Source organism: Sorex fumeus, unplaced genomic scaffold (assembly GCF_029834395.1).
Source record: "Sorex fumeus unplaced genomic scaffold, SorFum_2.1 ptg000129l, whole genome shotgun sequence".
NCBI lineage: Eukaryota > Metazoa > Chordata > Mammalia > Eulipotyphla > Soricidae > Sorex > Sorex fumeus.
Genome location: NW_026606186.1, coordinates 11,729,931 through 12,018,288, shown reverse-complemented (window position 1 = coordinate 12,018,288; position 288,358 = coordinate 11,729,931). Strand labels below are relative to the sequence as shown.

Genomic DNA, 288,358 nt, shown 5'->3' with positions numbered 1-288,358 from the left:
TCAAAGAAAGAGATTGAAGATGTGATCCTGTTTGGGCCTTGCAATGTTGGGTTTGGTGACACTCAGGGGTCTCTAAGACCACACCAGTAAGTGTTCTGTGGCCTCCAAGACTAAACTCATAATAGTTAATTACAGATAATATTCAAACACTAGTCCCACCACCATGCACCTTCCCACCAACATAAGAGGAAAGTGTGTGAAGATTGTAGTATTTCATCCTGGAATCATTTAATCCCTTGTATAAGAGATTACAAGCATGTATATTAAACCTACACAAATGTGTTCTACTTTTGGTACTTCAGTGGGGTAGAGTATAAGAGGTCACACAGCCCAGGCATTCTGTGTCTCTCTTCTGGGAACTTAATTTCAGTCTCTGGAACTTGGTTGTTGATGAGATTATATGGTGCCAGGGGCAGTTTGTGGGTGTGACTGCCAAACTACTGGAAAACTGGGGAACTGGGGGAGGAGTCCCAGTCTTATTCAAGTGAGCTTGGAGATCTCAGTCACGTGTCCTGCATACCTGGGTTTTTCTGCAGGTTCCCTCATAGGTGTGGTTCCTCTGAGCTTGTGTAGAGTGGCCTTGAGCATGTCTACGGGTGGGTTCTGGAGGTTTTCGGCTGCCCAAATTCTGCTTAGGGCAAGGAGGGAAACTCAGACTGTCCCCATCCGAGTTGCCCAGTGAAGACAGCCTGGCGCAGGGGTCAGGACATTCTGTTGAAATACTCTTATAAACGGTTAATTATGGTTAACTATATAGATGAAAATTGTTAGATTTATATTTGCGAATCATTTTATAGGACTTGAAGGAGTAGGTATGAACAATAAGATATGTCAGAAAGGTCTCATAGATAAAGCAGGCATCATTAAATCTGTGACTAGCAGGATGAGAAAGGCATTTCCACCTGGAGGTGGGTGGAAGTATATATAGCTATCCAAGTGTAGTATCCTATGAATATACGCGTTAGGTCAAAATATAGTTGAATGTGATAGCACAGTGGGTAGGGCGTTTGCCTTGCATACAGCCTTCCTGGGTTTGATTCCTCCATCCCTCTCAGAGAGCCCAGCAAGCTATCAAGAGTACCCCACCCGCACGGCAGAGCCTAGCAAGCTAACCGTGGCATATTCGATATGCCAAAAACAGTAATAACAAGTCTCACAATGAAGATGTTACTGGTGCTCTCTCGAGCAAATTGATGAACAATGGGAGGACAGTGCTACAGTGCTACAGTGCTTTACTAGTTGAGTATTATCATCTAATAGTGCTTGGAGTTAGAATCCCATTGTATTATAGACTTATTTTTCGACTCTATGATCAAGGTCTTTGTCCAAATTTTGCACACTGCCTTTTGGCCTTTTGGGGGATTTGTTTGTTTGTTTGTTGTGTGTGTGTTTATGTGTTTATTTGATTAGGGGACACACATGACAATGCTTAAGGGTTACTCCTGATTCTGCACTCAGGAATTACTCCTAGTGTGCTCAGGGTATCATATGGGATGCCAGGGATCAAACCCGGGTTATCCACATGCAAGGCAATCACCCAACCCACTGCACTATCATTCCAGTCCCAAATGTTTTATTTGTTTTTTTTTTATTAGGGCTGGAGCGATAGCACAGTGGTAGGGCGTTTGCCTTACAAGCGGCCAACATGGCCGACCCAAGTTCGATTCCTCTGCCCCCTCGGAGAGCCCGGCAAGCTACCAAGAGTATCTCGCCCGCACGGCAGAGCCTGGCAAGCTACCCGTGATGTATTTGGTATGCCAAACACAGTAACAACAAGTCTCATGATGTAGACGTTACTGGGCCAGCTTGAGCAAATCAATGAACAACGGGAGGACCGTGATGTTCCATGATGACCATGATTAGGCTATTGGTAATTAAATAAAACCTTAGGTTCAAAACATGATGCACAAAAATTACTATTTTTTTACTCTTGTTCTTTCCAACCTATGAACAGTGCATATAAACAGCACATTGCAGGCCTGGAGATAGCATAGCATGTAAGGTTCTTGCCTGGCTTGTGCAAATCTGGGTGCAATCTCTGGCAACACATATTGTCCTCCAGCACCACCAAGAGGGGTCCTTGAGTTACTCCTAAGCAAAACCCATGTGGTCCAACTGTTTCCTCTTGCCAACAACAACAACAAAAGTACGTTGTGTGATTCAGGAATCTGTGCGATATTAGTCTGTAAAAAGTAGTGAATTCAGTTCATTGGAATCTCTGTGTGTTACAAGTATTGGGACTTTTATCCTTAGAAAGTCCAGAGATTTCAGAATTATGTGAAAGGGGGGAGAGATTAGAATATTCTAGGAAATGTGGTTATAAAATAAACCCAACAGAGCACCTCAAAGTATAATTATCACCATCATATTAACATATTATTAAAACATATAAAACATATTATATGATCATATTAAACAAAAACTCATCAGTAGTCAAAATCTGCCTCTGTAAAAGCAGTGGCTTTCTTTTGAAAAAGAGAACCAATTTGTAATGAGAATATTCAAACAACTGTGTTGAAAAAATGGGTACAGACTTATGTCAGGAAGGCACTATGCTGGTTGAAACTAAGTGGAGTGTGGACCTGAAACAAAACAGTTGCAGAAGTTTCCCCTCCCAGGTCAGTTACCCCACCAGTATTCGAACCTGACACTTGGCTTTCTCTGTGCAAGCGCCCCAGGCGTCCTCTAGGACCCTGGGACAAAAGCAGCCCTGAGCCTCTTCCTCTTGGTCCCCAATGCTGTGCTGATCTTCTTCCCCTCCCAGATAGTAACCCCCCCCACACAAAACAGGTTACTGTGGGGGTGTGGCATCTTCATAAGTGCCCGTGGCTTCTGCAGAAGTAGGCATGGCCTATTTTCAGGCCAGCCAATGCTGCCGCAGGTACTTTAGTCATACCATGAAATCTTTGGAACATCTCAGTTCCCATACCTACACAACAACACACCAACATGAAGAAACTACGCAAATCCCCACCATCTGAGGAGGACGATGAAAACAATCCCAAAGCACCAGTAGGTGCCTCTCACATAAAGGACCTCTCTGAGAAAGAATTCAGATATGAAGTTATGAAGACGTTCAATGAACTCAATGAAACAGTCAGACAGATATCCAGTAATATGATATAAACAATCAAAAAATTACGGGAAGAAATGAGAGCAGAAATGTCACGAATAAAGGTTTCTGTAAATGAAATGAAAAACTCAGTCTTTGTACTTAACAGTAGAATGACCACAGCTGAAGACAAAATCAGTGAGCTGGTAGATCAGCTGCACCAAGCCAACAAGCAACAACAAACAATGGCAAGAGACCTCAAAATAGTCGTAGAGCAAATCAGAGTCCTACTAGATGATTCCAAGAGGAACAACATTAGAATTATTGGAGTACCAGAAGGTCAGGAAAACAATCCAAATGAAAAAGCCACGGTCAAACAAATCATTGCTGAAAAATTTCCAGAGCTTGACATGCAGCCATTCAGATTCAAGGAGGACGAAAGGCGCCAGCTAAAAGAAATCCTAACAAAAACACCCAAAAACATATCATAGTGAGAATGATGGATGCCGCTGATAGAGACACAATACTGCAAGCAGCAAGGTCAAAGAAGGAAAACACATACAAAGGAGCACCCTTTATATTCACAGCAGATCTACCAGAGGAAACCCTCCAAGCCTGAAGGCAATGGTGGGATATAGTGAAAAAACTCTCTGAAATGAATGCTTCAACAAGAATACTTTATCCGGCTAAACTCTCACTCAAACTCAAGGAACAATACACTATTTTCTAGATAAACAGCAGCTCAGGAACTTCATAGACTCAAAACCAAACCTAAAAGAAGGGCTAAAGGGACTACTATAAGACAAAACCCTACAAACACAAAAGACCCTTAAAGAAAGATGGCACAAAACCCCATAACTATAATCTCTCTCAACGTCAACGGTCTAAATTCACCAATCAAGAGATACTGAGTGGCAAAATGGATTCAGAGACAGAACTCAACATTCTGCTGCCTACAAGAAACTCATCTGAACAGTCAGAGCAAACACAGACTCAAAGGTAAAGGATTGAAAACAAACCTAAAGCAAACAGCTCCCTCAAAAAAGCTGGGGTGGCCATACTAGTATCCGACAACATAAAGAGAGAGAAACTTAATAAACCAAATCAGAAATGAGAAGGGGATATCACAACAGAAACTAAAGAATTTCAAAAGATCATCATAAACTACTATGCCACGAAACAAGAGAACCTAGAAGAAATGGATAAATTTCTGGATTCCTATAATCTCCCAAAGCTGAATCAAGAAGATATGGATTACCTGAATAGACCTATTAACATCAAGGAAATTGAAACTGCAATCAAAAGTCTTCCCAAAAATAAAAGCCCAAGTTCAGATGGATTCACTAGCGAATTTTTCCAAACATTTAAAGAAGACCTATTGCCAGTTGTTCTCAAGCTTTTCCAGGAAATTGAAGAAAGAGAAACTCTCCCAAACAGTTTCTATGAAACCCATATCTCTCAAATACCAAAGAAAACAAAGACACCACAAGAAAAGAAAACTACAGGCTGATATCCCTGATGAACACATATGTGAAGAGTCTTAACAAAATACTAGCAAATGGGATTTAACAACTCATCAAAAAGATCTTACACCATGACCAAGTGGGATTCATCCCAGGGATGCAAGGATGGTTTAACACTTGGAAATAAATCAACATAATCCATCATATCAACAAAAGAAAAGATAAAAACCATAGGATCATATAAATAGATGCAGAGAAAGCTTTTGACAAGAACCAGCACCCTTTTATGATGAAAACTCTTGCCAAAATGGGTATAGAGGGGACTTTCCTCAATATAGTTAAAGCCATCTACCACAAGCCTAAAGCAAGCACCAATCTCAATGGGGAAAAACTGAGAGCCTTCCCTCTAAGATCTTGGATGAAACAAGGATGCCCACTCTCTCCACTGCTGTTCAATATAGTACTGGAAGTACTTGCAATAGCGATTAGGCAAGAAAAAGAAATTAAGGGCATCTAAGTAAGAAAGGAAGAAATCAAGCTCTACTATTCGCAGATGCTATGATACTATACTTAGAGAACTTTAAAACCTCTACCAAGAAACTCCTAGAAACAATAGACTAGGGCTTGAGCGATAGCACAGCGGGTAGGGCGTTCGCCTTACAAGCAGCCAACATGGCCGACCTGAGTTCGATTCCTCCGCCCCTCTTGGAGAGCCCGGTAAGCTACCGAGAGTATTCGATATGCCAAACACAGTAACAACAAAGTGTCCAATGGAGACGTTACTGGGCCCGCTCAAGCAAAATCAAGCTATAAACAGGCTATAAAATCAATACCCAAGAGTCCATGGCTTTTTTATATGCAAATAGAAAGAAGAACGTGACATGAAAAAAATCAATCCCGTTCACAATTGACCCCAGGAAATCAACCTCCTAGGAATTTGCTTAACTAAGGAAGTAAAGGACCTGTACAAATAAAACTAAAAAATGCTACTTCAGGAAATTAAAGAGGACAGAATAAAAATGGAAAGATATCCCCTGCTCATGGATTGGGAGAATTAACATTGTCAAAATCGCAATACTCCCCAAAGCTTGTGCAAATTTAATGCGATCCCTGTAACAATATCCATGACATCCTTCAAAGAAATGGAGCAAACACTCCTGAAATTCTTATGGAACAATAAATCCCACAAATAGCTAAAGCAATTCTCAGGAAAAAGAAAATTGGAGGAATCTAGCTCCCTAAATTCAAACTCTATTACAAAGCAGTAATAATTAAAACAGCATGGTACTGGAACAAAGGCAGAGCTGCAGACCAATGGAACAGGGTTGAATATACTGACATCTCCCCCCAAACATATGATCATCAAATCTTTGATAAGGGAGCAAGAAATGTGAAGTGGAGCAAGGAATTGTGCTGGCATAACTGAACAGCTACATGCAAAAAAAAAAAATGGGCTCAGATCTCTGCCTAACACCATGTACAAAAGTAAAAACAAAATGGATTAAAGACCTCAACCTCAGACTGGAATCCATAAGGTATATTGAAGACAAATTTGACAAGACCCTCCATGATATTGAAGCTAATGGTATCTTCAAAGATGTCTCGACATTGGCCAACCAAATGAAAACAGAGATAGACAAATGGAACTATCTTAAACTAAGAAGCTTCTGCACCTCCAAAGAAACAGTGACCAAAATACAAAGACAGTCTACGGAATGGGAAAGAATATTCACCCAATATCCATTCGGTAAGGGGTTGATATCAAGGATATACAAAGTACTGGTTGATCTCCACAAGAAGAAAACATTCAACCCAATCAAAAAATGGGGCAACAAAATGAACAGAAATTTTTTCAAAGAAGAAATCCGAATAGCTAAATAGCACATGAGAAAATGCTTTACATCATTAATCATCAGGGAAATGCAGATCAAAACAACAATGAGATATCATTTGATACCAGAGAGACTGGTCCACATACAAAAGAACAAATGCAACCAGTGTGGCACAGATGTGGCGTGAAAGGAACCCTCCTTCATTGATGGGTGGGAATCCTGAATGGTTCAGCTCTTTTGAAAAACAGTATGGACTATTCTCAAAAAATTAGAAATTGAGCTCCCATTTGACCCAGCAATATAACTCCTGGGAATATATCCAGAGAGGGAAAAAAGTATAGTTGAAATGACGTCTGTCATTTGCAGCATTGTTTACAATAACTAGAAACTGGAAAAAACCTGAGTGCCAGAGAACAGATGACTGGTTAAGGAAACTTTGGTACATCTACACAGTAGAGTACTATGTAGCTGTTAGAAAAGATGAAGTCATGAAATTTACATACAAGTGGTACTACATGGAAAGTATTATGCTAAGCAAATGTATCAGAAAGAGAGGGACAGACATAAAAAGATCACATTCATCTGGGAAACGTAAAGTAACAAAATAGGAGACTATCACCCAAGAATTAGCTGAGATAAGTACCAGGAGGTTTACTCCATGACTTGGAGGCCAGCTGCACATGCTAGGGGAAAAGGCAGCTAAGATAGAGAAGGGAGCACCAAATGAAGGGTGTTGGGAGGATCATCCCAGGATGGGAGATGCATGCTGAGAGTAGACTATAGATTGAACATGATTGCCACTCAATGCCTCTTTTTCAAATCACAGCACCCAAAAGGGGAGAAAGAACAAAATCGAATGCCCTGCTACAGAAGCAGTTTAGGATGGGGGGATGGGGTGGGAGGGATACTGGGATCAGTGGTGGTAGAGAATGGGCACTGGTGGATGGATGGGTATTCGATCATTGTATAACTGAAACCCAAGCACAAAAATTTTTAAGTCTACAACTGTACCTCATGGTGTCTCACTAATAAAAATTAAAATAAATTTTAAAAATAGTTGCAGAACATTTGGGAATATAAAAGATGATAAGGAAGTATGAGAATCAAAAGAGCAAAAATTGATGGCCGAATGAAAACACAGATTTAGAGACTATCCACATACTTGTTTTAATACAAATAAATTTATATCAATAAATCTAGACTCTTCCTGAAATACCACATATATATATACATATATATATGAATGTCTAATAACGTGAACATCTATAATCCCGGGAGATGGTGGTAGCTTTGCTGCAATATGTCTCAAGCAGTTAAGGAGACAGAAATGTAGTCTCCAAAATGTCAAAGTAGAGAAACATAGAGTGGCTTTAAGGAGAGGTTATGGAATAAGCAGTGAAAATTTACTTGCACAGTACATTAGCTTCTTCTACATCACTGCAGAAATGTTTGTCTTAGAAGCTTCATAAAACCATATCTTCCATGAAAGTATGTATTCTAAAATCTCTCCTCCACACATTGCTTTGCACACTAGACTTCAAATGATTTTGCCCTGGGCAATGAGGGAATTTCAAGAACAAAATCAAGGCCCTTTAATCAATATTGTATTTGCTAATAATGTGTTAAATACTTGGCATGTGAAGCTAGTGGGCACTTGAAGTATGACTAATCTAATTGAGATTTGCTGCAAATATAAAATAAACCCCAGAACTCAAAGACAAGAAAAAAGTAGTATTTTATATTTATTGTTAATGAATAGTACATTTTTGCATCTCTTAAGCTGAAATTCATTTACCTGCTTCTTTTAACTTTCCTAAGAAGGATGCTTAGAAAAGTTAAATTTGCTATTGAGTTTCACTTTGGTTTACTATCACTATGTTTCACGGTGCTACTTTGAATTCTGATTGATTGGACTTTCTGTTGTTCACCTATGTAAGTTGTACCAGTAGCCCAGACCTAGTTCATGCTGGTCTGGCAAAGGCCATCCACTGCTGAAACCAATTTGAAAGGACGTCATTTCCTTCAATGTATCCTATTATGAATTCTCCAATCACCTGTAATATTCTTTTTCAACTTCTGAAGAATCTTACTGAACCTAAAAAATGTAATTACAGTATTTTACTCTACACTTTAACATATATTTTGCAAGGGTTTGGATTATTTGAAAATAAGAATCATCAACCATGCATCTCTTTTATCAATAAATAGATCAAAAGACCGTTTCAGCAATTTTTTCTTCTGAATTTAAAATCATTTAAGTATCTTATTGTCTTTTATAATAAAGTCATGATGCTTTTGAGATTTCAGAAAAATCTGATATATGAAATGAAAATACTTAGTACCTTACTGTTGATTTTGTGTTGTAGTACCTGGAAACAGAGACTGTCGACTGCTTTAGACAAGGAAAATAAAATAAGATGTCAAATGAATTCCTAAGAATAAGGAAGATTAGATTTGGACTAGGGCCCACAAAGGAAAAGGTATTAAAACTTGGGTGCATATGTGACAGTTGAAAGAGAATTAGAACAGATACAGAGAGAGGCTGACCAAGGTTGGAAAAGCAGGCATCCTTCTCATTTGAAAGAAGAGTAAGCATTCAGTACACTTAATAGAATTTGAGATCTGTTACTCAAAGTGGGAAAATTCCTATACAAGCAGTTCCCAGCTTCCAATGGCTTAATAACAAGAAAGTACAAAACTATTTTTCTTTCACAATATAATCGAGTGTAAAGGGAAGGGAGCAGATGGTCTGTTCTGCTCTGTACCTTCTTTGGGACCCAGATTCTCTTCAGTAGGTATCTCTTTTCTCTTCCAGTTTACGAGAGTACTCTTCATTTAGTGATTGTAAGGGGAAGAAGGGGCTGAGAGCTTCATCAGTTGGCTAGTCCTAGGAATGTTATACATAACTCCCATTCTCATCTCACTAAATCTCACTAAGCCATGTGACCACATGCCTTCAAAGGAAGACTAGATAGATAGCATGGATTAGATGTAGCTCAAAGAAGAGATCAGAGATGCTGATGAAGGCGGACTCTAGTTCAATAAGTACATATAAAGTGTGGCTTTTATTACAGGTTCTTTAATTCACTCCTTATTTAAGTTTTTTTATTTGATAAGGTGGTTCACAATATTTGATTACAGTTAATATTCAGACACCAATCCCACCACCATTACATCTTCCCACCACCAAATTTGGGATGTTTCCATCCCAAACCCCAATCCCTGTCTCAAAGCACAACCGAAATAATATATTTTGTATTGTCTGTTATGGAAAACCACTGAAAATGCTAAAAAAAAGTATCCATAGAGGAGACAGTGTGAATATTGTTGTATTTTGGCAGGGGCCATTAAGACGTTCTTTATAATACCACTAACATGTTGTTAAAGGTTTAATGATATGAACTTTCATATATATATTTGAAACTATGTATATATGCATATGTATATATATATTTCCTTCTATGATTTGTTGTCTATTGTTTGAACCCCATCAAATGTGGTGGGTACTTATGGAGAATGGGTCAGGAGTATCTTATAATGTGTCATGTGGTCCATGAATATATTCCCTCGTAGGTAAGTTTCAGCATGAGCGTGTGGGGAACGTTGTGAGTATGCGAGCGGTTGGGTTCTGGAGGTTTTCAGCTGCCAGGGCTGGATCCCTTGGGGTAGGGAGGGCTCTCACCAGCCTCCCTCTGGGGCGCCCCAAGTGAAACAGCCTGACACAGAGTCTGTTGTCATGGCTATGGTAGGAATCATGTTATGCACCCTTCTGGGAGAAGCAGCCATGGAATCTGGACAGAGGCCAATGAGGAGATTATCTGGTGCCAGCATGAGGTGGCTTATGGGCATGATCCCTGATTACCTGGAGACTGGGGGGAACAGGCAGAGGATCTCCGCTCCCGGGTCCCACTGAACGCAAAGTCCAAGGTCACAAAGTTCCGCATTACCTGGGTTTTATGGGCCTTCACTCATGCATGAGGCTCTGCCCAAGCATGTGGGGAGTGGCCATGAGTATGGCAGTGGTTGGGTTCTGGAGGTTTTCAGCTGTGGGGTTGGGGCAAGGGGGAGACAGGGAGTAATTCACTCCTTTAGCATAGGGTTTTTTAAATTTCACATTTCTGACATTTGGGGCTGAAAAATTGTTTTTTTAAAGGACAGTCTGGTGCGCTGTAGGATAGCAACCATTATTTTGGCCCCTACTTTCCTTTTGTCAGTACCATTACTCCCTCCTGAAGACATTTTAACCCAAAATAGCTCCAAATAATTCCATATTTGATAGAGGATGGAATAATCTCTGGTTTGATTTAATATTTCTTTATTGAGCATTTTATGAATGTCATAAAATATCTTTTGTTTATTATAGTGGTATAATTACAGAATTATTGATATGAAGACACCAGGAGGTTTTGTTTTTCTTGATTATTTCTCCTAATTTTTTTATACCCTATAATCTTTCAAATATCACACAAGGGAAAAACAAACTGCACACAACAGATCTTATCTAAATTTTTAGCCAATTTATATTCCCACACATAATTTTTTTACAAGGTTCACTCTTGGAAGTGCTCAATACTAACGCTTATGACCAAATCTAGGAATGCATATGCGTTGCTTGTGATCTACCACTTTTAAGTATATTTTCAATTCTCTGTACATATTTTTATATCTACTTTCATATTACATGTCCTCCTGGCTGGAGTGATAGCACAGTGGGTAGGGCATTTGCCTTGCATGTAGCCAACCCAGGCTCAATTCCTCCATCCCTCTCAGAGTCCGGCAAGCTACCGAGAGTATCCCACCCACATGGCAAAGCCTGGCAAGCTACCCGTGGCATATTCGACATGCCAAAAACAGTGACAACAAGTCTCACAATGGAGACATTACTGGTGTCTGCTCGAGCAAATTGATGAACGACGGGAGTTCAATGCTACAGTGCTACTGTGCTCAATGATTTACTCACATTGGGCCTCACATTTGTAAAGCACACCCTCCACCACTGTGCTACATCTTTATCCCTTCTATTTTTAATCCCTTTTGGTCTTATTTTAGAATGCTGAATTCACTTGTTTTAGAATACTGGATCTACTTTCCTCCTATCTAGACTATATTCTTAATTCAATATATAGCATTTCTCTTCTTTCCAAAAGAGTCCAGGATTTGCACCAGAATTTAAAAAAATCTCCCAAGAATGCCAAAAATAGTTACTCATACTTGCATGCTCATACCCTGCACTCTTGGTAGACATCACACATCAATCACTTCCTAAGACTAGTGTTCATATCAGAATCCGGACAGTTCTAGAGGAAGTGACTTTTGATTAAACAGAATTGTAACAAGAGATTAATTTGATCGCTAAGCTCTGATTCAATGTCTTCATTTTGCAGATAAGAAATTTGAGATCCAGGTGATGGAATGGATTGCCTGAGACACACCACGCTCTGGTTTTCTGACTTCTTAATTTCTTTTTCTGCACTCATAGAGTGGCTGAATGAATCAGACTGACCTAAGTTCCATAATACATTTCTGGTAGTAAAGTTTCAGAAACAATTGCTAAAAGAAAACTATTGCTTGAAAATTGTGGTTGAGGTCAATTTGAATCAACCATATTTAAGGGGTTTTTGAACAATGAAGAATGCTTAAGAGACTTAAGGTGCAATTTTACATTGGCATTATGATTTTGAAGAGTCCAAAGGGGGGTGGGGATCTGAATACTAAGTGTATGATTTTATAATTAAAAAAAAAGAAACAGTCACACAAGATATGGTTAACTGGAGCAAAATGCATCAGGGTAGATTTGTCATGTATATTTGAAAGATATGATTTGAGATTCAGTGTTAGCCATAGCCCTTTCAAAAAAAAAGTCATCAGAGTCTAGAGGGAAATCAGAGGCTGTTTATGTTTTATCGTTTATATATAATAAAATACATTGGGAAGAGAAATTGATCCTGGTTTATTTTCTCATCTGGGTTTTATCTCTCTACCATCAGATTTCCTGGCTGAGGCACACAGCGTCCACATTTATGTGAACTGGACTGATGTCCTCATCCTGCTTTTCGATAATTATAGGTCTCCCCAGGAAAATGACTTCACAGAGAAATTTTATAAAGCTTTTAAAGATTTTATTATGAAGGATTCAGCCTTTCCACAATTATTAGTTTTAAAAGTGCTTTGTAGCCATTGCTCGTAGAACAGTTATTGATCCCTTTACAAAGCAAAGACTGACCCATGTGAGGGCTGTGCCTTGGCATCTCTTAAACTGATATAATAATGTGATGAAGTAAAGTGATCATTTTCGTGTCTGAGGCCCTCTCATCCCCTCTAATGGGTCCAGAATAAGTGTTAGGCTGATGGGCAATAGTAACCACAAATTTCACTTTGCTTTTAACAGTTACATTGTAGGTAGCAATGAACTTCACATTGTTCCATTAGGTTCTCTAAAGAAACAATTGTCAGACATATTAAATAGACAGCTGTTTAAATATTTCTTGACCCAGTAACTTTTTCTCCATCATTGTTGTCTACCCACCATCATCTTGGTAACAGTTTACCACTGAAATCAAACTTAATTGTGACCTCTGTCTTCATTACCTACAGGAGGAAAGTCCAAATGGAAGCATATGCATGTTGTGTCCCTGATGATCTGGTCCTTATATTCTTTGTCTCTTAGTCTCTTAACTTGTACAAATCTCATAATCAAGTCTATCAAATTAATCAAGGAAATTCTATTTTTTTTAAATTTTGAGGTGTCTATACTGTTTTTCATAGAAACCGCAAAAAAAATACTCCCACAATGAATGAATGAGGATTTCTCTTTCACCACATCCCTGCCAACACTGATGGTTTCTGATATTTCTGATACATGCTATTCTAACTGATGGGAGGTAATATATCATTGCCACTTTTACTTGAATTTCCATGGCAATAAGTGGTACTCATCACTTTTCTATATGCCTTTCCCCTGTCTGTATGTCTTCTTTGGGGTTGTGTCTATCTCCTCTCACCATTTTTGATGGAGTCAATGATTCAGTGATTCCACTCTTCAGAATCTATCCCAAGAACTCAAAAACATGAATTTAATAAGATATATACACATGCTTGTTCATTGAATCACAATGTACATTCATGGAGATATGAAAATAACCCAAATAGCCAAATGAATAAATAAAAAATTAGTGGCATTTATGCCCAAAAGAATACTATACAGCAATAAAAATTAATGATGTATTGCCTTTTCCTACAATGTATGTGGAACTAAAGGGTATCAAGCCAAATTAGTCAAGGAGAACAAGTATCAAATTATTTCATGCATATATGAATATGAAGAAACAAAGTAGGTAGTTTGAAGTATTTAATCAAAACAAGCCCTTGAACTTTTGCTACAGAATTGAGATTGCCAAGCAGTAGTGGGAAGGATACTGGAGAATGTGGGGAAAAGACAAACTTGATGTGACATGAGAATAGTGGTGAAAGTTCTTTGAAACTTTGGTGGCAGTAAAGGTGCAGTGAATTGTTATACAGAAATATAAACATAAATACTTTTATAATCATGTTACATCAGCTACAGTGAAAAACAAAAGCTAAGCAAACACCCCAAAAAATGAATAATCATGGGACTGGAGATATGATTCCAGTGGGACAGAACTTGATTTATTTGTGTGAGACCCTGGGTTTGATTCCAACACTATATATCCCAGAACATGTTGAGGTGTGGCCTTTTCTCCATTCCGGCAATTCTATGTGTAACTGAGGTCCTCCAGCACTACTGGGTATGCTATACCCCAATATGAAACAATAGCAAACAAATATTGTCATACCGTGACCTTATTTGGCAGAATAAAATAGGATATAGCAGATGTGTCAAGGTGGTTACATAATCTACAGTTTTGACTAGAATATTAAAGTCTGATATGACTTTTACTTTCTGTTTTCTTACTTTTGGTGAATGGCCTTGAGGAATTCACTTGACCTCCGGGAACTCCTGTTTTAAGACATTGCTAATGATAAACAGACCTATGGATCCAGATACAGTATCTGTAACACCATTGCTATGCCATTAATAAAATAATTGTATCTTCATATATTACATCATTGGAAATTTTATATATATACATATATACACATATGTATATGCCTGGAATGAACAGGTCAGGCTTTGACCACTCTGAGTCTCAGTTTTCTAATACATAAAATGAAATCATGAAATGGATCTAGCCCACTGATAGGAGCCTGGCAAGCTACCAAGAGTATCTCGCCCACACGGCAGAGCCTGGCAAGCTCCCCGTGACGTATTCGATATGCCAGACACAGTAACAACAAAGTCTCCAATGGAGACGTTACTGGGCCAGCTCTAGCAATTGATAGGATAGAAGTGAAAATAAAAATAAAAAATCAAATATGAAAGGATAAGTATTGAAACATTATATTCTTAAAAATCAATCATGAATAACTTTGTAATTCATGATGACTAAATAAAATTTGTTTTAAAAATTAAGTACACTGGGACTGGAGTGGTAGTACAGTGGCTAGGGCGTTTGCCTTGCACGCAGCTGACCTGGGTTCGATCCCTGGCATCCTATATGGTCTCCAAGCAATGCAAGGAATAATTCCTGAGTGCAGAGCCAGGAGTAACCCCAGAGCATGCCTGGGTGTGACCCAAAAAGCAAAAATAAATAAATAAATCATAAATAAATTTAAAAATGGTGCAATATCATTTGCAATATCATGTCCTCCTTAAAAAACCAAACCAAACCAAAAGATGCACTAACATAATTACTAATGTGTATTCCAAATACACAACACATTAAGTTAAGAGTGAACTCATGCTCATAGAACATTTAGTTTTTCACTTTAACTAATGGGCATTTTAAAGGAAGTACCAGTTTTGTCTAACTATATTTCCAGGAGATAGTGCAACTCTTGCCTAAGAGGTGCTCCCAATAAGCAGGTATAAAAAAAATATGTTCAATAAAGAAGAATTATATACATGAGGAGAGTACTGAAACAGTGTTCTGCAAATATAAAAATTTGAAAACTCCTTGTATCACAGTTAGATTCATGAAGTGCGCCAAATTGAGTGAGAAGGAGTAATGCCTACAAAGGGAATGATTAGGGTAAGGTCATGCCAGCAGCAGGGCTCAAGTTGAGCATAGAGACAGGGGTATGGGAGCAGGTAAAGGTAAATGAATACATGCACAGGAGAGGAGAGCTTGCTTTGAGGGTAATGGGAGCTCATCAAAGATTTTTTGCACTGGAAAGTAACAGAGAAATGCTTAGAAAAGTAAATCTGTAAATGGACAAAGGAGGGAAGCAATTAGAGATCTGGAGACCTGTTAGAAAGCTGTTGTACTATTACAGGTAAGAGTTAAAAAGGGAACCAAGGTGCTTATTGTGGAAATAAAGAGGAAAGTCCAGATGTGAGAAAGACTGCAGCTGTTCTTAGGGAAAGCACATTTAGTAAATTATTACTATGTGGGGAACACTGTACTTTTTGTTAATTATTGCTGGGTTCTGGCTTGTAGATCCAGTAATTAATTTGATGTTTAAACAAGAAAAGTTTGTCTCACAAAAACAAATTTTAGTCACAGATAAGGTCAAATGAGTTTCCTCTGGTCATTCTTGGTGTTGGGTCCAAGATTAGAAAGTAAGTCTACTCAAATTCAACTTAGTGGTTTTTCTATTCATGTTCTGTCATACTGCCTTCTGAAAAGGCATGCATGTAACTGTTCTGCTGGGAAAAGTATGGCAAGAACATGAGGATCATGGAGGACAGTGGTAAGAGAACAAGCAGGCATAATACACAAGAACTAAACACACAAAGTCCAGTGCTCCATGCAATGATGGCCAACCCTGTGGGTGGACTGAAGTTAGAGGATGTGAACATAGAAAAGCTCAGAACTAGGGAGATGGAGTTTATCACAAAGATTCAAGAGAATAAATAGAAGCTGTTCTCATTCTAACAAGGAACTGAGGTTCCTAGAAACTAAGACACCTAGAACATAGCTGTTTGATCAAGTGGATAAATTTGTTGATAGGCACTTAGAAACGGTGAATATTACAACTAGTGCCTTCATCCCTCTACCAGTTTACTTCTTAGCCGTGTGGGGCAGAAGCAATAGAGCATAGAATACTTACTATGTACATAGCCCACTGTGACTCTAACCCTGACACCCTATATGGTCTCCTAAGCTTCCTCAGGAGTCATCCCTGAGCACAGAGCCAGGATTAAGCCATGAGCACTGCCTGGTGTGGGCACAAAACCAAAATAAATAAAATTTTGGTCAGCATGTCATATTTTATAGTTTATTAATTTCTTCTTTTAAAGATAAAGTGCCTCAAATTGCCTCAAATTGATTTAAATATGCCTCAAATTGATTCAGATAGGTTATTAAACAATATTTGTAAGTAATATTATCACTAGTTCTAACTTGTTTGTTGTTAGGTGATCTAGAGAAAACTAATGACCATTTGTTTTTTTTGTCTTTTTTTTTTAAATTTTGGGTCACACCCGGTGGTGCTCAGGGTTTACTTCTGTCTTTGCACTCAGATATCACTGATGGTGGGGCTCCGGAAACTGTCTGAGGTGCTGGAGATCAAACATGGGTTGGCAATGTGCAAGGCAAACACCCTAGCCTCTGTACTATCTGGCTGACCATTTTTCTTCTCTTTTAGCACCTTTATTTCAGGATCAGAGATAGTGTAGGGATTAAGGTGATGCCTTGTATGCAACTGACCCTAGTTCAATTTTCAGCTTCAAATATGGTTCAGGAGTGATCCATGAGCAGAGAACCAGGAAGAAGCCCTGATTATGGTGGGTATTTGCCTCTTCCACCCACCTTCAAACCCACATTTATTATAAAATACATACATACTGATGAAATTAAAGTCATTTTAGTGATAAAATAAAAAGCAACTAAGTATGTGTGAGAAGTCATCCTTACTTTCACAGTCCTGAAATACAGTACCTTTATTTTGGTGAATCTTCCAGGAATGTTGAATGCACAAAATATACATACATTCATACATATATACATATACATACATATAGATAATTTGGGTCATCTTTCTCTTATATCTGTTGCTGATTCTGTGTCTGTACTTTTATGTATTTATCCACAAATATTTTTCTGTTGTTTGTTTTTTGTTGTTGTTTGTTTGTTTGTTTTTGGGTCATACTTGGCCATGCTCAGGGGTTCCTCCTGGCTCTGCACTCAGGAATTACTCCTGGCAGTGCTTGGGGGACAATGTGGGATGTTGGGAATCGAACCCAGGTCAGCCGTGTGCAAGGCAAATGCCCTCCCCGCTGTGCTATTTCTCCAGTCCCTATCCACAAACACTTTTTATGTGTTCTATCCCATTTCCCTTCGATTTAGCCTGTGTGTTGCTATTAAATTCTTGTTTTACTGTACTTTTGGTTTTGATTTCAAATAATATATCACTGTCACTGTCACTGTCCTCCCATTGTTCATCGATTTGCTCCAGCAGGCCCAGTAACATCTCCATTGTGAGACTTGTTGTTACTGTGTTTGGCATATCCAATACGTCACGGGTAGCTTGCCAAGCTTTGCCATGCGGGCGAGATACTCTCGGTAGCTTGCCAGGCTCTCCTAGAGGGGTGGAGGAATATTAATGCATGCATATTCAATAACCTATATTTTGGTAGAAGGTGGTTTTAATATTATGGAATTTCAAGAGCTTAGCCTTATACCTCTATATTTGTGTCATAGCAATCACTCTCCCCACCCAAAAAACTAAGGCATTCCTCCACTTCCTCCTATTTTCACTCTGATAATCACCATTGCTTTCACTGAGTCTAAGAGTTTTGTGGCAGATTACCAGTTCGTTTAACTATTTATATTCTATGCATCACTAAAACCATAATTATCTTTCATGTCCTTACTTAGTTAATATATTTAACTTAAATTTTATCCATATTTTCTTCATGTTTATGATTTCACATTTTACCTTTAACCTTTGATCACTACAGTGTCTATTTTGAAGAGAAAAATAAAATAGGGATTTATTTAGAATAAATTTATTTTCACTATCTGTTGACACCGGAATAACAGTCTGCTGGACAAGAAAAGCTATTCACTAAACCATGTTTTTCTCTCACATTTGAAACTCAATAATAATGAATATGTTTCATTATTTGGACCTTTGTGGAGAATTTTTGCCATGTGTTATTAATATATTAGCCTATTCTAACTATAGTAACACATAGTTTTGATCACTCTATCTTTATAATGTATTTTAATATCTTATGCTGTTACTTCCCACATCTCTTTTCTTGTTCAAAATAGCTGTGTAGGGACTAGAGTGATCGCAAAGCAGGGAGGTAGTTTGCCTTGCACGTGGCCAAACCCCGTTCAATTCCAGCATCCCTTATGGTCCCCTGAGCACCGCCAGGAGTAATTATTGAGGGCAGAGCCAGTAATGGCCCCTGTGCATCGCTGCGTGTGACACCCCCACCCCAAAAATAGCTGTGGATACATGTTTACTTTCTTGGTACATTTTTAATCATAGTTTCAACTCCAAAGCAAAACATTATCTTAAAATATTTGGGAGGATTCCATTAAATACTAAAATTAATATAATTTATTTTAAAATCATTTAAATATTTTAGTGTAGAGGACTACACCAAGTGCTGAGGGGCTACCCCTCGCTCTGGGATCAGGGGGTACTTCTGCATTTCTTTGGGGACTATAATTGGTTCCTGGGTTCAAAACAGGGCCAGTCTCATGCAAGACAAGCAAATTAACTTCCATATTATTCTCTGGCCCCTATTTTTTTAATAAAATTTATATTTTGCATTTAAACAAGTCATCTATAATCATTAAGATTTTTACAATTTTGAGGGGCTTTCTTTTACAATCTAGGCCTTATACATGTCTTATTAAGCTTATTTCTAGGAAATTAATCTTTATCACTTTAAAAATAATATACATCCTTCATTAAACTTATATTAATGCAATATAATTAATTTTAAGTGTTATTGAATTTTTATTAACAATTATAGATAATTACCTTATAAATTATTTTATAATAATTAAAGTCATTTCTCTGAGTGCTTTCAATGATAAAAGTTATTTGATATATTGATGTTAATTTTCCACCATTTCCTTTTTATACATATTATTTTCTTCTCTTCATAAATGCAGTGACTAATACAAAGTTAAATAAGAGTAAGCACAGTATTTTCCTTGCCTGGTTCTTTACTTTGCGAAAATTAATCGAGTTGACGAAGAAATCATCAGGTTTGTGTTTTATTAAATATTAAAAAATCAGTTATAGATACATTTTATCATTTTTCAGTTTAAGTGCTGAGATAACTAACCATATATAAATTTATTCCTTTCTATTCATTAAGATAATGAATATTATTAACTTAATACCAAATCTTGAGTAGTACTTCTCCTCATAAAGAAGAATCTACTTGTTTATAACACTCTAATCTATTAATTGTTGTGGTCACAGATTTTATATGCTTAGGCTTAAGGGTGTTTGGGGGTTTTGTTTGGATTTTTGGAGGGGCCACAGTCAGAGATCGTCATTACTAACTCCTGGATCTGTGCTCGATGGTTGCTTTTGGTAGGCTGTGTGTGTGTGTGTGTTCCCCGGGGTGGGGTTGGGGGTTGGAGGGTTGCATATGTTATGCTGGGGATAGAACCTGGTGGGCTACGTGCAAGGCAAATGTCCTACCTGCTTATGTGAACTTTGAGAGCTGCCTTTATCAATATTTTTTCTATTTTGAACTAAGATTCTGGTTTTGGAACAAACAATGTTTATTCCCTGTCACCCATCCCTCATCACATACATATACACTCTTCTGTACACGGTTGCTCACTGGCACCTGCACGTGTGTGTGTGCCTGAGCATGTGCGCGCGTGTGTGTTCGCACATGCACAAATGTGCGTGAGTGTACGTGCATACATGTACCAGGGATTGTACCTTGGACTTCATACAGGCAAGGCAGGGGTCTTAGCACTAAACCTTACTTTTTTAAAAAAATAGTTAATAGTCTAATTTCCCACCCAAACCACCACCTTTCATTTTTGTTTATTAATACTGCTCTGTTTCTGTTTTCAAAGGAATTGCTTTTTGTTTTTCCTTATTATTAGTTCCAATTTTTTGCCTTTCTTTTTCGAAGATTTTTAGTTGAATAGTTGATGTACTTAATCCTACACTTCTTAATATAGCTATATGTATACAACTAGGAATAGTTCTATGAGCATAATTAAAACTCAGCTACATGAAGTTCAATAAAGCATTTTAGTTCTTATAATTTACATCTTCAGCAGTTTTAACTGTGTTTCCCTTTTTTGGTTCTTTTTGGTCACTGTAAAAAGAGTCAGGAAATACACATGATTTCTTATCCTGTTTCTCTCATCACAATCCTGTTCTGATCATATTATGATATTTCAACGTCTGCTTTTGATCAGTTATTAAGGCTACATGGTAAATAAATACAAAATTAAGGCGTGTAAATAGTTTATGAGTACAGGGTATATGATGTCCACTGATGTACGATCAATTGTATTTATTTTATTGATTATGTTATTTAGGTGATCTCTTGTTCATATTTTTCTTCTACTTGATTCATTTTTTGTAAAGATAAATCATAGTTTAACCTTACAGTGTAATATACCTACTCATAGTTCAACAACTTTAAAGTAGTTCTAAAACCTCTTTCACTAAATGAAAAATACTTTACTAATTCTAATAAAAAATTTACTATGAGTTTAGAGTAAATGCTTTAAATTCCATTTGATTTTATACTCTTGATTTTTTCTTAAGCAGAGAGTTCATTTGAAAAACCTTATTAATGATGTCTTTATACATTAATTTGACTTTTCCTATCTTTTCCCGTAATGTCAACACTGTGAACTTAGAAGACAGAAATACATAGCATTGATAACTCTGCTTTTGGCTCTCTAGAAAGTACCCATTTTGTCTCAATGAATTTTTACAGTTGGGCTTTGATTTTTTTCTTTTATGCTTACAACTTAATAACTGAAATAGTTTCTTTAGTGATATAACTAGCATTTTATAATGATTAAAATGTTCTGTTTTTGAACTCTGCCTAACACCATGTACAAAAGTAAGATCAAAATGAATTAAAGACCTCAACATTAGACCAGAAACCATAAGGTACATTGAAGACAAAGTTGGCAAAACACTCCATGACATTGAAGCTAATGGTATTTTCAAAGGTGCCACACCTCTGGCCGAGCAAGTGAAAACAGAGATAGATAAATGGGACTATCTTAAACTAAGAAGCTTCTGCACCTCAAAAGAAACAGTGACCAAAATACAAAAACAGTCTACAGAATGGGAAAGGATATTCGTCGAATACACATCTGACAAGGGGTTGATATCAAGGATATACAAAGTACTGGTTAAACTCCACAAGAAGAAAACATCCAACCCCATCAAAAAATGGGGCAACAAAATGAACAGAAACGTTCTCAAAGAAGAAATACGAATGGCAAAAACGCACGTGAGAAAATGCTCTACATCATTAATCATCAGGGAGATGCAGATCAAAACCACAATGAGATACCATCTCACACCTCAGAGACTGGCCCACATCCAAAAGAACAAAAGCAACCGATGCTGGCGTGGATGTGGCGAGAAAGGGACACTTCTTCGCTGTTGATGGGAATGACGACTGGTTCAGCCCTTTTGGAAAACAGTATGGACGATTCTCAAAAAATTAGAAATTGAGCTCCCATTTGACCCAGCAATACCACTCCTGGGAATATATCCCAGAGAGGCAAAAATGTATAGTCGAAGTGACATCTGCACTAGTTTGTTCATTGCAGCACTCTTTACAGTAGCCAGAAACTGGAAGAGACCTGAGTGCCCAAGAACAGATGACTGGTTAAAGAAATTTTGGTACATCTACACAATGGAGTACTATGTAGCTGTTAGAAAAGATGACAAATCACAAATCATCCTGTTATTCGTCGATTGCCTCGAGCAGGCCCCAGTAATGTCTCCTTCATCCTAGCCCTGAGATTATATTCAAGGCTCTTTAGGAGAATGAGACCCATCATTGTTACTGGTATTTGGCATATTGAGTACGCTACGGGGAGTTTGCCAGACTCTGCCGTGTGGGCAGGTTACATTCGGTAGCCTGCCAGTTTGTTCAAAGTAGGAATGAGATAATAAGATGTCATAATAAGATGTCGCGCGGCCGCATTTGCGGCCGCGCGATTCCAGAAGCTGGTTTTTATAGTCTCTGAGTCTTGGCCGCTGATGGGATTACACGGCACCAGGGGGCCAGTTGGTGGGTGTGACCCCCGCCTACTGGAATTTGGAGGATCTGGGTGGAGGATGCTCAGCCCCAATCCGAATAGGCTTGGAGATCTCAACCCCGGAACCCGCGTGGCTTTGTCCCTCTGCCAGTACCTTCATGTGTGCGGAGAGTGGTCTCAGCATGGTGGTGGCTGGTCCTGGAGGTCTTCAGCTGCCGGAGCACTGGTCGGGGCGGGGAGGAAAGCTCAACCCGCTCCCCTCCAAGGGGCCCGGCGAGGACAGCCAGGCACGGGGGCAGGAGAAAATATGGTCATGAAATTTACAAACAAGTGGTACAACATGGAAAGTATCATGCTAAGCGAAATGAGTAAGAAAGAGAGGGATAGACATAGAAAGATTGCATTCATCTGGGGGATATAAAGTAACAAAATATGAGATTAATACTCAAGAATAGCTGAGATCAGCACCAGGAGGATTACTCCATAGCTTAGAGGTCAGCCGGGTGTTCTATGGGAAAGGACAGCTCAGATAGAGAAGGAAGCACCAAATAAAGGGTGTTTGGAGGATCCTCCCAGGAGGGGAGATGCATGTTGAAAGTAGACTATGGACTGAACATGTTTGCCACTCAATGCCTCTTTTGCAGACCACAACACCCAAAAGGAGAGAGAGAACAAAAGGGAACGCCCTGCCACAGAGGGAGGGTGGGATGGGAGGGATGGGGGTTGGAGGGATATTATCCATGGTGGTGGAAATGGGCACTGGTGGAGGGATGGGTGTTTGATCATTGTATAGTCAAGACCCAAGCACAAAAATTTGTGGATCTACAACTGTACCTCATGGTGTTTCACCAATAAAAAAAAAGTTCTGTTTTTACTGTTTATGTGTTTTTTAATTAATATAATAGTCTTTTTTAATTTTTTTATGGATTTTGACGTGAAAATTTAGCCATAGGCATGATTTGAGTGTGCATCATCATTTACTTTGTGTTTACTTCTTATGTGTGTACCCATTTGAATATCTAGGTTTTGCTTTTGGTCATGTGATTCAGCATATAGCTCTGATTTCCTTCTGATAAACTGGAGGACACTTTGACAGTTAAAAACACTAATTCTATACATCTTTAGTTAGCAATAATGTAAATAGATATTTTTTCCATTTAACAACATGGGTGATTACTATAGAAAGTTCCCACCAAAGTGCAGAAAACAAAAACTGTAAAATAATAAATGTGCCCTCTGTACACTTCTGCCTCTTCTCTACTCCATGATTCTACTCCTTTTTCCACTTAGCTTCAGTTTCATATATGTTTTTATGCTTTAAGGCATATTTTCCCCATGGCAAAATTTCTCGCCATTTTTAACTTTAATTCCACGTTAAAACAATGTCAGTGCATAAAAGCTTTACTTCTGTGTATTCTTCTACTATATACATCCTGTTTTTCTTAGCATCTTATTGACTGATTTTTAAGGCAATTTTTGTTAGTTCTTAAGAAAAGTTCATCAGTGATATTTCCTCTGTTCTATACTATGCATAGAAATGATCTTAGTTTCTTGAACAAGATTGGGCTCTGTATAAAATTTCTGAGTCACACTTCACTTAAGTTGGACCAAGATAGACTTATACACATTGCTTCCCTGAGAGTACTGAATGTTTTCTCAAACAGAACAGAAATCAGTCTGCTACGTATTCCTTTCTTTATAGGGAGATATGTGTATACAAATGCTTTTAGAAGTCTGTTATTTTAAATATATAATAAGTTGCACATCTGTCACATGATCACATATCTTACATGTTACATTTACATGAATCAGTTTGTATGTCTGTCAATTAAATTAACTTCTTGGAATTTGTTATATCCTTTCCCTTATCATATGGAGACATTTATTTGCTCATTGAGCTAATATTCAGTAAATATTAGCTACATGTCAGACACTATTTTATTTTCTGGAATACAGACACAAATGAGGCTTTACCTTAGAGAGTTTACTCACATTATTAGGAAATAGAACATATTTGTGATATCTGGCCAAGTCTCCTGACATTCCATTCCCATATTCTACTCTCAGGGCAGTTTCTTAATCTTATTTTCCTTGTCTCTAGTTATTTACTATATAATTACTAACAAAAGAGAAAGCCCCAAGAAAAACTGTGCAGTACAGTTCCAATTATGATATAAAATAAATATTTTATGGCACTAAGAGATGGTGGTTAGTATAATGAGATCATGCTTCTTAAACTCATCAAGTCCTTATTCTATCAATGTTGAGATATATAACCTCATGGACCAGAGAAATTTTACAGTGAGTCAAGCACTTTTCTTCCATGTGGTCAAGCCAAGTTCCATCTCTAGGACTAAACATTGTTCCCCATATAACTCCGGTAGTGATCCCTGAACACAGAATTAGAAGTATAGCCTTGAGTATAGCTGGATATTGTGTACCCCCAAGCCCCCCAGAAAAAAAAAACAAAGCAATCTGACCTCAGATTTGGTTTTTGGTTTTGTTTTTTGAGCCACATGAGGCTCAGGGTACCATCTATGTTTCAAGAATCAAAACTCACACTAGTCACATGCAAAGCAAGTGCCCTGCCTGCTGTACTTTCTCCTGAGTCCCTGATGACAGACCTGAGTTTTAGAAAGTTAAGAGTGAAGGAACCAGAACCATAGTTTGGTCTTTTGTCTTGCATGCAGCAGGCATTGGTTCAATTCCCTGCATCCGTTATGGTCACCAGAGCACCTTTAAAAGTGATTCCTGAGTGAAGAGCCAGAAATATACCCAAGCACTGTAGTGTGTGGCCCCCAAAATCAAAAGCAATAAATTTTTTAAAAGAAAGTTAGAATAGAACAAATGTCACTGTCCTCCCGTTGTGCATCGATTTTTCTAGCGGGCTCAGTAACGTCTCCATTGTGACAATTGTTACTGTATTTGGCATCTCGAATACATCATGGGAGCTTGCCAGGCTCTGCCGTGGGGGCGAGATACTCTCAGTAGCTTGCTAGGCTCTCTGAGAGGGGTGGAGGAATCGAACTTGGGGTGGCCATGTTGGCCAGTTGCAAGGCAAACGCCTTAAGAAATGATTAATACCTGACCAATGGTGGCTTCTAATCCATACAGAATGTTCCTTCTAACAAGGGGTGGCATGAAGAGAAATTCTGGTCATGTAGCTTATTATGCTACAACCATGTCCTTCTATTCATAAAGACTCACATGGTTCAACCAAGTTCCATGTCAACTTTCTTTTTTTGAGGAAAAGACCATTAGAAAATGTTAATAATGCTAATATTTTTATTAAAATTTTAGTATCAATTAGAAATAAGAGTTTATTAAAGAAGATAAAATATGAACTGGAAAATAAAATTATATTTAGTCCTTCCGAATATAAACAAGTCCCTTCAAGAGGTTCTTATTATGTTTTCATGCACAGACATATATTTATATGCAGGGACAATATCCCCATAATATAATTAGCTCATAGAGGGGAGAGGATTTGGTAACTATGTTCAAAGATGGATAGTCTCATTGTTTTCAACTCCACAGATTAGCAAACTGAAGGGAATCTTTGCCAAATAGAAAATTATTCTTTGAAGAACAAGTCTTTAGCTTTAATGAACTAATACAAAAGAAATTGTTTACAAGTTGATGGCCCTTCTGGAATCCTTGAACGTGTTCCCATGGAACTCTGTCTCTTATTAAACAGGTGAAACCTTCTTTCTTGCAGCTGTGTTTCCACCATTCATTTATTTAGAAACTCTTTTCACTTCTAGATAAGACAAAGTTACATTTCAGTCCAGCCTGAATTAGAGGAGTCTGAATTAATGCAATATCCTGTATTTAATTCTGCTTCTCCAAGCATGTGTTCCTCCAGATAAAATCATCTGGGGATGCAAAAACAAAACAGTAACAACTAAAACATGCAACTGCAGAGCTCCAGTTTTAAGCATACCTTCCGAAATCAATGAGAAACCATTAAGGTTTTAAATCTGGCCCCAGAACCAGGAGATGAGTGGATCCTGTTTCAGCTAGGATAAGCAATTTCAGGACAAAGGTTTACCATAGAAAGATTCAAGTCTCTGAAAGTGCAGTCTAGTATTTGTCAGCAAAAACCTTGCATCCAAAGATGCTAAAGCAGTCTGCTAGCTCAACCAAGATAAGAAGCGTACTTCATTTGCTACAAATTGAGCCCCAGACCAGTGTATACTGGAACATCTGAACAGAACCATCATGTGGATGGAACCTAGATTATCGGGAGCATAGTCAAAGAATAAGTAGCTATAGGAAATAATATGAAGACAAAAGAGTCTAGTGCAGATTGGGGAGATGGAGAGAAGCTCATAGAAAGTTTGACTGGGAGTTCATGTTTTTTGCAATGTAAATAAGAGACGATTAACTCAAAAGGGTCCTCTATGTTATCTTCGATTTGACTTCCTCTTACAAATTCTTCCTTCATTGTTCTTATTGCAGACAGATAGGTAGTGAGGACCTGGTAAAGTTCTTTTGGGAAATAATCAGTCACTTTCACTGTCCTCCCGTTGTTCATCAATTTGCTTGAATAGGCCCAGTAATGTCTCCATTATGACACTTGTTACTGTGTTTGGCATATCGTATACATCATGGGTAGCTTGCCAGGCTTTACCATGTGGACGAGATACTCTCGGTATCTTGCTGGACTCTCCAAGAGGGGCAGAGGAATAGAACCTGGGTTGGCCAGGTTGGCCGCGTGCAAGGTAAACGCCCTATCTGCTGTGCTATCGCTTCAACCCTGTGCTATCATTCAAATTATTTGGGAAATAATACAAGTTAAAAAGAGATTTCCTGACTAATTTTTCTGATGGCCTAGTAACATTCTACTGTGCTTATGTAACATATAACAGTAGTACATGATTTCTGTCCAGTCATCTATTCTTGGACACTTGGGTTGTTTCCAGATTTTGGCTATTGTAGATAGTGTTGCAAGGAACAGAGGGTGGAGGGACGTCTTTTTTTCCAGTTTGTTTTAGGACCCTTGGGACATATCCCAAAAAATGGAATTCCAGGTCAAATGAAAGCACAATTCCTAGATTTTTTAAGGAATGTCCATATTGTTTTTAGAAAAGCTGTACCAGTGGACAATCTCACCAGCAGTGAATAAGAGTCCCTTCCTTCTCTCATCCACAACAGCACCAGGTGTTCTTGGTTTTTTTTTTTTTTGATGTCTGCTAGACTGTGGTGTGAGATGATATCTCATTGTTGTTTTGATTTACATCTCCCTGGTGATTAGTGATACAGAGCATTTTTTGTGCCTTTGGGCCATTTGTATTTATACTTGGAGGGACATATCTGGAGAGCATCATGCAAAGTGAGATTAGTCAGAGGGAGAGAGAACAACACAAAATGATCTTTATAATATACAAGATATAAAGACACATAGTGGTGCAATAATAAATATGCAAAGATAATGGAAAAAAACATGAAAACTAGTATTCAGTAGGAAATATGCCACATGAGGGGGCTGGAGGATAGGCTAGCGAGGGAACAATATCTATGGTTGAGGAAAGCATTTAACCTGGAGGAAGAGGTGTTGCTTAAATATGGCAAAGTGTTATATATGAAATCCTACCAGCAAAAGAACTGTAAACCACAGTGTAAAAAATTTTAAATACATCTCTATGTATCTACATATTCTAAAACATAGAATATATATATTTAAACAGCCTCTTGTAAAAGCAAATGGTTGTGGGATGTTGGTAGAGGGAGGTGGACACTGGTGATGGGATTACTGTTGAAACATTGCATGCCTGAAGCTCAAGAAATTACAAAATTTCCTAACCCTGAAGTAGCCTAGCAGCATAAAGGCCACAACACTTTAACTTGAAAATCCTGACCTCTATGACGGGAAGAAACTGAGGCATCACTCAGAAGCAGAAATATAAGGCCCCACCTAGAGAAGCTTGGACCTTTCAGAAAAGGAGAAGCTACAGAAGAATTTATGAGACTATAAAAAGACTATCAGCAGTGCCTTACCCTGTGACAATGTCTATATTAACTACTATGTATGCAGAGAACTCCAGAAAAAATGCATTAGTGGAATTGTATATAAGCTCCTTCTAAAAGCCATCCTAGATTCTTAGCCACTCTGAAGAATCACTTCTCTCTTGGACACTTATTTCCTCTCTTTCTCTCCTCTTGCATCTTTCTAAGTAAATTTTCTGCAATAAAAGCTAATTTGCTGTTGTATTTCTCCTTTTCCTAAATTTTTTTCCTATAAAGGAAAGGCTACAGACCCAGAATGTCTGTGCCAAGGTTAGGACTGACTTTCCTGCAAAGAGGAATTCCTCACTCCAGCATGAGTCTATGATCTTACAAGAAAATTGGGTGACAGGGAATCTCCCACACCATATACAACAAGTGGACTTCTGGCATAGCTTGATGGCTGTTTCTTGGACCTATCAGAACATGAGTGTCCCTGTCATATAAGTGCTTCTCGCTGACTTTTCCAGTCTTGACCTAAGCCAGGCATTTCCCCAAGTGTGTATAGCAGAGGGAGGTTTAGAAGAGAGGTGGAAGCACAATTTACCAGAGTCTACCTCCCTTGGTCTTGACTTTACTGAGACATGGGCAACGTTCCAGAGATACGAATTTGCATTATTTCTGAATGTGCACCATTTCCTAAAACTGAGCTTAAACACTCTTAGGCAAAGACTCAGTTGCATCAGTCTACTCAGAAAATAGAACAACATCTGACAGGTATCTAATACTTCCCTAGAACAAATCTTATGAACAAATGAAGGAAGGAAACTGAGACTCAGAACCCTAGTGTCTCAAAATAGTTTTCTTTTAGTTTGTGAAGATAAAAAGATAAAATAGAGCTAGGAAGTGACTGACATATCTAGGTCTAAATATCTGGTTGCATTCTTACATAATGTAAAGCAATATGAACACAATTCAAGATTTATGCTTAAGAATAAGGCTTGGGTTTTGGGAAATAGCTCTGTGCCTTGAAGGGAGGGTGTTGTTTTCCTTAAATACGTGGTGTTAATTAAGATCATAGAAGATTACTTAGGGCTCTTTGCATTTTAAACTTGTGCAGTGCTTTGTACTATTGAGTCCCTGGAAGTCTACAGTAACAAGCACAGTGTTTACCATGAAGCTAAAGCAGAATAAAGTCAGAGGACATGTTATGGTTTGGGACCACTGAGAATTCTGGTTCTGGTAATGTCACTTCTGCAAATTGCAGAAAAATTTCTTTCCTGGCTCACTGTTTCCAAGTATAAGGACATTGTTAATTAAATATTCCAAACCACTCGTTACACAGCAACTTATTCCATACCTAAAAGTAGAGTTAGTGTTCTACTAGTTGTGTTTGGAAGAGTGAGGGATCTGTGTTTTTTGGAATCTTCTGACTCTCAAAGCAGTGTACTGGGCTTTGTCACAGGTAAATAGAGATTAAGAATGGTTTTCTTTTTGTTGTTTTTTTGTTTGTTTGTTTGTTTTCAGGAAATTATAAAACTGAAAAAGAAATGGTTTAGCCCTGAAGTAGCCCAAAGGTGTAAAGAAAATATGCCCTTTATAGATACAGATACTGAGCTCTTTGAAGATGGAGAAGTTGAGGCACCACCAAGCAGAAAAAGGTGGACCTCCTCAGAAGGCAAGCTTCAAGAGAATTTAAAGGTCTTGATAAGAACCTAGAGTCTAAGGCTTTTTCCCCCATTACAATACCCACTTTAACTTTTCTATATGCAGAGAAATATAGTCCAGGGAAATTTGGAAGAGTCCTACTAAAAGGAAAACAAAAAAGCAACTTTGTAAAGAAATGTGGGATCATTCTCTACATAGAGATCACCCCACATCTCAACCTGAAATATGTACTTTCAGCTTTTTTTTCTCTGAAGATACCAAGTTCTCCTTCTCTCTCTCTTTCTCTTTCTCTCTCTCTATTTCTCGCTGTCTCTCTCTGTCCTTCTCCCTCTTTCTCTTCCATGTCCTCTCTTAAATAAATATCTTTCCAAAAAAAGTATCTTTTTCTTTTTTCACATTTCTCTAAATTCTTTTACTTTATATTTTGTTGAACTGGAGTGATAGCATAGCAGGTAGGGCATTTGTCTTGCACGTGACCGACCCGGGTACGATTCCTCCACCCTTCTGGAAGAGCCCGGCAAGCTACTGAGAGTATCTTGCCCACACAGCAAACACTGGGAATCCCCCAGTGATGTATGTATTCTATATGCCAAAAACAGTAACAACAAGTTTCACAATTTGTTGTGAGACATTACTGGTGCCTGCTCTAGCAAATCGATGAACAATGGGAGGACAGTGCTACAGTGCTATATTTTGTCTCCTAAAATTTTTGTTGTGAGGAAAAGCAAAGTTCCTGAAAAACCTGGGCAGAGGTTAGGTCTAACTTTTCTCTACCAGCAAAGAGCAATTCCTGACTCCAGTTTGAGTTCACCCCCCCCCCCCCCAAGAACTCAGCGGTGGAAATGACCAGTTCTTCAGCATACAGACTAACTGGGCTTTGGAAGCAGCTGACAGTTGACTCATGAGGTAGGTGGAATCAGAAATCCAGGTTATATATGTGTAGGTGCTCATAGCTGACTTTACCAGTCCTTGCTTTGCCAGACATTTCTCCAGGTGGCAGCAGTGAGCAGAGCAGAGGTAGAGAACTCTTCCCTGGAGAACATCTCCTTTGCTTCCTGTTTCACCAAAGTAACTTGCAACACTTGGTAATGGCAGTTAAGTGACCTGCATCATAAATTAACAAGTCACCTGGTAACTCTCCTTTTTCTAGTACAGGTCCAATTACCCAGCTTCAGCATCTTGAAAATGGCTCCAAAGCAATTGTTGCAGGGCATTCTGACAAGAGACAGGCACCAGGGCTTTCTTGGTAAGCAGCATTATTAATCAGGTCCACACAGGCTCTAAGGATTCATATCCAGAATCTGAGATCCAAGAACAAAAGAAAGTTCAGTTAAATATACTTATTCTTCAGCAAACATGATTACAGAGCAGGAAGCAGGATTAGACTAAATAAGAATATACTTTTCCCATTAATTGGTCTATAGGACCCTTACCCAGGGTACTGTTAGATGCTTGGTTCATGAAAAAACTGTTTCTCCTTTTTGCTCACATTTTCACATTTCACATTCATATGCATTCCGAGAGCCCGGCAAGCTACCGAGAGTATTCGATATGCCAGACACAGTAACAACAAAGTCTCCAATGGAGACGTGACTGGGCCCGCTCGAGCAAATCGACGATCAACGGGAGGGCCTTTACTATGCATTCTTGCAACTAAACTAATAACTGAATTCAAAAATTAAAAATTATTCTTGACAGTAAAGCTCTTTCTTGACCTGTGATCTTGTCTCTTGACCCTGTACATAAAGTGACAGAGGATCTAGACCTTCAAGGTTTCATTCTATTCCATATGCCACTTGCCTAGGATAGAAATGTCATCTTCATTGGACTACTGGAGACTGCTCTCTGGCTGTCCTATGGGTGGGTGTATCTATAATTCAAGGATCCTATTGTAGTGCTGTAGGGTTTTGCAGGGTTTTTCAGGATGGGGCATTCTCCCATGCCTCTGGGTTCCTCTTCATTGGTCTAGTAAACAAGTTAGTATCAGATGATTAGAAGAAAAAAAAGACATTATTGACATAAATATAGAAGATTCCTGTGGCTTTAAATTCTGGAGTAAATGAAAAGATGTGTCCATATTCTGAACTAAACCATGAAATAAGGCATGGAGAAGAGAAGACGGGGAGAGGTCTCACATGACAAGATACACAAGCTTTCTATGACCAAACCAGATACACAAGCTCTCTTTGACCAAACCAGATACACAATCTTGCCCTAAGATGGGTTTCTTCAATAAAAAAAAAAAAAGAAATTTCTAGAGATGATCCTGACTCAGTAATTTTTACTGTTTAATAATATGGTAATACTGACTACACAAGATGGAATCGCAATGACCAAGAGTTTCCACAAACAACGACCAGGTATGCGGGTTCCAGGACTAAATATCCAGGCCGCATGGTGGCAGAGGACATGGGCTGTACCTCCCCGGGTTCCCACCCACACAGAAGACTGGCTGCCACGCCCACAATTAGCCTCCGGGCACCATCTTAACATGCCAACAGCCCTGGCCCAGAGACACAGCAGCAAGTTCCGGAAGACACCACAGTGCCAGAGATTTCTCCAGGCCCCATACAGAGCCAGTATCACTAGACATCTCATATGGAGCAGGTACAGTCTCCTTGCCTACTCTGATTGAATCCCAGTGACTAAGAACTTTCAAAGCAAGGCCCAGTAATGCGGGTTCAGGACTAAATCTCCACACCACATGGTGGAAGAGGACCTGGGCTGTCCCTCCCCAGGTCACCACCTGCCCAGAAGACTGGCTGTTATGCCCACAATTTGCCTCCAGACACCATCTTAGTGCACCAACAGCCCTGGCCCAGAGGCTCCCAATTGAATCCCAAAATGGATTAGTGTCATACAGAAATGTCTCTGGAACCCAACCATTTACAACCTAGAAATTTACATTTATAATCGCGGCCACATGAGCTCTCATGATATTCAAATTGAGCTATGGAAAATATATTATCTAGTGTCTGCCCCTGGCAGGTAGGCTTGAATGGTTGTAGGAAAATTCGAGCAAAATTAATGCCCCAAATTAGACAGAGAGTATTGGAGAAATTGTCTGCCATAGAGGCAAGGTGAGGACTACGATGTGTATGTATGGGGGGTGGGCATGATACTTGGGATATTGGTGGTGGAGAATGTGCACTGGTGGAGGAATGGGTGTTTCATCATTTTATGACTGAATCTCAAACATGAAAGCTTTGTAACTCTATCTCATGGCGATACAATAAAATAAAAAAGTAATGTGGAGTTCATGCCCAATTCAATCAGCTTAATCAATGGCTGAACAAATAACAGTATTCCTACATTATTTTTTTAAAAAATTATGGTAATAGTTTTTCTTTTTCTTGAACCCAATATTGTTTCAACTGGTGCCAAATACCACGGCAACATGTAGTAGAAGATTATTTTTTGTACATCTTACTAAAAGCTTGTTGGAACAGTTTTGGGGTAGCCTATCCTATATACATGCTTAAACCATGGCCTTTCAATTCTTTATGAGTTTCATAGGTGATATTTAACCACTTAACCAATTAAAATCTCAGTCGATCTGAATTTAGGAGACATTGAATTCCTTAGAACATCATCAGAGAAGTCAATGGGTGTCAGTGATCTAAAACCCTTATCCATGCCATGGATATGACACTGCAACTACCCTGGGAAGTATGATAAAGATGAAAGAAGATATGTAGAGGAATGGAAGAATGTTTCAGTTCCTTAAGACCATTCTTAGACTCAGTGATTTACATGTTGTCCTTGAGAAAAACAAAAGAACAATGAATAGAAAGGGGGGGGGGGAGGACTTAACTGACAATGAAAACAACTTATGTTGAAAAAAATGTCCACTTACACAGGTAGAGAACAGCTTTAAGAGAAGCAGTGGAGAGACTCTTGTTTCATTCCCACAAGATGTCTATGCATATTCTAATAGTTTTTTTCAGGAAATTTATACATATTCATGAAAAAGAGCAATGCACATGTGCACGTACAATGAACATATATGCCATATATAGAAAATGTTGGAGAAATGTCACCCTGACTTTGCAGATGATGCTTTAAGGGTGAGTTTTGTCGTGTAGTGATAAAAAGCAAAGAAACTAAAGGTTGAGAAGGATTCTACTGCACAATATCCATTGAACAATATTGTTCCACCAGGATTTTGTGGTCCTTAGCAGTGTAAAGGTGTTATTAGAGCTTCACTTTAGCATCATCAGAACCAATAGAACCCAATAGTACAGTTTCTCTGAGAGAGCTTGTCACACCCTCCAAACTACAGTACTCAGGCCACCCTTTTTTTTTTTTTTTTTTTGCTTTTCCTAACCACAGAGAAACCTGCTAACTTTTCTGGGAGATTGAGGTTCAGTGGAGGGCACTGGACATAGGGGAGAAGGGCCAGTGTTGAAAAAGCTTTGGCAACTAGAAGAATCGTTATAGGTTCAGCAGTTGCTATAGTCATTGTTACAATTATTATTATTGATTAATTAAATTATTGTAATTTAATTAATTAAAACTTTAATTTATAATTATTTAATTTACATTTTAAATATTTTATAAAATATAAAGTATTATTTAATTTATAATTATTAAAATTATTTTAATCTATTACGCTATGATCGGGCTGGAGTGATAGCACAGCGGGTAAGGCTTTTACCTTACATGCAGCCAACATGGCTGACCCGAGTTCGATTCCTCCACCCCTCTCGGAGATCCCGGCAAGCTACCGAGAGTATCTCACCCGCACGGCAAAGCCTGGCAAGCTCCCTGTGATGTATTCTATATGCCAAACACAGTAACAAGTCTCACAATGTTACTGGGCCCGCTCGAGCGAATCAATGAACAACGGCAGGACAGTGACCGTGACCGTGATTAAGCTATGATAATTAGTTAAATTATTATAATTAAATTGGGCTGGAGCAATAGCATAGCGAGTAGGGCATTTGCCTTGCATGCTGCTGACCCAGGTTCGATTCCTCTGCCCCTCTCGGAGAGCCTGGTGAGCTACCGAGAGTATTCCGCCTGCACAGCAAAGCCTGGCAAGCTACCCATGACATATTCAATATGCCAAAACCAGTAACAACAATTCTCACAATGGAGACGTTACTGGTGCCTGGTCGAGCAAATCAATGAACAATGGGAGGACAGTGACAGCGATAATTAAATTATTACAGAATAATCACAGGTTAAGATTAGCAAAGGGAGATATAATAAAGTTAAAAAGAAACCAAATGAAAGCTTTCAAGTGTCCATTCTCAATAGATTACACTGACACCCTCAATTCTTCCAGGAATGGTGTGAGACAGCACAGCAGCATTGTTACTACACAGGAGGACTCACAGATCATAGTGGCTAGTATTTTTATTGGGGACCAGCTATATAGACAAGCACTGTTCATGTGTCTAATCTTGTTACTTTGACACCAGGGACTCAGACCAGGCATAGATATTCACCATAAGTCACAATTACTGACATGAGAATCTGATCAAATTAATCGAGCAAGGAACAAAGCCCTATATGTCAAAATCCATCCTTAACAGACAATATTCTTTGGTTCAGAGGTATTTCCTAGAGGCTGATTAAAAGCCAGTGCTGAAGACAGGAAACGTGCATGGTTTAAGCAAGCCAGGTATTCTCAGTTTATCTTTTTCTACAAAATGCTCAATAGTAAGTATTGCTCTCATTTATAATAAGGTTAGGTTATTTCATGGAAATACACTGATTAGAATTAGGTCTGTATTTCAACTAGACAGCTGCTACACTGAGGAATGTTGAAGGAACTTTTTGATTAAGAAGAATTCATCATTTCATTTGGAGGTATTTAAGTATAGTAGCAAGACATAGTAAGCATTCTAGATTCTAGATGAAAGATAAGCAACACGAGTTTTGGTAGTAGTTTTAATGCCTGCGAAGCACTCTTCCCAAACTCACAAAACTAGAGACATTTTTTCTAAGACCTAGTTTTCTCCTCTGTGCAATGAAGATGATGAGACCTCCTTTTCAGGGATTACTTTGGTGAAGATTTTGAGATCACTTGTATCACTTGTCATCGCATTGTCCATCAATTTGCTCGAGTGGATGCCAGTAACATCTCCATTTGTCCCTGCCGCGTGCTAGTGTAGCCCAATGGCATCTGCTTGCTCCAGAAATATGAAGAGCATCAAACCCTTTTTTTTTTAATTTTTGAGTTATGAACTGAAAGTTCTATGCCAGGTATATAATATCACTGCCACTGTCACAGTTCTCCCATTGTTTATCCATTTGCTTGAATGGGCCCAGCAACGTCTCCATTGTGAAATTTGTTGTTACTGTGTTTGGCAGTTCACTAGAGTCATCCTAAATAGGATTGGCAGAACACTAGATGAAGGACAACCATGCGAACAAGCCGGGTTCCGCAAAGGATTCAGCACCATCGACCATATCCACACAATAACCAAACTCATTGAGGTTTCTCGGGAGTTCAAGATGCCGCTCTGTTTAACGTTCATTGATTTAAAGAAGGCCTTTGATTCTGTTGAGACGGAAGCGGTCATTGAAGCCCTAGCCAATCAGGGCATTCAAGCCCAATACATCAAGATCCTCCATGAGCTGTATTGCGGATTCACTACCAGGATCTCACCATTCTACAAAGAAGTGATCATTGATGTCAAGAGAGGGGTTCAGCAGGGTGATACCATTTCACCGAAACTCTTCAGTGCCACCCTCGAGAACATCATGTGACGACTGGAATGGGAAGGAATGGGAGTGAAGATAGATGGTCGGCAACTACCCCACCTCAGTTTTGCTGATGACATTGTTTTAATAACACCAAATATCAGCCAAGCAGCACAAATGCTGGCCGACTTTGACCGTGAGTGTGGAAAGGTAGGACTACAGATGAATCTTACGAAGACAATGTTTATGAGAAACAGGCTCGTTCCTGATGCCCCATTCGCTCTCAACGGAACGACCAAATCCGAATGCAACAGCTATGTGTACCTAGGTCAAGAAGTCAACATGACAAATGACCTGGCACCCGAGCTGTGCAGGAGGAAGAGAGAGGCTTGGAACGCCTTCAAGAATGTCGAAGAAATAGCTAAGAGGACGAAGAACCTCCGGCTCCAGGCACATCTCTTTGATTCCACTGTTCTTCATGCATTAACATATGCCTCAGAGACCTGGGCCCTACGCAAACAGGATGAGAACGCTATTCAGGTCTCCCAAAGAGGAATTGAAAGAGCTATGCTTGGAATATCACGTTTCACTCAAATGAGAGAAAGAATCCAGAGTTCCAACATCCATGGGTGATCAAGATTCAGGGACGCTGTCTCGTTTGCCAAGGTGTCAAAAATCAGATGGGCTGGTCACGTAATGAGATTTAAAGACGACCGCTGGACTAGAGATGTGACTGACTGGATTCCACGGGATGTCAAAAGACCGCATGGCCGCCCACCTACCAGATGGTCAGACTTCTTCGTCAAGATCATGAACGATCGGTTTGAGGCTCTTCATGTTCCCAGAGCGAACAGATGCCATTGGGCTACACTAGCATGCGACAGGGACAAATGGAGACGTTACTGGCGCCTGCTCGAGCAAATCGACGACTAACGGGAAGTTAAGTGATTAAGTGATTAAGTGTTTGGCATATCGAATATATCATGGGTAGCTTGCCAGCTTTGCCATGTGGGCGAGATATTCTCAGTAACTTGCCGGCTCTCCAAGAGGGGCAAAGGAATCGAACCCAGGCTGGTCGGGTCAGCCACGCACAAGGCAAACGCCCTACCACTGTGCTATCCTTCCAGCCTGGTATATAATATAAAGCAATAAAAATAGACCTGCTTCGTGAAGCTCAGTCAGAAGTCAATCTAGTCTTAAGAAACACACTTCATACATACAAACTTTTCTACTTAGTACTTATCTGATATCAAAGCAAATCAAAAAAGGTTTAAATGAAGATATATCTTTAGGCAAAATCTTCGATCTGTCAGCTATTATAAATTTTCCAACAACCACCTACCTATAAGAATCTTCTATTACAGTATTCCTGCTTTCTTCACTCAGCATGTGTCTTCCACTCTGCTTCTTATCAGATGTCTAAAAAAACACATATGAAGATCTTTAAAAATTATTTATAATTAGCTTATTAGAGAATTCCACATGCAATAAAGTTATTACATGGCAGCAAATATGAGCAGCTGAAAAGGATTCCTTGTGACATGACACGTTTAAGTCAGTATCTTAAATGAACATCCAGATTGATGCTGCCAATTTGATCACAGAAGGTGGAAAATTCCCTGCACATAGAAAAAGAGGGAGAAGGATTTGTGATGCTAGAATACCCTGCCCATTCATTGGCATGGCCATGGTAGGAACCTGAATCAGATAATTTAGAGAAAGGAGGATAATATCTACAAAGACTTTGAACAGAATACTAGGACAAAAGTCAAATGCTGGGACTAGAGCAATAGCACAGTTGGTAGGGTGTTTGCCTTGCATGCAGCCGACCAGAGTTTCATTCTCAGCATCCCATATGGTCCCCTGAGCACTGCCAGGAGTTATACCTGAGTGCAGAGCCAGAAGTAACCCCTGTGCATCTCCAGGTGCGAACCGAAAAGAAAAAAAAAAGTAAAATGCTTTGATCTTCCTCTTGGGTTGTAGACTGAATGTTTACAATCCACTAAAAACCCTACCTAGCTAGACAGCCTCTAACTCACAGCAGTGGTTATCAGAAATAAGTCACCCGGAAGCAATTATATTTATATGAGGTCTTAAGTGAAACCACTTATGTGTGATTGATATTGAAAGAAAGTTTCCCAAAATGCTGTTAAACTTTCCCCAAATTACAGAGCACACTTTTCTAGATGATATCACATTGACATATAGAGTATTTAAAACTAATATTAACAAAGGTCCTCTAGACCACAAGAAAAAATTTTACATTATGCTAACTTTTCAGAAAATTGAAAAATGGGGGCATTATCCATTTTTAGGCATATCTCCAGAAATAACTTTTTATCTGTGAAGCCTGTCTATATGGCAGAGAAAACATCTACACAGCATCTGGTGCTTTGTCATATGAGTCATCTTCCTCTCTGTCTCTTTGAAGTCTTCAGTCCCATCCCTTTTCTTAACTTAGGAAGAAGCCTAGATTTGTTCTATTTACGCGAGAATTTATAGTTATGTAGTCTTTTCATATATATGCAATTAAACTTGGACTTTTTCTCCTACTAATCTGTTTGATGTTAATTTGATTGCTTGACTAGTCAGAGAAGAACCTAGAGGGATGGTGGCAGTGGGAGAGAGATTTGAGCTTCTCTCTGCAAGGTTTCTTTTTTCTTTTTTTTTTTCTTTTTTGGGGTCACACTCAGCGATGCACAGGGGTTACTCCTGGCTCTGCACTCAGGAATTACTCCTGGCGGTGCTCAGGGGACCATATGGGATGCTGGGAATAGAACTCGGGTCGGCTATGTGCAAGGCAAACGCCCCACCCGCTGTGCTATTGCTCCAGCCCTCTGCAGGGTTTCAATGAGAAGAAAAATCTTCCCTCACCAGAACCTGAGTGCTGGCTCACTTACATTTATTTAAGTTCACTTTATATTGGATTTCTCAGTCTCTAGAACTCTGTGTGTGTGTGTGGGGGGGGGGGGGTATTATTTATAACCACTATAAGGTGTTTTGTTGGGCTAGAAAGATAGTACAGCAGTAGGGCGTTTGCCTTGCGCGCAGCTTGCCCCGTTGAACTGGGTTCAACTCCTTTGCCTCTCTCGGAGAGCCTGGCAAGCTACCAAGAGTATCTTGCCCGTATGGCAAAGCCTGGCAAGCTACCCGTGACATATTCAATATGCTAAACACAGTAACAACAAGTTTCACAACGGAGAAGTTACTGGACCCACTCGAGCAAACCGATAAACAGTGCTACAGTCCTATAAGGTATTTTGTTACAGAAGTTCAAATTGACCCAGGCACTTTTTCTCTGGCACTCACCAAAGGTCATTTTGCAACCTTGCCTGAGTATCTTTTCCGACACTGCGCCTATGTCTGTGTACAGTTTAGATGAAGATAATGATACTTGGGTACTCTTCTTTTCCCCCATCCAACAGCTGAGCATATATCTGATGCCAATATTCTGCTAGTACCTGAGATGAGATGTAGCAACAATGATGATAGAAAGGACTTTTGTTGACATGGTGTCCTCATGACTATTCTATAGGGATAGCTAGATAGCTGCCTACGCATATTCAGATAATATATATGTGATGTTCGTTTTTCCATAGTATAAGATGCTAGAAATGCTATTTCTTTCTTTTTCAATTGCATTAATTGTTTTCAGTTGTTATCTGCCTACTTAGCAGAATAATCATGATAATGAAGTTACCTCCAGTGTTCTCTTGGAGACTACATTAATCCTGCATGCATACTAGACATTTCAAAAAAATGAAGTAGAGGCCTGGTCTTTGGACTCTACTGACCATTTTAATGATTATTTTGGATGCATTAGAAGAAGTATGCATATTTCTCCAACATAAAAACTTACTACATTAGAAGGCCTCTGGTTCAACTCAATGTGACCTGGGTGCCTCTCTCAAGGTAAAATATTTCACATGTCAACTTTCCAAATGCTCTAGGGCAGCAGGGATATGATAGAGTATTTGCTCATGAGAAAATCATAATTCAGTCTCAATTCACAAGATATCTGAATTTCTACATCATCTCCCTAAGAATAGACTTTCTCTTCCACTTCAAGCATCTGCCCCTGTTCATTCATATCTATAGGACTGTAGTCTAATTTTACAATGTAATCTACCTGAGAGTCTCATTTTAACTTTATTATCCCTTTAAAGATCCCATCTCCAAAAACATTCTGAGGATTTCAACATATAAATTTATGGGAAAGAATTCATCAGATAACAACAATAATCACTCTCTACAAAAGTTCAAGATTTTTTTCTGATAAACTCTCCATGAGAAACTCACAGAGCAGCCTCTGAAAACAAGGGAACTTTTTGGCCTTTGCCAAGGATTGAAAAGATACCTTAGAAAACTAAGGTCACATTTTGATGTTTAGATGTTTCACTATACATAGATGAGCATGGTGACGGATGGTTATTTCTTATACATTTTGATTCAAGAAATTAAGAGGCAATCCCTCAAGAAGTATGGCTTCATTAATGATAATAACTACATAATATATTTAACTTGTGTTATACCTGGTGCTTCTAACTCTGGTTCCTTTCAATCCCTCAGTTTCCTGAATTCATTGTAAAGAATAAAAATCAGAAAAGTCAGCAGATAATTCATATTCAAAGGAATTAGCTTCCTCCTACTATGTGCAAAGTTTACTGTAGATATACCTTCTCCACAGACTCTTTTAAACTTCAGTCTATTTTCATGATGTAGATACCGATACCTTCACTGAAGATTTAACCAGGCCAAAGAGAGAGATGAATCACCTCACAAGGATACACGGCAAAGTCTTGGTATTAAGTTAGGGTTCATTCTTAAGTGAGGTTGACTCTCCCTCCAGAGTTGTGGTCCTAACCAGCATTCCAAAGAGCAGGTGGGTCTCCATATATTTCTTTCATCACCACTAAGTTAGCCATAGCTTGACAAGAAACATGAACTTTGGAGTGGAACAGCTCTTGAGCAAGGCATTGCTTCTGGTACAGCTACTACATGATCACAGATTAGTGGACTTTATCTGGTATAGGCAGAAGGAAGAGAACAATAGTGGGTGATGAAATAGCAACAGCATCAGGGGCTGGACCAATAGCACAGCAGGTAGGGCGTTTGCCTTGCACGCGTCCAACCCCGGTTCAATTCCCAGCATCCCATATGGTCCCCTGAGCACCGCCAGGGGTAATTCCTGAGTGCAGAGCCAGGAGTAGCCCCTGTGAATTGCCGGGTATGACCCAAAAAGCAAATAAAAAAAAAAGAACAAAAAAAAACCCCCCAAAAAAGAGAAAAAAAGAAAAAGCAACAGCATCAGGAATAGTCTGAAAACAGGTAACATAAGAAAAATTAATACAAATGTAAATAGAAATAAGTAAATGGATGAGATAGAGTTTGGATTCAAGAGCACAACTGAATATGTTGAGGAAAGAGGTAGCTGTATCACCAAAAGTTGCAGGGTCACCTTTATTCAGGGAATGAGGCAGAAGCCCAAGCAGTTAGTTAAAGAGACTAAGCCAGGGACCCAATTACTGATGTATGGCTTTGGAATTTGATAGTAGAAAAGCTAAGTGGATGTTAGTACATTTGATCGCATGTAGCCATACTAGAAATTCTGCAATGGCTGCCAGATGCTTTTAGGATAAAATCCAGAATCCTTGTGAGAGATGCAAAAACCTTCATTATATAATTGTATATCACAATTAGATATGTAATTATATTATTAAGCATTATATTACATGTAATTAATTAATACTCTTTTTCTATTCCTTCTCCCCTCCCTATATCTGGTCACTTTCCCTCTCTCCCTCCCTCTCTCATCTCTCTGTCTCTCTTCTCCTCCTCTCACTCTCCCCTCCACTTTCCTCTTTCTACCTCCTTTCTTTTCTCATTCTCTCCTCTTTTTGTTCTCTGCATTTTTTGTTTTCTCCCCTTTCTCATATTTGCAGTTGAATTGGACTATTTGTCCCATATGGTTCATTTTTTCTCTCTCCCTTTATTAAACTCTGATTTGTTATTCAAACCTTTTATCAAACATTGGATCTCCTGGGCATTTTCAAAACATTCCCCCTGCTCAATATAATCTGGGCTAAGCTTCTATACAGAAAAGTCACCTAGCCATCTTATGTATCCCTCTCCTAAACATGAATTACATTTTAAAAAATAATGTATGTCTTTCTCTCCAAACTGTATAGTCTTCAAAAAAATCATACGTTGAATGAATGAATATACCGTTGAACTCTTAACACCTTCAATTTCTACCAACAGGCACTATATTCTCCTAATCTTACTCTGAGATTGAATTTGTAGGTGGTAGTCAAGTAGTCGCAGCTATTGGATGAGGAAGTTTGCATGAACTGGAAAACGGGTGTGTCCTGCTGTCCTCAAGAGTTATTTCAACAGTCAAAGAAACTGCCTCCCCAAGTCTTTGACTTGAGAAACCTTTCTTAGCCCATCAGGTCTCTGCAGTATTTGACCTTCTGTACAAATGAACTTTGCAGACAAGTCTCCTTTGAGGCACTTCCAATTTGCAGGTGTTCGGTGCACTGAGGGTGGAGTTTTACACAAAAGTCTGGTCCTATTCAAAACTCTGCAGTCTCACCCCTAATGCACCAAGCAGCCCAGCGCTTACTGTTCTGCCTTGCTGGGTTGGTTGCTAAGCAACCTGTCTGCTTGCTTGGAAATGAGGTGAGTCTGTACCAGACTTTGACAGAGCAGACTCCAGGACAATATCAACAGGAACTTCATTACTTCTCTTATAAACGCGCCCTTTCAATCTCCTTATTCTACTTCCATCACCTAGGAATGATAGATATGTCCTTACTCATACCTTGACCTGATTTGGAGTTTTAAATGCCTGTTGTGTCACTGTGAACTTTTGGAAGACAGAGTTTTGACTAATGCCTCCACTTTGTTTCTATGCTGGAAATGACTACCAAAGGGTCACACAGACAAGCAGGAAGATAAGGGGTCTAACTGAGTACCAGGATAGCAAATTCTAGTCTTGAGTCAAGATGGGAAGAAAGAAATAAAAAACAAAAACAACTCACTTTATAGAATGCTTATTATGTTCCAAAGAGTCTCCTTACCATACTACTTTTCACACCTGAAAGATGAAGTAGCTGAGGTACAAGAGTTTGTAAAAGAAACTAGGAATTGCAACTCTTTGGACCCTGAATCAATGCATCACTGTCATCCCATTATTCATCGATTTGCTCGAGCAGGCACCAGTAACGTCTGCATTCATCCTAGCACTGAGATTTTTAGCAGCCTCTCCTTACTCATCTTCTCAACAGTGCCACATTGGAGGCTCTTTCAGGGTCAGGGGAATGTGACACATCCTTATTACTGTTCTTGGCATATTGAATATGCTACGGAAGCTTGCCAGGCTCTGCTGTTTAGGCAGGATACTTTCAGAAGCTTGCCGGTTTCTCCAAGAAAAAGAACTAGACTATAAGAGGTTGCGTGACCTAGATACTATTTAGTACCATTTTACAGCTTAATTTTTTGTTGTTGCTTTGTTTGGGGGTCTACTCCCAGCAGTGCCAGGACTTACTTGTAACTCTGTGCTTAGGGATCACTCTTGACAAGCTTGGAGAACCATATGGGGTCCCAATGATTGAACCCAGGTCAGCTGCATGCTAGGAAAACACCCTGCCTGCTGTACTAGCATTCTGGCCCCGCCGCTAATTTTGTGCTCAGTTGTATGTAATCACAAAACTGAACTGAATTTATCTAACTTCTTGGGTGCCCTAGTTTCCTCACCCATATCATGTAAATAATAATTCTCAAGGATTTATGAGGGTTGAATTACACAGTAGATAAGTATGTTGCACATCAAAGAGCCTCATTTTGTGGATATGTGCACTGATTCCATATCCTAAGACCTGGCTGACTTTGCAAGGCAGAAAGGTGAAACACGAGTCTGTGTGCCCCTTTTCAGAGATATAGCTTGAGAATATACATATAGACATGATGCTGGATTTTTGGTGTTTGTTTTAGTGTTTAATACCTTTTATTCACAATATAGTTCCTTCATTCTGTATTTCCATCAATAAAGCTTTCTTCACACTCTAAATAGAAAATTAATTTGTCTATTATGACTAAGAATAACCAGTCCTGGGAATTCTGGGAATAGAAACTTGCAAACCCTTTGAGGAAGTAGGGTCATGGCAGGAAGATGAAGGAACAATTTGGGGGGTATTCACAGAATCTCACCTGTCTATAAAAGTCACCTTTATTTCTTCCATTCATTCAAAATATCATCCACTGATGAGGTTCTATCTTGAAAAGGCCTGAGATAAGGGTTTTGTTTTGTTTTTTAACTTTTAGGCCACTCCCTGCCATGTTCAGGGGTTACTTCTGGCTCTGCGCTCAGTAATCACTCGTGGAAGTGCTCAGGGGACCATATGGTATGCCAGGGATTGAACCAGGATTAGCTACATGCAAGACAAACATGTTACCTGCTGTGCTGTCTCTCTGGCCCCTTTAAGAAATACCTTTTCCTTGTCGGGGGAGGGATACACACCCAAAGGTTCTCAGGACTTACACCTGGCTCTGCACTTAGAGTTATTCTGGCAGGTTGGGTAGGCCATATGGGATACTAAGGTTCAAACCCAGGTTGACCCCGTGCAAGGCAAACACCCTACCTGCTGTACTATTACTCAGGCCCCTGAGAGGAGTTCTTAGGAGCCCTGGATCAAACTGGTTCTAACTCCATCTTATTTTTTTCTGATTTCCCATAGAAATATGGGAATCAGCCTATTTGAAATCAAAAGCCTCTTTTGTGTGTTTGCTAAGAGAATAGACTCTGATTTTTGTGTCCTGCTCATCTTCTGTTCCATTTCCTTAACATTGCTCTTTCATAGACAAGAACAATGCACTCATCAGTTACACTTTGCCCCACAAGAGGGGAGCCCTATCTGGAGCTAGTAGGTTTCCTTGAAGTACATGAAGAGTAAGTTATACATCTGGGCTCTGATCCAGTTCTTCTGTTCCACATTAAAAGTCTGTTCTAAGCCACCCATTCCTCTAGGATTTTTGCAGTTTGTTAAATTGGTACATTTAACAAACTATATCTTTGGCTCTGAGGGATGTGATGATTCTGGAGTTGCAGAAAGGAGGTCATATACTTTTTTTTTCAATCTGGCCTCTTCTTATAGCTTTGAAAGATAATTTATGTACAGTCATTGGAGAAGCATTGTGTGTATAATAGAGTGCCAAGACGTATTTGGGAGACAAACAAAAGATAACTCCATCACTACCTGTTGGATAACAGTGGGTTGTCCTTGTTCCTCCTTTAAGGAGTTTAGGTTTATTGAGTAATTTCCACAACAGTGCCTCTGATGGAGGCACACTCAATTCCATCAAGCACTAATAATTCTATATTGTTTTTCTCTTTCCTTTATGTCACTTGCATGACTTAACAATGGCCTTTTTGTATAGACACAGGAAGACAGTTGATGCTATGCTTTTGGAACATGGGAGTTAATTGACTCCAAATAATTTTTACTCCTGGACATCCATCATATTTACCTGACTTAAAACTCAGTTGTCCTTACTTTGAAACATCCCCCAAAAGAGGGTCCTGATGAAAGGACTGCATGGACCCAGGGCAAGCTGTAAGCTATCCTGGCATCAAAAGGGGACAAGCTAAGAGCCATAAGTATAATAAGAGCATGGTCGGTTGGTCATGGACAAACTCTGTCATGTCCCAAAAAGCAGTAACTGAATAAGGGGTTAGGAAAGACTACCTTGGCCTGACAACTCCAGTTTGGGATATAACGAGATGTCCCCAGGAAGAGCCAACCTTTAAGCTTGATATATCTCTTACTGTGTTCATACAAAATGAATAGAAATGTTATAAGAAGTAAATATACTATGATTGTTTAAATGGGTAACTAGCTGAGGAAAGGAGAAAGCAATTCACTCAGGATGGAATCCCCCCCCCCCACCATGAGAGGATCTCCTAGTAATTTGGAGTGCTGAACTCTCAGATGAGATTTTGCCTTTGAGTTAACCTCCTAGAACTTCCCCTGAAGAAGCAACTTTACCTCTGTTTGTTGTCATGACAATGTTCAATCCCACCTATGTGTACCTCACCCTTCATGATTCCAAATATAACTATGCTATAAGGAGTAAGAGGGGGTAAAGGACTTTGAGATCTACGAGGAGGAAGAAGATAAGGAAGATGAGGAGGAAGAGGATATGGATGAGGGAACTATGATGACTAGGACTATGACCAAAACTGCGACTATGGTTGTGCAGTAAGGGGGAAGATTGGACTATTTGGGGAGGAGAGAGAAATAAATGACTACCAACCAGCCTGGGACCCAGTTCCCCTGTTTCTCTGTTCCTCCAGTCCATCATCCACTCTTCACCATGGCCTGGCCAGGGGAACAGCTCTCGGCTACTGAATGCTCGAGTCTCATGCGTCCACAATTTTCCTTTGAAATTCACAACTACCTTGTGATCAAAGGGAGGTTATTTCCTCTTTATTAGACTCAGTTTCTTCTTAGGCAAAGTGAATTCATAATTAGACCCAAATTATTTGGTTGTGAACTTTTAATGAGAAAACTTGCACAAAATTCTCACTCTAAAGAGCTCCCTTGATTTTAGCTACTCTTATGAAGAATTTATCCATCTGGATTATAATTTTATTTATGTAGCACTGTAGCACTGTTCTCCCATTTTTAATCAATTTGCTCGAGTGGGCAACAGTAACTTCTCCATTGTGAGACTTATTGTTACTGTTTTTGGCATATAGAATATGCCATGGGGAGCTTGTCAGGCTCTGCCGTGTGGGTGGGATACTCTTGGTAGCCTGCTGGGCTCTCCGAGAAGTACAGGGGAATCAAACCCAGGTCAACCTCGTGCAAGGCAAATGCCCTACCTGATGTAGTTTATTTAAAACACAGGTAGCCCTTTTATGTCAGTCACTGTACTAGATTCCTTACATGTAATTAAGTTCTCAACGACAATACAAAGGCAGAACTTTTCCAAGTGAAATGGGAAACAATATATTTTCCCCCTTTTTTTCCAGAAGAAATAAATGCATGGAGAGGTTAAATTTCTGAGTCAAGTTGTATGGGTAATTAGTAGCAGGGCATACAGTCACCGTGTCCTCTTTTTATATTTATGCTCTTGAACACAATTCTATGCTTCCATTACTCCTTCCAAGAACAATTTCAAGAGTCAGGGAGATAGCTCAAAGAGTCAGTGCATGTGCTTTACATTGCAGATTCAATTCCCAGCACTGCATGGTCACCTGTACACTGCCAAGTGGTCTCTCTGGGCAGTGAATCAGGAGTATCTCCTGAGCAAGGCCTCCAATCTCCTCCAAACCAAAAAAAAATTTTTTTTAAATAATACTAACATTGAGTGTTCAATAGCTGGTTCAACTTGAGGAAAGAAAAATCTGAAGTCTAATCCTGCAAATGTCTAATTATTCAAGAAAGGCAGCTCTTGGGTTCAGATACTAAGCTCAACCTCCTTATGTATCTTAACAAAATATGAGAATATTGTTAATGTCTACTTGTATTGTACAATTGCTGTTATATAATTAGCAATTATTTGACGGTGTTGATAATTACTTTCTCATTTTTAAGAACATTATAGTTTCCTTGCAATTGCAAACCTATGGCAAAATCAGATCTATCTTTGATCCCTACCTAAGGTTTCTGAGGATCAAGAGACAGAAAGACACAGCTATTCCTCGGGAAGTCCACATAGAGAGACTTTTACAAATCCATCCATGTAGCAGAAAAATCTGTGATTTCATCTTTTCTCGTGACTGAATAATATTCCATTTTTACCATATAATCATGCTAAGTGACAGTAGAGGAAGAGAAACCAACATAGAATGAACTATTTCATATGTAGTACATAAGGGAAATAAAAAGTGCCCAAAAAGAATAGGATAAAAGAATATGAGTACTTGTCTCCAGTAGGAAGATATTCAATGGGAGAACAACTCAACCTGGGATTCATAAAATTCATTTGTTTATTTCAAGCTACTTAATCGAGGCTTTACTTTCACTAACAACTGTCACAAATTAAATTTTTGCATCTTTCACAAATTCCTCTTTTGAAATCCTACTTCTCAACTTCTCAAAATGGTATCAGTAAGCAGGGAGATGTTTCTCTCACAAAGTCCTAAGAGATGGGATTCATGTCCCTGTTTCTTTGAGTATAACTGCTCATTTCTGAAAATTGAATATTTATACTTTATAAAATAAAGACTTTAGACTTATCAGAATTATTTACTGAATATTTGTAGAATTCTAGAATGCTCAAAAGACCTAATTTAGGGATCTGTAAAATATTATTCAAGAATATATGTAAAGGCACATTTTCATTGTAAAGGCACATTTTTGTGCCTAAAAGTCTTTCTCTGTGTCTCCACTCTTTCAAATTTTTTTTGGTAATCATTGCTGATTATCATTAATCCTTATGGATTTTGCCTTTACTAAAGTTGGCTGCATGAATGTTGCTTAGAGGCCTTAGTTTTCAGCAATATTTGAGTCTAGCAGACTAAACTTTTCTTTCTCGTTATTTTTCAATTTATAACTGGTAGTATGACCACCTCAGTCTTTTTGCTGATCAATTTTGTCCAATTATATTTATTGGGACTATATTTGTGGCAATTTATAGTATTATGTATATGTGTAATGTTCTGTAAATAATTATTTTTCCTCTTTTCATGCATTATCTTAAAGTTCATAAAATTTCCCCTATAAGTTTTAAAGTCATGTGATCTGTATATATTCTTTTTTAGGAGTTGATCATTTCTCCCCAGACTCTAATCTCTTCCCTTGATCATTTATCACCATCTAGTGGGAGTCATCTTATTTACTTATTTTCTTTCCATACACCAGGAGAAAATGTTAGTTGTTGAGATAATTTCACCAACATAGACAACTAAGCAAGATATTACATCTTAAAAAGTATGTATACACACATACACACATACATATATATACACATATATGTATATATAAAAGTGTGGACGATCCCATCACCTATTTTCTTCTGCTGGTTGCAAAATTTCTCAATATTCCTCCCACTTTGTGACATAGGAACTTTAGTGTAACTATGCTTTTAATTCCTGAAGGGAGCCTTGCTATGAGAGTAAGAGAGCCTTGCTATGAGTGACCTCTTCATGCTCTCCTCTTTTGAAGGGGGCAAATATGCCAGGGTCCAGAATTTTCCAATGATTTTATTTGATAGCTAATTAATGGCCTTCTGTGGTTTCCATGGCAATGCCACGCTTTGCTGCCAGGCCTTATCCAAATGGGCATTCTGTTCACTCTTTTGCCTCAGCATCAGCATATTAAACAGGGACCATAGGTCCTTGGTTGCTGCATCAAATTGGTAAGACACTAATTGAATTAAAATCTCACTTGAAGGCTTGAGGTTTTTCTTCCTCTCGCTGGATGGGAGCCTTGTTAGCTTGAAGGGTCAGATCCAAGCGGGAGACATTTGAAAATCCATAGAACTTTGTATTCTTCTATAGAAAATGATTTTTCTTTCACAATTAAATAAATATTTTGATATCTAAAGTGTTCTCTCTGAAAATGTCTCTATTGGCTGACCTTTCTAACCATTAAATTGAGTTGCATACTCTATAATATGAAAAAGATGGATTTAGTATTTTCAAGGTAAGCTTCTTTAGAAGCAAACACAGGTGGTTTGAAGAAACAGGGTGAATGTCTTAATATACTTGAGATAAGAACTTGGTAGCACAGTGCATATGAACATTTCATTAGCATCTGTGAAGTTTGTGCAAATACAAGGGTTTATTATATAATGAGTCTTTGAAAGCACTTTGGAGTTAGAGATGCAGGGATAAGAAAGAGAAACAACTGAGAGATGAAAAGTTTTAAGTTCATTTTTAGGTCAGAATGATTATGAATGATTATTTCAACTTCTCTTAAGAGTCAAAAGTCTTACTACCCTTCAATTCAATCAGCCTGATCAGTGGCTGAATAAATAGCAGTACTCCTACATAAAAAAAAAGTCTTACTACCCTTGGTGGACTTACCAATTATAATAATGTCTATTTAGGGGTAGTTATAAGATTCAAATGTAGAATACATACTTTAGATACTCACCTTGTATATTAGCCTCGCATCACAAGAAACTGATAAAATAAGACACCCTTTAAAATCTATTATTTAAAAATTACCCATGAGTCTTCTCATGTATACATACATACCCATGTATATTTATGCCTTTGTAATTATTTTCCTGTGGTCCTCTTGTCATTGCCCAAGTATTTTCATTCTTGAATACTCAGAATAACCTTGCCATACAGATTTTCCCAACTCCACAAACTGAGTCTTTAAGTCCTTAGTGTCTATCAGTTGCCTGATTTATAATACAGACATCATGGTGTATTATATCTTTATCATGGTGTGATACAATTATTGTTTAATTTCCAATTGGTTCATATGTCTGTCATTTTCATTGGCATGTGAGTGACAGAAATATGGGGACCAATTCTTTACAAACCTTTATTTTTCTGACTAGTCCCATTCATCTACAGGTTGTTGCAAGGATGTTAGATGATTTATGGGCCTTCTGCAAAAATCTCGTGTTTGATGTGACTTCTAGCAGGAGGAATTTCTAAGTTAAATGAACACACCATCCTTTCAAAATCTGAGCTCCAAAATTATGTTTGAGAGTTTGTGCCGCACGTTAAAATCTGTACCAAAATGTATTGATTTATAATATAAACTAGAAGATTCAAGTTGAAATGTATCATTATGAAAAATAAAATCTCAACACACTTAGAGTTCATTAGTTCATTACCCTGCAATGAATGGGCCACTCAGAAGATAGGCAATCTCCCTCACAAGGCAACGAGGAGGTTTGAAAAAGAGAAGAGGTTTAGATCAGAAGAGTTTTATTTCCTCTTCTAACCATGAAACTCATGGCCCTTTTCCCCTGCCAATACAAAATGAGTATCTGGGTACTCTGAATCACCTTTAGCAAGCACTGCCTTAGTAAAAAGATAAAGATTTTATCTCCTGAACACTGAGAAGTGCTACCTGTCCAAATCCTCAAACGAGTGCTTGGCAGTGAGTTTTCTTTCCTGAGTCTCTCCTTTTCAGTTTAATCTCTAGGTCCCACACAAGTCTCTTCAGTTTTCAGAATCACCAAATAATGATGGTATTTTATGTGTGTGTGTGTGTGTGTGTGTGTGTGTGTGTGTGTTGCATATGAACATCTGAGTTAATTAAAGAATAATTGTTTAGATACTTGGGGAATTCTCCTGGGCAGACAAATGCAATAGTTAAGCCTACCATATTTCATTTTGTTTTTGTTACTGATTTTCATTCAAACTAAAATGCCACTATTGCTTTCTGGGAAAAATTGGTGGAGTATATTTTTAAAGAAAGAAAAGACAGCTACAACTAAACAAAACTTTCAGGATAAAAAAAATAAATAAACATCAGTCTTGACAACTGAAGGGGGTGGAGAAAGCGTACAAGTGGCTAGCATAATTTAAAAGGAGCACAGCCAAAAGACTCAGAAAGTGGGGCCCTTGTCCTTATTCAGGCATCACTGTGTGTAGCCAGGGGCATGCTATTTCCCTGCAAGCCATTTCCCAAACTAAATCAAAGAGTTTGTTGAGCTGATAGTCAAGATTCCTTATTGTCTTTAATACCCTGCTACAATATGAATGTCTCTCTTCCAAAATTCTACCTAGTATCCAGATTCAATTAATGACAGTTTAGTCCGAATGAAAGAGGCCCTCTGGGTACCAAAACACTGTCATGTTGTGTCCACACCCTTGTGTGAAAATGAGTCAAAGAAAAACACAAGAATTAAGCATAAAGAGGGAAGAAATCATAACCGAAGAAATATCTTCTTTATCTATGTCCATTTCCTCCCACAAGGAAAAATGGCAGTGTCAGTTGTACATTACATAAATCTCTCTTTCTCTTTAGTGTTTAATCTTAGCACCTGCACAGCAGAGATCTTTACAATTCATTGCATATGCTCTCCCCCATCTCCCCCCTCAATACAGCACCTGAGGCCTAAGAAGCAACTCCCCCCAAGCTCGTCAAAAGGCTGAGACCCTTCTTCATGACAGAGTATAGAAATAACAAACATGCCCAACAGTTGAATACAGTTGCTAGAACGTTTTTGTTTCCCACGAATGAAGATTTTCCTCCTTTTCTTTGAATATTAATTACATTTTACAAATTGGCATTTGTTTTGTTTCACTTGGTTTTGTTCTGTTATGTTTGTACAACAAAAGGAAAAGTCCATGGCAAGGGGTTCCGGGTTAACAGAGTTTGGCTGTCATCTGGTCTGACTGTTTGAGGATCTCCGTGTTGTAGAGGTCCAAGGCATGGTTCACCCGGATGATCTCGCTGTTGGTCAGTTTCAGGCGATGTTTCAGCATACAGGAGAATAAGTCCAGCTGGGGTTTCCCTGGGGCCACGGGTGGGGCCAGGCGGTTAATTCGGTCCCGAATATCCAACAAGAGGAGCATCACCGATGAAGAAGAATAGAACTGGCCACCTTGGGTGTAGGACTGGTTGACCTGCTGCACTGCGCTGCGGAGGAGATCAGCGTTGAACCTCAGGCTGTAGCCAAAGACCTGCACATCCGAAATCTTGATGTAGAACTGCCTCTTGGAGGGATCAGACAGGTCCACAGGGCCCTGGCCGGTCTCATTACGGAGCAGGGTAGGTAGCCGAGTCCGACTACGTAGGTAGATGTGGACTGTCTCAAAAAACGTTTTCCACCGATTGCCCAGCAGCAGAGTCCAATTGTAGCACTGGCTGTTTTGGAGACGGATCTTCTCCCAGCGCGGGTAGCCGAATTCTCCGAAGGGCATGTTCCAGCCCTCGGAGTGACTTCCGCTGAAAGGGTTGACGTAGACAAAAAACATGGGGTCCAGGCTGCTGTTGCGCATCTGGCAGATGCGCATGGACATGCCGATCACCATGTGGATGAAGTCCATGCGGTTCTTGTTGCTCTTGAGCGTGAGAGACATGCGCTTGCGCCACCGGGGGTCGAAGAAGGTGTCCAGGCGGATCTCATTGCTGATGAACGTGGTGTGCACGTAGAGGCGCGAGTCCATCTTCTGCAGCAGGTACTTCAGCTCCAGGTCCTGGAAGTCGAGGTCGGTCTCGAAGCTGATGAACTGCTCGCTCCTCTCCGAGTCCACGTTCTGGGGTTCGCAGCGGCCTCGGTAGAGCTTGTAGCCTTTGTTGCAGGAGCCACAGAGGGAGATGTTCGCCAGACTACACATGGCACAGCTGTTGTTCCCTCCTATGATACACGGGATGGGGCGCTGGCACAGTGTGGTGCTACCATGGCACACGCAGCTTCTCTGGCTTTCCAGGAAGGTGCCCCAAAACCCGTTCTCATTGCAGTAGAGGAGAGACTGGACCCTTGCAAGCCACTGCTGAATTGTCCTGGGGATGAAAGAGAGAAGGGTAAAGTGAGGTGAGGTCTGATTATGCATCTGATAATGCAAACTAGAGTTGTAAAAGGACAGTCAAGAGGGGGCAGGGTACTGTCATTTCCATGACTATACCGGGAGAGTATTACCATACTGTAAGGTAATTCCTTGCATGCTCCCTGACATGAATTTGATCTTTGGCACCATATGTGGCCCTCTGAGCCTCACCAAGAGTTATTCCTGAGCAGAGTCAGAGGTAAGCCCTAAGCACTGGTGGGTGTGGCTCCTATACAAATAGACAAAACAAAAGAACTATACCTTGATTGCTGCAAGATCACAAATAGGCATATGATTGGCTGCTTTACCCTTCCAGTGGTTAATGCCTTGAACTACAAGTTGAAGGGAGCTTTGACTCTAAAGGCTACTGGAGTCCTTCTAGTTCTATAATTTTGTTACACATTAGTCCCAAAGAAGTTTATTCAAGGAACAAAAAGTGTTTGAACCAAAACATCCATGCTGGAAGATGAAATGCTACAAAAAAAAAATCACCAATGAAATAAAGAAATAACAAAAATTTCAGATTTCTTTCAATCGGCATCTAATGTGTCAGGCCACTTCAGAGATTCTCCCATGAGGGTATATAAAATTCACAACTTCAACAACAGCAACAAAATTCTATTTTATATTACTCTGGAGATCATGTTTGTGCTTCCATATGGTTGATCTTACATGACACTTACAGTGACCTTTCAAAACATGGAAGAAAGATGCTATTTCTTCTATTTTCCCATTGCTGATGGTTTTCAAGGCAGTGGACTTTCCATCACAACACAAATTTCCCCCTCCCACTGCCCCCTCATGGTTTTATAAACGATACCCAATTCTGTCTCCAGATTCCAGTCACTGAACATTTCAATGAAGACAGATACTCTATCAGATAAGAAGCAACAGAAAAATAGGTAAAAACATGTAAGGCAGTCAACTTAGAGGTCTCTCATCTTTCCTCATTTCTGTGCAAGTCACCACTTGGCTGTCTTCCATGCTATGAGCAATCACTTACACATATCATTCCCCTTCACCCCCGAACCCCTACTGTATAGGGAATATTCACTAATGATTTCTCACTCAAGCCTCACAATAACACACAGAAAAAAAAGCTTTGAACACGAGGTTGAATAAGGATTGCCTAAAACTCTGGCTCTTCTATGTTGAAGTCAAGAGTTGATGCTTGGAAGTTTCCCCCACTAAACTACTTCTCCCTCTGGTACAGAGTGGTTGATGATTCTTGAAACCAAACTCTGTATGGACCTGTTTAGTGGAAAGTTTAGCTTTAAACTCGGTAGATAGTGTATTGAAGACTTGATAAAAGTTAGCTCTTATCTCTGCAAAGGAGCTCAGTTCCATATTTGTAGATATGGTATTGGAAACTCAGTTATACAATCAATAAATAGAGAAGTCTTCTGGTTCCATTCCATGCCAAGGAAGAGTCAAGAAGGCATCTTTCTCAGAAGCTCTAATGTGTGGTACGATGTTGATAACGATAATGATGATGGTGGTGGTGGTAGCATTACCCCCAAATCTGCCTTTTAGAAAACCAGTGTGGAAGCCAATACACATGATACTGTGGGAGATCTCACATGTTAGTAACTCCTTTTGTTTACCATATCCATTACTGAGCCACTAACTTCAAGCTCAGTGGTGAGGTACCAAAATAGGCTAATGATGAAAGGCTTGTACATTAGTGAAGAGAGAACCAAGGTCCAGGAAGGAAAAAAACTCATTTTGTTCTCTTTAACCTTAGATTCTATATGTTAAATGAAAATAATAAAGCCAAGAGATAGGTCCATGGCTGGAAGCCTGTTTCAGGTGCTGGGGGATAAGACAGTGGGGATGGAGAAGGAACCACTATGGCAATGCTAGATGGAAATGATTTCTCTGTATAAAACTGTGTGTGAAAGTAGGTAAAGGAACAAACAGGATAACCTCTTAGTATCCATACTGCAAACCATAATATCCAAAAGTGGGGGGGGGGAGAGACAGAGAGAGAGAGCAGGAGGAAGAGAGGGAAGGAGGGAGGGAGGGAAAGGGAGAAGGAGAGGGAGAGAGGAAGTGCCTGCCATAGAGGCAGGCTGGGGGTGGAGGGAGGGAAACTGGGGACATTGATAGTGGAAAATATACACTGGTGGACGGATGGGGTTGGAACACTGTGGCACTGAAACCAGTTCATGAACAGCTTTGTAACTATGGATCTCATGATGACTAAATAATAGTAATAATAATAATAATAAATTTTCAAAATAAAAGCCCCAAAGAGAGTGGAGACATAGTTCAGAGGGCATATGCTCTACATGTAGGAGACCCAGGTTAGCTCTCTGATACCTGGGCCTTCCTGAAGGTCTGAAGTCACCTGAAGTCACCTACCAGCACTAAGCTGGGACTGCAGTGGGTATGTCTCCCAAATAAAAATAGTTAATAAAGTTCAATGTTTCTGCTGGCAAAAGTACTGAAGGAGCTAATGTATTTAAAGCATTTAACAGAGAACTTGGCATAGACTAATTACTAAACAGGTAATACTCTTATCCCAGAAAATATAAGCTATTCCTTTGAAGGTTTTGAGACACTCTCTGGGATTTCACTATCTCTCTGGAGTTTGAGGGAAACCATTTTTTTTATGGGACATTTGAAAGTGGATACTGTTGAGCTGGCTTCCCAGAATGCTTTGTTTTCAAGGAGTTGCTTATCAGTCAAGGGAGAAAAAAAGCAGGAATAATTAGCAAGCTTCTGGAAACACTCTGCCTTTAAATCCGCAATATGAAACCTCTTCACAAAATTCAAATCACTGCACTGAAACCTTGGGATTCCTGATCAGTTTCCCCTGCAGGCTCTGAAACAGGAAAGGTTCAATCCTCCTTCCTTGAGCATCACATCCAGAGCTCAACTGTGCGCAATGCGTTTGCTGAATGAAGGAAGAAACAATCTTAATGTGTCTTTCTTATCGTTCATTAAAAACAAACACACACACAAAGTCTGGAGAGAGAGCTTGAAGGGCTGAAGTGCTTTTGCATTCAGGAGGACCAGCTTTGATCTTGTGCACCAGATGGTCCCCTGAGCACTTGCCAGGAGTGACCCCTGAGCACAGGGCTAGGAGTAATCTCTAAGCCACTCAGGGTGTGGCCCAAATCCAAAACAAATATCCAAATGCACACAACACACACACAACACCTTCTCGTCTTCCCTCTGGATTGCAGTATTAGTTTGGGGGGAGGTCCACCCCCACAGCTCCAGGCTTCCCTCAAGTCTCGGCTTCGTGAGATCAATCCTATTACAGCCTGGAGAACAGCAGCGAGCCCAGCCTTCAGGAAACAGAACTGGAATGAAAATGAGCTCAGTGGCTCCCCCTCCCAACCCAGAACATTGACTGAATATTGGCTATGAGTCATCTGATATTTTTGCGGGCTGCAGGGGGCCAGCCACACGTCTCTGATTGCGTGGTTCCATCTGACCGGAGCGTCACTGCAAAATGCCTCTTTCAAATGGCCCACACTTGCCCCTGTCACTCCCTCTCCAAGTGACAGGACAGTACCCCCTTTAGAGCGCCTCTGTTCCCATCTGCGAGGCATTCTATAACCCCGTTTCTCGTGTTTCATCATTGGGACCCTTTGTTGGGACTCCTTGCATCAATGCTTCATTGTGGCTGAACTCTCGGAATCCTCTGTCGGGGGGGAATGAAAAGATGAAAGTTCCTGGGGCTGCTGGAACAAGCAAAGGGGCTAGTGGGCAATTAGGATTCAGGCCCTGTCGAGCAGGAGGGATTGGGGACAGAGGCCCTCTGAGGAGCACCAGCAAGCTGCATGGCACCTGCAACTCCTGACCTCAGAATAATCAGGAGGTTGTGGGCTGTATCAAAGAAGGCATTAATGATACAGCAAGAAGACTTAGGACCAGGCGGTGATGCAGGGGGGTGGCAGGGTGGGGGAGCAGGGAGCCTGAGGCCCAGGGAAAGGGAAAGAGCACAGGAGAAAGGTGAGGTCTGGGGAAGGGTTTGCCAGCGATAAGATGGGGCTCTTATTATGGGATGGGGTGGGGGCACGGTGAAGCCTCCCCTTGAAAAAGCAGATGGGCTGCTATAAGGGAAGGCAGTTGGAGAGGGGGCACATAAAGGCTTGAGTGCGGAACAGAGATGAGATGTAGCCCGGCCTGCGTTTATCATAACTCAGACTCAGGGAAGGTGGATGCTTTGGAGAGGCCAACCAGGGCAAGTTCCCCTATTGGATGATGTTTGTGTAGCTGGGGAAGGGGCTGAAAAGCAGCAGTTGTACTGAAGTGAGTCCAGATTCCTAAGGTGAGTGAATTTTCCTTTGCCTCTCACTCCTTCATTCTAAAGAGCGAGTAAAAGCAGGACCAACAAGCTCCTTCGAGTGTGTCCAGTGTTTATTTACACAAGCAGCTTCAGGCAATGGCAAATCCACTGCTAGTGACACCCCCTTTTTCTGCTTTTCTATCTCCATCTAGAGCTGTGCAGCAATCAGCACCAGGAATCAGTGAGGGCAAGGAGAGACTCAGGACTCGTGAGCAAGGAGAGACTCAGGACTCGTGAGCAAGGAGAGACTCAGGACTCGTGAGCAAGGAGAGACTCAGGACTTGTGAGCACTCCCTGCATCCAGGAAGCTCTCCCCACGAGCATCTCTAAACAACTGCACTGCAGATCCAAATTTTGAAGCCCTGAGAAGTGGAAAACACATCTGAGGTCAAGAAACCACTCCTCAGATACCAAGTTCTCTGCCTCCAGCACTGGGCCCCTTCTGCCTTGATGGATGTGATCATGGTAGAGCAAGCAACAAGCAGGAATCAGGCCCCAGGCCACAGAAAGACACCACACCGCACTCATGGAAAAATACTGGAAGTCTGAGAGTGCGAAAGGCCTATTATCACGTTCCTTGCTTCCTCTGGACCTGCCAGGGTCCCTTTCCTCCATTCACAGATAATTGGGGCTCACGACAAGTGCATAGGGAGAAGCTGGGGACCAAGGGTAGGAGGGACTGTGTGCTATAAATACCATTTCCCAGCCTAGCTGGTGACAGCCTGTCTCAACCCTGGCAACAGAGGAGCCGCCTGATTGGCTGGCTCCAGAGGGGTGGGCCTTACAAAGGGCTGACACAGCCCCACTGCAGGGCCCTCAGTGTGAAGCAGGAGCGGAGCGACCCAGTACTCAAACGCTGCTTGGCTTGTTCCCTGAGGACCCCAAGCATCTTCTGACTGTAGCTAAAGCTGAACTCCAAGGTATTCACAGCAACATCTTGGAGTTGGTTTGGGGTTTCAATTATTGTGATTGGAGGGGAGAGGGTCGGTGGAGACAATGAGAGAGACAAGGAGGAAGAGGGTCGCAGAAAGCTGCAGTTTGATTTCTTAAGTTGGAAAATCCTGGTGCCTGCCTGATGGGTTGGCTCCCACAGAGGCTGTGCAAAAGGCCTCCCTCAGCAGAGATATATTTTTTTTAATTCTTATTTGACATATTCGAGATGCCAAAAACTGTAACAAGTCTCACAATGGAGATGTTACTGGTGCCCGCTCGAGCAAATCAATGAACAACGGAGGACAGTGCTACAGTGTAGTGCTACTTTTTAAAAAAAAATTTGGGCCACACCCGGTGATACACAGGGGTTATTCCTAGCTCATGCACTCAGGAATTACTGCTGGTGGTACTTGGGGGGGGACCATATGGGATGCTGGGAATTGAACCCAGGTTGGCTACATGCAAGGCAAACATCCTTCCCACTGCGCTATCGCTCAAGCCCCAGAAGCAGAGATCTTTAAGGAGAAACAAAATAGTTGGCTCATCTCCCTTAATTTGATTTATCTATTTATTTTAATTTTTAAACCAACATCAGCTAAATTTTATTTAAAAAATTTTAATTGACTTTTCATGGTTAACTATATTCTTGAATTGCATTTAATTATACTATTAATAATGGCTTCTCATGCACATAATTCCAGCACCATTTCCATCCCCAGCTTATCCAACTCCCTCCATTTTAGACTTGAGGATTGAGACTTAGTTGCTTTGACAAAGAATCTATACTCTCTGGGGTGCTTTGTACATTGTGGAATTATCTCCTTTTCTTCCTCTCCTCTGCCTGAGACTGGGTGCCTGGCTGATTTTCCTTCATAGACAAGGCCAGAGACTGTCACAGAAGGACATGACTTTTCCCTGGTCACACAGCAGGGAAATATCTGACCACAGCCCTTCTGGACTAAAACCCAGGGGTCCTTCCATTGCCCCGCTGTATTGCTCTACCCAGTGAAATCCAGCCTGCAGAAGAAACTCGACCCTGGTCCACTGAGACAATTCTGCTGCTTCACCCTGTGGGCTCTCTCTTTCCCTCAGCTGGGACTTTCTGGTACTTTGACAGTTCCCCAGTGACACAGCTGGAATCACTCATCATGTGGAGGACAGAGGCGATGCCACCCGGGGCTTCCCATCAGCGCTTTCAAAGGCACATGTCTCCCCTTCAGAACCACCTGGGTGGGGAGCCCAGGCTGGAATTCCTAATTCAAGTAAACTCCCTGCTGATTTTAATTGGAGTTTTTGCCTTAAACAGGACTGGAGTACCAGGCCAGTGGCATTTCAGGGAAGATCATACACATCGAGCCAAGGAAAGAGAAGGGAGAAAAACAGAGGCTAAAATAGGAGACTATGAGACGTAACTCCATTTGCCAACCAAAAAATGTTTATTTAGAAGTGGAGAAGAAATGGAGGGTAAAAGGAAAAAGAAAAAAAGAGGAAAAAGAAACAGGGGCCTTTAAATTACTCTTGCATTCATGCCTTGTGATTTTTTCCAGGGTGTTTCTGTGACATTATAATAAAAATTATAATAACATTATAATTATAATAACATTATAATAGGAATCTGAGTAATTTCATAAGCCTTCTCAAATGTATACTCCATATTTCATAGGCTAAACCAAGAAGACAATTGCTGGTTTTTGAGAATGCCCTGTTATTTGGTGGAGAGTGCGCACGTATACGTGCGCACATGTATATGTGTGTCTGTGTGTGCGTTGTGTGTGTCAGAGAGAGAAAGAGATGGCACTGATTATAAATGAATACATCACTGGTGTCAGAACGTGAGGTCTCAAATGAAAGAGGCCTTGGTTTATGGATGTGCTGGTCTGAATTATAACTGGCCATCAGCCCCTCTCTGTGTTCATTATTTCCCACCAGATAAATATTTAGCTTTTAATTATCCCCCTCTCTGAGTTTCTGCCACGGCCATAATAACCTATTTTCCCATCTCCTGGTTCTTTGCATGATGGCAGGACTTTCCTGACTCGCTCACAGCAAGAAGGAAGGAAATTACTAAAGAAGAATGTTGAGGGGTTGGGGTACGGAGAGACACACTGGGATCATTGGTGGCAGAGAATGGGCACTGGTGGAGGGATGGGTACCTCCGCCCTAGTATGATGTTTTCTAGGTTTTGAACTATAGAATGAAGGTCATAGATCTTATTTGCAAAGGACAGGGTAAGGGATAAGAAGGTAAGAAAGAGGAACTAGCAAAGTAGCAATGTAAAAAAATCCAATAGTGCCTTTAAAATCAGGTTTCTCAGGAGCTTCACTGGGGAAGCCTGAGAATATTGCACAGTTCTCTGTCTGGAAAGAGGTGACAGGCAACATAAGCTGCATATGCAAAACTTAACATTTTGCTCTGGGCATAGATGTGCTGGAGACAAGCAAGGGAAAAATCCACAGGCTAGTATGGTGATATCAGAAAGGCTAAGAACAGTAGGGAGCTCTCAGAAGGAGGTCGACAGGAGTGGTTTATTCATCCTGGGCAGCAGTCAAGTGGGAGAAATGAGGGAACTTCACCAAAAGACTCATAAGAAAGAGATAATGGAGTCTAATGGACTGAACCCTGGAGAGTGGTCACTAAATGGATGAACGTGGAAGTGACGGCAAGGTGACCAGAGGTGTGGGAGTCAGTTAAGCATGTGTTGACCTCTGCTCTCCCCCTCTCTGGCCTCCTATGTTTGACTTTGCTATTTGACCTTAGATAAGTACTACCCCTCTTTGTCCCTCAGTTTTCTTACACCTCAGATAATCCCTACCCACACTTTCTCTTTAGCAGAATCAGAGACACAGAGCTTGGAGGAATTAATATTGGAGGAGGTGTCAAGGGAAAGGAAGTTATGATTGACCATTAGCCGTTATTATTGTTACCGAGTGCAAAGAACAACTGTGTTTTATAAATGCTCCAGGTAAAAATATTCCTCTCGGTTACTAGAACAGCCCAGTTGATTATAGCTTGATATCTGAGGCTCGCTGGTTACTCACCCTCCGTGGTTGTAATGAATGCTGTCATCCTGAAGCTTGAAGAAAAAGCTAGATGTGGGCTTTGGAGTCAGAAGAGATTGGCTATTGAATCATAGCTCTGCTACACATTATTTAACCTTGAGCTAATTGCTTGTCCTTTCTAAGTTTCAGTTTTCTCAACTACAGAATGGAATAATAATATGTTATTTGTGGAGTTGTTTGGATAATCAGATTAAGATAATGAATTTAAAACTTCTGGCATACAGTAGGTGCAAAGTATCTCTCCTGAAAACAAAGGGTGTTGTTCTGTCGCCTACAGGCAAAATGATCTTTTCAAAACCTGTCATTATAGATTTTTTTTAAAAAGGAAGAATCCAATACGGTGGCGTGACAGTTGAGTACTGATATTAAAACAATAACAATAAAACCTCATCTACACTTAATATCTCTGTATTCCCAAATCATGAACAGATGGATTACACTTCCAAATGTGAGAAGTAAAATAATAATAACAACATCAACATCAGCGAAAACAGTTTAGGAGAAAACACAGGAACTATCATTAGGATATTAGTGTAGGAAAATGGTTCTTAAAACAGATCAAAGGAAAAAATTATTAACAGGGTTATGTTAAGATTAAAACATATCCATCAAAAGATACCATGCAGAGTGGAAACACAATTCTGAGTAAGAGATATATTTGCAATACCTCCAACCAATCAAAGATTACATTTATAAATTATAAATCACATTTTAGGCTGGTCTAAGGCATCACATGTTGCCTGAGATTTGCTTCTCCCCACTGGGTCTCTATTTATATATTTTGGGGATGTTTCCAGGTAGGTCTCCATATCCCATATGAGTGCTTTGGAGACTAACACCATGTCCAGCCATGCTGTGTTGCCATGTGAATTTAGTGCTTGGGTTCTGTAACATAGTGGTGCTTAGGCTCAGTGATACTAAGGGTCACCAGGGTCATGCATAGGGGTAATCTACCAGGACTTTAACCAGTGATGCTGGGGAAGGTATAGATGCTGTGGATAGGACTCAGGGACAAGCACGTCAGGCATATCGTCTAGCCCCTTAAACTGTCTCCCAGAGCATTTTTTCAAGCCAGAGTGATGCAATTATCACAAGTCGTATATATTTTAAAAGAAAGTTCTCACCAAGCTGTGCAGTAAGTGTGATTTTTCCCAGGTTAAAACAAAACAAACAAAACCAAAAAGACTCCTGCAACTCAGTAAGAAAAACTCAATTATTTTTAAAGAGAAATTAGGCAAATAATGCAAACAGACACTACATGGAGTATGTTGATAGAGCCCCAAATTCAATTTGCTGAATCACTTGGGCCACAAAAATAAAAAGGCTAGTGAACTGCTAGAACAGACGATGGCTAAACAAAATTCAAAATAAAGATTAAAAAAGAGATGAAAAACTGTAAATATGATTATGGATAGGGAATACTTAATTTTTTCCCTTCTGGTGGGCTTAATGACCTTTTATTTTATTTATTTATTTCAATTTTTTATTAGTGAAACTCCAGGTGGTACAGTTGTTGACCTTACAAATTTTTGTGCTTGGTTTTCAGTTAGTTATACAATGATTGAGTACCCATCCCTCCACCAGTGCCCATTTCCCACCTCCAGTGCTCCCAGCATTCCCTCCCACTCCCCACCCCCCCCCCCACCCCAACCCACCCCTTTTGTTCTCTCTCTCCTTTTTGGTGCTGTGGTTTGAGGCATTGAGTGGCAATCCTGTTCAGTCTATAGTCTACTTTCAGCATGCATCTCTCATCCTGGGAGGGTTCTCCCAACATCCTTTACTTGGTGCTCCCCTCTCTATATGAGCTGCCTTCTCCCTCAGCATGTGTGGCTGACCTCCAAGACATGGAGTGATCCTCCTGGTACTTATCTTGACTGTTCTTAGGATAGCGAATACTTTAAATATGCCTCAACTTCTCTGAAAATTTCTCAGAAAATTTTGGAAAAGCACAAGTTTCAACTGAAGCATTTGCAAAACTGAATATATGATTACTCATGTTTCAGCAATTCTCTTTCTAGTACATACCCAGCAAAGAAGTATTTGGAAATTCATCCATAGATGTGTAAGACAATAGCCACAAACTATAGACAACACAATTGGCCAGCAATTCTTGGACAGACATAAGAGAATACATAAAACAATAAACATAAAACAATATGGAGGAATCCAAGAGAAGAATAAAAAGGTAAAAGGAATCAAACACTGGAATCTGAACTGCACAGCAATGGCAGGAAGCTGAGCTATCATGGTGAAGAAAGGAGAACAGTAATTTCTTATCAGGAAAGGGCTAATAGTGCTTTAAAGGACAGTGAGGGGGTGGTTCTGAGGTGCTGCTGATAATGCATTATTTTCGCTGATCACATGTGTGAAATCATTTTGGGAAAATTTATTTGGCTGTACTTTTCACTCTCTGAATGTCCACAAGCTTCCATAAAACTTTACCCTCCCCCACACTTATCCTTTAAAAATAACCAGAATTCACCCATAAGATAACACTAAACTTTTAAAGCTTCCATTGTTTCATTCTTTAATTTTGAGCTTCATAACTTGTATAATGGGATGGAATGAGGGAGGGTGTCTTAAGACAGTTTATTGTTACAAGAGAGAAAAGAAAAAGCTGTGAGAGGGAACATGAGTTAGTGAAGGTCACCAGGAGGAGGCTGCAGTTGTGGGATCAGAAATCACCCGTGTGAGCGGACTGGTGGATGGGGAGGGTGGAGGCGGGAGAACTGGGAAGTGGCTCTGAAGGAGGATGAGAAAGAGCTATCCACAAAAATTGTAAGAACTTGGTTCTATTTCTGACTCAATCCTCTGATCCTCTAGATTCTATTCTGAACAGGAAGTCACTTCTCAACACCAAGGAAGGAAAAATAAAATCTAAAAACAACAAAAAAAAGGTCTAGAGATGCTTATTTTCTGGCTTTACGTCAGCTGAGTGAGTCAATTGCCCTACTTGCTACAAACGCAGAATGACAAGCAGGGAGGGGGACGGAGTAGCCTGGTATTTACTGCTGCTTTGAACAAACCCTGGCCAAGCTCAGTTGTTGGCACGAAGCTGCCTGCTCCTCACCCATATAGTTTACCCTTCGGGTTCCAGATGGTTCAATCTCATGGCTTAATTTTTATCCTCAGAGAAAGCGAAAGCAAGCCAATAAGAGTATGATGAAGAACCTCACTATGCTTGGGTAAGAGGGCATTTGTAGTTTTCTGCATCTGACAGTTGCCTCAGGTTAAGGTGAAGAGGCTCAAACCTCTTGTTTAATTGTTTAATAGGACTATTCAATACATGCTATTGCTGTAGCGATACCACAGCGGGTAGTGCATTTGCCTTGCATGTGGCCGACCTGGGTTCGATTCCTCCATCCCTCTCAGAGAGCCCGGCAAGCTACCAAGAGCATCCTGCCCGCGTGGCAGAGTCTCGAAAGCTCCCCATGGCATATTCGAAATACCAAAAACAGTAACAAGTCACAATGGAGATGTTACTGGTGCACGGTTCAAGCAAATCAATGAACAATGGGACGACAGTGCTACAGTGCTATTCAATACATGCACCATCACAAGTCTTTGTCATCCAAGTCATCATTCCAAATCATCACCTTGTGCCTTACTGCGCACAAATATACATACACAAATCTGGAGGTAGGGGACCAGCAAACTAGCAATTTACTCCAGAGGAAACTAGTTTTCAGAATCCTAGAGCTGAATGATGCTTAGACAAGGTTGAGACCCTGGAAAATGAATTCAGACCTGTTATGGGACTTGCTAACATCACACACAGAGTATCTAGAAATCCAACACCATAATCTCCCTTCTACATATTTTTATTTATTTTTCAGGATTAATTTATTTTCTTTTTGGACACTGCTAATTAGTAACTATACCATAAAATATTCCAGATGTATAGGTGTTAGAAGTTAGACATTCAAAAACAATTCTTAAGTTTTGTTAATGTAATTGCTGAGCCCCAAACTTCCTGAAAAATTTCAATAGTTTTATGTAGCGCTAAGTATAATGCATAGATATTGACTTTATTTTTTATACAAGCAAATATATTTTATTTAAAAGATTTTTAATAGTGAGACATCATGAGGTACAGTTGCAGACTTACTATTTTTATTTTTTAATGAAACACCATAAGATAGAATTACAGACTTACACACTTTCGTGATTACGTCTCAGTCATACTTACAATGGTTAAGTACCCATCCCTCCACCAGTGCCCATTCTCTATCACTAATGTTCCCAGTATCCTTCCCGCCACTCCCTCCATCCCCCCTGCCTCTGTGGTAGGCACATTCCTTTCTCTTAAAGACAAAAGTGTATACTGCTCCGCTCACAGACGACCTTCACAGGCTCACCCGAGCCCACCATGCATGAGACTGAATCTGATGAAAAACCCAGGTGTGCAGGACTTGTGACTGAAATATCCAGGCTTCCAGACTCAGGAATGGGCACCTTCTCCCCCTACCCCCCAACCCCCATCTCCCCGTGCTTCTGCTTTCTTGGCAGTCACTCTCATGAACTGCCTCTGGGTGCCATTTAAGCACATTAATGATCATGATCCAGGCTCACAAATGAATCCTTGAAGAAAGCAACACACAGTAGAGTCCTCAGACCCCCAAATCACCATCCAGTTAAAAGAAATTTAACTCCAGTTCTAGCACCCTATTAAAAATTTTAGAATTCCAGGACTGCAGAGCTACTTTTGCATCTCATACAATTATGTCACTGATATACCAAAAGTAGCACACAACATTTGATGGGCTGTAAGGTAGAAGATGATCAATATTGATGAAAAAAATACACACACACACATATATCAGCACACAAGACTTAAAACTCTAACAACATGTTAATGATCTCTAATACAGAGGCTTAATGGCTCCAAGATGAGATATAACAATTTTCACACACTTCTAAGGAAACCTTTTTAGATCATTTTAGTCAATTATTCATTATAAGCAATGCAAAATTAATTATTTAGCATCTGCCTTTGGGGAAGGCTTGGGTGGTGGTGGGAAAATTAGAAATAATAATGGTGGGAAGGTGAAACTGTGGTGGGATTTGTGTCAAAATATTGAATGTAATCAATTACGGTGAACAACTCTTTGAAAATTAAAAAAAATTGTTTAAAAGTGTATACTGCTCATCTTTATCTCAAAGAGTCAGATTTCATTTTATCTGAATAAATATGCACCGGGGAAAGGTTTATAAGACATTGTCTTTGAGACCAACTCCAGGAAAAATAATGTTACTATGGGTTAGAAGAATGGGTATTTGAAACTGGCTAGCAAAGGGGTTTTGGCTTGGGCCTCCCTTACAGTAGGTCCAATGGTAACTTCCTATGGTTATTTCTCTGATTCTAGCCATTCTTCTATTATCCTATGATCAGAATATTCAGCTACTGGCAGAATCCTCTTGTTTACAACCTTTGGTGCCCACATGACAAATATACCCATATATAATAATAGCGGATATGAAATATGACCCTTCTTTTAATCATCTTCTGAGGAAGTAAAACAAGAAAACAAGGAGATATAGGTCAGCAGGAAAGTATCTTCCTTGCATATATGAGGCCCTGGGTTCAATCACTGGAATTACAGAAAATAAAATTAAAAACCTAAGAAAAGCCAGAAGTATACACTTAGGGGAAAACATGTAGCAAGGGCATATGCCTGGATAATTCCATTAAAATCCAATTTTGAGTGACCAAGTTTCTCAAGGGCAATTTTGTGTTCTAAAACATGTCCTGCTAAGTACCTGAAGAGTATATTCCCTAGTTAAAATGAACTATAATAAATAAAAAACCTGTGACAGGTGGTCACAGATTCTCTGACATTCCTACCAAAAAGGGAAGTTCTATGTTCCCTGAGCTCAGAGCTGGGCTGATTGCACCAGCTTGGACCAAGAGAATAAGGCAGAGTGACATATGCAGTTGATTGTTTCAGATTTAAATTGCAGCCGCTACCTCCTGCCACTTGGAAAATTCCCTCTTGGAGTTCTAAGACCTTTCACAGGCAATTGACTACTCCGCTCTGGGACCACATAGAAAGAGGGTGAGGGAGATGGGTCTAGTTGAGCCCAGCCTTCAGCTTTTATTTATTTACTAATTTGCTTTTTGGATCACACCCGGTGATGCTCAGGAGTCATTCCTGGCTCTGAACTCAGGAATTTTCTCCTGGTGGTGCTTGGGGAACCATATGGGAAGCCGGGGATCGAACCAGGTTAGCAGTGTGCAAGGTAAACTCCCACCCACTGTACTATTGCTCTGGCCCTGGGCCCAGTCTTCTGACCATCCCTGCAGACACTAGACATGTAAATAAAGTTTTCTTGGACTCTCCAGTCCAGCTCAATGGCCTTCTGAATACCAATGACTCATAAACTCTGTGGAGAACTGAAGAATATCACAGCTGATCCCAGCACAAATTTCTGACCCATGGATCATCAACATAATATTATGATTATTTTTGTCAGCCTCAAAATTCTGGTCAATGGAGCATTAGATATTCTAACCATTATACTGGCTGAGTCTCATAGAGAGCTCAGGATGATATAATTCCCATTTGTTGATTACATCAACCTATGGTACTGTACTGGCTAGCCAGTATTATGCTAATATCTCCTCCCTCCCCAAGATTCTAAATGACCTACGAGAAGTCACTCTTTTTTTTTAATTTTTTTTTTCGTTTTTTCCTTTTTGGGTCACACCTGGTGATGCTCAGGGGTTACTCCTGACTCATGCACTCAGGAATCACTCCTGGCGGTGCTCAGGAGACCATATGGGACGCTGGGAATCGAACCTGTGTCGGCCATGTTGGCTGCGTGCAAGGCAAACGCCCTGCCTGCTGTGCCATCGCTCCAGCCCCGAGAAGTCTCTCTTATAATGGTATTCTATTATTTAGCACAGTTGACATAAAATAAGGAGATTGAGCTTTGAGAGATAGTACAGCAGATAAAGTACTTGCACTGCATACAATCAAATTTGGTTTGACCACTAGGACTTCATAATATGCCCCAAGCACTTCCAAAAGTGATCCCTGAGCACAGAACCAAGAGTAAGCCCTGGACACAGACTTGTATGGCTTCAAACAAACAAAATGAACAAATAAGAGAAAGATTATCTCTATGTACTAATCTAGTTTTTTAATTGAATCACTGTGAGATAGTTACAAAGCTTTCATGTTTGAATTTCAATCATACAATGATCAAACACCCATCCCTCCACCAGTGCATTCTCTACCACCAATGTTCCCAGTATACCCCACCTTTCCAACCCTCCCTCTGTTTCCATGGCAGACAATTTCCCCTATACTCTCTCTCTACTTTGGGGTATTATGGTTTGCAATACAGATACTAAGAATTTATCAGATTTGGTCCTTAATCTACTTTCAGCACACATCTCCCATCCTGAACGATCCCTCCAATCATCATTGTCCTAGTGATCCCTTCTCCATTCCAGCTGCCTTTTCCCCCAGCTGATAAGGCAGCTTTCAACTATGGGGCAATATTCCTGACCCTTGTGTTTATTGTCCTTGGGTGCCCATCTCATATTATGTAATTTTACATTCCTTCTATGTCTGTCCCTCTCTTTCTTACTCATTTCACTTAGCATGATACTCTCCATGTCAAAGGAGACTTCTCAGGCTGTTTGCACAAAGAGAGATGGGAGACTTGAGGAGGACATTCTCATTGTTTCTTTCAACAAGGAAGAATGCTGGTGCAGTGTCTGCAGTGATTTTGAGGAGTTAGGAGTGAAAACTGGTCAATGGCAGGAAGAAAAATGTGTCCTTAGTGCCCTATAATCACAAAATAGCAAACACACACACATACACACACACACACACACACACACACACACACACACACACACACACACACACAGCCCACAGGGATTCTGCCAACCAGAATGGATTAGAAGTAGATAAGCCATTTTTTTCTTAGCACCTTTTTAAAAAATTTTTATTAGTGAAACATCATGAGGTACAGTTGTAGACTTACAAAATTTTGTGCTTGGGTTTCAGTTATACAATGATTGAATACCCATCCCTCCACCAGTGCCCATTCTCCACCACCACTGATCCCAGTACTCCTCTCACCCCCCAATCCCCCATCCTACCCTGCCTCTATGGCAGGGCATTCCCTTTTGTTCTCTCTCTCTCTCTTTTGGTTTGCAAAAGAGGCATTGAGTGGCAATCCTGTTCTGTCTATAGTCTACTTTCCGCATGCATCTCCCATCCTGGGAGGATCCTCCCAACTTCCTTTATTAGGTACACCCTTCTCTATCTGAGCTGCCTTTTCCCCTAGCATCTAGCACCTTGTTTTGATCTTAACCTATAAAATGGAAGCAGTACCAAGCCCATACTTCCCGACTCATGACAACTGCAAGATAATAAATGTGCATTTCTTTAAGTCTATAAATTTGTGGTAATTTGTTGCACAGTAATACAAAACTAATACAGTTTCTCTGGCCAAGACACTTCTGCACTCAGTTTCATTTACTCTTTAATAAAACGACAGAAATAGATTAGATGATATTTTAGGTTATTTGACAGCTATGACACTTTATGATTTTGTAATTTTAGGTCATTTAACCTTTCCAAGCCTCAGATTTCTAAGGCACAAGATGGATGCAGAACCAGTGTTTGGCCAGTTTCATTTTATCAGCTGAATTCTAACCTCTTCATGCACAAAGATACACCTTGCCTTTTAGATTTTTTTTTGGGGGGGGGACCACACCCAGCAGTGTTCAGGGCTTTCCCCTGGCTCTGCACTCAGGAAACTATATAGCATTTAGGGGATCAAACCCATGCTTTACCTGTTTACTATCTCTCCAGAGCAACCCTTGTGTTGTTTACCATTCTACATCATGCCTGGCATGTAGGAGGCATGCACCAAGTACTTGTTAAATTAAGGAATACATGGATGAATGGATTAAGATTCAGGATCAACAGTAATATAAATTTGACAAAACACAAGCAGTTCTGGCAGCAGAAGAAAAGAGTATTATTTTATAATATTGGGCATAAGCATGTCTATGAATCTTGGTTTTTCTCCCCTGAAAATGAGAAGAATAATCCTAGCTCCTGCCTACACAGGTTACTATAAAGATGAGATGAGGTCACTGATGGAATCCCTTTGCAAAATACAAACCTTATAATAAGATATCTGTTTTAGTAATAGTGTACTTTTTTAAGATCAGAAAAGTCCCTAATCCAAATGGGGTAAATTTATTCTCTAATTATGCCAGAACCTGAGTGTCTTCCTGCTGTTTCTTTGGCGGCTGCTGGTTAGCAGACATGCTACCTCTTCACAGGAGAGCTACTTGCTGGGAAACAAAGTCATTAGCATCTGCTGAAGCAGAAGGTATTTGAAACTCAACTCAGAGAAGTCTGGCTAAAGGATGAGGATCACTGTTGAAAAGACAGGATCACAACTTTGGTATCACATCAAATAATAAGGATCAATGTCTTTTATTCTGATATAAAACACTTTCCCTAAGCTGTGTACTGAGGAACTCACTGTCTCAGAAAACTTTAAGAGGGATATTGCCGGTCAAGAAAGTAATTTTGACACAAACTGTCCACCATCATTGATTCCAAAAGATTTAAAAACAGCAACAAGAAGTTTGAAAAATACACAGCTTTAACCCTGTCTTCATTTTTTTGAAAAAATAATTCAACATTTCTAAATATATTCAATCATAGAGAGTACATATTCCCTTTCTCCCTTGAAAGCACAGCACAGGATTCACTTATGGGAATTCACTTTTACTTGGGTTCTGTCAAGTACATAATAAGGCGAGACCATATTTATGGCAGTCAGGGGACTCTTTTAATTCAAGGTTAGATTCAAGTTTTCAGACGAGCAACATTAGCATCCTAACTTCAGACCCATCCCACAGCTACTGAACCAGAAACCATGGGAGACTTAGGGTTCCGTGTCCCAAAAGCTGTCTGATTATGATACCCGCTACATTTGAGAAACACTGCTACAATCCATGCATCCATGGTAAAGTTTATGTCAACATAATACTGAATCCTTTTACACCCAGGAGAGAGATTCCATTGATTTTCAGTTCATCTTTCAATGACTGTTAGAAAACATTTAAACCATAGCCTTCCCAATAGCTACTTGCCATCTAAATAGTAATATACAAACTCCTACACAGCCACATATTCAATCTCTCCCTAATTTCATCTGAACACACTAGTCTAATTTTATTCAATAACAATAAAAGACAATTACACCATCTAATATATGCTAAGAACACTGCATATACATCTTGGATAATTCTCCTAATAACTCTGTGGAGAAAGTATTCATGTAGGCCAAATTTTATAGATGACCTCCACTAATAGACTTATGGATGGATGATGCTGAGTATACAACTCATCTTGATTTAACTGTCTCATGTATTCAATCTAGATTTATATGCACTCTCCCTGATTTCTGATTTTCAACTTCTGGATGAAATTTTCCTATCATCTAATTCTTCATAAGTGGTTGTTGTTCTCTTGTACAGAAAATCAACCTCCCCATCCCAAGTTTAGAGCATTATCATCCTTCAACTCCCATCTCAAATGCTCTCACTTCAATTCAGCAGATGCTGTGTCATTATGTGCCTGGCACTTTACTTGTCACTAGGTGAGATTTGTGGCAGGAAAGAAGAGCTCCTGAACTTATGGAATTTGTAGTTTGGTAGGGGAAAATGTGGATGAAATGTTAAGAAAGGTGAGGAGGTGGTAAGTTGTGCCCATTTTTTTTAAAGTCAGGCAGAATGTAAAAGAAACATATAATAAGAGAATGTAAACTGGGTTGTATCTTAAATTCAATACTTCTTATAGAACAATCCAAGCCACAGGGAAGGGAATTACTCAGTCCCTCTAGCAAGGATGCATTTCTCTCTTTTATACCTTTCCTGCTATCCAGATTCTTTGTTTATAAATTAAAAAGCCTACTTTATAATTTACTGGAACATATTTTATAAGCTTGTTGTAAAGATGAAATAAGCATATGTGAGGCAGTTAAAACTGTTTCTGCTACCTAATAAATGATCAATATCTGTTAACTATCATCACCATCATTTTTCTTTCTTACAAAGGGACCTCGAATAAGTGGCTATATGTGAAGCAAGTTACTAGGAATAGGAGCGTCTGTGTCAGTGTAAGTTCTAAATAACTGACCCCCAAGTCAGCCACACAATTGACACTCTTTACTCCATCAGATCAGTGTGCAGCGTGAGACTTACAGCATGCTGAGGTGAGGGTTCATGGCTGATTGGCAACTCTCCTGCAAACCTCACTATGCCAGTTCCCTCCAAGGAACTGAAACTTACCAAGGGTCAGTCTTGCTTGTTGCTGAACTTGCTCATGATATGTATATTTATCGGTACATATCTGATATAGGATAATTGATATTGATGTATTTGATTCCTCTGCCCTTCTTGGAGAGCCCGGCAAGCTACTGAGAGCATCTCACCTGCACGGCAAAGCCTGGCAAGCTACCCGTGACGTATTCAATATGCCAAACACAGTAACAAGTCTCAAAATGGAGATGTTACTGGGCCCGCTAGAGCAAAATCGATGAACAACGGGAAGACAATGTTTGTTTTATAGTCTTATAAGTAAGGAATTAAAATAAAAATAAATCAAATATGAGTTGTCTTTTCTGTGGTAATTAGTTTAAAATCTAAGGAAAAATTCTATAAAAACCAGAATCTTTGAAACTGCTGCTATTGTTTGGCTGCCAAGATAGCCCAAAGGACTGTAGTACATCTCTTGCATACAGTGACCCCAGATTCAGTCACGGTACTGTTATGTGTCTCCCCACTTCACCACTTTCTCCTCACCATCCTAGCATTGCCTTGGTACTATAAGCTCAAGTACTGAGCTATTTGGCCTTTACAAAAAGGTTTAACATTGTCAGCAGAGGTCCTGAGCACTGCTGGGGAACCCTGTCCTCCACCAACAATGCACACACACACACACACACACACACACACCAATACACACACAAACACACACACAGAGTTACCAATGTTAATTTAGGAATAAAAAAACCTAAACAGGTTGGATGGGCTGATAAAAAATCTGGAAACATCAGATTATTTCTTATGAGTTTTTATACTGCGGCACCACTCTGAATAAATCAAAGTTGGAAATTTACACACCTGTAGGTGTGACTTATGCAGCATTTGAATGTAACTTATGTAGAATTTGAAACTGATTTAAGTCAACAGCCTTTAAAAAGAGTTTTGGCCTTTTCAGGGTCACAGACCAATGGAACAGGGTGGAATATTCGTACACACCACCCCAAATGTATGAACATCTAATCTTTGATAAGGGAGCAAGAAGTGTGAAAGCCTCTTCAACAAATGGTGCTGGCATAACTGGACAACCACATGCAAAAAAATGGGCTTAGACCTCGACCTAACACCATGCACAAAGTAAAGTAAAAAGTAAAGTAAAGGCCCTCCCGTTGATCATCGATTTGCTCAAGCGGGCCCAGTAACGTCTCCATTGGAGACTTTGTTGTTACTGTGTCTGGCATATCGAATACTCTCGGTAGCTTGCCGGGCTCTCCGAGAGGGGCGGAGGAATCGAACTCGGGTCGGCCATGTTGGCTGCGTGCAAGGCAGAAGCCCTACCCGCTGTGCTACCATGCACAAAAGTAAGATCAAAATGGATTAAAGATCTCAACATCAGGCCAAAATCCATAAGGTACATTGAAGACAAGGTTGCAAAACCCTCCACTATATTGAGGCTAATGGTATCTTCAAAGACGACGCTCCACTGACCAACCAAGTGGAAACAGAGATAAACAAATTGCTCTATCTTAAAGTAAGAAGCTTCTGCGCCTCAAAAGATACAGTGACCAGAAAACAAAGACAATCTACAGAATGGGAAAGGATATTTACCCAATACCCATCTGATAAGGGGTTAATAACATGGATATACATAGCACTGGTTAAACGCTACAAGAAGAAAACATCCAACCCCATCAAAAAATGGGGTGATGAAATGAACAGAAACTTTCCCAAAGAAGAAATTCGAATGGCTAAAAGGCACATAAGAAAATGCTCTACATCACTAATCATCAGGGAGATGCAGATCAAAACCACAATGAGACATCATCTCATACCACAGAAACTGGCCCACATCCAAAAGAACAAAAGCAACCGGTGTTGGCGTGGGTGTGGGGAGAAAGGGACTCTTCTTCACTGCTGGTGGGAATGCCGACTGGTTCAGCCCTTTTGGAAAACAGCATGAACAATTCTCAAAAAATTAGAAATTGAGCTCTCATTTGACCCAGCAATACCACTCCTGGGAATATATCCCAGAGAGGCAAAAAAGTACAGTCGAAATGACATCTGCACTTCTATGTTCATTTTGCACTATTCACAATAGCCAAAATCTGGAAAAAACCTGAGTGCCCAAGAACAGATGATTGGTTAAAGAAACTTTGGTACATCTACACAATGGAGTTCTATGCAGCTCTTAGAAAAGATGAAGCCATGAAATTTACATACAAGTGGTACTACATGGAAAGTATTATGCTAAGTGAAATGAATCAGAAAGCAAGGGACAGACATAGAAAGATTTCATTCATTTGGGGAATATAAAGTAAAAAAATGGGAGACTAACACCCAAGAATAGCCGAGATAAGTACCAGGAGGTTCGCTCCATGGCTTGGAGGTCAGCTGCACATGCTAGGGAAAAAGGCAGCTCAGATAGAGAAGGGAGCACCAAGTAAAGGGTGTTGGGAGGATACTCCCAGGATGGGAGATGCATGCTGAAAGTAGACTATAGACTGAACAGGATTGCCACTCAATGCCTCTTTTGCAAACCACAGCACCAAAAAGGAGAGAGAAAACAAAAGGGAATGCCCTGCCACAGGGGTGGGGTAGGATGGGGAGAATGAGGGGTGTGTGGGAGGGATACTGGGACCACTGGAGGTGGAGAATGGGCACTGTTGGAGGGATGGATACTCAATCATTGTATAACTAAAACCCAAGCACAAACATTTGTAAGTCTACAACTGTACCTCATGGTGTTTCACTAATAAAAATTAAAAAAAAAAAGTTTTGGCCTTTTTCAAAAGGCTGGCCAATGGATACGTATTTACATGCTTTATCCTTAAATAAGATGTATTTATATAATTTCATCACAAAGGTATCTTAAGAGTCTCTACTTAAACTTAACTTTTTCAAACTAACAAATTGCTGGTCTCTGATTTTGTTTGCTAAGGAGGTCTGTTTGGTTTCTTAGAATAGATATTCTTTTACTGATTTTCCAGTATTATGTATTCCTTTACTTCCACTATACCAATTAGAAAATCAAAGTTTTTATAATTTATTGCTGAGAAAAGTTTATATTGCTAGTAAGAGGATAGTCATAGGCAGCAGTCTATCAAACCCAAGTGTCAGAAGTTTAACTATTTGAAATCCTGCTATCCTGCTGCTTTTCTTTGCAATACTGTTATACTTTTAAGGCTCATAACCTAGCTACTTTAATGGAACCCTCTATTTCTTGAGGGCTGGAATATTTTTAATAAACAAGCAGAGTCTATGGCTTTAGGCTCTATCAATATTGTACCCATATATTTCTATATAGATATGCAGAGTTTCCATGTATATTATATAAATTACTTGGATGTTAACTCTGCGGGGTGCCTATTCTTATTATCTTGATGTTCCAGGTGAGGAAACAGAGAGCTCAGGTAAGGTTAGAGAAATTTGGAGGTCACACATCTAATAAGTGATGGAGCAGGCAGGGACTGTCAGTTTAATAAACTGACACTTACTGCAGTTCAATAAAAGGTAAGAATTCCTCTTCCTCTGCCCCTCTGCAGGAGTCTATGGTGATTAAATCTGGAGGCAAGTACAAGATTCAGAGGGAAGAATCAAACTTGGTAGGTGGGTAGGGTCATCCCATAGAGATCACGATTATCTTGGTTGCAGGAATCTTCTCATAGACACTAATTAAACACCATATGAAGCAGACAGTATGTTCATAGCTGACATGGGGTCAGAAGCCCTGGGCTTAGGACGAGTCCGAGGGGGATGCTCCCAAGAGTTTTCTATCTCAACAATGTCTAATAACATTATGCATGACTACAGTCTTAAAGGTCTGGGCATGTGAATAGAAGAAATAAAAATAAATCCAAGACCAAGAGTCATGGCGAAATGCCAACGATTATACTGTCTGCTCTTCAGTTAAAGTTCCACGGGTGCTCTTTCCCTCACAAAACTAAATATAAACTCTAAGAAATAAAGACAAGCTGATAGAGGAGGTGAAAAATTAGATCATACTGACACGAACCACCTACTCAGCGCTAGATATTCTATTTGATCTCATTGAACAGACACTTCGAAGTGTCTGGTTTTATCTCCTTTTCTTTTTCTTTCAAATATTAATAAGGTACATTTCCTAAAGTAACAGAGCTAACAAAAAATAGTTTCACAGGATCCACTTTATCATACTGCTTGGCTTCTCAAAGTCTCAGGACCTGACCAGGAGTTGTCACCACGTCACCAGACACATTTTGGCTTTAGAGCCTTCAGTTCTGAGTAAGAAGTGTTATCTACAATTACACAAAATAGATGAACAATCCATTGATTATTCTTATGGCAATGGGACTCAATCATAAATAATTATATCAACATTTCTTTGGAATCCCATATCCAGCAGAAAATAATTCATCCATGTATCAACAGCTGATACTCTGTGCCAATTTCTATGCTAGGTAGTTAGGATGCTGGTATATGAGAAAGGGCATGGGCACAGATGCACTGAGGAAATCCCTAGTCTAATGGAATGGTGGGGGGAAATAGTTTTTAAGGACAGATTAACAAAGCATTAGTGGCAAGCAGATATGCATTTCAGTTGGAAAGTCAGAACACAGGAAAAACACATAATAGGTCTAAACACAGTTTTTTTTAAATGCTGGAAAAGAATGCTTTATACTAAGATCTGAAGTCGTGGGGAAATTACTGCAGTAGGAGATAAATCTCCAGGTTGAGGGAATAGCATGTGTGAATCCCACAGAGCAGGAATGGATGGTGGACACTTAATGAACAAAAGGACAGTTAGTATGGCTGCAGCTGACAGATCACAGAAAGGTGTGAAACCCAGCAGTAGCATAAGAAGCAGGTCAGGTCAAGGCCAAATCATGGCCAAGCTCAAAAGCAACTTAAGACCGTGTTTTTTTTTTTTTTCTATTAAGAACAGTAATAAAGCACTAGAAAGTTTTTAGAAAGGTTGTGACAAGACTGAATTTGCTTGTTAAGAAGTAATTCTGACTGCCTTGTGGAACATAGGTTGGAAAGTCATTAGAGTATATTCTGGGAGATGTAGTTAAAGGCCATTGTAATTTAGGGCAAAAGAAGATCTTAGTTTGAACTATAGGCCACTCATTAAAATGGACTAATTAGCATCATTTGAAAATAATACTGCTCAAAGATTTTGTGATTGACCTTCTACCAATATTTGGGAGTTGAACTATAACTCCTAGATTTTCTGTGAGTGATCCTTTACCTACATTCAGTTAGGACCTCAGAATAATTGAGCCCAGATATTTTTAAATGGTTTTAGGTAAGAAAAAGGGGAGGGGAAGAGAGAGATCACTTTACTTATTTTTTCAGATATGTTTCAATTACAAAGTTTTCATAAAGGAAGCAAATAAAGAGTTCTGACGAAAAATGAGGTGTAATTGCTCATCACTCATCACAGTTTCACTGGTACCTTATTGCCTTTGGAGTATCTACTACAGATGCATAGTAAATTTAGTCTGGCCCACACAAGGAAGATTTATGACTTGAACTCAGCTCCCTGGTTTAAACCAGTATTTTTTTCACATGAGGCTACAAAATAATACTTCCAGGACAAATGCTTTGTTACTTGCATCTTCAAATGCCTCCAAGTATCTGGCAAAGAGTTGTGTGTGGTCAAGTAAACATCTATGGAACTGTAGGTGGTCAAGTTAACATTTATAGAATTGCATTGAAGGCAACTGAACTCAGTATCACTCAAGATAACTGTGTGCTTCTCATCTTCCTTCCTCTCTACCATCACTTCCTCCCTCCATTCCTCCTTCTTACATCCTCTCCCTTTTCCACTCTCCTTTTTCTATTGCATCACAGGTGATTCACAGAATTTTTTTTTTGTAGTCTAAGCAGATAATCTTGGATGATCATGAAATACCTAAACAGCATCTCAGGGGCAAGTGTGCAGGACTATCTGGATTTGAATCCTGCTCTAGAACCTAAAAAGTAATCTCTCCTGTTATATAACCTCCAGAAAATTGTGTAACATCTGTCTACTTTAATGTACCACTCATAAAAATATGACATAATCAACAGCTTAGAGACTTTAACTATTAAATGTTTCATTGGACCTAAGCTCCTCTCCACCCTCTTTTTTTTGCGTTTTGGGTCACACCTGGAAATGCTCAGGGGTTATTTCTGGCTTTGCACTCAGGAATCACTCCTGGAGGTACTCAGGGGCCATATGGAATGCTGGGAATCAAACCCGAGTGGGCAGCGTGGAAGGAAACCGCCCTACCCGCTGTGCTATCGCTCCAGCCCCTCCATTCTCTTATTGATGAATTTGTTTCACATTCACTCTGATTGTGCAAGTCCCCTCTGCAGAGCGTGCAGAGTTGACAAAATGCTTCCAGACAAACCATCTCAGCCAATAACGATAGAGACCATCTGAGATCAGCAGGTAGAAATTATGATACCCATTTCACGGATATGACCAAATTTGAGCAACTAACTCTTGATGTCTGGTAAAGAACAGTGATCAAACTCAAAGTCTACCACTCTATTTTAAATTCTCTACATAGTAAAGATCCCTTGGCGGTTACATAATCCACGAGGAACCCTCCTTGAGGGTTCCTCCCAGAGGTCTGACTGCAGTACCATGGTCAGACACTAGGGTGTGCTCCTATACAGACTAATGGAAATCCACCCAGGTATTTCTCCAACACTCCCTCTCCCCAGATGCCAATATCCACCCCCATCCCCCCCCCAATAAATAAAATCTTTAAAAAAAGTTCATAATAGATAGGCATTCAACAAATATTTGACAAATACTTGGTTGGGTGCTGAATGCCTCATCCACAGGCTGGTGTGAAATTAGTATTTCTGCCCCCATTCCAATAAGCAATTGAGGTTCAACGAATCTTGTTGCTTTCTGATTTCAGCACTCAAGTAATCTGTCAAGAATTACTTGCTAAGTTGACCTATACCAAATGTGGACTCCTCATTTTATGTACGGGAATTGCATCTACTTGTCATTGTGCTTAGGTCCCAGATGTATTCAGGGTCCCACAACTGCGCCTGTTCTGAATCTGACTACTTTAGATCACAGCCTATAAAACTTGAATCCTCTGGGGCTGGAGACTGTAACTGTAAGACTCTTTTCTTTCTTTCTCACAGCCAAATCAAATTTGATCCCCAGCACTACATATGGCCCAATGAACACTGTCAGGAGTGATCCCTGAGCACAGAACTGCTTCAGAGTAATCATCATGAGTGAACACTGCTGGGTGTGCTTTTTCATCACCCCTTCCCCTCACAAAAAAATGAAGGCCAAAAAATTTGAATTTTGTTCTCCCACGACACCCAAGACCTTGATTAGCTCAACCCAATCATTGGCATTGTCATGCATTCAAGAATGATGACCGCACTTAGCAGAGAAACCTCTCCTTGGCACTGCATATAGCTAAGGATCTCATAGGGCTCTTGTCTGCTAAGCCCACCAGTGGAGTTGGAGTCAACCATGCAGCTCTTTCTGCCACCTGTTCTGCCCAGGTGACCTAAATAAACTAATTAGCTTGCTGACTCATCAATTCTCTTATCTATCAAACAAATTCAATGGCATCAACTGGAGAGGGGCAGTGTGAAGATTAGATGAAAAGTATCATCATCAACACTCAACTTTGCTGATTTTAGTACGGTCTAAGCAATATGTAAGTATAAAGTATTGGTGCCTAGTTAAAACAATAATAAGAAAAACATCATTTACACAATGGAGTACTATGTAGCTGTTAGAAAGGATGAAGTCATGAAATTTACATACAAGTGGTACTACATGGAAAGTATCATGTTAAGCGAAATGACTCAGAAAGAAAGGGATAGACATAGAAAGATTGCATTCATCTGGGAAACATAAAGTAACAAAATAGGAAACTAACACCCAAGAATGGCAGAGATTAGTACCAGGAATTTTACTCAATGACCCGGAGGACAACCACACATGTTAGGGGCAAAGGGAGCTCAGAAAGAAAAGGGAACACCAAACAAAGGGTGTTGGGAGGATCCACCCACGATGGGAGAGCATGCTGAAAGTAGACTATCGACCAAACATGATTGCCACTCAATGCCTCTTTTGCAAACCACAGCACTCAAAAGGAGAGAGAGGGGAAATGCCCTGCCACAGAGGCAGGGTGGGACGGGGGCTGGGGGGTGGAAGGGATACTGGAATCCGTGGTGGTGGGAAATGCGCACTGGTGGAGGGATGGGTGTTTGATCATTGTATAATTGAAACCCAAGCACAAAAATGTGTAAGTCTGGAAAAAAAATAAAATGTTTTATAGCGGAAAAAAAAAAGAAGAAAAACATCAACCATGTGTTGAATGTTTTTAGGATTCCAAATACTGTTCTAACCACATAAAGCACATGAAAGCACTTAATTCTCAAGACAATCTTATGAGGTAGGTATGATTTAGAGATGAAGACATTGAGGTTTAAAGATGGTACTGACTTTCCCAGAATTAAGATTCAAGTAGCTGACAAAGCTAAGGTTTAAACATAGGGAAACTGACTCCAGAATCTTTATACTAAACCCTATTGTCTTACAAATTGTTGATAAATTAGTGGTTGTTGGGCAAAATATGATAGTACAGGGGGTAGGGCATTTGCCTAGCATATGACCAACCTGGGTTTGATGCCCAGCATCCTATATGGTCCCCCAAGCCCACCAAAAGTAATCCCTGAGTGCAGAGCCAGGAGTTAGTCCAGAGCATTGCTGAGTGCAACCTAAAAACAAATAAAAAACCAACAAACAAGCAAATAAAAATGAAGCAGTTGTCACTGTACTTGTATTATTATTGTTAGTATTAATCTTATTCACTTTTCCTAAATAGTCACCTCTACCTTCAATCATATTCATTGCATCTAGTGGTACCCAATCTCCAAAGATAATTCTCTCTGTCTCCTAGCAGTCCCAGTTTCCAGTATTCTCATTCAAGAATATGTATTGGTCAAGAGAATATGGCATTAGTGATGCCTTTAAACTTTGAAGACTAGATTCTAAGACTTTTGCAGCTTCCATTTGCTTCAGGATGCTCCACTGTGACATGAAGCCCAGACAACATGGAGAGGGCACATGTAAATTGCTCTGGCTGGAAACCCCAGCCAAGCTCTCAGCTGACTGCCAGCATCAACTGCCAGGGTTGGGAAGAAGCCTCCATCGATGCTGAGTCCAGTGAGATCCCCAGGCAGTTTCAGCCAAGCCAAGTGGAGAGACCTCTGGCTGTGCCCTGTCAACCTACAGAACTATGAGAGATGAAAAAAAGAGTAGCTCTGAGCCACTAAGTTTTGGGGTAAACTCTTTGGAATCAACAGACGACAGATTCTGCCTTGCCGCCCAATCAGAAGGGCCCAGCATGCTCTGAGACCAAGCTCCAGTGGTATGTATTTGACTTTGTACTGAAGATAACAAGTACGTCTTAGAAGTACAAGAATTATGATTGCCATTTACTGACTTTGGTGCATTATTAAGTGCTCTGTGACACAGTTTCCTTTCCTTTTTTTTTAAAGAATATGGTTTGCTGGGCTGGAGCAATAGCACAGCAGGTAGGGCGTTTGCCTTGCACACGACTGACCTGGGTTCAATTCCCAGCATCCTGCCAGGAGTAATTCCTGAGTGCATGAGCCAGGACTAACCCCCGTGCATAGCCGGGTATGACCCAAAAGTATATATATATATATATATATATGTATATATATATGTATATGTATATGCATATATACATACATAAATATATATATATATATACATATGGGGCTTGAGTGATAGCACAGCGGTAGGGCGTTTGCCTTGCACGCAGTCAACATGGCCGACTCAAGTTCAATTCCTCCGCCCCTCTCGGAGAGCCCGGCAAGCTACCGAGAGTGATGTATTCGATATGCCAAACACAGTAACAACAAAATCTCCAATGGAGACGTTACTGGGCCCACTCAAGCAAATCGATGAACAATGGGAGGGCCTTTACCTTTATCTATCTATCTATATATATATATATATATATATATATATATATATCACAATCACAACCATCCTGTTATTCGTCGATTGCCTCGAGCAGGCCCCAGTAATGTCTCCGTCGTCGTAGCCCTGAGATTTTTTTAAAAAGTGCCATATTCAATGCTCTTTCAGAGTTAGGAGAATGAGACCATTCATTGTTACTGGTATTTGGCATATTGGGTACACCATGGGGAGTTTGCCAGACTCTGCCATGTGGGCAGGTTACATTCGGTAGCCTGCCATTTTGTCAAATGAGTTAATGAAATTTATTTATTTAAGCTTTTTTGGGGGGGGTCACACCAGGAGATGCTCAGGGGTTACTCCTGGCTCTGCACTCAGGAATTAATCTTGGTAGTGCTTGGGGGACCACATGGGATGCCGGGGATCAAACGTGGGTTGGCTGTGTGCAAGGCAAATGCCCAACCCGCTGTACTATCACTCTAGCTCCAACTGTGACTCAGTTTCCTTCTCCATAAAATAGAAATGATAAAGGACAGTAAACAAAGTTCTTAGTTCATAAGATTGCAGTGAGAAGATCAGTTAATTTATTTAAGAGGCTTAGAGCTGTGCTTATCCTTTAGAATTCATGTTGATTCAACTTTCTTTACCCTTCCCTTCATCTCTCTCTCTCTCTCTCTCTCTCTCTCTCTCTCTCTCTCTCTCTCTCTCTCTCTCCCTCCTACACATACATATATACCCTTATTTCCCTGTCTCTTAACTAAGCTATGTACTTTTCTATGCCTTTTAATTTTAAGATCTTAATCCTCATACTTAACCTGAGGGCCAGTGTTTATAATCTCCTGCTGCAAATGAAGTGCAGGGACTTACATAAAGCCTTGTAGCCATTAAGTGGTAGAATGAGAATTGGCCCCTGGTTATGTCTATCTGAGGTCCCATACTTTTTCCTGTTCTTTGTCTCTTTTACATACAACCTCAGCTGGGCTGCCCCTTTGTGAACACACGCCAAAATCCCTGGCTGCCAATCATGACAGCATCTACTTGAAAGATTCACAATTCACAGGGTCTAGTATACAAGAGAATCTTGTGCTTTTTTTTTTTTCCTTTTTGGGTCACACCCAGTGATGCACAGGGGTTACTCCTGGCTCTGCACTCAGAATTACTCCTGGCGGTGCTCAGGGGACCATATGGGATGCTGGGAATCGAACCTGGGTTGGCCGCATGCAAGGCAAATGCCCTACCCACTGTACTATCATGCCAGGAGGGCTGGAGCGATAGCACGGCGGGTAGGGCGTTCGCCTTACACGCGGCCAACATGGCCAACCCGAGTTCAATTCCTCCGCCCCTCTCGGAGAGCCCGGCAAGCTACCGAGAGTATTCGATATGCCAGACACAGTAACAACAAAGTCTCCAATGGAGACGTTACTGGGCCCGCTCGAGCAAAATCGACGATCAACGGGAGGGCCTTTACCTTTACCTTTAGTATACAGGAAAATCATAGCCCAGAAATCCATTCATTTGCAAAACCCAGCTCTCTCTGCACAGGTGTCCTGAGGTCCACAGTGTTAGCACCTCTGTCTGGTACTTGCAGGGAGTCATCTTGCTTGGGGTGTAAGAAAAAGTCATTAAGCATCAGACTTAGATATCAGGAAACAGCCCAGAGCCAGGCTAAGGAGCTCAGGTCTCCTGAGCAACTTCAGAGAAATTTAAATGGTGTCCAGTTTCTGGGTCCCCCCACTCTTGGTATCCAGCATTCGATAATCATTAAATGAGTGTAACTGAGAGACGTACTGCAGTGGAATTTGAGGCATCCTCCTGACCTGAATGAAGAAGGGATATAATGAGGAGTACGAGTTTTCTTTTCACAAGAAGAGAGAAGGCAATAATACCATATGCCATTTTTCTTTTGTTTGTTTGAAGGTGAGAAAGCATTAACAATTGCTGACAGCTAGCAGCTATGCAGGAAGAGTTCCTGGATGTGAACATGTGTGTTCAGAACAGTGAAGCAACTTCCCAAGGTTACACAGCTCCCTGATGAGAGGGCACGATCCCCAATCCAGTCCCTGACTTTGATGTTCTTCCCACCACAGATTTGACCTATCTCCTTCCTGAGTTCTCCCAAACCTGTTCCTAGATGAGGCACACTGATGGTGCTTTGTGCACTGTATTTTTCCTCATCTTTAATAAGTATATTGGACATTTTTCTCACTTTTAATAAACATATTCATCTAGTGTCTTGGGATCTTTGGACCCTCCTCCCCACTCTGCAAAATTGGCAGATTTGGATATATAGAAAAATTGGTATATCTGTTCAAATTCTGGTAATGTTTATTTTTATTTTATTATTACTTTTTATTTTTATTTTTAATTGAATTACCATGAGATACATAGTTACAAAGCTGTTTATGATCAGATCTCAGTCATACAATGATCCAACACCCATCTCTCCACCAGTGTCCATTTTGCACCACCAATAACCCCAGTTTCCCTCCCCCTCACCCAGCCTGCCTCCATGGCTCTATAACAGGCACTTTCCTTGTCTCCCTCCCCTCCCCTCCCCTCCCCTCCCCCCTTTCCCCTCCCTTCTCCCTTTCCTCCTCCCCTCCCTTCTCCTCTCCTCTCCTCTCCTCTCCTCTCCTCTCCTCTCCTCTCCTCTCCTCTCCTCTCCTCTCCTTCTCCTCTCCTCTCCTCTCCTCTCCTCTCCTCTCCTCTCCTCTCCTCTCCTTCTCCTCTCCTTCTCCTCTCCTCTCTTCTCCTCTCCTCTCCTCTCCTCTCCTCTCCTCTCCTCTCCTCTCCTCTCCTCTCCTTCTCCTCTCCTTCTCCTCTCCTTCTCCTCTCCTCTCCTCTCCTCTCCTCTCCTCTCCTCTCCTCTCCTCTCCTCTCCTCTCCTCTCCTTCTCCTTCTCCTTCTCCTTCTCCTTCTCCTTCTCCTTCTCCTTCTCCTTCTCCTCTCCTCTCCTCTCCTCTCCTCTCCTCTCCTCTCCTCTCCTTCCCTCCCCACCTCTTCCCTCCCCACCTTTCCCCTCCCCTCCCCTCTCTCTCCTTCTGGGCACTATGGTCTGCAACCCAGATATTGAGTGGTTACTGTGCCTGCTCCTTTACCGACTTTCAACACGTAGTTCCTATCCAGAGTGAACATTTCCAACTATCTTTGTCATAATGATCAGTCTACGGTTGGAAACAATTGGGATAGAGTGGTAATGTTTAAATGGTACCTTTGTGCTCAATGACTAAAACAAACAGTCCTAGGGCCCTTCAATTTCTTTACCTAAGACTAAATCAAAAGTTACTTGTTACCCAGACTGAATTATATCTAGTCCATCCTCTCTAAGCAGCCTGGCTAAGTTCTTCGTTATCAGCACTTCAAAATATTACTCTATTTGCATATCTGGATTTAATTACTACTACTACTACTACTACTACTACTACTACTACTACTACTACTACTATTTTGGTTTTAGGACCACATCTGGTAAGGTCAGGCTTTACTCCTAGCTCTTTATTCATGGATCACTCCTGGCAGACTCAAGGGACCATACAAGTGTCTACCTGCCGTACTATCTCTCTAGCCCCATGTCTTTTAAGAGACTGCTTTCACACCAGGTCACTGAGGTGAATCATAATACAACATGACCGGCATTCTTACAAGAAAAAGCGATCAGCACAGAGGTGCAATAAGAGGCAAAGCCAGATACTTAGCAGGGAGACGATGGCCAACTACAAAGATGAAACTGCAGAATAAACACACCCTACCAGGATCAACAATCTCAAACTTCCAGTTTCCACAACTGCAAGGCACAAAGTAAATTTCTCTTGTCAAATGCTCTTTCTGGAAGTCCTAGAAAACTGGTACGTGAGGGGAAGGCCTTCAGCTGCAGGAAACTAGGAAGGAGCGTTTCCTTAAATTGCTCTGGATAAATACTTCTTTGAGTTTGCTTCATTCTATTCCAGGTCCTGACCAAAAGAAAAAACCCTCAGGAAAAGAAAAATCAGTTGATGAACTATGTAAATCATCGTATTCATCATTATGATAGAGATGATAATCTCTGTTATGCCAAATAATCCTTTTTGGGGGCAAGGGGGCATAGTCAGCGGTACCCATTGCTTCCTCTCTGCACTCAGATATTAGTCCTGGTAGAGCTCAGGGGACCATAAGAGGCAAGTAAGTGCCTTGCCCACTGTACTATCTCTCTAGCCCTTTGCCAATTAATCTTAAAATTAAATAGATGGGCGCTAGAGTGATAGTACAGTGGAGACGGTGTTTGGATGCTCGATTCGATCCCTGGCACCCCATATGGTCACCTGAGAGTCACCCCAATTAGTTCCTGAGTGAAGAGGCAGGAGTAACCCCTGAAGATCACCAATGTGGCACCCAAACAAATAAATTAAATAGATAAGGAGTAAGAAGATAGTATACCAGCTGGGACACATGCCAGGCATATACCCAACCCCAGTCTCCCGGAAATTGATGTGTGTGGTCCTTGAAACCCCTGACTCCAAGTGGGTGGCTGGATTTTTTTCTGGCAATTCAGGGCCTAAGTAACACTGCATCCTTGGGACTTTGAGTTGAACCGAAGGACAGGTTGGCTGAGAATTGTCAATGAGGCCCTAGATCTTCTGATCACTGCTTGGGAATTCTTCCCCAAATTAAATAGATAAGACATTTTGAACAGCTTAAAAAAGCATTACCATCAGGGCTACTGATAGCTCTAAGAATTAGACAGGACACAGAGGCTGAAAGTCACTGTATATACAAGAATCAAGGAGAAATTCAGGATGATGCCAGTAAGAAAAAATCAGAGCCAAATAAATTAATTAAATTAAAAAGAAAAAAATTCAGAGACAACTGTTTCAGGATCTAAACCACTGCTGGTCTAGATCAGAGATTCCCAAATTCATATCGCCTTCCATCCCTCTCCCCCAAAAAACAAATAATAATAAATATTCTGTGCCCCCTGGAAATCTACCTTCCTTAAGTAAACAAACAGGAAATGCCCTCAGCCCAACTGTACCTGAGATTCCTGCTTCTCTCTCCACATTTCAGCATCCCTGGGGTAGGGACAGTATTTCCCATTTTGAGAAACTCAGATCTAAGTTTGATTCTCAGCCCCTGATGCATGATCCAAACTATACTTGCCTCTGCTTCTATTGAGTTCAAGCAGGTTCCAGGTTTGACACTGCAGAATTGGGAGCGAGTACAGCACTTACCTCTCCCTGGGCAGCTGGTGGTTGGGATTATGGCGACAGCGGACACTGAGTCCAAATAGCTTTCGGGCAGTGCGTTGGATCTTCTGCCTTTGGGCCTCGGTGGCACTCTGCAGGAGTTTGTAGCGGTTCTGCAGGTCCCAGTCATTGCCCCAGTGTTGATGGATGCTCCCGATGGTGAGGAAGTGGTTGCTGGGGAGACGCTTCATAAAGGATTTAAACTCATCTAGCAAGAGACAAAGGCCAAAAGAGAAGGGCTGAGCATGATCTAGTCCCCATAGAAGATCGTCAGCATGACTTAGTCCCGCCCTCAATCAAACAGGCTTGTAGATAGAAAGCTCCTTCAAGGGCAGAAACACCTAACTAGTCTGCTCTGCTCCTAGACGCAATGAGATGGTCCTCATGGCTTACAAGAGGTTTCTTTTGCTTTCCTAATGCTGGACTAAACCTGCATCCTGCATCCTAGTTGAAATTGGGATTTTAGCTTCTGTTATTAGAATATCAACTTTATGAAGACACACACAAGTCACTTGCATTTTTATTGCAATCTATTAAACATTCTTTTATCCAATTCTACAACAAAAATTGCTTTTAGGACTTCCAGTAGAAAGGTAGAACAAAAGTAATGCTGACAAAATACATATGATGGAAACAATATTGATAATGTTAGTCGCATGCTGTTGCCTGGTAAGTGATCACTCACCAGGTTTGATCCCTTTGTGTAGTTCACTTATTTTGAAATATAGAAAAGTATCAAGGGAGGGGGGTCTGGAGTGATAGCACAGTGGGTAGGGTGTTTGCCTTGCACGTGGCCCATGCGGCCAACCTGAGTAACACACAAACACAAAAAATGCTGGACACAGGGCTAAAGATATGATTCAGTGGTAAAATGCATGCCTTGTGTGCATGAGACCTGAGTTCTATCCCCAGCATCACAAACAATAATCATGCCCTATCTCTGATTTTATAACAATTTAAGACATAGACACTGTTAGTATCCTCCTGTTCATAAAAACGAGGATGCAGAGAAGTTAAGTAACTTTCCAAGGTCACAACAGCAAATAAACCATAGAATTGTATCTCCCTGCTGGCTTCAAATCCTATGGTCTTACTTAGAATGCATTCTTGACACATAAAGAAAATCAGTGCATTGGGAGAGAAAAATAAGCATCAAAGGTGCTAAAACTAGAGTCTGAGTCTTGAGAAGTCAGCATCTCATTATAGATAGTCAGACAGACTTTCGTTCAAATTGCACCTTGACTACGGAACAGCTGTGTTCTCTCAACACCTCAGCTTGTCCCATCTGTCAAACAGGTACAATAGCACCCAATCCAAATATGGAAAGAGTGATATAGACTTGTCTGCCTCAATATCCCTGATATATAAAAGGTTGAGTGGATGACGAGAGATGAGACCGAAAAGACAATACAGATGGCACAGGTTGACTGATTTAGAGATCTGGCTGAGCCCCATTATCTTCCAACAAGGAAGACATATAGTTCTTTTTTGGAGGGCTCTGTTGGTCTCAAAGGAGATAGTAGTTATTTCAATAAACCTGAATTTGGGTCAGATAAGAAAATATAATTTAAAGGTTAAAGTGATTTAACTTTCTTACTAAAAGTAGATACCCACTTGAGTGTGCTAACTAGGTCCTATTTGATCACCAACCTTTAGGAGTCATCAAGAAATCGTGACTTTTCTCTTTGACCAGCCAATAATCCCTCCAAATTACCAGGTTGCTAGTCATTACAGTTATGAGCTGAAGGTGATAAAAAAGCAACACATGCAAAGACACAAGTCACTTTTACATGTCTGGGTAGATGAATTTGTCTGAAGGGGTAAAATAATTTTCAAATGCCTAAGCACAAGAAATGTAGAGCAACTGGGTGGACTGGGAGGGAGAAAGTGTGACTCTTAAATCATTTACTTGCATGTCGTATTCAGCTTACTCTGCAGCATCTCACCTCCCACGACCAGCCCACTCAAAGTGGTTTCTCTTCCTTGGGAACTAGGAATACATGTGAATGATCCCACTGCTTCTGTGCATGGTCTCCTTTCCACTCTGCTTTTTAGCAATCTGTAGAATATCTTTGCAAAACCATTGTATCAAATGCTTTTTTTGTTAGCAGCCTAATACCATAATACATTACCATCCTGAATTTCTCTCTTTTATGAATTCCTGGGAAATTTAAATGGACTAATGGGTGCAGGTTCAGAGACATCTACAGTTTAATTCAAGCTGCATGACCCTGAGAAGGCTGAACATAGATGAGTCCTGTGCTCTCAGAACTGGGCTGGGGCGTGGAGTTCATGGAAACTGGTGGTTTGCAAACAATGCTCAATAGAGCCTGGCTTTTATCTGTGGCCAGTACACAGTGAATCCAAGGTATGATTTCATTTGATCAAAGGGTCCCTTGGCTGAAGAACTAAATGCACTCAAATGTTAAAACCACAAGCATGTCCTTTCATTTATCTGATGAGGGAACTGAGGCCTTGGGGACAGGGTAGAATTAAATAATGAAAGCTTCTCCAAGCACTAGATTGAGGACTCCATTACTACTGACTGTCATTTACTATCTGAAACTCTGGAGGATACTGTGGGTCTTGGCACCCTTCCTCTTCTGAATATAAAAATATCACTACTTTCAGATTATAAAGTTCTTTTAAGAAATAGTAATGCTGTATGTTTATTCATTTATATAACATATCTAGGTCATATTATTGCTAAGGAGTCACCTGGCATTTCTGTTGTGGTTTTATTTCTTTTTTGCTTTTGGGGTCACACCCACTGATGCTCAGGGGTTCCTCCTGGCTCTGCACTCAGAAATTACTTCTGGATGTGCTTGTAGGACCATTTGAGATGCCAGAGATTGAACCCGGGTCAGCCGCATGCAAGGCCAGTACCCTATCCGCTGTACTATCACTCCAGTCCCACTTGGCACTTCTTTTTGGAAGGCTTACAACTTATCAGGTTTTTTAAAAAAATCTTCCTAAACTGAGGACACAGTCTTCTTTCCAAACCTTCCAGGACACTGTAGCTCAGAAAATGAAACCCACATCATCAGTGGTCTATTGAACTCCTCTAAAAGTAGTTCCTGATCTTAGTTCAATACCCTTCTCCCCTCCAGCACTTTTAGCTAGTTCAATACTAAGTCCTGTTATTTCCTTCTACATATCTCAGCCTCCAGCCAGCGTGATAGTACAGCAGGTAAAGTGCATGCTTTGCACATGCATGATTCTAGTTAATCCCCAGCATCCCTCACGATCCCTGAGCCCACCAAGAGTGATTCCTGAGTGCAGAGCTAGGAATCAGCAATAAACATCACTGAGTGTGCACCCTACCTCCACCCCCATTGCAATCTCAGCATCTCTTCCCGTTGTCTAATTTTAATACCTTTACCATGCTTCTCAAACACATCAGTCATCTATCTTCTAAGCACCTTATGAGGGTTTCCCATTGGCCCACCTGCATTCCTTCTCTAATCTCTGTGCTGCAGATGCAAACTCTGACTGATCCTCATGCTGATGAACTTCTCCAGACATTTCTGACTGCATTAACCTCTACTGTACATCACTTCTCTCCAGGATCTTCATTATTTTTGCATGCATGCAGCTTTAAAAAATCACAATTCTTTGAGTAGTTATATAATTATATATCCAGCCTACTCATGAGTTCATAGTTACATGAAGGGAGAGATTTAATTTTGCCCCTAATCCACTTTTATGACTTTATGACCATTTTCCCCCATTGAAGCTCATAATGTTTTACTCACAGAAATCAGGAAATGGCTTAATTAATTGAAAAGTGGTGTTTAACTTTGATAATCTGTAAATTATTCGATATGTAAAGCTATGTAAATATATATCCATGTCTAGCAATTACCGTGTGTGTGCACGTGTGCATGTGCACATCGATTTGACAACACACACAAACTCTTGGATCAGTGCAACTACTGTTGAGTCTACTCTCTAGATGCTTCATATATATAATATGGCATTGCTCTCTGCTCAGGGCATGACAGAGACAATAGATCATAAAACCACAGCTTGATTGTGCTATTCATAATGCATTCAGTGGAGATTTATTAAAGGCTTAATTTATGATAGCTACTAGACCTGCCTTTGGGCTCTCTTAAGTGAAAGAGTTGGGGATCACAGAATATTCCATCACAGCTCTTCATTTCCGTCAGACAGTTTCCTTTTCTAAAATTGGCTGAGTGCCATTCATGCAGTCATACGAGGTTAGCTATCTACCTGAATTCTCCAGGTCTTTATAAGCTTCGGCCCAGGACTTGGCCATGTTGGCTAGAGTGTATTCCATGATCTGGATGTCGGTGATGGGACAGTTGCATTGTGGGAATTCCTCCGCACACTGGCATCTACACTGGCTGTTCTGACACACATACTCCCCCTCACCATTGCACATGATGTAGCTCAAGGCTGACTGGACAAACTTCTCTTGCAGATACTGAGGGAAGATGATCTGAAGGCCTGTTTGAGGGAGGGAAAGAAGGGGAAAATAGAAAGGTTAAAAAAAAAGTGTTTCATTAACAGTTGCAAAAGGTGATGCATAGGATTCTGAAGCTGCTGGTTCTTTTTTTAAATCCCCCTGTGTATGATAACCACAATATTTCTGGGCCTGCCTACATCCAGACAAGGTCCAATTGACAAAGCTTCCAATTACACTGCTTCTACTTAAACTTCTTAGGGCATGACCCTGGGCATCTCTGAAAAACTTACCGTATTCTGTTATATTATGACTAAAGCTGAATCAGAACTGGCATATATACCTTTTACAATTGGAGAGAAACCTATTATTGAAAACAAATAATTATCACTTGATTTTCCTTACTTTCTTCATTTCTTCCCTCTTCCATTCTTCAAATATTTATAAACTCTATTTATGAAGCACAAGTCCTGAGCTATAAAGATTTGATCCTTGCCCTTGAAGAGTTTACAATATACTCAGTAGGGAGAGATATAGACACAGATCATCTTAACACAGCTTTATAAACCTGTAGCACAGAGATGACCATCGGAAGAAACTGGACAGCAGGAAACTGCAAATCACACTGCTTGGAAAGCAGGGGAAGCTTTATAGAAGAGATAGTATTGTGGACTGGCTGAAAGTGGGTAAAAGATCATATATAAATTAAACAGCAGAAAATACATTCCAAATAGAAAACTAGGAACAAAATGTGTTTGGGAGTTGCTGAAAATTGAAATAATATTAAAGATGGAGGTGGGTGCAGTGCTATAGTTTGGGATGGGGAGGAGAGAGGGAATGTCTTAGTATAAAAGACTATTTTATCTACTAAGAGACTTTGACTTTTTCCTGTGGACAATGGGGGATATTTTGGTATCTCAAGGGTAAGCATGCTTTAAGTAGAGTGGTATAATTTAAATGGATCATTTTATGATTAAATAATTCAGTGGAGAATGACATCAGAGAGAATTACTGTTCTCTCCTTTCTGCCCTGAAAATTAAAGAAATCAAGGCCCACCAAAGGAAACTGATTAGCTTATGGTTGTCGACTGAACACCTTGGCCACATCTCATGATATTTTCTCTAAACTTTATCTGTCAAAGTCTTAATCCAGTGGTGAAGAATGATTTACCTGGGCATTAGCAATACTCTTACATCCTTGAAATTTCAGGTGCCCAGAGAGAACAACTTCTGAGCTAAATAAATTCACTAAAATACTTTCTACTGGAAGTTTTTGCTCTATCTCATTTACGACAGCCAACAGTTTTAGTCTCCGCATAAAAGGTTGATGATTTGACTACCTACTGTGTAAAATATAACTGCATTCTTATATGGATACTCTTTTTTTCTTCACTCATGTTCCAGGGACACACTATAATCTTTACTCATCAAGAAGCTGATGAATAAGCTAAGTGATTTCTTCACTCTACTTCACAGAGATCTTTGACTTTTTTTGGGGGGGAGTCGGTATTGGGCCACACCTGGATGAATTCAGGTTTACTCCTGGTTCTGTGCTCAGGCATCACTCCTGGCAGTGTTCAGGGGATCATATATTGTAGTGGCAAGGATTGGAACTGAGTCAGCTGCATGTAAGACAGGCCTCACCCCATGTCTTATGCCTCAGCCCCAGAGATTTTCATGTTTCCACGTGTCCTGTTCAAATTAGATTATCCCATTCATCCAAGCCTGTCCTCATGTGGCAGATAAAGGTAAAGGTAAAGGTAAAGGCCCTCCCGTTGATCGTCGATTTGCTCGAGCGGGCCCAGTAACATCTCCATTGGAGACTTTGTTGTTACTGTGTCTGGCATATCGAATACTCTCGGTAGCTTGCCAGGCTCTCCGAGAGGGGTGGAGGAATTGAACTTGGGTCGGCCATGTTGGCCGCTTGTAAGGCGAACGCCCTACCCGCTGTGCTATCGCTCCAGCCATGTGGCAGATAAAACTGAATAATTTTCAGATGAGAAGTGTGATAAAAAAAAGTCTATGCCTCCTGTATGCTTTATGAAATAAAACTGTAATATATTGGCTAAGATGGGCACTTCCAGAAAAGGGTCTTCCATGCAAGACTTAAGTCATCTCAAACAACTTATTCCCCCCTCTGTCCTACCCTGCCTCCCTCCCTCCCTCCCTCCCTCCCTTCCTCCCTCCCTCCCTCCCTCCCTCCCTCCTTCCCTCTCTCCCTCTCTCCCCCCTTTCCTCCTTCCTTCCTTCCTTCCTTCCTTCCTTCCTTCCTTCCTTCCTTCCTTCCTTCCTTCCGTCCTTCCTGCCTCCCTCCCTCCCTTCCTTCTTTCCTTCCTTCCTTTCTCTGCCCTCCCTCCCTTCCTTTCCTTCCTCACTTCCTCTCCTTCCTCCCTCCATCCCTTTTCTTCCTCCCTCCCCCTTTCCTTTCTCCTTTCCTCCCTTTCCTTCCCCTTTCCTCCCTCCCTCCCTCCCTCCCTCCCTCCCTCCCTCCCTCCCTTCCTCAGTCACACCCACTGTTTATTCATAGAGGAGTACTCCCACTAGTGCTCTGGCGGTCACTTGGTCACTTGGTGCTGGGGATGGAACCAGACCGACCACATGTAAGCATGTGTCCAGCCCTTTGAGCTACATTCCAAGTATTGGCCCTTCATATTTTCTAAGGCTCCACTTTGTCTTCTGCTAATTGGAAATATTTTTGGTGCAACAGTTTTCTTGAAAGAACAAAGTAAATTCTTCTAAGTTGTTAAAAACAGTTCTTAGCTCACAGCAAGCCAACGACAGATATTACCCCTTTCTATTTTCTTTCTTGGACCTCCAAACAGTGCTCAGCCATGTGATTCAATGTTAGGCCCAAGGATACAAGATCCTTCTGAGCCTGTGGGTTCCAAGAGCTACTAGCACCACACCCATCTGTGATCCATAAGGCATGTGGTGCTGGGAAGGGAATTTGGGATTCTAACACGCAGAACACCCATCCTTAACACTCTAGCCTATACCACTTCCAGCTTTTGATAATGATGGTGCTCAAAGGGCCACTTCTCTAAAGTTTTGAAATTTCAACAAAAAGGTTCAAGATCCATGAAGGAACAACAGCTTTAAGCATTTAATCAAAAAAAAAAAGTATTTAGTGTTCAGATATTTGGAGAGATTTCCAGGAAGTAAGCTTTAGCGATTACTCCTGTTTTCTGCACTCACACTGGTGGGAAGCGTTTTCAGCAAGGTGACTTCTGTGTCAGCATGAAGGAACAGCTGTTCTTTCACATACAGGCAGACAGAGCTGCAAGACTGTACATCTACTGCAAGGTTGGGTGAGTTCCACATAGATGTGCAAAGGGAGAGTTTGAATGACTGCTTGGAAGGGTTACCATACAGGGTGTAATACAAATATCAAAAGGCAGAACTAATCCGGGAGACAAGTTTGTTCTAAACCAAGGCCACAATTCTTTCCCAGCATGCATTATTGAGTCATTTTATCTGTCTCACCATTTTCGCTTCCAAGGCAAAATTTATTTTTAGCTGATCCCAATCCCCTATAGACATCCACGTCCATGGATTGGGGTTAAGTTTCTGTTGCTTAAAGAAACTCTATAGACTATATTCTCAGTCCTATTTTTCTTGCTTGCTCATCATTTTCTTTCTCCCTTTTGTAGGGGATAAAATATTCTATTCTTGGTGCCAGCCCAAGAGGAATTTGGGGAAAGCATTTTTAGAAAACTGCGTCAAGTCAGTCCTCTGTTTGGCAAGGATACAAAAGGCAGTATTACCTACCCCACTTACTGCAAGTGAAAACAGATGAAGTTTGGGGTTGGGGTTTTCTGCGAGCAGCTGAAACACAAAACTGACTGCTCTTTAAAAATGGAAACTCGGAGCTGTCTCTGAGGCAGAATCTCTTGGGCAATTTTGAAAGAGAATAATGAAGACATAGCAATTAAAAAGCACTTTTCTGCAAAATGTCATTACTGTTTAAAGTTACATAACCATTTCGACGGCAGCGGAGGTTCACATAGCAGTCACAGTCACTCTTCTCCTGATGACCTGTCTCCAACAAAGAGGCCCATTGCTGACCTCCTACATTGGCGCCTGAATCCCGCTGGCTTCAATGGGCATCATAAATAATTTGGAGGGGGACTTGGCCTGTGCAACCACTGCTTGAAAGATATACAGCTGCCGGCTGGGGTGGATTATTCTGTCTCCACAGTTCCCAAAGACACACACACACACACACACACACACACACACACACACAGAGAGAGAGAGAGAGAGAGAGAGAGAGAGAGAGAGAGAGAGAGAGAGCAAGAAAATGAGTGAGAGGCAGGGCAAGAGAGAGAGCAAAAGTGAGAGAGTTCAAATGCAAGAGAAAGAGAAAGACGACAAGTATTGCCAAGCATATAAATTTTGCCTCACAAAACCCAGGAAAGGCAAGAGTTGAGAGTTTCATTTGAACAGCAAGTTGCCCACACAGAGCATATGGACTACTCCCCACCCCCCATCCCCAAATGCATTTCACTTAAAAGAAAATCCTGTTACACTTTAAAAATGGAATGTTTCACTGCTCTGCAGAGTGAGTGGGCAGTATAGATATAGGGACAACCACGTCATCTTCTCTTTTCACGATTCTGACCCAATTTTCTACTTTCCTTCCTACCTCCCCTTTAATACATCCACCTCACAATGACTTCTGGATCTTACTGTCTCTGTGGGTGAGATATTATTTCTTCTGTCACCTGGTCGGCTATTGCTCTCTGCTTGCTTCCTTCCCTTTATGATCACTTAATCTCTTCTTTACCTCTTTCCAGAACGTATCAGGTTTCATAACAACATGCTCTTTTTGCAGTTACTCTACTGTGGCACCTTGTTCTTCTTACAGTCTATCTGCACATGACCTTCCCTGCACCTAGGATATTCTTTTCTAAGACTCCCTTGTCCTAAAATCCAGAAATTCTAACACCAGTCAAATTAAAATGCCTTTTCTACTGTCGGTTACTGACTATATCATTCCATCAGTGTGTGTGTGTGTGTGTGTGTGTGTGTGTGTGTGTGTGTGTGTGCATGTGTGCGCGTGTGCATGTATGCACTTAATCTGCCCTGTTACAGAGTGTGCTGATGTGGGCTAGGTTTTTTTCCCATCCATTGACGATCCCCAAAGTGTCAAAAAAACGATTCTCTTTCTCGTTCCAATTAAAAAGATAGCAGCTCCTAATAATTCTAAGAGTGTTGGAATTCAAAAGTTAGGTGATCTTCCCAAAGTTCCACGATGAAAGTAACACACTTAGAATGAAAATCTAGGAATTCTCACCCATTTCTAAAACAGTCTGGAGTCTTCCAGGCTCTTCAGCGGAGGGTGCAGAAACTGAGGCAAATTCCTGGCTTTGAGTAACTTTGCTCAGCAGCTCTGAGCAGTGGCCTCTGAGAACATCTTAGTTGTCTTCAAACTCAGATTTTGCCTATGAGTCTTAAAACATCAAAGAACCTTCCAGAATTGTTGTGAAGAGAAAATGAGGGGAGAAAAGGCTTAAAGAGCACTTAAACCTCAACTTGGTTGATTTGGGCTGAAGTTCTCTGTGTCCTAAAGTAAATACTATGAAATCTAGTGATTAAAATAGGAGGGGGGTCCTCCATGATAAGACCAGTTTCCTTAAAAGATGGTGATAGTGCCTTAGTGTCTTTATTTCTCCCTCTACCCCCTCTACTCATTCACAAGTGCTTTTGTTCTCTTGGCCTGTGTCTCTTCCTTTCCTCCATAGTACTTCTCTGTCTGTTTCTCCCCTATGAGCAGGTATCAAATTTCATGACAGTCCACAGAGCATGATGGGTAAAGGCAGATCTCTATGAGGGAGGAACATGGCTTTAACATAAAAAGATTCTAGTGGCACCCTTGATCTTGGACTTACTAGCCTCTGGGACTTTAAGAAATCAATAAATGTCTCTTATTCAACTGCTGAGTCTACAGTATCTATCTTGCTATAGCTGCATACAGAGGCCAAGACACATATTGGTTCTTAGAGATTCCTTTAGGACACATCCTTGAATGACACAGACAAATTGAACACATCATTTACACTCACATATTTATTTTTGGGGGGGTCTGAAACACCACATATAAACTCATCTTGGTCCATAAGGAGGCATGAATTCTCCCAAAAGGAGAAAACTACAGAAAGAAACCATAAATGTAAGCAAATGATAATTCCATCTACCGTGTCTTTGGATATAGAGATAAAAGACCCACTAGAAAGTGGAACAGCACATGCAAGGGCCTTAGTGTTTCAGTCAAGAACTGGCCTGCTACTCCCTTCCTTTCTGATTAAGACTTCTGTCTGCTTGCTCACTTCCAAGTTCACTGGAAAAGTGTTTCAGAGAAGATCAAATTCTACATGGAAAAATTACTGAGTGGAGATGTGTGAGTTCATTAAAAGACTAACATTTCTGATAGAAAAAATGATCAAAGACCCTTGTCCACTAGAAGTAGAGTATCTGCCAAGAGGCTGTAAAATAAATAAAGACTCAGGGCTAGAGTAATAGTACAGTGGGTAGGGCATTTGCCTTGCACAGGGCCAACCCAGGTTCGATTCCCAGCATCCCATATTTTTCCCCGAGCATCTCCAGTGGTAATTCCTGAGTGCAAAGCCAAGAGTAACCCCTGTGCATTGCTGGGTGTGACTGAAAAAGCCAAAAAAAAAAAAAAACAAAACCCAGAAATGAGCACTCAATATATAGTGGTATTCCAGCCAGTGAGGGTAGAACCATAATGAGAGAACATTTAGGGATCCCTGCAATGAGTCCCTGGACCCCTTAAATGATATTGTCAGTATGGCTATTGACAGCAGGCATCTGCTCAGGTGACTGCATAAAGACTGCATACAGAGGTTCACTGAATGTTTGAAAAAGAAAAATCCATCTGGGCCAGAGCATAGTGGTAAGGTGTTTGCCTTGTGCACAGTCAACCCAGATTTGATCCCCGGCACCTTGCCAGAAGTAATCCCAGAGCGCAGCCGGATGTGGCCCCCAAATCAAAAACAAAAGGTAGGAAGGAAAGAAGGAAGGAAGGAAGGAAGGAAGGAAGGAAGGAAGGAAGGAAGGAAAAAAGGCAGGCAGGCAGGCAGGCAAGCAGGCAAGAAGGAAGACAAGAAAGAAGGAAGCAAATAATGAAGTTCTGTTAGTTAAAGTTGAATTTTCCTTATGACTTGTAGACCATAGTCCCATCTCCAACTCTGACCTTAATCCTGTTCTCTGACTAATAGAAACTCTTAATTTCTCCCTCCTTCTTTCAATAAGTACTACGTGGAGCTTTGTTGGAGGAGAGGGAAAGTGGTTTTAAGGTCCACATGTCCCACCTTCTAAAAAAAAATAAATGGAATACTTGGAAATTTAAAGTTAAGGCAAAATACCCCAAGAAGAAAAAATGAAGGTCTTGATTGATGTTTAAAACAAAATGATACTATCATGTCTGATACACTGTAGGGGCTGAATAACTATACTGCAAATACTGGATATGCTAACAATCTATTATGAAGATGAAAAATAACACAAACAATGATTATGAAAGATTTTGTTATCTATGTGGGATGTGATTTGAGTCTTGAAACATGAGCATAATCCGAATAGATAAACAAAGTTGGCGTTACATAAAAAAGAAGATACCTTGGTATATTTTGAGCAAAGATGGAACACTACATAAATATCTTGTATGAATCTAGTGCTACTCAAGAGAAAAATCAATATACTTAGCTTTGTTTTATTTTATATTTGAATAACGTGGCTTAAAAAATGAATTTGTTCTTTTTTCAACCTATTTTATTTAGATACTGAATGTGCTATCTCTTACAGTGCCAAGAGGAAGAGGGAAAAATACTCGTTCTATTTGGGTTGCATATAAATATATTTTTTATTCTGTTCTTGCATCAACATGTGGCCCCCTGTAGATTTCTCTGAGCCCTATAGCAGTTCCAGCTGTTGTCTTGTAGCTGTGAAGTTCTGCTTGTCAAATTCTGTCCTTCTCTGAAAAGCATGAGATGAGGAGAACAACAAAAGGACTCCACCTTTTGCAAAAAGTCAATCTGATCCCTTCCTTGTGAAAGCCCAGGGATTTCAGACTGGCAGATAAAGGACTTTATGGTTCCAACAGCCATTCTGAACTCCAGTGTAATGAAGGCATGCGGGTCAATTACCCATCTGTTTGTGTTTCTATTGCTGTGAATTACAGTATCCATCGCTGACAGCTCATTGGAGTGGAATGAAAATAAGACGATAATTCACCGGGTGAAACTGTGCAGAAAGGGCGAAAAGGCTATGATCTCATTCAGAAGTTCAGCCCTGTCTCCGTGATGGGTCATTTGCACTCTGGGAAATGAGGAAAGACAGATACCTGGATAAAAAAAAATGGGTAGTTTCTGCCTCCCTCAATATAAGGATTAGGAAATGCCCATCTCTTTCAGACTAACATATTATATTCCCAAGTATTCTCATCTTAAGGACTAGACATGGATGTCTAATGTGAAAGACATAGGTGGATGGAATTCACCACAACAAAACCAAATTCTTCCTTTATTTCAGAAGTCTTGAAGAGTTAAACAGGTTATCTTAATAGGTATAGGATTCTTTATCATTGGAAATAAATAAGCAACTCTAAAAGCTGATATAGAAAGAATATAGAGAATCCAAGGTCCCAAGGACCCAAGACAAGTGGTAGATGGGGTTATCATTTTTCATTCATTCATCATCCTGTTATTCATCGATTGCCTCGAGCAGGCCCCAGTAATGTCTCTTCCATCCTAGCCCTGAGATTATATTCAAGGCTCTTTAGGAGAATGAGACCCATCATTGTTACTGGTATTTGGCATATTTGGCACGCCATGGGGAGTTTGCCAGACACTGCCTGTGGGCAGGCTATATTCGATAGCCTGCAAGTTTGTCCAAAGTAGAAATCAGATAATAAGATGTCATAAAAAGATGTCTTAATAAGATGTTGCGCGGCCGCAAAGGCGGCCGCGCGGTTCTGGGAGCTGGATTTTATAGTCTCTGAGTCTTGGCCGCTGATGGGATTACATGTCGCCAGGGGGCCAGGTGGTGGGTGTGACCCCCGCCTACTGGAATTTGGAGGATCTGGGTGCAGGATGCTCAACTGCAATCCAAGTAGGCTTGGAGATCTCGGGCCCGGAACTTGCGTGGCTTTGTCCCTCTGCCAGTACCTTCATGTGTGCGGAGAGTGGTCTCGGCATGGTGGTGGCTGGTCCTGGAGGTCTTCGACTGTCGGAGCCCTGGTCGGGGCGGGGAGGAAAGCTCAACCCGCTCCCCTCCAAGGGACCCCGGCGAGGAACAGCCAGGCGCAGGGGCAGGAGACTGCACTGGTCTCGTCCGGGAGCTGGATTTTATAGTTTCTGAGTCTTGGCCGCTGATGGGATTACACGGCGCCAGGGGGCCAGGTGGTGGGTGTGACCCCCGCCTACTGGAATTTGGAGGATCTGGGTGCAGGATGCTCAACTCCAATCCAAGTAGGCTTGGAGATCTCGGCCCCAGAACCCGCGTGGCTTTGTCCCTCTGCCAGTACCTTCATGTGTGCGGAGAGTGGTCTCGGCATGGTGGTGGCTGGTCCTGGAGGTCTTCGGCTGTCGGAGCCCTGGTTGGGGCGGGGAGGAAAGCTCAACCCGCTCCCCTCCAAGGGACCCCGTCGAGGAACAGCCAGGGGTTATCATTAGAGTACATTTGCTGGTCTTTTCTATTTCCTTCCTTCCTTCCTTCCTTCCTTCCTTCCTTCCTTCCTTCCTCCCTCCCTCCCTCCCTCCCTCCCTTCCTCCTTCCCTCCCTTCCTTCCCCTCCTCCCTCCTATTTCATGGAAGGCATACGATGTAATGCTCAGGAGTTGCTTCTGGCTCTGAGCTCAGGAATTATTCCTCGAGGGTCTCTGGGGAGAACATGAGATGCCAGGAATAAAACCTGGATTGACCGCATGCAAGGCAAGTGCCCTGCCTGCTATACTATCATTGCTTGGGCTACAAGCAGTTTTCTCTTTTCTTTTTATAAATAATGTAGGAGTACTGCTATTGATTAAACTGATTAAATTGGGCATGAACTCCACTTTCTTTTTTTATTTTATTGTATCACCATGAGATAGAGTCACAAAGCTTTCATGTTTGAGATTCAGCCATACAATGATGGAACACCCATCCTTCCACCAGTGCACATTTTCCACCATCATTGTCTCGATCATCACCACCCCCTCACATACATATACATCACAGTCCTCACAATACTCTCTAATTTGGAGCATTAATTTTGCTCGAATTTTCCTACCACCATTCAAGCCTACCTGCCAGGGGAAGACACTAGATAATATATTTTCCATAGCTCATTTAGAATATCACAAGAGCTCATGTGGGCACGATTGTAAATGTAAATTTCTAGATTGTAAATAGTTGGGTTCCAGAGACATCTCTGTGTGGCACTAATCCATTTTGGGATTCAATCGGGAGCCTCTGAGCCAGGGCTGTTGGTGCGCTAAGATGGCATCTGGAGGCAAACTGTGGGTGTGACAGTCAGTCTTCTGGGTAGGTGGTTACCTGGGGAGGGACAGCCCAGGTCCTCTGCCACCAAGCAGCCTGGAGATTTAGTCCTGAACTCGCATACCTAGACCTTGCTTTGAAAGTTCTTGGTCACCAAGATTCTATCTAGAGTAGGTGGGGAGACTGCACCACCTTCTGAAATCAGATGGGCTTATGTGAGGTGTTTCAACACCCTTCTCCCAAATAAAGTATGTAAATGGTGTGTGCAATTTAAGTGTATTGCACAAGGATATATCAAAAATGAAGCAATACAAGGACCAACACAATAGGACAGTGGGTATTTGCCTTGCACGTGCCTGACCTAGGTTATCCAGGTTTAATCCCTGGCATCACCTATGGTCCCCAGAGCCCACCAGAAGTGATGCCTGAGCTTAGAGTCAGTAGTAAGCCCTAAGCACCAATGGGTGTGGCCCCCAAATAAAAACAAAGAAATGAAAATATCAACAAAGGCAACGCCTTTGAGTTAAGTGCTTACAACTGAGCAAAACAAGGTTCTTAAATGTGCAACTATGACAAGAAATACATGCATATTTATATATCCTTCAGTAGGGTAAAAAAGGGGTTCCCTATTTTTGTAAGAGTAGGAGCCTTGAAAGGAGATATTTTAAATAGGAATGAAGTCAAATGCTAGTCTGGCATTTTTTAGTTTGTATGACACAATATCATAGATCTGCAAATGTACCCTGAATTACATTCAGAAAACTGCATTTCACCCACCTCATGGAAATCACAATTTGCATCAGCATCCAAAATGTGGATCGTGTTTTTAAATCTATGTTTCAGTTTTATTGTGCTCTGTTAAGAAATTGTGTGGTAAGAATGAACCTCAAAATTTCAGTGGTACACGCCATAAAGCTTTATTATTCCTTGCTCACATTTCTTATTGGCTTAGCTTTGATTCTATTCTGGATTTCTTATTTATTTTGAATGTGGACAACACAGAAGATTTTCTCAGGCAAAGGGGCATTATTGGGACAGAGGAAAAAGGGTGAAAACCAAGCTAAACAATGCTGCCTAAAGTTCCTGCTGAGACTTAATATTATGTCTCCTCACAGTCCATCAGTCAAAGCAAACTGTGAGACAGGATGCACAACCCCTGCACGGCGAGCACTGACTGACAGTCACCTGTCAATGGATGGGTAAGTAAAATATAAAGAGAATAATAAGGATTACATAAACTTATTTCAGCATAAAAATATTTAAAATATTCTTACTCTATATTGTTTAGAAAGACAACATAGGTGGTAGAGTGTTTGTCTTACAAGTGACTGACCCCCTGGGGCTGGAGCAATAGCACAGCAGGAAGGGCATTTGTCTTGCTGACCTAGGTTTGATTCCCAGCATCCCATATGGTCCCCTGAGCACCGCCAGGAGTAATTCCTGTGTGCAAAGCCAGGAGTAACTCCAGTGCATCCCTGGGTGTGACTCAAAAAGCCAGCTTGTTGTGCTGGGTATGATCCAAAAACTTTTTTTTTCTTTTTTAATTCTGTGATCCAGCATTGTACAATTAAGCTATATGATCCAAAAGAATCCCAGATATAGATAAATGAATACTAAGAATAGTTTAAAAAATAATAAAAGTGGGGGCAGGAGCGATAATACTGCAGGTAGGAAGCATTACCGGGAGTAATTCCTGAGTGTAGAGCCAGGAGGAACACTGCTGAGCATTGCTGACACAAAAAGCAAAATAAATAAATAAATAAATAAATAAAAGTGACCTAAATGTTCCACAACCTATGAACTGATAAAAAAATGTGTCATATTCACTCAAGAATATTATTCAGTATCTGTGAATGACCTTATACAAGACCCAACATGAATCTTTTGACTATTGTTAAATGCAAGAAGCTAGAGCTGGACAGAGAGTACAGTGGAAAAGAAGCTTGCCTTGCACATGCATATGACCCAAGCAGCCCAGAGAGTCCCCTGATCCATCCAGGACAGATCGCTGGGTTCAGAGTCAGGAGGATGCCCTGAGTATTGCTGGGTGTGGCCTAGAATATATATATATATATATATATATATATATATATTTAAATCAAAGTGCTAAGCACAGAGATGGTATATTTTATCACCCATTTATAGAAAAGTATGAAACAAAATACCCAGAAGAAGCAATGGAGATATAATGGAGAATTGACACAGAAAACAAATTAGCAGTTGCAAATGAGGAATGACTACTTATGGGATACAAAATTTCCATTTGGGGTAGTGAAAACTTCTGGAACTAGAAAGTGCGATAGTCATGAATTCTTATGAATGGATTTGATGTCATTGAGCTGTGGGGGTTAAAATGGCTGTAGAGTTAAACTTTATTCTGTATATATTTGACCACAACCCAAACCTAAAAGCCAAAACAAATTGATGACCCAAATACACTTAAATCAGTAGATATTTATTTTGCACCTTCTATGAGCTACACACTGAACCAAAAATTAATAGCTAATAAATTTAAAAGTACAGGGTTTTCAGAGTCACAAAGATAGCTTAAAGGTCTGGAGCACATACGTAGCATGTAATGGGCCATGACTTCAATCCCTATAACATGGCCCACTGAGTATCTGATCACTAGTTGGCAGGGGCACATCCAAATATGTGTGTGTGTGTGTGTGTGTGTGTGTGTGTGTGTGTGTGTATAACATGGTTTCAACTTTATAGAGTCTGAATTACCATTTAGTAGCAAATGTGAATCATTACGCACAAAAAAATGGGCAAGTGTAGCACTGCACTGTAGCACTGTCCTCCCATTGTTCATTGATTTGCTTGAGCGGGCACCAGTAACATCTCCATTGAGAGACTTGTTGTTACTGTTTTTGGCATATAGAATATGCCACGGGGAGCTTGCCAGGTTCTGCTATGTGGGCGGGGTACTCTCAGTAGCTTGCCAGGCTCTTTGAGGGGGATGGAGGAATCAAGCCCGGATCGGCCGCATGCAAGGCAAACACCCTACCTGCTGTGCTATTGCTCCAGCCAAGGGCAAGTGTAGAATAAAATAAAGATATATGTTTATGTCACCAAGGGAGATCTTAACTATGACCAATAGGAATTGTGAGGAGTAAAAAGGATTGACTTAATACTGTGGAAAAGAAATGCACCATACTTATAGAGTCAATGATATAATTTTTATGGGTGATTTTTTTAGATTTTGATGAACTTGATGCCTGGTTGCTGAATAATACATCAGATCAAAAAGAAATATATCATACGGGACACAGTTGCAGGAATAAGAACAAATATTGGCAGTTAATCAGTCAGGATTTCCATGCTGGACACTTAGTCACAATTTATTAGGAATGTCTAGTCCCACATGTCCTCATACCAAGAAATAAGTGCCCTGATAACTTTTGAATATCAAAATTTCCACCTCTTTATTCACAAATACGAGTATGAGATACCAAATGATTTCAGATTTTCCAAGATCAGAGGCAGCACTTTTTATAGTCTCTATACCTGGAATGTTATAAGACCTTAGTTAGTGATCATCTGTTCTATAGGTGTTTGATCTTTTCTATCTCTGACTTCTCTCAGAATTTCAGAATAACTATGGAAACATTACACTTACACAGACTGGCAAGTAATTTTAAGAAAATTCACAGTCAAAAAAATTAAAATAGAATAACTATATAAATATGATGATAATAGGACCTGAGAGATAGTATAGGAGTTAAGAGGCTTGCCTTGCACAGGGCTGATAGTGATTCAGTTCCCAGTACAGCAGATGGTCTCCTGAGCACTTCCAGGAGTGATCATTGAACACAAAGCCAGGAGTAGCCCATACTAAGTACAAGTGATTATGATTTATTTATCTGAGCTGAGAAGCAATATAATCTACCATTTAAGACCACTAGCACTGAGTTAACCTGAGTTTAAATTCTGGTCTCACTTCTCACAAGATAGCTAATTTTTGTAAATCTCAATTTTCAAATCTGAAAAATGGGTATGTGTCCACATCTGTACAAGGTATTGATACAAAAAAATAGGCCACAAACTTAGTTCATAAGAATTAGCAAATAATAGCTGTGAACATCAGACCTATATTATGTTTTTGACATATTTTCCAATCAAATACAAAACTGTGACTCTGTTACTACAAAGGTACTAAAATGGCAGGGGAAGATTTATTTCTACTTATTCCAGATGAAAATGCCTAGGGAAATTCTGAGTTGAAGAAATTACTCATTGAAGTCTTTATTATGATCAGATCTGCACTCCTGATTCTCCTCCATTCTACCTGTTTTTTGATTAAGCCTTTATTTTAAAAAAGATTATTTTAATGAATCAGTGTTAGATACAGGTACAGACTTAGCACTTTTTGTGATTATGTTTCAGTCATACAATGTTCAAGTACCCATTGCTCCACCAGTGTGCGTTCTCCACCATCAATGTTCCCAGTATCCCTCCAACCACCCTACTCCTTCCCAACCCCTGTCTCTGTGGCAGGCACATTCCCTCTTACTCTTACTCTCTCTCTCCTTTTGGGTATTATAGTTTGCAATACAGGTACTAAGTGGCCATCACGTTTGGTTCATAGTCTACTTTAAGCATGCATCTACCATCCTGAGTGAGCCCTCCAAACATCATTTGCTTAGTGGTCTCTTCTCTATCCCAGTTGCTTTTCCCTCCAGCACATGAGAAGGGCTTCCAAGCCATGGAGCGATCCTCTTAAGTTGATATCCTTAAATCTACTTCTTGGAGGAATTATACTTCTCAACAGGCAGAAAACAGGGTGCTTCTTGGCTCATCAAGGAAAACCAATATTTAGCAGCAACCAGCTGGGTGGAAGAAGTCAGCAATTCCATTTGTCGTGAAAACAGTGATCTTTAATTCCACTTCCCTTATAGATATAGCCACAGGAAGGCAAAACCATGGATTCCTACCAGGAGCCCCCTAGGCTTTTGCTAAATGGACAAGAAGAGCCTTCGTCACGAGCATTGCCTAGAGCCCAGCTACTACTTAATAAGGAATCACTTTGAAGCTTCAGACTGGAACAAACATTGGAAAGAATCAGTCACTCTACTTTGAGGTCATAAAGTATTAGCAGGTGAGAGGGTGACTCATGCCTTGTCCCTTCTTCCTCTTACCGTTAGTTAGGCAAGAGCAGATTTTCATGCCCAGGCTGTATTGTATGGACACAAAGCTCCCCAAGACAAATGAAGGAAGCTTGATGCTCAGGTTACTAGGATTCTTTGGACCTCATTTTCTTCATCTCTGTATAAAGGAGCTTAGTTGATGGGAGGGAACTGGTTCTAAGAGCAATGCTAAGAAGACAGATTAGTTAAAAAAGTTATCTTGCATATTTCCATGCATTCTATTCCTACATTTCTACTCTTGTTGCAACATAATTTGAAAAAATGATCATGCTCACTCCATTTCTGATGCCTAGATACTAAAGAAAGGAATAACTGATAATACTTCTCCTTCTCTGATTCCTTTTCTTTCTCCTTTCTCTCCCACCCCTTTGTCCTTTTTTCCCCTGGGGGGCACATCTTATGATACTCAGGGCTTATCCTTGGATCTATGCTCAGGGGTCCCTCTTGGAGGTGCTCAGGGCCTATATGGGTTCCTGGGATTACACCCTGGTTGGGCAATTGCAAGGCAAGCACCCTGCCCACTGTACTATCTCTCTGACCTTGAATCCTCTTATTTTTGAAAAACCCTTTCTCCCTCTATCTTCTTATTCTCCTCACCTCCAAGGCCTCCTGCACTTTACCCTTCTCACTCCCCTTTCCTTCTTTTTTATTCTTAATCCATTTCTACTTTTCTGATTGTCACTGTGGAACCAATCATATAGAACACTTCAATTCAGCAAATATGTACTGAGGTTCTTATCTCCATGACAGCGTTGAACAGGTTTCTAAGGAGAGACGGCATTTGGAGGATTAAGGGACTTGACTCTTGTCTGAACAACCTAATGCAGTAGAAAAGGCACGGGCACTTTTGAACAGTGTTCTCCATGTTCAAAAGTAGAATAGAGGGTGCATATACAAGCCTAAAGGTCTACAGAGAGTTGTTAGGATTGAACTGGATCCTGTATTAAATAGAGTGAAAAGTGTAAGAGTTAGAGAAAGCAGAAATCATGATGATGAGGCTGTGTGATTCATTCTTTTAGCTATTTACCCATTCATTTATAAACTCAATTAGTGCATATCTTTCTGAGTACTGCGTATGTACCTGGCTCTATAAATTGTGCGAGTGAGAGATGAGTCCTTCTAATTATGAATTAATGACTTAAAATTTCTATTGACATAAGAATGATTATGTTCTTGTATGAAGATTATAATATCGTGTGACTCATTGTAGGGGAAAAAGTGGCAAGAAAACTTAACATGCTGTAAGAGCACGTAAGAGAAACTTTTCTGGGAGAGATGAAATTCTTGGAATCAAGGGATAATGTGCAAAGGTAAAAACAGTATCAATAAAAATGTCTTACTGAAATGTAAGAAAGTCATAGGCCTGTTTATAATAGGTTAGAAATATAAAGGATGGAAAACACTAGAGGACAAAGAAGATAAAGCAAAGGTTTGACACTGTTGCTTGGTGCTCATCAAACTTTGTATCGAAATCTCCACAGATGTTGTGGAGAATCTTAATTATAGATTGAGGGCATTTTGGGGAGTGGGGTTTGGACCAAAAACAACTATGTTCAGGGCTTTCTCCCAGTTCTGCACTGAGGGATAATTTCTGGTGGGGCACAGTTTTCCGGGATCAAACCCAGGTTGGCTACTTGGAAGGCAAGTGCCCTACAAGCTGTGCTGTCTCTCCAAATACGAGGTCTTAATTCATTTTATTGGGCTGGAGCGATAGCACAGAGGGTATTATGAATTCACTAGTTGCTGTAATGGAAGGATGAAAGGAGTGGACAGAATCAAGGAGGTGGATTTAGGAATCATTGATATCATCCAGAGGAGAGAGAAATGAAGAGTTTAGGTACTGAACCAAGGCAGGGGTGGAGACTGAAGCATTCTACTTAGGGTTGACATACACACTGGGCATTGGAAGATGGAACAAAATTCATAAAAGGGAGAATGGACATCATAGAAGGCATGAGAGATTCTGAATGTATAAGTGACAATGGATAGAGAACACAGCAAGGTGTCAAGAAAAGCCAGAAAAAGAGAAGGGGGAAGAAGGTGAGGAAAAGGAAGTGAGCGCATATGCTGCCCGAGCCCATGTGCTGCTTGCGCCCATGTGATCGAGCCAATGGGGTGCCCGAGAACATGCGTCATCCGCATCTCCCCTCTTGAGATGTGCACTTTCATGTCTAATGCTGGGATGTATGTAGGGGCTCTCTCACCCATGTTCTCTCTTGAGAGTGTTTCTCTCCTCTCTCTCTCTCTCTCTCTCTCTCTCTCTCTCTCTCTCTCTCTCTCTCTCTCCCCCCCCACACACACACACACCTTCAAAAACCCTCCAAATAAAGTCTATTTTACTTCAAAAAAAAAAGCAAGAGAAGAAGGCAGATAAATGATCTGAGATAAAGGAATAATAGTGTTTATTGAATAAATTTAAATGTGAATATTTGAATGCAGGGAAGCAGTCTTGTGAAATACAATGGTCTGAGGTGGGGCTGTTTAGGAGGAGTCTTTCAAAAATAATTAGTGAAGAAAGGTAGTTTATAGCGAGTCTTGCTTAGGAAGATGTGAGAGGAGAGAAAGAGGAAATACATGCTCAAGAGAAAGCAAGGACTTCTCCAGAATGAAAACAAGCAAGCAAAGAAACATAGACACAAGCAAGCAATATAAGCAAGCAAAATATATGTTCAAGGGAGATCCCGGGTTTGAAGAACTAGTCCAGGAGGGGTCTTTATCTTAAGCAGAAGCCTCACGTTGTCTGACTTTTAGCCCACATCTCATCACGACCTTGCCTCCCATATTTTAAAGGATTTTATACTCCTCTCATCCATCTTTCTCTTTTGGAAAATGGGACCAGGACAGTGACCTCACTCCTTGATTTATTAAGAAAATGTATCACATTTTCCTGTACATGGCAGACCTGGGTTCAATTTCCAACTTTCCAGATGGTCCCCCCAAGAACTGTCAGGAGTAATTCCTGAGTGCAGAGCCAGGAGAAACTCCTGAGCATCACTGGGTATGACCCAAAACCAGAAGGAAAAAAAAAAAGAAAAAAAAAAGTAAAAGAAAGACTCATCACCTACCATCGGATCCAAGATGCCATTCATTGCAAAACATACCGTTCTTTTTTGTACAACGAAAATAAAATTGTAATGTAATTGCAATAAAAGTGTAAAAAAATTAGTACTAGGGGAATAAACCATACTGCCAATTAAACTGTGACACACCATCTGTTATAAGAAAATTCTAATTCCAGAGACATTAAAATTTGAAAAAAATCAAGCAACTTAAATCAATGAAAAGTAATCAAAAGAAAAAAATTGAAATGCCCCATTACCATCTCTGAGCCTATGTATTTTCTTTCCCTGTGCTCACTATGATGATCTGACAGATGCTCTTAACCAAGGCAAGTGATTCCAGTCATACACAGGGATGCTATTTACTCTGGCCTACTCAACTATGACCCTAAAATAATGCCTCTAGCTCACACAGTGATGTTTTCCTCTCTGGAGAATAATTTTCTATCAGCATATAAAAGTTTTATTGCTTCTATATTAAAAAAAAACCCTCACTGACTCCACATCGCCTTCTGCTATACCATTTATAGCAACATCCCCTTGTGGGGTGAGCTATATTCCCTGTGTTCACTTTCTCTCTTCCCATTTTATCTTGTATTTATTTTTTGCAGGCTTTTCTTCCTACTGACACATCCCTCATTAAGACCACCCAACACCTTCACATTGTTAAGTCCTCTTCTAAGATCTCAGTTCTGAATCTTAATCACTCTGTTAATACCACTGGACTTAGCCAACCACTATCACTTGAAAAAAGGCTCTCTGTTTTCATGACATCATACTCCCTTGGTTCTTTTCTTGCCTTCCTAGCCATTGCTAAGGCTCTTTTAATTGTTTTTGTTCTTCTTTATCATTACATCATTCCAATCCCAATTCATTATTCTTAATTTGGGATTTTGAGAATACCAAAATTTTCTATGGCTCAATGACTGGATTTCTCCTTTTCGCTAATAACACTCTCTTTCAAGGTAATCTTTCATTAGATTACATGAGATGTTTGGCTAATATATATCTGATCGTCTCCCCTGATTTTCTGAATTCCCACTTAACATGAATAAGTACATATACACACACACATTTACATACTAATCTTCTCAAACTTGGGTTCAAATCTAAACAAACCCTCAAGTCTCATCAAAAGGATTCCTTTTGTAATCTTCCCAATATCAATGATGCAATTCTATCAAGGTAGTTATCTAGAAAACTCTGGGATCATCCTTTCCTTTTCCCTATCTCATGCATGCATTTCCAATCCATTAAAAAATGTCATGATAAAAAATATACCCATAACCCAGTCATCTGTCATTACCATCACTGCCATTGGCATGATAAAGCTACTGCTTTCTCTCACCTTAATAAATATAATAGCCCTCTTACTGGATTCTAAGTACCTACATTCCTATCACCTTCTATTCAACAATCACAGGAATTCATTTAAAATGTAAGTCTGTTTGTTGCTTCATTCTCCAAATTTGTGATTATTTCTCATTTCATCCAGAGGAAGACAGAAAATATTTGCCATGGTCTACCATTTCTGCATCTTCTGTTACCTTACCATTTCTTTGATTGTATAGAAAAGGATACCTTTGTTTACAAGCTTGTTTGCCTTTTTGACACTACATATTAAAATGAACTCTAAAATGACTGGGAATTAAATTAATCACTGCTGAATTTACAGCTCTTTAAACACTCTCTGATATATAGTTTGTGTTTATTAAATATTGCTAAATAAATGAGTGACTGTAATGGATACCCTTCTGGACCATTCCTAGATTTCAGCAAAATATTCTTTCTACATAAACCCTTTCCACATCAGTAAGCTACTGACACAGAGCTCTGATCTCTGCATACCTCACCAGATGGATACTAGATTAAATTACATGACAATGCCAGTAAAACACTCAGTGGTCTTCTTGGAGAGAGAAGTATAAAAATAAAAAGTTATCATTATGCCATTAGCATTATTACTACTGGTTCAGCTGTTGCTGCTTTGACTACTAATAGCCTCTGATTATTTCTATGGCTCTTTATTTCTCATTTCTAGTCTCATTCTCCAATAATATTTTTTTCCATTTCCTTCCACTTTTGCCATTTTATGGATATTTTCTGAGAAAACAGTATGAATGGCATTAGAGTACCATTCATGACACAATCAAGTACCAAAATAAACTCGCAGAATCTCCCCTTCTGACCTACTCAGAGGAATCGGGAAATTAGGGAATAACACCGTTTTGAGAAGGAGAAGCTTTGAAATCAGGTTGATTAGATTAAAATCCAGCTCAATCATATACTGGGTGATCCCTCTCAACTCCCATTTCCTCACCTACAAAACTGAGATCTATTCATTCTATCCTCATAGGAAATAGCTGAAGACTAAGACTGTAATAAGTACAACTAGGTAATATAAAAAATATAAACTAAAAATAAAACAAATGAAAACATAAAATTAAATTAACACAGCCCCTGGGACATAAAGAAGCAGTAGTGTCTATTGTTATTTCTGGTACCTTAACCCTTAGTCTATGCGACTTACATAGCCAGGCTGACTATTTCTTTTTTAGTTCTTCTTTATTTAAATTTTGGTCTTTTGGGCTCAAACCCAGAGATGCTCAGAGGTTGCTGCCGGTCCTGCATTCAGGAATTACTCCTGGCGGAGTTCAGTGGACCATATGGGGTGCCAGGGATCAAACCCGAGTTGGCAGCATGTAAGGCAAATGCCCCTACCCTCTGTACTATTGTTCTAGACCCTGGGCATTTCTTTTTTTTATGTATCTGCTTTATGCATATAATTTTTCAATGCAGAAGATGTCAAAACGGGGAAATTTATTAAGATTTTGGATGGACACATATGATATTCACCTAATTATACACAAATACCACACTCAATTCTGTCAATTTTCTCAAAGAACCACCATGTTCTGACATTCTAAAAAAGGAAGAAAAGTTATCTATATCTCCAGAAACTTCTCTCATCTATCTTGGTTTTCTCCCATAAATTCACTTGCCCAAAGGTTAATGCTGCCTGAAATTCTAAAACAATGGGTTTGATTTTTTTTAATATTATAGAAATGGAACCCAGCAACACTTTTGTTCAGTTTCTTCCACTCAGTGTTTGTTCAAGAGATTCTTCCCCAGCATTGCATAAAAGGGGAGTTTATTCTTTCTCATTTTTGTGTACTCTAGTCCATTGTGCAAATATACAACATTTTATTAATCCATTTCCCTGTTGTCAGGCATTTGGAACTATTTCTCATTTGGGGCCATAGGAAAGTTGCTATGAACATTCGTGTATACTAATGAATTGAAGACGTTTCTGCTGGACATATTTCTAAGTCTTGGCAAGGTAGGATCACAGAACAAGGATATATGAGTTTTTAGTAGACTTCCTGGCAGAATTTTCCAAACTAGCTGTACTTAAAAGTGCTATTCCCCCATAAGCAATACATGTAAGATCATAGTGCCTCTCAGCATCATTCCTTGGCATTGTCAGTCTTTTTTCTGTGAATCAAACTGCCTTACAGTATTTAACTATGGCTTTTAATTTATATTTTTTGACGATAAGACAATGTTTCAAATGCTTGCCATTTTTGTGTTTTAATGTGTAAGATGTCTATTCATGTCTTATATTTATTTTCTTTTTTTACAGGAATATTCAGCTTTTTTTACCAGTTTTAGTTCATATATATTTTGTTCTAAAAAGTTCTTTTTCAGATACTTATATCATAAATACTTCCTTCTACTCTATAGTTTGCAATTTCATTCTCTGGCTAGGCAGAATGAATGGCTTCCTTTTCTGAATCTCTATAATAATATAAATGATTTTTTGTATCTCGATTATAGTATCTATGACCTAGAATTACATATATCAGCATCTCTACCAACTCAAATCCAATTAGTAAATTCGTACTCTTCACCCAATTAGTGAATTCTTTACAGTATTTTTGCTAAATCTTGGGTCACGAAACTTCCTGAAAGTGATTTTTTTCCCCATTCTTACTGCTGCCTCCATGGTATGAATTTGTGACATCTTCAGTTCTCTGCCAATCTCTAACTGGTTGCCTAATCTACCCCTCTCAAACTCATTGAATAAAACAGTCAGAGTGATATTCCAAAGCATCCATCTTTTCATGCTAGTTGCTTTTTAAAAACCTTTCCATGGTGCCCATTGTTCTAAAATTAAATTTAGTTCATTAATGAGCTGTAGAAGCCTTCCAGGATTTGAAAGAGTATTTGTTTTTCTCATCATTGATGCTGTACTAAACTGTTAAGACATTTTTTAATTTCCCCAAATGACCCTTCATAAAGATTCTTCCATCTGTCTTAATATCCATAGCCCTATCTTTTTCTTCATCCTTCAGGTTTGATCATATTTGTTCATTAATCAGTCTGTTATTATTTTATTTTGGGGTTCCCAAGCAGTACTCAAGAGAGTCACAGGACCCTTCAAGTGATTCTCAGCCAACCAAACTAATGGTTCAATGTGAAGAACTGAGGATACAGTGCTACTTGTATACCGTGGTGCCAGGAATTACCTGAGTCATCATGTTGGCTGAGTCCCCTGGATCATATTCAGAGATACCTGGAGGGCCTCTAGAGCTGTACCCAGTTATGATCAATGTCCATGTGCTACAGGACATTGAACTGGAGTTGGGCACATACAAAGTAAGTACCTATCTCCTGTATTTTCTCACCAACCTCTCACTTTGGTGCAAAAACTTCCAAGATGACTTGGTAATTTTAGTCACTATACTATCTGGTAAATAGAACTGTCATACATTTTTATCACTAAATTTTCTCTATTTCTCTGTTGCTGGGGCCAGAGAAAGGGCTGAGTATATGCTTTGCAGGCACAAGTGTGAGATTCAATCTCAGTTTCTCATGGTGTTCCATGCAGGCACCTAGTACAAAGCCAGGAGTAGTTCTGAAGCCTATTGGGGGTGGATCAAAAACAAACAAAAATGTATTCTTTTTTAAGTTAATTTTTGATTGAGTATATAATCACTTGGGGGAGGAAATCAAGTCTGTCTTCTTTAACACATATACTTGTGCCTAGTTCAATGCTGACATGGGTTCTTTTTTTTTTTTTTTTTTTATTTATTGAATCACTGTGGGAAAGGTTACAAAGCTTTCAGGTTTATGTCTCAGTCATGCAAATATCAAACACATTTCCCTTTACCAGTACTTATTTTTTCCCATGAAGAACCCCAATAAAACCCCACCCCCCACCCCTCCCCGTCCCTGTGAGGCAGATGAATTCTAGTTAACACTCTATCCGCTTTGATTAGATTGTTTCAATAAAAGATTCACCACTATTATTTAGAGTTTACCCCCCCCCCCCCAAATCAGACATGCTGAAAAAGCATTGTGAAGTGATTTGCTTTCTACAGCTGGGTTCAAGAATTAAATGTTGGTTTTGGATTTCTGCTATTTTACCTATTGACCCTGGAAGTATTTCTACTGAAAGTCAGATAGTTAAGAAATTGGTTTCTGTGTTCTGGAGTCGTGGCCGTGCTGGAGAGCCGCTCGTGGGGGGGCTGACATGGGTTCTTAAGAAACAGTTTTAGAAGCCAGAGCAATAGTAAAGTGGGTAGAACAGTTACTTTGAATGTGACTGACCCAGGTTTGGTCCCCTGGCATCCCATATGGTCCCCCAAGCATAGCCAGGAGTGTTTCCTGAGTGCAGAGACAGAAACGACCCCTAAGCACTGTCAGGTTTGGCCCCACACTACTCCCCCACCAAAAAGAAAATAATTTTAGTTGATTTGAATCTTTTTATGCTCATGTGTCCAGATCTCAGCATTAAATTTTGCAGACTGTCAATCTCATTGGATGCCTCATAACATTCCTAAAACCCTGAATCAGAATTGAGAAGGATTGGGAGACTACCCACTTTAATCACTCAACTCAATTGTTCAACTGAATGATGATTAAATAAGTGTGTGTGTGTGTGTGTGTGTGTGTGTGTGTGTGTGTTTGGGCCCTGTATTGGCTGTACTGAGGGATTATTCCTGGCTCTGCACTCAGTTATAATTCCCAGAAGTGCTTAAGAGACTAAATGTGGTGTCAAAGATCAAACTCAGGTGGGCCACTTCCAAGGTTCTACCTACTGCACCACCTCTATGGCCCCATCTCTTTATAATTTTCTTAGAATAAGCAATCAGTATATTCCTCTGCTGGCTAATGTAGGTTTGGGCATAAACATACATTAAGAATATTGGAAAGATTTATTTTATACTGAGTTAGAGGTGCCATCCTTCTAGTCTCCCTCTTCCATTAGGTTTAGGTAGTTTAGCCAGATTAATGAAGTTATTTTTCTGCAAGACACCATTTTAGAAGTGTTGCAGAGAAGTTGCTCTTGTTACTAGTCAGTCTTCATCAGCTGCTATCATAAGACACACTCAGTTTTCATCAGTTAGAAGTCTTCTAGAAGACACTAGTCAGTCTTCATCAGCTGCTATCATAAGACATTCTAAAACTTCTCAATGTCCCTCCAAATGTGATGTTCAAAGTTGGGCCTCAGTGCTGAAGTACCTTAACCAATCTAGAGTAGAGGAGGGTTATCTCTTCTTTTGTGGAAATATTAGAAAAATATTTCTAATACTATAAAAGTGGGAATATGTGGGCTTTAAGGTACTGTGACTAATATGATAGTTGTTTACTGAGAAAAGGAATTAAAAATTGTTTACTGAGAAAAGGAATTAAAAATTAAATAAGAATGAATATTTAAAATGAGAAAAGTTGGGTATTTACGAGGTGATGAGAGACCTCTACCTAACCTCATTTGCTTCATGGTTAATCAGTCTCTTAAATGTTCTTAAAATCTTAATAACATCCTCTTAACGTCTTGTGAAGTTTTTCTCCATTTTCTACAATTATACCATATACATCTTTTTTGACCTCATACAGGGATGACAGGGTAATAAAACTCAGATGGAGCCACGCTTTCCAGATTCAAACCCTGCTGGTGTTTCACCTAGACTGTGCAGTTAACCGTGGGAATAAATAAGTTGAAAATCCTGATCGTGCCCAAGGAAGATTTGTCTTTTTAAATCTACATTCTTATCAAGCATTAGCAAAAATGTTTATTCTATACTAAAGGAGGATATGGTTATTGCTCGTGAAACTGAGGTTATAGTTTACTGTATTTTAAGACTGAACCACTTTTGTGGCCTGAATTTCCCTGGGAAATTTTTTTTATTGCTCCCAACCGACAAGACCAGGCTTTCCCTGCTGCATTTTTTAACCATCTTCTATAAGAAGACCGTGAATCAAAGAGTTGCCAAGGAACAGGAATACAAAAGTCTTATTAGGCTTGCTTAGCTATACCTGCCAATCTCAACCCAACTTTCCACCCACTGACATTCAGAATCACCTTTATCATATACTTTTCTAGAAGGTCACATTTTTAGTCTCTTCAAAGTTAAAGCATGTCATGTATTTTTTTCTGACTATAAAGTTAATGCATGATCACTGTAGAAAAATTAGAAAAGGAACTCGAAGCCTAAAATAACTCACCTATAACCTCATCATGCAGAAGTAACCCCTTTTAACATCTCAGACTATTTTCTTGCAATATTATTTTTCCTTGTATTTTCACATTGTTAAGATGATGCCACACATCCAATCATAAACTATCCATTTTTTAATTAACATTATATGAAATCATTCTCACATAGTCTTGATAATGTTCTATAAGCCATATTTTAGCACCTGTCTATTATTTTGTTGTGTGCATGCTACACAATTCACTCAGCCTTCTCATGTGGAAAATTGAGATCTCTACATGCTTCTTTCTATTATAAATTATGCTTTTTAAAACTGCACTTTCTGTACTTAAAGCCTTGTCATTTTCTCCTGCTATCTCTCTTTTTCTGTATAATGAACTAATAAGGGTGAAATTACTATTCCAAAGGTTTTATTTTATTTAAGCTCGTAAGTATATAGGGAGCACATAGCATGGGCCTAACACAGACTAAATTAAACAAATACAAATATATATATGCAAATGAATTCTTATAATTGATGCATTCTCACCAACAGTGTCAAAGAATATATCTGTCACTCTACAATCCAGCCAGCATTAAAAGGTCTCTGTAAATTCTACTAATCCCCCAATGCACATATCCATGAGCATACGCATGGGTGTCTGTATATATTGAATATCACAATTGGCAAACCAATATGGAGAAAGAAGATTATACAGAAACAAAAATTCTATAAAATGCCTTATAGTTCCTAGAATTCAAATAACACCTGCCAAAATACATTGAAAATCAAACACAATAATGTAGGAGATTCCAAAGATATGATATGAAACTTTAATATATATATTAGATTGGGAGCATCTATAAATAACACTGTTTAGGTATTTTCATCAAAATAATCAGATAAAGCTCATATTTCCATAGTTTAGATATGAAACTAATTAATAACCATGAATGTAATGCCCTGTATAGGATAGAAAAACTTAAAGACATCATCATAACTGTCTTAATTTCCATATGTGTAGGTTTCACTGATTTCCTTGTCTTTCCCCTTCTTTGTTCTCCTACCACACATGGTCTCCTGCTAAACCCCAAGCATTCCCACACTGTGCTGCATCCCGTCTACCCACATTTCCAAGGGCATCCTACCTTGAAGATGCAGTTTGCTCTCAGTACTCTGCAGAAGGACGGAACTCACAGAGTCCAGATTGTCATAGCTGTTACAGCCCAGAGGCCCAGTACGTGTCTCTGTAACCTGGAGTGGACATCAAAGGTGACCATGTGAGACCAGTGCCCTTGTCTGGCACAGAACCTGCAGAGTTGGGCCCCCAGCAGAGAAAACCTGGCAAAGAAAATCTTCTGACCTTCTGAGCCAATGGCCATTTCCTAAACCCCTTGTCCATCCAGGATCACGCTCGGGTATCCCTAGACAGATGTCAGGATAGCAGGGCAGCCAAGCACATCGAGTGGAGCCATTTATTTTGATTTATCACTTTTCAAGGTTGCTTTCACTATTCTTTGAATGTATGGGTTGAAGCACAATAGGATTTTTCAAAAGCCTAGGTTTGGGGATCAGAAAAATCAATGAGAAATGCTGATTGGGTCATTAATTTGCTGTCTGACCAAAGGAAACCACTTCTTCAAGCTTCTGCAGTGACCTAATTCTCATAGTGCCTTCATGGGGAGTCTGTGAGGCAACACTCAAAGGGTGTACTGATACATGGCATTTGTTCACACCAAAAGTCTCTAAAAACTGTTATGAATACATGAGCATTATTATCAGACAATAACAATATAATGGTCTTCATTTCCCAAAAGAAATTTCTGCAATGGATCCAATCGGTCACTGCAGAACAAAAAAACTCAACCTTATGGCAATGTGGTTCCAGCATAATATACAAGGATATTTGAGGGGGTGAGCAACAGGGAAACATGTATTCAAAAACACAGCCTTAAATTAGGAACTTTTTTTGTAAAAAGAGATTTCTTCACTCTTCCAGACTTTACTTCTCATTAGTTAGCACAAAATTACTTATAAGGTTTGGCTTGATGTTGACATCCAACTATAAAGATACAGTATCGATGGGGGTAGGAAATGATAAATTTCCAAACACCAGTTGTCTTTTTCAATGTTGAAGCTTTGGATCACTAACTTTCCATGTCTCAACTTTGCCATAGATCAAATGATATCAACACTTTCATTCCACTGAAAAAATCCACTGATCATATTTCTGATGCATTTGGTATTTATGGAAAAATTTCCCAGCATGTGGCACTAAGTCTGGCACTCCCTCACAGTGCTTATAGTTGCCCTCTACTAGATTAAGAAAGGTATGTTCAGGCTAGAGTGATAGCACAGTGGGTAGGGTGTTTGCCTCGCATGTGGCTGACCCCGGGCTCGATTCTCAGCATCCCATATGGTCCCCTGAGCACTGCCAGGAGTGATTCCTCAGTGCAAAGCCAGGAGTAACCCCTGAGCATCGCCAGATGTGACCCAAAAAGCAAAAGAAAAAAAAAAAGAAAGGTATGTTTACTCCTCACTTGCTAAGGGATTTTATACATTTTCCAGGAACAAATTAACATCTCATTTATATTGAATGTTCTATGTCTAATTAGGTTTTTTTTAGTTTTACAGCCAAAGAGGTTTTTTTATTACAATCTTTATTTATTAACACAAAACACTTAAGCAGTATCTATAATATAATATCTTCTAATAGAAAGCCAATATTCTCTTTCTCAGTATAGAACACACTAAAGTATTTTTATTGGCCTATTCCTATTTACCCCCTTACATTTCCTTAATTCTCTTTAATTTTACGAAGTTTTGCATTTGTAGAATTTACCTAGTTCCTGTAAACTTTAAAATGTATTCAAGCACAATTAGACATAATAATTTTGAATTTATATAACCATAAACAAAAGACTAAATTTTTGAAAAAAAATCTTGATTAACAAATTTGTAAAATTCCAGAAACTTTAGCTCTAGTCATCAATCTGTGAGTAGTTGATACCACTCCACCCAAAAAGACCCTTCCTATATGTGGTGGGAAATAAAACAGTGAGAAAAGTTATTGGGAGGATTTTGTCTTTGGAACTGAGTTTACATGGAGGAGGGGTTGTTTGTCAGGTGTCCTTGGGACTCTGGTGGAGTGTAAAGGCTCCTCTGGTGAAGGATGCAGTATTAGAATGTTGTATGCAGGGAAAGTATGATTAACAGTATTATAAGCCCTAGTAGTTTAATAAAAATGGTTTTCAAAAAAGTATATAAATAATTAGTTGAGTTTTCCTCCTAATAAGCTATTCCTTTTTGGGCAAAAAGATAATAATGTCATTTTTTACTGTACGAAACTTAAATCTCCCAATTCATTTTGCTAAATATATCCTGGAAAAAAATCATAGGCAAAATTTGCCCACCTGGCTCAGCTGCTCATCTGAAAGCTGGCAATGAGAGATATTCTATTCAGCTAAGTCTTGGGTAGATCAAACGACAGCAAGAAAAGTCTCAGTCACAGATTGAGATAGTATAGAAGACATTCCTACTATAAGTACGCTTTCTTGAGCAGTCTCCTTGCAATTTCTGTGAAAAAACTCCTCTAAAGAGGGAGCCTGCCCTTCCAGGAGGCACAAAAGAGGATTATCTTCTGACAGAGTTTCAGTATCTCAATTCTGCATCCCTTCCAAGGAGGAGAGAAACACTGGGTGATAATGGAAATCAAGTCTTTGCTTCACTCTGACTCTGATGACTTCATAAAGATCTGTCTCTCTGTGCTGAGTTCCCTAACAACATAATCCCTCAATATAGGCGATTCTTCTCAGATAAGCTGGCTTTTTGTTGATGTGATTTATTTCCCTTTCCTAACCTCCCTTCTACATAGCCTTTTCTCTTCTTCTAGTCAATTTCTTATTCATCTGATTCTTCCCCAGGTCCCGGTGCATGCTTTCCCCCAGAAATAACCGTTAAAAGTCTAAATACAAGGCGAGATCTACATTTTACTCCGAAACTTAGAAAAAGGATGAAGAAATGCAACACAATGCAGATATAACCTGGTTTAAGAAAATTCGAGACATGAAAAACATATGCCTTTGAAACCTTCAGAACTCATCCTTTAGACAGAAAAAAAAAATCATTTCCCTTACTCTCTTTATAGAAGAAACCTCTGGGGTGAGAGAGAGAGAGAGTGCAGAGAGGTAACACATGACGTTGACCTCAGTTCACTCTCCTACAAAATTCAGTCTCTTATAAAAGTAAGTAAAAAAGTAAAGGCCCTCCTGTTGATCATCGATTTGCTCGAGCGGGCCCAGTAACGTCTCCATTGGAGACTTTGTTGTTACTGTGTTTGGCATATCGAATACATCACGGGGAGCTTGCCAGGCTCTGCCATGTGGGCGAGGTACTCTCGGTAGCTTGCCGGGCTCTCCGAGAGGGGCGGAGGAATCGAACTCGGGTCGGCCATGTTGGCTGCGTGCTAGGCAAACGCCCTACCGCTGTGCTATCGCTCCAGTCTCTTATATGGTTCCCCACACATTGCCAGTAGCAAACCTGGCGGCTCACTATCGAACACTGCACAGCTGGGTGTGGCCCTAAAACCAAACTGGATAAGAAAGTAAGTAAGTAAGTAAGTAAGTAAGTAAGTAGGTGAATAAGTAAGTAAGAGCATTCTCTAAATTTATTTACTGCACTTACAATGGATTCTGATGTAGTTTATTTTTTGTTGTTTCTTTTTGGTTTCCGGGGGTTGGGGGCGGGGGAGGTTGATCTGTCCGTTAGTAGCCTACATCTTATTTAAATTTAAATTAAACTAAAATTAAGGTGACTTTTAAATTTAATCCCTCAGTAGCCACATATCAAATGTTCTAAACACCATGGTACCCACTATCTTGAATAGCACAGATGGACAGAATATACCACCATTCTCCTGGAAGATTCTATTGGATAAAGCTGGTTAAAGATATCATCGGACAGCCCATGACAGTGCGCATGACTTTATAAGTAAATTTTGATGAGACACTGCCATACCATTTTGTTTACCAACTGTTTATGGCTGATTTTTGTGCTACTGCTGCAAAGGTACATCATAGCAACAGATGGCCTGTAGAGCCAAAATATGTACCATTATTCCTTCACAGAAGTTATTGGGTGATCTCTGGTTTGGAAAGAGGAGTCCCAGCCCTTCTATGACACCCCCCATCAATGTATCCCTAAGCAAGTCTTCAGATTTTGTTTCTGGTTTTTTTTGGGGGGGGGTCACACCCGGTGATGCACAGGGATTACTTCTGGCCCAGGCACTCAGGAATTACTCCTGGCAGTGCTCAGGGGACAATACATGATGCTGGGAATCGAACCCAGGTCAGCCTTGTGAAAGGCAAATGCCCTTTCCGCTGCGCTATCACTTCAGCCCCAGTCTTCATTTTTAAGATCCCAGTCTCGCATCTTTAGAAGATGGGAGAGGCTATAAAACAAAACAAAACAGGTATCTGAAGGATGTCTGACCTAGGCATTAGGAATTAACTCCTGCTAGTTCTATGTTACCTTATGAAATCATTTATCACTTAAGAAGGGCATCTGAAAATCATCCATGTAGGAAAACTGGAAGACTGAATGAAAGGATTGCTGATAATTCTGCCGTGACCATAGACAGGGCTGTTCCCATAAATCAGTAACTATGGTCACTCTGATGAGCATGTTCAGAATATTGATGAATCAGAGTGTAAAACAGAGGGGACTGTGAGCTTCATGGGAATATGAAACCTGAGAATGTATTCGCCCATCAACTCTCTGGATACTTGTGTTGCAGTGTTACTCTCTTAATAACCACCCAGACTTCCCTCAAATCATACCTTGATCGCTCCAGTTGATATTTGTATTTCATGGAGCCTCCTCATGGTGCCATCACGGTCGACAAAGTAGGACGATGCAAGCTGGTGCAAAGCTTCAACACTTTGAGTGGCATTCCCTGACTTCCTGTCGAGGTGACTTTTGTCCATGTACATGGTCAAGGCCTCTTCCCCTGAACAGAAAAGAGAGATGCTCAGCATCTGTAGAGACTGGATGGAAAGAAAGGTGGCAGGATCTGGTAGCTGAAAATATCCTTAAGTCAGCCAATAAAATAGCACAAGTTTCCTACAGCTTTTGCAAATCAAAGGCACAATCACATGAGAAAGAACATATTTACATATCATTGAGATAAGTAAATGCAAAGGTTCATCAAGTCATTAGAAAAAAACATGTCATTAAGTCACAGATGATGTCCCCAGCATCATCTCTACCAAACAGAGCTCACAACCATTTTTTGAGTCTCACTCTCTGATGTAAATTTATGGATATGACCTCCTATTCTCTCTCTCTCTCTCTCTCTCTCTCTCTCTCTCTCTCTCTCTCTCTCTCTCTCTCTCAAATTCCTGGTTTATTTTTGTTTGGTTGTATTTTTTGTTTTATTTTGGAGGTAGCAATCAAACCCATTGCCTCATGCTGGCAAAGTGTGTAAGTGTGTGCTTTTCCAAGGAATTCCACCCAAGAGCTCTCCTGTTTCCTTATGTGGTTCTCCTTTTTCAGTTTCTCATCTCTCACTTCTTTTTCCTACATCCTTATTTCCTCTCCCTCTTCTACAATCATTACCTAGACAGACAGGTGAGCTGATGAATGGATGGATGGATGGATGGATAGATAGATGGATAGAGTTAGCAGATTGACAGATACAGATAAAATACAAAACTGAAAGAGATACAGACAGACATAAAGGAATAATTACGTGCCTATATAGATATAGAGATGATAAACTAAATACTGAGATGTGTCAAGTAAGACACTGTTTATATTAGACACCATATACCCCTTATACAAAGTCCAGTTCTTGATATCTATGAGATAGCAAATATTTAAGTCACTGCTTTTCTAATCCATTCAACAAATATTTCTTAAATATCCACATATTCCAGGCACCACACTTTTGAGAGTGCAATGAAGACGTCCTATCAGGGGGAACAAGAAAATAAGGCAAGAAAGTCAAGTACAAGGAAGAAAGAGATAAGATAAAAATAAGTATTTTACATCATGGAAGTTTCCTTTGAAATAGGTGCCTTCATTATTAACAGTACTAATGTGGATGCCTTTTATTTTGAATAACAAGAAAGATTTTCACCAATTTCAGAAAGAAAGCTCCAGATATTCCTACTAAATAGATATGTCCCTCTGGTTTTTCGGTCTAAAAACTGTGAACTTGAGGATGTTTCTTAACTTCTCTGTTCACTAATCATCAAATAAAGTGGATAGTCTAGAAAGATATTCATTAAGAATTAGGAAAGGCATTCAGGTTTCTTCCAGTTTCTGGCTATTGTAAAGAGTGCTGCAATGAACAAACAAGTGCAGATGTCACTTCGACTATACATTTTTGCCTCTCTGGGATATATTTCCAGGAGTGGTATTGCTGGGTCAAATGGGAGCTCAATTTCTAATTTTTGGAGAATCGTCCATACTGTTTTCCAGAAGGGCTGAACCAGTCGACATTCCCACCAGCAGTGAAGGAGTGTCCCTTTCTCGCCACATCCACGCCAGCATTGGTTGCTTTTGCTCTTTTGAATGTGGGCCAGTCTCTGAGGTGTGAGATGGTATCTCATTGTGGTTTTGATCTGCATCTCCCTGATGATTAATGATGTAGAGCATTTTCTCATGTGCTTTTTTGCCATTCGGATTTCTTCTTTGAGAAAGTTTCTGTTCATTTCATTGCCCCATTTTTGGATGGGGTTGGATGTTTTCTTCTTGTGGAGTTTAACCAGAATTTTGTATATCCTGGATATCAACCCCTTGTCAGATGTGTATGCCCAAGAACAGATGACTGGTTAAAGAAACTTTGGTACATCTACACAATGGAGTACTATGTAGCTGTTAGAAAAGATGAAGTCATGAAATTTACATACAAGTGGTACAATATGGAAAGTATCATGCTAAGCGAAATGAGTCAGAAAGAGAGGGATAGACATAGAAAGATTGCATTCATCTGGGGGATATAAAGTAACAAAATATGAGATTAATACCCAAGAATAGCTGAGATCAGAACCAGGAGGATTACTCCATAACTTAGAGGCCAGCCGGGTATCCTAGAGGAAAGGGCAGTTCAGATAGAGAAGGGAGCACCAAATAAAGGGTGTTTGGAGGATCCTCCCAGGAGGGGAGATGCATGTCGAAAGTAGACTATGGACTGAACATGTTTGCCACTCAATGCCTCTTTTGCAGACCACAACACCGAAAAGGAGAAAGAGAACACAGGGGATTGCCCTGCCACAGAGGCAGGGGGGGATGGGGGGATGGGGGTGGGGGGATATTATCCATGGTGGTGGAAAATGGGCACTGGTGGAGGGATGGGTATCTGATCATTGTATAATCGAAACCCAAGCACAAAAAATTGTAAATCTACAAATGTACCTCATGGTGTTTCTCTAATAAAAAAAAAAGAATTAGGAAAGGCATGACAGTCAATACAATTATTAAGAATAAACACTGTCACTCCTTCCATTGTTTATCAATTTGCTCGAGCAGGCCCATTAATGTCTCCATTGTGACACTTGTTGTTGTTGTGTTTGGTATATCGAATACATCACAGGTAGCTTGCCAGGCTTTGCCCTGCAAGTGAAATACTCTTGGTAGCTTGCTGGGATCTCTGAAAGGGGCGGAGGAATCCAACCTGGGCTGGCCTGGTTGGCTGCATGTAAAGCAAATGCCCTAACCACTGTGCTAAATAAATAAATAAATAGATAGATAGATAAATAAATATCCAAATAAACTTCTTATATAAGTGTCTGGTTCAAAGAAGCAAGCACAGCTCATTGCAGAAGTATTAAATAGCAGTCCAAATGGGTAGGATGTGAACCAGTTCTCTGCACTCTGGACCCTTGTTTCTCAGATTCTGCATATGTAAAACCATGGATACAAACTATATTTACCTCATAATGTTGCATAAGGGCAAATTAGTACATTACATAATGCATCCGTATCCTGCCTGTCACTCAGAGATCACCACAGATCTGTTAACCATCATTTGATTATGGGGAGACATCAATTGTATGACATTTATCCTTACATCTAATCCACTTAATATGATAGGATATTCAGAGCACAAACACTGCCAGTACTTTCTGAGGACAAAAGCTTGATACCTAAGACAACTGAAATTTCTTCAGAATGCTGATGAAGTTTTAAATTGAAGATTTTAAAAAAATTATTCAGGAAGACAATGGTTTTCCTCTGAAGTGAGCACAGTGCTGACTCACAGGTTAATTCTCTGCCTCAGATTCCTCCATTATAGCTTCTGGAACATGGTTCCACTGTCATTTAGTTTTCCACACTAAGCCTCCATTCTGTCTCTCACCCTTGACCCTGTGGATCTAACCCAACCATTCCTTCTCCCTCCATGTTTCGTGCTTGCCAAATTTCCTGTCAGACTTTTCCCAAGCTCTATTTCTGCTTGAAGTACCGTTTGTCCCACCATCCTTCCTAAATGGTTGACGTAAAGATTCCTTTTATTTTTTTTAATTGAGTCACCCTGAGATATACAGTTACAAAGCTGTTCATGATTGGGTTTCAGTCATACAATGATCCAACACTCATCCCTTCACCAGTGTCCATTTCCCACCACCAATAACCCATGACCCCAGTTTGCCTTGGGCCAACCCCTCCCCTACCCCAGCCTGCCTCTATGGGTGAGGTAGGGGGAGGGGGTAGTTCTATAGCAGGCGCTCAATCTCTCTCTCTCTCTCTCTCTCTCTCTCTCTGTCTCTCTCTCTCTCTCTCTTCCCTTTTTGGCATTATAATTTTCAATACAGATACAGGTAATCATGTTTATTCTTTTACCTACTCAGCATGCAGATGCAGTTTAGTTCTTATTCAGAGTAATCATTTCCAACTCTTTGTCATAATGTTCCCTTCTCTATCCCAATTGCCTTCTCCCTCAGCACTTGAGGCAGGCTTCCAACCTTGGACTAATCCTCCTGGTCCTTGTTTCTACTGTCCTTGGGTATTAATCTCATAGTATTTTTTTTCTCACAAATGAGTGCAATCATTCTATGGCTTTCCAATCTCCTGTCTAACCCTCTTCTGTTCTTGACCTGGCATACTCCATTCACAATCCAGAAACTGCTCGGGTAAAGGCATAACAAAACTCTGACCAATCGCCAACAATACCATCAAACCTGAGATACAATCACCTGCACTCTATTATTATATCGTTCACTCACTAGTTTAGCTCAGCAAATTTTCATGGAACATTTTGTATGTGCTGAGTACTTCAGCTGGCACTCGGATGAAAAATGAGTACAAGATTGTCCCGACTGTAGAGTCATCAGAGCACTAGTATGGAGGCAACTAGACAAGTGTGACCAGGGTAGCCCAAAAGGTGACAAGTTTCATTGAAGATATACTGCAAATATAGACCACACAGCAGATATCCAAGATCTAGGAAATGCTAATAATATGCAAAATATCCATGAATAGTTTATTATTTATGAGTTGAATTAATAGTATTTCAGAAATATCACTGACACTGTCCTCCCATTGTTCATCAATTTGCTCAAGCGGGCCCAGTTACATTGTGGGACTTGTTACTGTGTTTGACATATCAAATACGTCACGGGTAGCTTGTCAGGCTTTCCCGTGCAGGGGAGATACTCTTGATAGCTTGCCAGACTCACCAAGAGGGGTGGAGGAATTGAAGGCAGAGGAGTCAAACTTGGGTTGGCCGGGTCAATTGCATTCAAGGAAAACACCCTACCCACTGTGCTATCGCTCCAGCCCCATGTTAAATAAAAAAAAATATGTTAAGCCAAGTCTCTCTTTAATCTTTTTAAATTTGGCTATATGGGGATGGAGTGATAGTACAGCAGGTAGGGCATTTGTCTTGCATGCGGTCAACCAGGGTTCGATTCCCAGCATCCCATATAGTCCCCTGGGCACTGCCAGGAGTAATTCCTGAATGCAAAGCTAGGAGCAATCCCTGTGCATTGTCGGGTGTGACCCAAAAAGCAAAACAAACAAACAAACAAAAATTGGGCTATAAAATTTTAAATACATAAAGAATTCATATTTGTGATTCATGTTAAATTTTAAGTTTGACTGGTCTAGGGACACAGGCTTAGGGGATTATTTCCAGATGGATAGCTATGGTGAGAAGCCTAAGGAGTGGAATGTGCCCACAATCCTGTGGATAAAGTGGAGCATAGGTACAAGTGTGATCTTTTCTATCCAGAATACCTTAAAGTTCTAAGGTATTCTCCACTCACTCAAATGAGCTCGATTTTCTCTCATTGCCAGACCTCTGCTTTAATTTCTTTTTTGAGTTAACTTCTTCTCATCCCTCAGGTGTCATCTAACACCCTAGGGGAACACCTTCTCTGAGAAGCCTTCCCTGTATTCCCCATTATACTCAATCAATTAAGAACTCTAACTATGGGCTCCTCTATATCTTTTATATCTGCAAAAGAACACCTAGGTGATATGGCTTGTTGACAGCCCTGTCACCTTCTCTTGTGGCAATCTACTGTGAGATCAGGCAGTCTGTAAGTTTTTCATCATTACCTGTAGGGTAACATTGCTTTGTCCTTCCACAAGAAGCTTAGGTTTATCTGGTTACACCCATCAATCTGGTTACACCCATCACAGTGCTCCTGAAGCACTTCCACTTCCATTGTGTTTATCTGTAAACAGTCTTCCCTATGCTCTCCTTCCCACCCAGTTAATCAGCTTTCCCCTTAATCAGACTGTTAATTTGTAAGATCAGTTTCCCAGAAATCTATGATTTTATATGTATGAGTGAAACATTGCCTTTATCCTCTCCTTATGCCTTATGAATAGTTTACCTTAAAGTAATATCCTTTTTGTATAGACACAGGAAGACCGTTAACATTATGCTTTGTAACTTAGGATTTGATTGGCTTTGAATATTATTCACTCCCAGGCATCTGCTTTCTCGACTTAAGCCTCAGTTGCCCTTAGTTCCTAACACCCCAAAAGCAGGGTCCCGACGAGGGACTGAATGGACCCAGGGCAAGCAGTGAGCTACTCTGGCAGTGAAATGGGCCAGGCCAAAGTGCCACGATTCTTAACTATAAGTTAAGAGTTTGATCATGGACAAATGCTGTCATGATCCAAGGTAACGACAAGACTAGGATCCTGCTAGGGGTGGGAAAGACTATCTGGCCTGAGCACCGTAGTCTGAGATCGAGATGGCCCTAGGAGAGCAATTCTATAAGTTTAAGATATTTCTTACTTTATCCATACAAAATGATTTATATTATATTGTTATATGCTTGTCGGACAAGGAGAGGAGAGGCACACCCATGGGATTCTGCTCTAGGGTGGGTCCTCCTGCTGAGGAAGGATCTGTCCTAGGAGCGGCCTTCCCTGAGGCTAAGATTTCTACCCCTATTGATTTCTACCCCTATTGATTGTGACCGCACCTATGTGTAATTGTTCCCCCAATTCCTCTTGGAGAGAGATATAATGAGACTGTAGATTGGGCATAGGAGGCAGAGACAGATGAAGAGAGAATCAGAATAAACTACGACTAATACCTACCAGCCTGGCCCTCGTTCCTTCCTCCTCCTGACCATCGCCATCGACCTCTCCGGGGTGGGAGAAGGGTGAGACTACTGAATGCGGGCGGCGGGAGAGATAGAATGCGGGCGGCGGGAGAGATAGAGCCACCGCCGCTGTGTGTGTGCCGTGCCCCCTCTTGTGTGAGTTTACACAATTACCTAGTATCATATGAGTCTACACTATGTACTCAATAAATTATCAGGGAATTTGTAGGTAAGCAGATAAATATGGAAGTAAGTCAACTCTACAGTGTTTATTGACTGCCATATAAACCTCAACAGTGAAGCTGACACCTCCCACCTGAAAGATTCATCACCATCAAAATTAACCTTTAGCTTCCATAAATGCAGGCTTATGCAACAAATAAGACACAGCACATTGCCACTTTCCCATGAACTTCAGGAGGATACGATGTTCTGTCCTTTGGACCCTACTGCAACCTGAATTTATCTGAATTTAAAATGTCTTCATGGGGCTGGAGCAATAGCACAGCGGGTAGGGCGTTTGACTTGCATGCAGCCAACCAGAGTTCGATTCCCAGCATCCCATATGGTCCCCTGAGCGCAGCCAATAGTAATTACTGAGTGCAGAGCCAGGAATAACCCCTGTGCATTGCCGGGTGTGACCCAAAAACCAAAAAAAAAAAAAAAAAGTCTTCATAGGGCTGGAGCATTAGAACAATGGGGAGGGCATTTGCCTTGCACGCAACTGATCCAGATTTGATCCCCAGCAACCCATTGGGTACACCAAGTACCTCTAGGAGTGATTCTTGAGTACAAAGCCAAAAGAAGTAATAATTGAGCACAGATGGGTGTGGAATCTTCCCCCCACCCACCCCGTCCAAATAAAAAGTCTTTGTAAACAATTAGAATTTGATTTCTTAGGAAGGTGGCTGGCTTGCGGGAATTCAGGATCTGATTTTCCTTTGTAATGCTCTCAATACTTCTCCCAGGTCAGATCAAGAACAGATGTTCTGTTATTATTTGATAGATGAATGGATAGTAGATGGATGAATGGGCAGAGAAATGATTGAATAGGTAGAAGACTGAAGAAGGTACATGATTAAGGAAGTGAATATGCTAGAGGTTAGAGCCAGGAGGCAGAGGAAATAAATATGCTCAGTGTCAGCTCAGGCCCTCGGAGGGCCTTTGAAAGAGAAGGTGAAGGAAGCCCAGTTCCCTCCAGACTGAGAACTGGAAGAAGCGAACCTTAGATCAAGAGGGGTTAATGGGTTTCTCACTGCATTATTAAGACTTAATTTCTTGTTTATTAAGAGAATGTTCTGTTTAAAGTTGCTTTCCCATTTGGGCATTCCTGTAAATTGCCTTTGCCACCCTGCTTAGGCCTTTCCTCAATCTCTCTGTCCTCAGGGTGCTCTGCCTCACTCTCAGCTGCACACAGTCCTCTGAGGGGAAGGAAGTGATACTCAGATCCACAGGAGAGGGAGGATGAGATGTGAGGTGACTGCTTTATGCTTTCAGGCAATAGGAGGAGATACTTCTTTCCCTCCCCCCGCACCCGTGTGTGTGTGTGTGTGTGTGTGTGTGTGTGGTAAGGGGGGACTGTTGGGCTGTCAGACTTTCAGTTTCTAGAACATTCTTCAGCCATTCCTTCTGAGTCCCTGTGACTAGATTCTCAACCTTCCTCTTAGTAAAGAAATGCAGGGTGGGCACATATGCCGCATGAGCCTATTTGCTGCTTGTGCTGAGCAAATGGGGTACATGAGCACATGTGTCGCCCGCATATACCCTCTTGAGATGTGTGTATTTTCATACTTTCGTGTCTAATGCTGGGATGTGTGTAGGGGCTCGCTCCGCCCTTGCAGAAGCCCGGGTTCTCTCAAGCATGTTACTCTCCACTCTCTCCCACTTTCTTTTTCTCCTTATAAAATCTGTTTTACTTAAAAAAAAATGCAGGGTGGGTAATAATAAAGATACACGTAAATATACAGCTAATGCTGGTAACAGGCCCAGAGAGGATGGCCCACACCCTTAGAGAGAAGCTCCAGAAGACACAAAAGACCAGGAAAAGAATTTCAAAGACCATCAACCACTTCCAACTCCACCCTCTTGGCAACCACCCTAGCAACAGACTTTTACCTAAGAAACCGCACATGGGGGCAGTTTTGGCAAACCCTATAAAAGCCACCTTGGCCAAAGGAAATGTGCACATATGCTGCCTGAGCCCATGTGCTACTTGTGCCCATGTGGCCAAGGACATGTGTGTCTCCCATATCTCCCCTCTTGAGATGTTTACTATCATGCTTCCATATCTAATGCTGGGGTGTGATAAGATGTTCTCTCCGCTTTTGGAGAAGCCTGTGATCTCTTCAGGGCATTATTCTCTGTCTCTCTTACTTTCTCTCCCTCCTTCCCCTTACTACAAACCTCCAAATAAAACCTGTTTTTACTTCACTGATCATTTACTCCTGAAATTCTTTTCTGTGAAGCAAGACAAGAACCCGAAAGCCTAGGTAAGGCCTAGGACTTTCCTTCAAAGAGGAAATCATCACTCCAACCCTAGTCCGTGGCTTCCCGTGAAATTGGGTGGTGTGGATCAACTCCCGTACTTCAAGACCAAGTGGTTGTCAGGTGTGACTTGACATCCAGCAAGTGGGGCTGGCCAAGACTCAGGCCCATGACTTTCAAGGGCTTAAAAAAAGGGCTTTTTCAGTCCTAGTCTTCCCCAATGACCTTGTGGTGGCACCGGTGGATAGGGACAAAGTGACCATCTTTCTCTCCCTTGCCTCACGTAAACCATTCATGAGAGCCCACTCACCTCGATTCCTTCTCAGAAAGATATCCATGCAATGTGTACATATTCAGCTACACATGCAATCACATTGATAGGCATATTGCATCCAGATGAATCAACACCCATGTGTGCATGTATAGACTACATATGCTCATGTCTCCGTATACACTTACATACATCCAAATATAGGTTGACATTTGTGTCCATGGTACTATGTTGGCAGGCAGGCATTCCCATGTACACAGGCAAGTTTACTGTCACACAGACACCCAGCCAATGTTTATTTTGGTCCAAAATACTATCTTCAGAGGGATGAAGATAAATTGCTCTCCTCTCTCTCTCTCTCTCTCTCTCTCTCTCTCTCTCTTTCTCTCTCTCTTTCTCTCTCTCTCGTATTCCTTGATATCATTTCATTTCTTAGTTTTTCCCTGCAGTCAAATGCTCTACCTGAGCTATACCCCTTCTGCTACGACAGCACAGCGGTAGGGCGTTTGCCTTGCACGCAGCCAACATGGCCGACCCGAGTTCGATTCCTCCGCCCCTCTTGGAGAGTCCGGCAAGTTACCAAGAGTATCTCGCCTGCATGGCAGAGCCTGGCAAGCCACCCGTGATGTATTCAATATGCCAAACAGAGTAACAACAACAACAAAAAGTTTCCAATGGAGACGTTACTGGGCCTGCTCGAGCAAATCGATGAACAATGGGAGGACAGTGACAGTGACAGTTTTTCCCTGCAACACCCATCAAGAAATCATTTATCCTGAGTATTTTATGATTTCAATATTTTTCCTTGATGTGAAGAAAGAATCTACTGTGGATGAGTTAGTGAAGTGGGGAAGTAAGCAAGATTGATGTAGGCAGGTAGATAGGGAAAGGCCCCTTGTAATGAAACAAAGTTTCATGGAAGAATTCTAGGAATGACCCACCTTGTGGATACAGAAAACAAAGGCCTGATAAGACCATCCAGACCCTGAGAGTATAGGCCTCCTCCCCATGAAATTACTCTTTTTGGACCTCCCCTTTAATCTGATTAACTTTAGTGATTCAGCCCAAAGAAGACCATCACCACTCCCAACCTTCCTGGTAACCTCCTTAGCAACGGACTTTTACCTGAGAAGAAGCTTCATGTGGGGGCAGGCTGAAGAAACCCTATAAAGGCCACCTTGAACAAAGGAAGGGCGCGCATATGCTGCCGGAGCCCATGTGCTGCTTGCACCCACGTGGCCGAGCACATGTGGTGCCCGAGCACATGTGTTGCCCGCATCTCCCATCTTGAGATGTGTACTTTCATGCCTTCGTGTCTAATACTAGGATGTGTGTAGGGGCTCTCTCTCCACCGTCGGAGAAGCCTGCGTTCTCTCTGGATGCGTTACTCTCTCTTACTCTCCATTCCCTCGCTTATCTGCTTATCCCTTTCTCTCCCTCTCCAAAAATCCTCTAAATAAAATCTATTTATTTCACTCCTTGTCTACTCCTGAAATTCTTTTCTGCGAGGCGAGATAAGAACCCAGTAACCCTGGGTCCCAGGTGGCAGAGGCAGGTGGGGAGAAAGTGACCGTCTTTCTCCTCCCCACTTCACATAAGTCACCCGTGGGGCCCACCGACATCAAGATGGCTCGAGATAATCATGCTTCCATCTCTCTGCTTGACCACTTTAGCCACAGAAGAAAATGACCAGCATGAGTTGCGATGCTAACGTCTGCTCTAAGCACCTACACAGAATGGAGGTTCACGTCTCACCATCCCCACAAGGCCACTATCAAGCATTTCCTGATGCCCATTTGTTCTGCCCTGTATAGGAAAGGGTCCCCACCACCCACAGTTTTGGACAGCTGTGGACTCAGGCCAGAGGAGGAATTTCTCTTTGCAGGAAAATGGAAGTCAATTCTCTCCTCTGCATAGGCATTCCAAGTCTGTGACCTTCCCTCACAGAAAAGAACATCAGACAGAGCTGAAATCATGATGAAAAATAATTTTAAGGAATTTTTTAAAAAAAATGTGAGGGGAGAGAAATAGATCTGTATCTGTGTTCAAGAGAGAATATGGGTTTCTCCAGATGGGAGAAAAGTTAATCTGGGTGTTGTCACAAGGAAAGCTTCAGTTTCTCCATGGTCCACTTGGATTTTTTTTTCTTACTTTTGGGGTTAAAACCAGCAATGCTCAGGGGTTACTACTCCTGGCTCTGCATTCAGAAACTATATCTAGCAGTGCTGGGGGACCATATGGGATTCCTGGGATTGAACCCAGGTTGGTTGCATGTAAAGCAAATGTCTCATCCACAATGTTATCTCTCCTTTTCACAAACTTTATTTCACAGATTCTTTAACATAACTAAATGTCAAAGTGGTAAGAATCTCTATAGTTTCTCTCTCCTTTTCAAGAGGATCAATCTTTACCTGGGTGCCTCAATTTTTCCATATGCAAGGAGTTCATGATTTGCATCTCAAAGGATGTGCTTCTCATGCCTTTGGATTGTTTCAGGGGTAGGCAATTTCTTAAATTTTATTGTTTTCCAAAATACTTACCAGTTCCTTCTATCTACTTCTTACCTTAACCAAGTGCATAATCAAATCCTTAATTTTAGTCCTCTCACCACTAGATCCAATTCCTCTTTCTCATTCCTCTTTCTTCCCTCTCCCTCAAGAGCCAAACAAATGCATTTGCTTGTCCTGACAGTGACAGTTTAAGGATCATCTTTTGTTGTTTGAGTATGCCCCAAGGAACTCACCTGACACCTCAAACAGTTTATCACAGTCTTTCTTCTAAATGAATATTGTGTACTCCTTAGGAAAAATTACAGTGAATACAATTTTTTCCCACCTTCTTTTATTTAGACAAGAAGACTGATATCAAGAAAGAAAAATACATTTCTCAATGTTTCCCAAAGTGAATGAAAGGAATGGGTTTTTATCCTGAGTCCTCTAGTTTTTTTTTAGCTCCACTACATGAAAACAATAGTAACAGTAAGGATGAGGATGCTAACAGCACACAAAACACAGAACAACAACAAAAAGAATAAGAATTTTGACAATGACAACAGAGACAATTTGTAAGCCAGACACTGTTAAGGATGTAATGGATTGTTTTTTATTTTATTTTACTTTGACAATAGGGATTAAGGAAGTACTACTATTTGTTCTACATATAAAAGAGGAAATGGAGGCTTAGAGGACCAACTTGCCAGGGACAAGAAACTGCTGAGCATCAGGTGGCAGGACTAGGACCCAGCAATCAAAACTCTAATCTGCCTTCCATTCACTACAATTTACCACCTCCCAATGCATGGGGAGACTCTTAAGAATTGGAATGACATGATGCCAGCAAGAAAGACCTGGCATCATTCTTGGACACTGTATTCAATCAAGAGTAAGTCTCCACCCTTCACAGGCGCCCTCTAGTTCCTTTCCTTCACATTGAGGAGTGGAGGAGCATTCATGCCTTTGGTCCAATACTAGAACACAATCCAAAGCTTTGCATATTTTAAAATGCTATGCTGTAAAAGTAGGAGAGGAACAAGGCATTGTGAATAATTCACAACTTTGCCTTGGAGAAATTAAAAATATATTTCATTGCAAAAGAAAGGTCTTTGTTATTTGGGATTTCCAGGGACTTGGACAGAATACACTTTCTAAAGAACTGAATTGTTCCTAGTGAATATTTTGCCCCCAGTGAATTGGGAGGTGGAAAAAGTTCAGAAAAGAGGTACAAGTTGATACTACAATTAGTGTAGACATGTTATCATTCTCACCTTACAACAGAAGAGACTTTGTACTTCATAAGTTAGCATTCAAAGCCCTATTTAACTTAATATCTGAGTGGCAACAGCAGCAAAGATATACTGGTGGGTTGGTTGTTTAAGCAGAGGAGTGAAGTTGTTAAAGTGATGACTGATGTTAGGTCAAAAAAAGCAAACTTTGTGGACACAGCATACTAATTAAAAAAAAAGTTAGGGTACTTAATCATTGTATAATTGAAACCCAAGAACAAAAGTTTTTAAGTCTACAACTGTACCTCATGGTATTTCACTAATAAAAATTTAAAAAAGTTTAGTGCGTCACTTATAAGCTATATCTCTCAGCTGACTTGCCTTTAAAATGGAGGTTATACAACACAATTTACAGTCTTTTTAGGACTAAAGTAAGCTACAATCCCTCAAATGAACAGATAATAAACTAAACTTTGGCAATTATTGTTACAAAACTAAATGCTTTTTCCCAATCAATTTCTTTGCTTCTTGTTTCTACACAATCAAATTACTAAGGGTCTTTCCTCAGAAGAATGTGTATACTCACTCCTATAAAGCTTTGCAGAATTCCTTTTACTTGATCGACTCCTGCTGATTTAAAGCAACACTTGTCCCCTAGAATTTTTTATTAATCACTCTAGTTCACAGTGTTCACTCCACTGCTAAAGAAGGTAAATAATTATAATTATAACTTACTCTACCCACTATACTTCCATCAATACACCCATTATATTTTAGATGTCATGGATCATATCCAAATGCAATTTTTCAGCTGTGTAGAGCATAATATTACACCACCAAAGAGACTTTATCAAGAACAAATGGACCTTGTTACCAAAAACATGTCCAAGGGATTTTAACTAGAAATATAAAATGATGCATTCAGAAAACATCCAGGGACATCAAAATAGAAAAGACCCTGTCATTTCTGATTTTCTTTGCATTTGTTTCCTCTAGTTTATATTCTCCTATTATCCTTATTCCTTAAAAAGACTTGACGGGAAGGCATGACTAAGGCTGAACAGGGTCAAACAATGAGTCTATTTCTCTATTAATCTACCCCAAATTTTATATAAAATACAAACAATAACCAATTTGTAAAATACTAATATCAAACTACTCATCCCTGGAATGGACTTAAAGCAATTCTCTAAGTAAAATCTGAATCTATTTGTTCTCCCATATTAGACTACATTCAAAGGGAAAGAATCAAATAACTAGATTGAACATTCCTTTGCATTTTGGGTCACACCTGGCAATGCACAGAGGTTACTTCTGGCTCTGAAGTCAGGAATTACTCCTGGTGATGCTCAGGGGACCATATGAGATGCTGGGAATTGAACCTGGGTTGGCCTCATGCAAGGCAAACACCCTCCCTGCTGTGCTATTGCTCCTAGATTGAACATACCTAATGAATTAAATTAATTGCAAAATAAAGCAGTGTTCTGTAAAGATTCAAAACAGTAAAGTGAGACCATCCTCTAAATAAAACCAACTATTTTGATATGGCCACAAAGTCAAGACAATTTGGATTATCTCGCAATGTCTGCACCCCAGTGATGTATGATGGCAGAGATGTTAAGGTAGAGTTGATTCTCAGGCATCCCACCCATTTTCCATCCCATACCCAAGGTCATGACAAGACTATGGCCCAGTGAGTGCCGACCTACCTCCCAAGGTGGCAGAGATGAGGAGGTGAGTGCCGTACTTTTTGATGATGGTTTCGATGAATTGCTGAGTGGTGGGTCGCCTGCCAAGCAAGCGGATGCTTCTTTGAAATTCCGGCATGAGGGGCAGTGGATGACGGACCAGGTCTCTCCTCTCGATGGCTGTGTTCCTCACCTTCCAACGGGCAAACTCCCTGGGCAGGAGAGATGAGCATGACTCCTCCACTTGCCACCTCTTTCCCTCCCCACACAAAACCAAAGTCCACCCAGCCATCCCACCCAGGCATTTCTCCTTAGGTGAGAGAGTGACAATGATTACAATGATTATTTTGAATAGTCTTTAATTGCTGCTTAGATGTGAAGCCCTCTATTCTCTTCTAAAGAAAAACACTGAATATTGATTTCATCACCAGATATTCCTACATAGTATAATCACACCAGAAAGTCAGGTAGACATGTTCATGTTCTCAGGTGGTTTACAGATTATAGTGGGCATCAGTTATAAGGTGCATTTACTACATTATTGGCGGAATAATAAAGGAAAAAGAATTATGTAGCAAATTGAGATGGTAATGAAGAACATCATGGTAATGATGATAAAGATATTTTGCATAAAATTTTATAGTTCAAAAAAATGTGACAGGAAGTACAGTTTGTAACCTATCACAGAAACTGTTCTCCATGACCACTATCATCTAGTCCTTTTCCATTTGTCTTGTGAATATTATTATTATTGTGACTAATACCATACATGGGTCCTTCCTACTATATATTTGCTATATAGTAAATATTATGATTTATGGAACTGCTTTATGGATGAACAAAGGAATTGAGGGAAGGAAGGAACACTATGTAACACTGGAAAGTCCTAACACACTTAAGGCAAATCCAAAATTTCCCCAAAGCTCAGCTTATCTCAAACTTTCAAAAGACATTCACTAGACAACTACTACTTAGAAGAAATTATACTATGTTCTGAAAGTTGTATGAGAAAATTTCCATTCTTTCCTTCACTGTCCCCCCTGTTTTTTCATCGATTTGCTCGAGAAGGCACCAGTTAAGTCTCCATTGTGAGACTTGTTGTTACTGTTTTTGGCATATTGAATACGACACTGGGAGTTTGCCAGGCTCTGCTGTGCGGGCAAGATACTTTTGGTAGCTTGCCGGGTTCTCTGAGAGGGACAAAAGAATTGAACCCGGGTCAGCTGCGTACAAGACAAATGCCCTATCCACTGTGCTATCACTCCAACCCTCTCTCCTTCACTAATAATAAAATCAGATCAAGAAGAAAAGAGCACTAAATTAGGAACCCAACTCAGAATTTCAATCTATTTCCTGCCAAATATGCTATTTGGGCAGATTATGTCACATCTTCCCACCTACATTTCCTTACCTATAAAATCCAATTAATATCATCTATTGCCTACTGCAGTCATACAGGTTAAAACATGGTGTGAAACATAAGGTGTGAAAATACTTTTGAAAGTTGCCAAGGTGAAAGAGTTCTATGACTTCAATTCCTCACAAATTCCAAAACATGTGAATTATGAAAATTCAGGAATGATGGACAAGAAACATATAAACCAAATGCAAGAAGGAATTTAAGGGACTTTCCTTTGCCTTAAATCATAATGTCTGTTCCTAGCAAAGATGAAACCTCCAACCTATAGCATCCAACTATCTCACGCAAGTTGCAAGCTCCATGTCCCTTGAGAAAGACAGACCATACCAAAGGACTTTAAGGTTAACTTAGATAAATGATGGGAACCAGAGTTTAATAAAAAGGTCTCCCTCTCCTGCCACTGGGTGGGAGAGATTAATGAAAAGACAGGGCTCTTAGTACAAAGAAGCAGGACAGAGTGGGAGTGAGGCCAGGATATGCCTAGTAATTCAGTGGTGGAGTTTGACCCTAATGCAAAGGAAAATGTCTTAAAGAAAAACCTTCCAGAATAGATCGCATGTTCAAGCTTCAGAACTTTAAAAAAATCTGCTAAAGTTGCCTCTGTTCATAATTCATAACATAGTTAACATTTTAAGTAAAATATTTTCCACATTGTAGGTGCTTATTAAGTCACACAGCTGCACTCAATAGGACATCTACTAAGTGCAAAGAATGAGTCTGCAGGAAAGAGATGAACTTATCACAGTCCCATGTCCTTAAGTAGCCCACAGTCTGGAAAGAAAGATATTATTTGCAGTTGGTTGTAAAACAAAGACTATAGGATGCAGAAGAGGAGCCCAGGCTTGTCAGTTCTGTAGAGAGAGCTTCAGAGAGAAGGTCACGTCTGAACCATCATTTTTAAGTTTGCATGGAATTTAGATAAATGGAAATATGATATAAAAAAGTACTAGCCATGTAGAAAAAAAGAGTTGGAGCAGAATAAATGTGAGGGGGAGATAGCATCTGTCAAAGAAAGAACTGGAGTATGTGAAGAAAGGAGTGGAAGAAAAGGCTGAGAGCAAATGGGACGGTAAAGTGCGGGAAGAGAGCAGAAGACTTAAGAGAATATTATAGGTTTGGGAAAGCACCTCCCAAACCTATAATAATAATATTCCTCTCCTCTCATGCATTGTGCCTACATTTGAGTGCTGGCTCAACCATTCCAAAAACTTCATTCTAATGATCAGACTATTACAGAAGTTAGATGGGCAGAACACAGAGTTCAAAAGACTGCATGCTTTGCATGCATGAGGGCCTGAGTTTAGTAGTTGGCATTTCACTGCTCTCTGAGAAACACCTGGTTTAGTCTAGAAGCCCTCCACACACTGCTAGGTCCGAATGGCATCACATCACTGGGCCTAAGCCTTGACCCCTGAACCCTGATTACCTAACTATCCCTGAGTGTGAACCCTATGGCTACTTGATTATTGCTTAGGAAGGTAAGAAAATTAGGAATGTGATTGGAGTGTTACTGTTATGATGGGTTTGTAAATTACTGTTAATTTTATTTTGCACTCTTTGATCTTATACACATACATACACATCCTACATACTCTTTTCTTGTTCTCTCTCTCTTCCTCTCCCTCTCTTTCTTAGTCATCTGTCTTTGCATGTCCTTCACTGTCATGCATGTCCTGAAATACTCTATGGAGAGATTCATCGCTGGGAAACTGAGGGAAGCTTCCAGTTAACAGCTTTTGGGAATCTAATACCTCACAAAGATCTTAATCCTATCAGTAATCATATGCATGAGCAGGGACACAAACCTTCCCAGATGAGTCATGAAATGACTAGAACACAATGAAAACAAGCTCACCAGCTGAGCCACACAAGTTTTGAGCCTATAGGACTGGGAAATAAGAGTGTTGAAGGAAGTCATTAGTTAGGAATAATTTGTTACTCAGCATCAGATGACCAATGGAAGGCAATAAGCACTATCTGATTTTCATAAAGAAAAAAAGAGGTTCCTCATCAATTGGTTCCTGGATTTACAGAATTATATAAGAATGTAATTTTGAAATAATATATGCATAGAAACATGCACATATTTTAGCAAAATATACAGTGATACAAATTAAATGTGTATGCAATTTATAACCTAAAACCTTGAACTGTTGTTCTTTCCATTTTAATAGTCTTTATTACTCAAAAATAATATACGTGTATATGCAGAGAAGGATTATATATCAAAATTCACATCGTTAGAAAGTTGTAGAGCTGGATGAAGAAGATTGGTTTCTTGCTACTTAAATCAATTTTAATTACATTTTGAGTAGTAGAATTAAAAAAAAAAACTAACAAAAACCAACCAACCAACCAAAAAGTTCTAGTAAAACCGGTATTTATGTAAAGAAATTACACCACTTTCATGGTTAAATTATAAGCCAATTAGTCTATTGCTTTTTATAAACCAGCCTACACAATTTTCCTGATGTTCACTGTGTGTGTGTGTGTGTGTGTGTGTGTGTGTGTGTGTGTGTGATTTTCAAGGGGAAAAAATGAGGCAGAAAGCTTATTTTGAGCTCCTGCTTCTGCCCTAATTAAGTTGACTAGACGTCTAAGGGAATCCATCTGACTTGCTGAGCACGATATCAGGAGTTTTGGAAGAGAGAACCATAGTGTTTCTGTGATGCTCTAGGCTATGCACTGCTTTTTTCAGCACCATGGACAGAGTGTTTCATCTTGAGGAACATAAACTGGATGCTCAGAAAAGCTATTAAAAGCTGGAGCAATAGCACAGCTGGTAGGGCGTTTGCCTTGCACGTGGCTGACCTGGGTTCGATTCCCAGCATCCCATATGGTCCCCCAAGCACCACCAGGAATGATTTCTGAGTGCAGAGCTAGGAGTAACCCCTGAGCATCAGCTGGCTGTGACCCCAAAAGCAAAACGGGTAGGGCGTTTGCCTTGCACGCAGCCAGCATGGCCGACCAGAGTTCGATTCCTCTGCCCCTCTCGGAGAGCCCGGCAAGCTACCGAGAGTATTTGATATGCCAGACACAGTAACAACAAAGTCTCCAATGGAGACGTTACTGGGCCCGCTCAAGCAAATATAATATATATGTAATATATATTATATAGTGTGGGCTGGAGCAATGGCACAGTGGGTAGAGCATTCTCCGTGCATGCAGCCAACATGGCTGACCCGAGTTCAATTCCTCCGCCCCTCTCGGAGAGCCTGGCAAGCTACTAAGAGTATCTCGCCCACACAGCAAAGCCTGGCAAGCTACCTGTGACGTATCCAATATGCCAAACACAGTAACAACAAATCTCACAATGGAGATGTTACTGGGCCTGCTCGAGCAAATATATAGTGTACCATATACAACACTAATTTTAGTCCTAAAAGAATAATACAAGAGGTTATTTGACCTAGACAATAGGAAACTCTAGAGTTGTAATGGGGAAGTCAAAGAATTCTCCTGTGCAAGTTGAATCTTGAAAAAAACCCCAACGATTTGGCTAGGCAGACTGGATGGATGTTTCAGGCAGAAATATCCATGAATAAAAAATGATTAATGTGGCAATTGACACAGTTGGAAAGAGTGTATTGAATGTACATGGTTTTTGTATGCATGATATTATAAGTGATAAGAGTTGACAAAGAACCACATGGGGAAGGGGCTTTGGTGCCAAACTATGTTAGCAGATTTTATTCTATAAACTGTCACTACTCTTCAGATGAATAATATAGGTAAGAGATCTTCAAAGAAGGAGGTTCTATCACTCTGTGACCTTCATAGAGATGTTGATGCAAAGACTGTAGTAGTCAGATGATTCCATAATTTCAGGTTCTTTACCAAAATATTCTTAGGTACATGAGTTTCACAGGCCTAGGCTACTCAGAAATATATTTAAACAGATTAGAGATTAAATGGCTGATTTATGTATTCAAAACTTGAGTACCTGCTATTTTTCCAGCTCTGAGGATATGACAGTCAACAAATTAGATAAAAGGCTGCTATCAAGCTTACAATTCTGGTGAGAGTGGACAGATAATAAGTAGACAAATGTGTAAAGTGTCAGAGGAGATAAGTGTTATGAAGACAAATAAAGCAGGGGAGGGAGGTCTGGATGCCCAGGGGTGAGGTGAGGTTAGAAAAGAACTTTCTGATGTGATGACATTTAAGGAGAGATATGAAGAAAATTTTGGGAACACGGGGCCACCTGGTGGAAGAGTAATCTGGGAATAAGAAAGAACAGGCAGCAGATTCAGAGGAGGAATGTGTTTGCTAAATTGGGGGATTAGCAGGAAGTCAGTTTGTATGGAAAAAATGAATAAAGGAGATGAGGTCAAAGGAATAACAGAGAGCCAACGCCATAGGTAAGTAGGCATGGGGTTTGCCTTATATGTGGTTGACTGGGGTTCATTTCTTTGTATCACATATGGGCCCCCAAGTCCCATTAAGAGTGTCTGAGCACATGGGGGCTGGGCTGATAGTACAGCAGGTAGGGCATTTGCCTTGCACGTGGCCAACCCGGGTTCGATTCCCAGCATCCCATATATGGTTCCCTGAGCACTGCCAGGAGTAATTTCTGAGTACAGAGCCAGGAGAAACCCCTGTGCATCACCGTGTGTGACCCAAAAAACAAAGAACAAAAAGGAGTGTCTGAGCACAGAGACAGAGGAAACACCAATCACCACTTGGTGTGACCACAAAACAAAAACAAACAAAAAAGGAATGATGATAGAAAAAATTAACATAAAATACTGGGTGCTGTAGTCCTAGGTCCTAGGGCGGAGGCGATAGCACAGCGGTAGGGCGTTTGCTTTGCACGCAGCCAACATGGCCGACCCGAGTTCGATTCCTCCGCCCCTCTTGGAGAGCCCGGCAAGCTACCGAGAGTATCTCGCCCGCACAGCAGAGCCTGGCAAGCTCCCCGTGACGTATTCGATATGCCAAACACAGTAACAACAAAGTCTCCAATGGAGACGTTACTGGGCCCGCTCGAGCAAATCGATGATCAATGGGAGGGTCTTTACTTTTACTTTACTTTTATAGTCCAAGGTATTAAAATGCTATGCTAAACGTGCCATTTGCTTTTTTGTTTGTTTGTTTGTTTGGTTGGTTGGTTGGTTGGTTTTTTTGGTGGTATACTGAATCCTTTCATTTAGTTTCATTTGGTTTTACATTTTTTTTTTAAAAAAAATCCTGCATTGTATATAATATTGGAAGTATTTGACAAATTTCCATGGAACAAAAGTATATACTTACTGAATTTCTTTCTTTGTTTTAATTACTGAATCACCGTGAGTGTTTGTTTGTTTTGATTTGGCTGTGGGGCCACACCTGGATGTGCTCAGCGATTACTCCTGGCTCTGCAGTCAGGTATCATTCCTGGCTGTGCTCAGGGGCCCATACTTTGTTCTGGAGATTGATCTTGGGCTGGGCCCACATGCAAAGCAAGAACCCTACTTGCTGCATTATCTCTCCAGGTCCCCTAAAGTTTTTTTTTTAATTCTAATGAACAGTAAAGGTCAAAAGAAGGTCTTGCACATGACATATCTGACTTATAGTCTAAAAATGTTGCAAGCAATATTTTTCCCTGTAAATGAGTAGGCACTACAGCAATTAATGTATCTGTTGCAGTGATTCAGTTCAGTCTTTGCCGTGTGAACATTCATAGACAACACATAAGCAAGTGAGGAAAGCTACCCTCCAATAAAACCTTATTAGCAATGCTGGTGGCAAGTTGAAAGCCCAGGAGTAGTGAAGTAGTATGACCCCATTCTACACACATCAAAGGACAGAGGGATGTTTCACAGAAGTTATCAGCTCTAAATTGTTCAACCCATACAGGAAAACTGATTTTCAAAGACGCAAATTTCTCTGCCCAAGATTCCACAGCAAATGAATGTTGGGGTTGAAATCAAAGCTTAGAGTGCACGTTCAGTGGTCTCTTATCTATAACATACCATCTTAAAGAAAATAAAGTAATATAGGACCAGAGAGCTATTACAATGGGTAGGCACTTGCCTTGCATGTGATAACCCAGGTTCTATCCCCATCACCCCATTCAGTACACCCAGCCAACCAGGAGTAGTCCTTTAGAACCAGGAATAAGCCCTAAGCACTACCGAGTATGCCCATACCTCTGCACTCCCCGCACCGCCACCCCACGCCCCCAAAAAAGAGTGAAATAAAATAGAAGAGAAGGAGAAAGTCTTTCTTGTCACACTGTCAACCTGCTCTGCAGATCCAGGAACAGTTTCTTGTTGTGATCTCAGCAAATTCCCCTTGGAGAAGAAGAAGAAACTCACAATGACACAGGATCCACAGAACAAGCTTGTGTGCCCTCCCCCCCCCCCCCCCCCCGCGACTAAGCATCCCAGCAGGGTGGGCAAACCAATTAGAGTGAGATTTTTAAAAGAATCCTGGATGGAAGGCCTGGTGTGGCCCAAGCAAGACCCATCCCACTGGGAAAGCAGGACAAACAGAGGCAGGGTTGACAGGGTTGGAGGATGGCTCAAAATTGGAGCCAGAGTTGCATGGTGTCTAGAAAGAAAACAGGTGGGACAAATTCTCTTTTTAGAACTAAAAACTGTGTTTAAAGGAGACCTCTCTCATCCTTGCTATGTGCCTTCCCCCCAATCCCCCCATACACATACATTCAACGACACGGTGACTATGGGATTATACTGATGCAGGAGAAAAGTGTGGGAGAGAGAAGGCAGGAGCATAGTTCTGACCATTTTGAGAAAAAGTTTTCTCTCCTGGGAAACAGGAAGTGAGGTCCTTCATCATTCTATCTCTCAATGTGTGCTTTGGAGAAAAAAATACTGGGGTAAAATCTAACTTTACCACCAATTAACTGTGAAATCACGTAGGAGTTTGCTTGCACTCTATAAAATGTAAATGCAATCTAGGGGAACCATGTGTACCTCAGAGGAATGGGTTTAGGATTATATTAAACCTTGAAGCACAGTACCTAGAACATAATTAGGCTGTCAATAAAATGTTAGCATTAAGTAATTATTGTCAGTGTTTCTGTGATTAAATTAGTAGTTCCAAAGGGAAATTGGGTGCTAGCAGATGGCAAGTGGGGTAGCAGAATAGGAAAAACAAAGCTGAGTTGTTTTCTGTGGTGTTTTTTTATTTTGGGGTACACTTGGTGATGTTCAGAGGTTACTCCTGGAGGGGCTCAAGGGACCATGTACAGTGCCAGGGATCAAACCCAGGTCAGTCACATGCAAGGCCATTGCCCTACCCACTGCACTATCTCTTCAAATCCAACAAAGCTGTTTTTAAGGGCACTAGTTGTTAGGGCTTTTGGGATAGATAGGATTTGATTCTTAGTACATAGAAGAAAAGTACTGACAGTGAATTAAGAAGTGGATCAACTGTTTATAAACTCTCTTTAAGTCTATTTTACATGCGTGAGGCGTGTGATAAAAGCAAAAACCATACAATGCCCAAACTGCGCTGAGAGATAAATGAAATAATGGTTGGAATGCTTCTTCGTAAACTGCAACAGAAAACGCACAATTGCAAGATGTTGCTGTTTCTTAATTTTTTAAAATTTGAATAGCACATCCTTAAAGGGATGCTTCTAATGTGTTTAAAAAAATAAAAAGATCATTTTTGTTTTATCACATACAAAACAATGAATGTCAATTTTAACTTTGAAGGATTGTTGCAAGGATACAACAAATGAGGCTGAATACACAATAAATCTGAGATAAACATTAGATCCCTGCATTGATTCTGCAGTGGCTGAGATACTAATGGCTCTCTCTCTCTCTCCTTTAAACTTTAAGCTTACTTTCTAGAAGAAAGTTAGCGGGTACTTGTAAAACCACACACACTTTATAAGCTTAAAAAATGGAGAAAAAGAGAGGGCAAGTTAGATCACAATCAGAAAATAAGCATAATCCCATTAAGTCTGGAAAACTGAATAGTAGTTGACTACAAATGCCTCTAAGTTTTCTGACAGCCAAGGAAAGGGACTCAGAATGAAAAAGAGATTATAGAGTCAAGAAAATACCAGATTAGTCCTTCCAATACCAAAGAAACACAGATTCCTCAGATGAAACCATGAGAAACAAACATCCCCCATCCAAATATACCCCATCACTTCTCATAAAGAAATAGAGTACAACTGATGCTAGTAATACCCCCAGGTTTGACCAATTGAATTTTACCTGCTCACATGACAAAGCACCATTCACAAAGCAATACTGTAACTCAAATGCACTCCAGTTACAATATGTAGCTTTCTGACCATGTGACTTAATCCAAGGATACATTTTAGAAAATTTTATAACTACTCTATCCCCATTAATAAATGTCTGTTAAAAGTGTAGCTATTTAAGTTCTGGTATGCTTGAACTTGTTTATGACAGGGTGGCTAAACCCATTGGTTATACTTTAACTTATCCTTGGCAGTGAAACAAGTGCCTTTATAAGTGTCACTTACAAGTGCTCAATATGGGAGGTGGCAATCCTTGTTTTCAGCAGCAAATCATAACCAGAGCACACAGGTGAACAAAAAGAATGACACAGAAGGATATAAAAAAGATGGAATCATTGAACTTGGCAAGGTAAGTTAGGAGGAAAGAGGGAGAGAGAGAGAGAGGGAGGGAGAGAACTTTCTTTCTTGCCTATAATTCCCATTTTCTCTCCACATGTCGACACTACTCCATCCACTTATGGCAAGGTGAATCCAAGGGTAGAAGTGAAGTGAAAAAGCAAACAACTTCATATATCTGAACAACTTTAGTGTCTGTGACAAATCCCCTGTCTACTTCCTTTTTCTAGAATTTTAAGTGAGAGGGTGGCTGAGAAATTCAACATCCAAAAGAATGTTTTTGCCCTAGAGGGGCGAAGAGGCAGAATAATGAAAGTGAAAAGAAAAAGAACTGGCTCTGAAATGTGATTATGAATAGTTTTACTTTAATTACAAGGGAAGATAATGACTTAACGTTGGTGAACAAAATAATCCTTGCTTACAATTTGTGCATAAGCCTCTAATTTTCCTAAGTGTGCTCACTTAAGTAACATCATATTTTTTCTTATACCAATTCTAGCAATTCTGAAGGATCTTATGGGAGTGAAGTTCAGAGAAATGGGGGCAACTAATCTAGGAGAAGCATCTTATACTGGATCTGTCTGCTTCTCATTGAATAGAAACTTGAGAAGAAAAAAATGAAAGAAAAAGTATCCCAAGAATGACCCAACTTCAGATAAATGAACCAACTTCCAAAAAAAGCAAGTGGTATTCCTCATCAAGGAAATATTCCTGAGGATAGGGGACAAGGGTGTGTGCGTGGGAAAGAGGGGGGCAAGTTGGGGAGGTATTCCAGGAATTCACCATAATCTAATCAGCCCACAATGCTCATTTTTATTTCATTCCAAGCACCTGACCTTCCTGGGATGTCTTTAGTCATTTAACTGCTTCCTGTCCTGGCATCTCAAGGAAGCAACATCAGAATGGAAAGGGTTTCAGAGCCACAACTCAAGGGCATGGCTCTCACTTCACACCTAGGGGAACAATGTCCTGGAAAGAGCCTTGCTGAAAGTCAGACTCTTATTTGGGGCTAGAAGTACTAAGAATCTGGGTTCCTGATGTCAGATTCAAAACCCTTTGTCATCCAATATCTAATCCCATGATCTCCATTGTGTCGGCTTTGCAGGCATACTGTTCCTTAGAAAGCTCTATTTAAAAATATGTGATCTTCCTGATGACCTGGAAAAGAAAAAATATTGCCAGAGCAACATAAATGGGGGAAACTGAGGACGAGGCCAGTTAGATCGCATCACTGCAGGCAGAACAGTATGAGTTAAGGTAGAAACTGAGATCCCATAGCTTTCTGCTTGAACACCTGCCTGTTTCCTCCAGATTCCCTCCTTCTCTATCCATGGAGGTGGAAAACAGACATTAAGTCTCCCATGATGCATCTTCAGGAGCACAGGAAATTCTTCACATAAAGACAAAAATAGGTTATCAAGGAAAAATATAGAGTATCAAGCAAATGCTTATTCTACTGACCACTTGCAGTGGAGATACCAATTGTATCTTTTCTGAAGGCCCTGTGAAGAGCTCAGGTCAGTATCAATGAGCTGAGTAACAATATGCAGATTCTTTAGCCTCCCTGGACTTACCGCTGCAATATGGAACTAGTATAGCACAGAGGGTAGGGCGTTCGCCTTACACGCGGCCAACATGGCCGACCCGAGTTCGATTCCTCCGCCCCTCTCAGAGAGCCCGGCAAGCTACCGAGAGTATTCGATATGCCAGACACAGTAACAACAAAGTCTCCAATGGAGACGTTACTGGGCCTGCTCGAGCAAATCGACAATCAACGGGAGAGCCTTTACCTTTACCTATTTACCTTGCAATATTGCTGGAAGGATTAAGCATAATAAATGCAATTAATCTGGCAGTAGTAGCTACTCAATAAATGTTAGCTATTTATCCTTTGGCAAAGCATTCTAAAAGGAGAGTTTGTTGTATCACACATAACTTTTAATGGATATTTTAAATGATCTTAATTTGCCCGTGGGCTCCGGGGATTACACAAACTGCATATAAATAAAATATTTAAAATTCTGTTTACTTGATTTGTCTCTCTGCTTATTTCCAAAGCATCTATTGTGAAAGCATGACTCATAACTAAATATAGATTAATAAAAGTTTGGAGTAGCAATTATTTTCCAATTATCATAAATCCCATTAAACATTGCAATTACATGAATTTTCTCTTTCAGATCACAGAATCTGAGAGCTCCAAGAGACCTCAGAGAATGTCTCCACATTGATTCCTGATGGAAATGAGGCAACTCAGAACGGGGAGAAAATTTTCCTAGGGACATAACAACAGTGCATAGCAGAACTGGTTTTACAATCAAGTTCTTGTATGCCTTCTGCTCCTGCACAAATTTTTAGGGGAAAAAAATGAACAACTTCTCCTCCAGAAAGCATCATCACCTTTAATTGCTAATTTTTTTCTTGCTAAAATATTTTAAAATCAGCAAGTGTAAAGCCATCCCAGAGCTTCCTTTAAATACATGTTCCTTTTTTTTCTCAATATAGAATATTTCCCTGTAGTTACTTTAAACAAGTTAAGATATATCCTTTTTAAACCCATTCAACATATTTTTACTTAATGTCTTGCCAAAGAGCAACAGTTGAGGATCAATTGTCATCCATAACTTAAATATGTCATATCCTTAAAAATGACTTCACCCTTGAATTTACAACCAATGGCTCATAGACTATTTTATAAATAAAGTTTTATTGGAACAGACTTTTATAAATAAAATTTTATTGGAAGACAATCATACCCAGTTGCTTACGTATCCTCTATGACTGTGTCTGTACCATGGCAGCATAGTTTAGTACTGGCAAGAGAGACAAGAGGCTCCACCACATCTAAGACATTTACTATCTGACCCTTTATAGAAAAATCTTGTTGACCCTGGTTTAACCTATTGACCTTGTCAGCAAATAATGTATTTCAAGAAATTAGCAAAGGAGGACAGATCAAAGATTTATAGATTGAGCTTCTCAAAGAGAGGGAGATCAGTGAAAACTACCAGGATGAAGCAAATCGGAAAACAAGTATGTTTTCCCACAGAGTCTATTTGGTGCATCTTTAAGTCTAAACAACAAAGCCATTATTTAAATACAAATTAGAAGGAACCGATAAAAAAATGCCCAGATAACACCTGAGTTGAGGAAGCAAACATGCTTCAAGTAGAATTTATGATTTGATGATTAAACAAGGTAATTGACTTAATATATGCAATGATGAAAAAAGAAAAAAAAAACATCAACAGGGGTCTAAGGCATTTTCAGAGGCTTTTGATTACACAAACACCACAAGAAGAAAGGATGTATCATTCATCTTAACTGATAGGAAAGGGAAGCAGAGTATGTCACTCTAAAGTGTGACTTTCTGGCATACGCCTTATTTTGAGTTATTTAAGAGACAGTTGGTACAAAGAGGGACACTCTGGTTATCCAGTGTCCTGAAAGCACAAAAATCACTTGGTCAAAGTAACTTCCCTAGGGATGATGGTGCCGCCAGCAGGTCAATCTGTACCTGTGAGGCAAGTGCATCAGCAGCCTGATGGTGCCTTCAGACTTCCAGATACCCCAAAATTGCTGCTGTGCCTTTGGCCAGACCCCAAAAACTTGGAGAAAAGTTTACCAAGAAAGAAAACAGACAAATGTTCAGTATGTGGAAGACACACCCACAAACCACCTCCGGCTCAGCTATATAATTAAAGGCATGGCCTCTCTGGTTCTTGATTGAATTGCTTAATGGCCATGATCCCAGAGACTCAGAAACAAATCTCAGAACCCAACGGCTTTTGACAGAAATGCGTCCTGTTTCTGCAGCAGGTTACCGGTGCTGGGCCACTCCAGGTGGGAACAGATTTCGTGCCTTGGCCTGTTCCCCCTGTCGGCCCGGTCACTGTCATCCTCCAGAGGCCACTGGACAGTCAGGTCTGGGCCCACAGTGACGAGACACGTGGGGCCTCATGGGATGGGGGTGAAGCTGGCCCTGTCCTCCCTACCCCAATGGGACCCCAAGTCGCCACCCACAGACGGCCTTTCTGGCTCCTGATCAAGCTGCTTAACAGCCATGATCCCAAAGAGTCAGAGACAAATCTCGGAACCTGGTGGCTTTTGGCAGAAATGTGTCCAGATCCACAGTAGGTTACTGTCACGGGCCGCCCCAGGGGTGAAAGGGTGCTGTCGCTCCACCTGCTCCCCCTAGGCAGCTCGGTGGCTGCCATCCTCCAGAGGCCACTGGGCAGTCAGGTTTGGGCCCTCAGTGATGAGACACATGGAGCCTCATGGGATGGGGGTGGAGCCGGTCCTTTCCTCCCCACCCCAATGAGACCCTGAGTGGCCACCCACATACTGCCTCTCTGGTTCCTGATCAAGCTGCTTAACGGTCATGGTCTCAGAAACTCAGGAACAATCTTGTAACCCAGCACATTTTGGCAGAAACCCCTCCAGATTTAATTGTTAAAACTTCGGAATCCCAAAATCGCATGGCCACTAGAAAAGTGGAAGAAGAAAAGATCGTTGCTTTCTGACTGTGGAATCTGATTAATAACAATGCCATGAAAATGCGAGAGAAAACTGAAATATTCAAAAAGAACACTTAACAAGGGAAAGTCCTATTCAATAAAGGGAGCTCTTTCTGATTCTCAGAGTGAACCAGAAGAAAACAGGCAGCCCTGGGAAAGAGGAAGCCTCATATTTGAAGACAATGAAGCAGTGTGTGAGCAACTGATTAACAGACATGCTTATAGCGGAGATTCAGAACATGTTAGGTGTTGGACAGTGCTATTGTGACCGGGGGAAAGTATGAGTTTCTGGAAGGGAAAAAAGATGGTCTATGGAATATTAAGCAAAGCCTTCTGAGTACCCAATAAATAGGAAATGTGTCCGTGTGGAACTCATACTTATTGAAGTCACCAACAGGTATATGGCAGTCTCTCACCTAAGCACCAGGATGACAGATGAGGGTCATGAAAGAGATTACCTGCTTAACTTTTTCATCTCTAAGTTAATTTGATGATACCCCAAACATACATAAAGATGTCAGCCTTCAGGATACCTCTGGACTCTGAACTTGAATTTTATATTTACTCTGAAACTCACAAAATAGTTCCTCTCCAGCATTATCTTTTATATCCTCAAAGATACTAGCAAGCATTATTCTCTTTGAGTATAAAGACATTTCAAAGACCTCTGGAGGCTAGCAGCCATCCTGCTGTAAGCTCACTTGGAAGTTTCCAGATTATCTACTCCCTTTCTTTCTCTGATATGCAGAAGATAATCCATCGAAATTCAAATATTCAGCCACAAAGAATATCTTTTCCAAAGTAGACTTTCTTGTATCTTCATTTTCAGGGGCATAAGCATAAATATTTATTAGTCACTTAATACAGACCAGGTACTCTGCATTAAGATTCACAAACACCCTGGGAGGTGGTTATGAACACCCTCTTTTTAGATATAAAAATGAAGGTTAAAGGACTTGAATCCAGGACTGAAATAATACTACACTGAGTAAAGTCCTTGACTTGCATAAGAAAGACCATATATGGTCAACCTGGGTCAATTACTAGCACCACATATGATCACCTAAGATCTGACAGGAGTGATCCCTGCGCACAGAGTCAGGAGTAAGCCCTGGTTGTGGCCCAAAACCCAAACTTCCCAAACAAGACTTGAATCCAGGCTTAACTCTCTGTTATACAATCTGCATACCAGAACTGATTGAGGATATTTCCAATCCAAAGTGCTGCCCAGCAAGCTCACTGCTTATTATGAACCTCAAAATCTATGAACTTGGGGATATGGTGCCGCCAGCAGGTCAATCTGTACCTCTGAGGCGAGTGCATCAGCAGCCTGATGGCACCGTCAGGCCTTCAGATACCCCGAAATTGCTGCTGTGCCTTTGGCCAGACCCCCAAAACTTGGGGCATAGTTTACCAAGAAAGTAAATGGCCAAAAGTTAGGTATGTGGGAGACACACCTACAAACCACCTCCGGCTCGGCTATATAATTGGAGGCATGGCCTCTCTGGTTCCTCATCGAACTGCTTAAAGGCCATGATCCCAGAGGCTCAGAAACGAATCTCGGAACCTAAAAGCTTTTGGCAGAAATGCGTCCTGTTTCTGCAGTAGGTTACTGGGGCTGAGCCACTCCAGGTGGGAATAGGTTTCGTGCCTTGGCCTGTTCCCCTTGGTGGCCTGGTGACCGTCATCCTCCAGAGGCCACAGGACAGTCAGGTTTGGGCCTGCAGCAACGAGACACCTGGGACCTCACCAGATGGGGGTGGGACCGGCCCTTTCCTCCCCATCCCAGCAAGACCTCGAGTCACCGCCTACAAATGGCCTCTTTGGCTCCTGATCAAGCTGATTAATGGCCATGATCCCAGAGACTCAGAAACAAATCTTGAAACCCAGAAGCTTTTGGCAGAAATGCATCTGGACCACATAGACGGCCATGGCTCCAGAGGCAAAAGGACTTAATCCAGAGCCTGGCAGCTTGCGGCAGAAAAGTGAATGGACCATGCGTTAAACTACGACACCATGCCTCCCCAGGAGGGAAAGGGTGTTGCTCCCTTCTACCTTTCCCCCCCCTGGCAGCAAAGTGGCTGCCTCCTCAGAGCTTATTGGAAAGCCAGGTATGAACCAGTGGTGATGGGCAACTGCAGTCTCATGGGAAAGGGGGTGGTACCGGCTCGTTTTTCACACCCTACTGAGATCACAAGTTGCCCCCCAGGAGCATCTCTCCAGCATGGCCATGGCTCCAGAGGCAAAAGGGCTTATTCCAGAGCCCGGCAGCTTGCGGCAGAAAAGTGAATGGACCATTCGTTAAACTATGACACCATGCCTCCCTGGGAGGGAAAGGATGTTGCTCCCTTCCGCCTTTCTCCCCAATGGCAGCAAAGTGGCCACTGCCTCAGAGCTTATTGGAAAGCCAGGTATGAGCCAGCAATGATGGGGCAACTGAAGTCTCATGGGAAAGGGGGAGGTAACGGCTTGTCCTTCATGCCCTACTGAGGTCAGGAGTTGCCCTCTACGAGCAGCTCTCCAGCACAGACATAGCTCCAGAGGCAAAAGGACTTAGTCAAGAGCCTGGAAGCTTCCGGCAGAAAAGAAAATGGACCATGCGTTAAACTACAGCGCCATGCCTCCCCAGGAGGGAAAGGGTGTTGCTCCCTTCTACCTTTCCGCCCCCCTGGCAACAAGGTGGCTGCCTCCTCAGAGCTTATTGGAAAGCCAGGTATGAACCAGCGGTGACGGGGCAACTGCAGTCTCATGGGAAGGTGGGGGGGGGGGTGGTACCGGCTCATTCTTCACACCCTACCGAGGTCACGAGTTGCCCCCCACGAGCATCTCTCTGGCATGGCCATGGCTCCAGAGGCAAAAGGACTTAATCCAGAGCCCGGCAGCTTGCGGCAGAAAGATGAATGGACCGTGCATTAATCTAAGGTGCCATGACTCCCGGGGAGGGAAAGGGTGTTGCTCCCTTCCATCTTTCTCCACCCCCCACCCCCGCCCGCCGGCAGCAGGGTGGCCGCTGCCTCGGAGCTTATTGGAAAGCCAGGTATGAGCCGGCAGTGATGGAGCAACTGCAGTCTCATGGGAAGAGGGGCAGTACCAGCTTGTCCTTCACGCCCTACCGAGGTCACGAGTTGCCCCCCACGAGCGGCTCTCTGGCATGGTCATGGCTCCAGAGGCAAAAGGGCTTAATCAAGAGCCTGGCAGCTTGCAGCAGAAAAGTGAATGGACCATGTGTTAAACTATGGTGCCATGCCTCCCCAGGAGGGAAAGGGTGTTGCTCCCTTCCGCCTTTTCTTCCCTCCGGCAGCAAGGTGGCTGCCACCTCAGAGCTTATAGGAAAGCCAAGTATGAGCCGGCGGTGATGAGGCAACTGCAGTCTCATGGGAAGGGGGCAGTACCGGCTCACCCTTCACACCTTACTGAGGTCCTGAGTTACCCCCCTGGAGCAGCTTTCCGGCACAACCATAACACCAGATGCACAGAAACCAATCTGAATTATCTGGTTCTTTGCAGAAATCCAAAATTGCATGGCTGCAATAGCGGCCGCGCAACATTATATGATTCTCATAACCAGCTATAGAAAACAAAGTATTTCACAATGCCTTTTCAGCAATTCTGATCGTTGGGGGGAAATTCTAAACAATAATGGTGCATCTTTTGCTGAAATGATGAATGTAATCAATGCAGAGAAGAGTTAAGTAGAAATCATCTGCCTCACAGGCATTGGGTGGGGTGGGAGGGGGGTATATTGGGGTTCTTGGTGGTGAAATGTGAGTACTGGTGAAGAGAAAGGTGTTTGATCATTGTATGACCGAGACTTAAAACCGAAAGCTTAGTAACTTTTCCCACAGTGATTCAATAAATAAATATAAGACAAAAAATAAATAGAACTGAAAAAAAAGTAAAAAGAAAAAAGAAAAAAATCTATGAACTTATATAAACTGTTCTTTAAACCACCTTGTATGTCTTTCTTGAATATTTGGTGAGGTGCTATCATTATTTTGAACTTCTTAAAAGCTCTCAATGGGACACAAAGAACAACCGCTGGAAATTGAACAAGACTTTGGAAATATGCCATTTATGCTACAAAGAAACTTGGATTATTTTAGATAAGTAAAGATTTGTTTTTCTCTATTATTATTATTATTGGGCTGGAGCAATAGAACAGCGGGTAAGGTGTTTGCCTTGCACACAGCTGACCTGGGTTTGATTCCTCTATCCCTCTTGGAGAGCTGGGCAACCTACCAAGAGTATCTTGCCTGCACGGCAAAGCCTGGCAAGCTACCTGTGATGTGCATTATTATTATTATTATTATTATTATTATTATTATTATTATTTGGCTTTTTGGGTCACACCTGGCGATGCTCAGGGGTTACTCCTGACTCTACTCTCAGAAATTATTCCTGGCAGTGCTGGGGGACCATATGGGATGCCAGGGATCAAACCCGGGTCAGCTGTGTGCAAGGCAAATATCCCTCCTTCCCCACCCCCCTGCCACTGTACTATCACTCCTACCCCAGGATTTACTTTTCTTTGGATTTCATGTTTCCTATCTGTAAAAATGAACAGTTCTGGGGCTCAAGAGATATTACTGCAGGTAGTGTGATTACCTTGCATGCAGCTAGACCAAGTTCCATCCCTGGCATTGCATATAGTCCTCTAAATTCTTCCAGGAATGATCCCTGAGCTCAGAACCAGGAGTAAGCCTTGAGCACCACTGGGTGTGAAACTTCAAATTTTTTTAATGGACAATTGGTCTATATTAATGGCCTGCAAAAGTCTCTTCAGAATTGAAACTTTCGAGTCATTAATTTATTCTTTCACATAATTTTTTTCTTTTTTTTTTTTGTTCTGAGCATCTAACATGAATTAGCTAGCTATTGGTGTATCCTATATTCATCTATCATGATTCAGGCCTATAGCTGTAAACAATGGAGACAAAAGACTCACATGCTGTGTGAAAGTACAGTGATAACATTTCAATAAATACCATAAAAATAGGTAAACTAGATATGTGTAGAGCTCCTTCAGATATGGGGATCGTCTATGAGCCCTGCTACCCTCACTACTTTTCTTCCTGTACCAAAGATCACAATTCGAAAACCATTCAACTCAAGATTGCAGCTGTTCTCAGGTCTCTGTATGGGAATATGGTGAGAATCCATGTTAAAACATAGAAACAAGAGCTGAAAAACATCAAATGAGAACCTTTTCTTTTCAACAGGGTACCCAATGACTTTCTTTTGGGGGTAAATTCAAGAACCTCAGAATTGGAAGGGTTACTAGGGTATCGCCTGCACTGGACAAGCTTCTAAGCTAATCACTCCTATGGAGCATCTTCCCGACCAAGTGGCTCTCAGCCAAAGATCACTTTGATGGTAAACTTTCCCCAACATCCACCCCCACCCTTTCCTCCAGCCTGCTTCGATCTTCCAGACCACTGTACACAATTGATAATTCCATACTCATGTGATTGTTGTTTTTGTTTGGGGGCCACACCAAAGTTTAACTCAGGTCAGGTGGAATCTTAAAGCAGAAGTTGGATTGTTCTATTTTATATACAGTGGGGATGCATTAACCGATTCCCATCCATGGGGAGGAGGTGGCATGAGGCAGTCTGCACATTGAGAAGATAATTCTCGCAGTAATGCTGAGAATTGTGAGACTGTTGAGGTGGTAACTGTGAATCAGGGGGATGGCATTTACACCTCCATGTGCCTTGGCTAAGAATGCTGTTCAGGAGTTATTACTAGCCCTGTGCTACATAGCTGGTGGTGTTCATAGGGACCATATGGGATGCCAGGAATTGAACCTGGGTCAGCTATATGCAAGGAAATAATCTTATCCTTGGTAATACCTATCCGGCCCCTATGTGATGATTTTTCTTGTTGACCCCCCTTCTACTCATAGAGAGTGACTCCAAATAATTCTTTGATTACATAATGGGTTTATGAATAGAGCTTTCCAGCACTAAGAAAGTCATGTTTTCAGGCACCTCCACCATCAGATTGCTTCTCTGCCAATGCTCAGGCCCTGGGGTCTGGCAAGGTAATTCAATTCTCTGTTTCCAAATTGCCCAGGACTTCAGTGACTTCCTGCTTCTATTTATTACTGCACCTTGCTCCACGTCTAGGCAGAGGTGGCAATTTAATCTTAAGAAGTGAGGAATTTTGGAATTAATCCTTAACACGTAAGTGCTTTCACTTCTCCCATTTCCAATCAGTAGCACATCTAATAAGTCCAGAGATCAGCAAGAAAAGGACTCTTAGGGGATTAAATAAAACAACGTTCTTAGCCAAGGCACATGGAGGTGTAAATGCCACCCCCCTGATTCCCAGTTACCACCTCAACAGTCTCACAATTCTCAGCATTACTGCGAGAATTATCTTCTCAATGTGCAGACTGCCTCATGCCACCTCCTCCCCATGGATGGGAATTGGTTAATGCATCCCCACTGTATATAAAATAGAACAATCCAACTTCTGCTTTAAGACTCCCCCTGACCTGAGTTAAACTTTAAATTCCCAGTTCCTTCCACCTTATCCTTACTTCAACTGAACTAAATTGCTCTGTGGAACCATTCACAAGGAGTATCATCTGCTTTTCCCTTATGTTTTTATGAATTTCCTGAGTCTAACTGCCAGCTTACAGCCAGACCTCTTAATTTCTGAAACATCTTGACAACTTTCAGGTCACTCATGAACAATTTTCAGATGCTCTGCATTTTTCCTGGTGTTGGATATGAACCCTGAGTGTTACAGGCTTCATTAGTGCATTGCCCCTTTCCACAATAAACAAGTTTATAGTGCTATTATGAGCATCCTCAATCCCCCAAATTTATCTTTAACTTTTTTTTTGTATTAGTTACTAGATTCCCCAGGTCAGTCTTTGTTTTATATAAGTCAAACTTTCTGGTGATTCTGGACTTTGTAGTGAATTTCTAGCTTTTCTATTTCCCCTATGGCCTTTTCATTTTTTACTACAGAGCAATGTTATTTGCTTAAACACAGAAAGACCATTAATGCTGTGCTCCTAATATTTGGGAATTAATTGACTGAACATATATCTCTCCTGTGAACCCATCACAATTTCTTGACTCACACTTCGGATGCTATAGCTCTTAAAACTGCAAAATTGGTGGGGGGGTCCTCACTGTGAGACTTGAGTAGACCGGATATGGCTGGCAAAGATACACCAGCATTGAAGTGGGACAATCTAGAAAGCATAAAAGCACAGTCTTGATGCAAGAAGTTATGACCTAAGGCCATTAGAACCCAGAGAACTAAGTTTTGGAATGTATATCTCTTACTCTGTTTATTCAAATAACTGCAAGTATTAATAAGAAGTAAACTTAATTGTTTAATATGCATAATCAAAGGGAAAGAGAAAAGCAATATAGATGTCCCTGGAAAACAGGGTGTCTCCTTGAGTTAAACCCCCAAGAGAATTGCCTCCGTTGAAACACTTTATTTCTGTAAGTGATCTATCACACCTACGTGCAGTTCTATATCTGAACCCCCTCAGATGTTCTTCAAGTAGGCTAGCAGCTCCGCATCAAAGGGGCTATTTTTACCTTCTATCCATGAGTCCCAGTCTCTTTGTTCCTCTGCTGGGGAGGCCTGGGGAGGTGGCTCTTGGCCACTGAATGTGTGACACACTCACTCTTGAACTCACACCTGAAACAGATCTGGTCTTCTCTATCTCAATCACATCTCTGGTCAAATTCATCAGAGAATATACTCCACATAAAAATACCCCTCTCTTTTTTCTGCCACTGTCTTCCGTCTTCTTACCTCCTTATTTTATTTTTGATGAGAATTACCACTATCTATTGTTTAATTCCGTAGACATTGGCCAATTCATTGACTGACCCCTTTGGAATGTAAGTTTTGCAGAGGCAACAGCTTCTCTTTCCACTGCTGTTTTTCCTATACTTAGAAGAGTTCTTCGACACAGCTTGTGCTCAAAAGTATAGGTTGAATAAAAGAATAGATGAGATGGGATCATGGGTGCTGGTAGACCATCATGAAGATTTTGCATTAATTGTTATGAAAAGTTACTTGAGGAGTCTGAAAAGGGTGTCAAAATTTAAGTTAGGCTGCTAAAAGATGGCTCTGGATTCTTTGTGGAGAAGACTGAAGGGGGGAAGCAGACATAATCAGAAGTCAGAAGCAGGGATGGATGTGCCAAGGAGACCATTTCATAGGTCCAGAGATAGTGGCTTGGGCAAGAATGGCAACAGAGAAACAACAGTGATTCTGGAGATGTATTTTTGTAAGTGAAATCTATGAAATGTTCTGTTGTGAGGCATGAAAATAAGCATGAATATTTTAGGCTTAAGAGTATAAGTATCTTGATCAATATCAATACCATTAGATTGAAATATTGAAATATTGATTAAGGAACACATCTGAATGTAAAGTAAAGCTCCCCGTGACATATTCGATATGCCAAATACAGTAACATCTGAATGAATAAATCAAAAATTCAGACTAGGATATGAAATATTGGAGAAGTGATGGCATAGTTGGATACATGAGTCTAGAGCTAGGAAAAAGGTCAAGTCAGAGAAGTTAAATGTGAATTCTCAGGAAGATTCTATAAAAGCACATAAAAGGTGAAATCATCAAAACATGAGTATAATAAGAGAGGTCCATGAGCAGAGGCCTAGAATTCTCCAATATCTAGAGATTGAAAAAAAAGAAGGGTCTGGCAAAGCTTCTAAGATAGTGATGTCTGTATAATGTAAGATAGATGAGAGTGAAGTTCAATGAGAATGAAGTTGAGTTTAAAAGATGTTTTAATTAACATAAAGCAAAACTCTACCGTAGCTGCCTTCTTCTTATCTCTCCAATTTTATCTTCAAATATAACTGGCTTCCAATTATAGTTGCTTTTTTCATTCCCAGGTAGTTTGGGAATTTTTCCTCTGATGACTCTGTAACCTATTATAGAGCAACTCTTCCATCTAATCCCTGATGGGCTGCCTTCTCATCATTTGAAACTCAAAGGACAAAGTAAACAGCATGAAAAGGCAATTTCTGACCACCAAAGCTGAACTCACCTCCAGCCTATTAGTACCCAATTTTCATTTACTTATGATAGCTCTGTCTCATTTTTATCTATTTATTTATACTTTATTTTTTCCCAAATCCTCTCCAGGCATTAGTGCTTTTTCCCAAGACAAAGTAAACTCCAGGAGAACAAAACAATGTCTTACTCATCAGATGGTTCATGACACAAACCCATTAACTGTACCCCGTGCTCAGTACTTGCTCAATTAATATTTGTAGAATGCATGAAAGCATTTACTGGTACAAACTCCATCTATCAAAACAAAATAACGTTTCAACTAATTTTGAAATTTTCTCTATACCACCATCTCAAAGGACCATATTAGTCACTGGAATGCATTAGCCACCTACTGGCATATTTGCTTCTAAAGTGTAGTATGACAAGGGCAATGACAAACATCAAGTCAGAAAGGAAATCAAGTCTAAAGATCAGCTCTGCTTCAAGTAATTGTGTGGCTTTGTGCTAATCACATAAATTCTCTGGGCTTGTTTCCTTCACAATGTGGAAAACAAAGATCCTTTCTCCACAAATTTTTGGTTAGATGTAATGTACTAAGGAATGGCCATATAGAAGTGCTCATAAGTACTCTCTTAAAATGTTCTCTTCCTCTCCTGTGCATTCCCAATTCAGGTACCCAAACCTGCCCCCCAAAACGCTGTGAAATGATTAATATCAGTCCAACTCTATCTGGTTCAGTGACTTGCAATTTCTAGATTCCTTGTAAACACTTGTGGAATGATTCACCCTCTCCTTTTCAGAGATGTGAAGCATTCTTAGCTCAAGTTCTTGCACTTCATATTTATTAGTGAATTACCTCTCTAGTGCATGTAGTGGGGTTGTGGGAGCTGAAGCATAAAGTCTCCTGAGAGTCCCGCTCACTTCAAGCTATTTTTCTATTTTTTCATCCTTCTTTTGATTCTTCTCCCATCCCCCTTTCTCCTAAGCTAGTTTTATTAAGATTCTTCTAGTTTACAAAGTGCATTTCAAATACCTTCATTTAATCCTTAAAAGCTGTCCTCTGTATAGAGATTTTTATTTGAATTAATTATATTTTGTTAGTCACTGTGATTTACACTACTTTGAATGGTGAGGATTTATGCATAAAACATTGTAGCTCTACACCCCCTGCCAGGGGGTCTGCTTCCATCCACCATTGTCCCAGGGTTCCCCCCTCTATTCTCTCCCCTCTACAGTGGTGAAATAAGTTTTAAATTTCTATTGCCTTTGGGCATTTGTTTACAGTTTTACTATGCTTCTTTATACACCACATACGAGAGAGATCATTGAGATTTTTACTTACTCCATTTCCAACCACAGAAACTGAAGCCGCATAGGTAATATAACTTAGATAAAGCCAACAAGCCCCAAAGAGCTAAAGGAACAGGAAATTCCAGGAAGAGACTTTGGGCTCTCTGATCTTTCCACTTATTATTCATTCATTTATTCATCCATCCACCCAGTTATTCATCCACCCACCAATTCATCTGTTCATTTATCCACACATTCATCATTCTGCTTTCTATTTATCCATTATCTACCCATCCATCCACCTATGCATTGATTCCATTTTTATCCATGCATGCATTTATTCAGCATATATTAAGCACTCAGTGTTTTTTTTTAATTTTGGGGGCCAAAGCTAATGGAGTTCAAGAGACACTCCTAGTGGTACTCAGGGAACTATAGACTGTTTCAGGGATCTAAGCAAGTTTGGCCATGTACAAGGCAAACACCTCACCCCTTGTGGTATCTCTCTGCACCCCTGAACTAAATGGTGGTCTAAAAACTAAGATAGGCCAGTGAGTGAATATTAACAAATCCTTACCTTGTAAAACTCCCTTTCTAGGAGGAGAAAACACAAAATAAATCATTGCCAAGTAAAAATGAACATGGTAAAGGAAACAAAAGGAGATGTGGAACAGGGTAAATGAGATTGAAAATGTCAGCTGAGGGGGTAAAACTTTAAGCAGAAGAGTGAGTCTGTGTCTTGAAGAAGAAAACAACTGAAGGAGCAAGATGAAGGAGCAAGAACTATGTATGTTGATAGGAGGTGGATGAGTTTTCCATGCAGAGGGGACAAGGGAAGTTCTCATGGCTAGAAAGTAGGAAATAATGAAGAAGCTTAGAAGTCGGAGAAAACAGGCATTACCATGAAAACCTTGCTAAGCACTGTGATGGTGTTGGTTTCTATTACATAACTGGGGGTGGGAAAGAGGCTTCAGCAAACTAAAGTAAATGAATGACAAGTTTTGAATTATGTTTTACAAAAAATCACTCCCTATTGACAGTGGACAGAGACAGTGGAGAAAAACAGAAGAGTAAGTTACTGTTAAAATGCAGGAGAGAGAAGGATAGAGAAGGGAAGGGAATGGAAGAACTTCATAGAGTGGTCAAGTTGATGGTCATCTGACTCCCTTAAGCAAACTAAGACATAGTGTTCAGAAAGACCAATCCACTCTCTCAAAGGATATTACCCAGGACATACTATAAAACCCAAAGCTCTGTATCATCCAGGAACACTAGAATAATAACGATGACCACATCATCCCTACAGTTTACCTGGAGACATACTATAGATATTTATAGAAAATGGTGCACTGTAAGTTGAGGAAAAAGGTTAATGGGAACTCATAGGTTGGTACAACATATTCTGTTTAAGGCACTGACAAAGGAGGTTTGCCTGATGGCCAGTAAATAGGAACATGGAGCAGTATTGGGTGAGCAAAGTGGACTTAGAGGTGATTTGGGTCATAAATTATTTGCAATTTGCCATCTCAAGTGGCACCCAGGGATACCCAAATGACTGAAGTGTCCAAACAATAGTAGCAGTCTAAAAGTGAGGATAGGAAATGGAGAAAGTCTGGCCAGGCAGGCTACATCTCTCACAACATCACTTGAGAACCATTCTGGTGAAAAAGATGTAATAAGAATCTAAACAAGCCCAGATCAACCTTGAGCTGAGAGTACTAGGAGAAGAAAGAATGGAGGGGAAAGAGAGAGAAGGGGCCAGGACAGAGGATTAAGTTACAAAGGTGGTGTTAAGCAATGACAGAGTTAAATATCCAAACCACAGGGTCAACAACACTGAAATAAAGACTTTAACTATCAAACTTAGAAAAGACACTGACAAGAGGGCAGGCTGGGGGTGGGAGGGAACCTGTGCCCATTGGTGGAGGATGGACGGAAACTGACATAGGTGGCAGGATGGATGTTGCAATATTGTATGTCTAAAACTCAACTATGATTAACTTTGTAAGTCACAAAACTTTAATAAAATAATTAGGAAAATTAAAGAAAATTAAGGAATCTAATCAAGAATCTAGACTTATCTCCCAGGTTTACAGGAAGCACAGGGCACAAAGAGACCAGTTATTCACTATCAGAAAATACAGAATGAGGGCTGGAGCAATAGCACAGTGGGTAGCGCATTTGCCTTGCACACGGCCAACCCCGGTTCAATTCCCAGCATCCCATATGGTCCCCTGAGAACCGCCAGGGGTAATTCCTGAGTGCAGAGCCAGGAGGAACCCCTGTGCATCACCAAGTGTGACCAAAAAAAGCCAAAAGTAAAAAAAAAATAAAAAAGAAGAAAATTCAGAATGAGGACGTTACAAATTTTGCTCTAGAGTAAATATCATTTAAAAAACAAAGATGGGGCAGACAATTTTATAATAAAAGTGAATCAAGAGCTGCAAAAACAATAAAACAATGTGTGAACTTTGATTGGATCCTAGAAAGAAAACATAGCAATGAAAATGTTTTAAGAGAATGTTGAAGATATTTGAATAAATATATGCTAGCTATTAGGCTGTATTATGGAACTATTGTTAATTTTCTTGAGGGGGGGTTAATGGTATAGTTATTTATTCATTATGAAATTTATGTATTTATTATTTATAGGAGGATGTATTATTTATATTAATAAATTTATTTATTATTTATGCATGCCCTCATTCCTAGAAGTGTGCTGAAATAGTATATTACTAGGGGAGTGGTATGCTTCTCCATTATTTCAGAGAGAGAGAGAGAGAGAGAGAGAGAGAGACAGTGAGTACAAATGTAATAATACATTAAAGATTCTTTTTTATTTTCTTTTTGGGTTATACCCAGTGATGCTCAGGGTTACTCCTGATTCTGCATTCAAGAATTATTCCTGGAGGTATTTGGGGGACCATATGGGATGCTGGAGATTAAACTCGGGTCGGCTGTGTACAAGGCAAATACCCTACCCACTATACTATCACTCCAGCCCCAAATTCTTTTTTTTTTTGTTGTTGTTGTTGGCTTTTTGGGTCACACCTGGTGATACACAGGGGTTACTCCTGGTTCACGCACTCAGGTATTACTCCTGGAGGTGCTCGAGGGACCATATGGGATGCTGGGAATCGAACCTGGCTCAGCCATGTGCAAGGCAAATGCCCTACCTGCTGTGACATCATTACAGCCTCATTTTTTACTTTTTTTTCCATCCCCAGATTCTTAATTCTAGGTAAAGTATTGCTGACTTTATTTGTCTGCCTTTAAGAAAATAAAAAAATATTTTGGACTTCAGGGAAATGCCTCAAATATTTATTTTATATTTTATAAATTTATTTTTTAAAATGGAGAGTTGAGTTGACTGGAGAGATAGCACAAAGGTTAAGGCACTTTCTTTGCATAAGATTGACTCCAGTTCAACCCTTGATACCACGTATTTCCCTTGAGCACTACCAGGAGTGACTCCTGAGTACAAAGTCGGAAGTAAGCCCTGAACACTGCCCCCCACCCACCAAAAAACAAAAAAGCTGAAGAAAGTTATTTTTAAGGAGAGAACTATACACATATTGCACTTCAAAGTGTCATGTTAGAGGCCCAAAATACATATAAATGATGCCGAGATCTCTAAGCCTACTCGGATTGGAGTCGAGCATCCTCCACCCAGATCCTCCAAATTCCAGTAGGCGGAGGTCACACCCACCACCTGGCCCCCTGGCGCCGTGTAATCCCATTAGCGGCCAAGACTCAGAGACTATAAAATCCAGCTCCCGGATGAGACCAGTGCAGTCTCCTGCCCCTGCGTCTGGCTGTTCCTCACCGGGGTCCCTTGGAGGGGAGCGGGTTGAGCTTTCCTCTCCGCTCCGACCAGGGCTCCGGCAGCCGAAGACCTCCGGGACCAGCCACCACCATGCCGAGACCTCTCTCCGCACACATGAAGGTACTGGCAGAGGACAAAGTCACGTGGGTTCCGGGGCCGAGATCTCCAAGCCTACTTGGATTGGAGTCGAGCATCCTCCACCCAGATCCTCCAAATTCCAGTAGGCGGGGGTCACACCCACCACCTGGCCCCCTGGCGCCGTGTAATCCCATCAGCGGCCAAGACTCAGAGACTATAAAATCCAGCTCCCGGAACTGCGCGGCCGCATTTGCGGCCGCGCGACATCTTATCAAGACATCTTTTTATGACATCTTATTATCTCATTCCTACTTTGGACAAACTTGCAGGCTATCGAATGTAGCCTGCCCACAGGGCAGAGTCTGGCAAACTCCCCGTGGCGTACCAAATATGCCAAATACCAATAACAATGATGGGTCTCATTCTCCTAAAGAGCCTTGAATATAATCTCAGGGCTAGGATGAAAGCGACGTTACTGGGGCCTGCTCGAGGCAATCGACGAATAACAGGATGATGAAATGAAATGAAATGAAATGATGCTGTAATGAGTATGAGAAGGAATAATGATGGACCTATAAAGGCAGCCAAAACATAAAAATTAAAAAAAAAAACAGACAAAAATCATTATTTTTCAGAAAACTATGGAGGATGCCTTTGGGGCCTGCTGCAAACTCTGATAAGCTAGCTCACAGGACCACAGGACAGCCAGCTACCTACTCCCACACAATGTTGCAGGGGATGGCAGGGGGTTTAGCCAGTGGGGACACAGGCCCTGCTGAGCTTGCTACCTCCCTGCATTTTCTCCACCCCATCACACTCCCCCCCCCCCCCCCCCACCGCAGCACCCTGTACCATTTCCTGCACTAGCAGGAAACAGACAAGACCAGACTCCTTAATGGCTAAATTGGCCCTAGCATCCCTTAAAGAGGCATTTTTTCCTTATAAGATTCTCCTGGACTGGTTCTAACTCTTCATTCAGTAAGTCTGGTAATCTGCATGACTGAGTACTCAGGGATACAAGCACAAATGAAATTGATATCAAATCTAGTTGCAAGGTCTCTTGTCTTTAACAGCACTTGCTGGGTCAGAGAATTGGGTGGGGATAAAAGTACATGCATAATCCTCCAGGATGTAGGGCTGAAATCATACCAGCCACCAGGGCATTTGGGTGCTGCGCTTTTCTAGAGGATCATTCTAGAAGCTGGCAAGCACCCTTTGTGCAGGAATAAAGAATAATAATACAAAATTCTAGAAATGTCAAATCTAGATAAAGAGATAAAATTCAGGAAACCCTGGGAAAAATAATTAATCTAGGATCTTATTTTTGGCTCTCTGGCCAAGCATTCTGTTGAAAGCTGGGCAAGCTGTTTCTTTTCTCTGGTCCGCAGTTTTTACATCTATAAAGTAAAAGGTTTAAATAGGATCTCCTGAAAAACCTTGTAAATCCATGGTAGGAGTCTTTGAATCAGTTGAATGTGAATCATGAGTGGTTTGCATCTGAAATCCAAATGAGACTAGATAAGTTTAGTGGGTCGAATGAAAGGAGAGAATTTTGCTGGGCATGGGTAATAGTGGTGAGTAATGATTGAACAAGAAAAGGAATAGGATAAATTCATTGAGCTATTGTTGTTGTTGTTCTTGTTCTTCTTGTTGTTGTTTATTTGTTTGGGGGCCACACCCAGTGGTTCTCAGTGTTTACTTCTGGCTCTATGCTCAGGGATCACTATCACTCCAAGTGGAGTTTTGGGGACCATAGGTGGTGCTGGGAATCAAACTTGGGTGGGACGCATGCAAGTGCCCTCTGTACTCTGCCCTGGATAAACCATCAAGGAAGTGAGGAGGGGAAGGGAATAATAGCCCCACTGAGTCCCACTCATTCTGCAAAGGTTCAGCGTCATGTTCATGCTCCTTCAATCAAGGAAGGAACTACTTCTCCAGTTCTTTAGAGCTGCTCTCTCCTCCCCTCCCCACATACCACCCCATCACTCTCCCATAAAGCAGTCTTTTATGATGATGCCCTTTGGGTTCGTTTTAAGATAATGCACCACTCCGGTCATGTGCTCAAAATGTATTGCATGGAATTATTTCAAACCAAAAGACCAGAATGAAGATAAGAAGCCATCGGGCTCAGAGGGATTTTTACTTGTCTAACATTACCCAGTTATACTAACTCTGTTTGCAAATATTTCAGGTTATCCATAGCTTACTTCCTTCGACATGGCAAGCTTTCTGAGATACAGACTGTAGCTGGTAGGTATAAGCTAAGTTTCCCAAGGTACAGACTCTGGAACCAAAAGCAGTGACTGGCACTTTGTTCTTACTGAGTCCATTGCAATCCGTTTACCTTGACTCATTCCCCATAGAGACCCCTGTCCTCCTCCTTCTCCTACCCATCGGCTGTGCTCTCCAAGTGGCAGGTGTTTCCCAGTTCAGCAATATAAGAAAACAGATCCCAGGGAATAAGGGTGCAGGAAGAAATCAATTTCCCCTCTGTGTACCTTGAGTGGTTCAGCCCTAGAATGCTGGACTCCAGCATGTGAGAACACATGAAGGAGAAAATAAACTTCAGCAGGAAAAAGAAGAGTGAATGGAATCAAGTGGTTCTACCATGACGACTGACAGACACATTTAGTTGAAATAAAAGAGAATGTTTGAGACATCATGTGCTTTTGCCAATGAATACAGTAAGAAGGAACTAGATTCACTTCACCCAACTGGCCCTGATATGAGAGACCATAACTACAGGTCCACACAATCTTTCGCTGGACAATGCTGAAAAAAATCCCTCTAATTTCCTGTCAACCAGTTTCCTTGTGAAAAGTGCGATGTCTTTTATTAGCCCCAGGGCCAACCAAGCTATGGCTTATTCAACCATGATGGCTATCAATTGTCTGATCATTCTGAAAATGAGAAAATAGCTTCACAGAGTAAGTGTTTTATTCAGGATCATAAAACATCAAGATGTGGCTCAAAGGGAATGTAGACTAGTACAGTGATTAGGACACATGGCGAACATGTACCACGCTGGAACTCAGTCTCCAGCACAATGTGGCCTCCATTCATGAAGTTCTAAAGGTCACCAGGTGTAATTCTAAAGGTCCCTGAGTATAGGGTGATCCCGATGTGTCGCTGTACTGCAAAACCAAAGCAACACTGCATCCTTGGACCCCAGCTCTGAACCACTGACAAGTTGACTGAGTATTGACAGAAGTAGTCCCTGATACTCCCCTGCACCACACCACTTGAAAGGTCCTTAAAAAAATAAATAAATAAATAAATAAATAAATAAATGGCTCCAAGTAAAAGAGACTAAATTTAGCACTAATCTTGAAAGAGACTAATATGGACTATGAATAGAGCTACAGGATGCAATTCTTTCTGCTTTTCTCTGCTTTCTCAGAACATCTAGTTACACCACTTCGCTTTTGATGAAAGACCTACTTTTGTACCTGTTTTGCTAAGCAAAAGAAATTCAAAGAGGATTTTAACTTTCAAGACAAGAGGTGAAAATACAGAGCCACGTTTTTCAGCATTTGTTTTGCAGCGGCTCGTCTAGTGGCAGCTGCACATCCCAAGCAGTTAGGTCACCAGCTGGTTCCTTCTCCAGACAACTTCATATGGATTATGATTTATTAAATCAATCCCTGTTTTCCTAGGTACCTGTGCTATTTTAGGTTGTATGTGTTTGGGGGCACAACTTGGCAGACTATGTTTTAGGTCTAAGAACACTCAAACAAATTAATAGAAATTGCTATCTTTATATTATCTCGACTTAAGAGAATTCTAGGAAAATTCTGCTTTCAAATTATGGAGAATGGGGCTGGAGCAATAGCATGGTGGGTAGGGCGTTTGCCTTGCACACAGCCAACCCAGGTTCGATTCCCAGCATCCCATATGGTCCCCTGAGCACCGCCAGGAGTAATTCCTGAGTGCAGAACCAGGAATAACCCCTGTGCAGTGCCAGGTGTGACAAAAAAAAATTTATGGAGAAACCTAATGTGTGTGTGTATATCACCACAATGGATACACATAATAAATACTACATATTAGTGTATATGTATACACACAAGCATGTATACATAGAAATCATATATACATAATAAAAACATGTACACCATGCTATGTATATAAGTTAATCTCATTGTTTAACGTTCACAATCAGCATGGGAGTTAATTTATATTTTATAGATCAATGCATACAAAATTTATACATAAACATACATATGTATAATTATGCATGAGAAAATGAAAATGTAGGAATGTGTCTTTCCCAAGGGCACTCATAAGTAAAACCTGAGCTGGAATTTGAATTCAGGTTTGCCTGATTCCAGACCTGGAGCACTGGAACTATTTCATTAATTGATCACATTAATAAAATAGTTGGAATTCACAGTGCATATCTCAATGTTTTTCTTTTAGTAAATAATTTAATGTACAAAGTCCAATTCAAATGCATAGGACTTCTTATAACCAGTGAAAACATTTTATATTTAGTTGACATTAAATTATCACTAAATGTTTTATTATACTCAATGTCCTACCTTGAGTTAGATGACTCCGTGACTCCCACTAAGACTGTGAGTTTGTACTTTCAGGAATCTAACTTTGTTCTGTTAATCACTGTCCTCTACATACTCTTTCCACATAGTAGCCAGAACACATTTGTGTTCATGAAATGTGTTCTAAATCCAGTAGAACCACAAGGGTACTCAGTTCTGATTACTAAACTTAAATAATACTGAGGGGTTTTGTTTGTATTTGATTTTGTATCCCATCTGGGTGGTGCCCAGTGGCTTGCTACTGGCTCTGCACTTAGATATCACTGCTGGCAAGGCCAAGGAATTATATGGGATACTGGGAATCAAATCTGGGTTGGCCTTGTGCAGGATAAGTGATCTACCCACTGTACTATCTTTCCAGTCCTGATACTAAGGTGCCAAGAAGAGTAAAGAGGTTTTTGACATGGTCTTGACTAGTATCCTAAGATAAATCTGGTGATAGGAATACAGGTGGGGAGTACACTGCGTATAGTACACAGGAAGCTGGTGGCTGGGTTCACATCAAGAAATACAAAAATTCAGATGGAGCAAGCCCCCATCATTGCATTCTCACTAACGCAAGATCCATCCATCCCAAGGTATGAGACCTGGGTACCAATTATTCAATAACATACTCTTTGGACAGCCCAATCCACATGGATCAAGTGCTAAGCTCAAAAGTGAACCTGGAAAGAGTGTGATGTTAGTTTAAATTTGAATTCTCCAAAAGAAAATCCCAAAAGAAGAGGCCCATAGCCTGTCATGTCCTCCCATTGAACTCTCTGCTATGCTCTTTGCTCTCCAAACACCTGCTTTTCCTCCAGTTCCTGTTTTTTCCCTTTATTTTTATCAGTTATCTTTTCTTCTTCACTAACTCCTTTCTTTCTCTTTCATATTTTCCCCTTATGACAGACAAAAAAAAAAGAAAACAGACAAACACAAACATAAACACACATACATTGACAAGCAAACAAAAACCCTCAAAAAGCATCTTTATTTGAAGACTCATATCTTCAACAGTAATCTTAACTGGGTACTTTTCTACACACATCCAAAATCCAAAGCAAGAACCATAAGTTTTCAACAAAATATTTCCTAATGACAGTTTATTTATGTTTAATTATCAGAAGTGAGAGAGGAGAGTCAGAAGTGAGAGAGTCAGAATCCAGGGGGCAGAGTCAGAAGTGAGAGTGGGTTGGGCTCCAGAGAGAGGAACAGAAGCGCTCCAGAGAGAGATGGGAAGAGGCCAGAGGAGAGACTACAGAGACAGAGTCAGAAACAGAGACAGACAGAAGAGAGCACAGCAGCACACACAGAAGCAGAGCATAAAGGAGGAGCCATCCTGATCCGGTCTATACAGAGCAGCTCAAGAGCACCAAATACGGGTGGTGAGAGAGAGAGCTGCCTGTAGATTCTGCCTACAACTCACATCTTCCCATCCCTGGGCATGCACATTTATATTTTTTACAATCAAACACTCTCCCACTAAAGTCTAGTGAAGCACTCTCTAATCTCACATGTGAATATTTCTTTAGCAAGACATGACATTAAGAAGTATACATAAAGATACTTATTTTTTTTATCTTCTTTTTAAAGATAAAGTGCCTTACTTTCATTTGGGTCAGAAGAGTAGGCCATCTCAAAATATCACTAACCCTTTAGAATCTAACACGTGTTAGAGAAAAGTCTTTGTAGGTGTACTTCAGTTTAGTAGTTTTTGTTTGTTTGTTTGTTTGTTCTTTTCGGGTCACACCCACCCAGCGATGCTTAGGGGTTATCCTGGCTCTTCACTCAGGAATTACTCCTGGCAGTGCTCAGGAAACCATATGGGATGCTCAGAATCAAATCCAGGTGGGCTGCATGCAAGGCAAATGCCCTACCTGCTGTGCTTTCATTCCAGCCCCCCAGTTTAGTACTTTGACATATATAATTATCCTGGGTCATCCAGGGGACCCTAAATGCCATATAATGTGTTCTTTGGTGTGGGAAGCACAGACACTCATGGACTTGAAAGCCCTATGAGCATAGACACATAAATTGGAGTCACGGAATGACAAATCATGGAATGATGGCACCCACCAGAAATTGCCAGGGACTATTTTCTCCCCCAGAGTCTCAGCAAGATGAATCACAGTCCAGCAGCAAAGTTTGAGCTGAGAGGGCAAGATCTGACCTAAGGAGCAAATCATGCAAGAATCAGACAAATGTTTGCTTCAAGAATATAAGAGGCAACAAAATTTCCTCCTAGGAATGTGGTTCTCAGTAACTTTGACAAATAAGCACAGGTTAATGAGTCTAGCAGGTAGTAAGTGACAAGAGCTATAGGGCATCAAGATAGTTTACTATATTGGTAATCTTATGGTCACTATGTTGGTAATAGATAGGTTGGTACAAGGGAGAGTTACCATACAAGGTAGGTTACTAGAAGAGAAATAGGAAGAGTAGGGACTAACTGATGAAGAAAGTTGTTTCAACCTGTGTATAGGCGCGTACACATATATGTATGTATATATGCTTGTTCATGTGCATGTTTATATAGCACATTGGCTAGGGTACTTGGATGAGAGAGATTCTTTGAAAACTTCTTGAGGCTGAGTGGGAATGAAGACTTAGGCTTTGCTAGTGTTCTGACCCTGACTAACAGAAGGACAAACTCAGCTTTGGGAGCAAAGCAGGATGCTGGGTTAGCATGTAAGTGCTTCCCAGGACTAGAATAACAAGGAGACTTGATCAAGGAAGGGGATGCTGAGCCCCCAGAATGCCTATATCTTCACTTAAAGTTTAACTAGGAAACTGGAGTAAGCTTCCTTACAGAGTGGAAAAATGACCCAGTAATAGAAAGCCACTAGGCCATGAAGGAAAGGTTTTTTGCCAGGTGTGAGTGTGTGTGCTTGTGTGTGTGTGTGTGTGTGTGTGTGTGAGAGAGAGAGAGAGAGAGAGAGAGAGAGAAAGAGAGAGAGAAAAAGTGTGAGAGAGAGAAACAGAGAGAGTATATATGTGTGGGGTCTTTGGGGGTGGGAGAAGGAGTAAGGTGATGAGGAGCCAGACTGGGGAGAGGGGAGTAGGGAACTGGAGAACAGGATAGCTGCTGATGTCGTCAATGTCTTGGTCCTTTTGTTTTTGGTTTGTTTTAAAATAATTTCCTGATGACAAAATTGTTGTGTCTCAACTCAGTCTATGATAACATTAATAAATTTGATCAAATTATAGAGCTGGAGCAATAGCACAGCAAATAAGGTGTTTGCCTTGCACGCACCCAACCTAGGTTTGATTCCTCGGTCCCTCTCAGAGAGCCCAGCAAGCTACCGAGAGTATCCCACCCACACAGCAGAGCCTGACAAGCTCCCCGTGGAGTATTCGATATGCCAAAAACAGTAACAACAAGTCTCACAATGGAGACATTACTGGTGCCCGCTTGAGCAAAATCAATTAACAACAGGAAGACAGTGCTACAGTGCTACAGTCTTGCTTACAATATCCCTTGATGAGTAAGCTAGAACCAGAGACAGTCTCTAGGTCCTCTTCTGATTTTCACAAAGCACATATTTTGAGATGGATAAAAGCAGAGAGGACATTTTCCAACCAATTTTTAAGTACTGGAATATCCCACCTGCACAGCAGAGCCTGGCAAGCTCCCTGTGGAGTATTCGATATGCCAAAAACAGTAACAATAATGGGTCTCATTCCCCTGACCCTGAAAGAGCCTGTTGGGTACTTCAGAATGCTACTGTTGGGAAGGACGAATAAGGAGAGGCTGCTAAAATCTCAGGGCTGGGGCAAATGGAGATGTTACTGGTGCCCACTCGAGTAAATCAATGAACAATGGGATGTCAGTGATACAGTGATACAGTGATTGTGTGTGTGTGTGTATCGATAAATTTAGATATAGATATATTTATATAGGTTACAATTGTCAATTTTGAATCAATCAACCTGGAGGGAGAGGAGGAATGAAGAACTTCCCAGGGACTAGAAAGATTCACAGCCACCTGTAGAAGCATCCTAATTTGAAAGCATCAACTGCACCCAGACTTTTTGGCCACTGTTCTGCATCCCATGCCAGGCAGACAAATCTTTGTCCTCATTTGTTTCTTTCTTTGGGACTTGTGATTTTGAAATTCAGGCATGATACTAAGGGCGGTTTTCAGTCCCATCCAATCCTCCCTGATTCCCCTGTGTCCCTACTCTGGTCCTCCCTCAGGGCTGATCTCTACCTCCCAGCATCCCGCCACAACCCTCTGTGGCAGGAGGCCACTGGCTGCATTTCAAGCCTCATTTTCCTGAGCAGTGAACCATTTCCTACACAGTTAGAAGCAGCACTGCCTCCCTGACTGATTGTTTGCTGATTTTGTTTGGCACTTTTTTCCTGGCCTCTTATAGAGCTTATTAGGGAACCATTTTCACGTTCCATGGATTATATTTGCAACTCCACTCCAATAGGAAGATTCAAACTAAGTGATGGATGAGGGACTCCCAAAGACCTAAGGGAGGCCCTGAAGGAACTGAGGAAAGAAGAAATGTTAATTTACCTGGCATTTTCAAACATTTAATACATTTTCCTGTCAATTGACTTTTTTTGGGGGGGGGTTCTTGGGTCACACCCAGCAACCCAGGGTGTGGGTCAGGGGTTCCTCCTGGTTCTGCACTCAGGAATGACTCCTGGCAGTGCTTGGGGGACCACATAGAATGCCAGGGATTGAACCTGGGTCGGCCGCATGCAAGGCAAACGCTCAACCCACTGAATTATATCGCTCAGGCCCTCAATCGACTTTTAGAGCTTGTCATACCTTAAAACGAAGGAGGAAGGGAGAATGCTCTGTGTCCATTTTATTGTTGAAAAAACTGAGGTTCCGAACTGATTTGGCTGAACTCAGGGCAAATTAATAACAGAACCAGGCTCAGAACCCTGATTTATGTCCTTGTTGATCCCCAATGTTCAATCCAGAGGACAGAAAGGAAGCAACATAAATTCCAGCTGTTTGAAGAAAATTCAGCCTGAAGTAATGAACGTGGTAAGCAGTTCATTACTTGCAAATTAACAACAACTAATGCATAGAGTAGCTGAAGCATACATAGTCTCTTTTTTTTTTTCCTTTTTGGGTTACACCCAACGATGCTCAGGGGTTCCTCCAGGTTCTGCACTCAGGAATTACTCCTGGTGGTGCTTATGGGATGCCAGGGATCAAACCCAAGTTGGCTGTCTGCAAGGCAAATGCCCTATCCGCTCCAGCTCCATAAAAATATTATATATTTATATATATATATATATATATATATATATATATATCACAGTCCTCCCAATGTACATCGATTTGCTCGAGTGGGCCCAGTAACGTCTCCATTTTGAGACTTGTTGAATACATCATGGGTAGCTTGCCAGGCTTTGTTGTGGGGGTGAGATATTCTCGGTAGCTTGCTGGGTTCTCCAAGAGAGGTGGAGGAATTGAACCCAGCTCGGCCAGGCTGGCTGTGCACAAGGCAAATGCCCCACCGCTTTGCTGTCGCTCTAGCCCATATACATATATATGCAAATATAAGCATAAGTAAATATATATAAGTAAATATATATAAATATATATATATATATTTACTTATGCTTTTCCCACTTCCTCAGATCTCAACCCAATGCTATGCTTAACCTTATGTTCATACATCCCTGATACTGCATGCCGGATCTCACCTTCCTTTCTCCTTTCCCATGCCTGATCTGCTAGAGGGAAGAGGCCCTATCTGACTCATCAGTGTCTTCAGTCCTGCCAGTAGTACCCAGCAAGGAAAATGTGCCTAATACATGTTTATCAAACGGAACCAGCAGGGGGTTGTTCAGAGGCAGCCAAACTCTTATTCACCTCAATTGTGTAGAAAGAGGTAGAAATTAGTTAAGCAAGTGTTGATCATTGAAGGTCTGCACTAATGAACTGATGAGAATGAATTATAATTAACATATCAATCCCTTATGCAAGTAAAAGGTGCCTACAAAGAAATGCTTAAAATATTTGCATGAAACACCATCAAAAGCACTGTGAAAATTGTGCTCACACCAATTTATTATTTAGCATCTTTCCTTTCAAAAAGAAAGAGAGGAACAGAAACCTCACTACCTACCCAAATCAGCACAAATTTTGTATTAGTAGGGTCGACATTAATGAAGCATATGAGGATGCCTTGACCTAATAATCTTTCCCCTGGGAATCTATCCTGAGGAAATAATTCAAAAGAAGAAAAATGCCATGAGCACAAAGAGAATCACAACAGCCTTGGTTATTATTTTTAAAAGAAAGCAATAAAATTAAAATACCTAACAGAAAGCAAATAGGAGATGATTTCTGAAGAGTCATTTTAAGACCCAGGCAAGTAAGCGCTGACAGTGTTAATGTCAAAAACTGTGAATATATGGTAACATACCCCAAATAAGAAAGAAGCAACATCACAAAAGTAAAGGAAAAGGAAGCATTGGGTGGCGTGGGGGGGTCCATGGTTTGGGGAGGGATGGTGGTAGACCCTTGAATGCCAAGTTGAGGAGCCCAGCCAACACAACTTACTCCAGTTGCCTGAGTCCAGAAATGAGACAGGCTACTGATAAGGCAGGAATTACACACATTCTCCTTGCTCACTGCTTTTCATGCCTGGCCTGGCAGAGATACTTCTCCTCATAGAGGGTATTTTATTCTCTTTTTAAGAGCTCTTCATTTGTCATTTGGGACAGAAAGTTGGAGCTGGTTGCAATCTGCAATCCATCAGCCAGCCTTTGCAGAAGAACTACCAGGAAAGTAGTGTTCTTCTTTTGTGGAGGTCTTTTAGCATTAAAGGAAGCATTCAAAAATCACTTAAGCAGGGTGTATGATGTGAAAAGGAGGGAGGGAAGGGGCAAGGAGGAGAGAGAATGAGAGTGTGCAAGAAAGAAAAGTATGTTATTATATGATGTCACGGTCACGGTCACGGTCCTCCCGTTGTTCATCGATTTGCTCGAGTGGGCCCAGTAACGTCTCCTTTGTGAGGCTTGTTGTTACTGTGTTTGGCATATTGAATACATCACGGGTAGCTTGCCAGGCTCTGTTGTGCAGGTGAGATTATGAGATGTATATATCATATATACAAGGATGTTATTATATAATGTAATTATTATATAATAAATATAATATTTTAATATAATAATATATTTTATATATAAGGTGAATGAAATATAAGAGCATTGGAGAAAAGATAAGGAGAAGGGATAAATTTTAAAGAATATATTCAAAAGCACTCATCTTTCTCCTAGTTTATTATATATTCTCAGAATTTTAATTCTTTTTGGTATGCTTATGTAAATCTAGCATCTCTGTCTATAGACAATTTTCAGTGCAAACATTTGAGCCATCTAAGTTTGTGAAAGCTTCTTATCTTTCACATGACAACACAGTGTATTTTTCCATGTAATACACAGAGATTGTCCCCACTCTTCTTAGTACTTTTGCAGAATTATGGGGATGCACCATATTTTATTTTATGGATCCTTATTCATAGGTGCTTGTGATTCCACTTTTATTCTACTGTAGCTAGTTATGCTGCAAAAAATCTTGATAACCGTGGATCTCTCAATACATAGTTTACTTCATCCTATTTTCCTTATCTTGTTTATTGTATTAACACTGCATTGTGACATATCAGTTTCAGGTGTGTCTCATTGAAAATCAACATGTATGCATACCATATTAAGTTCATGCTTAATGTTCTATCTTTAATGTGCTGATACTTAAGTTCATATAATTGAGCTCACAAATACGTAAGTTTATCAAGTGCATATATTAGGTTTACACTTAATAATCTATCCTTAATGTACATACATCCTTAATGTGAACATACTAAAGTGCTTACTTAAGTTCTTATTAAGTTCATTCCTTAACAGATAGGTGTCCCCTTTTCCTCAATTTAGCCAACCCTCATCCCCTTCCCCCTACAAACTACAAATATGATTTTATAACCCCCAAATTTATTTTCCTTGTAGTTTATCATTTTGTTTGCACTATATACCACACTTCTTTGAAATGTGGTATTTCTTTCTCACAATGTGGTATCTGCTTCTTAGTGTTTGTCATTCTCTGCCTGGTTTATTTCACTAAGTATATGATACCCTCTAGGTCCATTTTATCATTAAAACTGGCAGAATTTAATTTTCCTTATAGATGAGTAGTATTCCATCCCATGTATATACAACACTTTCTTTATCATTCATCACTCAACTGACACTTAGGTCATTTCCAGTTCTTAGTTGTTGTAAATAATGCTGAACGAAACACCGGCAGAACATATATCTCTTTAAATTGGTGTTTTCATGTTTTATGGGTAAATACCCAGAAGTGGGATCACTGAATCATATGTAATTTCTTTTTAATTTTTTCAGACCTCCACACTGCCTGCTTTGCAAAAGGTAATTCTTAGAGTGGAATCACAGCATATGCATTAGCCTTTTCATCTCCTCTAATGGTTTGAATAGCTTTGTAAAGACTAGGTGTCCCTCTGTCTTTCCTGCACACCTATCCATTCAATGTCTGTGGAGCAGTGCATATGTAAGAGATATCACGGTTAGGAAATGTGCTAAACTTGAAATGGGGATGCTGTGGGAAATGGTTGCAATCCACAGTTAAAAAGAGCCAAGACCCAGAGGTCTAGGCCTGGTCTTGCAGCTGAGCAATGCTGAGATCTAGCCACTCCCCTTCAATAGTCAGAATCAGGGACCAGAGCCATAGTACAGCAGGGAGGACCTTTGCATTGCTAGCAGCAACCCGGGTTCAATCCCCGGCATCCTATATGTCCTCTGAGCACCACCAGGAGTAATTCCTGAGGACAGAGCCAGGAGTAATTCCCCAGAAAAGTCAAAAAAAAAAAAAAAAAGATCAGCAATAAGGAAATAAAGCTTTCTGGAACTTGGATTCTCAGCCAGAAGACAGGGAGTTAAACTTTATGATTAAAAATCTTTTTCATTTCCTTTTGACTCAGTATAACAAAGAGATTTTAGTTTGCTTGTTCTTAGGCCACACCCAGCTGTACTCAGGGATCACTCCCCACTCTGTGCTTAGGGATCACTCTTGGTTGGGCTCCGTGGACCCTATGGACAAAGTGCAAGCCAAACGCTTTACCCACTGTACCATCACTCCTGCCAGGCTGGAGCGACAGCACAGCAGTAGGGCATTCGCCTTGCATACAGCCAATCCGGATTTGATTCTTCCGCCTCTCTCGAAGAGCCCAGCAAGTTACCGAGAATATCCCCCCCTCATGGCAAAGCCTGGCAAGCTCCCCATGGGGTATTTGATATGCCAAACACAGTAACAACAAGTCTCACAATGGAGACATTACTGGGCCCGCTCGAGCAAGTTGATGAACAACGGGAGGACAGTGCTACAGACAGTGCTACCATCATTCCTGCCAGTATCCAAAGACCTACAGGAGAGATGAAGGCGAAGGAAATGCAAAAGGAAGGAGGGGAGAACACAAACATACGCATAATAGAGAGGAAGATACAAATTGGGCAACTAAAGAAAAATGAGAGAAACACAGAACAAAGAATAAGGCCAGCTCCACTAGTATTCATTACAGAACAGCCTTTAAAAAAATTCAATATGCAGCTTCGCCAGAAGCCATAACCTTTGGAAAAATAAGAGAATGGGATTCTGAAAGGGGAGTGAGGAACAAGAATGTTTTTCTTTTATTTTCAAACACCTCACATTTAATTTTGCCTGAAAATATTTTTTTTTCCCTTCATGTTGAGTGAAACCAAAGGGAGAGCAAAAGCCAGTCACAGAGGAAAGAGCAAGGTGATAAATTGCCTCTTCCAGTTCCACGTTTCTGTGTGTACCACAAGCACAAACGCTCTCTGCCCCTGGGGAGAAGGAGGGTTTGTTTTCTTCAATGTTCTATTAATCACAACAGGCCAAATCATCCTCTTCACTGACCATCACTGTTTAGATTCATCTCCAGCCTGTCTGGGGACAGACCTGTCTCTGGGCCCTGCCCCCTCCCCCCCCATGCAACTCCAGCATCATCCAGGAACTTGCTGCCAATGCAAAGCCCTTAGCTCTGTCCTCCTGGCCCTGCAAATGTTAGTGGGGTCCAGAAATGTGTTTCAGTACACCTTCCAGAAGAAGATGCTGCAGGTGCAAGTTATTTTATTAGTTTATTTTGGATTTTGGTTTGGGTGGTACATATTCAGTGGTGCTCAGAGTTTACTCCTGGCTCTGAGCTCGGGATAGTAGCCACTATACTATCACACCTGCCAGTATCCAAAGATATACAGAAGGGATGAAGGAGAGGAAAAGGTAGACAGAAGGAGGGGAGAACACAGGAGTAATGAAGAAGATACAAATTGGGCATCTAAAGTTGGCAAGGCTCAGTACCATATGGGGTGCCAGGGATTGAACCCGGGTAACCTCGTGCATGGCAAACACCCAACATACTGTGCTATCTCTTGGGACCCTGCAGGTGGAAGTTAGAAAATAACTGAACCCTAAAAACAACAAAATACTTCATATTTTCAGGGCACACAAAATTAGTCCTTTTTTAAAAAAATAATGAATATAGAGGGGAAAGACAGGAATAGGGAGATAGTACAGTCATTAGCAGCTGTCGAACTTAAGTTCTATTAGGGGCACCATAGAGTTCCCTGAGCATCTCTTGGCAAACTCTGGAGGGCTCCCACATCGCGGGGACAGCCCTTGCTTCTCCAGCATGGGAGGGCCTGAGATCAGCTTTGCATCTCCTACATCTTTCATGAAATGCTGTGTTGGTGGCTGAGAATCACTGATGGGGTCTCCTAGGGGCTCTGGAGAACCACCTGGGAAATAGACGGTTATTAAAAGAGGGTTATAAAAAGAGGGTTATTAGAAACACCTTCCTTAAATCTATCAGGCCCCAAGCTTACATTTGCACCTGACCCTACCATGGCTGCCATTTTCCCCACAGACTTATTCCTGCCACCTTGCCACAGAAATTATAGTTCTTAGCCAATCGCATCAGTATTATCTGAGAATCTCAGGTCCCATTTCCTCAGAAACAAAATGCATTTTTCTTTTTCTTTCTGTTTTTTCGCTTTGTGGGTCACATCCAACGATGCTCAGGAGCTACTCCTGGCTCCGCACTCAGAAATTACTCCTGGCAGTGCTCGGGGGACCATATGGGATGCCAGAGATTGAACCTAGATCGCTGTGTGGAAGGCAAACACCCTACCCGCTGTGCTATCGCCCTGGCCCTAAAATGCATTTTTATAGAAAACTCTGAACTGACTGGTCACCTGTGTCTTCTCTTCCCTCTCTGTACATCAGACCTCCCAAAGGTGGGATCACTCGTTCCTACTGGTGATTCATTCTCAGACATGACCCTATGAGTAAGAGGCTCAGCTTATACTTGGTAAACCTTTAGGGTTTCTTCCTCTATTTAATTTTTTTCATTTTCAATTTATTTTATTTTTGGGTCACACCTAGTGTTGCACAGGGGTTACTCTTTGCTCCTGCACTTAGGAATTACCTCTGGTGGTGCTCGGGGGACCATATGGGATGCTGGGGACCGAACCTGGGTTGGCTGTGTGCAAGGCAAATGCCCTATCCACTGTGCTATCGCTCCAGCCCCTAAATTTATTTTTAACACTCAGACAAGTGATTTGTAAATCACATTATTGTCAATTGTAGGGGCTCAAGCATACAATATTCTGACATCAGATCCACCACCAGAGTGCCCATTTCCCTCCATCCCTTCTCACGGTTTCTCCTACTTCCTCCCCCAAAATGTTTTCCTTTCTTGTTGTGAATTCACAGCATGAATATGCTGCAATTAGGGGAAAAATATAACAACAGGGCTTACTTTAATTTTGTTTGTTTGAAGGCCACATGCAGCACTGTTCATGGACCTTACTGACTCTGTCAGTCTTGGGTCAGTCCGCTTGAAGCTGGGACCTGTAATATTGGGGATCATACCCAGGGCCTCCTGCATGCAAAGCCTGAATGAGTCCTTTGAGCTTTCTCCCTGATTTTATAGCACCATAGCCCTGCAGCACTGTCCTCCCATTGTTCATCAATTTGCTCAAGCGGGCACCAGGAATATCTTCAATGTGAGACTTGTTGTTACTGTTTATGGCATATCGAATATGCCAGGCTCTGTTGTGTGGGCAGGATACTCTCGGTAGCTTGCCAGGCCCTCCGAGAGGCACAGAGGAATCGAACCCCAGTAGGCCGCATGCAAGGCAAACACGCTGCCTGTTGTGCAGATTTTATAGCACCATTTAAAAATGCATTCTCCTTTAAGTCTTCTTTTTTTGGCTTAATGAATAAAGCTTCCATGTAGATTTCTGTATATATTTTTTGGTTGGATCTATGCTATGAGTAAAACTTTTGGGACAGACATGCAGTTTTAACTGCACAGCACACAGTGACAATATTCATTGTCATATTCAAAGCCAAAGGCACAGGAAGCTGAACTTTGCCTTCTCCAGGTAGGCATTGGTGTAGCACGGAGAGGAGTCCAGAAAACCACCACCAACACATCAGACTTCAGCTTCCAGCTCTGTCCTGTTCTGTATTAGCAAAAATGTTTTAACTTTCAGGAAACTCATTTTAAAAATGAAAACCTGGGCTGGAGTAATAACACAGAGGTTAGGAAGTTTGCCTTGTACGCGGCCAACCTTGAGTTCAATTCCCAGCATCCCATATGGTTCCCCGAGCACTGCCAGGAGTAAGTCCTGAGTGCATGAGCCAGGAGTAACCCTGTGCATTACCAGGTGTGACCCAAAAACCAATAGCACAGCGGTAGGGCGTTTGCCTTGCACACAGCCAACATGGCCGACCCGAGTTCGATTCCTCCGCCCCTCTCGGAGAGCCTGGCAAGCTACCGAGAGTATATCGCCCGCACGACAGGGCCTGGCAAGCTCCCCGTGACGTATTCGATATGCCAGACACAGTAACAACAAAGTCTCCAATGGAGACGTTACTGGGCCCGCTCGAGCAAATCGATGAACAACGGGAGGGCCTTTACTTTACTTACTTACTTACAAAGTAAAAATGAAAACTTTGGGGGATGGGGTGTAGAATGATCATGAAAGCAAACAGAGTAGACCCAATTCAAGTGAAAGGAATTAGAATGGCTCTTACCAAAGCAATACTTTGCTCTCATTGACCCTTACCTCCTTACCACTTGCTGCTGAAAATGGATACCAATGTCCATATTCCCTGGCTTATTCTGGGAAATTTTTATTAGGAAAGCAAAGAGTAGATAGTTTCACTCCCTTCTTCTCAATAAATGTGTTTATCACCCTGTAAATTCCAACATATCAGTAGCTTGTTACAGAGAGAAAAGGTCACTGCCAAGAAAGATGTGTCATTCCACAGGAAATTTGGATTTAATATATACAAGGGAGCTGGCACATGGAAATCTCTTTGGAAATGATAAAGTCCCATAATGAAAAATACCACTACAATACTGGACTCATTTTAGCAGATAAATATTTAATATAGATCATCCAAGATTAATTGCCTCCTGAAACACGCCTGTCCTCTCGTGAGCGAGGAAAACGAGCATCTTTACATTAATTTATGACAGTATTTGAAACACGCAAAGCTTAGCTTGTTTGGGGTTTGCTCTGCCTTCCATTGAGAAATGCACAGAACAGTTTCCCAGGCCTTCTGCTTTGCTCTGGGCTCTTGCTGCAGTGTGCAGAGCACGACTGCTCCCTCGCATACTAATCAAGTTCTTGCCCACATGAAAAAAAAAAAAAGAAAGAAAGAAAAGATAAAAAGTTCTACAGAACAAACTAAAATCAGGACATGGAACAAAACTAGTGAGAAAGATTTCTCTTGGTCCTTCTGGGGCTAATGAGGAATGAGGAGCACACTCAACATGGAAATGGGACGTGGGAAGAAATCAAGGGAAAGGAGGGCATGCACGCATGCGTCAGTCACGGAGGACAAGGACTTAAGCATTTGCCTACTTCTAGTTCTCTCCCTGGGAACACTGCCTTGAAATGTCCCTGTTATGTACACGGGGCAACACTAAAACTCCAAGCAGTGAACCGAGATTGACCAAGGATGACACAGCAAATAGATGGTTCAGGTACAACTTCAATTTATAGCTTTTTAACTCTTGAATCCAGTAGTATAAACTTTAGTCTAATTGCTTGTGAGATGACCAGTTTTGCATTTACAAAATCTAATACCCAGGCCCTAATGCTTCAAGACTCTTTATACATAATCGTTATCATTTACTTTCATTTATTCATTTATTTTTGGACCTCCCAAGCAGTGCTCAAAAGTACTGTGGGTCCCTCTCTACAATTCTTGGCCAACAGGTTCAAAGCAAGCAAGGGCCAGACGATAAGATGTTCCTAGATCCTGTGGTTCCTGGGATTACTCAAGCCACACTGATGAGGCTCAAGGATTTCCAGGGTTGCATCAGTGATACCTGTCTACGATGTGGTTCTAGGGATTGAACTAGGATCTGCTCCATGTAAGACATGTACCTTAACTCCTGGACTATCATCACTCTGGTCCCCGCATCTCTCCATTATTTGTATTCATCCATTCTATATATTTTTTTCTTTTTCTCCTCCTATTTCTTTCCACTGGGCTTTATTGGAGTTTTGTTACCTCAATAATGGCATTTCCTCCATTCAGGAAGAAATACACCTTCGCCTGTTATCCCAGCAGTGTCCTGATTTCGGTAAAGGTATGCTGATGACTCATTCTAGAAGAACCACTGGGATCTAACTGGCACTAAGAAGGGCTGTTATATACCCTGGCAAAGGCTGAATGAGCCAGAAATAGAGTAATACTGATCCTCTGCTCCCATGTAACTGAAATTTCCTATCTCATCACTGCTTTCATCTTAATCATTATTAAAGTCAGTATCAGCATCAGAAACAATTGGATATGTGATTATTTCTATCACCAACAAGATTGTAGTGACTGGTCTTTGTTACCATCAGCAACATTTTTATTTATTTTTTGGCTTTTTGGGTCACACCTGGTAATGCTCAGAGGTTACTCCTTGCTCTGTGTTCAGAAATTACTCCTGGTAGTGCTCAGGGGACGATATAGATGCCAGGGATCAAACCCGGGTTAGATAGTGCAAGACAAATGCCCTATCTGTTATACTATCACTCTGGCTTCTAGCAGCAACTTTTTTTCCACCATAAATAATACATCCTTGGCAATGCTAAAGGCATTGTTACCAGCATCTTTAAAAAACAAAGAACAACTAATTGACTACAAAGCTGCTATGAATTGGAATATGAAGAATACAAAGTACAGCTTCTTCATATATAACCGTTTGATATGGTTAGGGACTCAAAATCAACAAAAATATAAAGATCTGACTCGGCAGGCCCAAGAAAGTGCTCTTTTGTATGTGAAAGTACTGAGGCATCCAGACCTGATATAAGAATACTCAAGAGGAAAGGAAATTACTGGGCAGGGAGTTCTGACCTGTATTTGTCATTAATATACACAAAATTTTGATAAAAGTCATTGTCTTCAATCTTACCTCATTTTTAAAAAATAGGAAATGAGTTGCACTAATAGACTTTAAACCCTTTACCAGGCCTAAAGATTTTTTTTGCACATCTGAATTACGCTCACATATGATTGGTTGCTGAGGCATTTTCTCTTCTTTTTTCTTGGTCAAATACTCAAAATAGTCTGGTTGATTTCATCTTGAGGAAATCAAAGGTAGGAGAAATGTGAGATAGGAGAGAGAAAAAACACACCTTGCCGAGCTCATCTGATTTATCTCTCTCTCTTTATGGATCCAATTTTGGATTATTCCAAATGCTCAGTTTAAAGGGTACAGAGCACTTAGTTTTAAATAATTCACAAAGTGCTTTAAGTTCTACCTTCTGAAAGTATTCCATCATAAAAGAGATATGCTTCCAAGGAACAGTTCCTGAATAACATTCTAAATATATCACTGCAAGACACAAGATGAAATTTCCCATTTTCCCTCTCAGAGATGGCTCAAATTTGTTCCTCCCTCCCTCTCTTTCTCCCTCCCTCCCTCACTCTCTCTCTCTCTCTCCCTCCCTTCCTCCCTCCTCCCTTACTCCCTCCCTTCCTTCCTTGATCAACATGAGGAAAGAAGGAAATATAGGGCTAAAGAGATAGTACAGTGGGTAAGGTGCTTACATCCCCAGCATCTCACATGGCTCCTTGAGTACCAACAGGAGTAATTCCCAAGTGAGAGTCAGGAGTACCACTTGAGCATCATAGACTGTGGCCAAAAAAAAAAAAACCCCAAAAATTAAACAAAACACCAAACAGAAGAAGTTTTTCCTTAGTTGTATGAACTTCATTTTTTTTATAATTCTCATTGAGACACTGTGATTAACAAACACATGTATTCATATTACTGTATTATACTTGCCTCCATTGTTATTAACACAAATGAATGGGTATTCTAAAATCCTGGCAAGATTTTTTAATTTCAGCACCCAAGGTCTTGATTGACCTTAGCTTCACAAACCAAGGTGAAAACTGGGGTAAAAAACCAACTGTAGGCATATTAATAGAAACCTACCTGGTCTTTCTGGGAAGGCTGATGCCACAATTCTAAGAAAATGAAACTTATAAAGCTTTCATGACCCTCCAAAGAATGGTCAAAGGACATTGTCCTTACCACCCAGTTTTAATAGTCAAATCTGACCACTATCTATGAATGAAAAGTGCAGCAATGACACAGTTCAATCTACTATTGAGTGGATGAATAATGGGAAATATCTATAAGATATTGGATAAAAAAAAGAACAAAACAAAAGAATAGCTCGTTTTTCCTCTGAAATCTTCTTTAAAAATCTTCAGTGCCCACTGTTATTTTTCAAAACTCAGGATGAGTCACACAAAAGCATGTTCTGTCATTGGGCCAAGGTTTGCATATTACATTGTAGGATCAGAACAGATGGGTAGGTGGGTGTTAACTGTTTTGTCTATTTGCATGAAAGGACTTCTCTCTAATGTCCTTTCTTCTCATCTCACCTGTACAGATTAATCTGGGGACAAACAACTTCAACTTCACAAGTGTCTTTTGTATATAATTCACAATGAGCAATGCTGTCAGTAGGTAACTCTTGAAGTCCAGCTATATAGAAGGCACATTAACTCATACTTTCTCACCCCCTTTTGCATTATTACTTTCTTATCCTTCAGATATAAATTGGTGTCCTTACGTGTACAAACAAAATATGATTGGAAGTAACAATGGACAACTAAAACATGGGTTTTGATTTTATTCATAAACGGACCCCTTGAGGAGCTGGTAATGTGGGAAAAAATAAAATTACAATTCAAAAAAGTAATTAGCAATAGCCAATGAGTATCTGTTATGTTATGTACAACAAAAGTCGAGATTAATAGGTTTTGAATGACAAAAGTAGATCATCTTAAATGGGATCATACCATTTTTGATGCTATCTGAACTAAAGATTAAAAAAATGGTTTTTTACTAAACCTCAAAGTCTCATGATAGCCTGGCACATAGAAGATGCTCATCAAATATATTTAAATCAAATGAAAAATAGGGAGAATTCGCCAAAGAGGAAGTGTAATTTAAATTAATTCTTGGAGTCTGAACATATTTTTATAATGTAGAGAATATAGGAGATAAAGAAGATGAAAATATAGCAAAAGAATAAAATAAAGAAAGCAGTCTGAATGACATCTAGGATGGGATATGTCACTGGATCTTGTATATGGCCTTCTATTTAAAAGAAACGTAATGGTAAAGAAATGTTGGAAAATGAAGCAATAGCGTTTGAATTTTAAATCTTTAAGTACTCAAGGCACTGAAGAAGACAGAGAAGAAAATGTATGGCATAATCTTTAATTTAGGAATTAGTTAAGTATGCCTGTTCTGTGCAAAGAGAAAGATATAATTGTGGAACTGAAGGAAGCTGATGGTGTTTTAGAGAAGTAAGGAAAGAATATCAGAGACAAAATAGGATAAGTCATAAGCAGGAGTGTTTGAGGACCTATTTGGTATGTAGAAAGTGAGAAGAGACATAGCTAAAATCCTCCATTAATCTAGCTGAGAAGCTGTCTTAAGAACGTAACCTCATGCAGAGCTCTGACTATCTCAACAATTGTTCATTCTATGCTCTCATCAGCTCAGAAACCAAGAAAAACTGAGGAACTGGTCAATAACCCACTGACTCAGGTCAGGAAATGAGGATATTTTCTACCCTAAACTTATCATATAGATTGGCATAAATTTTTTACCTTAAACCTTAAGACTCTGAAGATATATTCACAAATTCCTTTATAATCAGCTAGTCCAAGTCATTACTATCTCTTGCCTGGCCAATTCTGAAAACCTCTTTAATGCCCCAAGTTTAACATTCTAGCTTCCCCAGCTGAGTAATTCACCTACAGAGATCCTTCAGGAAGCACATTAGAAACTTGTATAAGCATCAAAGGGAAGTGGTCCAGGAGAACCTCCTACAGAAAACAATGATAAAATCCAGGGAAGTTCTCAAAGAAAACCTTTCAACAACAACAATGACAACACACCAGGATTTTAGAAATATTTAAAAGATAAAGTGAGGGCGAGTAAATAAAAAAAAAAGATAATGTAAAATACCCCAAAACAGGCACAAAAAAAAAAAAAGAAAAGAAAAGCCTTTTTCTTTCAGGCATAAGGGTTTCCCCAATTCCAAGGCAACAAACAGTAGGAGAAATCAGCATCCTGACAGGCTCAGAGCAGCAGAGAACAGAGGTCAGGAATAACAAAGTGGGTGGAAATTATAAGGGAGGGCCTTAGCAGCATGAGAACTACAAAAGGACTGATAATCAAAATGGGAGTTAAAAATGGCCCAAATCCTGCTGATGACTAAACTACACATCTGTAGGAGGAACCCAAAGTGATCTGATAAAAAGGAAGGCAGAGAACTAGAGGGAATCTATCTGTTAGAGAACTGCATGAAGAGCCTGTGTGTTTGCTACTGTGTTAACAGAGAATGTGCCCAGAATGTTCACAGTTGGGTGGCAAAGATTTCGTCCTTTGGGTTTGAATGACAAAACTAAAGGTAGGTAGAACAGATGAATATTAAAGGGTTATAGAAAATCTTTAGAACCATGAAAATGAGAGAGTGGGGGGGGGAGGGAGAAAGAGAGAGAGAGAGAGAGAGAGAGAGAGAGAGAGAGAGAGAGAGAGAGAGAGAGAATGAGGATTCAAACTGGACTTTGGATAGCTGGACTCTTGGTCCAGAAACAGAAAATAACTGCATGGGAACAGACTGAAAAACAAATGATAGATAAGCACAAACTACATTTGGAATCTTGGGAATTTTAGAGAAGAAAAGGTTGAAAGCATTTGAGTTCAAAATTGTAGACTCCCTAGCATATTTGAGATGGCACTAACAAACCACCAACTTTGAAGATAGATCACAAGAATTGATAAGAGTTTACAAAATGAAAAGGGGAAAATGAACGCACTAGACACCTATAACAAAAATCTGCAATAAATTCCAGAATATGAAAAGGAGAAAAATCTACTAAAATATTAGCTGAAGAGGCTGGAGAGAGAGCACAGTGAGTAGGGCAGTTGCCTCACATGTGGCCAACCAGGTTTGATCACAGGCACCACATATAGTTCTCTAAGCTCTACCAGGAATGATCCCTGAATGCAGAGCCAGGAATAAACCCTGAGCACCACCAGGTTGTGCTCTGTCCCTCCAAAAAGTGAGAGAGAGAGTAGGAGAGAAAGAAAGAGAGAGAGAAAAGATCAAACACTTCTAAGATTCAATCAAACCATTCACACATGTAGATCACTTAAAGCTCAAGAAGCATAAAAATAAAGGTATAGGTGGAGGGACTTGCCCAACCAGGAGAAGGAGCGGGTGCTGAAAAGTGGCAAAATGTTTTTGCAGGAAACCATATCAGTAACAGTAAGGTAAACCACTGTGCAAAAACTTACTTCAAATCAAACAAATAAATACCTTTCATAGAGTGGAACTGGTAATGGGTGGAAGGCAAAGGTGTGATGGGGTAGATTGGTACAGGAGTATGTACACTGGTGAAGAGACTGGTGATGAAACAGTGAATGCCTGAAACCCAATCACAAATAACTGTGTAATTTTTATGCTAACTAAATAAAATTTTAAAAAATGTTTTAAAGTGCAGGTGAAGAACTATAGCTAACATACTTAGCTGTAAGAGAACAAATGCTTTCCCTCCTAAATTAGTAGAATGGTAAAGATTTATACTTCCAGCACACCTATTCACCATAATATCAGAGGTTCTTGCCAGTGCAATAAGGGAAGACAAATTATTAAAGGGAGACAAATTGAAAAATAAGAAGTAAACTCTTCACAAATTGTGTAATTCTATGTGTACAAAATCTACCAGATAGTCACCAGAACTTAGTGGTGGGAAAATGTCTAACTTGAATTGTAATACCATTAAAACAAGAAGTATAAAGGATAAAAATTAATAAGATATATACAAGACATACACAATGGTAATTTCAAAATATTATAAATAAAATATCCAAATGAAGAAATAATTTATGTTTGTGAATGCAAGAACTTGCTGATGCTAAAATGCTAGTTATCTTCAAACAGACTCAATAAAATCCCAATCAAATATCCAACAGAAATCAGTAAAGTTTAATAACGGTGTAATATTTTAGAGCATTCACATATAAACTTCAAATAATTTTAAAACATCAATTCAATGGGTGTGGGGGGAAATATATTTTCAACAATAGGAAAAAGACATACTCATAGTCTATAAAAATTAAATATTAAAACTTAAAGAGTCATATTGCATACTGTGAAATATTGACTCTCACCCACCTCATACCATATAGAAAGTTTAACTTGAAACAAATTATTCATACTACCAAGGGCCTACAGATAACCATGTGACATGATAACAGAAAGATGTCAGAAGCAGTTCTCACATATCTGATGTAGAGGGCTAGACTGTAGTTCTGTGATTTATTTTTTGTTTATAAATCACTGCAACCTACTGTAGTTTAGATGTGCATGGTAAAATGAAGCTTGAACAATTTTTTTCTACTTTTGACCAACTCATCACCCTAAATGGACAAACAGTTTTGAATGTTTATTGCAGAGTAAACTAGAATAATAATACAAACAAAAGAAAATGGCTGACCTGATAAAGCTCTTATCCGTTACGTAAACATAGGTATAAAGTTAAAAATAAATCATGACAAACAAACATGCTTGGCAATAATCTCCCTCAAATGTAAGGTAACTGTGATTACTTACATTAGAGTTTTTATATATAGACATATAGTTCCTAAATCTGGACTGCCACGCAAGGAATTATATTTAAAAGCAAATTAGCTGATCTTACTTATTTTCTCCAAATCTGCAAAAAATAGGCTTTTGATCTTGTATAATAATAACTGATTCTAATGCATATTTTACGATATGTAAAAAATTATTGCATACCTATAGTATGTAACTGAACCTAAGTTAACCTAAGTTAACCTAAGTTAAGATGGACTCCTTTTAAATGATAAGCATGCACAACCATTAGACAACTGACTTAGGAATTAAGTAAAGAGGAAAAGTGATACAGAAAAGGAAGCTGAAATAGGTAAAAGTACTTGAATTGGAGGTACATTGATCTTAATATATAATTTAGAGAGAAGGAAAAGGAAAGAGAAAAATGATTATGAAGATACAAGAAGATACATGAAGATACAGGAAAAATAAGAACTAAATTCTCAGCTTTTATACCATAGATCCTTCACCTACTAACTACGGGAAGCTACTCAGATCATCCATTTATGATGCAAGGCAATACACATAGATTAGCAGAAATATTGAGACACACCATTACTATAGATAAAACACATCTACGATGGTATTTCAGTAGATAATACAGAGTGCAAAACAAGGTAAGTGCTCAAGTGCTAGCAGCTATTTTAAAATTTTATTATGATTATTATTGCTGTTGTTGATTTGGGTAAAGTACAGGAATGACTCTGAAACAATGACCAAGCTTTTGTCTTGAAATACACCAAAAGGATGAAGGTGACATTATGAGTGAACACAGAAAAGAAGTGAATTGATATAGAAGAAGAAAAATGAAGATTCTGAGATTTTACCAAAAGTCTTGTAGGAATACCTCTTTGGGAGTTAGCATAAAGATTTTGGAACTCTGAGGACCCATAAAGGCTGAAAATAGGTGTTTTGGAGTTGTTGGAACATAAATAATAGTATATGAGTAAAAGAAAATTAGCATTTGACTAACATATGGGAGAAAAGAGACACAGAGAGAGCAGATTCAGATAAACATTTCATAGCATAAGACTGTCCACAAGGTTGGAGATTGTTAATTAGACTCCTGAAGTCTTCACTCATACACAGATTCCAAAGAAATTAGAGAAAGTTTCTCTCACCAATCAGATAAATGATAATAAAGTAGGTAGGGCATTAACCTTACACGTGGCAGACCTGGGTTTGATGCCTGTGTCCCAGATGGTTCCCCCAAGGCTGTTAGAAGTAATATCTGAGAACGGAACCAGGAATAAGCCCTAAGCACAGCCAAACTAGCCCACAAGGAACTTTCTGATCCTAAGTTCAGGTTTTATATGTAAAAGTTCCTAGTTTCACTTCATCTGATGTTGGTCTAGTTCCAGGGACCACTTACTTCCTCAAGTTCTCTTAAAAGACACACACACTTCTAACCTATTACTGAATATCTAAGACCTAGTGAAAAGCAAATGAGGAAGCAACTGAGATGTCTAAGAGTGTCTTTTACCTGACCTGTCTCCTAGAACTCAGTGGGTGAAGGACCAGAGGGTACAGTGAGTAAGGTAGTAAGGTGCATGTGCTGCCCCCTGCTGACACAGGTTTCATCCCTGGCACCGTACAGAATATCCCAAGCCCTGCCTGGAGTGATCGCTAAATACAAAGCCAGGCGTAAGCCCTGAACTCAGCCAGATGTGGCCCAAAGCCATCCACCTCCCAAAAATTAAGTCAGTGGTACTCAATAAAATAGATTCCCAAAAGGAATGAGAATTAAAGAGACAGCAAAAACAGAATGATATAATAGGCACAAACATGCAACAGAACTTCCCTCAACTATTCCATCAGCAAGAGACAAAAGGATCACTATTCTGAAGTATGATGAGTTGTCATTTATAACAATACCACATAAATCTGCTAATTTTCAAAACTACTTTAGAAAAATACTTCTTTCCCATAGTTAAGGAATGACTCTCTATGAGTGTTGATTTTCTGAAATCTTTGAGCAGCCATAGAATTATACTGTATATGAAATGCATATAGCTCACTCTACTCTTCCAAATGTCACTTCTGGATTTCTTATGCATGTGCAAGGTAAAATCACTGTATCACTGTATCACTGTCATCCCGTTGTTCATCGATTTGCTTGAGCAGGCACCAGTAATGTCTCCATTTGTTCCACCCCTGAGATTTTAGCAGCCTCTCCTTACTCATCCTTCTCAACAGTGCCATATTGGAGGCTCTTTGAGGGTCAGGGGAATGAGAGCCATTATTGTTACTGTTTTTGCATATCGAATATACCATGGGAAGCTTGCCAGGCTCTGCTGTGTGGGTGGGATACTCTCGGTAGCTTGCCAGGCTCTCCAAGAGGTAAATTACTACCTGGTTATAAATTTCTTCCTCATTCTCCCTAAGAAGGCATCATGATTAGGAGTCCAGGCATTGCTCAGTCATACAAGCACTGCTCTGCAGGGATGAGGCCCTCAGCGAGACCCCTGCAGCACAATGAGGTGAGTGTTCTTTGGAATGTACACACACATTGCAACTAAAATGCACTATGCCTACTCATTGCAACAGCTGCAACAATCATGTGGGGAAAAGGAAAAAAAAAAGGGCATTCTCCGAAAGACAAACAAACAAACAAACCTGAACTAAGCACCAGTGATAAAAAGAGGTCTCAACAAACAAGAACGCTACTGTGGAACCGCTAAAGAGAGTTTGAAGAATGTGTCAGAAGACTTTGCTCCAAATCCAGGTCAACTTATCAGATATATCACATTGGGCAAATCCTTTTGCTGCTTAGAGACGTGATGTTTCATCTGTAAAGCGGAATAGAGTATGACCTATCTCTTATGTGTGAGAAAGTGTCTTGTGAATGTTCAAGCATTGCATGTGGAATTTATAATTGCACAGAAAGAACTTGAAGAGAGTTTTTTTCAATCACAAGGTGATTCATAGCCAGACAGTTTAAGTCACGGTCTTATTCCCATACCTGCTCTCCCTTGACATCATAGTACTCTGTAGATTCATTGTTCCAAATGCAGTTTGAATCACAGGTATGTGATCTCCCTGTTCTGTGACCTGGGGCACTCATCTGAGCCCCAATTACTCAACTGTAAAAGGGGGAGTTAAAGGTAGTAGCTGCCACATGAGATTGTTGTGGGATCAGAAGGTTTAACAAGGTCATTAAGCTATTTAATTATCAATAGATACACCATCATCTCAGACTAGTTTGTAAGTTTCCTTCCTTTTTGTGCTTTATTTTTCAACTTTGGTTTTGGAATGAGTACCAACTGGATTCTGTTACAGAGTCTCTTCCCTACTGTATTATCCCCCATGCATGCCAGCTCAACTTACAATATGAAGTCAGAGCATTACAGAATAAGGAGGCCCTCCCCCAAACCACTCTTCTTTTGGTAAACCCATCTTGCTAGTTTCTCCTCCCTTGCCCCTATTCATAAATATAAAAATATTCGAAACTTAGATTGAACTGAAGCAGTTGGAGAATGCATTGCTCTCCACAGGAAATGCCACACAATCTACACTGCCCTTCTGCTGACAAGCATCCAGTTCTGGGTACCACAGAGACTTTTGATAAATCAAAACAATATTGAACTCATTATGTTGAGGTACAGGTTATCCTTTCACTGGTCAATTTATCTGGATCAACTGTTTCACACCCTTGTTTTGAAAATCTAAAAAAGATAGGACTTATCCAATAATACATCTGCTGTTCATTTTGCTATCCTCAAAAGATATTCTGAAATCAGGCCATTCAAATGCATTATTAGGTACCAAAGCACTATTTTCCAGTAGTGGAAGGAATCCAAAGTCAGTCCCTGAGTGCCAGTAAACAGGAACAATAGGACCCGTATTTATATGAAGATGTGGGGTTTACCAATCACATTTCCTTCCACTTTCCCTTTTGAGCATCACTCTATGGCCCTGTAGGGGAGGAAAAAATTATAAGTTCTACTTTAAGAAGGAGGAAATTGAGGCTCTGAAAAGATAGATTACTATTCAAAGAGCTAATGGAGAAGAGAAAGAGATGCCAATGCAAATTGGTCGCATATTGAGTTTGCCTTCACCGCATTCTCTTAGCCCCTTTCTGCATTTCTTCCTTGTGTCCAATAGCCAACCTCTAAGATATGCTGTCATGTTAACCGAACACTTCAACACTTGACTCGCAGACTACCTTCAAGCCAAGTCCTGCTTTCATTCCTTATGTCATATCTAACATTTAACACCTTCAACCTCTCAATTCTTACACCTTTCTGACTCAATTAACTTCTTCTCTCAAATTGCTCCTAGAATGTATAATTTACTGAAGCCCTAACTCAGATTTATTGCATTCAAACAATTAAGGCCTGCTTCTTACCTCTTCATTGTCTCCAGGTTCCTAATAGTGGCTTTCCTTTCATGTACTTGGCAGTCTTCCCTCCACTGGGTTCAATCTGATGCAGTGACATCCTTATGTTCATCTCATCAGCACTCAACTTCTTTACCCAATTGCCCTTTCAGTTCATTCATTTGGAAAATCCCAATCATGTTTGCACAACCATCACCTCCTTAAATTTTCATTCAATTGACATCGGTACCTTGACATGTTCACAATATCCAGAATCTGGATACAAACTCAGTGCCCAAGAACAGATGACTGGTTAAAGAAATGCTGGTACATCTACACAGTGGAATACTATGCAGCTGTTAGGAAAGATGAAGTCATGAAATTTGCTTATAAGTGGATGGTCATGGAAAGTATCATGCTAAGTGATATGAGGGACAGACATAGAAGGACTGTATTCATTTGTGGAATATAAAATACCATAATATGAGACTAACACCCAAGGATAGTAGAGACAGGGTCAGGAAGATTGGTCCATAGTTGGAAGCCTGCCTTATGAGCTGGGGAAGAAGGCAGTTAGGATAGAGAAGGGATCACTAAGTTAATGATAGTTGGAGGAATCACTAGGGATGGGAGATGGGTGCTGAAAGTAGATAAAGAACCAAACATAATGGCCTCTCATTATCTGTATTGCAAACCATAATACCCATAAATAGAGAAAGTAAGAGGGAAACCGTCTGCCATAGAGGCGAGAAGAGTGGTGAGACGGGTGGGGTGGGGTACATTGGGGACATTGGTGGTAGAAAACGTACACTGGTGGAGGGGTAGGTGTTCAATCATTGTATGACTGAAACCCAAACATAAAAGCTTTGTAAGTATAGCTCACAGTGATTCAATTAAAAAAAAGGAGAAAAAAATTTTCATTTCTTTTGCAGAATAATATACGGTTAACAGATTTCACCTGTTACAAATTGTAGGTTACCAAAATTATCAGAATTTTAACTGCTTCCTGGTGATTTTTTTCTATTTCCTTCATCATATCCTTCTACCATTCTAAAGACTATTTTAAAATTTCCCAAGCACTATAAACACTTCTGGTACAATTCAGTATCTCCATCCTCAACAATTATTTCCATAATCGAAGAACAGAAGTCATCAGAAGTTCCTTCAGATCCCCACAAGTAAAATGAAGAGATTAATTTGCGCCCATGTCTTTCTGTTCTTCCTATTTTAATGGAAAAGTGGTTCAAGTTTCACCTATGCTTTTGTCCTTGCTTTTATTTTCTTCTTTCTTTGTTTGTTCTTTTGGGAGCTACATCTGGCAGTGATCAGGACTTAATCCTTGCTCTGTGGTCTTGGATCACTTGTGGTGAGGAGACCATGTGGGGTGGTGGGGATAGAACGCAGTTCGACAATGTACAATGCAAGGCAAATACCCTTCCTTTCTCTCCAGTCCTGCTTTTCTTTCCCAGTTCCCAATGAACTGCTTCACCAAAATTAACTCCATGCTATCCAGGAGTACCTCTTCCTTTCTATAATAAACAAAGTCAACTTCTCTTTATTTCATATCTCTCCTCTCTTTCATGGCTATGTTTCTTAAAAAAATGCCTACGACCAGGATTGTGGTTCAACCATAGAGTATTTGCATTGAAAGTGTGAGATGCTGAACTTTATTATTAACACCCCAAAAAGAAAGAAGAAAACAGTCTTTCTCCTCCATTTCAGTGCACTGAAACCTGACTTCTATGTTCCATATTCTACTTAAACAGTTCTTGCTAAGGTCAAGGTTTTAGTATAAAGAAATATTCCTAGTTCTTACTTTGCTGTGTAGTATATCAGAAAACATGACTGAAGGTTATATAGCTTCCTTCTATAAAAGTTCATATATTTTATCTTGCACGGTTACCTCCTGACTTTACTCCTTCATGTGAACCCTGATCTCCCCTCAACTTCTCAAAGGTTTTCTTTGCAACTGTAGTAGGTTTATCCATGAAACAGAACAAGTTCCAAAAGAATCCCTCTAACTACCACCACTAACCTAATGACTCTGAATTCCATATGTTTTTAATCTAAACTCAGTTTTTTGAGGGTCAAACCATTTATTGAACTTCTATGTAGTCACTACCTGCTTGTTCTGGGTAGTTTAAATCGAACTTTTTCAAAGCTGACTGATTTTCTTCAAACCAGTTCTTCTTGCCTGCTGAGTCTCCAAACTTGATAGAAAATACCACCACCCAGTTCATCTGACCAGATGAAAATGTTAAGTTCCAGTGATTCATCACTTAAAGAACAATCCTGCCAATGGTTTTGATTCTTGACTCTCTTTTAACTTCCACTCAGTCTTCTTTCTCTTTATAGTATCTCAAGTTATAATTTCACTGATAGTATGTTTTTGAAATCAGAAATGGTAAACCAATTACTAGCTGTTGGAGATTAGGGGGTGGGGGAAATAGAGACAATAAAGAAATAGGGCAAGGGCTATATTTGTGGTAATGGGGCTGGTCTATCTCTCATATATGTTGGTAATTGCACACACGATGAAGTGCCACAGAATAGCACACACAGTGTACCAATGTCAATTTCATTGTTTTAATTTGATACTATACTTATGAAAGATGGAGCCATGGGGAAAACCAGGTCAATGATACATAAAAGCACTCTGCTCAATCATTGAAACGTTTTACCAATTTGTAATTGTCCTAATAAGCAATAAATATCACAGTATAAGCTATAAAAACAAAGGTCAGAAACAAGTGTTGTTGAAAAACAGGTGTGGGGGGGGAAATGAAACCTTAGTTTCAGGGGAAACTGAGCTGTGTCAGATTTTGTGGAAAAAGTGTACAAATATCTCAAAAATTTAAATATTAAGTTAAAATAGAATACAACAATTCCAGCCCTAGGTATGTACCCCAAGAACACAGAACCATGAAGTCTATTTTCACTGTCATGCTATTTATAACCATCAAGATATGGAAAAACACAGGTGCCACTCAATGAAGAAAAAAATATACATCTTTTTTTTTACATTTGGAGATTAGGAGGTGGGGGAAGTACAAGGCATCATTACAGCCTTGTACTGCAGCTGATTCCGTTGTGATCCAACAAGTATTGTCAAGGGTCACTCCTAACTATAGGGCCAGAAATAGGTCCTGAAGAACTGCCTGGTATGGGCCAAGCCTCCCTAGCATCCACTCCGTCCCCACTTCCCACCCTCGCCAAAAAAAAAAAAAAGTGTGCGGTATAGAATGGAATACTACTCAGTCATAATTAAGAATAAAATCTTGGCATCTGTCACAACATGGATGGAACTGGTGGAAGCCATGAAAATCAAATGAGTTAGAAGAAGAGGCAAATACTAGATGGCCTCATATGTGGAATATAAATAAATATATCCTGGACAGTGGGCAATGTCCAGTTTTTAAAAACTCATATTCAGAGAGAACTGAAGTTACAGGGCTAGGAAGCTTAAAGCGGGGTAAATGAGGACCAGTGGGCTGTGACAGAAAGGTATTGTCAGCTTGGCAGTGGAGTGGTATGGCAACACAGCACCCTGACATGATAATAAATGCTTACTGTGAAAAACAGCATTTAGAGTGGAAAGGCAGTACTGCAGGTAAGCACTTGCCTCACACACCACCAACCTGAGTTTGATCCCTAGCATCACCACTGGTTCTTTCCATCAGGATTTCCCTATCAGGACTCACCCCCGAGCACAGACATAGGAGTAAGCCCTGAGTATGCTCCCAAACTCACCCAGATAAATAAATAAAATTAAAATGCTTATCTCAGATCCACACTGATGGTACTGTAATCCAGGGTGCTCTTTTGTCCTGTGGGTCACTGCTTTAGAATTGTCTTTACCTGCCATACCTTTTGCACTCTCTCCCAACTTTACCAGTCAGTTTGTTCTCTCCATTTTAACAGGAGTGATCTTTTTCAGGTGACACAACCTTAACAAGTTCTGACTCCAAAGAGCTCCCTATTGTCCTCAGGACCTGGTTCCTAAATTGTGTGCTGAGATGCTCCAGCACCACAAACCCACAGATACACAGCAGGATATAATAAATGTTCAAGGGAAATGATGGATACGTGACATTTACTGAGCATCACAAGAACTACTAACCTTAGGGAGTTCACAGTTTTAACACTGAAACATGCTACAGTCCTTTCAGTGATGGTATTTACTCCTGAAGGTGAGCTTTGGGGGATTACAAAATACTAGAGGAAAAATAAATGAATGAGGTACAGGAGCTGATTGTGCTATTCAGTCGCAAGGTTTGAGGCAGCAGGCTCCGTGGTTCCAGGAGCATAAAACAAAACACTGCATTTTCTTCAATTTGCATAGACGATTCTGCAAATGGCTACTAAACTTGTTGGGATATAAATACTTCATTAAGTTATTTGGTCCTAACTAACTACTAAATAAACAGAATTATTAGTATTTCTCTGGCCTACAGGAACCATAACAATAACACTGAGATATTAGAGCTTCTAAAAATGAAATTGTTTGGGAGTTAGCACCTTAGGATTAAAATTCAAAGCCTTTTATATAAAAGTACACATTGGACTCCATGAACTGGCCTTCCTCCTGATTCTCCGGCCTGGAGGCTGATATTTTCTCAACACACTGCTCTCTCTCTCTCTCTCTCTCTCTCTCTCTCTCTCTCTCTCTCCTCTCTCCTCTCTCCCTCTCCATCCCTTCCTCCCTTCCTTCCTCCATCCCTCCTTCCCTCCCTCATTCTCTCTTCATTTACTCCTTCCTTCCTCCCTCCCTCCCTCCCTTCCTTCCTTCCTTCCTTCCTTCCTTCCTTCCTTCCTTCCTTCCTTTCTTTCGTATGTGTGTGTGGTGCAAGTGGGGGGGGGGGGGGGGGGAGCAGGGCAGAGGATTTAGGTCAAACTCAGTGGTGCTTTCAGAGATTACTCCTGGCTCTGACCACAGGGATCCTGGTGGGCTTCTAAGACTATATGGGTGATGGGGATCAAATCTCTGCAAACCATTTGCAAGGTAAGCATCTTAACCACTGTACTTATCACTCTGATAGAAGCCCCCACTTTTTGACACACATCCCAAACACACACACACACACACACACACACACACACACACACAGGCCCGACTCCCCACTAGATCTATCTTCTCATCCTCAGTAGCAAAAGGCAGGAATCAGTAGTGCTTTGTTGTCTGGGGGCCGGTAGGGGTGTTAATGCAGTGCCTGCACATTTGTAGGGACAATACAACCCCGTTTGTTGATTTAACACACTGGTGAGCAATTTCATTCATAGTGCCAAACAATCTCAAACCACTGTGGAATCTCCAATACTATTTGCATTCACTTGCTTCCTTCTCACACAACCCTCCACACTTCCTCTCCATCAAGGTGATGTCACACTAGGTGTCATGTTTGAGTCACAGAGAGGCAGTCACAAGGGCTTCAAGACAGAAGTTGGACTTTGTTCACCTTCTCTAAGTCCACAATGTGAGAAACAGCAGGATGCTTCCTGTGTCCTGTCCTTTCCCACCCCCTCCCCTACTACAGGCGCACACCCACACTGAAATGCTGGAGACTGCTGTGAAGGCACTTAGGTAAGAAACGTTCCCTAAGGAACCAGAGTCTCCAGTTCATCACACATCAAAGACAACCTGGCAGGTATAATGTGGCAGGAACCTTGCAGACTGCTCCATTACCTGGGCTGATTAATAAATCAGATGCTTGCAAATCACGGAATGTGTACTGTTTATATGAATCAATGCATGCTGGCTGGTAGTTTAAAGGTGCCTTCCCGGTGTTTAATACAGGTCTCCGGGATCCTGGCTCTCACGCGACTCAGAGCATCAGAAATCTTCCTCCTATCTTGGGTCTTTTTTTCTATCCTCCTTATAGCAAATGACTTTTTACATTAAGAATGTGGCACCAGAGCTACACAGCATACCCCATCAAGCATCCCCCAGTGGCTGGAGGTTCTCCCACACGCCTTCTTGGAAACCCTGGCACTGTGAGCTCTGAGTTAGCATGCAGTGATGTGCTGCCTTCTTACTTCTTCCCAACAAGGATGCATTAATAGCATCCCAGATTTGCAGATGGGTACACAGAGGCTCCCAAACCAAGAGCTGTGTGAATTTAGAGCTGCTCTTTATCACTAAACCATGGAGCTTCTTTTAGGGATTATACAAGCTTCTAGACTGATTTGCAGCTGGAAGTTTCCATGAAGGTGGGCAAGGCCAGTTGGATTCAGACAAAGAAGAGGATACAAAGACTTCTTCCAAGCTAGTCAGAGAATCAAGTGCTAATGATTCCCAATAATATGTGATTTATATGCCCAGAAAGAAGTGCCTAAAGAAATTGCCCTAAGGTTTAGCTGGGATATTCCAATTCCTTTCATAAGAGATACAAAGGTAACTAGCTGAGGTTGGACTTTACACAAAAGAACAGCCAGCCACAGGGTGCTTAGAGAGGATGGAGCAAGTGAACCTGGAAGCAGTTCAAGCAGAGAGGTAGGTACACAGCAGCTAGCTTTGTTGGTAGTGCTTAGTGGTGCTAGGAGAGAAAGAATTCTGGCTCTATCACCTTTGTCATGGCGCTCACAACTCCCTTCCGGTTCTTCCTATGGCTGCCACAGCTTTTGTAAGGGTGTAACTGATGCCATGACAGGTGACAGAAATCAGCAAAATCAGGTAGGCTTCAGATTCAGTTCCTGGAACTGAAACAGTTTCAGTTTCCCAGCAATGAGCCAAACTGAACCCTTCTGGAAAGTTCTTGGGCCCAGCAAGTGGGTTCAATCAATCAAAATGCCCCAGAAATTGTCTTTTGTTAACCTTAAAGAATGAGTAGCTTAGGGGTTGGAATGACAGCACAGCAGGTAAGGCATTTGCCTTGCACGTGGCCGACCTGGATTTGATCCCCAGCATCCTATATGGTCCTCTGAGCACCGCCAGGAGTAATTCCTGTGTGCAGAGCCAAGAGTAACCCTTGTGCATCACCAGGTGTGAGCCAAAAAGTAAAAAAAAAAGAAGAAGAAGAAAAAGAATGAGCAGCTTATTCGACCATAAGTTGTAAGTTGTTACTGGAAACTATTGTTTAACTATTGCCTGACCGCGGTTACCATAGTGCTTGCCTAACTTTGAAACCTATCTAAACTGCTTGCTACTCGAAGTCGGGGTTGCTATCAACAGACCACTCTGGGTGAGAAAGTAGACCCCAGTTAACTGGAATAAAACTCCTATTGCTTTTGCATTATCCTGTTCATATCGCTGTCCATCTTGCCACTTGGGAACCCATAGTCCCGGGCTTAACACTCTCTGACCCTTCCCTCAAATTTCCTTCTGCGCTTTCTTTAGTCTGTAGGCAGAATGATATTTCCAAGTGTTTCTCAGCCAAATGGATCTCAGGTTCCAAATATACTGATTTGAATTCAAGGCAAATCCTGCCAAACCAACATGACACAATAGTGCTCAGAGCCTAAATATGACCAGTAAATAGATCCAAACTCGAAGTTTCTTGGACTGTCAGGTCTACCCTCTAGCAGAGATGGAAATCAATGTAGTTAGTAAGCACTAGCACTTTTTTTTAAAGAAATGAATCAAAAGGGAATAGATTATATTTCAATGAAATAGAGTGGAACCTATCAAGCTATCAACATACATCTAGCATCACACAGATTATGGCTAGGTGTTTTTCTCATTAATTTTTGTTTCAACAATGTTTCTTGATATCTCTAGGTTTACTGAATGTGTACACAAAATTGTATTTTAAAGGTGAGTTACATTACAATACATGTAAGCATAAACTAAACAACAAAAAAATGCTATTTTATCTAGAAAGAGACAGTCTGTCCACTAACTAGAATTTGACATTAAATTGAAATTCATTTGTTATCCCAAATTCATTCCCATGTTGGCTTCCAGCTACTGATGCAGCAATGTTCTAACAATGAGTTAAAATAACAAATACACAAAGACTTAGAGTTCCAGGCTTGCTAATGCCATTTTGACTTCGCGATGACTGTTCCATCTCTTAGGATTGCTTTTTCCCTAACCACCACCCTCTCAAAAAATCCTACTCCTCCCAGAAATGTGAGTTGAATATTCCTTCCATGTGGATGCCTTCCCAGACTCATATTCCCTTCCCACGCTTTCCCACCTACACAATCCCAAAGCGGAAGGGAGTTCTCCGCCCCCACTTAAACACACACCCAGGACACTGCTCAGTTAAGTGAATTCAGCACAAAGTATTCTAGTTATTTGCCTTTTATCATTGTTTTACAAGAGATGATGGAATTCCTAAGGAACAGAATTCAAGGCTTTTCTCTCCTCCCACGGAACTACTTTAGAGCCTGGTAAAACAAAATCTGGAGATCATTAAGCAGTCTTCAAACCCATGTGGAAGGGCAGATGTCCAGATCCTTAATCCAAAGCTCTTCTTCCTAAATCACAATCTGGAACAGAGGGCAGAGCAATAGTACAGTGGATACGGAGCATGCACCCAGCTAGATCTGGTTACATTCCAGCACTCCATGGTCCCCTAAGTCCTGCAAGGAATGATCCCTGAGTACAAAGCCAGAAGAAGGCCCTGACTATTTCTGGGTGTGGCCCTAACCACCGATCCTTCTAAAAAAAAATACTGGATCAAGTCTTCAGGATTTGAATTTATTGTATTCCAAATTTCACCAGCCAAAGCAATGACCACATTCTGTCTAAGTTTGATGACACTGTCAGTCTGTCTACAAGAGAGAGATGTATAAGCAAGTCCATTTCAGACATTTCTCCTGACGAATGCTGGGCAATTGCCCAGTGGAGATTGCTACACACTGGTTTGCAGCTCACAGAAGTCAGTTCAGTAATGGCATAGGAGCAAAGAGGTAAAAATACTGCAAAGGTACCAATTTGGTAGCAATAAAGCTATCATTCTTGGAAGTGAAGATCAATTTTAAATAATCAACACGGAAGATTACCTTTGAATTGACAGTCAGTGGGCTCAGAAGATGTTTGCTAGATATCCCTCCTTGTCCTTTTTTATTTTGGAAGACACTAGTCAGAAATTCAGATTTAAAAAGGGATAAGAGGAATGGCCCTGGGTATTTGTTTTCATCGGTGATGTCAAACTCTAAATGGCTGAAAACAACGAAACTACCAATGTGGGATGTCACCCTATTCTCATCTTCTTTTGTACCTACTGAACAATCTCTTAAGAAATAAAAAGCGTCTGTTAATGCATGTGGTTCAAACTCATTTTTTAACAACTTGAGTCATGTGTATTTGAACCTAACAGTGGAGCCTATTAAAAAATACTAGAGTCAAAGGAAACTCACCAGATCTCCTAGATTTGGAGAAATGAAGATAATTTTGTTATTGTTGTTGTTGGGGTTATAAATTTTAAGCAGTGAGTAAGAAGGTCTAGGGTTCCTCCTAGCACCTTAACCATTATACTATCTCTCTGGCCCCTTATTTAATATTTGTCTGAACTGGAGAGCCATTTCTCTGAAATGCTGGTTAAATTTAGCAGCAAGTGAAACTGATTTGCCTTCTTTATTGATGCAACAGTTGTGACACTGATCTGAAGTCTGGAAATGCAGACCTGAGGCCAAGAGATTGTAGAGTAGGCATATGCCTGACCCCAGTCTGATCCTTGAGACTTTATATGGTTCCTTGAGCATCACAGGGTATAGCTCTGGAGTGCCCCTCAATCAACCCAGCATGCAGTACCACATTCCAGCCCACGCAGTGCCACTTCCTCATATTGAGTTATATATACATAGTTGGCCAACAATCACTCAGACAACCTCTGGACCCTTGAGCATCACTTGGGAGGATCAAAAAAAAGTTGTTCTTTTAATGTGCAGTGTTCTTACCTTTTGATCCCACAGTCAATCTCCTTGGGAATCTTTTTGTTAATCTGTTGCGTGTATTTCAGACATTTGTGCCTGCATTCATATATCAAAATCGAATTCTTACTATCTAGCTCAGCACCCTTTGTTTTTTTTTTTTCAAAAAGACTAGCTCTAGACCCAAATTTCTCAGTCTCTCCACTTTTGACATTTTGAGTCAGGTCAGTGTTCAATGCAGAGAGTTGTCTATGCTTAGTAAGGACTTGTTCCTGACTGATCCCAGGTCCTGGTTCTCTACAGAATACTAGTACCACCTCCAGCCTAGTATGACAACCAAAACCATCTCCAAGCATTTCCAAATGTCTCTCAGGGAGCAAAATAGTGGCCAATCAACAATTATCACTCTAGGTCCATTGTTCCCATATCCTACACCAATGAAATCCTCATGTCTGAGGAGTCCCTTCAGTGTTGGTATTTTTTTTTCTTTTTGGGTCACGCCTGGCAATGCACGGGGGTTACTCCTGGCTTTGTGCTCAGGAATTACCCCTGGCAGTGCTCAGGAGACCATATGGGATGCTGGGAATGGAACGCATGTCAGCCATGTGCAAGGCAAATACCCTACCTGCTGTGCTATTGCTCCAGTCCCAGTGTTGGTATTTTTAAATCAAAGGTGGCTTACAGTACTGAACAGTTCCCCAGTACAGCCTCACACCTCAAATATGTGACAACCTCCAAAAGTGTCAATGGCATTTCATGTTGAATTCTCCTACCCATCACTCACCTCATTTCCTCCTGTTTGTTAATTTCCATGTTCTTTAGAGACCCAGAGATATATCTGTGTTTTGTCAGTTTATTTTCTTTGGTTATTTATTTTTCAATATGAAACATATTCATCTTTCACATTCTGACTTATTCCACTTAGTAAAATCAAGCAAGTCGCATCCTTGTTGTCACAAAAGACAAATTTTTGTCTATTTAAATAGCTCAGTAGTCTTCTATTAAATATGTGCCATAGCTTTATCCACTCATGTCAACAGGGATTTAACTGAATCTTGTGGAAAATAATACATTTACTCCTAGGCATTGGCATTTTTAATTTGTTTTGGAGCACCCCAAGTGTTTCTTAGGAGATTCTGAGGTGTCAAACAACCAGGCTGACAATTCAATGACAATATAACCCAAGAATGTTGCACTGTTTCCATCCTTCCATGCCAAGGACCACCAGGACCGTCCAAGTAGTATTAGGGGATGGGGGGTTGTCCAGGGAATGCTTTGTGATTTCCTGGGCTATACCCAGCAATGGTTTGAAATTCTTATGGTGCTGGGATTAGAACCCCTGTATTTTCCCAGTTCAGTACTGGTATTTTTCAAAAAGTTTTGTAGGCTTCCCAATTCAGCAATGGTATTTTTCAAAAAGTTTTTCAGGTGACTGTAATGTGTAGTTAAGTATTTGCATATTGAATCAAAGTCTCATCCTGCTTCTCAAGTGTGGCTCTAGAATCCACTAAAGTTCTTACCCCTATTATACATATTATAAGGTCAGAGAATGCCTCATTTAGGAATTAAAAAAAAGCCGTACAGAAGTTTAGGATTTGGCAAGGAATGGGAAAAACATAACTGTTATTGCTTGTGACAGGAAAATTGAAGCTGCTATTCCCATTCCTTTTCATCATAAACCAGAAGGTGGCTCAGCCCAAAGTGCTCAAAGTAAAAGTTCTGCAAGTGGGTGATTTGTTTCACAAATGCCAGCTTCACATTAAGGTGGCTCTTTATGGAAGCTTGGACGCAGGCTGCTATTCAAAGAAGTCGTACTCAAGCTGTCCAAGTTAGAAGTTAGGTAGAGCCAGAAAGTCTCTGAGCCTGCACACCGGAATACCAGTCCTTCAGAGAAAAGAGGTTAAGTGGGTCAAGAGATTTTCTCAAATAGTATCAGAGAGTCCAGGAGAGATCCTGTAAAATCTTGAAGTCAGGATAGTTGTGTAGCTTTGGTTTCCCAAATAAATGCATTTCTGCTAAGTGGGAAGCAAAGAAAACTGTGCAAGGTTGATCACATAGTTTTTGTTATCTGTCTCTCTGTGATATATCCTACTCTCTCTAGTTATTCCTCTTTTACTAGACATTACATAAATGAAGATAATAACCAATAAGGAACACATAGGATTGCTACAAGAATCCATCAGTTTGAATAATGTATAAGCAATCTGTTCAGAAGAGGCACTGGTCAGCTTTCAACATTAGCAATTAACATCATTACTGTTTTGGGTATCATCACTGACTTTAATGTCATCATCAACATAATCATTTATTTGACCATATGATTATTTTTTTCTCCCTGAGAACACCTTTTTTCTACACTAAACTAGTTTAGTGAAATACACTTTAAGAAGTGATGATTTAACCATGAGTCTCTACAAGCATAGCTTGGGCATGCGGGAACCAGGACATTCGCGACATCTCCTTACATATACAAAGTGGTCAATGGAAAGTAAATCATCCAACGTTTCTCCCTGAAAATCAGGCTTAACTCTTTTGCAAACCACAACACTCAAAAGGAGAGAGAGAACAGAGGGAAATGTCCTGCCACAGAGGCAGGGTGGGATGGGAGGTATGGGGGGAGGGAGGGATACTGGGATCCGTGGTGGTGGGAAATGGGCACTGGTGGAGGGATGGGTATTCAAAATAAAAAATAAATAAATAATTTATTTTAAAAAAAAAGAAATGATGATTTAGACTATCTCACCACATCCTTCATGATATGTGATAAACTTCCTTTCACTCCTACATTTTCAAACACTCCCAGAAACCAGAGACTTAGCTCCCTTACACATGAGTGACACCTCAACTAGCTCACCAGGTGCTCAGTATATAGGCCTAAAAGAGTTTTAAATTAAGGAGCACATCTTCCTATTCTCAGCAGAACCATCTGCCCAGGGTCAGGCCTGTTCATTTACCTAAGAGGATTTACCAGAAAACTTATGACTGGTATTTTTTTTCAAATGGAAAACAAGAAAAAGACATTAGGAGAGGGGACCAGAATTGAAACTTACTCAACTGTCAAAGAAATATGGAGGAAAATGAGGACATCAGACTTGGATTAACAAGATTTAATTTACACTCAAAATCCAAATAACTATTTGAAACTCAAAGGTACACCATAAGTCACAAATCTCTTGTTTCATAATTGCAGGGAAAAACCACTCGGTATGAAACTACCTCTGGTGGCATACAGAGACCACTGTGACCCGAATCTCCTCTCTGTCCTGAGCAAAATCAAAAACTAAAGAAGATAACATAATTCACTCAGTAAACCTACTTCTAAAATTATTGCCAAATTGATAGCATCTACTGATTATCTCCAAGTCAAAAACAAAAACCAAAGAAAGCACACAGATAACAGATATGCTAAGTGAAAACACAGGGGAGATTCTAAACCAAACTTTTTTTTAAATGTTTAGTTTTGTATTTGGGGGGGGCATACCCAGCAATGCTCAGGACATATTCCTGGCTTTGTGCTCAGGGAATCACTAGTGATGGGACTCAAGGACCCATATGTGGTGCTGGGGATCAAACAAGGTTGGTTGCAAGGCAAGTGCCTCACCTGCTCTGTTATCTCGGTAGCCCCTGAACCAAATCCATTTTTAAATTTTCATGAAGAAAAATAATTTCTAGTAAAGAGATCAGCAATCTTAGTGGAGGAGAGAGTTTATACTATTCTTCCAAAATCTTCAATTCCATGTCTATGAGTCCTTGACACAATACCAAAAAGCAATTGATATTGATCCCCATTTTACATATGGGAAAACTGAGTCTCAGAGAACTTTCAGCTTGCTCGTGCACAAAGGAAATCTCCTGGTATCTGGCAGTCCCAGAAGCCATGGTAACAGAAAGGAATCTGCTGTTGGGGCATCACAGAGGCTTGGTCTGGGCTCCCAGCTCTGCCATTGCCCAGGTATCTAATACAGAAAAATGAGCTTAGCCTCTGGGTGCCACAGTTTTCTCATTTGTAATATAGACAATAATAGCATTTCACTCCCAAAATGGCTGTGTGTGTGCATATTGAACAAAAATAGTGGAAATAAATGATTTTATTAGAGGCTTGATGTAGAAGCTTAATGAAAAAAAGAGACATGAGAAAATTCGTATTTTGCAAAGCATTTTCACTCAAACTTTCTCTCATTTGACCTAGTAGGTAGGACAGTCATTATTATCTCTTTCTACAGAGGAGACAATTGTGTATCTAAGCAGTTAATTATCCATTCCTATCACCGAGATGGTAATTGTTTGCTTATTTGCTCTGTTTTTCCTCTTTCCTTGGTAGAGGAAGGGGTGAACACATAGATCGTGTGTGTGTGTTTGTGTGTGTGTGCGCGCGCGTGCGCACATGGTCTTTTATTGTCTTCTCTGAGTATTTCTATGTCATCAAATCATTACATAGCTATATTATTCAGTTCTAAAGCAAAGCATGTATAAGTGACTGATACATAGATGAACTTGTCCAGGGTAAGAAATAGAGAGCAGATCCAAAATAAATTACAATCGGAGTCTCCAGATTCTAAGTCCAGAGACTTGTTCACCACCTAAGCATGTTTTCTAAAGGCAACTTTATGTGGGATCATGGAATTTCAATAGCTGAAGAAAAGGCCTGGGAGTCTGCTGTAGGCTGTTCTTCCACTTTTCAGATGAGGAAACAGGTTCAGAGAATTTTCATTACTTGGTGAAAATAAAGAACTGGGGAGGTAGACAAGCTGGGCCAGTTGTCCTGGTTCTCTGACTTCAGGATTCATGAATTTATCACCAGAGCCTGTCAGACCCAAGGGCAGAAAGTTCCCTCAGCCTCTAGATGCCATTCCATGCTAACAAGTGACAAAGCATTACACTATGGTACCCAAACCTCCTTATGCAAATTAGCACATTTTATTGCTCGGCTTGTAAAGCATCATGGAAGACAGGTTTAGTTAGAAAGTGGTTTAGTTAGAAAGGTTTTCATCACTGCCAAAGGCACTGAATCCCCACCAAGAGTCTATGAGCTCAAGTCCCCCTTTGCGTGCATATGCATGAGAATAGAGAAGACTCTCATGCACTGATGTGAGGAGAAGAAATTTCCAGTTTCTTCCTGAAACTTCCAGATCACTCTGGGATTCAGTCTGGCTTCTAAGTCTTGTTGGTGTTGGGGACAAAGAAGGTGGGTAGCAAGTAAAATTTGTCATCTAGGACATTTCAAAAAGGCTAGCTCTCTGGTGTAAAGTAATGACATTCAGGGAGCAAAACGTTTCATGATACAAATGTCAAATTTCTAATGTGCTTTGTCTGGGTTAGCAGATAGGAAGACACACAGGAAATGACCTATAAAGATACTTAAATATATCAACAAAACACCACAGAGCGAGGAGAAATGGTAAACTGGGCAATGACCCCACAGAACATGCCCTGGTTGGCTTCTGCTCTGCTCTGAATCTGCCCTAGATGGATGCAAGTTTCTCTGGATACCTATTGGCAACTGTACCTGTAAGCAAATGACAGGAGCCCAGTTTCACACAGTAGGCATCGTTGCACATTGTAGGCACCAACTCATTGTTTATGCATTGTTTATGCATTGTTTAATAATCTCCCAGATCTGCCACACCAGTACATTTCTTTTACTTTGCAGCGCCTATTAGATTGGTGCATGTGGCTGTGTGTATGTATATGTGTTTAATTAAGGTCATTCTCCCCTCTGAGAGTGAGGACCATGTTTATTTTACTCATCATTGTATTGTCTGCCCCAAACACAGTGCTGGGCTGGTAACTGGTGCTTAGCAATTATTTGAGGATTAAATAAAAGAAGGAAGAAATAACTAGATGACCAGGGGCCTGACTTTTAGGTCGAACTCTATCATTTTAATTAACCACTTGTCCTTAGTTAAATCCTATACATAATTCTGGAGACAGAAGAGATCCTAGAAATCAGCTAGTTCAATGATGGTATGCATTGCTTTAACAGTGGACTCAAAGAACAGCAAATGTGAAAACTGAACTTTTGCAAAATACTGATTCTAACATTCTCTTATATAAGGAGGAAATTCTGCCTTATTGCTCCTCGCGCCAACCCCTTCTTGTTTCCCCACACTAGTTACTTTGACTATTTTCATCTGTCCTAAGATTTTCAAAGAGCAATAACTGGAAAACGCTGATCAACGTGATGGGTGAGGAAGGTAGGGTCTAGGAGAGGAAGAAGCTTACCTATTCTCAAAAGACTATTGCATGGAGATCGCAGTTAACATCCATATATCTCTGTCCCATCTACTCTCTTCATGGTGAACTTAATATTTCACAGCACCTCTAAAACTACAGTAGAAGACCTCACAAAGTGATTGTGAGAAACAATTTTTGGGAAAGCCTATCAGAGCTCTGAATCATTCTACACTTGGATGCATTCTAAGGGAGCTGGGCAAAGTCGCAGTTGAGAGAAATATTTGGGGATAGGTGGACCAGTGTTTGGTTCTCAGCTCTACTCCAAACCAGAAGGATATACTTAGATAATGCATTCAACCTCACTGAGACATGGTGCTCCTATATGAAATGTTAAGGAGCTGGTAACCTCATAAAGGAAACTGACAAATGAGGATCCTCTCACTCTAGTATGGGATAAGTGTTCCATTTTGGAACTCTTACAAAGATGGAAGATGTGCAAGACTTCAATCACTAGTGGATACATTGGGTATCTGTGGTTCTGCTCAGCATATCCACATAGGGATATATTATTTCAACAGAAATCACAATTACATAAATCACATACATCTGTGATAACCCACAACAGTCACTGCAATGTCATATCTGGATCACTTATCTCCAGTTTAACGTTTCCACTGCCCTGCACCAGACAGTCAGTCTTTAAAAATGTCCTAGACCTCAAGTTTTAGCTGGTTGCCCCCCTCCCCTCACATGCTTTATAATTCAGGCTAGCCTATGTCCAGACATACAAGGGTTGGTAAGAAACATCTGCAAATAACCAATTCATATCTTTATTTATAGAAGTCTGTTGGTGTGATTATAGATGTGCGTTTCCTGTCCAAGCTCTACTTTTTCATGGCTATATTTTATTCAGATCACTCTATCCTAATCTTTAAATAGAAACATGAACCCCAAATATTCCAACTTTAAAGAGAACATACAAAGCTCAGATTCACATATAAAACCAAGAAATTATTGTTGACAAAATATCAAAAGAATATGACATGTGGAACTTGACTATTTCTCTTTAGCAAAATTCTGCATCTCAGGTTTGCATTTTCACTAATACCAAGGATTTTGGATACCACTAAATTATACTGAAGAGATAACGGGGTTCCATATTTGGTTATATAAATAGTCACAACAGAACTGGCGGTGTTCTCTTGATAACTATTTTTAAAAATTCAAATTTGAAATTAAGTAGCTAACTATTCTTCTTTCCCATACTAGACCTTTGAATCAATAACTATATTTTTGATATTTTGGCACTCCCTCTATTTTGTTTGTTCAGGAAGGGAGCAGGAGGAGTTGAATACATCCAGTGATGTTCGGGGCTTACTCTTGGTCTTGCTCTCAGGGATCATTCCTGATCATTCAGGGATCAGTCCTGGAAGACCATAGAGGCATACAGAGTGCTGGAAATTCAACCTGAACTGGCACCATACAAGGCAAGAATCCTACCCACTGTACAATCTCTCTTACCCCAATAATCCTCTTTTGAAACCAAAAATGGCCTATGTTTCTCATTCTTGTACTTTCATTTTTCACTTTTTGCATAATTCATATTCAGATAGGACCTTTGTGTTCCTCTCTACATCCCAGAAAACTGTGCCAGTAATTGATTTTTTACCACTCTTCAAGATTTACAGAAAGTTCATTTGGAACCCTTGCATAGACTGAAGGATTCAAAGACTTCAGTCTACCGACCCTTAAACTAGGATTTGAATATACAGCATAGATTTACAGACAATTTTAATGAATGACACAGTACATTACCTATTCCTAGTCTATAATGCCATGGAAGGTAAAAAAAGATATGTGCCTATTAGTCCATATTAGATACAAAAATGCTTTAACATTGGTACTTTCCCAATAGTAGGATGTATCCTCATTAACCCATTCTGATAGGCCCTTCTTCTCCAACCTTAGGATAAATACTGCCCCTCTAGAGAGTACCAAGCATTCTACGACTTTTTCAAGGTCCAAATAACACTCTGGGATTCTGGAACAGAATTATATATTATATATAAATCCTACCTTCAAAGAGTTTCCAATTGGGTGAAAACATGATTATAAAAATATACTCGAATTTCAAATGCAGTAAAACAAAAGAGGCTTAAGTATAATTGAGCATCAGAATATAAAAGAAAGGATGTTAAGAGGAATGAAGAAAATCTGACATAGTTTCAAAGAGGAAGGACCTTAGGTCAAGCCCTTTCTTTTTGGATGAGTAGGAGTTTCACAGGATCGGTACCTATTCAGAGGAAGGAAAAGGATGTTTCTTGAGTGACTCTGTCTTCCAAATGGTGAATGTGTTTTGGCAGGATATTGGCCATAATTACAGCATTTGAAACATAACCCTTTCTAAGCCTAATGTGTTCGACAAAGCCTTAAGACTACAGGGTCCAAGAAAGGGGAATATAATTCCTAACCTTTCCTTGTACGAACTGTTATAACATATACCAGTTAAATCTCCTAGCTGAGGATCAGTTATTTCAACTATACAGTGAAGAAAATAATACTTAGCACAAGAAATAAATGGGGTAAGGTATAGACATACTAAAGTAAATACCGTGAATTGAACATAGTGGATTCTCAATAAATATTCACTATTTGTTCTTTGGCTGGACATCGGCGACCTCTTATTAAAGTAAAAGTAAGTGAATACAAACTTAAAAGTCTCCTGAAGGGTCATGGTACCTTGACCGTGAGGTTCTTCCATATAGAAAGAGCCACCTCCATCACTGATCACAACCCCCACCACCCCCGACAAATATAAATAAATAAAGTCACAGTAGGAATGAAAGAGGGAAAAGGGCAGGTAAGAGCTCAGCCCTGATCTTACCTGTATATTTTATATCGGGTTGTAAATCCTTGACGGTGTCTTTCCACAAAGGATAGGTAGCTCCTGGAGTGGTGGAAAGGCCCCCTGTCTGAAATAAGCCAATCAAATTCCTTGGAGACATGTTGGTCTGTCCCAGCTGGCTCCTGGTGGGAGGGCTGCACTGAGATATGGCCCCATATAAACAGGAAGTAGAGGAGCTCAACAAACCTCCAGTTCATGCTTTTTTGCCTGCCTTTTTCCTCTCATTCTTGCTCCATTCTGTGGAGTCCTGTGAAGGAGAGAATAAGAGAGAAAGAGAAAGGAGGGAACAAAAAAAAGGGGGGGGGACGAGGAAAGAGAAAGAAAAAACAAAATGAAAGAGAAAGAGAGAGGAAAAAGAAAAAAATGCTATTAACACACCTTCATCATAATACTTTACATCAGCCAAATGCATGGAGACATATAAAATCAATACAGTTTTTAGATAAGAACATGGCAGCTACGCAGATCCAGGCTTACATGCCTGTTTTGCCACTGCTGACTGTGTAAACAGATATAAACTGTTTAGCCTCTTAGAGATGCAGTTTCCTCATCACTGATACAAAGGATAGGTTTAAGTACCTCTACCTTGGCACTTGACACAGCAGAAATGTTCAAGGCCTACGTGCTGAAAAATGAGTGAATGAAGAAACTGTTTCATAGAGCCAGAAGGAGTTGTGCAGGTAGAATCAAGGGGGCTGCTCTATAAACTTTATTCTCAAACAACCTGCCTTCCAGAACAGGAACTCCATAAATAAGAGGCATCTGGGTCAGATACCGTCCAGACAAAGAGCTCCTGGAACTTCTTTTTTTTTTTAATATTTTTGGGTCATACCCAGTGATGCACAGGGGTTACTTCTGGCTCATGCACTCAGGAGTTATTCCTGGTGGCACTAGGGACCATATGGGATGCTGGGAATCGAACTCAGATTGGCCTTATGCAAGACAAATGCCCTACCCACTGTGCTATCACTCCAGTCCCTGCTCCTGGAACTCTTACAGCCTAATTCTACCCCTCATGGTGTAGCATCTCTTTCATTCAATGGACTATGGCATAATCCAGGTGGGGGTGACTCTGAGTTTCATGTTTCCCTAGTTCACAGAAGGGACACTAAAAGTGAAGGGGCAATATTGACCCAGTTTCTCTTTTGAAGGTAGTAGACCGACACAGTAGTAGCACATTGGAGAAGCACTTAAGAATAAGGAATTAAACAGGAAAGATAGTTTACAATAAATGGAAGGCACTGCCTTTCATGTGACTGCAGCAATCATAATCTTTCTTTGAATTTCCTATTTCCACCTGTGGTCCCCTAAGCACCACCAGGTTAGGACAGAGGAGCATAGAGCCTGAGCACCGGTCCAAACACCCTCCCCACCAACAACAGAAAAAGAATGAGGCCTCTCTGAAGCGAGGCTCCTTGGGGAGAGGCAAGGCGTAAAACCACAAACCACTGCTTTGTCTGTGGGAAAGCATTTTATTTTTCTCATGTCAGCATCATTCTACTTACTGACCAAACCAGGCTAGCTGTGTACCCTCACGCTCCCTATCCTAAAAAACCTGACTTTAGAATAATGACGAATAGCCTCGAGTCCATGCTCCATCAGTTAAAAACAGCTTTATTTCAGCACATTATCCTAAGATCTCTGTCTCAAATTCTCATCTTTTAAACTGGGTGAATAATAGCATCTTCACCTAGGACTAGTGAGAGAATGAAATGACATCATTTACATACAGTGTTTCCACCCCATGTCTGGCACTAAGACAGCGTTCAGAACATGGCAACAGTGATGACGAGGATAATGCTAATGATAAATGTTGGTCCTGATAATTCCAATGGATTCCTCCTGGCTGTGCCTTTATTTATATCTTGTACCCCCCTGCTCCACCCTGATGATGCCTCCCTCAGTAACCACTTTGAGGTTCAGTGGCCATTTCTTTTTTTTTTATTCCTCTCCAAACAGCACTAGCTGTTTTTTAATCCCAGTTCTGGTCACTCACTTTAGACTGCTATATATTAACACTAAGACTCTTTTATTATACTATTTGTGTCTGTTGTCTGTCTTGCTCATGGGGCTATGAGCCTTACATTGGCAAGAACCTCTAAAAGATTCTCTACACATGATGAGCTGTGTGACTGTAGTCACGTCCCTTCTCTAAATCTCAGAGTTTTATGTCTCCAATTTCCATGCCAGGCTTTTATTAAAAAAAAAAAAGTGGTAAGGGCAGAAAAAAATTTTGTCAAGAGTAAAACCATGTATAAACATGAAGAAATATGATCTCATTTGTCTGCTCTTCCAGCTGAAAAGAGGGGAAGAAAATCATGGTAAGCGAGAGCAAATCAGAAAGAGAGATGTGAATTTCCTATCCAAATGGGTATTTCCTTCTGTTGTCCAACTGCACTATTTTATTCTGAGCAGTTATTCAAATCAACATGGCACGGCAAGCCCCAGCTGTCAGGGCAAAGGCGAGAGGCACAGAGGAACGGGCTGGCGGAAGCTGGAGCTTCGGGTTTTCAGAGCCTGAAACAAAGCTGTATATGTGAAGTGCAGAACTCAAACCGCTACAGCTGCCAAAGCTGTCCGCTGGAGCCCACCTGAGTGGCAAACAAGGGGTGGAGGCGATTGTTCAGAGATCCTGGTGGGGAGCCACAAGGCACTGATAACACAGCAGGCTGCCCATGGCTGTGAGTGGGTGCAGGGTGTGGGCCTACGAGCGAACGCTTAACTGTTCAACTGTTTGCAAGGAAGCAGGAGTCAGCTGCCTCACCACAGCTCGCAAAAGGGCGAGGAGGGTCTGCATGCAACTGCAGTGTGGTCATGTCTGAATGCACATAGGGTGTTTGGGAGAGGCGAGGGGAGGTTATGTGTCTGTTTCTGAGTGTGCACAAAAGCAAGACCCGGGGCACCTAGAACTGGATGAAATCTGCAATCTGAAAGACTTAATCCGGTGTACTTGAGTGGAAGGTAGAGGTAGGCGGCCCTGCCCACCAATGCCGGGAGCATTCCTTTTTTTTTTTTTTTTTTGGTTTTGATTTTTTTTGTTGTTTTTTTAGGTCACACCCAGCGATGCACAGGGTTACTTCTGACTCTGCATTTAAGAACTACTCCTGGAGGTGCTCGGAAAACCATATGGGATACTGGGGATCAAACCCAGGTTGGCCGCGTGTAAGGCAAATGCCCTCCCTGCTGTACCGCACCAGCCCTGCCTATATATATTTTTACAGCAATGAGGAAACTATTGATACTACCAAAACAGGTCAGAGATGCTGCTAACCACTTCGTAATGCACAGCACTGACACCCCATCTCTCTCTCTGTGTCTCTATCTCCCTCTCTCTTTCCCCTATCTGTCTCTCTCTCTCTCACACACACACACATACACACACACACACACACACACACACACACACACCATCCCTTAATAAAGAGTATCGAACCCACAACATCAATAATAAAAGTGAGCCACCATTTTAACACAGCTCCTTTGGTCAGATCCTGATCTGGGTGACCAACTGAAGGGGACACCTGCTCTCCAGCCCCTGATTCTTTCTGTCCTATTGGTGAAGCAGGGCAATAGGTTTATGTGGCTGTATTTGAACTTGTTTTAAGTCTGAGGTCTTTGACACCATCGATACTTCAGCACAAAATGAGTGTTTCCTGGACAGTCTGAATATGTCTCTGTTAATATGGAAAAATCCTATTAATCCACAGAGCATTAACATGAGTTCTTATAAAGTGCACTCTAATAGAAATTGATATCTTCTCAGGGAAAGAACAAGGACTAGTACATATGTTACCTAATTGTGTCAAAGGATGATAGACACTCTGATTCCCATTCCGCAAAGAAGTACCTATTAGCACCAACTATACTCGAGACTTCAGATAACATGAAGGTCACATGACTGACACAAAGCCAAGCATCTGTGCCATTCTTGGCACTAAAAATGAAAAAGGCTCTGCTCTCTTGCTAATACCCAAAGCAATTGACACTAATAAAAGTTGCTTCTGTGAAGTGGGCACATCTTTCCCATTTAACAGATGAGCACCTTGGGGTCTAAGACCCTCTCCTCCTCAAGCTCCTAAAATACAGTTTCAGTCTATAGGATTCTTTTTACAAGTCTGATGTTATTTTTCCCTACCTCTCCAACCCCAGCCTACACCTGCTGAAACTGGATCTTGCCCATTAGAGATTCTAAGTTTAGATGAGGACTAGGGTCAGTTACTGGAATATATTAGAACCTGAAATCAGCAGCTGGAGTGAGAGTAAATTGGATAGGGCATTTGCCTTGCATGCTGCTGACCTGGGTTCAATTCCTGGTACCCCGAAGGGTCCCCTGAGCCCCACTAGGAGGGATCTCAGGGTCGGTACTTGCCTGGCATGGGGCTCACCCCGCGTCTTATCCGTGCCATTGCATGTGGTCCCCCAAATATTACCTGGAATGATTCCTGAACACAGAGCCAGGAATAAGCCCTGAGTTGAGCTGGGTGTGGACCACAATCTTCCCCTGCCCAAAGAAATAAGCTGCTCTGGGGCTGTAGCAATAGCACAGCTGGTAGGGTGTTTTCCTTGCATGCAACTGACCTGGGTTCGATTTCCAGCATCCTAGATTGTCCCCCGAGCACCATCAGGGATAATTCCTGAGTGCAGAGCCAAGAGTAACCCCTGTGCATCACCGCGTGTGACCCAAAAAGAAAACAGAAAGAGAGAAAGAAAGAAAGAAAGAAAGAAAGGAAGGAAGGAAGGAAGGAAAGAAGCTCCTCTAACTGTTGTAGTAGAGAAAACAGGGCAGATGGATAAAAAGAAGCACAGGATATGTTTTGTTTTGGTTTCTTTTTAACCAAGAAAAGATCTGAAAAGCCTGCACCAAAGAGGTGGGATTTGAGCAGTGCCTTAAATAGCATGAAAGGTTTTATTGAACAGAGATGGAAAGGGGAAATTCCAGCAGACGGGGTAGTAAAAATAAATTTGAGTGGTGAGAGGGCAGTGGTGGGGTATCTGTTGAGGGCAGTACAATGAGTAACAGAGATTTTAGTAAGAATAAGGGCTGTCATCATCTTTTCCTGCTTCATCTCCCTCTCCCCATCTCTCCTATCAAGCAAGAACTATGTATTGCATTTCTTCCCCCACACCTATTGCTGAAGTATCGCAAATGTTTAATAAATTCATTCATTCACCCATGAACATATTTTGCAGCTATTACATGTCAGGTACCATTTTAAAAGCTGACAGTTCATTAGTGAACAGAGCATCCACAGTCCTTGGGGAGCTTATTTTCTGTTGGGTTGAGAGGAGTGAAGAAATGAGCAGTAGCTCTACTTGTGATAGAGTGCACTAAAGAAAATCAAAGTAGGTAAGAGGGCATTGAGAGTGAGGGTGTAGCTTTATATAGGAGGTGTTCACGAAGAGCTTCTCTGATAAAGTGGTCTTAAGCAGGGACCTTAAGGAGTGGGTGCTGCAGATACCTCTGGCAAAAAGAGTGGAAGGAAAAGAAAGGGAAAGAATCAGCAGTCCCTTCCATGTGCATACAGTCAGAGACCAAGTTATTTACCACACAGGAAGCTACAGTTTAGTGTGGTAAATCACTGGGAGCAAGGAATCAGGCATTAACTGAGCATTTACTATATGCCAACAACTATATTAAACACCATCCACATGGCTGCTCAAGGAAGTATTATAAAAGTTATGATTCCCATTTATGATGAGAGAAAACTGAGGCTTGAAAAAGTAGAATCACTGGTCCATGAATTAAAATAATAATAATTATTATAATAATAATAAATAAGAGATAAAAGTCACCAGATGGCAGAGCAAACATAGGAGGCTATGCTTTGTTTGGGAGACACTAGCCACACTTGAAATATGTCTATTCCAAATCAAGATAGGCTCTAAGTGCAAAATCTACACCCACTGGATTTCAAATATTTGAAAGGAATAATAGAATGCAAAATATCTCACTAGTATTTTATATTGGTTCCATATAAAACATCACTACTGGGGATGGAATAGACTAAATTTATCAAACTCCCATGCACTTGTTTTCATATTTTTAACACTTTTTTTACCCTTCCCTCCCTTTGTTGTTATTGTGATGGAGTTTAGTGTACAGTTGTGTGTAAAGCTCAACTCACTTGACTGAAGTGTTCGCACACTCAGTTGTGGTCCTTGCACAACTGAGTTAGCTGTGATGTCCACACATATTTCCTTGCAGTGCACTGGAGATCATACAATTTGGCATCCCAAAGTGGTGTGCCCCAGGGAAAAGACCTGGCATATAAACAGGTGGTGAGAATCAAACTCTTGGTCACATGAATGTAAGGCAGGTGGCTGACCATTGAGCTATCTCTAGGGTCTTGCACCTGTTTCTTTTGCATTATTATTATTTTGTTGATTTGTGTGGGGAGTGTCATACCTAGTGGTACTCAGAGCTTAGTCTTGGCTCCATACTCATGAGTTCCTTCCATCAGTGCTCAGGTATAATATGTAGTGTCATGAATAGAACTGGTGGGGCCGGAGCTATAGTACAGTAGGAAGGGCATTTGCCTTGCATTTGGCCAACTTAGATTCGATCCCCAGCATTATATATGGTCCCTGAGCACTGCCAGGACTAATTCCTGAGTGCAGAGCCAGGAGTAGCCCCTGAGCATTGCCCAAAAAAGATAAAAAAAAAAAAAGAATTGAACTGACATGAGCCATCAGTGTGCAAGGCAAGTACCCCACCTCCTCTACTATCGCCCAGCCCTCTATTCAATTGTCCAAAGGAGTCTCTTTTCATTCTATGGCACTTCCCAGGATGGTCACTCACTCATTTCCCAGTTTTCACCAACCGTGGTAAAAAACAACACACTGTTTCCTATGGCTTAGAAATCAATAGCATGGCTTGGTTCAGATACTGTGCTCTCGCCTCCTCCCGTAAAACCAACGAACCCACAGATGAAAATGAATGCATTACAAATCAAAACATCCACCTTCATGGCCCCATCTCCCAAGCCTCCTCTCCTTCCTAGACACAGCCCTGAAGACCCGCTATCATGACTTTTAGAGCTGTGATCCTGCTACCAGATTCATAATGAGACTTTCCTGCCACGGGGCTTTGGAGACTGTGAGAGAGAGGCTGCTTCTATTCCAAGCGCCGTCCTTGAACCCAGTGACCCTCTGTGAGTCACAGACCTGCCGCTGTGAGGCACCCGGTTCCGCGCCGAGCTGCTGACGTGCAGTGGCGTGGAGTGCGCACAGGCCGTGGTTGAACTGTGCTATATATATACCCGCAGCGTGATTAAGAGAGTCAGGTTCATCCCACACACAGCACTTCTCTAATTGTTGCCATTGTAAGTTATTTACCTCCGAGGAGTTCACACAGGAGAGAGATGAGAGGAAGGGCCTGGAAGCAGCAGGGGTACCACATTCTGCCTCTGGAGCATTCAACGTGGATGGGCTAACTGTGGCCCACAATTATGGATGGAAGTTAGAAGAAAATGCCTCATATAAGCCATATCCCAGGGAATTCTTGAGGCTGATGTTCAGATGGAATAGGAAGTCACCCCAAATATCTGCTTCCTGAGACTAGATCACCCAACCTAGACTTCATCCAGACCTCAACTTCCTATCCAAGAACTAACGAGGCTGGACCCTACTTAGCTTCCAAGATCAGATGAGGTCAGGCGCATTCAGGCAGACCTAAGCTTCTATAACTGATGGTCCAGAGCAGAGAAAAGGCATCTCCTAACAAGGGCAGGCATACTTACATATCGGTTGGGTACCCTTGGAGAAAAACACTATCTCTGTTTCTTCACTTATAAAATCCAGCAATAATCGGAAGATGAGTACTATTAAGGTGAAGGTAAGGTCAAATAGACTTTTTTTTTTGGCTTTTTGGGTCACACCCGGCAATGCACAGGGGTTACTCCTGGCTTTGAACTCAGGAATTACTCCTGATGGTGCTCAGGAACCATCTGGGATGCTGGGAATCGAACCTGGGTCGGCCACGTGCAAGGCAAACACCCTACCCACTCTACTATCACTCCAGCCCCTCAAAAAGACTTTAAATGAAATGAATTTAGTCTCTTTGTGAGCCTAAGCCCCAAAACATGCATGCTATGTTCTAAAGAGAGGTGCATGACCTCTAGATAGAATTTACAGAAGACATAGCTGGAATGCATATATTTTTTAAAAGAATTTCTAATTTCTCTTAGTATAAAAAGCGAGATTTGCGGGAGCAGAGTGAAGTTTGAGTGAAAACTGATTGAATCCTCCAGGCCAATCCCTGAACAACCTGGGGACAGTGGGGAGTATAAAGGCAACTCACTTCAAGCTCCAACAAGACCACTCAAAGAACAAAGTAATTGTCCCTAGGAGGTTCACGGAACAAGGTGGATTAGTGTCTAACTCACATCACCAGGGAAGTCTAAAAAAAGAATTTTAAAGAGACAAACCTGAAAAGGTACAAGTTGAAACCTGGTGGCAGATTTGAGCTGTGATTTGGGAGCTGCTTAGTTCATGTGTGAAAGGAATGTGCCCCATAAGAATCAGAGGAATACAAGAAAAAAATAGGATGAGGGAGTCCTAAATCCTGATCTGCAGCAAAAGATGATCTCAGCAAAAAGAAGGTTATTGGTTCTGATATTTACCAAAGTCACTATTTATGAATGGGTGGTAAAGAGCTGAAAAGTAATACTCCTTTCTCTCCCTTTATCTCTCATCTCTGTCTCTGTCTCTGTGTGTCTGTGTGTCTGTGTGTCTGTCTGTCTGTCTCTCTCTCTCTTTCTGCCACACCTGGCAATGCTCAGAGGTCACACCTGACTTTGCATTTTCTCCTTTGAATCATTCCTGGTGGTGCCCAGGGGATCCCAGGCAGGACCATAGAAGGTGCCGGGGATCAAACCCTGCAAGTGTTCAAGGCAAGTACACTACCTGCTGTACCATCTCTCTGGCTCGATTGATGCATTTTTCTAGCATCAAAAGAATCACAGAGAAGTGATGTCAGAGAAGAGGGAAGCTCCAGAGGTAACTGCAAAGTGCTATGTGCAAAAAAATATTAGCAGTAAACTACCCTCAAATACAAAGCACTCATGCTACATCACCGAAAGATCTCTCGCTCTCAAGCAAACAAGATTTTTTTTACCTCCCAATCCTTGATGTAATTCTGCACACTAATAAAGCAAAGACCAAAACTAAAAGAAAAATACATGGAGGAAAAAATGACAAAATCACAATTTGGTATATGAAAGAATCTGAAAGAAGAGTGAAGTTTCCATTTTCAATGAAATTAATGCATTGGTTGCAATATACAGCACTGGATGCATTACAGACTTAACTGAGGTTGCACATGAGGAATATAGATGTCAGGAAAGTATTAAAGCACAACTAGAAATAATCATGAACTTACCTCAACACTGACTTAAATAATGGGGGAAACTTGGTTCAAGAGTACCCTTAAACTATGTGAGACAAGAATCAAGTGATTTTTGGCCTATTTGTTTTTGTTTTATGTTTCCCTCACCTTACTCTGTGAACCTTGTTCAGTCAAAGCAAACATCACATGTACTAAAACACTTAACTCAGTGTCCCCTTAAAGCAAAGTCTATTGAAGTCCACACAATTCATTTTACAGGTAATACAAAGCTATAAAAAACATGCTAGAGACTCCAGCATATGTGCTTATTACCTACATTCAAACACACTTAAATATGGAAAAGTCACAAGTCACCAACAGTTTTGAAGTCCCAGGAGCCTGAAAACAAGGAGATCTGAGGTGCATTTTCCTTCATTTCCTATGTATTATGATTTCTTACTGTTTACTACTGTGTAATGGTAATGAAGCTCAGTACTATTCTATCTGGTTTTATTTTACTTTGGTGGTGGGGACTGGGGGGTTAGGCTTCACCCGGCAGTGCTCAGGAATATCTCCTAGTGCTCGGGACCATATGGAATGCTGAGAATGAAATGCAGATTGGCCCTGTGCAAGGCAAACATTCCATGCATTGTACTATTGCACCTGCTCCTATTCTATCTGACTTTTTAAGTCGTTTAAAAAATTGTTGGTAACAATAATAATTCCCGTAATATAAACAAGATGACAGAATGCTAGCCGCACTATAATACTAAATCAAAACAAGGAGGATCTAATCTAATTTGGTAAGAATTGTTCGAAACAATCCCAGATGATCAAGAGGACTAATTAAAGTATGTATTTACATATATAATTGTGCATGTCAATCCTTATTATAAATGGACATCTGTGAGTCATTTTGATAAACTGTGATAATAGTCAGTGAAGGTAATAAGTACAAATAATCTAGGTATGTACATTCATAGAGAAGCATCAAGTAAAAAATATCAAAAATTATTGTTTGGTATATGATTACACAAAAATACCCAGAAATCACAGGGATGAGTGCTAATCATAATTTTCATATTTTATATTTTCAGCCACAAAATCAATGTCTAAGAAATCAATGTCTAAGAAATTCCATAGGTTTAGCAATAAAATTCAGTATCTCTAAACAAAGCTATCACAACTCCCTCAAGCTTCATTTTCTCCTATATTTTTCATTGAGATAATCAATGAAATCACCCAAACCCTGCCTTCAAAAAGCCTAAAACATTTATTTTTCAATTGTTTGAGCTTCTCTGGTTTACACTTAATCACACTTAACTTCCCGTTAGTCGTCGATTTGCTCGAGCGGGCGCCAGTAACGTCTCCATTTGTCCCTGTCGCGTGCTAGTGTAGCCCAGTGGCATCTCTTCGCTCCGGGAACATGGAGGGCCTCAAACCGATCGTTCATGATCTTGACAAAGAAGTCTGACCATCTGGTAGGTGGGCGGCCACGCGGTCTCTTGACATCCCGTGGAATCCAATCAGTAACAGCTCTAGTCCAACGGTCGTCTTTAAATCTCATTACGTGACCAGCCCATCTGATTTTCGACACCTTGGCATATGAGACAGCGTCCCTGATCCTTGATCGTCGACGGATGTCAGAACTTCGGATTCGTTCTCTCATTTGAGTGAAACGTGATATTCCAAGCATAGCTCTTTCTATTCTTCTTTGGGAGACCTGAATTGCGTTCTCATCTTGTTTGCGTAGGGCCCAGGTCTCTGAGGCATATGTTAATGCAGGAAGAACAGTGGAATCAAAGAGATGTGCCCGGAGCCGGAGGTTCTTCGTCCTCTTAGCTATTTCTTCGACGTTCTTGAAGGCGTTCCAAGCCACTCTCTTCCTCCTGCGCAGCTCGGGTGCCAGGTCATTTGTCATGTTGACCTCTCGACCTAGGTACACATAGCTGTTGCATTCGGAGATGGTCGTTCCATTGAGAGCGAATGGGGCGTCAGGAACAAGGCTGTTTCTCATAAACATTGTCTTCGTAAGATTCAGCTGTAGTCCTACCTTTCCACACTCACGGTCAAAGTCGGCCAGCATTTGTGCCGCTTGGCTGATGTTTGGTGTTATTAAAACAATGTCATCAGCAAAGCGGAGGTGGTGTAGTTGCCGACCATCTATCTTCACTCCCATTCCTTCCCATTCCAGTCGTCGCATGATGTTCTCGAGGGTGGCACTGAAGAGTTTCGGTGAAATGGTATCACCCTGCCGCACCCCTCTCTTGACATCAACGATCACTTCTTTGTAGAATGGTGAGATCCTGGTAGTGAATCCGCAGTACAGCTCACGGAGGATCCTGATGTATTGGGCTTGAATGCCCTGATTGGCTAGGGCTTCAATGACCGCTTCCGTCTCAACAGAATCAAAGGCCTTCTTTAAATCAATGAACGTTACAATATTGGTAATGGTTTACAATATTGCTAATAATGGTTTTTCATGCACATAATCCCAATATCACACCCATAACCATTGAGAAGCCTGGAACTTTTAAAAACTCCTTCCTCTACCCAATTCAGTTATCTCCTGCACCATTACCACTCAATTTATTTGGTTTTCCTATTTATTCACTTCTTTTGATAACTTTATCCTTCCCCATCTTTTTTGTAAATTTCATTGTGATCCACCATTCTCCTTCCCACCTACTATATTTAATTTTAGAAACACTGAATTTATTAGTTCATATGTGTTTGATACTTGTCATTTGAGAAATAGCTTACTCTAACTTGGACTTTCATGACCAACTTCCTACTGATTTTCCTTCTTTTTTTCTTTTTTTTTTCTTTTTGGGCCATATTCAGCGATGCTCAGGGGTTACTCCTGTGCTCCTGGTTCTGCACTCAGGAATTACTCCTGGCAGTGCTTGGGGATACTGGGGATCGAACCTGGGTTGGCCATGTGCAAGGCAAATGCCCTACCCATTGTACTATCACTCCAGCTCCCCTGATTTCCCTTCTTTGTATATCTCTGCCACCTCTATCCTAAGCAACAGTCAACTTGCCAGAATGATTTGTCTAAATGTAGATACAACTACAACATCCCACTAATTAGAAACTCAACATTTCCTGATTGTTTTACCTCTAAGTCTTGTTCTCAAAAATGATTTTGAACTGGATCCTTTGTACATTTACCTTTCCCTTCTTCCACTCTTCCTTCAATTCTCCTGTTCTCCAAATTATCTTCCTGATTGCACTAACTGAATACATTATAAACTTCCACTCCTCATTGCATTTACTTATGTGAGTCCCTCTTGCAATATCCATCAACATTTCCCAACTTTACAATAGGCTATTCATGATTTATATTATAATTTAAATTCCTTAGAGAGGGGTGAGTGGAAGGTTACTGTGTACCTATTCTACATTAAATAACATGCTAAGCATTTTTTTTTCCTCCCAAGCAGTGCTTAGGGTATCTGGGGGCCACTCCTGAGGTTACTTGGCCAAATGTTTCAATGCAGTAGTATGGAGAAGTGGCGTTGATCAAGTTCAGCAGTGATGAGGCCACCAGGATTTTACCCTACAAAGTTCAGGGGACATGCAATGCCAGATTTCAAACATAGATTCATTGCACATGCAAGGCATATACCCCTAAAATGACAGCTTAATGCTAGACCATTAAACCCAACTCCTTGAGATAAAGAGGATCTTCCTGTTTGCAAATGATAAAACAGATTCTTTAAATTTCTAGCATTTCCCCCCCATTGCCTATTACTTTAAAATGGCAAAATCAAGCACAGTCTAAGCCCACTCTTAGTCCTATGACTCAATGCTTTCCTAGGCAAACAAACAAGTTACAGGCTCTTTGTTAGAGCTCTTCTGTTATGACAATCATGAACACACACAAATTGACTATTAAGATGTTAATCAAAGATCTAGCTGAAAAATCAATTTAAGATGCAAGATTTCTGGAAATACAGAAATTAAAGAGAGCCATGAAAACCTTAAAGACAACTAAAATATGAAGATAGATAATGTTTGACATCGGAGGAGAAATCTAAAATAGCATATTTTAATAAAAATATTAGCATAAATTACATATGGTATTTAAAAATAAATACTGCATTTGAATCTTATTTAGGGAGTGAATTCAGGGAAACTGTTTTTTATGCTTTCCCTCACAAGTATTAGCCAGCCATCTATGTAAGAGAACTTTCAAAATGGAATGTGGAGGTGGGAGCCATAGTACAATTTGGAGGGCTTTTGCCTTGCACTCTGACTACCTGGATTCAATTGTGGCATTCCGGATGGTCCCCTGAGCATGGAAGAAGTTAATTCCTGAGTGCAGAGCCAGTAGTAACCTCCAAGCATCACTGGGCATGACTCCAAAAGTCAAAAAGCAAAAAAAAAGAAAAAAGCCGGGGGGGTGGGGGCAGGGAGGAGTAAAAACATTTTAGAATGTCTTTTCTGGGTCAGTCAAGTAAACTTTAATCAATATTTTTGAGCCTTTTTTTTTTAACTAGCTCTCACAGACCAAATAGAAAAAGAAATAGGTAAACTATTTGACAGGGGTGGATTAGCTTGGGGGCCACACCCAGAAGTGCTCAAGGCTTACTTCTGGCTCTGTGCTCAGCGATCATTTGGAGGTATGCAGGAGAACATATAGAGATCCGAGGACTGAACCTAGGTCAGCCGCATGCAAGGCAAATGCCGTACATGCTATACTATTACTCAACCCCAAACAGATCATTTAAATCATAATTGGCATCCCAGTGAAATGCTGAAAAATAAAGAGGCTTATGTCAGGCTAACAAATATGGATCCTTAGTTCAGAAGACAGCTGTGTGGAAAGAAAAGAACAGGGTATGAGTTTAAGATCAACAAAATTTCCATAATTAAGTAAGAATCTTTAAGAAAGGAGTGGCAGGAGATAAAACAAGAGTTAACTGGGGTCACTTGTTTTATAATCATCTTTACACACAACTGGTAGTTTTCTGAAGACACAGATGCTCACCTCTCCTCCAGATCCTTGTGTGCTCAGGATCTGGAACCAATAATATGACAGGCATTAAAGCAGTATTTATTGAATGAATAAACTAAAAAAATCAAGAGCTGGAATTATCCCCTTGGGATCACAGGAAACTATGGAAGGCTTTTCAACAGAGGAGGTCTATATTAGAGTTTCATTTTAGATGGATTACTTGATCTGCAAAGGATAGCGACAGATTTTAGAGGAGAATGGAATAAAATTGAGTTCATTACAATAGTCTAGGCTGATATGGTCTAAATATATCTATATTTAACAGAAGAAAAGTTAAAGTAAAACACTATTAAAAAGACTTGGTAACCCTACATTGATTGGTAAGGAAAGATATGATGATTCCTAGGTCTAATGATTAGAATGATATTATTATATAATAGGTTAATGATCATAAATAACATAACAGATTTATAATAAAGACTAACAAGCTCTCTCCTGGACATGCTGAGTTTGAGATGCCTGCTAAAAACTCACGTCAGAATGTTTCAGCAAGCTAGAGAATTTTTAAGTTTAAATGAAAGGAGAGGCCAAAACTAGATGCATGCATTCGTAAATCAATATAAACCTGTTGTGGTTAGAGCTCTGGAAATGGAGGAGAACAATGGAAAAAAAAGTCATGAAAATGAATACAAAACAATGCTCGAATTTAGACACGATAACAAGGAAAGATTCCTATGAAGTACAATAAAAAGGGACGGCAATAAGCTGGAAGATGGGGTTGGAGCGATAGCACAGCGGGTAGGGCGTTTGCCTTGCACGTGGTTGGCCCGCGTTAGACAGCATCCCATATGGTTCCCCAAGCACTGCCAGGAGTAATTCCTGAGTGCCAAGCCAGGAGTAACCCCTGTGCAATGCCAGGTGTGACCCAAAAAGCCAAAAAAATAAAATAAAATAAAATAAAAAAAAGCTGGAAGATAATGTGGGGAAGAAGAATCATAAAAGAAGAATGCCAAATGAGCTAAGAGAGCAGAAATATTTAAGATGAGACAGCATTCAATTAAAAAAAAAAAAAGGCTACAGGATAGTCCAACGAGATGAGAATTCAAAATACCTATTGAACTTAAGTATACTAAGGGGGGTAATTTTTTGTGACTTGAGAGGAAATGAAGCTTCATTTAAAAAAATTAGGCATGAACAGGATATGTGCAAAAACAGACTACAGAATAGTTAACTAAGAATGAAAGATCAAATGAACAGCAGCAATATTTGCTTCTCTCCATTCAAGAAGGTGATGACCTCAATGGAAGATCATTTCCTTTATAGAAACATGAACATATTTATGAAAATAGAGGTCAAAAATATGAAAGTAAAGATGAAAGAAATATATATATTATTTTTTGAAAGAAAAAAATATATATAAAGACACAGACACCAGAAACAGAGAGAAAAAATTAGTATTAAATGAAAGAACAGCACAACTTGTGCCTGGGATTGGGATGTCAAAGTTTCTATCAGGCATTGGTAAATCAAAGAAAAATAAGAACAGAACATGTCTTGGCTGTAGCAATAGCTACAAAATGGAGATAAATACATGTGCACAAATTTATTCATAGTTGCAAAACTATGGATTGAGTTTTTTATCAGAAATCGGATAACATACTTTCAGAACAAATGAAGAACAAAGTAACCCAAAGAATAGCAGCTCAAAAGCATTCACTGAGGGGCCCTGAGCTTGATTAGGTTTTGATTGTTAAGAAAGTGATTTTATAGGATAAGAGGGGAAAAAAAATCAACAGATATAAGTGAAGGCATTTCAAGTAATGGGCCAAATTAGGCAAAAACACCCTTTATGTGCAAATCACTATGTTAAATATTGCAACTGGAGTGGGGGGCAATGGGGGTGGCAAAGCCTGGCAAGCTACCCAACGTATTCAATATGCCAAACACAGTAATAAGTCTCACAATGGAGACATTACTGGACCTGCTAGAGTAAATCGATGAATAACAGGAGGGCAGTGCTACATTGCAGTGCTACTAACAAATCAGTGGTGGTGGAGAATGGGCACTGGTGGAGGGATGGGTATTCGATCATTGTATAACTGAAACCCAAGCACAAAAATTTGTAAGTCTACAACTGTAACTCAGTTTCACTAATAAAGGTAAAGGTAAAGGCCCTCCCGTTGATCATCGATTTGCTCGAGCGGGCCCAGTAACGTCTCCATTGGAGACTTTGTTGTTACTGTGTCTGGCATATCGAATACGTCACGGGGAGCTTGCCAGGCTCTGCGATGCGGGCGAGATACTCTCGGTAGCTTGCCGGGCTCTCCGAGAGGGGCGGAGGAATCGAACTCGGGTTGGCCATGTTGGCCACTTGTAAGGCGAACGCCCTACCCGTTGTGCTATCGCTCCAGTTTCACTAATAAAATAAATAAATATATAAATAAATAAATGGAAATAAAAACTGAACATTTCCTGGTAGGTCCATTTGTCTAGAAGTTTGGGAGCTTTCATGGTTCTACTGCAATTGTATAGTTTCCTCAGAGATAACATTTTAAACAATGAATTTAAAAGGACTGCTGTATCTGTCTGTCCATCCAGGATAATTATGAAAACCAAGGAAGAAGCCGAGAGTCATGACTGAGCATTCAAATAGAGGTTATGTGTGCCTGGGTCAGTAATTGCATATTTCTTTTTAAAAACATATGGGCAGTTTTTTCTCTCCCACTTATATAAGGTTATCCTCCACCATCCCTGTATTCCAACAATACTTCATTTCTCAAAGAGATGGAGATCCATTTTAATCTCAGAATTACATTTAATATATAGAAGGCAAGAATTTAAACCTTTCATTGCAGAGATGAGAAAATTAATATTCATCACATGAACACTAGCAAATGATATTAATAAAACATAAGTAAATTGCCTAATTCTCAAAACAACCCACTTAAGATGGTATGATTACTGGTTCCCATTTAATGAGAGAGAAAACAGAGCCCAGAAAGATTCAGCAACTTATCCATCACTGCACAGCTAGTGTGAGGCAGCAGTAGAATTCAAATTCACATTCTGGTTCATTAACAGATATTCCAATCTACATGGCACTGATAACTCTACCATGTTTTTCTGAAGATTGTCATAGAATTAGACTAAATTCATCACTGAGATCCTGGGGAGGCCATTCAATTTCACAATGTTCCATTCATCCTGACCCCAGACCAAAATAATAATAATAATAATCTATTTCCAACACAAAAGCAAAGCCAGGTCAAACCAGAGAGGGAAGGGAGCACATTAAGTATGTCGGTTTCCCCTACTTTTTCTATAGATCTCAAAATCTGATGAGGCATAAGATGGTTCACTGTTTTCCTGCTGTGTCTTTAAGTAAACCAGTGGTACTTCAGTTTCCTCTATAAATTTCCTCTCCATCACCTGAAGGAGAGAGTCCTAATTCTTTAACAAAGCATTTTACTTCTATGTTGTCTGCTTTGCAGCCTCTTCTCACTATTCTCCACAACCCTTAGAATCTCAACTTCAGCATACGAAATATCTCTAGGAACTTGACATTTTTGCACATTCAGAAATGTCTACACATCTGAGTATAGGATAAATTTGTGCTATCTTGCAGATTTATCTGCAGTGTTCTCCAGAGGATTTTCTTGATGGGAGCTAATACTGCTAGGCATAAACTTTCCCACCAGGGGACCACACTGAAAGTTACACAGACCTCTGTGTGTGTGTGTGTGTGTGTGTGTGTGTGTGTGTGTTATCTTATTTAAGTTTGGCATTTTTCTTTCTGACAGTGCATGATGAACCAAGGGCAGACCCAGTCATCCTGATAATCTTAGGCATCATCTGCAAACTGATATAATAAAAGTAATGGGCCTTCCTTATTTATCTCTCAAATGTCCAATTCACCTTCTCAACCAGATACACAAGTTACAATTGTTTATCTGAAATTTTACTTCTTTCCTATCTCCCATTATGTCCTGTGAGAAATAGTTTCAGAAATTAGTCCCAACTCAATTTGGAGTAGTAAAATCACTATGATGGGATTAACTCATCAAAGCCAGGTTTTGTCTAGGGATCAGAATGAGGGGCTGTAAGATTACAGTCATCCAATAGCTAAAGAGAAGCTTGGGAAAGGCCAAATCAAGGTCTGGTCTAACCTGATGAAACCTAGAGACCCTGGATTATCCTATTGAGAGCTTGGCCCAGGAACTTTCATTGCATAAACCAATCCAAATGCTTCTGTTGTTCTTTTGTTTTATTTTTATACTCTTAACTCAGTGAGTCAGTGACCTTACTAATAACTACCTACAAAGTCCCAAAAGAAATCCTACATATAACAAGCCCACATGTAGCAATACACATCCACAAACAAACGAAATTTGCTTGACTAGCGTCACTTAATTGACACTCCAACAGTTGGGATTTGAGGGTGTTTCTGTTGCCTTGAGTATACCTGGGTAAGCATCTCAACTTATCTTGCTTTTTTATCAGTCTTTCCTCAGGACCCTTGAAGTATCCATAAAATGTAAACTTAATCTACCCCAGATCTCCAATTTGATTCACAGGGTTATCAACCAAAGGAAATGCCAAGGAGTCATTATTCCCTTTCCTTTGGTACTCCCTCACATTTCAAAAAGAAATCTACTAAGCAGCAGGGTCAGTATCATTAGAAATGCTTAATAAACATCCAAGCTCTGGAACCACTCACCAAAACTACTGAATCACATCTCAGGTAAGCAGCATATAAGGATTTGTATCTTTTATTTTGTATTTTTTAAATTTTTTTAATTTTTATTTAATTATTTATTTATTTGCTTTTTGGGTCACACCCGGCAATGCACAGGGGTTACTCCTGGCTCTACACTCAGGAATTACTCCTGGCGGTGCTCAGGGGACTATATGGGATGCTGGGAATCGAACCTGGGTTGGCTGCATGCAAGGAAAATGCCCTACCTGTTGTGCTATCGCTCCAGCCCCAAATTTGTACCTTTTAAACAAATATTCCAGATAAATGTTACATAGACTGAAATGTAAAAAAAAAATCTAATGTCTGAGCAACCTGGGGAGAGATAAGCAAGAATTCCTGAACTGTTTGCCCAGCTTCAAAAATGTCTCATCATTTCTGCAATACCAATTATGAAGTGGAGCTTAAGCTACTGTCCTTCTTCTTGTCTTTCAATTCCAAATTAAAAAAGTAAAATTATTGCACTGAGTTTTAAGAACTAACCCAGCCAAGTTTGCAGGATTTTGAGAAATTGTCCTCACCTCTCTAAGGATGTTTTCATATCTTTGTCTTTAAGACTGGGAATGCTAGATTTAATCACTGAAGTCACCATTTCTGAGTTCTTATTAGGGTAATTATTGCAATGGCAAATAATCCATGAACCTTTACAATTTAATAGGAATTCCACCAGAAACCTTTCAAATATTATTTCACGCGATGTTCACAATTTCTTGGAATCTAGGTGTAGTAAATGACCAGCCTCAGATCATCATCTTTCCCTGTAATCAGGCATTTCGTCATCTAATTTCCCAGCTTTTTTAAAATTAATGAGATAGATTTCTTTGAATTTAGGTTCCTGCTAGCAACTCCCTTTGGTCATTAGAATGGAGCAGAAGCGATGATGTGCTAATTCTGCGACTACATACCTCTAGAGACCTTGTGGGTTTCTGCCTGTGTTCTTATCAACACGAGAAGGATGTGACTGGTGTTTCAGAAGGACGATGAAAGACAGGAGGAGCAGTTTGTCCAACTAGCGTGGCTCAGACAAGCAAAGATTAGAACAGGGCTGCCATCTGTGTGGAGAAGGAAGGTCAATCCAGCTTAGATCAGGGAGACTGGGTTAGACCCACCGAGGCATAAGCTCTGAGAATAAATGTCAGTTATTTAAAGCCATGGAATGGGTGGGCATGGTGTGGGAGAGAGGTTTACAGACACACTAGGTAAAAAGAAAAGTGAGGGGCAGTGAAGTTAAGTAATTTGTTCAAGGTTATATCAGGAGTAAGAGCAAGAGGAAAGACTGATTCTAGGTGTATGAAAAGCCATTTGCTTCTTGGGTCACATCCCGCAATGCTCCTGGCTCTGAAGTCAGAAATAACTCCTGGCCGTAAGCTGGGGACCATATGGGATGCTGGGGACCAGTCCCCAGGCCAATGGCATGCAAGGTCAACAAGCTACCTTCTATACTATCCTCCAGGCCCCTAGAAGGCCTAGTTCTTAAGGCAACCCTGTCAGTTCTGGGCTGGGGATTCTATTTCTTCTGTTGGGTGATTTCAAGGCAGTTTAGCCAGTGAGTTCCAAGAAGCAGTCCTTACTTTTTGTGCATGTTTTCCCTCTAGATTCTATCAGAAACTCGGAAGGTGAGTGTCTGCCATCTGAGGACTCTCCCGGAAGATTTGAAATCATTTGTGGGGCACAAGATGAGCCCGTAGCTGCAATAAACAGGAGCTGACCCTGAAGGCAGGGTGGGGAGAGGTAGCAGGGACAAGGGCAGTTATTGGACACAGAGATTCTTTCCTTCTCTTAGGCTGCAAAGTGAGTGTAACCTAATCCATCTATGCATAAGAATTGGCAGGTTTTAAACCAGAAGGAAACAAGGTGTTTCACTGGGAGCTTGAGGAAAAAAAAAAGAAAAACTTGCATCTTTGGGATGAAAAGGCCCTTAATCTTCAAAACACAAACCATTTTTTTTTTTATTTCATACCAAAGCCCCTTCAAGTCTAGGAAGTCTGCCGAGGCCTCAAGTCAGGCAAACAGCTTGTGTTTTGCAGATTAAGAAGCCTTTGACCCAAAAGATTCATTTTTGTGAAACTCCAAAGGAATGGCCTAGTCTATTTCTAGCCAGCACACTCCCTGACAGGCGGCTTTAAATGCATTCCAAGGAGGAGGCAGCTCCCCTGCTGGTCCCAGGGCCTAGCACACAGGAGGCAGGGGATGAATGGGCGTGAGCCTGAAAGAGATTCTTTTCCCCAAAATATCACCCCTGCTTCCATGCCAGGATGCCCCAAATGCTCATTATAGAATAAATACAACTTGAAACAAATAGAAAGGTCCTATTCAAGGAAGGAGTCTATAATACTAAGCCGTAGGAGCAAGCAAGAGAGAGACTTCTAGAACTGTGGATACACACAATCCCATCCTGTCCCCACAACACTGTCTACCACGGCACAGCAAAACGGTCTACTCTCCATCAGCAAGAAAACACAGTCCCAGAGAGTTGATGTATTAAAGCTAAGATGATCTAAACATGGCCAGTCTCCTTCCTAAGCCTGACTCCAGATTCAGAGCAATTAAAACTGGTAAAGCCTAAAGTTGAGTTTTTTTCGGAAGGACAAAGGAGAGGATGCTATGACTTTGAGTTCACAGGAGCTAGGCAGAGTTCACAAGTCCCAATTCTAACTCCACTCAAAATATCACTGCAGAGGGTGATTCCACATCTCTGGAACTTGGTTCCGTGCAGATATAGAATTAGGAAGGATGGCTTGGTATTGTTTTTGTTTTTGTTTTGTGGGAGTGGGGGTGGGGGATAGTTCTAAGTTTATCATTGTTTATCATTGCTTCAGAATTGTAACTCACACAATTGTCTAATCATGAAACAAATAAGAATGGGGGGGGGCAGGGAAAGAGAGAAGAAGAAGAAGAAGAAGAAGAAGAAGAAGAAGAAGAAGAAGAAGAAGAAGAAGAAGAAGAAGAAGAAGAAGAGAAGGAGGAGGAGGAGGAGGAGGAGGAGGAGGGGAGAAAGAGGAAGAGAGAAGAAAGAGGAGGAGAGGAGAAAGAGGAGGAGAGGAGAGGAAGGGGAGGAGAAGGAAGGGGAGGGGGAGGAGAAGGAAGGGGAGGGGGAGGAGAAGGAAGGAGAGGAGGTAGAAGAGGAAGAGGAAGGGGAAGGGAGGGGAAGGGGGAGAGAGGGGGATGGGGAGGAAGAGGGAGAAAAGGCTGAACAGGGAGAGGGAATGAGGGGAAGGGAGGAGGGAGGAGAGGGAGAGGAGGGGGAGAAAGAGGAGGAAGGAAAAATGGAGAAAGAAAGGAGTAAGAGATGCAGAGAGAGGGAGAAAGAACTCTGCTTAATCTTGGCTGTCTTGAATGAGGAAAAACCATGCCAGGCAAGAGGGATAGAGTCTGAGGAAGTGAATGAATTTGATTTGTCTAAGCCTTAGGAAAGCAAATATTACTGAGATGCTGGCTGACCGCCACCAACTTCCAAACAGAAAATGGCTTCCAGATATACTGTGGGTGCTCAGCAGGGTCTGTTAGCGTGAGTGATGGGGAGGCCGTGCACTGCTGGAAAGCAGAGAGAAAATGATAATGTTCTCCTGACAGAGACCAACAGAAAGAGCCAGCCCAGGAGGAGGAAAGAAGGCACCAGCTGGGCCTCCCCCAAAAGACTTCGACAATTTACACAAAACCCAGAAGAGCCTCTGAAAATGGCTAACCCAAGGGTGTTCGAGCCAAGTTACATTGTCGGGTGCGATAGGAATTGGTCAGTGCAAAAAGCACTGGGTTGGGTGTTAGAAGGTCTGGGCTCTGGGCCCAGCTGGGTTTTTAATTTACTGTGTGATCTGGGGCAAGGCTCGTCCTGTCCAGGGGCCTTAGTCTGTCTGTGTGAAAGTAGTCAGAGGTTTTAAGTGATTGCTAACAGTCTATCTAATTCAAGCAGACACTCAGTAATATACTATGCTCAAATATCGATAAATCCCACTCATTCATCAAGTGATTATTAGACATGCTTGCTGCGCCAAGTGTCCTGCAGTGAGGACGTTGCCGCTCATACACCTAAAAACCAGCACCCTGTGAGATTACCATCACTCTCCCAAGGGGGTAAAAATGGTCCATAGGGGTCACCTGATTTTGCCTTCTTCTTCCTGAGGGAAGTAGAAAATTTCAGGCTCGTACAGTTTCACATTCATCTGAGTCCCGACAATCTCTAGGGCAGGACCTGAGGAAAGACCCAAGGATTTTGTTTTCAAAATCACTAGGGGTCAGGGCTGGAGTGATAGCACAGGGGTAGGGCATTTGCCTTACACATGGGCTACCCGAGTTCAATTCCCAGCATCCCATATGATCCTCTGAGCACTGCCAGGAGTAATTCATGAGTGCATGAGCCAAGGGTAACCCTGTGCATCGCCAGGTATGATACAAAAAGCAAATAATAATAATAATAATAATAATAATAATAATAATAACAACAACAACAACAACAAAATAATCACTAGGGGTCATGGCATCAGGAATTCAGTACTTTTCCTAAGTCTCACCTGAGCCTCACAGGCTCTCCAGGGAGGGAGTTCAAAGTCTGAAAGGTATGCACAACAGTCCTCAAGTTTGTAAGTTGACAATCTTATCCCATCACCATCCATACGTGTCATGTACATAAAGGGGTGAAGACCCAAAAGGCACACTTCCTCCCTCCCTCAATTCTTTGATTAAAGATCTCTCCAGGAGAACCAAGTCCAGATGCCTCATCTCATGAAAAGTGAAAGCAGAGCTGGCCCCAGCAAAGCCAGAGTCTCCAAACCTCCTCAGGTCTATTGTTTTTACCCACTCAGAGCAACCCAGCGCTGTCTGAAGACTCATTGATTTCTTAGAGATCCTTCTGTTTTGTTTTGTTTTAGCATTTGTTTAGCATTGCTGGTAAACTCCACTCTCCCAGTTCAGCTCTCATTTACTCTCAGAGAAATCTGAACCTGGGGTGGAAAAAGACTGTAGGCCTTAGGGGAATAGACAGGAGTGGGGGCACAGGGGTGGGCTGGGAGTGGGAGAGAAAAACGCAGGCGAGAGCAGTGGGTTTGGGAGCAGAGGGAGAGAGAACACTGCAGTCAGATGCAGAGGTGGAAACAAAGCAGCTTATTGATTGGGGAAAGCAGCTCTCTGAGGTTGGGGCTGTCAGTCTGGCTCTTGTGGGTCTGCGCAGCAGATCTGCCAAGCCACACACCCACCCTGGACAGTGCCGAACCATCTACTCTGTGTGTAGAGGGTGAATGACGGGAAAGGCGATCTGATGGGCCGGTTCATCGAACAAAATGAGACAGAATATAAGTATGACGGAAAATGGCTCTTTCTCGGATGGACGTGATGAAAAATCATCCAAGAAAATGTCTCAAAAAGACTGGGCTGGAGAAATGCTTTCTCTCCTTGCCTTGCCTACACTTAACCCAGGTTCCATCCCAGCATCCCATATGGTCCCCGAGCACTGCCAGGAGTAATTCCTGAGCATCAGGTGTGACTGAGAAACTAAAAAAATGAAAATTAAAAAGACAGGTACTAGATTCTTAAAAAGACAGGTACTAGATTCTAGTAACACCTCCACTGTGAAGGGATTGTAGGAATGTATAGGGAATAGGGAGAGAATACAGTGGGCTAAGTGTATGCTTTGAATGTGGGAGGCCTGGATTTGATTCCAAATGCTGTGTACACCCCAGGAATAAGCCCCAAGCATAGCGCTGGAAGGAGATATTAAGCACTGCTGAGTGTGACCTATAAACAAATTACTGTGATAGAAGGAGAAGGGCCCAACTTCTTCACTTAAACAGACTTTTTGGAATCTAATCTGGACTATTAGACCAGTCTCTGAGTTCACTTTCCCTGTGAAACCCATGCAAGAAACAGGTAACTAATCAATGTTTGCCAAAAAACCATCTCCAACAGTTCCGTTATGTCAATGAAGAAGAGTTTCAATCCACCACCGAGCATTGTGGAAGTTGAAACTCTTCAGTTTAAAGATTACAGCGTCCAGATGACCAACATAAATGAATGTCCATGGTTAAAGAGGGGATGGTGGTTGGGACTGGAAAGACAGCACAGCAAGTAGGGTGTTTGTCTTGCACACAGTCAACCCGGGTTTGAATCCCAGCATCACTGAGCACTGCCAGGAGTAATTCCTGAATGCAGCGCCATGAGTAATCCCTGTGCATTTCCGGGTATGACCGTCAGACATGTCCCAATCAAGGACGGAAGTTAGCTTCCTTGTGGAAATGGCCTTCCAAATCTGCCCTGCCACTTGACTTCTCAAGAGCAGTTATAAGGAAATGCAGTTATTTTAGGTGAAGTCTCTCCACTGTTAGGCATTGATAAGTAATATCAGCCCTTGGTCTCTTCACCTCACCCACCCTAGCTAATGAGGGTCAACTCAAATATAACATATCCATGTGACAATTGATATATGTGTTTGTGACCTTACAGAACTAAGTTCAACATCTCAAACACCCAAGAGTCTCCCTCAACTAACGCTAGAGGAACAGACCCTGAATTTGCTTTCTTTGTGGTGGTGCAGATGTTACAGTCACAGTTAAGCCCAATGTAGTCACAGGTTAAGTCCAATTCTCCAACATACAGGAGAAGATTCTCCTTCCCAGGTACAGAATGCTTTCTCTGTCTGTTTCCCCACCTTGAACTCAAAGCTGACATCTCAGCATAGCCCTGCCTCCTCCACAAAAGTCTTTTTTGATTGAAAGTCTCTTTTTGACTCCTATAGCTTTGAGATCCTTTTCTGTACCCTTAAAAGCACAATGTGGGGCTGGAGCGATAGCACAGTGGATAGGGAATTTGCCTTGCATGTGGCCGACCTAGGCTCGATTCCCAGCATTCCATATGCTCCCCCAAGCACTGCCAGGGGTGATACCTGAATGCAGAGCCAGGAGGAACCCCTCAACATTGCCGAGTATGACCCAAAAAGCAAAAAAAAATAAAGCACAATGCATCATTCAATGGATACTTATATAAACCTGTGGTAGTAAAAGTTTTTAATGAGAACCTAGGAACTGGGGATGTTAGTGGAGGGAAGGTCACATGGGGGGGGTGGTGGGATTGGTGTTGGAACATTGTATGCCTGGAACAACGGTTTCATGACCAGCTTTGTAAATCAGTGTTATAGTTTTAAAAAAAAATTTAAATGATCCTCAAAAAAAAGAGAGAACCTCCTGGATTCTAATCTTGGCTATACCATGCCCACATATGCCCACGTACAAACACACACACACACACACACACACACACACACACACACACCCCTTACTGTGTGTCCCTGATCAAATTCCTACTTTTGACATTTAATTTCCACCACTTTTATCTTAAGGATGCTGTTTTCAAAGTGGGCTCTGAGGTACCACAGTGTAAGGAGGGGTATGCTGGAGACTTCCCAGACCTATTCTATGACTGCTTTGAAAAACAAAAGCCCTTAAAGCTCTGACTAGTTTCTAAATTCCAGGTGCTAGATATGTCTTTTGAACTCATATAAGCTTCACAGATTATATGCTAGTGCCAAGCACAGTGCTTAGTGCTTATTCTTATCCTGTATCCTTATTTTGATGCCTTGCCTCCTCCTGGTCCTTAAACAAATGTTCTGTGGACACAATGAATGACACAAGCAGAAAACTCTTAGGAAGTGACCACTTTTTCAAGCCATTCCCAAACCACCAGATCTTTGCAGACCCTTGTACTTTCTAGGGTTCGATATCCTCTTCGTATACAGTCAAAATATAAGGGAAAGGGGAAGGGAGGAAAGAATGAAGAAGGAGAGGAAGGAGGGAAGATTGGAAAGACAGAAGAAAGGAAAAAAAGGAAGAAAGAAAGGAGAGGGAAGGGAAGATTGAAGGAGGCAACTGCAAAGACATGACAAATAATGGAGAAATGTTTTTAAAACAGGAACAAAATCAAAGAGAGAAATAAAACAAAAAACTTAGAATTTTTAAAAACATCCAGACGATTTTCTCTAGAATGAGAATTGTTTTCTACAAATACCTTAGATGTTATGAACTCTACCAATTCATGCCTCACTCAACTCTGCCAATAAAGCACTGGAAGCAGCCTCAGACAATACACAAATGAATGTTAACTGTATTCCAATAAAACTATTTGAAAAAAGGCACTGGGTCAGATTTAGCCCAGGAACCGTGGTTTGCAGACTCCTGAACTAACAATCACGGTCACGGTCACGGTCCTCCCGTTGTTCATCGATTTGCTCGAGCGGGCCCAGTAATGTCTCCATTGTGAGACTTGCTGTTACTGTGTTTGGCATATTGAATACGTCACGGGTAGCTTGCCAGGCTTTGCCATGTGGGCGAGATACTCTCGGTAGCTTGCCAGGCTCTCCGAGAAGGGCAGAGGAATCGAACTCTGGTCAGCCATGTTGGCTGCGTGCAAGGCAAACGCCCTACCACTGTGCTATCACTCCTGTCCGAACTAACATTAATTCAATTTAAAAATAAATTTACTAAGGTTGGAATGATACACTTTCCTGGCACACAATCAACTTGGGTTAGATCCCCAACACCCTATTTGGTCCCCTGAGGTCTTCCAGGAGTGATTCCTAAACACAAAGCAAAGAGTAAGCCTTGTGTACCACCAACTGTGGCCCCATCTTAAAAAAATAGTTTTTTCCCTACAGGAATTATCAATTCCATGTAGATGAAGATACCAGCTCAGAGAAGTGACGTGGCATACACATCACAGCTCTTGCATTTGCTAAAGAGAAAGGATTCCAGCCCAAGATTATCAACTATGGCATCGTACAACAAATGAGAGTTGTTCTGATTTTTTTTAAGCTACACTCACCAGGTAGACCTGGTTTCTCTGTCCAGCTATTCCCAGGCTGTTCCTCGGCCCCATGTCTCCCCAAGTGCCCTTGAATCCAGAAAGAATTCACCTCCCCAAGAGGTGGTGTACCATCTCAGAAACAATCTGTTTTCCCTAGCCAGAGGAGGACCCAGAGCTGTTCTTCCTCTCCAGAGAAGACACTACAATGATTTGACTTATTTATTTAGAATTCATACACCCCCTACCTTCAGACACAGCTAAAGTGATATGACAAAGTTAAATAAGATATAAATCAGGAGGATTAAAAATAAAAATGGAACAAAGAACAGTTAAATTGCGTGAAGGAAAAGAAGCTTCCAGACACCTGGGAAGAGCTAATTGATCTGGATTTAGTTCTGAGGTTCCTGGCAGCTGAAGTGAAGTGAAGTTAATTGGTCCCCAAGGGGCTAAAATCCATGAGTAGGGTCTCATTAGCGTTACACATATACCAGTGAACAAAGGAAGATTGAGTGGAGCAAGTGACACAGTGCCCCACCCCTAGGGTGGAAGGACAAGTCCAAGAATTGTCCCCAACCCAGGAGCCTCCTTTGCCCCAACCCAGGCACGTTACCCAGTACATCAAAAACACAGAATGAGGTACATAATTTGAAGACCCTCACTCTCTCTAGCCTTCAGAAGCTGAGAAACTTAATTGAGTTCTTGATATTATTCATATCTCATTTTCTGGTGTGTAAAATGAGACACTAATCGCTGCTTACTTCATGGAGCTGCTGGTGGGTTTGGAATTAAATATGCCAAATGCCCAGCCAATGATGGGAACAGAGTGAACTCATGATTCTTGCTAATTCCTCCTGCAGAATTGTTAACATGCAAATCTTTATGAGATAGCACTCCTTAAACTGCCACAGCCCTTTCTATTCTCTAGCAAACAAGGGAGGGATAAGGAAAGGACAGGGAAAGTGTCAGAGAGAGAGAGTGAGTGAGTGAGAGAGAGGGATAGGGAGGGAGAGAGAGGGGGGGGGGAGAGAGAGAGGGAGAAAGAGAGAATGAATAAGAGAGAGCACAGGGAGTTAGTGGGCTAATGGGAATGAAGAAGTAATAAAAGAATAAAAAGGTGATAGATAATAGAAGGACAGGGCTTTGAACAAAAGTTTCCAACATGGAGTATTTGGTGCACTCTAATTCCTGCTCCCCTATAGATAGTTCTAGCCAGCTACAGCATAGCCACTGCTATATATATATTTAGATCATCCAAATTACTGTCTAGACTCACTTTCCAGTTTGTCATTTTGTAGGATAACATTGGTTTGTCCTTACTCCCATCACAGTGCTCCCAAGGCACTCCCATTTTTCTGTGTTTATCTATAATGTCTTTCCTTGTGCTCTGCTACCCCAACCTGTCAATCACTTTTATCTTCTAATCAGACTCTGTTAACTTGTAAATACTTCTTTTCTCTTCTCTTTATGCCCTTTGCATAGTTACTTCAGAGCAATGTCATTTTTGTATAGACACAGGAAGACAGTTAATGCTATGCTTTTATAACTTGGGAGTTAACTGACTTTGAATAATATTCACTCCTGGGCATCTGTTCTCTCGACTTAAGCCTCAGTTGTCCTTACTTCCTAGCACCCCAAAATCAGGGTCCCAGCAAGAGACTGGATCAACCCAGGGCAAGCTTTAAGCTACCCTGGCATCGAAATGGGCCAGGCCAAAGCGCTATAATACTTAACTAAAAGTTAAGAGCATAGTCATGGACAAATTCTGTCATGATCCAAAAAGTAACAACTGGATTAGGACCCTGCTAGGGTTAGGAAAGACTAATTTGGCCTAAGCACTATAGTCTGAGATCTATAGCGAGATGCCCCCAGGAGAACCATCATATAAGCTTAATGTATCTCTTACTGTGTCCATACAAAAACTAAAGGTAAAGGTAAAGGCCCTCCCGTTGATCATCGATTTGCTCGAGCGGGCCCAGTAACGTCTCCATTGGAGACTTTGTTGTTACTGTATCTGGCATATCGAATACTTCACGGGTAGCTTGCCAGGCTCTGCTGTGCGGGCGAGATACTTTCGGTAGCTTGCCAGGCTCTCCGAGAGGGGTGGAGGAATTGAACTCGGGTGGGCCATGTTGGCTGTGTGCAAGGCAAACACCCTACCGCTGTGCTATCGCTCCCGAGTATTATGAAAAAGTAAAATTAATATGAGTGTTTAAATGATTGTTGGCCTAAGGAAAGGAGAAACACACCTTAGGTGATATTTCACCCTTGAACAGATCTCCTGGCTGCAGGAGAACAGGAAGGGCTTTCATATGTTGATTGTGCATCTGAACTGGGGAACTGGGTGTGGTTGCTACAGCTACCAGTGAGAGAACAGGACTGTGAGTGGAGTTGGAATGAGGAGAGACTAGCAAGAGGGACAGGCGGAGACTGGAATGAGGGGCAGTGTGAGACTGGAATGGGGAGCTTCATGAGAACTGGAACAGGTGTGTGGGGAGAATGGAATAAACGGCCACTGATGATCAACCAGTCTGGTCCTTGTTTCCTCCTTCATCTGTCCATGACATTGACGATCCCAGTGGGGAAGTGGCCAGAGAACACTGAACACAGGTGGCAAGAGAGAGCCACAGCTTCATACACGTTTTATGAATACACACCATTTCAGTCTCCTCCTTTCAAATATAATCTCGAAGTATGTGGGAACCTTCAAAGATACTTCGAGAATGTAAGAGCTGGAAAGATGCTAGACTTCCTCATGCTCACCATTTCACAAAATGAGTGCTGTCTACACTGGCTGCGAGAGACAGGGTTTTAAGATCATCTAATATTTTACAAACCAACCTTAATTCAAGTTAATGAAAAAATGTCCCTCCTCATTTTTTTTTACCAATCTAGAATAAGAGGAAGTACAGGTAGAAGGAAGAGGTGGAAGAGTGTCATTTTGGAGCAGTTACCTTTTTTTTTTTTTTTTTGTAGAAAGCATTGCAGTTTTTTTTTTATTTTTTTATTTTTTTTATTTTTTTATTAGTGAAACACCATGAGGTACAGTTATAGGCTTACAAATTTTGTGCTTGGGTTTCAGTTATACCATGATCAAGTGCCCATCCCTCCACCAGTGCCCATCATCCATCACCACAGCAGCAGTTACCTTTTTTATTTTCTAACATTTAATTCTTTCTCCCTTCTTAAATTTAATTTTATTTATTTTTTGCTTTTTTGGTCACACCCAGCAATGCACAGGGGTTAGTCCTGGCTCCTGCACTCAGGAATTACTCCTGGAGATGCTCAGGGGACCATATGGGATGCTGGGAACTGAACCCGGGTCAGCCGTGTGCAAGGCACATGACCTATCTGCTGTACTCAGCCCACCCGCCCTTTTTTTTTAATATCAGAAAAAGAACAATCCTGAAGACAAAAAAAATGAACAGATAAAATATAACTGAACATATAAGGTAGATGACCCCTCCGGATCATCATCAATTTTCTATTCCCTATCATGTTATTCCAATTGTTGCCATTATTTACTGCAAATATAGCTTTGAAAAAAAGAAATTAGTGACAGTGATATGAAGTTCCCTTAGTAAAGCAACATTAAAAGAAACATTGATGCATATGGGATGAAAAGAAAGCATTCTGATTGAGTTAGAACCTGAAAGGTGAATATTTTAGAAATTTTATTCTAATCTATTCCCTTTATTTTCTGGACAAAGAAACAGAACAAGAGAAAGAAATGGCTGGCATAAGGTCAAAAGCAAAATCAAGGACTCTGGAGTCAGAGCAGCCTCAGTTTGAACCTTAAATCTACCAGCTTCCACAAATACATATAGACGTAGTATATCACGTGTCTAAACCTCCATTGTAGCTTCATAAAACAGGGCACATTCTTATGCTTTAATCGGAGCCTGGAGCGAGACACAGATTTACTAAGTTCAGCACCCAAGAAACACCCACGAAACAAAGAAGAATCATCCTATGGGTTGCATGTGACCTGTAGCAATTGTACTTGCACATACCTGATTATACTTTCATCCCTGTTCCAACGATGTTAATCGTATTAAAGCACTGCCCTAAACTACACCTGTGGTTATGCTGGGACATCTATGTACAGCATCGGGCAAGCAATGATCAAAGAGATTAAAAACAGGATTCGGTAACTGACACATTCTCCAGTTCAAATCTTAGTTTGACATTAATTATGTTGAACTTAGCAAGTCCTTTACTTCTCTTCACTTCCATTTACATATCCATAAAATAAGTATAAATATAGAATATGATACAATTATATGTAATGGCCCACATCAAATTATAATGCAAGTCGAGAAATTCTCAGTGAGCCTAGAACACAGGCAGTGTGCAATAATAAGGAAACATCCTTATTATTATTTGGGAACAGTGTCAAGTCAAACTGCCTCTAGATCATTCAGCACTAAGGTACTTTGGCTGCTGTGCTATGTCCAAGATGTGACCTGCCAGGTGTAATGGGCAAAAGACCCACAGCTGTATAAAGTGCAAATGCAACCGAATTGTTCCACACTGCCTCTGGGGAAGGAGATATGGAGCCAGTGAAGGGTGAATTTTAAAAGAACATCCGATTAAAAACATATCAGGAAGGGAAAGCTGGCTATATAGGTCACATTCTCCAAGTCATAAATGCTGAATTAAACAACTGCTCCACACTCCCCGTGTGGTATCCGGCACACTCCCCATGCTCACCCATTCACATTTTCCACCCTCTCTGTATTTGCACTGAACTTTACAAACATGACTTTTTCAAAATGCTCCCTCTCCTTCCTGCACAAAGCGGTTCCTGAATCTCAAAGCTCATCTTCAACCTGGAAGCCTACCTTTCTATAATAACTGCCTAAATTTGTGCTGGATACAAGGATTGGAATGTCTATCTCCTGTCTAGACTCCCTGGCAGTTCCCAACCCAGGCACTCAGAGTAATTCTTTCTCAACAGCCTATAATTGTTCAGCCCCACATGTGCTTTCATACGTATCCAGATGAACACCTTCCAGTTCCATTAGCGCCACTAAAGCACATTAAGAAGACTGGGCAGATAGCAGGAAGCTCACAGTAAAATGCTGGACAGCAAAAGCAGTATTGGTGTGTGTGTTGGGGATGGCAGGCGGGGAGGGAGGATGTATACTATTCAAGTGCATACCAGGAAGAAAGAAAAGGATCAAATAAACTAAACTGTCAACTACAGACACTAGAGAAAGACATACAAATTAATCCTAAAGCAAAAAGAAGTCAGAGGATTATAAAAATTATAGCAGAAATCAATAATATAGAAAATAAGACAATGCAAAAAAATATGAGGGGTCAATTAAACCAAAAATTGGTCCTGTCGAAGAGTAAACAAGACTGGCAAACCCTCAGCTAGAATCACTAAGAAAAAAAAAGAGAGAAAATCCAAATAAATAAGATCAGAGATGACAGGGGAGAAATCACAACAGACATCTTCGAAATACAAAAAACCATTAAGATGCTATTATGAACATCTTTATGTCACTAACTCCAAGAAACTAAAATAAAATGGATGAATTCTTAGAATCACACAAACTCTTGAAATACTGCCCAGAAATATAAGATACCTAGGACTCAGTGTAGCAAGGGAAGTGAAAGACTTACACAGTGAAAACTATAAATTACTGCTAAGAGAAATAGACATCATCAGGAAATGGAAATACATACCCTGTGCATAGGTTGTGTGAGGAAATCCTTACCTCTTGCCCATCTAGGGATATCAGATGTGAATAACACATGCACAGCTTTCAGGCACACCCAGGAACATCACGTGTGAAGAAAGTGTGTCTTGGGGGCCCCTTGTAACAACGTATTGGGGGACTGAGAGCCACCTCCCCAGAGGAACAAAGAGACGGGGACACTTACTGATGGTCAATAGAGAGTTTCATCCAGAACCTAATACCCTATTATACAAAATCTGAGGTAACTGAGGTACAGGACTAAACCTGGGTGTGATTGATCACTTACAGAGATAAAGCATGTTGATGGAAGTAATTCTTTTGGGAGTTTAACTCAAGGAAATGCTCTGTCTAGAGGTTTCTGCCCAGGGGCAACATTCATCTATACTGCTTTTTCTTTCCCTGACTCTTAGTACAAACTAAACAATTAAGTTTCCTTCTAATTAATATTTGCAATTATTTGGATAAACACAGTAATAAATATAGATTTTAAAACTTAGTTCTTTGGGCTCAAGGGCTAAGGTTAAAAGCAGGCTGGGCTTTTACCATAAATCTCAGACAAAGGCCATAGGCTGGTTTAGCTTTTCCTTCCCCTACGTGTCCTGTCTTTTAGGTCATTACGGCTTATATCAAGACTGTGCTTTATGATTTCTAGACTGTTCCATATCAAAGTCAGGGCAGATTTGCTGCTTACCCCATGTCCATCAGAGTTCCTTTACTAAGATCTAGCTTTTTGGGGTGGTAGGAGCTATAGCGATTGAATTCTGAGTCAAGTAATTATGACAGATGCCCAGGAGTAAATATATTTCAGAGTTAATTAATGCCCAAATACTAGTAGCATAGTAAAAGGTAAAGGTAAAGGCCCGCCCGTTGATCGTCGATTAGCTCGAGCGGGCCCAGTAACGTCTCCATTGGAGACCTTGTTGTTACTGTGTCTGGCATATCGAATACTCTCGGTAGCTTGCCGGGCTCTCCGAGAGGGGCGGAGGAATCAAACTCGGGTCGGCCATGTTGGCCACGTGTAAGGCGAACGCCCTACCGCTGGAGTAGCATAGTATTAATGGTATTTCTGTGTTTAAGCGAAGAATATTGTTCTATAGTAAAATACAAAAAGGTTATAGGGTAAAGAGAAAAGCAAATAATCAGTGCAGGTACAAAATTCAGAGTCATCAGAAGGTTTGACTTTATAAGTAGCCAAACCTAACTTGAGGAATTCTGTAGCTAACAGAAAGAGAGGTAAATTAAAACAGAAAATGTTAAAGATAAAATTGGGGGATTAGGAGTTCTTATAAGAGCACTATATGCTTCTATGAGAAAAGGAAAAGGAGCTGATGAAGTCTAAAACATTTGGGGTTAAGATCCAACATGTTGGAAGAATCAACATCGTTAAAATGTTGATTCACGCTACCCAAAGTACTATAGAGATTGAATGTAATGCCCATTAAAGTTCCAATAATGTTTTTCAACAGCATTGAACAAACTCTACTAAAATTCATATGGAACCTAAAATATTTAAAGCAATGCTAATAGTCAAAACAATCCTAATAATAAAAAAAGATGAGAGATATTTCATTTCTCAACTTTGAACTATATTACAAATCTATAATAATTAAAACTGCATGGTGCTGGACTAAAGCTAGACCTGAGGACCAATAGACCAGAAAGTTCTGAGTGAAGCTTTTAAGGTTATGGGCAGTTAGTCTATGACAAAGGAGCTAAGTACATGAACTGGAGCAAAGACAATCTCTTCAACAAATGGTACTGAGGAAAATGAAGACCCACATTTCAAAGAAAAACCAAAATGTAATTAGTACCACACCTCACACCATACACAAAAGTACACTCAGAGTGGATTAAAGATCTGAAGATTAGAGCAGAATCCATAAAATACATTGGAGAAACTTCAACAGCTCTCCAGAAAATAGGTTGCAGAGGAGTCTTTAAGGATATGACCACAGTGGCAAAGACAATAGAAACAAAAATAAACAAATAAAAGTATATGAAACTAAAAAACTTCTGCATAGCTAACAAAATTCAAGCTCTATTAAAAAGACTACGAATGGAAGAAAATATTCCACACAGTACATGAGGTTGATATCCAAGATCTATAAAGCACTCAAAATTCAACATAAAAAAATTCAACTACCTCATTCATAATGGAACAAGGAGATAGACAGACACAATCCCATAGATGGCAACATACACCCAAGAGACAAATAAAAATGTTGTCATCATAACTTATGACTAGGGTATCTCAAATCAAAACAACAAAACAACAATATTCTAAGAATGGCACATAGCCAAAAGTATGAAAAAACAGTGTTAGTGATGTGGTAATGAGGAAGAATCCTCATTCATTGAATTGTGAATGTCCCCTGGCTCAGCCTCTGTAAAAAACAACATGAAAATCTCTCAAAATATAGTAAAGTAAAGTAAAGGCCCTCCCGTTGATCATCGATTTGCTCGAGCGGGCCCAGTAATGTCTCCATTGGAGACTTTGTTGTTACTGTGTCTGGCATATCGAATACTCTTGGTAGCTTGCCGGGCTCTCCGAGAGGGGCGGAGGAATCGAACTCAGGTCGGCCATGTTGGCTGCGTGCAAGGCAGACGCCCTACCCACTGTGCTATCACTCCAGCCCCCTCAAAATATATATATATATATATATATATATATATATATGTAAGTTCCCTAAGACCTGGTGATACAACTTCCTGGCATCTGTCCCCAAAACACACAAACACCCAAACATTAATTCAAAAAGATGCATGCATACCTGTGTTCATCACTACACTTAGTACAATAATATATGGAAACAATCCAACTACCAAACTACGAATGAATGAATCAAGAAGTTGTAGAGTGTAAATGTGTATATATATACGTATATACATATACATATACATATACATATACATATACATATATATATATATATATATATATATATATGGGCTGGAGCGATAGCACAGCGGTAGGGCATCTGCCTTGCAAGCGGCCAACATGGCCGACCTAAGTTCGATTCCTCCGCCCCTCTCGGAGAGCCTGGCAAGCTACCTGTGACGTATTCGATATGCCAAACACAGTAACAAGTCTCATGATGGAGCCGTTACTGGGCCCACTCGAGCAAATCGATGAACAACGGGAGGACCGTGCTTAATATATATATATATATATTAAGCACGGTCCTATATATATATATATATATATACTATATATATATATAGCAGAGCCCCGGCAGCCAAAGACCTCCAGAAGCAGCCACAACCTGAGACCACTCTCCACTCGCATGATGGAACTGGCAGAGGAACACAGGCATGAGGGTCCTGGGACTGAGATCTCCAAGCCTGCTCGGATCAGGGCTGAGCATCGTCCATCCAGATTCTCCATCTACCAGTAGGCAGGGGTCACACCCACCAACTGCCCCCGGTGCCAGGTAATCCCATCAACAACCAAAACCCAGAGACTATAAAACCCAGCTCCCAGAAGTGGGACATCTTATTATCTCATTTTTACTTTGGACAACCTGGCAGGCTACCAAATATAACCTGCCCACACGGCAGAGTCTGACAAACTCCCCGTGGCATACCCAATATGCCAAATACCAGTAACAATGATGGGTCTCATTCTCCTAACCCTGAAAGAGCCTTGAATATGGCACTTTTTAAAATTTCAGGGCTAGTACGAAGGAGACGTTACTGGTGCCTACTCAAGGCAATTGACTAACAACAGGATGATCGTGATCGTGATACACACACACACACACACACACACACACACACACACACACACAATGCACACACAATGAAATACTATGTAGCTCTAAGAATAAAATTATATAATTTACAGCAACACAGATGACTCTGGAGAATATCAAATTAAATGTGTCAGAAGGAAAGGGAAAGTTGCAGAATGATCTCTATCATATGTGGGACTTAAAGACACACAGCATAGTAGCAACTAAGGTCCAAAGGCAATGTAATGGAAGCACTGATAAAATTGAGTTGGGGGGAGGCAAGGACATTGGGGTCCTTGGGGGAGGGAGGTGGGTAAACTGGTGACAGGTGTGGTGTTGAAATTACATGCATGAGAAACCACTATTGTAAACCACTTAATCTCTCCCTTTTCCTACTTTGAGGTATGTATACCCAGCAATGATTAAGGTTTACTCTTGGCTGTGCACTCAGGAAATCACTCTTCACAGTGTTCAGGGGACCGTATGGGATGCCTAGGATCAAACCTAGGTTGGCTGTGTCCAAGGCTCTACCTGCTGTATCATCTCTCCAGCCCAAAACCAGCGAATCGCAATCAATAAAGATTAAATTTTCTTTTAAGTAAGATGCTTGAATTAGAAAACCTTGGTTTGTTTTCCTATTCTGCTGTTATTCTGCTGTTTCCTTTGGTGAGCTCTTTTTAATTGTTTGTGATTCTGTTGTCTCATTGGTAAAATTTGGATAAAATTTCATTCTTATTTGAGAGAGTAATGGGAAGTTATTTGAGACAATACACATAAAATACTCTAATACGATGCTTCCCAAACAGTAAATGCTCCAAAAATATACATTATCATTATTATTTCAGATTTATACACATATACATAAGTTAACTGTCACTGTCACTGTCCTCCCATTGTTCATCGATTTGCTCAAGTGGGCCCGGTAACATCACCATCATCCTTTAAAAGTTTATTTTCATTTTTTTTTTTGGTTTGGGGGTTATCCCAAGCTGCGCTCAGGGCTTATTCCTGGCTCTGAACTCAGAGATCACTCCTGAATAGTCTGAGGGGACCAAACGCGGAACCAGAGGTCAAATGCCAGATTGGCCATCTGCAAGGCAAGCACTTTATTTATACAGTCTCTCTGATCCAAGCATTCCTGTGTTTTACTCTTTTTGCTTTATACTAAATACAGTCATAAGCTTGAGCACAGTACTTCCCAAAGTGAATGATAACACTCCTTTCTGATAGGGTGCTGAAATCATCTAGAATAGTACTAAGAGATTCCAGTGCAATTGAGAGGTTGTTTTCTGTTCCATTAAAGGTCAATTTACATGATAGTGCTGAGTAATTTTTTTAAGAAAAGGCTGTAAGATGCTAAAAGTAGTCTATAGACCAAACATGATTGCCACTCAATGCCTCTCTGGCAAAACACAGTACCCAAAAGAAGAGAGAGAGAACAGGGGGGAATGCCCTGCCACAGCGGCAGGGTGGGATGGGGGGGGGGATGGGGGGTGGGAGGGATGCTAGGACCCGTGGTGGGGGAGGATGGGCACTGGTGGAGGGATGGGTACTTGATCATTGTATAACTGAAACCCAAGCACAAAAATTTATAAGTCTATAAGTGTACTTCATGGTGTTTCACTAATAAAAAAAATGATAAAAAAAAAAGAAAAGGCTGTAAGTATTCCAGCACAAAGAAAAGTTTATCCACACTTAGTTGTTATGTGAATACACATGTGATCAGATGTACAGATTTGCAAGATTTTCTAATAAAGATGCTTAGCAGAGGTTGACAAGTAGTGCTGAGGTTATCAACAGTGCAGTTTTTGGTCAAGTGTTCAACCTCAAATGCCACAGCCAACAACCATCTGTGCAAATGCATTTTTTTTTCTAAGCAGGATACACAAATCAGATTCCCCATTCATCATGCCTGATTTTTTTTTTAAAGCTCAGCCTCCCTTGTGGCTTACAGAGATCCCCAAGCTCATGAAAAACAGGACCTGCCTGTACCCACATACTCAGCATTCTTTTATAACCTTAGTGTTCCAGAGTTTATTTTTTCTCTGCATGAAAATTTTAAAAAGGCATTGCTGACAAACTTTAAAATCACTAGAATTGATACAATATCTTGAATGCAGGTATTATCCAGGTGGCAGCCTCATCTCTAAAAACAAGCAAAAATCACAGAACTAGAAGCACAATGAACCTCTGACTCAATGAACACACACACATACACCACACACACACAGATGACTGCACCCGCGTTATACAGAAACACTTCCAGACTGATCCCATCTTAAGTTTACTTAAGACTCAAGACGGTGAACTTACACCTTTCTAAAAATCCCTCTTTTCTTAATTCCACTGTCAACATAAGTTTCATCTTTATACCAGAGCTCTAAGAGTCTCCATCACGATGGTGAGATTCTAGGAAGAATAGAAATTCTATTTCTAGAGCTGGAGCAATAGTACAGCAGGTCAGGCACTGGGCTTGCACACAACCAACCCAGATTCTATCTGTGGCATCTTATATGGTCCCCTGAGCACTGCCAGGAATAATTCCTGAGGGCAGAGCCAGGAGTAACTCCTAAACACCACCAGTTGTGGCCCCAAATCAAATCAAAACAAAACAAAACAAGAAATTCTATGTCTGGTGTCTTTATGAAAAAAGAATGTACCATCAGCTGCATCACGCTAAAAGAAAGAAAAATTTTACTAATTTTTCAAACAATTTTCCAAAAAGTGAAAATTAGGTGGCTTCAATTATCTTCTATAATCTACGTAATCTTTTTTTTTCTATTTTGGGGCCACATAGAGCGGTGCTCTGTGATTCCTCCTGGATCTGCACTTAGAGGTCACTCCTGACAGGGATCAGGGGACTAGATGGGGTGCGGGGGTTGAATCCAGGTAGGTCGCATGCAAGGCAAGTAGTTCTGCTCCTAGCCACCTTTCCAGTCATCTTTTCAGTACTTTATTATAGAAAGATCCTGTGTACTCCTTAAAATTCCCTTTTCATGGGGATATATATTTTCAGCTTCAGCATCCTGTGCACATTAGCTTTAACTAAAGACTCACTCAGGTTTAAATGTGGATTTATACAAAGAAACAAACAAAAAATTCCTCTTAAGTTCCCCATGTCAGTCTTCTAACACAAGTCAATATGGCCTCCCTGGTCCTTTATTTCTGATATATAAGCCTATAAGATGAGACTAAGGACCTACTGACACTTTCAAATGTATTAGACTGTGTTACAAAAATATTACCTGGATAAAATTATATAATTCTCACAAGAATACTCTGAGCCTTTTATTATACGCACTTTGCAGACAGAGTTAGTGAAGAACTGCTGCTTTAGGTTACGGTTTTATTGTTTGTTTGGGGCCACACTCGGATGTGCTTAGGGCTCACTTCTGGCTCTTCACAGTAGGATCATTCCTGGCAGGCTTGAAAGATCATAAGTGATGCCAGGGACTGAACTGGAGTGGATCTCTTGCCAGGGAAGCATGCTGCCTGCTACACTATTGCTCTGGCCCTGAGAAAATTCTGCTTCAATAAATAACTTGCATAAGATTACTCAGCTAGTTAGTAAAGAATCTTGGGTTCATAATCATGCAGTCTGGTTCCAGAACCTGAATCCTTAACTACTGAGTTTACTCAACTCTGAAAGCTTCATGGTGGGCTTCACACTAAGTGAAATGTATTTAAACTACTGCGACTACTTGACCAAATCAAGCAGCCATGAATATAAAGAAAATATCCTCAATGATTCTGAATTATCTGGAGATTTGCTTACCACATATTTAATGACTTACAATGCAAGATATTGCCAAGGAACTTCTAGGATAAATAAAATAGACAAAGATAAAATAATTCTGAAGTTAAATATGGAATGAGAAACAATGTTTCTGGGAAGACTATAGCATCAACATCAGCCTTTAAGAATCCATGCTCAAGTCAAAATTATGAAATAAATCTTTAACCAAAAAGATTTTATTGTTGTAGAAAAAATATTTAACCAAACACAAATTGCAATTGTTATCACCAGCGTCTATAACAGAGCTGCATTTTAACCAGAAACATAAAATAAAAGACATGATCACAAAATAAAAGACTGCCTTCACATTTATACTCTACAGTTCAGACCAGCTTTTGAGAGTCCTTGATCTTTAAGATATGGTCAAAGAAGAATGGCAAAGAAAAATACACACAAAAACAAAATCCTGGCCAGAAGACTGCAGTTATATGAGGGGAATGGAATTGAAGGGTGTGAGCCTTGGCATCCAGAAATCGAGAAAGAAGCTAGGAAAGATAACTCAGACCAAAGAGCTTGTGATTATGTGGCACTTCTCTCTTGAGAATTTAAAAAATGCTATAAAAATGTAATTATAAAAGGACAAAACATAAAGTTTATGGGTTGTGTTATAGCCTTTTCATTTTGGGGTTCTATCCCTGGTGGATTGCCAAGAAAGGCATCTTCTAAGGCATTATATAGAAATGTTAGTAATCTCTAAAGACTCTAATAAGAATCAATGTAAAGAATGTCAATTAGCAAAAGTCAAGGGCCTGATGTCCTCAAATTTCTATTATACTCCCTTAGGTGTACCAGAAAGGGATCCACAGAGATATTCTTATTTATCCCAGAATATTATCATGAAGAATCTGAGAATTTTGCCTGGAATTCACCCACCTGACTTCTTATAATTTTAAGGGATTTTTCTTATCCTCAGAAGTAGCCACAATTTGTTACGTATTTGGAACCAGCCTCTTTACTAGCCAATTGTGTGGGTCAGTTCTCCTGTTGTTTTTCCTTTGGCTCTTTATTGCTACCTTGCTGTGTATCTTTTAGTCCCCACTTGTAGGCTTTTGGAAGGTGAAGACTTTACCTTATTCACACTAGTATCACACACAGAGAAGCAGGACATGGCGCATAATTTTCATCCAGAATATTTTTCCTAAATAAATAAGTAAATGAAAGAAATAACAAATGAAATGAAATAATAAATGAATACTAGCGTGCTTCATTCCACAATCCTCCAAAAGTTGGGGTATACTCAGAGCATAGCAGTGTTTGACGAAGATAAACCATATAGTAAAGTCAGGTCTAAGCTTCAATTCTTCCTACCTCCGAGTCTGGACACATAATTTATTAATTATATTAGTGAATAAATTTGTGCAGTAAATAAAATTCATAATTTTATTTAATTATGAAACTATTTAGCCTGAAAAATTCTCAGGCCAAACATAGTCCTTATTATAAAGAATTAATGGAAGCTATTACAGAAGAGCAATTAAAAAGAGAACACAGAAGAACGGGGATAGAATTGATGGTTCTTTGTAAAAGAGAGTGAGAACATCTAAATGAAGAATATTCCAGGTACTGTTTCCCCAAATAAAGCAACAGGAAAGATTACTGAGCACAGAGCCAGGAGTAAGCCCTGAGCACCTCCAGGTGTGGCAAAAAAAAAAAAGAAAAAGAATAAATAAACAAAGAATGTTCAGATATGCCCAGAAGCAAACAGGAGAAAAGAGAAGCACTGGCTGGGCATAAAGGAAAACCTTTAGATTGGAGAAATGATCATCAAAATGATACCGGCAGACACGCAAACAAACCTCGGACCCGAGAAACTTGCTGCAGAAATGGCCCTGGACTTTGCAATAGGTTTTTTCCACTGGGCTGCTCCAGGCCAGGGCAGGAGCCGTCCCTCTGCCTGCCCTCTAGGAGCCCCAGCAGCCACCATTTTCTGAAATCAGTGACAAGCTCCAGCTATGACTGGTGGTGGAGGCAGATGCCAGACCTCATGGGACCGGGGAGAGTGGGCCCTTCTCCTTCCCTCCACCCTATGGGACTCCGAGATGATGCCACATCCAGCCACCATCTACTTAAGCTCCCACACGGCCATGATTCGGAGACATACCAACGAATCTCGAACCCGAGCAACTTGCTGCAGTGATCTCTTCAGACCCTAATTATTAACATTTTAGAACTCTTAGAACACTCAGCTGTATGACATTATATTGTATCCATAACAAGCAATACAAAACACATTGTCTAGCATTGCCTTTTCGGCAGGTATGAGTGGTAGTGGGACTGGTCTCAAAATATCAAAGGTAACTAGAGAAAGAGAGCACTGTGCAAATTGTCTGCCACAAGGACAGGGGGAGGTGTGGAATGGGTGGGTTTGTGGGGATACTGGGTATTTTGGTGGTGGAAAACGTGCACTGGTGAAGGCATGGGTGTTTGATGACTGTATGATCGAAGCTCAAATGTGAAAGCTTTGTTATTGTACTTCATGGTGAATCAATAAAAAATAAATAAATAATTTTTAATAATAAATAAAAGGATTTTGAAAAGAAAAAAATGATACCGGAAACAGATTTTGCCTAGTTCCAGATTTCACTGGTGGCTAACCCCATCTCCAGCAAAGCATTCCTTGCTACAAATCAAGTTTTAGCCCTTGGAAGGAAGCCGAGAGATTTCTGCAAATGTTTTCTCTTCAACAGATGGAGCAGAAACCAAGAAGCATTACAAGGAAGATGGATCGGTGAGTCACATTTGTAACAATAAAAATAAATAAATTAAAAACACAGCAACCGTTAAAAGCGGTCCCAGCTAAATAGAAGTGGGAACCCAGGGCTGACCTAAATCTTTTTTTTTTTTTTAATTAAAACTGAAGGAGAATTGCAAAGTTCTCCATCAGTCCCTCTGAGCCTCGGTGCAGTGAAATTTGGAATGTTTATGTGGCTTGGCTGAATATCAGACTGTGTGAAATTTATGTGAATTCAGGTCTTAGCCCAAGGGGGAAAAAACAGCACAGGATACTGAGGATGAAGGAATGAAGACTGGAGAGAAAGAGTGGGGCAGAAAAATCTGAGTTCAAGTCGCAGCTTTATTCCCATGTGAAATGACTTAACCCTGAGCACCAAACATGTCATCTGTAAACAGAAAAACAGGCCTGACTTGAAGAATTCCTGCAGGCTCTTAGTGAAATAGTATCAGTGGAATGTGAGCAAAATGAGCTAGGCAGGCTTTAGCTCCTCCAGATTCTCCCAAAGACACTGCATAAGAGAACCAGGGACCATCTTCCTTTCCTCCTGATTCTTGATCTTTTTCGCCTCCTGACATTTGTGTTATGAAAACTCCCTGACATTTGCTTCTTCAACATCCTCTTCTTTCATCTTTGAAAACCTATTTGAAAGTCTAGGCATCTCACAGACACATTGAATTGTTCCTGACTCCTGCCCATGGCCATAGTAAGACTCTAGGATCATGGACGTAGGAATCCTGGTGGTCATCATTGTCCCCAGAACACAGGGACACACATTGGGAACTGTTATTCTGGATACAGGAAACCAGAGCAGTGTCTCAGTTCTACAGAGTCACTATGTAGAACTGGCTGAAAGACTTTGTTTTGAAACATTCAAATCAAAAACCTACTAAGAAATATCTGGATCAGTGGGTGAAGACTAAGTGAGACTGGAAATAGTTATTTTTTTTTCTGTGTCATAGCATCTGTACAAAGCAAACAATTATGTGAGCACTGTATTAACCCTCATCCGTTGGATACTCGCCCCTATATCATGCACGACTCATACTCCTTGGTCCCCCAAACCAAGCACACAGATTGACTTTGCTGGATGTTGATACTTTCAATTGGGGGCTACCTATGAACTATATAAATATATTCACACCTTTACACAATCATGCATACTTAGAAACACATGTGGAAAAAAACTGTGGGGCTGGAGCAATAGCACAGCGGGCAGGGCTTTTTCCTTGCATGAGGCCAACCCGAGTTCAATTCCCAGTATCCCATATGGTCCCCTGAGCACTGCCAGGAGTAATTCCTAACTGCAGAGCCAAGAGTAACCCCTGAGCATCGCTGGATGTGACCCAAAAGGCAAAAAAAATAATAATAATAAAATTGAAATCACGATTTCATGGCAGCTTGGTGAATTCTGCTTCACAATGATAGGAAGAACGCCTTCAAGAACGTCGAAGAAATAGCTAAGAGGATGAAGAACCTCCGGCTCCGGGCACATCTCTTTGATTCCACTGTTCTTCCTGCATTAACATATGCCTCAGAGACCTGGGCCCTACGCAAACAAGATGAGAACGCCATTCAGGTCTCCCAAAGAAGAATAGAAAGAGCTATGCTTGGAATATCACGTTTCACTCAAATGAGAGAACGAATCCGGAGTTCTGACATCCGTCGACGATCAAGGATCAGGGACGCTGTCTCATTTGCCAAGGTGTCGAAAATCAGATGGGCTGGTCACGTAATGAGATTTAAAGACGACCGGTGGACTAGAGCTGTTACTGATTGGATTCCACGGGATGTCAAGAGACCGCGTGGCCGCCCACCTACCAGATGGTCAGACTTCTTTGTCAAGATCATGAACGATCGGTTTGAGGCCCTCCATGTTCCCGGAGCGAAGAGATGCCATTGGGCTACACTAGCACGCGACAGGGACAAATGGAGACGTTACTGGCGCCCGCTCGAGCAAATCGACGACTAACGGGAAGTTAAGTGATTAAGTGATTAAGTGATTTCATGGCAGCAAACTCAAATACCTTACAAAGTACTTACTTCATTGTCAGTAGCACATAGATGTTCACCAAATGTATATCAAGTAAAACATAATCATTTACACTATTCATAAGCACAAGTTTATCCATATATGAATGCACTTTGGCATATGTAAATACATTTCAATACAATTACATACTCATGATAAATATAAACACACATTTTATATGAGCAGCAAACACACACCGAGCTTCCATAGAATAAAGAAATAATGTCTTTACACACTTTCAAGCCAGGTTCTTCCTTTACCTGTCAAAATATGCCATTGAATCTCAGGTCCTATGAGAAATATGAAGGAAACAAATGCCACATAAAATGGATGCCAGGTTCTTTAAAAAAAAAAAAAGAAATAGCGTTGGCAATACAAGCTAATCCTTCAGAGGAAACATACACAAGGATACAGATCAATAGTGGTTTACCTTGGGTATACAAAAGGGAAAGACAGTAAGGTTGGCATGAAAGGTTCAGCTATGCAAAGCCCTTTTCTAGAAATCTAACAGGCCTTGTAGATAACTTACCTTTACAGAACATATAGTCCAAAAAAGAGGGCCAATTATTGAACTGTTTTCTAAAATGAGAGCATGGCTAAGTTTGACCAATATGATTAGAGCAATGATGGTAGGTAAGAAAACTTATTCATTCCTATTTTTATTTCAATTTTTTATTACGTTATTAAAGGGTGAATAAGTAAAGGCCCTCCCGTTGATCGTCGATTTGCTCGAGCGGGCCCAGTAACGTCTCCATTGGAGACTTTGTTGTTACTGTGTCTGGCATATCGAATACTCTCGGTAGCTTGCCGGGCTCTCCGAGAGGGGCGGAGGAATCGAACTCGGGTCGGCCATGTTGGCCGCTTGTAAGGCGAACGCCCTACCCGCTGTGCTATTGCTCCAGCCAGGGAGTTCGATTCCTCCGCCCCTCTCGGAGAGCCCGGCAAGCTACCGAGAGTATTCGATATGCCAGACACAGTAACAACAAAGTCTCCAATGGAGACGTTACTGGGCCCGCTCGAGCAAATCGACGATCAACGGGAGGGCCTTTACCTTTACTTACCTTATTAAAGGGTGGGCCTTGGTGTGAGATTACTCCACAAAAAAACTTTTTGAAACACTGGAGTCAGAAACTCCAGTGCTTCCACCCCATAACTGATCCTGGGACAATATATTGATCATTAGTGTTAGGAAGACTGATATTTCCATTTCGATCTTTCTTTTTTATTCACCTTAAAATGATCATTTAAAGTTTTCATGCTAAGTAGTTTCTCTGATTTTGGAAGGATGGTAGATAAGCTTAAATGTCATTCTTTTCTATAAAATGGCAATATCTTGATTCTATGATGTTAAGATTTTGTGGTATGAAGAACTAATTTGTATCTTTCAGAAAACAGTTACTCAATAATTGGTCTTCTTTTTTGGGGGGAACTATAAACTCTGTGAATATAAAGGTGATGTATGTTTACCTTTAAGGTCTGTTAGATTTCTAGAAAAGGATTTTGCATAGCTGAACCTTTCATGCCAGCCCTACTGGCTTTCCCTTTTGTACACACAAGTTAACATTTGTGACATTCCATGAGTTTATGAGATTCTAAATTTTTGTAATTCAAAACTTTTCTGATTCCAAGTTCTGATAGTGCTTAAAGATCCTACTATTATGATTTTCAGGTTCACTTACACACATAAGAATATAGAGCACTTAGAGTTTACAATTCTATACTGCCAGCATTTGAATGAGTGTGGTTATCAGACTGTCCCACAGGTCAGGGGCTGGAGAAGAGGACCTTAATCAGGGATAAAGTCTCTGTACTTGAACAGGGGAAGACAGAATAGTTGAGAAGTGAGGGAAGCATGCTGAATTAAGAGAAAGACTCTGAAAACACAGCTGAAGGTTTCCAAATGTGTCCTTCATAAAATCTTAATGATTCAACTCAATGACCTACAGATTTAGAATATACATCACTGGAGAATTGATGTCACTAAGACAAGGCCCCGATGTTTCTTGTCATTTCCTCCGCAGCATGAAGTCCAAGGTCTGAACCAAGACTCTTGGTGAATACTGTGTTTTGAGTATTTCTACCAAGTCAGTGGAAACACTCTTTCTCTTTCTTCTCTTCCACTGCCTCCTTATCATCCTCATCTACATTTTCCTGCTTCTTTTTTTCACCACCATTAATGGCCACATTAGAATTTCCTGGTGGATCAACAGTTCAGTTCTCAAAGGAAGCCATTCCCATTTTACAGACTGAAGCTCATGGCTAAGAAATACAATAATTTATGGAAGACAAAGCTTTCTGGGCGATTTTTAGAAATAAAAGTGATGAAACTCAAATCTCTGACTGCAAGTTCAGTCCTTACTCTTTTATTCTGCAATTTCCTTTGAACCTTCTTAAAAATAATAAAGTTAATGACCTCATGAGACCGTCACAAAACCAATGCCTACAGAGAAGACTGGCCCCTTCCATTCTGAAAGCTAGCTGAATTGAACTAAATTCCTTCTCTCAATCAATATCAATTCTCATTTCAAGAATTCCAATAATTAAGGGTCTACCACACCCAACTGTTCATTTCATTTTCTAGCCTTTTCTCTTCCTCAGGAGAGTGCTGTTCATAGAATGTGTTTATTTTCCAATTAAACCAAATTAAACTTAATTTTGTTTTGAGAACTTTTTTTTTTAGAATTTCACAGCCCACAGTGAGATAATTGAGACCCTGCTGTTTCTAGCAGCACTGTTTAGAGAGAGCAGGCCTCAATCTGGCACAACCTTGGAAGACATCTTTCTTAACCCTCCCTCTCCCCTGTCCCACCATTAGTTTATCAATTCATCCTATTCCTTGCCACCTGCCAGTGCCCTGACTTGTAAGGACACCATCTAACTTCAACCAACTCATTTCCATACCCTGCTAAAGGGCCACCATATTTCCTCTCTGCCCTTCTTATCTTTCTAAATCCCAGATCTAACCAAGTCGATCCGTTTTGTCTGAGTTATCAATCATTTTCTAGACACAGACACTTAATGTGAGTTCCAGGGTATATGTACCATCCTGGATTATTTTTCTAGTATCCTATCTCGGCAGTCTCCGCAGTTATAGCGAACACTCTCCTCTCCTGCTCTCCCTCCATCCACTCTCCTGATTGTTCAACCTTTGGAGTTCACAGACAGACTTCCTTTCTGCTGGCTAACATACTGCGTCTGCTCTAATGTCAGCACCAGCTACTCTGTGTTACTTCAGGTTGCACATTTTTTTCCTACTCAAACTAGCAGAGTATCAAATCAGAAAAATACTCTATTCCTGAAGGGAGCACCAAATAAAGGGTTTTGGGAGGTTCCTCTCAGGATGGGAAATGTGTGATGAGAGTAGACTATAGACCAAACATGATTGCCACTCAATGTCTCTTTTGCAAACCACAGCACTCAAAAGGAGAGAGATAACAAAAGGGAATGCCCTGCCACAGAGGTAGGGTGGGATGGGGAGATGGGGGGTGGGAAGGATACTGGGACTGGTGGTGGTGGAGAATGGGCACTGGTGGAGGGATGGGTATTTGATCATTGTATAGCTGAAACCCAAGCACAAAAATTTGTAAGTCTACAACTGTACCTTATTAGTGTTTCACTAATAAAAATTTAAGAAAAAAAAAAGAAAAATACTCTACTCCTCAGATTGCTCAGAATCTACAATACAGTGGCTCCCCAACCCAAAACGCAGTTTGTTTAATTTTTTTTAAGATAAGAAGAAAGACAAAATAAAGATGTTAGTTAGAAGATGGGTACAGCAAGATAGATAAATTAAACATCTGTAAGTAGAAGAGTAAAGCTAAAAGGAAAGAAGGTAAACGAGAGTGAAGATGAGAAAATTATTTCCATCTTTACATTAAAGATGGCAAAATTCTTGTGATTCTTTGATAATAATTTTCTTAATATGACTATAATTTCTGAAATAATATGATCCATTTTAATTACTTTAAAAAAAAATTGGGGTCAAATGACAGTAGAGCAGGTAGGACATTTACCTGCACATGGTCAACATTGGATCAATCTCTTAGTACCCCATAGGGTAACCCAGGCCTGCCAGGAGTGATCCTTGAGTGCAGAGCCAGGAGCAAGCCCTGAGCACCACTATTGTGACCCAAACACACATACAAACACACACAAAAGTCCATATATATACTATTCTGATTTTTCTACAAAAGATAAGTTTGTACAGTGTGAGCTTACTAAACTATGTTATACAGAATATTAAAAAGAGTCAAAATTGAACTTTGAATTTTAGGCTTTAAAATCTTCCTATGTTACAGAATTATGAAAACCTTTAATGTATGTGCATATACATATTTACACATATACAAAACCCATGTGCATGTATATTAACATACTTATAGATATAGATGTACATGTATATATTATATATATGTATATATGATTTCCAAGAAAAATGATCACGAGGCATATCCCAAACAACCATGGTCCATCTTCCAGATTGAAAACTAGTTCATCACAGAAGACATCATAAAAATGTTCTTCCAGGGCAAGAGAGAGAAAAGGAGTTAAGGTACTTGCCTTGTATGTGGCAAACCCTGATTTGAATAATCTCTGGGCACAGAGCCAAGAGTAAAGCTAGGTGTGGCACATCCCATCCCCTAAAGATTCTCCCAACAGAATGTTTAGAAGTCAGGAGTCTGAAGTTTTAATGTCAACAGTTCTTGGTGGTTCTGTGATAAAATCAGGAGAGCTGGAATCATGTTTTTGTCATCAACATTTCTTTTAGTCCACTTGTCCATTTCATGAATACAGATCCCTCCCTTTTATATCATCACTTAACCCAAAGATTTGTAGGGTTATTTTGAATTAGCATAATTTCACTTCTGAGGGTTTTTTTTCTGGAACTATGTCCCATAAGAGGCTGTCTTGCATGGAGTACCTACTTTCCTGATCCATTTATTCAGTTGCTGGCAATTATATAGGATGTGACCAAAAAGGGGACCGAGACAGTCTTATATACCTGTTCTTTGCACTCATACCTTGGTAGATGTGCCATACTCATTTATAAGTACCCAAAGAATGCAGTAAGATGATTTCATTTGAGGAAAAAAAATCTGTCACTGTTAACCCACTACAGATACTATTTAAAGTTTAAACTGATCGTTTTTTTTTTTTTAAGCCTAGGAAACCTTTATTTAAATCTTTATACAAAAGAACAACAAAGCAGAGCTGATTAAATGGGTGGAACTGTTCTGATGTAGACACCATGCTGGGAACAAACTCCACGCTGGGGAAGAACTCCAATGCAGTCACGCTCTCAACTCTTCTTCATATCAACTGATGGGCCTCGCACAGCTTTCAGAACCTCCACTGAATCTCGTTTTCATTTTATTAGTGATGATACTAAGGTAAGAGAGGGGATGTAATTTACCAAATTTTTTTTTTAATTTTTGGGCCACACCCAATGGTATTCCTTGAGCTGCACTCATATGAAGTTACAGGGATTGAACCAGGACAGTTGTGTGTAAGGCAAGTACCGCACCAAAAAAAAAATTTTAACAGTGAGGATGAAATAAAGAGTTAAAGATTTATTACTCTAAGGTGTTCACCACTTATGCTGAACTTTCAAAACTGTGGTATGCAAAATACTGCCAAATATGTGAAATGACTTCAAGTGAAAAAAAAGGCAGTATAGCTCTTTGAAGGGTGTGACAGTCACTTTGAATGTATTGGAAATCATAAATCAATTATAAATATAAATCAATCATAAATCTTTAGATATTGTTCAGTGTCAAGTGAACTAAGAAAAAAACAGTTCATTTAAATCTGATTTAGGATACATGACTCAAAAATTTAGCCAACTCTAAATTAAAACATGAACCTACTTTGGGTTCTTTTTCTATCAAGAATTTCTCACTGATCCCCCAATGCTACTATTTAAATTATTCATTACCCAAGTAACATACTTTCATTAGAGAAATAGCAAAAAATATAAGATAAAAAAGAATGACTTTCATCCATAACCCAAATATAACTACTCAAATTTTAGCTGCTTTTTATAAAACAGTTATTCCATACACAATATTTGTATCTTACTCTTTTAAAGTTAATAGTTTGCATAAAAATATATTCATGTCAGGGGCTCAGAGAGATAGTATAGGAGTTAAGGTGTTGGCCTTATTTACACAAGGCTAGAGCCAGTTCGGTCCCCTGCAACACATTTGGTACCATGAAGAGAGTCAGGAGTAAGTCCTGAGGACTTCCGGAAGTGACCCCAAGACATAACAAAACAAAATATGTCATTGTCAATGTTGCAATGGGTGCCATTTCTTGAGCACTTACAATATCTGAGGCATGCTGTTAAGTGCTCCATATTCATGATATTTACTCTTATAGAAAAATATTCAGAGAGCTTCATATTTTACAGATGACGTTCACTATTTTCATTTCACCTCCTAATGCATAAATGCACTCTGTGAGAGTTATTTGGAATTATTGCAGATACTCCATTATCTACTTCTATTCTGCTGTTCTTTTTTATTCATTTTTTCTAAATCTCCTGCCAGAATGTCTTTATTATACAACTGTGTGTATGCAATTAATATATTTCTTAGTATGGGGAATTTCTTGGGGCCAGAGAGATTGTACAGAGTGTAGGAGAACTTGACTTCCACATGGCCTAACTGGGTTCCATCTCTTGCACCCCATATGGTCCTCAAAGGACACGATCCCATAGAAGTGATCCCTGAATGCAGAGCCAAGAGTAAGCCCTGAACACCGCTGGGTGTGGCCCCCAAACAAAAACAAACAAACAAACACAAAAAATGGAGGATTTCTTAAAATAGAGAGACTTGTACCATCTTTCAAAAGACAGGCGACAGAGATCATGAGTAACAAATAAAAAAGAAAAAGAAGAAGAAATTTGATTCCTGCTTATTCCCAGGCATCTCCTCTTTGCTAAAGCCCTCTTGTTCCCTCACTCTGGCCACCCTGGTTTACTTCCTCACTGTTCCTAGAACGACCTGAAACTGTCCCACGTCAGTCCCTTCGCCCCTGTGACTCTATTATAGCTTGCATGTCCACCTGGCTGACTTCCAATTCTTTTTCTAACTTTCTCCAGATTTCTGACCCCCAACGCTTAAGGTGAATTTGCCTGACTCATTTGTACAAAACAACAAGACCCCATCCCAATCCCACATTGCTGCCCCTCATCTCTATTGCACTCCTTCCCACCCCATGCACCAGCTGTTTACTTGCTTATTTATTATCATCTCCGCTCTGAGAAGGCAGGGACTTACTTTGGTTCACCCTTTCGTTCACAGCTTTGAGAACAGTATCTGGCACAAAAGAAGGGCCCGTGAGCAATGTTTGTTTGCTTTTGAAATGAAAGAATAAAAGCTGCATTTCACAAAAGGCTGGATGCAATGCACGGGTCCACCAATGCCACGAGACAGTGTCTTTTTCTCTGCGTCCTTGCCAAAAATTAAATGCTGCTATGAGAGAAAACAAACCTTGGAGGATCCTCTAAACCATCAAGGGATCCTGGTTGCTTGGATTTCTATAAGCTTGTTGGCCACGTCTTCTATTTTTATCTAGAAGTCCTATTTCCAGAAAACATTCAGATTTTAGATGATCTTGTGATCCTATCTGAGGTCCTGTTTCATTAATAAGAAAGGAGCTGTATTTTGAAACCTTGGATATTGTCCCTTTCTCTCTGCTGCCCTTTCCCTTCTTAATCTAATCTTCATTATGTCCAACAGTCTTTTATACCTATATGTGTGTATGCACATGCATGTGTGTGAAGAAAAAGATTTTATATCTGTATGTAGCACTGTAGCACTGTCCTTTCATTGTTCATCCATTTGCTTGAGCGGGCACCAGTAACATCTCCATTGTGAGACTTATAGTTACTGTTTTTGGCATATCGAATATGCACAGGGAGCTTGCCAGGCTCTGCGTGCGGGCGGGATACTCTCGGTAGCTTGCTCTCTGAGAGGGACAGAGGAATCGAACCCGGGTCGGCCATGTGCAAGGCAAACGCCCTACCCGCTGTGCTATCGTTCCAGCCCTTTATATCTGTATATAAAATATATTTATACACATACATATGGAATATATATATGGATATAGATAGATATATATTCTTGCAACATCTGGCTGTTATAATTCAGACCACCCCCCACCCTGCTATTTTCTGAGCTGCTTTTAAAAGCAATGCTATTATCAGAAGTGGCTTTGGTGATTCCAATCCCAAGAAAAGGAAGAACTTGGCTCTGAGCTCTGGTCCTGTTGCAAAAAGTAGCATATTCTATGGCTACTGGTCTTAGTCTCCACAGCACTTGAACTTCCACAACTACAGGGTACAAACAAACAAACTAAGCAAAGGTTTTCCCGTCAAAATTGTGAAGCTTAATGACTATTTTAAAAGGCTATGAAATTGGCAGCTAGGAAGCACTCAAGAGTGGAAGATATCCATGGTAGCGACAGATATAGTAGGAAAATAAGAAAATGCACATTGTTAAGGATATTTAATGAGCCTCCATCCAGACTGCCAACTAAATATCCCCTGAAACATGCAAAATAGGTGCGTTTCTCACTTACACATATAAGACCAAGCTTCAGAGCAGAGTGGCTGAAGATCTGCAACAGCAGACCTGACCTAAGGCAATGGAGAACAAACAGCGATCACCAGCCTTGATTTGCGATGAGGCCCCCAGCTGCTACTGGCTGTACAGTGCTCTAGGGTGCAGACAGCGGAAGGAGAGAGCATTCAAAATGTGCATGTGGTATTTGGTGTCTGATAATGATTCAAAGCCTGATACTATTGCCTTTGGGGTGGGGGTGGGCACACCCAGAGGTACTCAGAGCTCACTCCTGGCTTTGTGCTCAGAGATCACTTTTAGCACTGCTCTTGGGACAAGAGGTTCCAGGAATCAAACTAAGCTTAAATAAATATGAGGAAAGTGCCTTCACCCCTGTACTATATCTTCGATCCCTGTTCTCTTGTTTATCTTAGAGAATTTCTTTCAGCATTCAGGTACAAGGTCCTGGTCTGGAAAATGGAGAGAATTATTCCAGCTACAGAATAACCCTCAAAGTTAGATGAAATACAATGTTTACATACACTCGCACTTTGATAAGAACAATATTAAAAATGAGAATGATAGATTTCATCACAATAATTGATCACGCTGATTCACAGGCGCATGCTGAAGGTCACTCTTCTCCCATAGACACCTGCTGAATACCATGGTCTCACAGATGGGAAAACCAAATCAAGAGTGAATGACATGGGAGCTGGAGAGATAGCACAGTGGGTAGGGCATTTGCCTTGCATGCAGCCGACCCAGGTTGGATTCCCTGCATCCCATATGGTCCCCTGAGCACTGCCAGGAGTAACTCCTGAGTGCAGAGCCAGGAGTAACCCCTGTGCATCGCCAGGTGTGACCCAAAAAGCAAAAAAAAAAAAAGAGTGAATGACATGGGGTTGAGGCATCAGTATCTACTCAAACATATCTTGAGCTAAAAGAGAAAATGCTTTTACATTAAAAACAAAAGGTGAGAAAGGCCGGGGAGATAACACAGCAGCTAAGGCGTAGCATATTGCTGACCCTCGTTTAATCCCTGGCACTCTATATTGGCCTCTGAAACTACCAGGGGTAATCCCTGAGTGCAGAGCCACGAATGAGCCCAGAACCACCACTCAGTATGGCCCAAAAACAAAAGACAAGAGGAGAGAGAATATGAAAAAAGATGGTTCAGACTATATTGTCTATGACTATCAACTCTGATGGAATAAGTCTACATCTGACCACAGTAATAGAGAGAATTTTTTAATCTGCCTTATTTTACATTTATTTATTTATTTATTTTAGTTTGGAGAGCACACTCAATGATGCTCAGGGGTTGCTTCTGGATGTGAGCTCAGGAATCACTCCTAGTGGGGCTCAGGGAACCATGCCTAGTATTGAACCTGAATTGGTTGTGTGCAAGGCAAATGCCCTACCAACTGTACTATGATCCAGCCCAGTTGTTCTGCATTTTAAAGTGTCCTTTTCTATTTTATCTCTTCCCTCACTGCTCATCTCGTATTGTCACAGTGGAAGAGAGGGGACACCGTGAAAATGAGCACACTCATTTGCAACTATGCCCCAAGCCTGCAAATGATCTTTTTCCTATAGAACATCTTCACTTGGAGAACAAACTAGGGGGCATGAGCCTGTATAATTGCAAAAAAAATGAAGTGGGGGGCAGGGAGTCATAATAAAATTAATTTTAGGCATATACAAATGGGAGCTATAGCACTTAAATTCTACAATGGTATTAGCTAAGAATAAACCTAATTTTGAAGCATAACCCCCAATAGTAACTGTCACTGTCACTGTCCTCCCGTCGTTTATTGATTTGCTCAAGCGGGCCAGTAACATTGTGAGACTTGTTACTGTGTTTGGCACATCGAATACGTCACAGGTAGCTTGCCAGGCTTTGCCGTGTGGGCGAGATACTCTCGGTAGCTTTCCGGGCTCTCTGAGAGGGGCGGAGGAATTGAACTCGGGTCAGCCATGCTGGCTGAGTGCAAGGCAAACATCCTACCTGCTGTTCTATCACTCCAGCCCCGATAATAACAATAATAATAATATCACTATATCACTGTGTCACTTTAATAATATCACTGTATCAATGTCATCCCGTTGTTCTTCAATTTACTCAAGCGGGCGCCAGTAATGTCTCCAGTCATCCCAGCCCTGAGAGTTTAGCAGCCTCTCCTTACTCGTCTTTCCCAATGTACTGGAAGCTCTTTCAGGGTCAGGGGACTGAGAACCATTATTATTACAGTTTTTGGCATATCGAATACGTCACAGCTAGTTGCCAGGCTCTGCCATGTGGGCAGGATACTCTCAGTAGCTTGCTGGGCTCTCTGAGAGGTATATATACATTATATGTATACATATATCATATATATATCATATATATCTTCTAAATATGAATCTTCTAAGTACAAATTCATAAAACATAAAAAACTCAAGTCTCTTGAAAATAAGAATCTAAATCATATCACAGATATCATATTATATAATATATCTATGATAATATTCATATAATATAATATGATATAATAGGTATCATATCATATCATATAATAATAATAATATATCATGTTTGTGTTGTTGTGCATTGCTGGAAGCACCTATCAGATAAATTCACTCAACTCCCACAATAGTTTATGAGGGGTTAGTAATATCTACATTTTCCCACTGCGGTAATGGCGCAGAAGTGGTTGGTAATCTGGCCAAGGTCAGAATTGAGCTGCCATTCCAAGCAAGCATCTAAGATCTATGCTATTTTCAGGTAGGACAAAAAGAATTCAGATCCTTGATTCACAGATGACTCACCCTGTGATGCTGGGTAAGGGGCCCTGGAGAATGGGGTCTAACACCCATCTACATGAACCTCTTAAAATATTTAACAAGAACTCTCTACGGAGGACCCATCACAACATCAGAACTATGTGACATGCCTGGCAAATCTGCTTTTCAATTCCAAGAAAGATTTTATAACGGTGACATTTCAGCCATCACGAAGTGCTATGGATAAAGATTCTTCCAGAACCGCCACAAATGCCATGCTGGACTCTGCCCATGTGAATAAATTCTCACTCTTAGGAACGAGAGGATGGGCAAAACTGGCTGCTCTGGTCACATTTTCAGAAATCATATGAAAGGCTTGTCTGGACTTTGAATGATCCTGTCCTGATGATATGATTCAGAATTTTAAAAAAAAAATCGTTTGAGCCCTGTCCACCCTCCTTGCTTTGATCGTATATTGATAGTGACATTTTTGAGGACTACTTCATCTGAGAGGCATGCCACTGAACAAAATCTTCCAGCAGAACAACTCCATTATCAACCCCTACCTGGCAATCTATTTTTCAATATCCCCCCTACACTCCTCAACATATCCGACACTGATTTTATTTTAAGTGCCCTGGTGCTGTGGGCAGATTTTCCTATAGTGTCAGCCCAGGTCTGCAGTACGATCCACACCCAGAATTCAGAATCCCTCAAATTCCTTAAGAACTTGTGTTTCCGCAGATAAGATGTACTTACTGAAGGGAAATGACTGGCGCGCACTTCTCAGGATGCTCCTCCTGTTTTTCTTGTCAGGGTTGCTGGAGTTTCTAAGAATCCTACAGCTCACCCGTGTTTTTAAAGCCTTTTTGCAGATTGCAAACGATTAGAATGAGGACATGAGAATCCAGTGCCTGGAAGTTTAGACTCTCGAAAAAGCCCGCATCTCAGAGACGTCTGTCCTCCTTCCATCTGAATTGTTTTTTAATCTGTAACTCAGCTGTTCTCCATCACCCCCCAGGAGCTATTATTTCTCATAGAAGTTCCCACTGGCTGATTTTCAGGACCTCTGAAAGGCTGGATAAATTACATCTTAGAAACCCCTCCGGGACAGTAGTGGGTTAACCCTTACAAAGGTTTCGAGCTGTGCAGATAGACCATTTACTGAAGCCTTGCTGCGCTGACCTTTTCAGAGTACACAAAAATGACTGTATCTTGCTTTTGTTAATTGCCTTATGAATCTCCCTCCTCACCCTTGGGAACAGTCTCCAAGCTGTTCCCAAGATGGCCCCAACATAGACTGATACAGCTCTGCCCTGTGAGAAAATCTCTGCCAACCGAGAACAGGGTTTGTCCTGAATGATGTGATTTGCGTCGTCCCTGGGCTTTCTCTCCCTCTGTCTCTCCTCCGCTCTGGAGAGCAGTTAAGTCTGACAATTTACCACCCTTAACTTTCTCACTCGGGATCTTAGCCTGTCTTTTTCCAAAGCTGCTTGCAACCTCCAAAAAAGAAAGTTCCTTTGAGAGACAGAGAATCCCCCCTCACCCTCATATGAAAAAAAAAGAAAGAAAGAAATTAATTTCACTTTTCCTCAGCCTCATTATCTTCCTAATTGTCTTCTTTGCCCCCTCAGCAGCAAGTTCTGTCTGTGGATTTCAAGGCAGCCTTTTTAGGCTACTGCATTCCAGGAGGACAGCGGGTTTCGTGTCACCCCTGAATTACTCTGAATTACTCAGATATTAAGATCTACTGTCACAGCACATCTGGCTCACTCAGCATCCTGGTCTCAAGTCGCCGTCTGTGCTTGGAGTCAGGACTTCTTCTAGATGTTCTCATTTTACGTGATTTTGTTTTATTTCACTTCGGTTTCTGGGCCAACACCCCATGGGGTGCAGGCTTTACTCCTGGTCCTGAATCAACAATCATTCTTAGCAGGACTCAGGGGATCAGAGGGAGGTACTAAGGATGGAACTCGGGTTGGTACCATGGAAGACAAGTGCCTTACCCAATGTACTTATGTCTCCAGTCCTAGCTGTGCTCATTTCTGAGAAAACATCTAAACTTGATGACAAGCAATCGGTCCGACCTGTCGGTGTCTCTGTCTGCTTGTGCAAGAATGTCACCAGGTCACCAGGGAAATCACTGTGATAAGGCAGGGCAGGTTTTTGCTTCTCACTTTCAGAAGGTCAACCCAGACAAAATCAAATATATTCTCTTTTTGTGTTATTGTTCTTATTGGGGGTGAAGGGATGGAGTGCAGTGGCTACATACAGCAGTGTTCAGGGCTTACTCCTGGCTCCGTGCTCAGGGATCACTCCTTAGAGGTGACCAGTGAACATATATAGTGCTGAGAATAGAAAAGGGGTCAGCTGCATGCAAGGCAAATACCTCAACCTCTGTCCTATCTCTCCAACCCAACCGGTAGATTCTTAAAGGGATCCAAATAGACAGCAAGTAGGAATCCAGAGTAGAATCAAGAGTACCAAGTGTTTTCTTATAAAAATTTTAAAATAAATGGACATGTAAAATTAAAAGATAGAATCTCTGTTCTCCATGACATTATACAGTCATGACCTTTCTCCTCCTCATCATTCTCGCCTCTGTAAGGGACTCTAATCTTCCCCTCCCCCCAAACTCTGAATGAACTTCTGAAATGACAATTATTAGTCTACTGAGCATAATTATTTATGGAATTATAGCGCTCCTCTATTAGACTGCCAGCACCTAGCAGGATTCATCACCACACCCAAGTCCTTTTGTTCAAGGCCTTTCCCAGACAAAAATATGTGCCAATCCAAACTGATTCTAGCTTTCATCCTTTTTACCCGACTTCATTTCAATTACCTTCTCCCCAGGTATTCATTCCTTTCCTCCTTCTTGATCCATCTCCCCTTCCCAGCTTCTCCCCCTCCCATTACATGTGGCCACTTCCAATGGGTAGTACTGAGAGCATGACTGTCACTGTCACTGTCACTGTCCTCCCGTTGTTCATCGATTTGCTTGAGCGGGCCCAGTAACATTGTGATACTTGTTGTTACTGTGTTTGGCATATTGAACACATCACAGGGAGCTTGCCAGGCTTTGCCTTGCAGGAAAGATACTCTCGGTAGCTTGCTGAGCTCTCTGAGAGGGGCTGAGGAATCAAACTCATGTCTGCCTGGTTGGTTGCATGCAAGGCAAACACCCTAACTGCTGTGCTATCGCTCCAGCCCAGTAGCAAGAGCAGGACTAGCAAGTAAAATTAGAAGAATTCATTGCAATCACCTATTAAAAATGGACAGGATGAAATTCCATCCAAAGTCTTTAATGAAAAGCATCTGTCAATCTCCAAAGGCTTCTTAGCTCAGGCTACCTGCATTCCAAGCAGGAAGATTTCCAAATATATGTTTAGATTCTCATCGTTTTTCTTCAACTAGGCCTCTGTGGTCTGGCCCCTGCTTCCCTTTCTCAGTTTCATCACATTCTCTGGATTTCAAGTCTCAGTCCCACTTCCTCTTAGATTTCCTAACCTTTTCCCTGCTTTGTGATTGACTGGTCCTTCTTTCTGCCTTTTGTCCATCTCATCGCATGCATGGTTCCTGCATGTACATCTTTCATCACACACATGTCACGTGTATTATATTACACGTTATATTACAGCACACCTGTGTGTAAATCTCTCTCCTCACATACACGTTCCTGCATGTGAGACTCTGTACCTATGTCACCCCTCTGAGATTGCCTTATCTAAAGTTACAGCAACCATATTACTGTTCAACCTATTTCGCTAGGTTATTAATTTTAGGTCAGTACTACTACATAGGACTGGAGCAATGGCACAATGGGTCGGGCGTTTGCCTTACATGTGGCCAACCTGGGTTTGATTCCTCTGTTCCTCCCGGAGAGCCTGGCAAGCTACCTAGGGCATCCCATCCACACGGCAGAGCCTGGCAAGCTCCCCGTGGCGTATTCTATATGCCAAAAACAGTAACGACAAGTCTCACAACGGAGACGTTACTGGTACCCGCTCAAGCAAACTGATGAACAACAGGATGAGAGTGCTACAGTGCTACTACTGTATATAATTTTTAAGTTATTTATCACTTTTAGTATTGATTTCCCCCACTATATTACAAGTTCCATGGAAAAACAGCACCATCTTCATGCTGAATTTTAAATGTCTAGATCTATTCCAGTCAATATAATGGTCGCAAGCCACAGATAGTGATAAAAATTAAAATAAAAATTATTTTTTAAAAAAATACTAAAATTCAAGTTCGACACTCACACAAATCACATTTCAAGTATGCAAGAGACATGTGGGGGCAGAGAGCACTTTATTAAACACCCCAGAGAATATAATATACCCCTCAACACAGGAAGTTCCAACTGAGAGCACTTAGAACAATGCTTGCAAACTAGCAGGCATCCAATTAGTGTGTCGAATGAATGAATGAATGAATGAATGAATGAATGAATAAAAGACGTGTATGTGACTCACTCAGTTCCATGGTGAACTTTTGTTCTATGACATTTAAATTCTGTGAGATTAAACAGGATGCTGCTGCCCTAAGGGAAGCATCCAATGTGGGGAAAGGACGAAAAAAATTCAGGGAGCTAGAACTGTGAAACTAGGCCATTCTCATCTGAAAATACCACCCTGCAGTGACATTATTATGCTGTATAACATGTGAAGAATTGACCATTGAAAGAGAATTACACCTCCATTGTATAATTTCAGAGACTTATAGTTAGAAGAGTAATTTAGGGTCAAGGTAAGAAAATATCTACCAGAGCTATCCATGTAGACTGGTTTATGTGGCGATAAGTTTGCTGTTGTAAAACTAAACATGAGATTGGATAGCCATATTGTGTGGCTGTCACCAGAATTCTTGATCCGTAAATAAGGAAGTGAACTTGTTTACTGAGAAGCTTTAGAATACAAATACTTTATAATCAAAACTTTTTAATGATATCAGTTATAAGAACTAAATAATATGTCACCAGCTACAATCCAAACCTACCGAATTCTTTAGGCTACCTACAACTCCTACTAATAACTGGTGTCCACTGAAAAGAGCAGAGATGATCAAACATGGAGGGCTTCAGTTGAAATTCCAGCCTTATTGTTATGTCACCTTGGGCAAAGGGCCTAATAAGCAAGAATTACACTTTTTTTCTTTTGTAAATAGAGATAAATCTTAGATGAGAAGGTAGATTAAAAGAGAAAAGAAAATAAAAGATCCCAAAACATAGCAAAGTAATGTTGACTTCAAGTAGGACATACTTTTGCTTGCCTTTCTCATCATTACTATCCCTATGGGCTGGAGTGATAGCACAGCCGTAGGGCATTTGCCTTGCAAGTGGCTAACCCGACCTACCGGGGTTCAATTCTTCCACCCCTCTTGGAGAGCCCGGCAAGCTACCGAGAGTATCTCGCCCACACGGCAAAGCCTGGGAAGCTACCCGTGATGTATTCGATATGCCAAACACAGTAACAACAAGTCTCACAAAGGAGACATTACTGGGCCCACTCGAGCAAATCGATGAACAACTGGAGGACAGTGACAGTGACAGTGACTATCCCTATATTGTTGGGATAGGTAGCATGCTTTGAAGGCACAGTGGCATGCACCACTTTGAATAAACATGAAGGGATTGTGAGAGACACAGCAGAGACAGAGAGAGAAAGAGACATGGAGAAATTTATGGTGACCATCACAAATAACTTATCTCCATAGGGAAACTCTATTTGTTAATTCTAGGTGAAAGACACTTTTACAGTATATAAGAGGGGAAGTTACACACATACCCAAGACACTATAAGAGAGTGCAAACAGAGGCATATTCTAAAAAAGTCCCAGACAAAATTTTATAAAATAATGAAGGAAATAGAGGTATAAATACAAAATAATATTTGGAAGATGCCTTGGACATATATTTGAGCTAAACATTGAAATATAACTAGGATGTTTTTGGGTTAAAATGAGTCTGGAATTGAGTTACAGAGACAGGAAAAAAAAACAGATAAAGGCATTCCTTGAAAAGGTATTGGACTACAGAAGACTTAGATCATTTGAAGAATGACATTTGAAAATCTGTCCTCTTCACATGACTGCCCCCTCTACACCCCTCCACCCACCCCCAGCTTGTTGTTTATATGATTACTATGAGTTTTCTGGCCAATCTGCTCATCTTTGGATCTTCCCAAGGCTGATGCAAGGCGAAGAGCAGGAGGGGATATGTCTACCTTTAGTGGCCTACTCAGATTACGTGAACAGGTGATTTTATTCAAGAAATCAGGACTGGATAAGGTAGAGGTTGCAAAAGAGAAACGGTCCCCTTCTCACAAATGAAGGCCCTTTAGGCAAAGATCTTTGCAGAGAAATGGAAGACTGTGGTCAACAGCCTAAAGGCAGTGTTTTATTTGGACTAACCAGGGGTGAGTGTTTTTAAGGTCCCCACCAGCATCTTTTCTAATATATTCATTTCAGCCTGTGCTGGGCCTTCTAAACTCAACAGGGGGCCCAACAGCTGATTTGGAATCTCAGAACCGCTTCTCTTTGGTTGAAATGGAGTCACAGCTCCCCCTTCTGGGAGCTAGTACGCCTTCCAGCACCAAAAAAAACCTACGTGAAAAACGCTCTACTGCAGATGGGTCTGAAACCCTCACGTTCTTTTCCTAGGTGTTTGGCAGAACCCCAAAATAAACATGCAGAAATAAGGGAGCACACTTTTTTGCGGCTCTGATTCTGAATTCTCAAAGACTAATCTTTCATGGGGCTTCTGTTTCCCCTTTTCTAGGCTAAGAAGCCTAACTCCGACGTGGCTTATGCCTTAAAAAGGGGAAAGGCAATTAAGTGCAGAGATTACAACTCTTTATTAGTGAAAGTAGCCACTAAGAGAGGTTCCCAGATTCACAGTATATACATGGGTGAGACTGCCATATGTATGCGTGATTGTGAATGTTCTTGGCTCTGCAGTATATCTTTCTGTACAGGAGCAAGGATGTCATTAATATCAAGAAATTAACTTGCCTGAAATATTTGCATTGGTACGTATGTGTACACTTCGCTTTCTGGAAAGCAAAGCGTTCCTTAATAGAGGTCAGGTACAGTCAAGATGCTCTGTTGGATTCTATCAATTGTTCACAATATTGAGTTCCTGCTTATATGTAATTCTCTGAAAGTATTAGAAAAAGGCTCCTCATGTTCTCTCTCTCTCTCTCTCTCTCTCTCTCTCTCTTACTCTCTCTCCCCCTCGCTCTCTCTCTCTCTCATGTGCGTGTATCTGGGAGAGTGATTGAGTCTTGTCATGTTTCCAGATGAAGTAGCTATGAAATCTATCTTTGAAATGAGAAGTTTGATGAGAAGACAAGCAATTGTCTTGGAAAGAAATCAGGGTAGGTGTAGACAGCAATAGCTCATCCCTGAGCACTATGGCAGTGTGGAAAGAACATTGATCTAGATGTCCAAAATCACGTATTCTAGCCCAGAGCATCCCACCATCTCCTGCAAGAAAGCTGGGCCATTCTGATCCCCTCTCCAGGTCACAGACTACTCTTGCTGCCTGCTACAGTTTTGACAGTCTGAATTGATAAGCAAGTCATATGAGAGCGGTTCCTCAGAAAGGGGTCTCCTCTTTTGCCATCATACCCCTACCCAAAACGAATCAGGGAGCTTTATTCTAAGGACCTCCCCACAGGAGATTTTTTGTGTTCAGGTCAGAGGAAGGCTTCAGCCTCAAGTATCTGCCTCTGGCCATAGAATAATATTTCTGTGCATGCCTGCAAGGTAGTACTGGCACCCAACTGCCAGGACAGGTTTCTGCAAACACCCGTTTGCTTTCATCTCTTCCCAGAAGATAAATAGATGCATAGGTAAAAATTTCTCAGAGACAAGTATAAATTCTCCTCCTTCCCATCCCCCCAAGACATTCTCAGTGGCCCCTTCCAGCACAGGTAGATAGTGTCTCAGCATCACGGCTTTCGGCTTCCGCTAGCCTCACTGCCTAAGCAGAACCAGAACGGCTGCCTCTTACCTTAGGAAAGTAACAGCTGCCGAGTCTGGAAGCCATGCTAAACAGCAGTAAAACTCAGCATTTTTGCTGAGTAGGGCAAGCCTTTTAAGAGGCAGCCGGGAATCAAATCAATGGCTGGCTCTAGAGTCCAAACCCAGCTGGACCAAGCCAGGCAGGCCAAGGACTTACCTGAAGAGAATCCTAGGAGATGGAGGAGGATGAGAAAAGGGACTTAACCACAACTGTCTTTCTCACTGAGATCCTTCCCACTGCCCCCATGCCCTTGGCAATATGTTGGAACTGAACAAGAGATGTGAGGTGCAAATCCACAGCAGTTAAAGTCAATTACTGCCATATTTTGCCATGATTCACCGCCCCTATCATACACACACACACACACACACACACACACACACACACACACACCATGCCCAAACCCTAGGTCTGCTTTAATAACACATGCACATATACTCCCGGGGTGCCTTCTTTTCTCCTGGTACCCTACCAACTACAGAGAAGGTAAGAGGAGGAACAGTTTATGAGGAGATTCTCTGGGGGCATCCAAGCTAGTCTGAAATGGGGAAGGGAAGGAAGAACATATCTTAAGGAAGTGGCCTATCCATCTCCTTCCTTCTGATCCAGAGCAGCTCCCAAATGGAATTTCCTATGGGATCCTGTGTAACTGGTGGAAAAGCAAGACCCTAAGGACTCTCTTGGCTTTCTCTGGAGGGAGATCCACGCAAACTTGCCGGGATCCTCCCTAAAAGCACCAAAACCAAAAGGGACTGTGAGGAAGCCTGAGATTAGGAGTGGAGAGGCTGGCTAAGACTCCATCCCAGACTCCTGGGACCCTAGACAGGGAGCCCAAGGCTGACTTCCCTCTCACCCAGTCACCCCACTACTCCAGCGACTCCAAATTCCCATCAGAATCCTGGAGTCTGCCCAGGGTGGAATTTAAAGTGACAGCGTCTCTTTGCCTCTGGGTTTGGCCATTTCTCTCTTGCATGAAACTGTGCGTCTAAGTGTAGCAGGTCTCCATCATTTCGGAGGTATATTTTTTTTCCTTCGGAGGTACCAGTACCAGGTGAAATAAGGTGCCATCCTTAGCCCATCTTCCACAAACACCAAAGCCTCCAGCCTCCAAAGGAAGTCCACAGCGGGTTTCCCGCTGGCTACGTGATCCTATAGGAAGGATCCCATTCTATGGAAGCGGGAAAGACCTCGTAAAAAGAGAGAGAGAGAGAGAGAGAGAGAGAGAGAGAGAGAGAGAGAGAGAGAGAGAGAGAGAGACATACAAGCACACACGCACGAACAGGCACACACATCGCACCTTAAGTAGGTTATAGGACCCCTCGTCCCTTTCCTCTCCGACCCACACACGCGCGCGCGCGCACACACACACACACACACACGCACACAGAGCGAACGCCAAACGACGCCGCACACGCAAACACACACCAGCACCACATCAAGTTCCCGACATGGTACACACGTCGGGAGCGCGCGAGGAGCTCCGGGGGCTCACTTCCTAAAATCCCGCATGGAACCCTGGGCGCCCAGGATACAGGGGACCCCCCCCCATCCAGCATCCCCATCCCCAACACGCACCTACACCACCACCCCCACCACCACCCCCCCACCCCGCATTCCCCCGGAACCCGGGAGGACTTGAGGCAGCCGGCGGGGCGGGGAGGGGGATGCCGGAGGGGGAGTGGGGGCAGGGCGGGCGGGCGCGGGGGGGTGCCCCGACTGCGGCCCGGGCCGCCTCCAAGGGCAGCGGGGGGGCGCGGGGCGCTGCGCCCGGAGCCGCCTTACCTGGAGTCAATGTCCGTCTTGCGCGGAGAGCTGCGGGTGGACGCTTTTTATTCGGCTCGGGGGGAACTTGGGAGAGCCCTGCGTGCTGCTCGCATCCCGGGGACGGCGCGGGCACTGCAGGCGTGGGGGTACCTGGCTCCTAGCAGCCTGGCTCATACTCAGCCGTCAAGTCCCCTCCGCGGCTCCTCCGGACAGGCATGAATCCCGGCTCCCGAAGGCGCTTCCAGACTCCCCGCTCGATCGCTCGCTCGCTCCCTCGCTCGCTCCGGGGCCAGCTCGCTCTCCTCCTCCTCCTCCTCCTTCTCCTCCTCCTCCTCCTCGTCCTCCTCGTCCTCCTCCTCCGCCTCCCCCCCGCGCCGGATCAGTTCGCAGCCGTGGGCACCGGGAGCGCGGCGGCTGGCGAATGGAGAGGCAAGTCCGAGAGCGCCGCGGTCTCCGGGCGGGGAGCCGCGGGGGCGGGGCCACGGCGCAGGGGCGGGGCTTGCGCGGCGACGGGCGACGCGGAGTGGAGGAGCGGCTGCCGCGGGGCGGGGCCGGGGCGGGGCCGGCGGGGAGCCGCTTTAGGCGGCGGCGGGGGAGAAGGGGCGAGTGCGCGGCCCGGAGGTCCCCCGGCAGCCCCGGGAAGAGCGGACGGCCCGGGTGGGCTGAGGCTGAGCCGTCCGGGAGTTTGCAGGAGCCCCCCCTCGCACACACACACTCTCCGGAACGGCTTAGCGGGGTCTCTGTGCAGCCTCCCCGCGCTCCCTCCCAAGGCAGGAGTGATGCTGAGGAACCCGCCTAGCTCCGAGCGGTGTGTGGCGCTCCGAGGCGGTTGAGTGTTTCTGGGGATGCGGGTGCTCTCGGCGCGCTGAAGCCAGCCCGTAGGTGCGGGATGGACGTCTTGTGTCTTCTCGTTTATTTTTTTTTTTCCCTTTAGTCCCACGTGGTTGGTGCCCGTGTGGGTCCGTCTGTGTGTTTCTGAGCGTTGAAGACCGTTGTTGGTTTCTCTGTGCGTGGAGGCAGGAGCCCACGTAACCAGAATTAAATGTGTTTGTTTGTGCTTTTTTTTTTTATTCCCGATGTGGGCAGGATGTAGGAGTGAAAGCTGGAGGGACATAAAGTTCTTTTCGTGTTCCTAGAGACCGAGAAGGGGCGAGGGCACGCGGCTTAACACCCTGATGAATCCAAGCCTCCGAATTCGTCCTGAGATGCAGGATTCCTGGTCTCTTCCTCACGCAGAAGAAAAACAGGCCTGTACAAGAGTGAATTTTCACACACGTTCGCCTGTTTTCTAGTCTTTTATTTTCTTCCTCCCTTTCTTCCCGCTTTACTTTTTCCTTATTTCCTTCTGTCTTTTCTTCTTTCTTGCACAGCAGCGATGTTGCACCCAGCATCCTAGGCAGGGGTAGGAAGTATGAAGGAAGCTGCAGATGGGCGGGCAAACGGAATAATGAGGAGATAATGACAAAGTTAAAAGAAGTGTGATAAAAGTGCAATTGAGGCAGATCTCCTAGTGATGTTATGTTGCTCACGTTTTTCACCTCTTAAGCTTCATCTCCCCCTTATATAGAGCATAACAACACAGCCAAGAAAGTTGGTGTAAGATTTTAAAGAGTGCATATATTTAAAATAATATATTTAGAATATTCCCTGGCACCCAGTGAGTTCTCAAAACTTGTTTTCTTTAATCATTATTGGCATTTTATTAAGTATATTATCCAGAGTCACAGGGAAAAAATGTAACTAGAAGACATGAAAAGATATAGGAGGGGCTGGAGCAATGGCACAGCGGGTAGGGCATTTGCCTTGCTCGCGGCGGGGGTTCAATTCCCAGTATCCCATATAGTCCCCTGAGCACCTCCAGGAGTAATTCCTGAGTGCAGAACCAGGAGTAACCGCTATGCATCACCGGATGTGACCCTTCCCCCCCAAAAAAAGATCTAGGAGTCATTGAACAAAAACAAAATAGAAAAAAAATGATTGAATGGGGAATCAGGAACATGAAAAATATTAAATATGAAAGGAGGGATAAAGGTGAGAAAAGAGATAGAACTGGTCAAAATAAAGCTGAGTCGCAGAGGCACAAAACAGAGTGGAGAGGAAAGGAAGCGAGAGTTCACTGGTTCAAAGCTCCTCTCCCCTGCTTGTCCCCTAATCAGGAGGTTGGTCAGCACCACGGACAGCTCTCCAGCCGCTGACCAACTTTTTGTCTGTGTGGTGGAACCTTCATTCAGCTTCTGGTCTAGGTTCACACACTGGACAGTGGTTCCTGAGACACTCATGGCTTTGATTCTGATCACAAAAGAATAAGATCGGCAGACAGAACTGTGTACACACACACACACACACACACACACACACACTTATGAATCCCTAGGTTTTCTATTTTTTCTTCTTCCCTCGATTCTTTTTTCCTTTCTCTTCCTGTTTCTGCCTATCCCATTCCTCATTTTACATGTTACCCCATGTCTCTAGGTTTCCATTACTCCCAAAGCTTAGTAGCCTCCATGAGTGATAGTAGGCAGCAAAAGATGCAATTCTGAAATCAGTTTGAAGCAACTTGGTTAGACAGCCTTGGTTCCTCTGAAGTCTTCTCTCTTAATGCATCTCCAAGATGTACCGTGGTCCAGGTGCCTTAGCGAATTGATACTTAATATGAAACATGCTCCTATCTTCCTTTCTTCTGCTTTACACAATCAATACTTCCTTCATAAAACAGTCTTTCTCAGTTTCAACTACCTCTAGAAAGAAGAGAGATTTTTTCATTTTTTTTTCTTTCACGTGCCCAAAAGTTTATTTGGGAGTATGTTATCATTCTTAATTCTTTAAATTCTTTGAAATATGATATAGTCAAAATTAACCCCATCTTTATCATATAAGAAATTAGAGAAGTGTGCCAAGGTAGAGTTAACAGGTAATGGATGGATTCAAAAATTAAACTCCAAAAATCTAAGTCTAAAATCCTTTCTACAGCCCCAGAAATACTAGAAAGGCCTTGAGGTGATTGGAAGAACTTAGGATTTAATGGGGTTTCCACATACAACCTTAAATATCAGCCTAAATGGCTGAGACCATTGAATCTTCTCTGTGCCAATGGAGTATTTATAAGCTTTTATCCCTGGAGGAAGAGACGAAGACTTTGCATAGACCAATTTAAGGCTCACCAGAGCCTTATGGTTTCTGACTTTTGAATAATACT

At 40.9% G+C, this 288,358-nt stretch overlaps 1 protein-coding gene across 1 annotated transcript; it reads right to left on the bottom strand.

Moving 5' to 3' along the window:
• Window positions 1–52,717: 52,717 nt before the first annotated feature.
• BRINP1 (BMP/retinoic acid inducible neural specific 1) lies at window positions 52,718–285,449 on the bottom strand. The gene is made up of 8 exons (XM_056138596.1): window positions 285,181–285,449; window positions 218,193–218,460; window positions 140,501–140,691; window positions 125,587–125,756; window positions 120,898–121,003; window positions 93,367–93,603; window positions 89,116–89,338; window positions 52,718–54,300 (listed from the first exon to the last, which is right to left on the bottom strand). The coding sequence occupies exons 2-8, from the start codon at window positions 218,408–218,410 to the stop codon at window positions 53,160–53,162; spliced, it is 2,286 nt and encodes a 761-aa protein (XP_055994571.1). The 5' UTR covers window positions 218,411–218,460; window positions 285,181–285,449; the 3' UTR covers window positions 52,718–53,159.
• Window positions 285,450–288,358: the final 2,909 nt, after the last annotated feature.

Excerpts from the sequence above, each read along its gene's own strand:
- BRINP1 (XM_056138596.1), bottom strand. The coding sequence starts at position 218,410 with ATGAACTGGAGGTTTGTTGAGCTCCTCTACTTCCTGTTTATATGGGGC. Across the intron at positions 140,692-218,192 it reads ACCCGATATAAAATATACAG|GGAGTTTGCCCGTTGGAAGG; the intron begins GTAAGATCAGGG and ends TCTCCTGCCCAG. Across the intron at positions 93,604-120,897 it reads GAGCAAACTGCATCTTCAAG|GCCTTCAGATCATCTTCCCT; the intron begins GTAGGATGCCCT and ends TCCCTCAAACAG.